We start from the raw sequence: 288358 nt of genomic DNA, 5'->3' as shown, positions 1-288358 counted from the left end.
ATGGATTAGGAGTTGTGCCACTTGCAGAGGTTCTCCCACCAAGGATAACTATAGGGAAGACTACAGGTGAGAGAGCACAGGAGGGAGAAGAACATCAAGAGACAGATCAGAATGCCCAACCTCCTCCTCCTAATACAACAACTACACCTAATCAACCACAACCTACATCCATCACACAAGCCCCATATGTTGCTTCTCAAATGCCAACAACAAATGATACAACAATACCTCCCAAGACACAGGAATTTAGGCCCACCACAGAGATTGTGAGTGTTCATAATATTAGTCTGATTCAAACCAAGAGGAAGAATAGGCAGGGGAGAAACAACTAATGACAGGGGAAAGGGAACAAAGTGAGGCTAGAGATGTGTTTAATGAGAGGGTAGTTTTGACTCCTCAGGATCAAGAAGATCTCTTTAAAGATATAGCTGTTGGGGCTTTTACAGAGGAAGTCAATGATAAGTTGGGAGAATTGCATAAGCAACAATAGGTGAGTGAAGATATAGATCTCTGGGCTAGCCCTTCTCATCGAATAACTTCACTCCATGGGTATAGGAGAAAGGGAGCATAAGATGATGGTGAAGTAGAGGAACAAGATGACATCCATGTTGTAGCTACCGACATTATGCCTCATAAGGATGATGAAGACAAAGACATCCCACAATGGCTTGAGTTCACCTTTGAGAATAAGAAAAGGAAGGTAGACTTGCCTAAAGTTACATTACAACAAGAAATCATGGAGGAACCCAAAAAGGTCAAGAAACTAAAGATTGTACATAATTTATCAAGAATAGGTTTGGGTGAAGTGGTTGCAGATGTGGTAGCTCCACTTCAAACTCAAGGTCAAGACTCCCCAAAATACCAAGCATCCCAAGTAAACTTGGGCAAGCAAACAAAGTGGGGAGAGTTAGACACTTTAGAACTAGCCACCAGTGTTGTCAGAGAATGAATAGAGAAAGAACATACCTCCCACATAGAGATTAAAACACAACTAGAGTAGTACAAGCAGCTGCTGGTAGAGATGGGAAAACCTCTAGATTCCCATAGAAATGACAATCTACCTTCAACCTCATCACTTCTAGAAGAAGAGGTAAAAACATTAGTAGAGGTAAGACAGGTGGCCGTTGCATTGAAGTCACGGGTCCAAATAAATTCTTCCAAGATCAGATTATTTTTGCAAAATACTATGAAGGAGTATAAGGAGGCGGTACAAGTGAGAGGAGCATTAGCTTCTTCTTCTCAGCAATGGGAGTGAAAGCTCAAAATGTTTGGTAAACAGTTCTGGATATTAAGTAAAGTTTTGCACCTAGGAGAAGAGGTAATAATAGAGGAAGACCTCTTGGGTGGCGATAGTTGTAAGAACTTGCAATCTTACGCATACATTTTGGAACTGAAGATCAAGATGCTTCAGCAGTATGTGAGGGATGTGGCAGAAATCCGAGTTCCTCTCCTCAAGGTAGATTTGAAATATGAGGGTTTTGTAAAGCATCTACTCGGAGTTTTTGGATTAGGGATAATTGATACAGGTGTCATGGAGGAAGAACAAGTATTGAGTCAATGGGATGCATATGAGGCCCAACATTTGGGACCTCTAGTTCAGTTCGATGTCACATTGATGGAAAGATATACTTACTTAATTACACAATGTCAAGAGGCAGCATAAACAATAGGGGAGTTGGAGAAGAAAAGAGAGAAGACAAAGGAAATTTTGAAAAAGTATAAATTTAGGATCAAGCATGTTGCTAATCCTCCCGCTGAAGAAGTTGCATGTATCATTAATAATTATAAATCTTATAAAAAGAAGTAGAAGATGAACCTACAGTTACTAAAGATAGAAGGATTTATGAGAATAGATTTTGCATGACTTCTCTACTGGCACTCCGACGACAGCTCCAACTCATGTTCCCATTTTGAACAAAATTTTGCATGACTATGAAAGCTTGGCTCATACAACATGCTCTTCGTAGTGCTCACTAGAGTCTACTGGCAGAAACTTGCAAGTTAATTGTGACTCTTAATTTTGAGTTCTTAATTTAGATTAGGTTTATTTCCTAGAAAGTAGGGTAGAAAACTCTATAAATTGAGAAGTTTGATTCATTTGTAAGGGTCCACAAATTGATGATTTGAGGCTCACTTAGAAATTTTAGTTATTTTGCAGATTGTTATGAACTTAAGTTATTTTTGTTACACATTCTTTGAAATTAATACAAGAAACAACTTGTAGATTTCTTGATCTACACATATATTCTACGAAATTGTTCTTTGTGATCTGGTAATGTCTATTATTTTGAATTAGCAACGTGGTCTGATATTCTGTTTATTACTTTATGAATCATATTGCACACGTAAGTGGTGTATGAGAATTATTGAGATAGACAATATTTTGGTGATTTTATTTCCACGAGTCTGTGAAGTTGCTGATTTTGCAGGTTTATTGGAGGTCCGTTGTTGAATGCTAATTTGGATAATATCTGATAAGTTTGGATTGCAGGGAACTAGTTGAGTAGTTTGTCAAGTTGTTATTGAATTGGTTTCATTATTGTTTTGTTGTTTCCCTATCTCTTGCAGTTTATTTCCAGAAGAATCTTAAAACCATAAAATACCAAAAAAAAGGAAGTGAAGTTATTAACGATTAGTGGGATTTAGTTTTAACCAGCAGGCCCCTTAACAGGTACAATCACATCAACCATTGGGTTGCCCATCACCGTTGAGACTCGATTACAGAGACCTTGGAGTGATTAGTTCCCCAGAACTTATTGCTTTTCAGCAGAGGTGGTGAGTGTTCACACTGGCTACCTGACTGTTGGCGAGTGTGTCAAAACAATTGTCAACACCAGTTAACTGTCAAATCCATTCCATAGCTTTCCAGTCAATCATAGACGACTTAGATAACATGATAGAACAATATAACCATAGTTACCATCAATGACAACACAAACAGATCATCAAGTCATCAAACAACATCTCAACTATATCATCTCCAACAGTCCTTATACCAGTTCATCAATATCATCAATAATTATGCCAATATGCCAACAACTTTAATACAAAAGGAGCCTCTTTCCAAATAAAAAAGATCCTATGGTGGATCTTACAAATGCAAATCAAACTAGTATGCATGCTACTATAAAAGATGTTCCATCTTTCTCATGCATTCATGCATGCATGCATGCATGCATGTATGTATAAATAAATAAATGTATACATATTTATACATTCATATACATATACATATACATATACATATACATATACATATACATATACATATACATATACATATACATATACATATACATATACATATACATATAGATACATGCATGCATATATACATACACACATACGTACACACAATTAAATTGCATGTGAGAACCTTGAAAAGGTTGAGTTCCATTTTAGTAATAACAAATAAAATGATAATAACATTCATCATAATTACAACAATTATTTTGAGTGCCAACTTGTCCCTATTTTCACGCAACATCCTTCTTAAAATAGCCACTTTACATCTTTCATAAAAATGAACATCCATTCTTGTCTCTTATTTTTTTATCATGCAAGGTTGAGAAATAGATTTTTAACAAAGTGAACAACACATAAATTGTAAACATCTATTCTTGGCTCTTATTACTTTATCACACAATGTATAAACACTAATATTTTAAGAAAGTGAACAATACATAACAAAACATCCCAACAACTATTTAGAAGTAACAAAACATCTCAATAGATATTTAGAAGTAAGATATGAATAATAAATTCTGTTAAGTAAATAGTTATTAAATTTTGGATTGGCAATTACTAATACTCATCAACATAATGAACGTATAAAAATAAATGAAATAATTTGACTAAACTTCTACCTTAACTATGATTGCTTGCATTTTTAATATAAATTATTTGGTCCACAAATTCTAATTTGACATCATGTGTCTATTAGTTGAACCAAGGATTAAAGTATTACAAATATCCCTCAAAAGCTCTCCTCTTGCATGATGAGAATGATTTTGAGTTAAAAAATATATCATTGAAAACAATGAAAAAACTATAAATAGTAGGATTCAACTAAAAACAACTTATCAAGGAATGTGCTTTTTTATTCAACTAAAAATTAAAAATGAAAATTTGATTAATCAACAAATTTGTAATAAATGACAAAAATATGGAAGATGTTAACTTTGAAAATTTTCAATCCAAACATTAAAATCTTCATAATATTGAAAATCAATTTTAATGACCTTTGAACATTAATATAAATCATATTTATTTACAAACAATATAAATAACTTCGAAAAAATAATTACTATTATTATTATTATTATCTCTTTTCACCTTTATTAAAAAATAACTACTATTTTTATTATTATTATCTCTTTTCACCTTTATTAAATTTCTTTTTCAACAATTTATTTAAAAAAAAATATAATTGTTAATTTTTAAATCTTAAATGATAACCATTAACTAACAACCTAGGGTTATTATTTAATAAAATATTATTTCAAATTTTTAAAATTATGATTGATAAATATTTTTTAGAATAGTACTTTATTCATAAGGTACTAAAAATTATGATTGATAACCATTAACTAACAACCCAAGGTTCCAAGGTTTTTATGATTGATAAATATTTTTTAGAGTAGTATTTTAAAAATATTAACTAGACGATAAGGTTTGTATTTTAGAAAAAGAAAGGTGGGTTGTGCGCAATGCATTACTTTATTCATACAACGTTTAAAATATATTAAAAAGAAAGAAAAAAAATTCCGTTATATTTTAAAAAATTGCCATGCTTTTTGCGTTTTGTGACTTTGGCCTTAGAGAATTATTTTTAGTATTTGACTTTAAGAGTTTAATAATGAATATTATTAAAGAGAATTTAAAAGTTTTTTAACTTGAATTTGAATAAATAGAACTAATAACAATAAATTATTCATAATTAATTTAAGACAATAATAATAAAGTAATTAACAATTATTAATTATTAGTCTTTTTTATATATAAGCAAAGATTAATATTTTTTTAATTAAAGCAACAAAACAAGGGTGTGACTTTATTACAAAGGTCTCAAAGGTAAAAATACTAGGTAAAAAAAGACCTCTTACAAATAAGCCAATTGACTATTAACAACACATAGGCCCAACCAACCACCAACAACACATAGGTCAGAGACTAGTTATGCAACTGAACAAGGTAAAAACCCAAGCCACAAGGGGCTGAAAAACAAGGCTAAGCAAGCCACTTCCAAATAGGCCAAACATGCCGCTTACAACATTGAGACCATAAGAGGTCACTTACAACATAGAGGCCAAAAGGTCATTTACAACAAAAGGAAGAACTCACAACCCACTCCTATAGTGGGATAAAATAAATCCCAAACCCAAGCCAAGCACAACAATAAGTTGGGATAAAATTGAGAGAGGACCAACTCCCTCCTCTCTAAAGACTCCAAGAACTCCCAGGATTGTCTCCACCTCAATAGAAGGCAATGGTAAGGATTTTGGCAAACAATCACTCTCCTCAAAAGGAGCATTCATGTGAACAAATGGATCGTAGCCACCAGAATTGCTTCGTCCAACTAGCACATAAGAAAACCCTGACTAACTTTGCAGTTGAAACCACCTCCATAGGATCAACCGCAATAGAAAACACCATTAACGATATTAGGTTTCCACAATCCATAGAATTATATTACATATGCTTCTAGATTAGATTGTGTAGAATTTTTTTGCATCAACATTTTGGATCACACTTTGTGATCCAACATCAGGATTATAAAGAGTGTTAAGGAGAAAAATGATAGAAGCAGACCAAAGAGAAATCTAAAAAAGGAATGGGAGGGAGGAAGGAGGGTGAGGGTTACACGAAAACCAAGGCAACCAAAGAATCCAAGGACCAAGTCAAAGAACAAAAAACAATTTTAAAAAAGGAAAGAAAAATAAATAAATAAAGTAAAAAAAGGAGACATATATATATATATATATATATATATATATATGTATGTATATACTCAAATAAATAGAAAAGAGAGAATATGCATAAAAGAAAATATATATGCACATATATATGAGTATATATGTATATAAACATATATACATACATATATATGAATATATATACATTATAAGTGTGTGTACAAAATATATATATACATGCAAGTATGCACACACACACACATAAATATAAACACGCACAAATACATCAACAATTAAAAATAAGATGCAAAGAAGTGTGTGTGTGTGTGTGTGAGTGATGAGGAAAAAATTGAGCAAGAGCTTTCTCATCACAAATTTACACACACACACACACACACACACAAGTGTGAGTGTGTGCGAGATCGAGAGAGAGAGGAAGAAAAAGAAGGCAAACCAACAAAAGAACTGAGAGAACCCATAAAATGAGAGAAACAAGGACAAAGGAGAGACCAACAAATCTAGCTACTACCACCAAGGAATACCACAAAAAGGACAAGAAAAGACTAAAGGGGGAGGATGGCATGGGACACAAGGAACACCTAATGAAAACCAAAGGCCAAGGAGCCCAAGAAAAACAACCAAAGGAGCTAAGAAGAGTGACAAAAGGACCTAAACGAGGAAAGTAGGGGGGACTACGAGCTACTCAAACTCCACCCATCATCACAATTGAGATTTAAGGGGTGGTTGTTGATCTCAATGGCTTCTTTAAGTTTCTCTTAAATAAGTTGTCTTATTTGAACAAGATTTGGGTGTTTTCCAAACAAATATGGCATTTGGTTGAGAAGGAATGGTCCGCTAGGGTTGACTTAACCACTCTCTCATGCTTGATGTTAGCACAATGCTCTTTGATTCTAGTGTTAAAAGAGCACCCAGTTTCACCTATATAGGGCATGCCACATGAGAAAACAACTTTGTACACTCCAACACCTTGGAAAACGTCCTTGGAATCTTTGAGTGAGGGTATATGCTTCTTTAACATGGAGAGGGACCTAAAAGCACAATGAAGACCCTTTTTAAGAAGGATTTTGGAGATCTTTTCTGAGATGCCTTCAATATAAGGGAGAGAGGCAAAAAGAATTCAAATGGAAGGGAAACTCTAGTGCCAAAACAAAACCAATCCCTAGCTTGGTTGAACGCCCTAGATATTTGCTTACTAGAGTACCCATTCAATTTGAATACTAAGAGAAGATGAAAAACCTCTTGCTCTATGTTTTCCTCATTACAAATCCGAAGGGCTCTCAAGATTAGGGTTTTGAGGATCCTTTATTTTTGGCAAGAGTGATGATGGAAAGATGAGTGCATGTAGAGATTAGTGTGAGTAGCTTTACAAAACACCCATTGTCCCAAGGAACCATCAGATTTTTTAAGGAGCAAGATGTCAAGGAAAGGAAGTTGGTTATCAGATTCAATTTCCTTGGTAAAGGAGATGTAAGGGGCTAAGCTGTTGAGGTGAGCATGGAATTCTTCAATATTTTCAAGGCCATAAGGCCAACAAATGTTGGTATCATCAACGTATTGTTTCCACCACTTTAGCTTAAGAGGAAACAAGTGCAAAGTCAATTCCTTGAATTGCTCCATGTAAAGGTTGGCAACAATTGGGGAAAGAGGAGAACCCATGGCTACACCATCAACTTGCTCATAAATAACACTTTGGAAAGAGAAAAAAGTAGATCTTAAGCATAATTCGACCAACGTGGCCACCTAATCATTAAATTTATGCCCGACTATCTCAATAGAGTTCAGAATAGGGACCTTGGTGAAAAGAGAGACAACATCAAAACTCACCAAGAGGTCATTTCTCTCTAATGTTTTTTCCTTGACGAATTTGACAAAATGGTTAGAATTTTTGATACAATATTCTAAATTACCCACTAGATAGGCCAATAACTTGGCCAAGAAAGAAGTGAGAGAATAAGTCAGAGAACCTATGGTGTCAATGATGGGTCTCAAAGGAACTCTGGTTTTATGAATTTTAGGAGCACCATAAATGTGAGGGGTGACTTCTTTGCTAGGAACCAAACGCTTCTTGGTATCTTGATCAAAGGATGAACTAGACACAACAACTTTGACTCTCCTGAGGACTTTGGCACAAGGGTTGCGAGATAAGGTTTTGTAGCTATGCACATCATAAAGGAGGTCTAACATTTTAGCGATATAGACATGTTTGTTCATAATGACCATGGCATGGCCCTTATCTGCTTTAGAAAGAATAATATCATTGTTACTCAACAATTTATTGAGAGAAAAATGCTCAGCTTTAGGGACATTACATCTAGGAGGTTTGGCATGTCGTAAGGCAACTACACAATCCTGCCTCACTTCCTTAGCTAAATTATGTGAGAGAGAACGAATGGAATTCTCAATATCTATGAGGAAATCCACATAACAGATGGAACGAGGAGACAAAGGAAAGCCAAAACCTCTTTTTAATAAGTTGACAACAAGGAGGATCAAAGACCACATTGGATAAGTTGATGATGAGTTTACTTTCCCAATTGTGGAACACAAAGAGAGGAAGAAACAAATGGGAAATAAGGGGGGCTAGTCCTAGCGAGAGGCCTAGGATGAGAAAATTCAAGATGGGGGTAACACATAGATACAAGGGGGGTTGGTTGGTAGGAGGTGAGACATCAACAACATTGGTAGGAGTGAGAGGAGATGTGTCACCTAAGGAAGCTGGGATAGAAGAAAGACGGAGAGGGTAGGTTGATGAGAAAGGTGGCACAAGAGATTGACAAACATTGATTTGAAGGGCTCTAGGAATGACACAATCCAAATAAGGAAGATCATCTTTAGTAAAACCATTAATGCAAGAAAAAAATTGCATAAAAAAGGAACTGAATGCAGAGAAGCCGTACCATGCGACATTGGAAGAGAGTCGTTGGGAGTAGGGGGACACTGCTAGATCAGAGGAACCAAGTGATGGAGGCACTGCACATCCAGAGAGGATGAGAGAGAACCCCAAGGTCCTGAGTCTAGTGTAAAGTTCAACGAATTAGAGAGCTTAACAACGCCTTGAAATGAGGCCAATGAAGAGGGAGAACTGCAAAAAACTTCAGACATGGAGGGACCCGATGTAGAAGTTGTCATCAAATCAGGAAGGCTTCCACATACTCCAGCCATAGATTCTTGATGTTTCTTCCTTGGCACTTTCAATATAGACATCCCTCATTGTTGGTTAATTGCTTTCGTTGCATATCCTTCATACCACTACACCTAACACGCTATATGATTCATCCACATAAGTCGGCCAAAACATGATGCAAGAGAATGTCCATAAGAATTTACATGCTTTGAATAATCCTTAGACTTGTCCCAAAACCACAAAACAAAATGTGACCAGTTGGCAAAATGCGAACCCATGAGCTAACTCTCTTGTATCGAAAAAATAGGGTAACTATCAGGTAGGGCTTTTGGACCATGTATCTTTCTGACCTTTCCATGCCAACATGAGAAAAATTGAATATAGGTACTTTAGACATTCTCAAGCTTACTGAAAAAACCACAGAGTGATTCAATTTACTACAGAGGAGTGCATACCAAAATAGGCTTATGTAAATATAGTCCAACTTGTCGGATTAACCCAAAATTGAACAAGAGCATTAAGCTCATGTTTCCCATAAACATCAATGACAACATTTTGACATAGTGGAGAGAGACACATCAATGCCCAAAACATCAACAAATCCCCAAAACACTTCCTTCACACCACTAATAGTTACCCTACCAATAGAACTATTGTATCTAGAGCACAAAATGCCAATGACAAAAGAAGGGGTCATGGACGAAGTTAAAGAACTCTTCACAGACACAAACAAAATCTTGCGAATAAAGTAGTAAAGGCCCTAGCCAAAAGATGAACATTCTTTAACAAAAATAGGGGCAACAAACCCTGCATAAACCACAATTATTAGCCACACAGATAAAGCCCAAAACCATAAAAGTTGTAGAAAATAAAAAGGCAACTCTCGTATCCACACAGGAACACTAGAAGCAACTAGATCTGCAACCTAAGAAGCCTCCACATCATCGTTAGATTCATCTTTCCCCTCTCTTGAAACACCTTGAAGAACATAAGTGATCACTAAGAGGGGGTGAATCAATGATATCCTAAAACTTTTAATCTAAAAATGCACTCAAAAGATAATGCAAGTAGATGAAATGCATACACACACATAGACAAATCACACAACACAAATATTTATGAGGAAGACCCAATGTGGGAAAAACCTCAGTGATAATAGCTACTAGAGTCTAGTGCTCCAATCCAACCTCACAAAGAAAATCACTTGTACAATATGTTTAGGGCACCAACCCAAGGAGAACCAACCCCTAATAATTTTGAGCACCAACCCCTGCTTTGAGCACCCACTCAGAGAAATACAATGAAAGAAAGGATTACAAAATTTGTTGCCCTGTTACAAATGATTTTTGTTAATCTTAGAGTATCCAGTTAATACTAGGAGGGGGGGTGAATCAATATTAACAATAATTTCAAACTTAAAACTTGAACTTGCAAAAATTCACCAAATCAATCATAAACCAGTAATAAACTCTTTACCATTATCGGTAATCACTGATAACCAACTGTTAAACCGGTTTATCAAAACTGCTCATTAAGTGTTCATTAACATGTATAAACTGAAAGTAAAACATAACAACACATAAAAAACATTCACCATATGAACACCATGTTTTTCAAATGGAAAACCAAATAGAGAAAAACCACAGTGGGAATTGGTACCCACAAACATTGTGCACTCTTTCAGAATGCACCCTGTTAGGAGCCTAGCCTGGTTAGAATCTTACAAAGATGCCTTGTTAGGAGTAGACCCTATTAGGAGTCACACAATTAAGGGATTTAGATGATGAGCCTTGTTAGGAGCTTTGATCTGTTAGGATCAACCTCACAAGAGGATTTAACACTCAGATGTTGAGCTACCTGGTTAAGGGATTTATAATGTAAGGCCTATTAGGACCTACTTGGTTAAGGGATTTTAACTGCTGCAACTGTTAGGGAACAACAATGAATGATCTAGGTATAGCACTTAACTACTTGTTTGATCAGATCCAATTCTTGCTCCAAATCTTCTACACTCTGGTAGATCTCATACTCTGGTTCAACTTCACACTCTTCTCAAGACCATTGACACAACAAAAATCAACTGTACCGACATAAATAACCTTACAACTTAGTCGGTTACAAAACCCTAAGACTTAAAAAATAGATCACGATAGATCTTTACAACTCATTATAAATCATCATTGATCATCATATGGATTATTACAATCAATTACAAATCAATTACAACAATTGAATGTGTTACAAGCTAGGGTTGTCGTTGCACCAAAAGATTGACCTATCAATGCTTGATATAATCACTAGAATTATAGAATCCACAGGAGGTTGTTAAACCATGTTGCGAATCCCCATGAGGGACGCTGGCCCACTACTAACAATCTCCCTCACAACATCACTCGCCGTGGCCTGCGTGATTTGAACCCATGACCAAGCTCTGATACCACTTGTTACAAGCTAGGGTTTCCGTTGCACCAAAAGATCGACCTGTCAATTCTTGATACAACCACTAGACTTATAGAATCCACATGAGGCTATTAAACAATGTCACGAATCCCCACGAAGGATGTTGGCCCACTGCCAACAAAATGATCACCAAATCTCAATCTGATACAAAGTCAAACCCTTAGAACACTCTTCTAAGTGCTTTGTTGTTTCCCAAGAAATTCCATCTTCAAACGTGCCAAAACATCATTCAAACACTTCACGTGGTTTGAGCCATGTCATCACCAACATTTGAACTTGATGTAGATCACCACCAAACCAAAAATCATTCTCGATTAAGAGAATTATTTACTGGTCCTTAAACCCTTCTTAAACCCTAGCAAAAATACACCATAAATCATAAACATGATTTTCGATAACCAAAACATGATGAGGTTCCGGTCAGATACATATTACAATGATACAAACTCACATTCCAAAGCGCAACACTTCAATCATCACCAATCGCCAGATCTAATCAAAATATTTCCTCATTTATCAGTTAAGGTCCCAATTCCTAGTTTACTGTCTTCAATATAGGTAAGGCATTTTCGGTAGACCAAAAAGATTTAGATGACAAAATTTAACATAGTAAACATCAGTTTCCATCAATGACAACACAAATAACTGATCAAAGTCATCCAATCATGCAATCTCAATCTCTTCATCACAATGTCATCACAAATAGTCCTTTAGTGGTTCAGTCATCATTCTTCATCTGCATTAGTTATGCCAATCATGCCAACAAGTTTTTGTAACACATTGTTTGACATCCTTTTCTGCAATCCTGAACACTTTGCACCCTAGTCACTTCTTTTCTTCAACTCTTTGTCTTCTCCACTCTCTAATCTCTACCTCTATATGTCTTTGTCTACTCACAACTCTTAACTTACTACTCTGCAATTTTATTTACCTTCTCTTTCTCACTTGGTAGCTACATCAACATCAAGATTACACACACATGACAATTTTGATCACAAGCTACTTGTCTATCTCTCAGCTCGCTCTACTCAACCACTTCAATCATATCATATAAAACCTATCTCCTTTTGGTCATCTCTGTACACATAAAATTTCCCTCTAGAAAGAGTCTAACAAATATCTTCTCGATCTCCAAAGAGATCATGTCTGCAGGCTGATTGGATTGTCTGTACATTCTTCTTAATTAGATAGCCGTCAACAATAAATGTATCCTCTTGGCATCCATTTGTATTCAGATTATATGTCTGAGACTTGATTGCTATATGTTGGCATGATTGGCATAACTGATGATGATATATTGAAGGACTGTTGGTGATGATATAGTTGATATGATAAGGAGAATGGTGGCATGGTGATGTGTGACCGGTATAGATTGAGATATTGGTTGGTGACTTGGTGATCATTTATTTGTGTTGTCATTGATGGCAACTATGGTAATTGTTTATTCTTGATTACTTTGTCATCTAGGTTTGCTGGTGTAACCTAATCGGTAATAGAATAAGTTGGTGAGATGAACCGTGCAGCTGATAGAAAAGTGGGCAAATAGGACTTTAATTGGTAAACATGAAACACTGTTATACTTAAGCAATTGTTTCTAAAGATTAATGAGGAATTAGGTGTTGTGGTTTGAAACATGTGTTTATATCATTGTAATGAGTCTATGACTAGAACCACATCATGTTTTGATAATCGGAAGTCATGTTTGTGATTTACTATTGTATTTTTAGTAGGGTTTTAGAAAGGTTTTAGAACTGATAACAAGATATCTTAACTGATGATACTTTATGGTTTGGCGGTGAATTTCATTATGTTAATAACTTGATGGCGACGTGACACAACCCATGTGAGAAATTAAAATACTATTTTGGTGTGATTAAGGATGAAATTTCTTGGGAAACAACGAAGAGCATGGAAGAATGTTTTAAGGGTTTGACTACTTATCAGATCATTGTGCGGTGTCGTGTTATGATTATTCAATGGTTGAAATTGTTTTGATATGTTGTAATAATTTGTATGATGATTTATAATGATCTGTGATGATCTATGATATAAATATATTTAAATCTTGATGTATCTAGGGTTTTGTAACTGACAAATATGTAAAGTGTATTTAGGTCAGTTTTGATGAAGTTTACTGTGTCGGCAATTTGAGAAAAGAGTGTGTAGCCAAACCAGAGGTGTGTGTCTGCAAGAGTAAAGTAGATTGGAGCTAAAGTGGATGTGAACAAGCAAGCAGGAAGTGCTATTTATAGATCATTCATATGTTGTTACCTAAAAGTTGCAGTAGGTTCAAAATCCCTTAACTAGGTAGGTCCTAACATGCCTTGTTCATGTAAATCCCTTAATCGGGTATCTCAACAAATTGAGTTTAAATCCTCATGCGAGGTTACTTCTAACAGGGCAAAGCTCCTAATAGAGATCATATTGTAAATCCCTTGATAGGATGATTCCTAACAGGGTCTACTCCTAACTGGGCATCATTCTAAGCTCCTAACTGGGCTAGGATCCTAATAGGGCGCATTCCGAAATAGTGCATTATCTTGTGGGTACCAATTCCCACCGTGGTTTTTCCCATTTGGGTTTCCACATGAAAATCTAGGTGTTCATATGGTGATTGATTTGTTTTTGTGTTCAGTTGATATATTTCTATTGCACGAATGATATGGAACACTTAAATGAGCATTTTGGTAAATCTGATTAGTAGATTGATTTCAGTGGCTACCGATACTGGTTATGAACTGTTTTGGTGAAGTATTGATCAGTTTGGTTTAAAATTTCAGTTTGTTGTTAATAATGATTCACCCCCTCTCTTAGTATTAATCGGATCATCTAAATAACAATTGGTATCAGAGAATTAGGTCCTCTGTGTGCAGGAAGCTTAACAACTTGAAGAAAATATCCAAAAGAAAATGATGAAGAAGGAGGGTCTGAAATTTACTAAGGACAACTACACAATATGGAAAGAGAGAATGAAGATTTATATCAAAGGTATGGGTTCTCAGTTTTGGAAACATGTTACTACTTAATATGTACCCCCTACCAGTCCTGTAACTCCATATCAACTTAAGGAGCAACATGAAAACAATCAAGCACTGGAAGCCATTGTAAGTGCATTGTCTGATACTGAATACATTGATGTACATGGATTAGAAATTGCATTTGAAGTTTGTGATAAATTAGAACTAATCTATGGTGGTGATAAACATGTTCAAAAAGATAAGGAAGAGAGTCTTAGAGGTAAATTTGATGATATGAGAATGGTAGAAGGTGAAAATATAGCTTAGTATGGACAAAGGATCAAAGAGGTTGTTAGTGGTATTAAAAGTTCTAGAGGAAAGATTGAAGATGACATTGTTGCAAGTAAGATGCTTAGAACTCTTTTACCTACCTATGCAATCAAAGTTTCTGCTATTCAAGAGTTAAGGTCAATGAGTAGTGATAAGGTCACTGTTGATTCATTTATTGGTAAATTGACTGCATTTGAATTGAATAGTTTTGATAATAGTGTTTCTAAGTCATCTTAATCAGCTTTTAAGGCATCTATAACTGGTACACCAATGAGAAAGGAAAAGATGTATGTCACAATTATGATTGCAAATCAAGTCATGGTGGTAGTAGGGTAGATGTGGATGATGAAGACAACTTGATGGAGTTTGAAGCTCTTCTGGCCAAGAGACTTCCGAGAGGCACTGGTAAATATAAAGGTAAACTTCTTAAGTGTTTCTTTTGCAATAAGATTGGACATATAGTTGCAAACTGTCCTAACAATGATAGAAAGGAGAAGTTTAGGAAATATAAAGGAAAAGGGAATAAACAATGCTATGTTGCAGTTGATGAAGGAGTGACCGATGAGGAATCTAAAGATGATGGCAATGAGGAGATTGTCTTTGTTGCTATAAAAGAAGGTTTTTCTGATGAAAAGGCTTTGGTATCTCAGTTTGACTCTAGTGATGAATGTATGATTGATAGTGGTTATTCACACCACATGACTGGTGATAAAAGAAAATTTATATCTCTTGAAGAATTTGATGGTGGTGTGGTAAGATTTAGTAACAACTCACCTTGTATGGTTAAAGGTAAAGGATATATCTCTCTGAATAGTAAAAGTAAAGCAGATGATGTTTATTAGGTAGAAGGCTTAAAACATAACTTATTGAGTGTTCGACAATTGAATGATAAAGGATATCATGTTGAATTTAAGAGTGGAGTGTGAAGGATAATGGGATGCAAAGGAGATTTGATTGCTACTGAAAAACAAACCCCGAGGCAATCCATTTCATCTAAATGCTAATGTGAATAGTTGTTTGGTGGCTAGAATTGAGGATAGTTGGTTATGGCACAAAAGGTTTTGTCATGTGAACTTTGATAGCTTGATAATGGTCAGCAAATTTAGTATGGTCAGAGGTATGCCACAACCTATGAAACTAGACAATGTGTTATGTAAAGAATGCTAGATGGGTAAGATGACTTCTACATTTTTTAAGAGTAAATCCTTTTCTTCTGAGAATATTCTTGATTTAGTGCATACTGACTTATGTGGTCCTATGAGGACTAGGAGCTTTTATGGTGATAAGTATTTTATGATTTCTACTAATGATTTTTCAAGAATGATGCGGGTCACTTTTCTAAAAGAAAAGTTTGAAGCTTTCAGTACATTTAAGGCCTTTAAAGCCTTAGTAGAAAAGGAAACCAGGAAGAGTCAGAAATGTGTGAGATTTGACAGGGGTGGTGAATTCACTTCTGATGAGTTTGTGAAGTATTGTGATGAGCAGGGAATAAAGAGGCGAATGTCTGCACCTAGGACTCCACAAAAAAATAGAATTGCTGAGAGAAGAAACAAGACAATTGTGGAAGTAGCTAGGACTTTGCTGATACAAGGAGATGTACCGAAGATGTTTTGGAGAGAAGCAGTTAGCATTGCTGTTTACACTTTGAACGGGGTTCTTGTGAAGAAAGGTAATGATAAAAACACCTTATGAGATTTGGTATGACAAAACTCCTAATGTCAGTTACTTTAAAGTTTTTGGGAGCAGATATTTTATTAAAAGAGGTGATTTTCCTGGTAAATTTGATGCAAAGAGTGATGAAGGAACATTTCTTGGCTATTCCACCAAGAGCAAAGATTTTAAGTGTTACAATAGAAGGACAAAGAAGATAGTTGAGAGTGTACTGAATGTTAAGGTTGATGAATTTCCCGACAAATTTGATGAGATAAAAAATTTGAGCCTGCAGATGATGAAGAAAAACTAGTGTTTATTGAACCGGAAGTGTAGAAAAATGATGAACAAAACAATGGAGAAATAGGTGCTCAATTGGTAGATGATGAGGAAGATGATGAACATGAAGAAGTCACTACACCAAAACCGGTAATCCCAAAATATGCAAGAATAAATCATTCAGAAGACCAGATTATAGGTGACAAGAATGCTGGCATGCTAACTAGAAGAAAAATCAGAGAAAATTCCTGTCTGATTTCAATTGTTGAACTAAAGACAGTTAGATAAACATTGAAATATGATGACTTGATTAATGCAATAAATGAAGAATTGGATCGGATTGAGAAAAACAACACATGGTCTCTTGTTCCTAGACCAGAAGACAAAAATGTGATTGGTACAAAGTGGGTCTTTTGAAACAAGTTAAATGAAGATAGTGAGGTTGTAAGAAATAAGGCAAGACTTGTATGCAAAGGGTATGTACAAGAAGAAGGTGAAGACTATGGTGAAACCTTTGTACTGGTGGAAATACTTGAAGGTGTTAGAATGTTACTTGCCTTTGCATCTTTTAAAGGTTTTAAGGTCTATCAAATGGACATTAAATCAACTTTCCCGAATAGTATTCTTGAAGAAGAAGTGTATATAGAATAACCGGATGGGTTTGCTTTGACAACGGATAAATATATGGTATGCAAACTACACAAGGCATTATATGAATTGAAACAAGCACTGAGAGCATGGTATGAGAGTCTGCATGCACATTTGATTAAGATAGGATTCCAACGAACCAGTGAGGACAGTAATATCTATTTAAAGACTGAAGGAGACAAAATGTTAATTGCAAAATTTTTTGTTGATGATGTAATATTTGGCAAAGATGATGATTTGTGTATGGATTTTATTGATGAAATGAAGAAAGAGTTTGAGATATCTTTGATCAGCGAGATAAAGTTTTGCATTGGGTTACAGGTCCAACAACTAGAAGGCAAAATTTTTATCTGCCAGACTAAGTATGTGAAAGAAGTTTTGAAAGACTGCAAACCGGTTGGTACTCCAATGGTGACAGGTTGCAAATTATCAAAAGAGGATGATTCACCCTCTATCGATGAGACAGAATATAGGTCTATGACTAGAAAATTGCATTATGTTGTTCACAGTAGACCGGATATTGCACATGTTGTTGGTTTAGTTGCTAGATTTCAAAAGAGTCCCAAGGAGACACACATGGTAGCAGTAAAAAAGATATTCAGGTATCTGAAAGGAACAATTGATTATGGTTTATGGTATCCTTACAAAGGTAATTTTTCTTTGAAAGTTTTCACAGATGCAGATTGGGCTGGAAATGTTGATGTTTGGAAAAGCACAATTGGTGGAGCTTTTCTTCTTGGAGGTAGATTGGTATCTTGGACTAGTAAAAAACAAACTTGTGTATCACAGTCAACTGCAGAAGCAAAATATGTGGCTACATCTATTAATTGTATACAAGCTATTTGGATGCGACATGTTTTGGAAGGTTTTAAGTAGAATATGTTTGAACCAGTGATAGTGCTATAAATATTTTTGAAAATCCAGTGTTACATGCAAGGACTAAACATATTGAGTTGAAATATCACTTTCTGAGGGAGAGAGTACATGAGAAGCAAGTGAGAATGGAACATGTGTCTAGCAAAGATAAGTTAGCAGATATATTCACTAAACCTTTGCTTAAGGCGACCTTTGATTTTCTTAGAGGTAAATTAGGGTTTATACCCCTAAACAAGATCAACTAAGATGCAAGTGATGCATCAATCCAGTAGACTTATTGAATATTTTTCACTATGGATTGATGAGATGTTGGACACTCCTTAGGGGAATAGCTAAGATGAGGTTAGTAGAGATGATGGAGACAACAACATTGATGCTATTATAAGATGCATTTTCACCTTTGGCATTGTTGTCAAAGGGGGAGAAGTAATATAACTGGTAGAAGATCATACAAAGGAGGTGGAGAGAAAGTGAAGCATGGTGAGTTTTCTTTTAGTGTTGCCATCAATGCTAAAGGGGGAGAATGTTGGCATGATTGGCATAACTGATGATGATATATTGAAGGACTGTTGGTGATGATATAGTTGATATGATAAGGAGAATAATGGCATGGTGATGTATGACTGATATAGATTGAGATATTGGTTAGTGACTTGGTGATCAGTTATTTGTGTTGTCATTGATGACAACTGTGGCAATTGTTTATTCTTGATTACTTTATCATCTAGATTTACTTGTGTAACCTAAACCAATAATGGATTAAGTTGGTGAGATGAACTGTGTAGCTAACATAAAACTTGGCAAATAGGACTTTAACCGGTAAACATGAAACAGTGTTAAACTTAAGCAATTGGTTTTGAATATTGATGAGGAATTAGGTGTTGCGGTTTGAAACATGTGTTTATATCATTGTAATGAGTCTATGACCAGAACTGCATCATGTTTTGATAACCAAAAGTCATGTTTGTGATTTACTATTGTATTTTTCAGTAGGGTTTTAGAACCGGTAACAAGATCTCTTAACCGGTGATGCTTAATGGTTTGGCAATGAATTTCATTATGTTCATAACTTGATGGTGATGTGTCACAAGCCATGTGAGAAATTAAAAAACTATTTTGGCATGATTAAGGATAGAATTTATTGGGAAACAACGAAGAGCATGGAAGAATGTTTTAAGGGTTTGACTGCTTATCAGATCGATGTGCGGTGTCATGTTATAATTATTCTATAGTTGAAATTGTCTTGATATTTGTTGTAATAATCTGTATGATGATTTGTAGTTATATGTGATGATCTATGATGTAAATTCATTTGAATCTTGATGTATCTAGGGTTTTGTAATTGACAAAGATGTAAAGTGTATTTAGGTCAGTTTTGATGAAGTTTATTGTGTCGGTAATCTCAGAAAAGAGTGTGTAGTTGAACTAGAGGTGTGTGTCTGCAAGAGTGAAGCAGATTGGAGCTGAAGTGGGTCAGAACAAGCAAGAAGGAAGTGCTATTTGTAGATCGTTCATCTGTTGTTCCCTAACAGTTGCAGCAGGTTCAAAATCCCTTAACCGGGTAGGTCCTAACATGCCTTGTTCATGTAAATCCCTTAATCGGGTAGCTTAACAACTTAAGTTTAAATCCTCATGCGAGGTTGCTTCTAATAGGGAAAAGCTCCTAACAAAGCTCATATTGTAAATGTTGGCCATTTGGTAGAATTGATTGTGTTGCATTGATGTTTTTTCATTGATGCCAACATTAGTTGCTTGGATGCATTACCGACACCCTTCTGGTCCTGGTAGGTTGAGTGATTTATGATTAACTTGGATCCGACATGATTTGGTAGGCTCCGATATAGTCTGGTAATGGAATTGGCTTATACTCATATTTGGTCAGTTGGTTTTGGTCTGGAGATCAGATGCTATCCTGCTTGCTTAGAAGATTGATTTCTGGTCTCGACAAGGGTTTCACCAATAGAGCTTCTGATAGAGATCTTTGATGAATTGCATAAGTGGTGTTGGTGCAGCTTTTGATGGAGTTTCAGGATGCTGTTGGTGATCATGTTTGACTTGGTGGTTGGAGATAATTGTTGTAGTGTATATACCTATACTTAGTCCCGGTTGATCTAGGTTATGGACTGACTTTAATGTAACATGTGGATAGGATCTATTAATGTATTTATGGGATGTCTTGTGTGTTGATATTATTTTTTTGGTCTAAGGCCGACATGGTTTGTAATTATGTAATTGGTTTATTATCTGGTGGTCGACCTGATTGTTTATGGTCTAGGGTTTTGTATAAATAGATGTAAGATCTCGTTGTAGATCATCATGGTTATAAGTAATAGGTCATGGTGAAGGAATGTAATGTGCGAATAATGTAATATCATTCAGGCAGAGGAGTTGGTTGATCATTGGAGATTGAATTGGGTTTATGTAAGAGGATATAGTCCTTCGGTATTGAGGTTAACCGAAACTATACTCAGGCATAGGAGATGTTATCTTTTGCAGTTCAACACTTCTTTGCATTTCAGTCTGGATTTATATGTAGTCAGTGAGGCTCCTTTTGTGATGAGCAGTGCACTCTAGGCTATTGGCCTTCCTGCAAGTGCAGGCCCCTTCATTGTAATTCACATACTTACTGCAAAAGTATTATTTGACTATGGGTAGGCTTCCCACTGTGGTTTTTCCCTTTACCGGGTTTTCCACTTACAAATCTTGGTGTTATGTGGATGGCTTTTATTGTTTATGCTTAATTTGTTTATCAGCTATTCTGGTATCACTATTTTGGATTCTGGTATTAAAGTTTAAATTGCTAATGGTTCTTGTAATCTGTGACAATTGATTCACCCTCCCCTATCAGTTGTCTTCCAATTATTTGAATTGTCTAACAATTGGTATCAGAGCTTTGGTCATCTCTACAGAAAGCTTAACCACTTGAGGAAGATCCTATGATGACTAACAGTTCAAGTTCATCCAGTTTTTATGGAGCTATCTTTCGAATGGATATTCTGAGGCTTGATGGAAACAATTACACAGTATGGAAGATTCAGATGGAGACTCATCTAAGATGTCTTGGAAAGGAGATTTGGGAGTGATAACTCAACGAGGAACGGTGAGTACCAAATCAGTACTGAGAGGGGGGGTGAATCAGTATAGGCAAAAACACTTTCCTGAAACAGGTTAGACAACAGACACTGCAAATGGCTGGCAAATAGTAACACCAGTCTGAAATAGAGTACAACCGGTAAGGCTAAGAGTGATTGTGACAAGCATTAACAAGTTAATCACTTAGATTTCCACTCATCCTAGTACTACACTTCCATTTCACCCTTATGCATGAACATGTAATCAGTATTCAGAAATATAATAACAACTAGTTCAACATGATTTACCTTCAGACACAAATCACTTAAACCATCACATAAAAATTACCACACATAACACACAAATTTTTTCACGTGGAAACCCAATTGGGAAAAATGACGGTGGGGATGCATACCCACAAGCTATTTTGAACTCTTTAGAAGTCCGCTCTGTTAGGAGCCTAGTCCAGTTAAAGACTTATTACAACAAGTTCTATTAGGAACTGATCCTGCTAGGGATTACCCGGTTAAGGGATGGCTAAAATACCTAGTTAAGGGTTAAACCCTATTAAAGGTTACCTTGTTAGAGGATTTCAAGAACTCAATGAATTTGAGTCACCCTGTTAAAGGATTTTTAGTAAGCTGGTTAGAGCTACCCTGTTAAGGGATTTTCCAACTGTTGAGGTGGTTAGAAATCAACAGGTATTACAATGATCTAGTAACAACACTCAATGCTAATGCAGATCCGCTTTAGTTCCTCTTCTCCTTCTGCACTCACATTTTGTAGGTATCAATCCTCTTATTTGGTCTGGCAAGAAACATGTATCTCTGCACTTAGATACACATACCACATTTGCCAACAACATCAGAAAGAAGTGCAACATCAACCTTATAGGAAACAGATAGGTCGGTAGTATAAACCCTAAACCTTAAACTTTTAGGTTAAGCAATTCAAATGGTTCAATCCTAACTGTTGAGCATATTGCATTAAATGCAATAGTCTTGAACCGATCTCAAGACATTCTCCATCATTCGTTCTCCACCGCATCCATGGCGGTTGATAACCCATCATGTGTTTTCACCGTTTACAGACTTTGCACACTCCCGAGGTAGATTGGAGCAATCACCTTCATGCAAGATCCTTCATGCGCACAAGGCTGACGTGGCAACATGATCTCTTCTTCGTTACAATGCTAACTCATCACAAAATGTCATCGGTTGAGTCACATAGGCTTAGAATCTTCAACTGAAAACCCTGAAGCTGAGACTACCAACCGTTATTCATATCACATTCCATGTACTGGTTCACATCTCAACATACCAGTTTACAATCATACCAGTTCTCTTGCCAATTGAAAACTTCAATATACTGGTTCACTTTTCAGCATATTGACATCAATGACAACATAAAATGTCATCATGTCTTCATACCGATTCTCATAATGCCAACAATCTCCCCCTTTGGCATTGATGGAAATATACAAAGATATCTCTCCACTTCACATTTTCTCCCCAATTCCTGCAGATATCTTCTCTGCTTCACATCTTCTCCCCCTTTGACAACAATGCCAAAGTGGAGACACAAGCTTCCCTGATCCATTATGCTGCTCCCCCTAAGGAGTAGCATCCTTCAACACATCAATCCTGAAAAGATTTGACAATGCAATACTTGACTAATGTGGAGCTCTTATCTTAGTTCACCTCCTGAAGGGGAAACACCCCTAATTCACCTCTTAAGTAGGTAAATGTAGCCTTTGGGAGAGGCTTGGTGAATATGTCTTCTAACTGCTCCTTGTTGGAAACATGTTCCAAAGCAATCTCTTTGTTCTGAACCTTTTCCCTCAAGAAATGATACTTAAGCTCAAAGTGCTTGGTTCTAGAATGTAAAACCGGATTCTTGGAAATATTGATAGCACTTGTGTTATCACAAAATATGCTTACCGGTTCAGATATAGGAACTTTGAAGCCATTCAATACATGCTTCATCCAAATAGTCTGGGTGCAGTTCATAAAAGCTGCAACATACTCCACTTCTGCTGCAGACTGAGAGATACAACTCTGCTTCTTACTCATCCATGAGACTAGTCTACCACCGAGAAAGAATGCACCACCGATTGTTCTCTTCCGGTCATCCACATTACCAACCCAATCAGCATCTGTGAATACTTTCAAGTTGAAATCATTGCTATAAGGATACCACAATCCATAGTCAACAGTTCGCTTTAGATATCTAAGTATCCGCTTGACTGCAACCAAGTGGGATTCTCTTGGGCTTTTCTGGAACCTTGTAGTAATGCCAACTGCATGTGCAATATCCGGTCTGTTGTGCACTACATAATGCAACTTACCAATCATTGATCGATATTCCTTCTCATCAACCAAGGTTGAGTCATCCTCTTTGGATAATTTACAATTGGTCACCATTGGTGTACCAACCAGTTTGCTGTCTTCCATGCCAAAGGTCTTCAAAACTTCTTTGACATACTTGGACTGAGTAATAAAGATTCCATCTTTCATTTGCTGAATCTGTAGTCCAATGAAGAACTTAATCTCCCCTATGAGTGACATTTCAAATTCCTTTTTCATCTCATCTGCAAACTCATGACTCATCTTGTCATCTCCACCAAAGATTATGTCATCAACAAATACTTCATAGATTAGAATCTGATCTCCTTCTGCTTTCAAGTAGATATTGCTATCTTCACTTGTTCTCTCAAATCCAATCTTCAAAAGATGGGAGTGCAGGCGTTCATACCATGCTCTAGGTGCCTACTTTAGACCATACAGGGCTTTATGTAGCCTACACACCATGTCACTATCTTCAGATAGGGAAAACCCATCTAGTTACTCCATATACACCTCCTCTTCAAGTACTCCATTTAGAAATGCAGATTTTACATCCATTTGGTATACTTTGAATCCTTTAAAAGCTGCATATGAAAGAAGCATACGAACTCCTTCCAATCTTGCTACTGGAGCAAAGGTTTATCCATAGTCTTCTCCTTCTTCTTGGGCATATAATTTACATACTAATCTGGCTTTGTTCCTTACCACTGTGCCATCCTCATTCAGCTTATTTCTGAAGACCCATTTGGTACCAATGACATTTTTATGCTCCGATCTGGGTACCAAAGACCATGTGCCATTCTTCTCTATCTGGTCAAGTTCCTCCTCCATTGCCTTGATCCAGTCTTCATCTTTATGTGCCTCTTTGAATGATTTAGGGTCAAATTTAGAGATCATACAAGAATTTTCTCTGACCTTTCTTCTTGTAAGGATTCCTACATCCTTATCTCCTACGATCTGCTTTGGATCATGATTTAGTTTGACATATTGAGGAATGCCCTTGACTGATTCCTCTTGCTTCTCTTCTTCATCCTCATCTTCATCAGCATCAACATCTACCGGTGAAGGAACACTGTTACTGGTACTTGGCCGATTAGCAACCGGTTCCCAGAAGGTTACAACCGATTTATTTCTTACTTGCTTACTACCGGTTTCCTCAGGTTTTCAAGAGTTTTCATCGACTCTAACATTGATGCTTTCCACAATTCTTTGAATCCTATTGTTGAAACATTTGAGAGCTTTTCTCTTGGTGGAATATCTTAGGAATATTCCTTCATCACATTTTGCATCGAACTTGCTCTAATGTTCACTCCTCTTGATATAACATTTTCTACCAAACATTCTAAAGTAGCTTACTACTGGTGTCTTACCAGTCCAATACTCATAAGGAGTCTTATCTTTTCCTTTCTTGATGAGTACCCGGTTCATTGTGTATACTGAAGTGCTCACCGCTTCTCTCCAAAAGGTGTGAGCAACTTTTCCTTGGATCAACATGGTTCTAGTTGCTTCAACCACAATCCGGTTGTTTCTCTTGGCTAAGCCATTCTGCTGTGGAGTTTGGGGGGCAGACAGTTGCCTCTTGATGCCATTCTCTTCACAATATTTGTTGAATTCACTGGAAGTGAACTCTCCTCCTTGATCAGTTCTAAGGCATTTGATTCTTCTGCCCCTTTCCTTTTCTACCAGTGCTCTGAAAGCTTTGAACTTTACAAAAGCTTCAGACTTATCTTTCAAGAATGTGACCCACATCATTCTTGAGCAATCATCAGTCAGAATCATGAAATACCTATCTCCCTGCACACTCCTAGTTTTCATAGGACCACACAAATTAGTATGCACAAGATCAAGTAAATTGTCTACAGTGAAAGATTTACCTTTGAAAGTTGAGGAAGACATTTTCCCCAATTGACATTCTCTGCACAAAGGATTTTCTGGTTTGCTTAGCATCGACAATCCTCTGACTACCTTGGTCTTACTAGCCTTCACAATGTTATCAAAGTTTACATGGCAGAGTCTCCTATGCCATATCTAGCTATCATCAAACTTAGCCATAAGACAGGTACTGATATTTGCATTCAGCTGAAACAGGTTACCTTTGGTCTGCATATCGGTGGCCACTAATTCACCATTCTTTCCTTTGATTCTATACACTCCATTCTTGAATTTCAGAGTGAGTCCACTATCATTCAGCTGGGCAACACTCAAAAAGTTGTGTCTGAGACCATCAACCCAATACACATTGTCAGCACTGCTCTTTCCATTCATAGAGATGGACCCTCTGCCTTTGACCATACATGGTGCATCATTACCAAAGTGAACCACACCACCATCATACTCTTCTAAAGATAGAAACTTGCTCCGGTCACCAGTCATATGGTGAGAGCAGCCACTGTCAATAATCCACTCATTGGAATTATCAAAGCGGGAGACAAGAGCCTTCTTGTCTGACACATCTTCCTTTACTGTAACAAACACAATATCTTCATTTTCTTCATCTTATGATTCCTCATCTGTGACACCTTCATCAACTCCAACAAAATAGTTTCTCCAGTTTGTCCTTGTTGTCACCATTAGGATAGTTTATAGCAATATGTCCTATCCGGTTACAAGAGAATCATTTCAAAGGAATTTTACCTCTGTATTTACCGGTTCCCTTTGGAAGTCTCTTAGAAAGAAGAGCTTCGAATTCCATCAGAATCTCCTCATCATTCATTTCTCTGCTCTGTTTTGGTTCACCGCTGCTACTTAATTCTTTGCCTTTTCTAGATGGTGCAGCTGATGCTCTAAATGTTGATTCAGTCTTATGCATACTACCATCAAAACTGTTTAACTCATAAGCATTCAACTTTGCAATGATCAAGTCTAGGGATACCTTAGTGTTGTCTATTGACCTCAACTTCTGAATAGCTACCACCCTTATTCCATAGACTAGTAATAAGGATCTCAAAACTCTGCTTAAAACCATGTAGTCTTCTATTTTGCCTCATGCACTCTTGATGTCTCCAACAACAGTTTTGATTCTTATTCCATATTGTTGAATGGTCTCTCCTTCAACCATCCACATGTCTTCAAACTTACCCCTAAGGCTTTCTTCTTTAGCCTGTTTTACATGCTCATCTTCGCCATAGATATTTTCAAGAGTATCCCATACTTCTTTGGGATTTACTTTATCTTGGACATCAATGAACTCAATGTTAGATAAACTACTAATTAGGGCTTCCATGACTTGCCCATTCTCCTGCATCTCTCTCTTTTGGTCATTGGTAAGAGTACCGGTAGGGGTAACATAAGCATTCTCAACATAGATCCAGTGTTGAGCACCCATGCTTCTAATGTATATCTTCATTCTATCTTTCCATTTATTGAAATTATCTCTATTGAACTTTGGACCTTCCCTCTTCATCATTACTGTAGGATCTTTTCCTCAAGTGGTTAAGCTTACAACACAGAGGACTTGGAGGATGCTCTGATACCAGTTAATAACTCAATGAGGAACGGTGAGTACCAAACCGGTACTGAGGGGGGGGGGTGAATCAGTAGAGGCAAAAACACTTTCCTGAAACCGGTTAGATAGTAGACATTGTAAATGACTGGCAAATAGTAACACTGGTCTGAAACAAAGTACAATCGGTAAGGCTAAGAGTGATTGTGACAAGCATTAACTGGTTAATCACTTAGCTTTCCACTCTTCCTAGTACTACACTTCCATTTCACCCTTATGCATGAACATGTAATTAGTCATCGAAAATATAATAACAACTAGTTCAGCATGATTTACCTTCAGACACAAATCACTTAAACCATCACATGGAAATCACCACACATAACACACAGATTTTTTCACGTGGAAACCCAACTGGGAAAAACCATGGTGGGGATAAATACCCACAAGTTGTTTTGAACTCTTTAGAAGTCCGCTCTGTTAGGAGCCTAGTCCAGTTAAAGACTTATTACAATAGGTTCTATTAGGAACTGATCCTGCTAGGGATCACCCGGTTAAGGGATGGCTAAAATACCCGATTAAGGGTTAAACCCTATTAAAGGTTACCTTATTAGAGGATTTCAAGAACTTAATGAATTTGAGTCACCCTGTTAAAGGATTTTCAGTAAGCTGGTTAGAGCTACCCTATTAAGGGATTTTCCAACTGTTGAGGTGGTTAGAGATCAATAGGTATTACAATGATCTAGTAACAACATTCAATGCCAATGCAGATCCGCTTTAGTTCCTCTTCTCCTTCTGCACTCACACTCTGTAGGTATCAATCCTCTTATCTGGTCTGGCAAGAAACATGTATCTCTGCACTTAGATACACATACCACATTTGCCAACAACATAAAAAAGAAGCGCAACATCGACCTTATAGGCAACAGATAGGTCGGTAGTATAAACCCTAAACCTTAAAATTTTAGGTTAAGTAATTCAAACGGTTCAATCCTGACCATTGAGCATATTGCATTAAATGCAACAGTCTTGAACTGATCTCAAGACATTATCCATTGTTCGTTCTCCACCACATCCATGATGGCTGATAACCCATCACATGTTTTCACCATTTATAGATTTCACACACTCCTAAGGTAGATAGGACCAATCACCTTCATGCAAGATCCTTCACGCGCGCAAGGTTGACATGGCAACATGATTTTTTCTTCATTACAATGCTAACTCATCACAAAATGTCATCGGTTGAGTCACATAGGCTTGGAATACTTCAACAGGAAACCCTGAAGCTGAGACTACCAACCGGTAGTCATATCACATTCCATGTACTGGTTCACATCTCAACATACCGGTTCTCCTTAACACATATATCGGTTCTCTTGCCAATTGAAAACTTCAATATACCGGTTCACTTTTCAACATATTGACATCAATGACAACATACAATGTCATCATGTCTTCATACTGGTTCTCATAATGCCAATAGGGAGATCACACAGAATGGTGTCACACCCTATAATCCGAGATCTGGAAATCCTCCTCTGACAATCCTAGACAAGGAGCTTGAGAATGATTGTAGAGAAAGAGAAGCCCTCTTGTGTGCACTTTATGATCAACAAACAATGGGATTAATAGACAAATCATCTGGAAAATCTATATGGGATAAGTTGGAGACTCTTAATGAAGGTGATCCCATAGTGAAGATTGCTAAACTTGATGGTCACCGAGTGAGATATGAAAACCTGAAGATGGAAGAAGATGAAAGGATTACTGCATTCATGGAAAGGGTAAATGAGATTGTTATGGGAATTTTATGTTGTGGTGGAACTCTGAGCGAAGATGAAATTATTTCTAAAGTTCTAAGAGCCCTACCACTAGCTTACAAAATGAAGGCTACTTCTATTAATGAGTTGAGAACAATGACTAATACATCTGTCAACGAAGATACTTTGTTTGGGAAACTATTTTCTTTTGAGCTTGAGAAATTTGGACCTTTTAGAGCTGTGAAGACTGAACCTGCTTTTCATGCATCTACATCTACAATTGGTAAGAAAGACTGGAAAGCTTTATATGCAAAGGATTTGGAAGATATGAAGAGAGAAGATGAGGAGTTTGAGCAACTTGAAGCACTATTTGCTAGAAAAGAACCTAAAGGACCGGTAGGAGTAAGTATGAAGGAAAAACACTTTTAAATATTTTGCATGTAATAAGATTGGTCATTTTGCATCTAGATGTCCTAAAAGGAATTCAAGATTTGAAGAAAAAGTTAGAAGATCATTTAAGTCTAACCCTAGATGTCAGAACAAGTATAAATACAAGAAAAATAGAGACAAATCATGCTACATAGCGAATGAGGAAGGCATTACTGATTCAAATGATGAACCGACAGAAGAATTTGCTAGTGGATCTGACAATGGGAAGGAATGGGTATTCCTCGCTATCAAGGAAGATGATTTGGCACTGGAAGAAAATGTACTTGAAGAGAAGGCACTTGCTACTAAAATTGAAGAGAAGAATGAATGGGTAATTGATAATGGTTGTTCACATCATATGACTAGAGATAAAGGGAAGTTTATGTCTTTGTAAGAATTTGATGGTGGTCTAATCATATTTGGAGATGACAAGGCATGTATGATCAAATGAAAATGAACTATATCATTGGATGGTAAGAACATTACTGACAATGTTTATTATGTTGAAGGTTTGAGGCATAATCTTTTGAGTGTAGGACAATTTGTAGACAAGGGATTTCAATTACAGTTCAAGGATGGCAAATGCAAAATCATTAACAAATTTGGCTTGGAGATTGCAGTCGGTACACAAACAAAAGGTAACATATTTCATTTTTACTCTAGTGAAAAGACATGTTTGATTACACATATTGATGAGAGTTGGCTATGGCATAAAAGGCTGTGTGATGTATCATGTGAATTTTGATTGCATTGTGAAGATCAGTTCAACTAAGGCAGTTAGAGATATGACTAATATTATGAAGCCCTATAATCCAGTATGTAAAGAATGTCAAATGGGTAAATAGGTCAGAACCTCTTTTAGGAGTATACAAGATAAATCAAATGATGTTCTTGATCTTATTCATATTGATTTGTGTGGCCCTACTAGAGTTAAAAGTTTTTAAGGTGATAGATATTTCATGCTAATCATTGATGATTATTCTAGAATGATGTGGGTTACTTTTTTGAGAGAAAAATATGAAGCATTTGAAAAGTTTAAAATCTCTAAGGCTAAAGTGGAAACTGAGATAGGATTGAAGATTAAATGTTTGAGATCAGATCATCGTGGTGAATTCATATCCGATGAGTTTAATAACTTTTGTGACAAGCATGGTATAAGGAGACAATATTTTCTGGTCCCCAGACACCTCAGCAGAATAGAGTTGTGGATAGGAAGAACATAACTATCTTGGATGCTGCTAGAACAATGATGATAGAAGCTAGCATACCTCATATCTACTGGAGAGAAGCAGTGAGCACAATGGTTTATACATTCAACATAGTACATATCAAAGGAGAAACCGGTAAGACACCTTATGAATTATGGTTTGACAATACACCTACAGTTAAGTATTTTAGAATTTTTGGTATTAAATGTTATATCAGGAGAGATGATATTATTGGGAAATTTGTTCCTAGATGTGATGAAGGCATATTTATTGGTTATTCTAATGAAAGCAAAGCATATAGATGTTATAACAAGAGATGGCAAAGAATTGTGGAGAGTGCTAATGTCAAAGTAGATGAGCTGAACAGAAGTCAAATCAAAGTTTATGAGAAGGAACTGATAGTAGAAATGATTATATCTAAACTAGTAGCACCTTTACCAGAATAGAGAGTTGAACCAGTTACTCCAGAAATATCAGAGAATTATACAGTAACTGAAGAACATGGAAGAGGAACAAAAAGTCAGAAGACTCCTAGGTATGTGAGATTGAATCATTCAGAAGATCAAATCATTGTGGATAAGAGCAATGGAGTGATGACGAGAAGAGGATTGGCAACTAATGAGGTCTATTTAATTTTACAAGTTGAATCAATATTAGTATGAAGCATGTAAAGATGAATATTGGTTGAAAGCTATGCAGAAGAATTAGATCAGATTGAGAAAAATAACACATGGACCTTGGTTCCCCGACCTAAAAATAAAAATGTTATTGGAACTAAATGGGTTTTTAGAAATAAATTGAATGAGGATGGTCAAGTTATAAGGAATAAGGCTAGATTGGTTTGTAAAGGATATTCTCAAAGGGAAGGAATTGGTTATAGAGAGACTTTTGCACCTATAGCTAGGATTGAAGCTGTAAGATTATTTCTTGCCTATGCTGCTTATAAAAACTACAAGGTTTATCAGATGGATGTTAAATGTGCATTCTTGAATAGGGATCTTGATGAGGAAGTTTATAATGAGCAACCTGATGGTTTTTCACTATCAGATGATACACATATGGTTTGTAGGTTAAGGAAAGCTTTATATGGATTGAAACAAGCACCTAGAGCTTGGTATGCAAGGTTGGATAAATATCTTTTGAAGCTTGGTTTTACTAAAGGCAGTGTTGACAATAATTTATATTATAAAAGCATTGATGATGATATACTAATTGTTGAAGTATTTGTTGATGACATTATTTTTGGAGGTGAAGATAAGTTATGCATAGAATTTTCTAAGAATATGGAGAAAGAATCTGAGATGTGTATGATTGGTGAGATGAAATTTTTCTTAGGTTTGTAGATTACTCAGACTGACAAAGTTATTTTTATTTGTCAAACTAAATATGCTAAGGAATTGTTGATGAAATTTGGTATGGGAGACTCTAAACCGGTAAGTACCCCTATGTTTACAAGTAAGAAATTGACAAGAAAAGATGTTTTTGCACCGGTAAATCCAACAAGATACAAATCTATGATTGGAGGTCTTCTTTATTTGACTCAGACTAGGCCTAACATTATGAATGTTTTTTGTATTTTTTCAAGATTTCAGAGTGATCCTAGAGAAAATAATGAGATGGCGGTGAAAATGATTTTTAGATACTTGCAAGGTGCATCAGAATATGGCTTGTAGTACCCTAAGGATGATAACTTTACTTTATGTGCATATACAGATGCTAATTGGGCTGGAGATGTTGATGACTGGAAAAGTACTTCCGGTGGAGATTTATTTCTTGGAAAGATTTTGGTTTCATGGATCAACAAGAAATAGTCATGTACTTCTTTATCTACTACTAAAGCTGAGTATGTTGTTGTTGCTACTAACTGTACAGAAGTTTTATGGATGAAGAAAATGTTGAAGGATATAAAGGTGGATTGTGATGCACTGGTATTTATTCATTGTGATAACTCTGCTGCTATTGATATATCAAAGAATCCAGTATTTCATTCTAAAACAAAGCACATATCTATCAAGTATAACTTTTTGAAGGAGAAGGTGGAAGCAAATAAAGTTTGACTGGTTTATGTGAACACTAAAGAGTAGGTTGCAGATATTTTCACTAAACCTTTATCCATGGAATCATTTGAGTACCTAAGAGACAGATTAGGAGTTTCTGCCCCTCTGGTAGAGACTTGATTGATGCGGTTCGACATCAGTCTGACATGCATTATCAGAGATACTATTCATTCTGGCACTAATGTGGGATGCTACTGCTTAGGGGGAGTAGTTAGATTTGTGATTCAGAGGCTTATGTTTTTTGCTTTGATATTTCTGTCAGATTTCTGGCATTGATGTCAAAGGAGGAGTGATATTGATGTGAAAAAGAAAGGGAAAAAGAAAAAGAAAGGGGGAGTGATATTCAGAGCGTTACAAAGATATTATTTACAAGGGGAGAGATATTGATATACATCGCTATCTATGGGAGACTTGTTTGGCATTTCTTGGTACTTAGATGTTTTTCACATCTTTTGTTGCCATCAATGCTAAAGGGGGAGATTGTTGGCCATTTGGTGGAATTGATTATGTGTTGCATTGATGTTTTGTCATTGATGCCAACACTAGCTGTTTGGATGCATTATCGACACCCTTCTGTTCATAGTAGGTTGAGTGATTTCTGATTAACTTGGATCCGCCATGATCCGATAGGATCAAGTATTGTCTGGTGATGGAATTAGTTTGTACTCATATTTTGTCAATTGTTTTTAGTCTGGAGATTAGATGCTATCTTGCTTTCTTACATGATTGATTTCTGGTTCCGGAGAGGGTTTCACCGACAGAGCTTCTGATAGAGATCTCTTACAAATTGCATAAGTGGTGTTGGTGCAACTTTTGATGGAGTTTCAAGATGCTGTTGGTGATCATGTTCAACTTGGTGGTTGGAGATCATTGCTGTAGTATATGGACCTATACTTGGTCCCAGTTGATCTAGGTTATGGACTGAATTTAATGTAACGTGTGGATAGGACCTTTTGATGTACTTCTGGGATGTCTTATGTGTTGATATTATTTGTTTGGTCTAAGGCCGACATGGTTTGTAATTATGTAATCGATTTATTATCTGGTGGCCGACCTGATTGTTTATGGTCCAGGGTTTTGTATAAACAAATGTAAGATCTCATTGTAGATCATCATGGTTATATGTAATAGGTCATGGTGAAGGAATGTAATGTGCGAATAATGTAATATCATTTAGGCAAAGGAGTTGGTTGATCATTGGAGATCGAATTGGGTTTGTGTAAGAGGATCTAGTCCTCTGATATTGAGCTTAACTGAAACTGTACTCAGGCATATGAGATGCTATCTTTTGTAGTTCAACACTTATCTGGATTGCAGTTTGGATTTATATGTAGTCATTGAGGCTCTTTTTGTGATGAGCAGTGCGCTCTAGGCTATTGGCCGTAATGCAAGTGCGGGCCTGTTCATTGTAATTCACATACATACTGTAGAAGTATTATTTGACTGTGGGTACGCTTCCTACCATGGTTTTCCCCTTTACTGGGTTTTCCATATACAAAACTTGGTGTTATGTGGATGAATTTTATTGTTTATGCTTAATTTGTTTATCTTCTATTCTGGTATTACTTTTTTGGGTTCTGGTATTAAAGTTTAAATTGATAATGGTTCTTGTAATCTGTGACAACTGATTCACCCCACCCCCCTCTCAGTGGTCTTCCGATTATTTGATTTGTTTAACAATAAATCCCTTAACCGAGTGACTCCTAATAGAGTCTGCTCCTAATCAGACATCATTGTAATCTCCTAACCGAGCTAGGCTATTAACAAGGCGCATTCTGAAAGAGTGCATTATCTTGTGGGTACCAATTCCCACTGTAGTTTTTCCCATTTGGGTTTCCACGTGAAAATCCTGGTGTTCATATGGTGATTGATTTATGTTTGTGTTAAGTTGATATCTTTCTATTGCATGCATGATATGGAACACTTAAATGAGCAGTTTGGTAAATCTAATTAGTAGATTGATTTCAATGGCTACCGGTATTGGTTATAATCTATTTTGGTGAAGTATTGATCAATTTGGTCTAATATTTCAGTTTGTTGTCAATATTGATTCACCCCCCCTCTTAGTATTAACCGGATCCTCTAAATAACAATTGATATTAGAGCATTAGGTCCTCTATGTGCAGGAAGCTTAACAACTTGGGGAAAAGATCTAGAAGAAAAGGATGAAGAAGGAGGGTTCAAAATTTACTAAGGACAACTACACAATATGGAAAGGTAGAATGAAGATTTATATCAAAGGTATGGGTTCTCAGTTTTGGCAACATGTTACTACTAAATATGTACCCCCTAGCAGTCCTCTAATTCTATATCAGCCTAAGGAGCAACACGAAAACAATCAAGCACTGGAAGCCATTGTAAGTGCACTGTCCAATATTGAATACATTGATGTACATGGATTAGAAATTGCATTTGAAGTTTGGGAGAAATTAGAACTAATCTATGGTGGTGATAAATATGTTCAAAAAGCTAAGGAAGAGAGTCTTAGAGGTAAATTTGATGATATGAGAATGGTAGAAGGTGAAAATATAGCTCAATATGGACAAAGGATCAAAGAGGTTGTTGGTGGTAATAAAAGTGTTGGAGGAAAGATTGAAGATGACACTATTGTAAGAAAGATGCTTAGAACTCTTTTACCTACCTATGCAATCAAAATTTCTGCTATTCAAGAGTTAAGGTCAGTGAGTAGTGATAAGGTCACCATTGATTCACTTATTGGTAAACTGACTGCATTTGAATTGAATAGTTTTGATAATAGTGTTTCTAATTCATCTAAATCATCTTTTAGGCATCTGTAACTGGTACACCTGTGAGAAAGGGAAAAATTGTATGTCACAACTATGATTGTAGATCATGTCATGGTGGTAGGAGGGCATATGTGGATGATGAAGATAACTGGATGGAGTTTGAAGCACTTCTAGCTAAGAGACTTCCAAGAGGCATTGGTAAATATAAAGGTAAACTACCTCTTAAGTGTTTCTCTTGCAATAAGATTGGACATATAGCTGCAAACTGTCCTAACAATGATAGAAAGGAGAAGTTTAGGAAATATAAAGGAAAAGGGAATAAACAATGCTATGTTGCAGTTGATGAAGGAGTGATTGATGAGAAATTTGAAGATGATGGCAATGAGGAGATTCTCTTTGTTGCTATTGTAGACACCTAAAAATGTCTCATTAATTCTACACTAATTATTCGTCTATTTAATTAACTCTTTAATTATTTGATTAAATTAACTATTTCTTCTAATCATCGCCCTTCAACACTTCTAATTATTCTATTTCTATTCTCAAATCATTTTAATCAGTTAATCCTATCTCAATTATTAATTAAATATCAATTATTTAATTAATTATGATTTATTCCTTAGTTAAATAATCTTTATGATTTAATTAATTCAATCTCTAATGTTTAAATAATTTCATTTAAATTATTTAAATGAATTAACTTATTCCTCAAAATCCCCAAATTATAATTCCAATTAATTCCATCGAATTTCATTTCATTTCTCCCAAATTCAAATTTCAATTAATTTCATCTAATGCCAAATCATCAAATTCACATTTCCCCAAATCTGAATTTCAGTTAATTTCATGTGCATTTAAGCATTCAAATGACCAAATTGAAAATGAAAAGAAAATTCAATTTCAAATTCCTACAACACATGCTAAAATCCGAACTGATTGATCAAATTAGTTGTCTAATCAGTTAACTCATCAATTATCCCTTTTAGCTCAAAATCAATCCACTTATCTCTCCAATCAATTCAATCTTCTAATCAATCAATCCAGTCAACTAGCTAGTATATTCAGTCTACTAGTAAATCAATTGAGTTCACTCTCCAATCAATCTAGTTGACTACTCAATCAATTGAGCTCACTGATCAATCTAAATAAGTTATCAATCAATCAACACTTGAGTTCAAATTCTCACCTCCTTTGTGTTAAAATCTATAAATTCAACCTCTTTTCTCAATTTCAGTCTAGAATCACAATCTTCAATATTGTTGTCTATCTTATGTAGGAAATCAAGTGCAATACCTGAGAGCCACCTACATCAAAAACAATGGAGAAGAGAAATGGAAGCCTTGCTATGTCAATTGAGGGAGCTTTTAATTAGTTTCATTTCAATTCAATTGATATTGCATTATTCTATTGTCATTGAGGAGTAATATTGATTAGATTAGAGTTGTGATTCGCTCTTTGATATCTGATTATGCAATTTATGTTTATTTACTGCTTGAAAACATTTGGTGAACCCGATGTGAAACATTCTAACCTTCATCTCCTATTTTGATAAATTTTGCAGATCCGTACATGCACAGGAAACTTGATCTCGCAATTGCATACACAGATATTCGCAATTGCCTATAATGTGTTGCAATTGCTATCATATCATATCACAATTGCTTAAATAGATCATAATTTCTTGAAAGGATTACAAATTTAAATTTTTTTGTGTCATTTCTGCATTATTTTATCTTGCGCATCTAACCCTGAAATTTCATTAAAATTTGAAAAAATTAATTTCTGCATATAAGATGCATTTAATCCAATGGCAGGAAAGGTGAATTTCAGAGTTTCATGTGCAAGGAAGTTAAAACAACATAGGAGACAACAAAAGACTTATCAAAGGTTCTTAAAGGTAGAAAGGGAGCTCCGTTAGATCGAAGAAAAAGAGGAGATTTCTCAATATCACAGGAGCATTCACCGCTTCATAACCAAGTAAAAATTATTCGATGAAATTGATGTGATGGATCGTGTGGTGTGGGACAATATCATTACAGAATAACCCTTCTATCTTCTATCTTTTTATTTAGTTTTTCTTCTAAAAATTCAAAACAATCAAAAATTGAATTTTTTTTTTTTTTTTTCAAAAAAAACAAGTTCGCAATTGATCTCATATCATTTCACAATTGATCAGTAATCATATTGCAATTGCTTACACAATAATTCACAATTGATGATACATCATTTCGCAATTGATCTGATATCAGTTCGCATTTTCTTTGTAGGTAAGTCACATTTGATAGATTTAGTTTTTCATTTTTTGTTCTGTTGCAGTTTTGGTTTTTACCAGAATATCTTTCTATCTGTAAAAAGATAGAACTCCGTAATTGGAAAATTAGGCTGGATAGCCCACCATGTGTTGACTAACATTACTTTCTCTGCAGGGTTAGAATATAAAATTTTCTTTTTGGTGCTTTTTATAAAGAACAATACAACTTTCATCATTGCTATGATGGTCAAAATGAACACCATGTCTGTGTGGAGCAACATCTCCACTTAGAATAGAAAATCATTGCAATGGAAGGGTAAAACTAATTTTTTTTTTCGTGTCTTCAAAGGGATAGGTATTATACTCTCCCCTTCAATGGGTGATCAAAAAACCAAATTCTCTTCTTTCATGCTTTCCTTTATTTTTTGCAATTAAATCCTTTAGAAGGTCCGCCCTCTTGAGTTTCCCTTAGGGTGCCATTAAGGTTGGTGAGAGGGGAATGACCTAAGTGGCCAATGGCTAAAGCCAAGTAATCCAAGACACTATAATCAAATGCGTATGTGATTAAAAAAACATGCGACGAGTGTTACATGCTGTCACAAGGACGTTATGCCTCCCTTAGTGCACATATGGTGCGTTAAAATTTGTAGAGCGTAACCTCTACAAACTGGGAGACCTCCCTCAACGGAGTGTAAAACACTGCTGATTATGACCACTTGAACAAAACCATGTCTAAACACCATAGAAATTAGAAGCTAAGCTAATTCGGTAACCAGACACTTGTTCTATCACAATGCAAGGGTGGGGAAGAGTCCACCCCCAAGACACTCACCATATATCTCCCAGGATAACATGCTAATTGAGGAGCAATCTTCTTTGGTCTAATTTCTGGAAAAAGGCAAAAAAATGGGTGCACCCTAGGGTGTGACAGGGCTGTTTGAATGGACGGAGTATCAAGATGTGGGATGTGGTAATACTTGTGACCTTTTGACCTTAGGAGAGTCTTCTTGATATGCTATCGAATTTCCCAAATACAACGAAAACAAAATGGGGTCTTGGAAAAGATTCCAACATTCATGAGAATTTAAAAAAGTTCCTTAAACAAGTATTCTTTTCATGGTATTATTCTCTTTTGATGTGTCTGTTGTGTCCTTTGCTACATTTCACCAAGTTGAAACATTTTAGAAAATACCAAAAACAAAGTGGAATCTCAACCAAAGTTTTGTCAAAAATATCAACAAGATCAAAACCCCTCAACAAGTCAAGTTTCAACATTAACATCAAATCAAACTTTTGCAACATTCTAGAAATGAAGAAAACATCTTACATGTTGTGATCTTAGGTTCAAACCAATCAATCAAACATCATGGATTGGCGTTATGCATTTCATAGGTAAGGTGAAGAATTCATCCCTTCCATTCCTATTCCATTGCCATCCATAGAAACATAAACTCAACAAATCAATACTTTGCAACAACAAATGAGAGACATGACTAGTCCTAGCAACCATAGGGGTTGGTTAGAAAATATGATGAGGGATGTGATAACCATGAGGAAATCATTATTAAGCCAACCTTCTTCTTCTTGTGAGACCATTCAAACATGCCAACCTTCTTCTTGTGAGACCATTCAAACATGCCAACCTTCATTCTTCAACAAAATCATTGCTACCTTAGTTCAACCAACATTAGAGTCATGTCAACCTTCTTTCAACCCAGCATATCAAGCATACCAATCATATCAACCCAACACTCAACCTTCTTTCAACCCAACATATCAAACATACCAATCACATTGACCCAACATTCAAAATCCTTTTGACCAAAACCAAAACTATTTCAACCAAAATCAAAACCCTTTTAACCAAAATCAAACCTCTTTTAACCCAAGTCAAAACTCATTCAACCAAAATCAAACCTCTTTCACCCAAAATCATACCCCTTTCAACCAAAATCAAATCCTATTCAACCAAAATCAAATTCAATCATATCTATCCACCATTTCATCATCCCCTGAAGTCACACAAGACCAATCCATGTCATCTCTATCCAATAACACAATCTCCCAAGGGTTATCCATAGCACAAATCCAATCTAATTCAAGTCATGATTTAGAGGATCTCATTCAAAATCCTTCCTCATCAAGTCAAAAGGTTGAAACCTTGTAAGAATCTCCCATGAATATCCAAACTCCTTCCCTATATCAGGAGGATAATCCAAAATCAGAAGAAATCAGTCATGAAATAAATCAAGATCAAGAACAAACCTTTTCATCCTACCCATTTTTTGATGAAGAATCCACCTATCAAGAATCTTATGATGATCCCCTCATTCTCTTCTATTCCACTCATAACAACACCCTTGTTTTGCAAGAGCAAGATGTTCTTTCAAGTACCATCCAACATCCACCTCCTAAAAGAGATCCCATTATCATTTCTCCTATTCTGTCTCATGATTCCAATACACAAGTTATTCATGAACCCCTTATCAATAAAATCAACAATCCAAATCATACTACACAAGACAACTTGTCAACAATAGTATGTGCACCATCATCAAATGGCAATGTCGTGACAGAAATAAGCATAACACTAGCTAATGAAATCAACACCCAAATTGCTTCATCATACTCTTCAAGTGCATCAATAAAAATAGGCATAGCACCCACTCATGTCACATATTCAAAACCAAAATCTATTTTCCTCATACAACCTAACTTGAAAGACTGGGGCAAGAAGGTCTACCACAACTAAATTGGTTTGAAAATAAGGAGGCTATAACAAACACTGTACATTGAAGACTTCTAATTGACTATCCTATTAAAAAAGATAGGTTCATCTAACTCTTCAAACAAAGACCAATGAATTATCTACACAAAGTTTATACCAATTCAATAACAACATGCACCTAAAAAGATATTACATCTAAGGGTGGGTTCATTTCAATTTTCAGTACTGCATTTGCATATTTCTTTATTGCATTACATATCTCTGTTTCAGAGTGCATCATAGTTGCTTGCATATCACCATTGCACAACATATAGCTACATATCATTATTTATTTCTCATATAGTTTCATCAATAAAAACATGATGATTTTCTGAGTTATTCACCTGTCTACACTGAAAGGAACGAAGGTTGTCTCATTTCCTAGATACTTGTTCATGAAGTCTTTAGGAGGCCTTTAGTCATTCATCTTCAACGTCACATTGTGATTAAGCTTTATCCTTGGTTGGGTAGAAGTTTCACTATCAAGTCTTGTTACCCAAAATCTATCAATTACTATATCTCACACATTAATCAAAATCTCTAAGTCATTACAGATACCTAGCTGGTTACGTGGCTAGTGAAAAATCCAATATTCTGCTTCAGCACCGCTGTAATTGTCATACCCAAGTAGGTTTCATTACTTACAAGTCAAGGCAAGAAAATAAAAGAAAAAAGTGTTATGTCAATCTCAAGGCAAATATATATATATATATATATATATATATATAAATATATATATATATATAAATATATATATATATATATAAATAAATAAATAAATAAATATATATATATATATATATATATCATGCATACAAGTGCGACAAAAAAAAATTCTTGACTATGGGAACATGCAAGTAACTCCATTAGGGATATGGACGCCTATTAGCAATGGAGCAATGTTTGAGAGATTATAGTGCATAACCTCGTCGGAGCCCTAAAAGCTTGCTGGCAGTGAGGCTCTATCTAGGTTACTTTTGAAGTTAGAATAACCCATGTAGCTAGCCACATAGGATTCCAATGGTCTTTGATGGTTATAAGAGTCAGAATGAACTCAAACGTACACACATGGGCAAAAGAAGATCAAAGTTTCAAGAATTGATGGAGAAGTTTTCCGTGCCTCCATTCATAAATCTTGGTTACATAGTGTGTTAGGTTGGATGGTCTAAGTCTTTCGAGAATGGATTGAACTCCTATCTCTGAAATGTTTCACACCTTTAATCCTAGTACTACATTTTAGAATGAAAGACACACACACTCATCCTTGTTCGAATAGGAATTGCATTTTGGTCATGCATCCTGCATTAGCATAACTCATATAAAAAATTCATCGTCTCCACCATATTATGCATCATCATGTTATAATCATAGGTCTATATACTTGGGGGAATAACTGAAAAAATCCAAAAAAATCAAAACCACAACTGAAAAATCCAAAAAAGTCAAAACCATAACTGAAAAAATCCAAAAAAATGAAAACGATAATTGAAAAAATCCAAAAAAATAAAAATGATACTGAAAAAATCCTAAACATCAGATAAACGATCCTGAAAAAATCCAAAAAAAAATTGATTCTAAAAAAATCCTAAACATACAGAAAAAGTCCAAAATCCAATCCAAAAAACAATCAATATCAACCCACAAAATCCAAAAAACATTCAAATATCAATTGAAAAACTTGCAATAAATTGTCTCGCAAGAATCAAACACCCCAAAAGATGTCCAACAAACACTTCACAAGAAGTTAAAAAAAGATACAACTATCTTGTCAAAACATTTGCAATCAAACTGATCAACTGTCTAATCTATCGATCTATCAAACTATCAATTTGATCAACATCTTGTCTTAAACAAAATCGATACACTCGAAACCAAACAAATCAGTCTTACACAGGGTCCAAAACTTCTGAAACCAAACATTATCAAAATCACATCAAACATATCAAATCAAAGGCACAATCAGTCTAACTGTTGAGTTTTGTCTATTTTAGGTTGACTCTTTTTATCAAATTGTCGAAGATATATTGCTTTTAACTACTCAACGATGTCCAAAAGTGACTAGAGAAGCCATGATGGGCATCATCCTTTTCTTTGTTTGCTATTTTTGGTTTGAACCAATGAAGTTCTAGGGCAATTGCTCTAGTGGGTGTCTGTGATAGGAGCATTCAACTTGTAAATGCCACACATACCTCAACTCCTAGTGTAATTCCCAAAATGGAGGGTTCATTCCTTATCTGTTACGTGTTTGTTTCTTTGCAATGAGATATCTATACATCTTGGTTCCTCATACCCTGGTGTAATAAGCTCCATTGTTATACATTAAGGCTCAATGATGATAATATATTGCACTACGAATAAAGCAATGAAGAATTTCTCATCAACGTTTCTATCAAATCATCCATTATCACATCAAAATCTAGAACAAACAAAGATTGATTTAGTTGATTGATCATTTCATATCTATTCTATGTCTAACAACTAACAATTCTTCCAAGGTCTTCAACACATATTTTGACACACAAAAATAAACATCATCACATTACATTATGATTCCATAATCATTCCATAATTATAATAATATTTTCATCAACCATTATGCTTCACAACATAAAGCTACATCAAATCACTACATGATACCACATTCATATTGCATTCATCATCACAATAAAGAAACATTATAACATGAAGTTCACCATCAAAAAGATCATCAAGAATGCATATCATATATCATATAGAAATGTGTCAAAATACATCGTATCTACAACATCAATATCCAATCTCTCAACCTATATTGCCTCTATCAGTAGGTGCATCTCGACTAACTCCAGCCTGTCCTGATGGCACTCTAGGTGGACCCATCACTCCCCTACTACTAGTCTGTCGAGAGGTAGATCAACTCAATCTTCTCCCCATAAAAGCACTAAAACTAGGCTCCCTCTGACCCTCAGGAAGAGCTCTCTCATAAGCCTGTCGATAATAAATAGCCTCTTGTGCAGCAACAAAATATCTATTTGCCTAGCTACGTGCCTCTGTCACCTGCCCAAATAAATAATCATATGCATCCATGGTGATCTGAGCTCTCCTAACTACCTCATCCCTCTCCCTCTGTAGTCAATCTCTCTTAGCAACTATCTGATCCCTCTCTACACTCAACTCCTCCATCGCATGTCGATACTGATCTCTATCCTCCCTCCGCCGCTGCCGCAAAGTAGCAACAAAGTCCTCTAAATGCTTAACTTGATCTCTGAATCCCATCCTCATCTCCTCTCTCGGTACCTATAGACTCCATAGCCTGGGACATCTCCACATCATAACCACCATCCCCGCCCTCATCTCCATCACTGCTCGATGACCTCGATCTTGACTCATCACTCTCATTAGAACTGCTCATAGATACAGTCTCTCTACCAACATCCACATTCTCCCCTACCTACTCCACCTGCTCTGCAACTACTGCTATCAGATCTATACCCCCACCACCTCTACCTCCTCCATCCCTACCTCCTCCACCTCTACCTCCTCCATCTCTACCATCTCCACCCCTACCTTCTCCATCTCCACTCTCTCCAACTCTACCTCCCCCCTAGGACCCCTACCATGTCTAATTTGTAGAGCACTAATTAGAACTGTCGGATTTGTCAAAGGTATAGGCCTGTGTTGTATCCACCACACACTATACTGCGCTATGGACCCTGGATCTGCTACACCAACACACCATCCCCACAAAACAAGAGCAAGAGCATCAAACTCAACAATAGCAACATTAGGCTGCACGCAAGCACCCCAATCACCAACCTCTCGAGTAGCGTGAGCAAAATAAGCTGTCACATCTGGAATACCATGTACTTCCCTAATCTATCCGAGTACACGACCAGGAAGATGCATATCAATAACCCTACGACCACCCACATCTCGACCAATAAGATATCTCCGTTGTTGACAAAAAGGAAGATGTTGAGCATCATCAGTCTAACCAGGACAATTAAGATAAGGTCTGCATGAGAAATATTGTAAGATATCAATCTGATGATGCCAATACAAGATGTTACCTGATGCCCTATGCCTCACACCAACAATATACCCAAAAGCATATGGCTGATCAGGCTCTAAATCCATACGTAACGCCCGACAGAAAATGACTATGTGCTCCCAAGCCCATGTCTGGAGCAAAGTAATACCACATCCAATGGATTTCTGCTGCAATTAAACAATCTCATGCATCTGATGTTACAAAGTGGCAAGAACACAAGGACCCCAAGCAAACACACGTCTATCAATAATCATATCATGTATGACACGTCCCCATCCAATAGGAAAACCATGGGCACGTCTATTAGGAATCAATAATCTAGCAACAATACAAGCAAGCACAACGATGAGATCATCATAATCAAAATCATCCCAATGAATCTCATAATGACCACAGATATGTAGATCCTGCTCCTCACACTTGAATAATGTACACAAAACAGAGATACCATCATGACGATCAAAAGTAACTTGTCGACCAAATATTGGAATGTGTAAAATGCACCACACATTCTCAAGTGTGATGGATGCCTCACCAGTCGGTAGATGAAAAGAACATGTCTTTGAATGCCATCGCTCAATCAAATTTGTAATCATGGCCCTGTTGGCCATAACCTCAGGCAAATGCGCTATATAATACAATCCAACCTATCATAACAAAGCGGTATCCTCTGGATCCAACTCATGACATCGATCAAGACCATCTGGCCTTGTCTGCCTAGAAAGAAGTACTGGATAATGCGCTTGAATTTGGAAAATATAAAAATGAGTCAGCTAGGTCATCAAAACTGCTAGGACACATAAATAAGAAAAAAAACATTGCCTTTATTGTCATATGCGAAACGATATTATCAACTGCGAAGTAAGATTATCAAATGCGAAATACTTATGCCAAATGTGAATCAAAATTAACATATGCGACACAATATTATCAATTGCAAGTCAAAACTTTCAATTGCGATCCAATTTTGTCAAATGTGATTCAATATTATTAAATGCGGCATAAAATATCAAATGTGAAGCATTTATATCAATTGCGACATGATTAAATCAATTGCGGAGATATCGACAGTCAATTGCAAAATTAATGACAAATGGCACACCAAAAAATGATTACAAATTTTGCAAAATATAGACATAAATAAGCAGAAAATCATGCAACTCACCATGCCATGAGTGTCGAGAGGTTTCTGATAAGACCGCACTCACTCAGATATATGCAACCTCACTTTGTGACCTACCATTGCTCCAAGGACATCGAAAGCACTAATATCTCTAAGCAATTCTTTCAAAACAAAACAATGTAAATGAGCTCAAATCAATACCAATCTTCATTTTATAAGCTCAAAATTAGGGTTTCTCAACATAACACCCATGGACCCCTCCAGCTTCAATGCAGTTGTACACATAGCAAACAAGATTGAAAACATTTCAAACTTCATATAATTACTAGCTAGCACATTTCTGAAAAATTGGTCTCCATTTCACATTTTCTTGACCACTTTTTCTGAGGGGGCATTATACCCTAGCATCATTGGGGCATACTAGGGTAGTTTTTCTTTATATTTTATTTGAAACAACATTATTTTGACATTGTCTCAAAGAGGGGCAACTGTAGACACCTAAAGATGTCTCATTAATTCTACACTAATTATTTGTCTATTTAATTAAGTAATTCTTTAATTATTTGATTAAATTAACTATTTCTTCTAATCATCACCCTTCAACACTTCTAATTATTCTATTTCTATTCTCAAATCATTTTAATCAGTTAACCCTATCTCAATTATTAATTAAATATCAGTTATTTAATTAATTATGATTTATTCCTTAGTTTTTTTGTTTTTTTTAATAGATAAATAACTGCACAGGGGCAGTACCCGCTTCTATTATCTATTAAAAAATTTACAACCTCGTTCAAAAAGGAGTGGTAGGGGGAAAGAACCAGGGGAAGAAAACCCCCTACCATAGCTCTAGAAAAACCAAGATACTTGTTAACAAAAAAGCTGGATCATATTTTTAATATAGAGCTAGGCCCATGGCCTTCAACCATCCGCTATGCTAACTGTAATACAAAAGTATCTATATATTTTTACAAAAAGGGATAATAGGCCCATGGCCATATTCATAATCTAACTAATTCATATTCTTCATATTATAAACATGGGAGTAGTCGCAGGGGGAATTATAGACCCTTATTTTAACAAAAACAAACTGGAGGGTCCGAAATCTGGTCTGGAGCAAGATCAAGAAGCCTCGCCCTAAGCACTGCTCAGACCTTCATTGTCAGGGGCTGCTTCCGCATTTGAGCTCAAGTCAAGGGAGCTATGCTCCTCTGCTAGAGTAGCATCCAAGATGATGGGACACTCTTTACCACAGGTAGCGTGTGCTACCGAATGAGCTTTTTCTCTGGGATGTCTACCGTCGTCTGGAATCCACTCGTCTCCACCGTCGAAGCCCCATAAATTAGTGTCCTCAATGTCCCCATTTTCTAGGATAACAATGTCCCTTCTACCAACAAGGGCTTCATGATGTAGATACTTGCACCTCTAGGCTAAAGAGAAGCTAGTTTGCAAGCCAGCCACTTTCAGAAGGAAGGAGATGTTCCTTTTCTTCTTAGGCCAGGTCAATTTTAAAGTATCAAAATCCAGAGAGTTCACTATAACATATTTTCTAACCTTCACTCCATTCCCTAGGGACACATAGAAATTTTGTGGCATAGGGGTTTTGAGATTACTGTCCATATTGTCTAGCATTGCATCTATAGATCCTAACCACCTGTGTTTGAAGGTCATCTCAGTGATCTTCTTCGCCAATTGCTTGGATACATCCATATAGAGAAGCATTGCTAAAAAGAAAGCAGGAATGTCGGTATTTGTTCTGTATCTATGGTATGCCTTAAGAAATTCTTTGCCTAGGACTTTTTTAATGCTATACAGAATTAGAGGATGCTTAGAATTGAAAACCTCTAGCAATCTCTTATCCGTAACTTCTCCTAGGAAGGCCATCTGTCTGCAGGTAGCTTCCAACAGGATAGGTGTTTCCATGTCTTTGCATAGAAAGAAACAAGAGATGAGGTGTTTGAATGAGGGATTTTACCTCTATTTAATGAGACAGCCCATCCGTTTTCTCTGAAATTGAGAACAATCTTTACTCATGCTACGCAAAGATTTCCCTAGATTTTGATAGATTGTATCATTATTAATACATCATGCCATCGGAAACCTTATTCTTGACTCATTACTTAGCAAGGTCATTCATGTCACTTGATGATGAGTTTGTCACGAGCCAGGGATGTCGTGACCATCGCATAATGCAGATTTAGATAGTCTATCCGCTTCTACATTTCCTTCCCTGTATATGTGGCTAATACAGAACTCCTGCACTTCCTCCAGCAGAGCCAAGATTAGCCGTAACTACTAATTGAGGTGTCAACTTGGCGTCGATTTTCGACGAATAGCATTAACGACATTCAAAGAGTTGCCTTCCAAATGAATTCTTTGAATACTTAATTCCACCCCCAATTGCAGGCTGCACAACACTGCTCTGAATTTTGCTTCATTGTTTGTTGCCACACCTATGTCTTCTGTGATTTTTTTGATGCATATTCCCTAGGCATCTCACTATACAACCAATACCACTCCGGTCTGGATTTCTAGAAGACGCACCATCAAAGTTAAATTTGAGCCACCCAACCTCAGGAGGTTCCCACTTAACATTCAACCTTAGATTACTAGCTGCCTGTTGATTCCCATTTCTAAATAGGGCCAAAATTACAAGGTCTGGTAGAGAAATTCTTAATTTTGAATCCCAGTTCGTATACATATTCTGTTTCAGAGTTTTATACTTAGAAGCTTCATTCATTAGTTCTATAAGACTCTTTTAAATTTTTCCACATAAGGAAACTGGTGACATTTCTTTGTCATGGAAAATTCTTTGATTTTGCTCCTTCCAAGTTTCCCATATTATTAATGAGGGAAGGATGTTATAAATATCTCCAAATATTGCCTTTTTTTTGGCTTTGGGCCATATCTGGAACCATTCATCTAATCCTCTTGGGAATGGGCATTGCATCTTTAGTTTCCCCATGAAATGCCACCAACATTTATTGGTATATTCGCAATGCAAAAGGAGATGATCTGTATTTTCCTCCTCTTGATGACATAAGACACATCGGCTTGGACCTAGGATTCCAATTTTCCTCAATCTATCCCCTATCAAGATCTATTTTTGAAAGGCCAACCAAGAAAAGGACCCTGCTTTAGGGAGTAGGTGTTTATGCCAAAAGAGATTTACCAACTATTCTTTCCTGTCTATTGTAGCTTCTTTAAACTTGTAACCAAAGCAAACCTTATATTTGCCATCTGAGGAGCCACACCATCTTATAATGTCATCTTCAGGAGATGGACATATTATTCTTTCCTTGATGATTTTATTGAATAAGTCTTTCTGATCTTGATCAAGGTTTAGAGGATCTACAGACTTCCAATTCCATTTGTTAAAACCATTCTCATTAGAGATAAAACCATAATTACTGACCTTTTGGCCCCAAAGGTTGCATGTTTCTCTTATTACCACCTGCAACGTTGGATTCTGGCTTAAGATTTCCTTACCACCCTAGGAATCATGCTAGAAGGATGCAATTTTTCCATTCCTGATCTCCTAGGAGGTCTGATCATTGATAATATATCTGCAATCTAGCAAGAAATTCCAAATAGTCAATCCTCATGGTGGATTAGCAATTGTGAGTATCCTTTTGGGTTCCATTGAGTCTAGGTATTTCATTTTGAAAATCCTCTCCCATTTCTGGCTTCCACCCTTACATATCTTCCAGACCAATTTGGCTCCCATTGCAAGGTTCATTGTAGAGATTTGTCTGATACCAGCTCCCCTTGCTTTTTTCGATTGTGAGATCTTTTCCCAAGCAATTAAAGGGAATTTTCCTTTTTCCTCTGAGCCATTCCATAAGAAATTCATCATTATCTTAGTCAGCTCATCTTCTATAGTCGAGGGTAGTCTTAGACATGCCATTGAAAAAATAGGAAGTGCTGACAGAACATATTTTATCATCATAAGCCTTCCAGCTGATGATAACCATTTTCTTTTCCATATCTCAAGTTTAGACTTGCATTTTCCTATTAAATGCTTCCAATAGTTTATCCTATTGCTTCCTATAAAAAGGGGTGTTCCACAAAATTTCCCTGGAAAATTTGCAACTCTTAGATTTAGTATTCTCAAGAGTATACCTTGTAGAATTGGATTAGATTTGATAAAGAAGACTTCTAATTTACTCCAGTTGATTTTTTGGCCTAAGGCTTTGCAGTAATCATCTAGGCATGTTTTAATTGTTCTTGCCTCCCTTCTACTTGCTTCTCCAAAAAGGATCATGCCATCAAAAATTTATAAATGTGTTGAGTTTTCAATCCCATTCGCCACATTGACACCTTTCCAACGATCCTCCAGTTGAAGGGCTCTAATTGATCTTCCAGGAGCTTCAACCATGATTATAAACAGAAATGGAGACATTGGGTCACATTGATGAATTCCTTTTGATGCAAGGAAAAAGCCATGTGAGGAACCATTAATTAGCACCAAGAATTTAGAGGAAGCTAAACAGTTCTTAACCCATGCAATCCAATCTTTGCAAAAGCCAAATTTCCTTAAAACATTAGTTAGAAATTCCCAATCTACCATATCATATGCCTTTAAAATATCCAACTTAAGTATCATGCAGGAAATCTTTGTTTTTCTTGCTGTGTGTAAAGTTTCATGGGCAGTAATTATTCCATCTAGAATCAACCTGCCCAGAGCGAAACCACTTTGCTCGTTTGAGATGACCTGATTTAAGATTGGCTTCAGTCTATTGGCAATAATCTTTGTCACAATCTTGTAAACTGTGTTGCAAAGAGAGATTGGTCTGAAGTCGCTCATTTTCTCTGGGTTTTTCTTTTTTGGGATAAGAGCCAAGAAAGTATGATTAATTGCTCCAAGCATAGTCATCTTTTTCCCAGATTACTCTACTCCTCGAAATAGATCCTGCTTAATAATGTCCCAAAAAATTTGAAAAAAGGCTGCAAAGAAGCCTTCTGGGCCCGGAGTCTTATCCGAATTAAGTTGGAAGGTTGCTTTTTTGACCTCCTCCACAATGATTACTTTGAATAGTTCTTTATTCTATCTCTCCTTGATCAATGAAGGTATTAAGTTTAGGATTCTATCTTTTGCTTCTTGGTCAGTCTGATTAACCCCGTTCATGAGGTTTTCAAAATAGTTTATTACTTCATGGGAAATTTCTTCTTGATTATTAGCAGTGCTCCCATCTGATCTTTTTATCTCTGAGATTCTGTTTCTGTTTCGATTGGCTATAGGAGATCTATGGAAAAAGCTTGTATTTTTGTCTCCTTATTTAAGCCATAGTTCCTTGGATTTTTGTCTCCAATGGATTTCCTCTCTTCAAAGGATCTCATTTAGATCAGATTTTAGGCTATTCTCTTTTTGAAACAAAGTCTCATCTATTCCAAAGTTAATGATGGAGTTAGCCACATCTTCTAATTCTGTCATGATTTTGATTTTTTCCTTATGGATATCCTTGAATTGATTAAGATTCCATTCTTTGACTTTTGTCTTTATATACCTGAGTTTCTGATTTAGCTTGAAGAGCCTAGAATGATTACCAAGTTCTAGCTCATTACACCATAGTGATATGAGATCCTGTAAAGCTGGATCTCTAAACCACATCTTTTCAAACCTAAATGAGGAACCTCCCAGTAATTGCCCCCTCGAAATCTTCAAGCTTATATGATAATGGTCTGAGCCAACCACAGAAAGAATTGTTGATTCTATTAGCCTATTTTGCCCCAACCAATTTCCAGCCATCAAGAACCTATCCAATCTCTCTGCAATATTAGTGAAACCTGTTCTCCTATTAGTCCAAGTAAAGGATCCATTCTTGGGAATAATATCCATCAAGTGGTTTAGGTCCACAAAGTTTTGAAAATCTTTTTGAGTAGTGCCAAGCCTCTTTATGCCTCCTTTTTTTTTAGATTTAGCCAGAATAGCATTAAAATCCCCGACCAAAATACAAAGTCCATCATTAATAGACTGAAGTTTGTTAGTTAGCAAACCCCATAATCTTCTCTTTTCACTACTAGCTATTGGTCCATAAACATTGAATAAATTGAAACTTTCATTATTACATAAATGGGTTACTACACAGTGTTGCCAGAATTTATCTTCTCCTACGAGCAATATTTTCACAATCATGGGATTCCAAAGTATTCCAAAACCACTCGTAGCACCTTCAAAATGCCTTATCAAACCATGCCATTGTTTCCAAGACCTCAATCTTTTGTCACTCTCATCTTGGTTCCATTTAATTTCTTGCAGCACCCAAACATCGCCTTTAGTCTCATCAATTTTATGCTTGATTAAGCACCATTTGTCAGGGGCATTTATGCCCCTGAAATTCCAAGATAGGAGTCTCATTTCTCTTGGGGAAGGGTAATTCCCTTGCCTAAATTAAGTTTTTTTTGCCCATTTGCTGAACCAACAATTTTCAACATAGTTTTCCTTGACTTCCTTCTCCTTTTGCCATTGGTTTTTATATTTGTCTCTTTCATGATGGAGGTTGTTTTTTCAAAACCTTTAATAGTCATATCCATGATTATTGATGCATCTAGGTCAAAATATTCTTCCCATTCCGAGGCAGAGGATTGATTTCTCCCTCCTCTAGAATTGGTTCCTTCTTTCCCTTGTTTTGAGGTTCTACAAAGGAGGTTTCATGTGAGGGACTAGTAGTATCATTAATTGTCAACTGGCCTTCCATACTATACTCTTTTGGTGAAGCTACAAGTTGAGATTCAATATCTGACTGTAATACTTTTGTTTTTTCCAATAAGTTTTGTAATGCACGAGGGCTCCCTTTCGTATAATCCTAATTTTGGGGTACAATAGAAGGAGGTGCCAAATTAACAGGGATAGCCTCAATAAGTGGGTTGGTCTTATCTTGCTCAATAACCATAGTATCTACCCCATCAAGAATTGGTTCATTCTCCTCAAGTGATTCTTTTTGAAGTTCTTCCACAATGGGAAATTGCATACAGGCGTGGCTTTTCTGTATTGTAGCCGTAACTTCACAGTCTAGCCCAACATGATCTAGGGAGAAACATTTAGGGCAGATATGTAACTGGTCTTCCTTAAATTTTTTGAATCCATACCTTTTCCACACCCATAATTTTTATTTCTTCAGGAATCTTAGAAACATGCACAGTGTTAATGCAGACTCTGATAAAACTTCTCCATAACTTATCTTCCAGAATATAATCCACATAAATGAAGGTTCTGAGGCTTTTACATATATCTTTAATGATATCTATATACCAATAATCCGAGGGGAAATTGTAGAACCTTATCCATACCCTACTACCAGGAAGGTGATGATGCTGGGGATTAAAATTTGGCTGCCATTCAATAATATGGACTTCAATTCCATCCAAAAAGTAAGGTCCCTTATTCATGGCCTTCCATTTATCTTCCTTTTTCATAAATTCAATCATGTAAAATTCATTTGGGAGGATATTGATGTTTATGTCTTCCCCCCAATTTAATCTACACAAAGATTCGAAGGATCTTTTTCCCCATTTTCCACCTCCCCATTTGGTAAAGAAGCAAAAATATTGCAATTTTGACCTAGCAATATTAATATTATTATCATCCAAAAAAATGGTAGGTCTAAAGGTCTTTCTTACTGGATTGGATTGAAAGTGAGAGGTTGAAAATTGTCAGTTGCCCCTGAATTCTAAATACCTTTTTTGATCAAATTTAGGGTTAGATTGGTGGTTAGATCTCCAATATCTGGCCCGCTCTGCTCTTGACTTCGTGTCTTGCCTAAATCACCCATCCCTCAATAAGTAATGGTTTCCACTGTTTCGATCATGTATAATTGGGTTGGATTGCCTCATTTCCTCTCTTGAATTATTGTTGTTGGTGATTGGATGCCAATTTTGTGCTAATTTCGATGCTGGATGCCTCATATTGCAGAACCAACCATTGCTGTTCCATCTCAAACCATTTTCTTTCCATTTTTGCTGGTTTAATTGCCATTGGTTGCCATTCGAGTATGGATTTTCAAGGTTTATTTGGGGAGTGGAATGTCCTTCAATATGCATGTTATTTGGTGGTGTTTGAGTGACTCTTTGTGAATTTTCCTCTATTCTAGCATACGATTGATTCTTGATGGCTGTTCTGGCTCTTGAAGTGTTAAGAGGAAAGAAAGAATTGGTTTCATTGCTCTAAGAACCAATATACCCCTACGCTTTTCATCCTTGGTCAAGGGTTTTAGTCACCTGGTCTCCGTGAGTTTGCATGTCGACTGCTCCACTCCTGCTCCCATATCCGTTGCTCCCGATCACCATTTTTTTATTATATTGCTCTATGATTTATTCCTTAGTTAAATAATCTTTATTATTTAATTAATTCAATCTCTAATGTTTAAATAATTTCATTTAAATTATTTAAATTAATTAACTTATTCCTCCAAACCCCCAAATTATAATTCCAATTAATTCTATCTAATTTCATTTCATTTCTCCCAAATTCGAATTTCAATTAATTTCATGTAATTCCAAATCATCAAATTCACATTTCCCCAAATCTGAATTTCAGTTAATTTCATGTGCATTTCAGCATTCAAATGACCAAATTCAAATCCAAATTGAAAATGAAAAGAAAATTCAATTTCAAATTCCTACAACACATGCTAAAATCAGAACTGATTGATCAAACCAGTTGTCTAATCAGTGAACTCAATTAACACATCAATCATCCCTTTTTAACTCAAAATCAATCCAATTATCTCTCCAATCAATTCAGTCTTCTAATCAATCAATCCAGTCAACTAGCTAGTCTATTCAGTTTACTAGTCAATCAATTGCGTTTACTCTCCAATCAATCTAGTTGACTACTCAATCAAATGAGTTAACAAATCAATCAATTGAGTCCACTAATCAATCTAAATCAGTTATCTATCAATCAACACTTGAGTTCAAATTATCACCTCCTTTGTGTTGAAAATCTATAAATTCAACCTCTTTTCTCAATTTTAGTCTAGAATCACAGTCTTCAATATTGTTGTCTATCTTATGCAGGAAATCAAGTGCAATACCTGAGATCCACCTACATAAACAACAATGGAGAAGAGAAATGGAAGCCTTGCTATGTCAATTGAGGGAGCTTTTAATTAGTTTCATTTCAATTCAATTGATCTTGCATTATTCTATTGTCATTGAGGAGTAATATTGATTAGATTAGAGTTGTGATTCACTCTTTGATATCTGATTATGCAATTTACACTTATTTACTGCCTGAAAACAACTATAAAAGAAGATTTGTCTGATGAAAAGGCTTTGGTATCTTAGTTTGACTCTAGCGATGAATGGATAATTGATAGTGCTTGTTCACAAGACATGACTGGTGATAAAAGAAAATTTATATCTCTTGAAGAATTTGATGGTGGTGTGGTAAGATTTGGTAACAACTCACCCTGTATGGTTAAAGGTAAAGGATCTATCTCTTTGAACGGTAAAAGTAATTCAAATGATGTTTATTAGGTAGAAGGCTTAAAACATAACTTATTGAGTGTTGGACAATTGAATGACAAAGGATATCACCTTGAATTTAAGAGCGGATTGTGTAGGATCATGGGATGCAAAGGAGATTTGATTGCTACTGGAATAAAACCAAAGGTAATATATTTTATTTGAATGCTAATGTGAAGAGTTGTTTGGTGGCTAGAATTGAGGATAGCTGGTTATGGCACAAAAGGTTTTTTCATGTGAACTTTGATAACTTGATAATGGTCCTCAAATCTAGTATGGTTAGAGGTATGCCACAACTTGTGAAACCAGACAATGTGTTATGTAAATAATGTCAGATGGGTTGTTGGCATTATGTGAACAGGTATGAGGACATAATGATACTATATGTTGTCATGGATATCAATATGTGATATGAAGTGAACCGACATATGTGAGAAAAGGGAATTGGCATATGTGAGAACCGGTATATATGCAAAAGTGAAGTGGTATATTTGTTCATGGTGAACCGACATGTCAAGGTGAACTAACATGTTGTTATGGGAATCGGTACATGGAACCCTTGTGTAACTACCGGTTGGTAGTGTCAGGGTTTCTGGTTGAAGTGCCTCAAGCCTGTGTGACTCAATCGGTGATCTTTGTGTGATGATTTAGCATGTTAACGAAGAACAGATCATGTTGCCACATAAGCCTTGTGCGTGTGAAAGATCTTGCATGAAGAAGACTATCCCTACCTACCTCGAGAATGTGCGAAGTTTGTAAACGGTGATAACACGTGATGGGTTATCAACTGCCATGAAATCAGTGGAAAATGGATGATGGAGAAAGTCTTGAGATTGGATCAAGAACTATTGCATTTAATGCAGTATGCTCAATTGTCAGGATTGAACCATTTGAATTTCTTAACCTAATAGGTTTAGGGTTTAGGGTTTATGCCTCCGACCTGTCTGTTTCCTATAAGGTTGATGTTGTGTTTCTTTCTAAAGTTGTGTGTGTATCCAAGAGAAAGGATACGTGATTCTTGCTAGACCAGAGGAGAGAAGTGATACCTGTAGAGTGTAAGTGCAGAAGGTGAAGAGGAGCTTAAGCGGATCTGCATTGGTATTGAGTGCTATCATCAGATCATTGTTATACCTGTTGATCTTTAACCACTTCAACAATTGTGAAATCCCTTAACATGGTAGCTTTAACCGACTTGCTGTAAATCCTTTAACAGGGTAACTCGAAGCTATTGAGTTAGTGAAATCCTTTAGCTATTGAGTTCTTGAAATCCTTTAACAAGGTAACCTTTAACAAGGTTTAACCCTTAACTAGGTGATCCCTAATAGGATCGGTTCCTAGCAGAACCTATTGTAATGTCTCTAACCGGACAAGGCTCCTAATAGAGCGGACTTCTAAAGAGTTCAAAAATAGCTTGTGGGTATTCATCTCCACCGTGGTTTTTCCCAGTTGGGTTTCCATGTGAAAAATATGTGTGTCATGTGTGATGCTTTTATCTTGTGATGCTTTGTTATTGTCTATCAAGCATGTGATGGTTTTGTGTTTTGTGCTTGTCAATAAAACATGTTGAACTAGCTGTTATTGTGTTTTGATGATAGATTACCTGTTCATGCATAAGAGTGAAATGGTAGTGTAGTTTTGAGTTGAGTGGAAAGCTAAGTGATTAACCAGTTAATGCTTGTCTCAGTCACTCTTAGCTTTACCGGTGCACTCTGTTTCAAACCGGTATCACTGTTTACCAGTCATTTGGAGTGTCTGTTGTCAAACCGGTTTAAGACTGGGTTTTTGTCTGTACTGATTCACCCCCCCTCTCAGTACCGGTTTGGTACTATTCATTCATCATTGAGTTATCAATTGGTATCAGAGCATCCTCCAGGTCCTCTGTGTTGTAAGCTTAACCGCTTGAGGGAAAGATCCTGTTGTAATGATGAAGAGGGAAGGTCCAAAGTTTAACAAGGAAAATTTTAGTATATGGAAAGACAAAATGAAGATATACATCAGAAGCATGGGTGCTCAACACTAGAGCTATGTTGAGAATCCCTATGTTGCTCCTACCAGTACTCTCACCGATGACCAAAAGAGAGAGATGCAGGAGAATGGGCAAGTCATGGAAGCACTAATTAGTAGTTTATCTGACATTGAGTTTATTGATGTCCAAGATAAGGTAAATCCCAAAGAGGTATGGGATACTCTTGAAAATATCTATGGAGGTGATGAGCATGTAAAACATGCTAAGGAAGAAAGCCTTAGAGGGAAGTTTGAAGACATGTGGATGGTTGAAGGTGAAACCATTCAATAGTATGGAATAAGAATCAAAACTATTGTTGGAGATATCAAAAGTGCAGGTGGTAAAATGGAAGATTCCACTGTGGTAAGAAAAGTCCTGAGATCCCTATTGCCGGTCTATACAATAAGGGTTGCTGCTATTCAGGAGCTGAGATCAATAGACAAGACTAAGGTATCCCTAGACTCCATCATTGCTAAGCTGACAACTTATGAGCTGAATAGTTTTGATGGCAGTGTTCAAAAGACCGAATCAACTTTTAAAGCCTCTGCGGTACCATCCAAGAAAGGAAAAGAAGCAAGCACTAGTGATGAAACAAGACATAGTAGAGTGATGGATGACGAGGAGTTTCTGATAGAATTTGAAGCTCTTCTTACCAGGAAATTTCCAAAAGGAACTGGTAAATACAGAGGTAAGCTCCCTTTGAAATTTTTTTCTTGTAACCAGATAGGACATATTGCTATGGACTATCCTAATAGTGACAAGAAGGATAAATCAGAAAGGTTCAATAAATTCAAAGGAGGAAACTGAAGAAACTATTTTCTTGTAGTTGATTAAGGTGTCACAGATGAGGAATCCGAAGATGAAGAGAATGAAGACATTGTGTTTGTTGCTGTAAAGGAAGATGTGTCAGACAAGAAGGCTCTTGTCTCCCACTTTGATAATTTCAATGAGTGGATTATTGACAGTGGTTGTTGTCACCATATGACTGGTGACCGGAGCAAGTTTCTATCTTTGGAAGAATATGATGGTGGTGTGGTTTGTTTTGCCAATGATGCACCATGTATGGTTAAAGCAAAAGGGTCCATCTCTCTGAATGGAAAGAGCAGTGCTGACAATGTGTATTGGGTTGATGGTCTCAGACACAACCTTCTAAGTGTTGCCCAGCTGAATGACAGTGGTCTCGCCCTGGAATTCAAGAATGGAGTGTGCAGAATCAAAGGAAAGAATGGTGAAATTGTGGCTATCGGTATGCAGACCAAAGGTAACCTGTTTCAATTGAATGCTAATATTAGTACCTGTCTTATGGCTAAGTTTGATGATAGCTGGATATGGCATAGGAGACTCTGCCATATAAACTTTGATAATATTATGAGGCCAGTAAGAACAAGGCAGTTAGAGGATTGCCGGTGCTAAGCAAACCAGAAAATCCTTTGTGTAGAGAGTGTCAATTAGGGAGAATGTCTTCCTCAACCTTTAAAGGTAAATCTTTCACTACTGACAACTTGCTTGATCTTATGCATATTGATTTGTGTGGTCCTATGAAAACTAGAAGTGTGCAGGGTGATAGGTACTTCATGATTCTCACTGATGACTGCTCAAGAATGATGTGGGTCACATTCTTGAAAGACAAGTCTGAAGCTTTTGTAAAGTTCAAAGCTTTCAGAGCATTAGTGGAGAAGGAAAGTGGTAAAAGGATCAAGTGCCTGAGAACTGATCAAGGAGGGGAATTCACCTCCAGTGAATTCAACAAGTATTGTGAAGAATTTGGCATCAAGAGGCAACTGTCTGCCCCTCGGACTCCATAGCAGAATGGTCTAGCAGAGAGGAATAACCAGACTGTGGTTGAAGCAGCTAGAAGCATGTTGATTCAAGGAAAGGAAGCTCACACCTTTTGGAGAGAAGCGGTGAGCACTGCAGTCTACACAATGAACCGCGTACTCATCAAGAAAGGTAAGGATAAAACTCCTTATGAGTATTGGACCGGTAAGACACTCGTGGTTAGCTACTTTAGGGTATTTGGTAGCAAATGTTACATCAAGAGGAGTGAACATCAGGGCAATTTTGAAGCTAAATGTGATGAGGGAATATTCCTAGGATATTCCACCAAGAGTAAATCTCTCAAGTGTTTCAACAATAGGACTCAGAGAATTGTGGAAAGCATCAATGTGAGAGTTGATGAAACCTCTGAGAAACCAAAGAAAACTGGCAGTGAGCAAGCTATAAATGAACTGGTTGCAACCTTCTGGGAACCGGTTGTCAGTCAACCGAGTACTAGTAATAGTGTTCCTGAACCGATGAATGCTGATGCTGATGAAGATGAGGATGAAGAGGAAAAGCAAGAAGAACCAGTCAAGACTATTCCTTGGTATGTCAAATTGAATCATTATCCTAAGCAGGTCATAGGAGATAAGGATGCAAGAATCCTTACAAGAAGGAAGATCAGAGAAAAATCATGTATGATCTTTGAACTTGAGCCTAAATCATTCAAAGAGGCACATAAAGATGAAGACTGGATCAAGGCAATGGAAGAGGAACTTGACCAGATAAAGAAAAATGGTACATGGTCCTTAGTACCCAAACCAGAGCATAAAAATATTATTGGTACCAAATGGGTTTTCGAAAACAAGCTGAATGAGGATGGCACTATGATTATAAAAAAAGCCAGATTGGTGTGCAAAGGATATGCCCAAGAAGAAGGAGAAGACTATGGAGAAACCTTTGCTCCTATGGCCAGATTGGAAGGAGTTCGTATGCTTCTTGCATATGTAGCTTTTAAAGGTTTCAAGGTATATCAAATGGATGTAAAATCTGCATTCCTAAATGGTGTACTTGAAGAGGAGGTGTACATAGAGCAACCAGATGGGTTCTCCCTATTTGAAGATAGTGATATGGTGTGTAGGCTACATAAAGCCTTATATGGTCTAAAGCAGGCACCTAGAGCTTGGTATGAACATTTGCATTCCCATTTTGTGAAGATTGGATTTGAGAGAACAAGTGAAGATAGCAATATCTACTTGAAGTCTGAAGGAGATCATATCCTGATATGTGAGGTTTTTGTTGATGACATTATCTTTGGTGGTGATGACAAGATGAGTCATTAGTTTGCTGATGAGATGAAGAAAGAGTTTGAGATGTCACTCATAGGGGAGATTAAGTTCTTCATTAGACTGCAGATCTAGCAGATGAAAGATGGAATCTGTATCACTCAATCCAAATATGTCAAAGAGGTGTTGAAGACCTTTGGCATGGAAGATAGCAAACCGGTTGGTACATCGATGGTGACCGGTTGCAAATTATCAAAAGAGGATGACTCTGCATTGGTTGATGAGAAAGAATACCGATCAATGATTGGTAAGTTGCATTATGTAGTGCATAGAAAACTAGATATTGCACATGTAGTTGGCATTACTGCAAGGTTCTAGAAAAGTCCAAGAGAATTCCACTTGGTTGCAGTCAAGCAGATTCTTAGGTATCTGAAGGGAACTGTTGACTATGGATTGTGGTACCCATACATCAATGATTTCAACTTGAAAGTATTCACAGATGCTGAATGGGTAGGTAATGTGGATGATAGGAAGAGCACAACCAGTGGTGCATTCTTTCTTGGTGGTAGACTGGTCTCATGGATGAGTAAGAAGTAGAGTTGTATCTCTCAGTCTACAGCGGAAGCGGAGTATGTTGTAGCTTTCATGAACTGCACTCAGACAATTTGGATGAAGCATGTATTAAATGGCTTCAAAGTTCCTGTATCTGAACCGATAAGTATATTCTGTGATAACACAAGTGCTATCAATATTTCAAAGAATCCAGTTTTACATTCTAGAACCAAGCATTTTGAGCTTAAGTATCATTTCTTGAGGGAAAAGGTTTAGAATAAAGAGATTCCACTGGAACATGTTTCTAGTAAGGAGCAGTTAGCAGACATATTCACCAAGCCTCTCCCAAAGGCTACATTTGTGTATTTCAAAGGTGAATTGGGGGTACTGCCCCTTTAGGAGGTAAACTAAAGGTATATGCTCCACATCAGTTAGGTACTGTGTAGTCAAATTTTTCTTCAGGATTGATGTGTTGAAGGATGCTACTCCTTAGGGGGAGCAGCATAATGGAACAGGGTTGCTTGTGCCTCCACTTTGGCATTGTTGTCAAAGGGGGAGAAGAAGTGAAGTGGAGAAGATATCTGTAGAAATTGGGGGAGAAGATGTGAAGCGAAGAGATATCTTTGTATATTGCCATCAATGCCAAAGGGGGAGATTGTTGGCATTATGTGAACCAGTATGAGGACATAATGATACTATATATTGTCATTGATGTCAATATGTGATATGAAGTGAACCAACATATGTGAGAAAAGGGAACCGACATATGTAAGAACTGGTATATATGCCAAAGTGAAGCAGTATATTTGTTCATGGTGAACCGACATGTTGTTATGGGAACCGGTACATGGAACCCTCGTGTAACTACTGGTTGGTCAGGGTTTCCGGTTGAAGTGCCTCAAGCCTGTGTGACTCAATTGGTGATCTTTGTGTGATGAGTTAGCATGGTAACAAAGAACAGATCATGTTGCCACGTAAGCCTTGTGCACGTGAAGGATCTTGCATGAAGAAGACTATCCCTATCTACCTTAGGAATGTGCGAAGTTTGTAAACAGTGATAACGCATGATGGGTTATCAGCCGCCATGAAATCGGTGGAAAATGGACAATGGAGAAAGTCTTGAGATTTGATCAAGAACTATTGCATTTAATGCAGTATGCTCAACATTCAGGATTGAACTGTTTGAATTGCTTAAGCTAACAGGTTTAGGGTTTAGGGTTTATGCTTCCGACCTGTCTGTTTCCTATAAGGTCGATGTTGTGTTTCTTTCTAAAGTTGTTGGCAAAAGTTGTGTGTGTGTATCCAAGAGAAAGGATATGTGATTCTTGCCAGACTGGAGGAGAGAAGTGATACCTACAGAGTGTAAGTGCAGAAGGTGAAGAGGAGCTTAAACGGATCTACATTGGCATTAAGTGCTATCATCAGATCATTGTTATACATGTTGATCTTTAACCACTTCAACAGTTATGAAATCCCTTAATAGGGTAGCTTTAACCGGCTTGCTGTAAATCCTTTAACAGGGTAATTCAAAGCTATTGAGTTAGTGAAATCCTTTAGCTATTGAGTTCTTGAAATCCTTTAACAAGGTTTAACCCTTAACTGAGTATTCTAGCCATCCCTTAACCGGGTGATTCCTAATAGGATCGGTTCCTACCAGAACCTATTGTAATGTCTCTAACCAGACAAGGCTCCTAACAGAGCGGACTTCTAAAGAGTTCAAAAATAGCTTGTGGGTATTCATCTCCACCGTGGTTTTTCCCAGTTGGGTTTCCACGTGAAAAATATGTGTGTCATGTGTGATGCTTTTATCTTGTGATGCTTTGTTATTGTCTGTCAAGCATGTGATGGTTCTGTGTTTTGTGCCTGCCAATAAAACATGTTGAACTAGCTGTTATTATGTTTTGATGATAGATTACCTGTTCATGCATAAGGGTGAAATGGTAGTGTAGTTTTGAGTTGAGTGGAAAGCTAAGTGATTAACCGGTTAATGCTTGTCTTAGTCACTCTTAGCTTTACCAATTGCACTTTATTTCAAACCGGTATCACTGTTTACTAGTCATTTGGAGTGTCTGTTGTCAAATTGGTTTAAGACTGGGTTTTTGTCTATACTGATTCACCCCCCCCTCTTAGTACCAGTTTGGTACTATTCATTCATCATTGAGTTATCAGTTATGGAGAGAAGCAATTAGCACTATTGTTTACACTTTGAACCGGGTTCTTGTGAAGAAAGGTAATGATAAAACACGTTATGAGATTTGGTATGGAAAAACCCCTAATGTCAATTACTTTAAAGTTTTTGGGAGCATATGTTTTATTAAAAGAGATGATTTTACTGGTAAATTTGATGTAAAGAACCATCATGCGTCACAATGAAGTGGACTTCTATCAGTGTAGTTCTGAGGAGTTTGCAAAACCAATTTGTGTCATAGCAAAGTGCCTTCTCTCACTAAAATCTACCACACCATAAAAAATGTCCCCATACGAACATCTCATTGCATAGGTTGACTAATGATTGTGAGCGAGTAGGATGACATGAGAGAAATGATGAAATCACTTCTCTCTTTGTGTGGGCCTCGATGATTACACATACTTATCCATGTGGATTAATGAATGCTGATGTGATAGTAAACATGTCACATTAGAGCCTTTAATCTTCCTCATGGATCCCATTTCTATATAAATTACATATTCTGCCAAGAGAAAAATAGAGTCACACTGAAAAAAGGAGGTCATGTTGAAAAAGAGAAGATGGGCCCCACAGAACACGCCATTGCCATGGAGAACCAATCAATAACAACCAACAAGATGCAAGAAGACACAGGGGCAAAGTGGACCTGATAGAGGTCCTACCATATGGACATATACCGCCATGCCAATTGGGGCCTCACACGAACACACCATGGCAAGCGAGGATCAACTAGGGGCTTCCACGTGGAACCAACCTACCCCACACAAAGTGAGAATGTTAGCTAGAGTTGGGGGTCTACTCAATCCGAAAAAGATCTTGTTGAAAGGCAGGGTCTTGTCGGAAAGCCCTTTTTGTTGGCTCGCCACCCTGAGACCCACACAATGAGAGAGAAATCCTTGGCCAACACATGGCACCACCAAATGTACAAGGTGAAGAGACCCACATGATGACAACTTAGTAGAGAGGGTGAAAGAACAACTACCATTTGGACGAAGTGGACCCAAGTGGAGTCCACCGATCGAGAAAGACATGTCAATGAGACCTTCAAAGGTCACCACCATGAAGTCAAGGTCTTTTTGAACCACTGTGTCATACCAAAATCTTCCAACCTTATGCATTTTCAACATTTTTCTATCTATAACATGGATTAGCCAGACTCAATGGATCCAAATACACATGAGGCCGTGTAGAACATGATGCCAACTCTAAAACACATGAATTTAACCCATTTGTACATCTGCAACCTACAACATTTGTGTAGCATAACACAACGTATTATGCACGACTGCATAACCTACATGTTATGCGCTTCACCTATTTGCAACTATTCTCTTGTTGACATTAATGACAATCTAATGCCAACACACCCTTACTGTTTAAAATTGCACTGCCTCTTGCGATTCTCATTTCAATAGGAGGAGCCTAATGTTTTCAGTGGTTTATTTTTTTTCAATTAGTTTGGTCTTGAAAACTAAAACAACAAAATAAATTTATTTACATTTTTGTTGGGGTTTTGGTTTTTTCTTGAACAAAAAAATCTGGTAGACAATAAAAAATGAGTAGTGAAAAAATTGTGATGATTTTCTAATGTTTTGCAAAGTAAAATGTTTCTTTGTTATCTATTGGAAACTTGTTTCTAGGGTTATCCGGTGGGAAGGCATGGAGGCATGTGTCTACTACATGCTTCAGGATGAAGACAAAAGGTCATATAGATGGCCAGTTTATTGACCATCAAAATGTGGTACATTTTTGTGGATGCACTTTTGCATAGGGAAAATATTTTCTTCTTGTTTATGAATTAAGTACCTACATGAAGGCCTTCTATAGTCAATCGTGTGTCAAAAAATATTTTTGTCACAAATATTCTATTGGATTAAGATAATAAATATCATCTTTTGGATTGTGAATTGCACAAAATCATAGCGGATGACATAGTGTACTCAAGGTTGTTGAAAGTTGAACTTTGTTTTCTTATTGAAATTGTGAACTCCTTTCTATACTCCCATTATTAATATTTACAAAGTGTAGCCCTATCTTTGTAATGCGATGCAATGGTGGGTACATAAGGAGTTAGGTGCCCATGGTGAATGGTCTAATGTGAGCAACACAATATCAATTTTTTTTGAAGGTCTTTGTAAGTTGCCATCTTTGTAGCTTGTAGGGTTCCATTTTAGGGTACCCATTCCTTGTTGGTAGGGCACAAGTTTTGTTATAGACATGCTGAATTTGGACGTGGCACTCTTGAAATAGTTAATGTGGCTTGCTTGTGCTTCCACATTTTTTATGCATTTTGTAGGTGGCTTGTGCAAGGTTCTATGTCTACCACAAATTATTTAGAAGTATTTTTCTAATTACATGCATTTAGTAAGCCAATATTTTGTTCTTCTCATCAATCAAATTTGTTGTAGTTTAATTCAAAGGATGATTAGCTAAAAAAATGAAGGATTTTATCAGTGTTGTTGAAATTTTGAGGGATCTTAATCCTTTACATATTTCAGGAAGCTTGCAATTGTTTCCCCATATCTAGTTTTTGGGTAAATAATTTGTACTAATTATTTTGCAATCTTTAATGGTAAATATTACATACTTTTTCCTCTTTAAGATATTGATTTTTTGATTTCTATCTAAATCGTATGCATTGAGAAGGAGTGAACTTCACATGGGGTTAACAATTTATATATATTATAAATTTTTGTTTGCTGGGAAGTCCAACCTAGTTATTGTTGCTTTAACATGATACTATAAAATCTTAGAAGTAAGAAGCTCGTGAATGTCCTATTGAGGTGGAAATTATGTTAGTTCCCTCACATTCTGAAAATAAATATCCATTGGAAGACACCGATTATATTTCTTATAACCCAAAAGATATATTATATTGCCAAGAAAACACACAAAAGTCTTCTGATACTAACTTCACTTGATACTAAAACAAACAAAAAGCCTCTAATATTAACTTAATTAGACACATTCTAGTAATTTTACAAAAGCTTAAAAAATAGACTAAGAGGAGAAAACTTAGATTCTCTTTGAAGTGTATGCCTTGCCCAATATCCAACTTGTATCTACTTTTCTACTAAATATGTCTTTGTGCAAACAATAAATACACATAAGCATTTAAATTTACATTATATTATATATGTTAATGGAATTTTTGCTATACATAAGTTAAATTTAATTTTTTTTTGGTGTTCCCTAGTCTTTCCAACTTGCCTACATAATGCATTGATAGATTTCCATACTTTATTCCAAGGCTAGTGTTTTTGGCCAAGACATTGTGGAAGTGCTCTAGTAGACATCTATGCAAAAACATTGTGTAAGTGAGTTGGTATATGTGCATGCACTATTCCAAGGCTGCTATTTTGGCCAAGACATTGTAGAAATATATGAAAAATGTGGAAGCATAAACAAGGTATTGAATTGTTTGATGGAAATCCTAAAATAAAAGTGGTTTGTTGTATGCCAAGATTGCAATATATGCACAAAATGGATTTTATAAAAAGGATTTACAAACTCTCGAGCAAATGTAATTGGAAGGTGTTCAACCAAATTCAACAACTTTTCATGGCATCTTGCTTGCCAGTGCCAAAATGGGGGCTTTGAAATAGGATATGGAGATCCACCAAAAGAAAAGGAATGCATATTTTTGTCAAATGTTATATTTGCATCTACCCTAGGAGACATTTATCTAATATGTGGAAGCATATAATAGGCTTGTGAATTTTGACAACATGTGTCAAATAGAGTTGTGTATTTGCATTGTGATAATTATAGAATCAATTTCTAAATTGTCAAATTTACTAGGCTTTACTATGCTCCTTTGTAATATTCAACCATTGATTTTAGGTAAAGTGATTCTAGGGGCTTTATTCAACATCTGTGCCCTCAACTGTGAAATGCAATTCTTAACTTCTTTTCCAATGTTTTTTTTTGGTCTTTCAGTGTTATGCTCACATTATCCCTAAAAGTGGAGTGCTAATAAATATTGTCTACTTATCTACTGGTTGGGATAAATCGATAATGCATATATTTTACTTCCCCTATTTTAATAATAGAGGTTGTAATAACAACTACAATAAACCGTGTTTTGCTAGTGCTTTTATTATAAGTAGTTGTTTAAGGTCCGATTTATATCTTACTGCATGAATGTATAGGTTTTTATGATTGTAGTCACTGCAAAGTTGTTCAATAGAGATAACATATGTTTTCTCCTTATGGTAAATACATGACCCTTTCTTTTGAATAATAATGACATTGATGTGCCAAGGTATTCAATTATTAATATTGGTGTTTAGTTGCTGCTATTTGAAATTTCATATATTTCAAGTATTGCATAGATAAGAATCTTAAGAAAATGGGAGGGTTTATAAAAGTATTGAAAAGGGACATTGCATCTATAGATCATAGAGCTTCAAGTATTAGATTTGAATTTTAAATTAAATATTTCTCAAAAAAATATTTTTAAATCCTATCATAAGTACTTTAATATGTTAGTTCTTCCTAGACATGAGGTGTAGACCTCAATAGGAAAAAATGGCTTATAGGAGCAACATAGATGCATATTCACTTGAGCACTTTAAGAACATGAGAGAGAATGCAATGATGCAATATATATTTTAAGGTTTATTAGTGGCATTAAGAGCGTGTTGTCTGGCTAGATTAAGCTTTTTTTGGAGTCCCTTTTTTAATAGGGTCATTTGTTGATATAGGCCTTGTCACATTCACCCTAGATATTTGCACATAATTACTCCACTTCACCATATGGCACTCAATACAGGGATGATTTACATTTCATAGTGCTTATTGTCATCATGGTCTCAACCAAAACCATCCTAGTCGATAGCCACATTGGCATCAAGCAATGATCACAACTAATTGGTGATGAAAAGGCCAAATACCATTCATGAGTGCTCTGTACATAAAATTATAGTTTTTGTTCAACTTATGACTATGCATGATTGGAAGAGTTCATTACTATGTCATAGGGAATGACAGCTATTAGAAATATTTAAAATTCTTAAAATAATCTAGAGACAGGAAAATATTACAGTTAACACAAATTTATACAAATAAATTTGTGTACTCCACTAGCATGTTTGTTCATGTGTTATCAATACTCTCATAGTAGTTAAATCACTCTAGTGAAGCATAACTTTGCTTGTAGACGTGGCTTAAAATTGAAAATGACTCCAAATAAATACATTGCAAAGCTTAGAATGTGTAATTTTGTGTTTTAATGAACTCATGTAGATAATTTTAAGTTCGTGTCTTCTTTAGACCTATAGCATAGTATCCATTCTTACCAATGTTGAAAAAATGACCAATATTTTTGATAAGGCAAGGCAATACAAAGCTGTTTTCATCTGTTCAGGCTTTTGAGAAGAGCATAGTTCAAGTCAAACTTAGTGGATAATTTTATTGCTATGTTAGATTTTATGTATTTTAACTAAATCTATTGGTTACTCTAAGTTGGACAGTGTTAGAGGCTTATTTGCTTGAATGCTTGTCACTTGTATAAACCACAATTTTGTAATGCAAAATTTTATAATAAATAATGAATTTTTTGAAAACGTCAAATTCAAGAAATCATTTCTCTTGAGAACATAAAAGAAAATGAATCATGAAATAATCTTAGAGTTCTTATATAATAATTATATCAAAACATAGAGTAGTGCTTTTCTTCAAAATTCTTCATATTTTGTGACTCATCTACTGAATCAAATAATTTAACGTACCATTCCTTCAAAGCTATTTAGACCTATTTTTTTCAAGCTGAATGCACCAATTAAACCTAAGTAGAAGATACTAAGGCTCGAACAACAAAAAACACACTTAAATTTTTTTAGAACTATGACAAATACGCCTGAAATACGACAACTTTTTTGAGCAATGAAATTGGAAATCCAAATCATTGCTGTTAATGCCAACTATTATATAACTTTTATCATCAACTATGAATTTGACAAATACAACTTAAATACCTCTTTAAACAATGGAATCAGAATTCCAAATTATTGTTGTTAATGTCAATTGTTATATTACTTATATCATCAACTATAAATTAGACAAATACACCTTAAATACCATGTATCAATAATTTTGAAGTTTGCAACTCTTTTGAACAATAAAATTAGAAATCCATATTATTGCTATTATTGCTAATTGTTATATAACTTACATCACACAATCCTCTTCTTATAAAAAAACATATAGATTCCCTCTTATAGATACTCTAGGTCATATTACTAAAGGAACATAAAAAATCATGTCATAACCATTTGTTTCCTAAAATGTGTGTGAGACTGTCTACTATGTCCACAATAATTACAGAGCACCTAGAGCAAATACAACAAGAAGAGTGCAATGTAGTAGGATTCTTACTGATGAGGAGGCCTCACCTCTCTTCTCCACTCCCTTCATTAGAAGTACAAAACGGATTATGGGTTGTCCATCCCTATCCCTTCTCATACCCCACTTGATTTGTTAGTAAAAATTTCAATCAACCAATCTATCTAAGTTATCATAACACAACTCATTCATTTCAATTGTAGCCTCACAGGAGATCAACATTTCCTATTAACCTTTGCTATTTTTTTGCAAAATTAATAAGAAAAAAATTTAATAATCATAATAATATTTTCAATTTTTTATCTAATAAAAATAATTCAAAAAATAATTATAATACCTGTATAACCATATTTATACAATTTTATAATAAATTATTATATGAATAAAAAATAATCCCAATTTTTTTCATATAATCTAACATTATTTTGGCATATAGAAAATGTACATAAGACATGGACATTAACGAGCATAGGTCACATGTAATTTGTACTTCATATGTACAAAAACAAAGAAGCCTAAGCGCACCTTAGATAATATCAATGTCTAAGTACAAATTTTATGTCTAGAACATTTCGCCACTTCCTACATACAACCTTGTTATATCTGTTGCCCTCCATTATAATCGAGAGAGATTCAAATATATTTTTCTTACGAATTGGAATATACCCTTCAAAGGAGAGGAATATGCTGAAACACTGCTTCCTCTATAAATATCACTTGCTTTTAAAGGAAAGCATAATTGGTTTTATGTGAATTAAGTGTTGAATAGGAGCACATATGAAGTTTGAGAAATGGCTTGGGTTTTTGTTGGAGCAAACTTTACCAAGATGGAGATCTCATTATATTTCTTATGGATGATTTAAGCAACATATCAAATTAATCGAAAGTACGAGAAGTAGTGTAATTATGGGAGACCCAAATCAAGTTCTTTTGAGTAGATGTGAAGCAGAGTTCAATAGTTTGCTTATTGTTGAATTAGACAAGCTCAACAAATTCATGGAGGAGAAGAGTATGGATTGGCATATTCGTTTTCAGGTATATTTATCATGGTTATGTTAGTTTTGGTTTCTTATTTTCAAGATTTGAATTAGTTATCAAATTAATACTTGACATGATTTTCTAATGCTCCATTTGACTAGTTTCAATTATAACTCCTAACATGTTAAGGTCAATATGAATTTTGCGAATCGTTATATATAAAAGTCAAGCAACACATGAGTATGAAACATTCGATTTGATTTAACCTTGAAAATTAGTGCCTAACTTTTGAATATGCAATTAGATACTCAAAGAAAAGATTGAAAAGGCTAAGAATGACTATAACCAAGCCACTATAATGTCTCATCATAAAAGAGAGGAAATGATTTTACTTGGTAAAAATTTGGTAAACCTCCATGGGGAGTTGGTTCTTTTGGAGAACTATAGTCTATGGAATTTTACAGGTATCATTTCAATAAGAGGTTTAAGATGTCTTTTATAAATAGGTGTGATAGCTTTTACTTAGAGCATTCAAAGTTCTAAGTTTTAAAGGAAAGGTGCTAACTATTTAAGCACTTTTCCTAATAGCTTACTAAAAAATTATTAATTTTTGTATAGGGTTACAAAAAATCCTAAAGAAGTATAACAGAAGAATCGGTGTTGTCATGGAAGAGAATTACATTCAATGGATAAAATGTCAACCATTCTTTGCTAATGAATCCCTATTGAAAAAATTAAATGAATGCCAAGAAATTCTACAATGTTTCCTCAGTATGTCTCAAGAGATAACGAAGATCATTGTAATATTAGGAGGGAAATGCTTCAAAATAAGAATGAGAAAAGTGTGTATAAAAGCTCATTGGTTGCTTTGAAAATTCTAAATGAGATGACCGGATTCAACTTTACATGTCATGATGATGATGATGATGATGAATAGACACGATTTATAAAATTTTTGTTACAATTACCTCTCTCTTGTTTGTTTGTATGTAAATGAAATTGTCTAATTGTCATCAAAGCTTGTGGATATTTGAAATGTCATGGTAAGATGATTTTTGTCCACACTATATTCTTGTACCTATTTAGTTAAGGATAAGAAGAAAAATTAATTTAATTTAAGACAAGGTTAGATTCTTTATAAGATTTAGTAAAAAAGTCTTGTGTAATAAATTAATGATTCATATGGAATATAATTGAAAAAAAGAAAGAATTTAATCAAAGTATAAATTGATTAGATAAATAAGTTGGGTTGATTATATAAAATTATGGAAAATTAAATGTTTAATAAATACATAAATTAAATACATGGGTTCTTAGCTTTGATTTTCATATAGAAGGTTTTTTCCAGGTGGCAATAATTCATCCACTAAGATTCTAAATATTTATCTTCTATCATTGACTTGTGAATCTCAACATGCATGGACTAGGATACAATTTACAATTATAAAATTGATTTGATGCATGGAAGCCATCTTCTAACTTGTGAAATGTTTTGGGGGATTGTAGACCCTTGAATTTCTCTTTCCTTGATATTTGGTATCTAGTTATGAGCAAGAACTAGTTATGTTTATGAATAAAATTGAGGAATTTGTTGAAATATGAGGATCATATTCTCCTTAGACTAGCCCATAGGAAAACTAACTTTATTATTATAACTAAAAGATTTAAGACACTAAGAAATTGTGCAATATACCTAAGACGATGTCCTAAGCATTAAAATACATTATGGATTAGATGTTAAGATTTTAGATCTAGGGACAATTCTCACATTCCTCTTAGTTTTTCAAATTAGTGAATAAATGCCTTAATATACAACTTCTACACTAATAAATCAATAAACCATGCATTAGGTTAGCTCATGATGAGTAGAAAAATGGTAGAAAGGTGAAAATTAATAATTTCAAAATACAAAGTCTAGGTATCATATGTGTAATCGAAAAAATAAATTTGGTCAAATTTACACTCAAATAACCCAAATTTATAATTGAATATGCCACTTGTAAGGTTACATTTAGGACACTCTAATAAAAGTGGTTCACAAAACATAGGGTAAAAGGGAATCAATTTAAAGTTTTCACTATTATATTTTTGCCTCTATTTCAATGTGCATGCAAACTACTAGGTGAATGCATAATATGTTCCCACTCTAATTCATTGCATACAAAGGTTGCAAGAAATTTTATGTAAGAGAAAATGCATAAGCACAATAAAGAATTTAATATAGAAAGAAGTATCTTTATATTATAAACATGTAGGTTGTTGCAAATATGAGTTTGTGTTGTCATTGATGTTAAACTTATTGTCATTGCTAATAGCTTTGGTCCAGAAGATTGATCACTTGTGTTCTAGAGCTATGCAGTATCAAAGGATTGGTTATGAGTTCATGCAGATGTGTGGAGATTGTTGTATGCGAGGATTGCATGCAGTCAGTACAATATTGCTATTTTGGTCAGAAGTCATTATGCAGTGTGATAAAGGTAATATGCTATGGATAGCCTTGGATGATGAGTTTTGAGGTTTCCTAGAGTTCTCATTGATCCCGGTATCCCGGTGTTAGGAGTTCTCATTAATCTCAATATCAGTTATGTGTCCCAATGTTAGCTTCTTTAGTAATTGTCAGAAGTATCTCCTCGAGTTTTGTGCTGCAGTTTTTCCTGGTACGTGTGGAGTCTACATTTTGGAGATATTGAGCTTGATTTTGTGATAATGGGTTGGCATTCTTGGGTCTCGATGACCTTGCCCCATTCTAGTAATCTTGGTGTATGCATTGGCAATTAGAGTATGTAAAGGAAGTGTGTAGAAGTCTTGCGAAGGCTGACATAAGCATATTGTTAATGTGCTCGGCTTGACCGACACACTATTTTGTATTTGTGCCCTCTGGTATATACATATATATATATATGTATGTATTTATATATATACATATATATACATATATATACATATATATATATACATATATATACACACACACACATATATATATACATACATATATATATATACACATGTATATATGTATATGTATATAGATGTATATATTTACATATATAAATGTATATATGTATATATATATATACATATACATATATACGTATATATATAGGTGTGTGTGTGTGTATATATGTATATACATACACACATATACATATGTAGTAGTATAAGTAGGGAGAAAGAGAAGAACAAGACTAAGTGTGTGAAGGTGTGTGATGTGCGAAAGTTGGTAGCAAAGATAGCAGTGTGTGAAGTACGTGTTGCGAATAGAAAAAGAAGACAGTGTTGTAGTGGTGTAGTAGTCCTTTATCGGACCTGCTGCAAGACAGTTGTACATAGATCTCTAACCGGATCTGTGTAGAGTTTGAGATTTGTAATCTAAGCTTAACCTTAGAACTGATCCCATGCATTTAGAGATCCTATCCCTTTCAGTTCAACCCTTTTACTTGCAGTGAACATTCCGACAGTTAGCCATCTCTTTGTTGTATATGCAGTGAGAAGTCTGTTAGTGAGTTATTTTTGTAATGAACCACCTCTCTTTGTAAACACAAACATAACTAATTATATTCTCCTGAGAGTTAACACTCTCTGTGGTTTTTCCCATTTGGATTTTCCATGTATGAAATCCTATGTTTATCTTGTGTTTGTGTACTTCATGTTTATTCTGCATTAACTACTTTATATTAGTCAAGGTTGTTTGATATTTAAGTGGAAGGTTATAATTGTGAAGAAAAGTTTTAATCTCTAGGTATACTAATTCACCCCCCCTCTCAATATTCCAATGCTTTCAACCTGAACAACAATTGCTATCGCAACTTTGGTCCCTTGCTTGGAAAGCTTAACCACTTGAGGGAGATCCGTATTGGTTTAGTCATGACACCTTTATGCTAGGTATATGATTTTAAGATGGATGAAGATTTGGAGTGTTGAATCAGAGAATGAAGAATTGAAGGAGAACATGAAGGTAGCAAATGAATGTGTGCAGAAGTTGAGAGAGAAAATTCGGAAGTTCAAATTGAGGCATAAGGAGGTTAACAATCAATTGAAATAGGTGAATGAGACTATTAAAGATTTGTTGTAGAAGATTGAAGAAAAAGATAAGTTAGAGCAGTTCCTGAAAGAGACAATAAAGAAGAAGTCTAGAGAATGTGAAAAGCTTGAACAAGAAGTAAAGAATTTGAAGGTAGAGAATAAGATCCTTGACAGTAGTAAGCTCCTGGAAGATTTGATCAGCTTGCAACAAGTTAATTCAGACAAAAATGGACTTGGTTTCCAACTCGGAATGTGTTCAAATCAAAATAGTAAAGAAGAAAACAAAGAAGTCAAAGTTGAAGAAGAGAAGAAGTGAATAGATGAGAAGAAATCTCAGAATAAAAAATCAAATGCAAGAAGACCACCGATCTAACAACCTAACACACAAAGGTACCCATCTTTTAATGGCTATTGTTTTAAATATAATAAATTTGGACACAAGCCAACACATTGTAGAAGCATTCAATGTTATAGTTGCAAGATGTTTTGAAATAAAGCAAGTCTTTGTAGAAATCATGTTGTGAGTCAGAATTATAATCTAATTGATTCAAAGAATTACAACTTTCATGGATTAGCAATAACTATAGACATAAGGCCAGTCAATATAGATATAGATCACATCTAGTAAGATCTGAAAGGAAGATTTTTAGTTGTTTCAAATGCAAGCAATTTGGACATTATGCTAATCGATGCAGGAATGGAAATATGGAGAAATCTGTTGAGAAGAATGTGATGAAGAATGGTGAATCAAAGAAGAAAATTTGGTCTGGAGAAAGAAGAGTGGAAGCAAAGGAAGTGAGCTGAAGTATCAAAATCCAGTGCAGGCGCCCCTTCCTTCGGTAATTAAGTTTAGAGTTTTGGGTTAGGGGAGGTTTTAATCTAAAAGAAAAATCTTTTATCCTCCCCGTCTGAATGGATCATGTCACTAATCTAGCATGACAATTCTTTGAGTGGTATTCGGTAAATAGAGGAATCTTGCTGACATCATCGATAAGATAGTTCTTGGGGGCAAAATCCTAATGAAGTATCTTGAGCAAGATAAGTATCGATTTTTGAGTTCATTTCTTTCATATCAGATTATTTGTGCTTGAGTATATTGCGAACAATGCATCAATAGCAGAGTGAGCAGTGCAAGCAATCATGGAAGGAAAATTGATAGTCGAAGAATCTAGCAGTGATGAATTTCAGACTATGGACAAAGTACTCCTAGATGAGTTTAATCCAGAGAAGATCAGAGTTGTTGAAGCTAGTTTGAATAATGATGAATTGTAGAGGGTCAAAGGATTGGAAGGCAAAGGTCTGAATCTATGGACCAAATTCCCTTGGTTCGATAACGTAGAGGTTATCAGGATAATTCTTAGCCATGTGTGGGATAATTGCATTGTGTTGGATAAACCCTATCCAATCACGAAGGAAATCATTTCTATGATCACCAATTTGTGTGCCAGTGGAGAAGTTCTGGAAAAGAAGTCAATTTTGAACATAAAAGTAGAAGCCCTAATCGATGTGAAGGGTGATCAACGAGCTTTGATCATTAACACAATCATCAACCCTGTGGTGAGTTATGTTGCCTATGACATCTCTTATAAAATTTATTTTAGAAATAGGGAAGGCGCCACCTCAACAATTGCAGTGTATATGACACTTATTCGACTTGTGTGAATTGCTAAAAGAATTATTGTTGGAAAACATTAAGATGACAAAAAAGAAGAATTATGCTTTCTAGTTTGGGTCATTTCTTGTGAGTTTGGTTATGTACTATTTGGAATCCCTTCCGATAAAAGATAATGTTATATGGGAGTTTGGTGTTCCAATTGCAAGATAGATATTTAGATATTTAAACAGTCTAGTTAACAAAGATGAAGTTTACAATGTCTAATTCAAATCATTAGTGGACATATGGAGTGTTGGCCCCATTTTTGTATCTTTCTCTTTCGATTATGGAGATTCATCCTCTAGAAAGAAGAAAATGAAACAATTTGTTCCTGTCATTATTTCAAAGCCAAAGAGAAGAAAAGGTAGAATATGTTGTGGTAATTGATGATCCATAATCCCCTGTAGCTTAAGGAGATTCAAAAGTTGTAGAGCAAGAAGCTAGAGATTTAGATGATGAGTCTAATTTGCTAAAACTGGTTGATAAGATGGATATAATCAAGAAGATTGGAGTGAAATGGCTAACTTCAGTTGATTCAGACATAATTGAGAGCATTTTGATGAAGCACTTGATCTAGAACAACATGAGCCTTGAAGATATTAGTAATATGCTTCTGAAATCTTTGAATGAGGTTCTGAAAGAAAGAATGTCCAAGCAGTCTGTTAAGGAAAAAGGTTTGGAAATGAAGACTGTGCTGAAGTAATGTATTGATGCACAAAAGTACTTATCAACATGTATTGAGGTATTGAGAAACTGTATCTACAGTGCTAGAAGAATCTATAGGTATTGTATCTCTTGACCAACAGCTGCAGTGAAGCACAAAAGTAAGATTGATGCCATTGAAGATGAATTGACAAATCTAAGAAAGTCTTTTGATTTTATGAGTGATAAGGATGGTAAAAAGAGGAAAATATTTAATTCTCTTCAAGCTAAGCTCTTATTATTGCAAAGGCAAAAAGAAGACTTTGTGAGCATGTTTTGGAAAGTTAAGGCGATTATTGAAGCTAAGCTAGAACATTTTTCAGCATTGCTTGAGAATGTAGTCGAGTATGAGCAGAATCCATCTGCTCTGGATAGTTTTTCGAATTTATTCAATCTGTTGGTTGAGTGTGTAGAAGTCTTTTAGGAAGTATCAAATTGGATATACATTCTTGGGAATTTATTCCAGATCTGAAAGAAAAATACAAGTTTATATTTCTGAAGAAGAGCAGCTGAAAGTTCTAGTGTGATATTTAAGTTTGACATTTTTGGGTGTATATATCTATTCTTTCTTTCTCTCTTTTTTTTTCATCAAAGGCATCATTTGTCCTTGATGTCAAAAGGGGAAGAAAGGAATATGGATTTGACAAGTTGCATGAGTAAGGAGGAGTTGTGCACAGTTATGTCTTGAATATGTTTTGCCATCAATGACAAAGGGGGAGATTGTTAGACTTGTGTGAATAATATTGTCATTGATGTCAAAATTGCTATCCAGTTTGGATTGGATAGTGTATGTGGTTTGGATGTTATGGATGTTGTGAATGTTGTATGTGAGGATTGTATGCAGTCAATACAGTATTATTGTTTTGGTCAAAAGTCATTATGCAGTGTGATAAAGGTAATATGTTATGGACAACTTTGGATGATGAGTTTTGAGGTTTCCTGGAGTTCTCATTGATCCCAGTATCCTAGTGTTAGGATTTCTCATTGATCCTAGTATCACTTATGTGTCCCAATGTTAGTTGCTTCGATAATTGTCAGAAGTATCTCTTCAAGTTTTGTGTTGCAGTTTTTCTTGGTACACGTGGAGTCTACATTTTGGAGATATTGAGCTTGATTTGGTGATAATGGGTTGGTATTCTTGGGTCTAGATGAACCTGCCCCATTTCGGTAATCTCGGTGTATGCATGAGAAATCAAAGTATGTAAAGGAAGCATGTAGAAGTCTTGTGGAAGATGACATAAGCATATTATTAACGTGTTGGGCTTGACCGACACACTATTTTGTATTTGTGCCCTCTGGTATATATATACATATACATATACATATACATATGTAGTAGCATAAGTAGGGAGAAAGAGAATAACAAGACTAAGTGTATGAAGGTGTGTGATGTGCAAAATTTGGCAGTGAAGATAGAAATGTGTGAAGTACGTGTTACGAACAACCAAAGAAGACAACGTTGCAGTGGTGCAGTAGTCCTTTACTGGACCTGCTACAGGACAATTATACATAGATCTCTAACCGAATCTGCTGTAGAGTTTGAGATTTGTAATCCAAGCTTAAATTTAGAACTGATCCCATGCATTTGGAGATGCTATCCCTTTCAGTTCAACCCTTTTACTTGCAGTGAGCATTTTGACAGTTAGCCATCTCTTTGTTGTATCTATAGTGAGCAATCCTACAGTGAGCCATTTTTGTAATCTGGCAATGAGCCACCCCTCTTTGTAAACACAAATATAACCAATTATATTCTCCAGAGAGTTAACACTCTCTATGGTTTTTCCCATTTGGGTTTTCCACGTATAAAAGCCAGTGTTTATCTTGTGGTTGTGTTCTTCATGTTTATTCTGCATTAATTACTTTATATGAGTCAAGTTTGTTTGATATTTAAATGGAAGGCTATAATTGTGAAGAAAAGTTTTAATCTTTGGGAATACTGATTCACCCCCCCTCTTAGTGTTCTGATGCTTTCAACTTGAACAATAAAGATTGATTGTAGTTTCTTTAGATGGTACATCCGGTTTCCTTATGACTATTCTAGAACTTTGGAGTTGTATGCTATGGTTTGCAATTGAAGTTGGCTAAAGGTGACTATTCCAGTGAATAGTTTGTCAAATTGAGTATAGTTTATGGTTCGTATTGTGGATCATTACTTCATAATTTCTTATAGTTAGAATATGATGTTGATGGATGTAAATTATTGATATATTCCAATTTATATGCTCTTATTTGATCTACACTTGAAGTTGTGATGATATGAGTATCGACTTGTATAGTGATAGTGTGATAAGAATGCATTACATTTCTCTTCCTTCAGTTGAATTTGGTGGTGCACCTCAATGTTTTGGCTATGATGGTGCCTAGTGATGCTAGGTTGTGCATTCACAAGAGTATTGGTGGCCAACATCATGTTTTGAGTAAGTTTGTTTGGTTCTATCCTTTGGAGCCAACTTATGTAGAATTTTTTGTTCTGGGAAGTAGCGTGCAGAGTTGTAGGAGTTGATTTGGGATGGATAGGAAGGTGTGCTGACATGGTATGATGCTTCAAACATTTCATTCTTCCTTCCATATTGCCTTGGATATTTTTTTGGGCAAATTTTACATCTAATTAGGTTGACCTAATTGATATTTCTTTGGTTGCAAATGGTATATAAAGATGAAATCCATTTGGAGGATGAGTAATGTGAAGTGCATGTGAGATGTGAATATGTGTATGGTGTATCTTGTGAGTGAAAAGGTTCACAAGTGGAGTTGAGAAAAAATGAAGTTAGTTTTAGATGTGTAACAACAACTAACTGTAATCAACATTTTAGAGGATGCATTTATTCGTAGTTCAACAATATTGATTCATTGTATTAAAGATATATTGTATCTCACTTTGAATAAGTGATCTTTAGTGTTTACAAGTCTATTGTATCTTTCCCTAAGGTTGTGTGCCTTAGTCTTGCAAGTCAAAATTGAGAGCAATGAAGAACCTTGGCCTTGAGCCTAAAAGTTTGTAACTTGTGTTCATATAGTGAGATAGTTCTCACCGTGGTTTTCCCTCATTGGGTTTTCCACATTAAATCTTGGTGTTCATGTGTGATTTCTTTTTTGTTTTTTAGTTTTTTTCTTTTTCACATGTGGTAATTGGAATGAATGGTTATTTTGGTTAAGTTTTAGTATATGCTAATTCACCCCCCACCCTCTTAGCATCTGAAAGTGTTCAATAATTGGTATTAGAGAAAGGTCCATAAAGAAACAATCTAACAACTAAGGTAGGTCTGGGATTTCAACACAATGTTTAAATCTAAATATTTGGGTGCTATGGAACAACATGAATGGGATATTGATACAGTTGTCAATCTTGAAGGAGAATTAAGAGTATCTCTATCTAATTTGGATGATTATCTAAAAAAATTTAGAAAGTTAGAAGAACATGTTGTCCATTTGAAAAGGAAAATTGATGAAGGAAGGAAGACCATTGATAATCTTGAAATAAAGCTACACATCAAATCGAAGAGTGTACCAAAATTGAAGAAGAAGTGGGCATGTTGAGAAAAGAGTTGAAAGAAGCAAAAGAATAAATTGATAAGAGCTTGAATCTTAAGGGTGGTAGTGAATCGCTTGATGTGATGCTAAGTGCTTAGAAGCAATCTAAAGAAAAAGGTAGTCTTGGATTTGACAAAGGAGAATGTTCTAAAACATATTGCAAAGATAACAAAGGAAAAGAAAAGGTTGAAGATGAATCTAAGAAGACAAATAAAGATCAGAAGGGTTTCACTTAGTTCTAGAACAAAAAAAACTTTGGGAAGCTTCCTTCTGTTCAAACTAGGTACTCTCCATCTTCCAATGGTAATTGTTTTATAGGTAATAATTTTGGACATAGAGCTAGTGAATGTAGAAGTTAGATTAAATCTCCATCTTTTAATGGACAATGCTATGCTTGCAATAAGTTTGGAGATAAGGCAAATGAACACAAATGTAAAATGATGAATGGATATGTGAATATAAACTATGGTAGAAATGTTCAGTTTTCTAATGGATATTGTTATGCATACAACAAATATGGGAACAAGGTTGTTGAGTGGAGATCCAATTTCAGAAAGAATGGAAGTGGTCTGCAACAAGGTCCCACTTATTATAATTTCAAAAACTCAAGACACATTGCTAAGTTTTGCAAAGGAAAGAATGAGAATACCTTTTATTTGGAAAAGAAGAATGACATTAATGTCATAAAGGAGAAGATGTAGAAGACATGGGTAAAGAAATATGATGAGAATGTAGATGGAAATATAGTGGATGGATCTGTACCTACTGGTAGTGCATATGTTTCCTTTTAAAACTAGATAATATGCATTATCTAAGTGGGAGAACTCATTAAATACCTTAAGGAACCCCTTATTGTGTGGATGATGCATTGATTTCAGCATGACAAATGTTATAAAGGTATTTCTAGAACATTCTAGATGTTTGTAGTGATTTGTAGAGGTATTTGTGATCACTGGTATAACAAAGTATCACCTTTTTGAATGTAACAATCAAATGCATTTAAGGAAAAACCCTAAGTTGGTGGAGTTAACAGATAAGTTATGATTTTGAATTTATTTTGATCGCTTGTGATCTTTTGAATTTGAGCACTATTATATGTGAAGGAGATTTCTAGAGCAAACCCTAGTGATAGAATGTTTCAAGGTATTCTATGGAGTTTGTGCTTTTAGTTGAGTCTATTTGATCAAGATGGCTACATCGATTGTTGTTGACATGTCTATGAAGCCATGACTGTAATTCAAACCCTATCCTTTTGTGGTGATGAAGAGAGATAAGGAAAGTGATTTTTGAAGGTATCACTAGATGTTGTATATATAAAGGACATCAGGGCTTATATGCATGTGCCTTTAATGAAGGTTTGGCCATGTAAAGTTTAATTGCTTGTGGAAACAATTGGTGGAAGATGACCCGATGACATTCAAAAAGAAATATAAGCATATTTTGGAGTTAGGGTTGAACATTTGGAAGGAGTTATTTGGTTTTAGCTATGAGCATGTATGGATTCTGATCATATTGAGCCTAATTCATGGAGATATTATATTTCTATATCGCCTACACAATATCACAAAGAACTCTATTAGGGCTTTGATAGGGTTGTGCATCTATGACACACTTCCTATTTTCAAGTTCGTAAAGTGATATTGTGTTTGAGCTTATTTGTGCAAATTCTTATGGAAGGGCTATGCTTGTTGAGAACATCACCAATCTGGGTGTTTGCTATGTTACCAAGGTCTTGGAATACAAGATTTACTATCAGAACCGTGAGGGTTCTATCACTGCCACTGCAATGCACTCTGCCTATCAGATGGTGGTTGAGAGAGAGAAGTTTGATCTTTGTGAGCTTTTGGGACAACAACTTCTAGACAATCTAGATAAGACAAAGAAAAGTAAGTATTCATTTAAGTATGGGTCTCTGATAATATGTTTGGCATTTATGTTCATGAATGAGATCTTGAGTGTTCAAAGTAAAGTGTGGAATAAGTTCACTCCTATAGTGGTGCAAATAAAACATCATATTAGGAATTTCAATAATGATACAGAAGTATACAATATTGCATATTCTGGTTGGTTTGAGAATTTTCAAGACAAGATGTAGGAAAGAGAGAGGGTTCCTACCAATTTTTTCTAGAACTATAAAAATGAGATTACCCTTCTAGTCAATAAGGACTTGTAGCATCATAAATTGTACACCTTTAACTAGGGTGTCCAATTTCACACTCTCCTAGCACTCATTTTAGTATCTCTCATTCCTCTATGCATTATAGGACCTTTCATTAGTTTAATTTAATATTATGGATCATTTATTAATTAAATTTTACCAAAATATTACATGGGCCCTTATATCATAGGTGTGGCCTTTACTTATTTCATCTCCTCATTCCTCACTTATCTAGGCCCTATTTTAACATGTGTGGCCTTCTGCATTTCACCCCGACATCAGAACTTAGTTTATATTTATTCCTAGCCTCTCCTCAACATTTTGGACCCTAGGTCCCAATTTGGGCTTAAGTTTGGGGAGCATGCCATCATGGGTGCCTCGCTCCTACTAATTCAGCCCTAAATTCAAACCACTCAACATTTAGCTTGGTTAAAAGTGGGATTCTCTTCCCATGTCAGCTTGCTCTAAGTTTTACAAACATAAATGCTAGGGAGAGGTATAAAAGAAAGTTATCCTCCCTCATTTTAGGATTCCATCTAATTCAAGATACATCCTACATCAAGCATTCAAGTCTTCAAGCATCCTAGGAATTCTTCTAGCATTATGGAAAGCTACAACAATATTAACGCAAGCATGTGTTCATGATTTTTCTTTTAGGTCTTGTAGGGTCATGTTATTGCATCAATATTTGTGATCACATTCAAAGGGCTTAGCATCAACAAGGTACAAGACATATCAATTCTCATATCTAGCCTTTGCTAGATATCAACATACTTACCTTTTCAATTCAATTTCATGTTTAATTCCAAAACTAATGTTTGACATAGGAAAACTCCTTTCTACCCAACATTTTGTTGGAAGTATGTGTTGTTGTGGCTGTAATTGATGTCAAACTTCTTGTTCTAGATAGTTGCTGGTCCAAAAAGTGTGTGGTGCAGAGATATCTTGTTGTGTTGGTGTTGCAGTTAATCTGGAAGTGTTCGGGTCCAAAAAGTGTTGTTGATGTTTTTTTTATTTATTGTTATCTTCTTTGGATATAGTTTGGTATCATGGATATGATAGTTTTGTGGTCCAAAAATATTGTTGTGTTCTTTGGATATTGTGGCATTGTTCATATCTAGTTGTGATACTCTATGGTAGACCTATCTTTGGGTTTGGATATGATTTTTGGAAGGTAATTTGATGTGTTATGGGTCTCACGTAGAGTGTGGAGATCCAGATTTGAGTTATTTACATTAGAGGATATGTTTTGATCATTAATTGCTTATATAGATGCATAGCATGTTGGTGTGCTATTAGCTATATTTCAATGATTGCGGATCAGTGATTTGATCTTTGGAAGATGTGTTTTGGTCCCCTCTTTCTCCTGGAGTGGATCAACATGTTAGGCCCAATATGGAAAGCTAATGTACTGAGAGGGGAGGGGTGAATCAGTACTTCAAAACTCTTCTTTACTGGTAACCTTACTGTTATGCATAAACATAATAGTGCAGTAACATAAAATAGAGTTAAAACAAATAGATAACAATCATACATGATTCACTCCATAACTCATATATTTTGGTCATGCCGAAACTCTTGGTTAGAGAGAAAAACTGTGGTGGGGATGGCACCCACAACTTCACTACTGCAATAATAAAGAATGCTTGGTTAGAGCTACATTTAGCTATTTCTGATAGCTTACCCTATTAGGAGTAACAAGATCTGTTAGCTCTACCTTGCTAAATGATTTTACAACATTTATTCTGAATGTTGCACTTGGTTAGAGTCTTTTACCCTGTTAAAGGTTTCTCTTTCAACTTCACAATATTACAATAAAATTATTACAAACATTTGCAACTTTACATCTAAAATGTTATAGCAGATTCTATGTGCTCATGATAAGATTACCTTGCTTATAGCATACCTCGGTAACTCATATAGTAACTCGGTAAACCCTTCTGTTTACTCTGTTCTTCAACTGTTCTTTGAAAACCTTCTCGGTGACCTCTGTGTCTCTGTAACAGTCTTCCTTCATACATATATGCACACACCTTGCTCTTAATTCATGCTGTATAAATGGATCTCTTAAAACGGTGATCTAATTCATTGCTTCGATATTACAAACAAGATTCCTTGAATGAATAACTAAACAAAATATTTCATTGGTTAGATTGACCTCGCAATCATACACAATCTTCTAGTGCAATTTCCAATGTAATAATGGTTAGATGTGCCTCGATCTTGTAACACGTTTTCATATGCATGTCCAGGTTCAATGTATCTGGTAACACGTTTCACTCGATGAATATCAACTTGGTGTGTTAACTTCACTGCTTGGTAACCATAAAAAGATACTTGACAGACAGCTCAGTGTATACTACGTTCTATGACTACTTTCTTCTGTAACCGACTAGACTGTGCATACCGACTTCTCTGTTTATACTGACTGCATGATTTAGTAGTGCTAATCGACTAGAATATATAAAGTATGACTTTGAATATAAAAACTAATGGCTACTTGATAAGTAGTAACAATCTCCCCTTTTGATATTAGTTGAGATGTTTGACAAAAACTACTTTCAAAGTCATAACTCAAAAATCTATATACTTTGCAAAATGACTACACTTGACAATATATACAATAGTCAATGAAATAGTATATGTAGATATACTCCCCTTATCATTATTCTGTATATTGCTCGGATTTTGCATGCTCGGTTCTGTTATGTGCTTGTGTGCTCTACTTGCTCTGCTCGGTATACTCCCCTGTATACAATACTCAAAACTGTATTACCAAAACTGTATCACTCTCCAAATATAGTATATTACTCCCCTTATGTAGTATTACTCCCCTTTTTTGACAAACATCAAAAACTTAATTTCCATCTGGGGGCGGTAACTAATCAAAAATAGATTTATACTTGTTCCGGGCATCGGTAAGTGTGACTGAGAGTGCATCCTTTACACTTTCCATTAAAGAATTTTGTGCTTGAATATCAACCAATAGTGATATTAAGCCATCAAGAGTGCTTCCCTCTTGTGTAGTAGATAGGCATGTAGTTCGGTTAATATGCTCTTGAATTGATGAGAGATGAGGAAGGAATAGTGTCTGGAGGGTCATTATATCCATCCTGATCTGATGCTCTTCATTTTTGAGTTCTAACTATTGAGCCATGAGCTGTTGAAGCTTGGTATAAAATTTTTGAACTGAATTAGGCTCGGTGGTCAACTTAGTTGAGAGATCGGTGATCTCTTTCTCAATTGCATCAATTTTATTCTTGATATCTTTAATGAATAAGGAAAATGTACAAAGTTTTTGAAATAAATAAAGAATATGCTTGAGTTGAGGGGACAACTCAGTAATGAATTTGACAAGCTTTAATTTTCCTATAGTGAGAGCTTTTTGTACCTCTTCTATCATCTTTGCAGTAAGCTCTTTATCTTTTATCTTGCTCAAGTACTCAGATGCATCAACTCCAGATGTTTCTATTTGAGTAAGGAGTTCATCCAGTTGAATATGGATGGCTGCATCGGTTGACACTGTTGCTGAAGGTAGCATTTCTGTTAGTAGTGTCTTTACCTTCTGTAGTACTTTATTCTTCTTTTGAATGGCCAATTGTTTTTCCTGTTCGGCCTTTGCTTTTCATAGTTCACCGAAATCAATAAGTGCTTGCCCTTTTAATTTTGAGATATCCACATTGGGCAACACTATCGGTTTAGTTAAATCAACTTTGAAACTATGCTTTCTCACCTTCTTCTCTTTACCTTTGATCGGTTGTACTAAGACAAGTGCTTGTGAGGCTTGCTGACCCTCGGTAGGTTGCTCGATAGATGCAACACTTTGGTCGGTTCCTATAGTCGTTGTAGTGTCCTTGGGTGTCTCGGTACTAGGGGGCTCAGCTGTAACATTTTCAGTGCTTGACGGTGCTTGAGATGTTTGATCTTTAGTTGTATTTTCTATTGCTTCAGACTTGTGAGCTTCAGTACCTTGTTCTATATCCTTCGGAGCTTCAGTTGAGACAGGTGGCTTGACCGGCGGATAAGGCTGAACTTATTCTAAGATAGATTCACTAGATACAAGTTTTGCATAGGTAGTGCCTTCAATCATTTCCTACTCCAGTGCTTCTTCATCCATGAAATCATCAATTTGAATAGTGTCAGCCGGGTCTTGCTTGGTGACATCAGGATCTTGCTCAGTGACATCAATAATTTCAATTTGAGATTGTTCACCGACATCCTTTATTTTGAAGATTTCCTGCCACTTGGCTTTTGTCTCATTTTCCACATTAATGTATAGCCCATTCATTAATTTTAAGGCTCTCTGTTTGACAAGGAATTTAGAATTGTATGTTGTCAAATGTTCTTTAATTTCTGCTATAGACATATCAGGAAATAGATGGACTAGACTTCTTTCTCTTATTTGTTTCTCTGAGTCCATTGCATATTTTTATTTGTTATCAATATGTAAGTATAATTCACTCGGAAGTGACTTTACTAGTTCTAATGGAGCTAGCTGAAACTTTAGAAGTGTGCAGATGATAGCTTCTTCAATTTGTCCTTCTCATCATTATTCCTAGTCTCATACTTGACATATCTAAATCCTGCAAATCCACCATATTCTTTAAGATTGGAACAAAAATTTTCAACACTATGAATGTTTACCTTCTTTCTTTTTACAATTTGAAATTTGTCTGCATCATCAGATTCTATATCACTAGACTCTTTTGCCAAAATGAGTCTCCGAGTAGATTTCTTGTAGGTCTTGGTTACCTTGGGTGCAGTAACAGTCTTTTGTTTCTTACTCGGTGATGTAGTTGATGCTCTAGTGTTAGGTCTCTTTGTTGGTGGAGTCGGTAGGGCCTTTGAAATGTCTTGTTTCTTTCTTTTTAAAACTTTACCCTTAGGCAACTCGATACTTAATGTTATTGCTACCTCTTGAGCTTCTGATTCCTCTTTGGTAATGGCAAGAGTGCCTTTGATAGGTGTAGAGGAGGATTCTTCTCCGAATTTCTTAGATAAAACCTTTATCATCTTTGTAGCCTTTCTTGTAGCCTTGGGTACTACAATGCTCATTTTTATTTTTTCTTTCACCTCTTCATAAGTTCCATATCTTAGTTTGGTAGCATGCCTTGGCAATGATAGATAGGCATCAATTTGTTGTTGTGTGATATCATAGTTAATCTCATACCCCATTAGTGGCAAAGATTGAGTCCTTGGTTCAACAACATTCATATAATAGTAATCAGTGTCTACCTCAAAACATACATCATCCTTATATTTCTCTACCAGCTATGGTGGAATCCAGTACCTGTTGTGCATCTTCTCTTGAATTTTTTTGAAATAGTCATCCATGATATCATTAAAATTATCTCCCAATTTCTTGATAAAATCACTGATTTGATGGGTGATAGGTCGGTGTAGCTCCCAAACTACTTTACCAAATGAGGGAAAGAACTTCTCAAAGTAGAAAAACATGCATACAAGAAGTGAACCAAACTTCAGTGTGTTTGCTGAGTTGTTCTTCTTCAGTTTCCTTATTGTGTTCAGGTTCTCAAACAAGTTTTTTAGTAGCACTTCACATTAATCTACTTTCATTCCCTTTTTCACTATTTTGTAGGCTAGGTCAACTGCGGCACATGGTACACTATTTTCCCTTGCTGATTGGAAGAAATAGTAACCAATTACTCTAATTGCAAACTTAAGTTCTACATCAGTGACATTGTTCAATTTTAGTCCTCGGTAATCAGATTCTACTCCAGTTAGACTGATTAGCTCTTTCTGTGATATCATTTTCTGTGCTCGTGCATGATCATAGATAGGATACCCAGTGATCACATGAATGATTTCCTTGGTGATTTTGAATGGTTGCTCCTCTAGCCACATAAAATCATCATGAACTCTACTTAAAGCAAACTTAACCCATTGGGGTTTGAACACATGGGGATAGGCTAGGGCTTTAGTTAATCCCTTGATTTTGATATGCTCGAACTTGCTATCCATTTTTCCATCGATACAAAGTTCATCATATGTGTCACTAATCTCAACATGACCGAGTTCTTCAACATGGCATTTGGTGAAGAATCTAACATCTTCAACTAACAAGACTCTATCAGGGATGAGTGAGAATGCAGTTTTGTCATCCGGTTCAGAGGTGACTTTGGGAGTTAAAGAGTACTTTAGCGAGGGCTTCTCCACATTCTTGACAACTACGAGATCTTGGATCTTGGGTGCCATTGTAGGTTTCAGGTAAAACTTAGCAAACTATCCTTAGGGTTTGACGGTTTACAAATGATTGACGCTTCACACTCAGTAGATAATAGCAATTTGACAAGATCGGAAACCAGCTTAATAGTGTGATGAGATTTGATGTAAATACCTTGAAATTCGCTCTGAATGAAGTTTGATCACCTTGATTCACTCTGCTCTGCTCTCTTGAAAACTTGGTGAATGAAAATGACCACGAAAATACCTTTAAGTACACAAAATACCTTATTAGGCTCCATGCGAGTTAGGTCAAAACATTAAATGCACTTGGTTCACCTTTAACTGATTTACTCCCTTTTTTTCATTTTAACCGAGTAACCAAATTTCCTTCATTTACCAACTTGACAGGCTTCCTGTATACACCGACTTGACAGGTTTCCTGTAAAGTACTTTTGATAGAATTTCAAACTTACTAATGCATCTTAACTATGCAAATTTTGAATTTTGTACATAATATAATAGGAACTGTTATGATTTAACCTTTAGAGAATGCAGTCCCTTCATACCTTTTTTGATTAATTTGGAATAGGTGCACCTAACTCAGTAGGTAAGGTTCTTTCTTCATCTGACATGATTTCCTTCTTTTTCCAAATCATCTTAAATTTTTCTTTTATCTCTTCAGTGTCTCTTCTAGGTTGATCTCTGCAATCTCCAGCTAAATGTCCAACTTTGTGACAATGAAAATATGCCATACCAGGATTTCTCCATGATCTTCGGTTGTTCATTCCAAACCTTATAAAATAGTTGGCACTCATACGTCCATATCTTCCACAATATTCGCACCATATCCTTGTATTGTAATCCCATGGTACTGCTGCATATTGTCAGTAAGGATCTGTGTGAGTTCGGTAACCTCTAGTGTTTGCTCGGTGTGGACACCGCATGTAGATCTTTAGCTTAGATCAGCACTTCTCGGTACTATGTCCATATCTATTGCAGTTTCTACAAAACCCTTTGAATTTTGCCTTCTAATAGTTGTTAACAGACTTTGTCCTACATTGATTAGATGTGTGACCATATTTATTGCAATTGTAACAATATCCATTGGACTTAGTGATATTCGGTTGCTTACCTTTTCTAATCTGGCATATGTTGGCAGTATGACCTTGATTTCCATAGTAGTAGCAAATAGGCTTCTTCCTTTTGATGTTATTCCTGTTTCTAGCTTGCTTTGATGATTCTCCTCTCTCAGTAGTATGAATTCCTTTCTCGGTTGATTCTTTTCCTTTGTAATCGAGTCCTGCATCTTTGTTAGGTCTTCTTGTATTCAGTTGCTTATCCAACATCTTTGATGCATCATAACTCTTCTTCAATGTTTCTTTGAATTTCTTCTCTATTTCAAGTTCATCAGTCAACCTTGATACTTCAAGTTTTAATGCTTGATTTTCATCATTCTTTAGAATTGCTTCATGATGTGCATAACCTAGTTGATCTATCATATTTTGTTGAATCCCAGTTAACCTTATGATTTCATCATTCTTATCAGATACTAAGACTTCAAGTTGTTGTTTCTCTCTTTGTAGATCTCTTGCTTTATCCTCTGCTGTCCTCAATGCATCTAGATTTTCAGTCATTTATGTACTGAAATGTTCATGTTCTCTTTTCATTGCTTTTAGTTGATTAGCCAATGCTTTGTTCTTTTCTTTCAATACTCCAATCATTTCTTCAGTCTCTTCAGATATAATATTCTCAGATGGTGTCTCAATTTGTTCCACTAACTCTTGAGAATCCTGCAAGTCATCAGATAATCTTCTTCTTACTTTCAGAGATTTTTGCATTTGCCTTTGCATGTCTGCAATCACTTGATTTGCATGAACCAGCTCTTCTTGCAGATACACAAGGGTGAACTCACAAAGTTGGTTCTCACTTTTTGGTACTTCCTGATTTTTGCTGTAAATCATACATTTTTTAGAAAATATAATTATTTAAGCTTTAAGAGGTCCCATTTGAAGTAATTAATTGAAGAGAGTTAGATCAAAGGCTCTTAGATCAAAATTTCTTGGATAGAACCTCTCTACTTCTAAATCATACTTGCAATGGAGTCTCCTTTGCACCTATCAAATGCTGATAAAAAACCAATTTTACATTAGCTTTTGAGGGATCAAACAAATTCATTTAGAAGTTTTGTTTTCTTAAGGATTTAGTCCTTATTATAAGCTTTCCAAATAGTATAATTTTTAATATATTTAATTTCATTAATATATTTTTATTTTATATTTATGAATGTAGGTTTTTCACCGAACATGAACTTCTTTGTTCAATGCATTGGGAAAAATAGTAGACTAATTCAAAAAAAATCTGAAAAATATCTATGCACTAGGTATTGATGTCTTCTTTCTAACAAAAAAAATAAAACTGAATTTTGATATATATAGAACAAGTTATGTGTTCAAACGTACACCTATATCTAAATTATAATTAGTCGGACTTCAAAACTTAATAAAATAAAAAATATTCAACATATCACTATCAAACCAACTGCATGCCCTGGGTATTGATGTTACAAACCAAAATTTAAAGGAGATAAGTTTTTATCATTTATAGAAAAAAAGTTATACATTTCAGGATGCACATCACTCTTAAAAAATGTTGTTTGCTGTAAAAAACTACTTTTGAGGGAGATGGAAAAATCAATAAAAATTTGAAAAAATTATATTTAGATCTACAAAAACAATGTTACAAATCACTAGTTTACATCATCTTCAAATTCTTAATGGTTTAAAAGTTATAGGTGTCGGAAAGTGAAAGTTTTTTGCAAAATGTTCATCTAAGTGTCTAAGTTGGTCAAAAAGTGGGAACCAGTATATTGAGTTCACCCACAATCCTTTGAGATTGTTTATAGCCTTCCATTGATAAGATCTTTCTCTTTAGGTAGTTAAACCCTTTTCCAAGATTCAAGCTCTGATACCAATTGTTAGGACCAATATGGAAAGCTAATGTACTGAGAGGGGAGGGGTGAATTAGTACTTCAAAACTCTTCTTTACTGATAACCTTACTGTTATGCATAAACATAATAGTGCAGTAACATAAAATAGAGTTAAAACAAATATATAACAATCATACATGATTCACTCCATAACTCATATATTTTGGTCACGTAGAAACTCTTGGTTAGAGAGAAAAACTGCGGTGGGGATGGCACCCACAACTTCACTACTGCAATAATAAAGAATGCTCGGTTAGAGCTACATTTAGCTATTTCTGATAGCTTACCCTGTTAGGAGTAACAAGATCTGTTAGCTCTACCTTGCTAAAGGATTTTACAACATTTATTCTGAATGCTGCACCTGGTTAGAGGCTTTACAATTTATAGACTTGGTTAGAGTCTTTTACCCTATTAAAGGTTTCTCTTTCAACTTCACAATGTTACAATAAAATTATTACAAACATCTGCAACTTTACATCTAAAATGTTATAGCAGATTCTATGTGCTCATGATAAGATTACCTTGCTTATAGCATACCTCGGTAACTCATATAGTAACTCGGTAAACCCTTCTATTTACTTTGTTCTTCGAATGTTCTCTGAAAACCTTCTCGGTAACCTCTGTGTCTCTGTAACAATCTTCTTTCATACATATATGCACACACCTTGCTCTTAATTCATGTTGTATAAATAGATCTCTTAAAACGGTGATCTAATTCATTGCTTTGATCTTACAAACAAGATTCCTCAAATGAATAACTAAACAAAATATTTCATTGGTTAGATTGACCTCCCAATCATACACAATCTTCTAGTGCAATTTCCAATGTAATAACGGTTAGATGTGCCTCGATCTTGTAACATGTTTTCATATGCATGTCCAGGTTCAATGTATCTGGTAACACGTTTCACTCGGTGAATATCAACTCAGTTTGTTAACTTCACTGCTCGGTAACCATAAAAAGATACTCGGTAGACAACTCAATGTATACTGCGTTTTGTGACTGCTTTGTTTTGTAACTGACTAGACTGTGCATACCGATTTCTCTGTTTATACCGACTGCATGATTTGGTAGTGCTAACTGACTAGAATATATAAATTATGACTGTGAATATAAAAACTAATGGCAACTTGATAAGTAGTAACACAACATGTGTTTTTTTGGCTTGGAAGGAATATTTTGTTTCAGGCCAACTTGGTTCAAGCTTTGATGATCTATCTTATATATAAGGAATGCGTACATGATTGAGTTTTGTGTGGAAAGTGAGCAGAATTGCGAGAGTGGGAAGAACAATGTAGATAATGTGAAAAGAAGTGTGTGAAATTTAGTGAAGAGCATGGAAGAAGAGTTGTGTTCGAATGATATGCAATTTGTGTTGAGACTGTGGTAGAGATATGAGATAGAGTGTTGACAACTGAGGTCTGAGTTGTGTGTGCTAATGTTGGTCGCTTGATGCAGAGTTCAAGGACAGATTCATGATCAGGAGATCCTTCTTTTCAGATCATTTTTGTATCTTGCCCTGTTGTAGTTAGCTTTAGGTTTTGCAAGTCATTTTTTGTATCTTTTCCTAAGAGCAATTAGCCTTGGTTTGCAATTCTAGAGTAATGAGCTCTATTTATTATAATATGATATACATAGTGGATATATTTTTGTGGCAAGTGCTCATCATGGTTTTTCCATGTTTATATTTTTGACGTAGAAAATCTTGGCATTCATTTTTTGGATGTGTTGTTGATTATCTGTTTATGTGTTGCATTAAATTTTGCTTAGACTGATTCATCCCCCCTCTCAGTCTTGCCTTGGGTTCAACACATTTTCCTCTTTTTTGTTGTGCATGAATAGGTGATGAAACTATAGAAAGATGTGCTAAGTCATTAGACATAGATCTATCATTTGCAATTTGTTAGAGCCAAAATTGACAGGAGCAGATGGAGCTAGGCGATTGAGTCCTAGGAACTGGCCAAGCTAGGCAACTGAGTCTACTTTTACATCAAATTTGGACTATAGGTTAGTTACAGTATGTAATTTCACATACTTTTTTAGAATTGGGTTTTGAGTCTATTGTCTTCTTATACATGTAGAAAACTATCATTTTATCTTACTTGCTCTTAATTTGTTCATTCTTCCTTACAATTACATTTCACATTTCAACTCAAAAGAAAAGGACCACTACATCCACTTTGTGCTTGAGCCATCTTGATCCTAGTGGATCATTCTCCTTCCGAATGTAATCAAAGAAAAAAATAGGCCTAGTTTCCTAGTTCGATTAGGCTAGTGAACCCTATTTCCCCAAATTACATTTTGGTGAACCCAACTCCTTACATCTTGATTTTGATTTTGATTTCTAGATCTGATTTGTATGACTTTCATTATAGTTACACTTCATGAATTTATAGATTTAGTTCATTCTTACATTGCATTTTCTAATTTTCATGTTTTAAAATAATAAAAATAAAATATTAATAAAAAAATTCTTTCATGCATTGTTATGTGTGTTTAAGATTATTCCCTTTAGGCTTTGTTTCATTTCAAGTTTCCTTTTTCTTAGATTAGAAACAATGTCAGATTAATTTTTACAATACTTTTGTTCCTTTGATAATCCATTTGAGTATGATGACTATACTTGGATTATCAATTTAATAGTGATGAACTTGATGATGCCTTTGATGTTTTCCTCCATCCTAAGCCCTCATCCTCTAAACCATCCTTTTTCCAAAGGTTAATCAACATAATACGAATGCCTTTTAGTAGTGATAATATTGAGATGTTGGATGAAACAATTGATGAATTCAATCCTACCTCTAAATCATCCTCTAAATCTCTAAAAACTCATCAGGAAATTGAGATGGTTAACAATCCTCTTTATGAAGCTTTAGAAGGAATACATATGATTGGAAATCTTCTTCATGAAGGTTTACCTTCCATTCAATCCAAAATAAATCCTATTCATGAAGAGATAATGACAATCCCCTTTATGAACCTTTCAATGATTCCTCTCCCAAAGTTTCCTTCCCTAATGAGGACATATTGATGTAAGAAGATATTTTTAACATTTATTTCAATGATCCCCTACTTTGGGATGAACCATTGGAGAATGATGTTGATTATTCTCTTAATATGTACCTCCCCCATGAGAGTACCTTGGTGAAAGATGATGATATTGTGATAGAAGAGGTTGCTATGATTGACAATTCCCTTAATGATACTTTACCTTCCTTTCCTTTAGATGACCTTCTCTTTGAAGATGAAGCATTAATGAGTCATATTGTACCCTCTCCTTAATTTTTTCCTAGTCATGAAGATACTTTGGAGAAATAAGATAATATCCTTAATGCTCTCCATTCCAAAAATGAAATCTTTAAGAACAAAGATCCCAACCAAGTCAATAACATCCATATTTTGGGTAGTGAGAGCCAAATATTGTCATCCACCTTCGTCAAGATACCCCTTAACCCCAAAACAAATTATTCATTATTGTAAAAGGTGCTCATAAACATTATTATCATATAGTAGTACAGATATATGAAAATGATCCCTTCTCCCCTCATCCTTAAGAACACATTGGTAAGGAGTATGATCTTGTTGATAAAATTCATGATACCTTAGCTAAGATATCCCTTTGTAACTTAATCAAAACTTCACCTACATACCATGTGATGATTAAAGAGGTATTACAATTTTTTTTTACACCCTATCCCACTAATTCAAATGAGGTAGCAACCATTCTTGAACCAAAGGAAAAAATGACTTCCACCAACATGAGTTACCCTCTTTAGAAGTTCAAAACCTATATGATACCCTTATGATTTCTATCCTTATAAATGACAATTATATAAGATGTACTCTAGTTGATAGTGGTTCATACCTTAATATGTGTAGTATTGACTTGTTGCATAAAATAAACATGGGTACTTCTCTTATTTAACCTAATTCTATTCCTATTTGTGGCTTTAGAAATATTGGTAAAATGTCGTTAGGTACAATCACATTGCCTATTAAAATAGGAGATGTAGTTCTACCCATGCTTATCCATGTCATGTCCAATACTCTCACATACAATTTTATTCTAGGTAGACCTTGGCTTCATTCTATGCAGTCTGTCCCTTCTACTCTTCATCACAAAGTCAAATTTATTTAAAACAATGTATTGTATACTACAGAAGCTGATAATAAAATACAAATGCAATCTCAGTATCCTTAATTCTTTCTCCAATACAAACATATACACCATCTCCTCCTAAAGAGAATTATTGGGGATCATTAGACTTCACAACCTCCTTTCATAGCAAAAACAAAGTCTCAAAATTTGAGATTCAAACTTCTTATTCAAACACATGCATGGATGTTGATTGGGCCTATTTTATTTCAATACAATACAACCTATGAATGAGCCTTCTCCTCCTAATATTTTAATTCCTAATCTTGATCTAGACAAACAATATGGATATAATGCACATGGTTTAGGACGAGTGCAATAAAGCATTGTGACTTATGAAAAAACTACATCACACTTGCCTATGGAAGGTTTATGTTTCCAGCATCCTCCCCTATTATCTACAACATCTATGTAATTCACGAATCACTTTATATAAGATAACATATTGTTTGACCTTCTTCGTGCTAAGTTGATTACCTGACCCAAACAAAAGAAGAAACACATACAAGATCTTGAAAACATTCCTTTTTATATGTATCATCAATATCATGATGACTCTATTAATGAATGCCAAGATTTGCATTATAAACTTCAAAAAATCATTGATAATGATATCATTTACGTAACAACTGACAATACGTAATATTTCAATTATGATTTTTATTTTTTTAAATAACATTTAAGTTCCTATTATGTTGCTCCACACTACGTGACATTGTTAGCCTATCTCTTGGGGGCTCATTATCATTCATGGTGCAACATAATTGTCTTTCTTACCTTGTCTCCATGCTTGGGGGGCAAGGGTAGTTCAATCTCCTATCATTTCTCAAGATCCACTTTCCTATGGTTGAGTGGTATTTGTTTATCATGTAATGTCCTTTCTTGTAAAGTTGTTTGTTTTGCTTAGGGATTTTCTCTCTTTTCTTTTTCAAAGAGGTGCATGTCCTTGATTACAACCTATTCCTTGCTTTAAAGTGTGTGTATATCATAAAAAAATCCCTCACTTGGGACCAAAAGTATGTTATCCTTCATTAAGAATCCCTTTACCTAGCAATGAGGAAGGTGTGAATTCTTGTTCTCCTTCCACTCTTTTGGTCAATTTTTGTTCAAGATCTCCTCTTGGGGGTAGATGTCTTTGAGAGTAGATCTCTTCCTCCTCTTTTGCATACCTCAAAAGTATCCTTTTACAATTGTTGCGAGATATATTTTTCCAACCATCTCTTCCTTGCTTCACAAGAGTTGTGTCTCCTTTGGCTTTGATTGTAAGTACATTGTTGCTTAAAGATATCTCCTTGGTGTTGTAGGTGTTTATCCTTGTTTTTTCTTTTTCCTTAATATGTCAACATGGTTTTATCTTGCCATCTTAAGGGGTGGCATATATGGCCTCCTTATTCCAAATATTTTGGGATTTCCTAATGAACATCATACTTTGTTTAGTTATCCTTATTCAAAATCTTTTAGGTTAAGTCTACTAGTAGAACACAACTTGCTAGGGCTAGATGACTCTCCTTCACACTATTTTTAGCATATTTCCTTGGTTATCCTTGGGATTGGTTGACTGGAATAACACAACTTGCTATCCCATTGACTCTCTTCATACCAAACTCTCTCTTGGGATGATTTTACTAGCATAATTCAACTTGCTTTTTAACTCTTCCTCCTCTCTTCACATGGATCATCTAGCATAATGTAACTTGATAGCTTGTGGAATCTATGGTTTCCTTTCTCTCTCCTCCATGATCCCATACCATAACACACCTTGTTAGTTGGTTGGATCATGGTGTCTTGTATCATCTTTGATGTATTCTCTTTCTCTTTCCATGTGACCACTCGTGCTCTTGCAATAACATTATGAAAATTATATTAGTGGTTGAGACATTTTGATTATCAATGTCTCTTCAACTAGTTGACTTGGAGCCTTAGTTTTTGTCTTTATTTGTCTTTGTTTTGGTTTGTTTTTGTGCCCTTGCACGTAGTTGTATGAGTTAAGATACTAGGATTTGGGGGCTCGTTCCCTTGAACATAGTGATGTTTCATCTCTTTTTAGTTTTTCCCATGCCTCTCTCTCTTTCTCTTTCTTCTAATTTACCATGAGTATGACCATAAGATCATACTCCACTAAAGTGGGGTTAAATGCAACATCACAATTCATATAACTTTATTAGGGTGTCCAATTTCACACTCTCCTAGCACTCATTTTAGTATCTCTCATTCCTCTATGCATTATAGGAACTTTTATTAATTTAAATTATTTTAATTAATATTATGGGTCCTTTGTTGATAAAATCTTACCAAAATCTTACATGGGCCCTTATATCATAGGTACTCCCTTTAATTATTTCACATCCTCATTCCTCACATATCTAGGGCCTATTTTAACTTGTGTGGCCTTCTGTATTTCATCCCAATAGCACAACTCAATTTACATTTAATCCTAGCCTCTCCTCAACATTCCAAACCCTGAGTCCCAATTTGGGCCTGATTTGGAGGGAGAATGGCTCCTTGGGCACCTTGTGCTTTCTAATTCAACCCCAAACTCAAAACACTCAATAGTTAGCCTCTCCTCAACATTCCAAGCCCCAAGTCCCAATTTGGGCTTGATTTGGAGGGAGAATGGCTCCTTGGGTGACTTGCTCCTACTAATTTAACCCCAAATTCAAAACACTCAATAGTTAGCTTGGTTAAGAAGTAATTCTATTCCCGTGTCGACCTACTCTAAGTTTTACACCCTTAAATCCTAGGGAGAGGTATAAAAGAAAGTTATTCTCCCTCATTTCAGGATTCCATCAAATTCAAGAGACATCCTACATCAAGTATTCAAGAATTTAGGCATTCTTCTAGCATTGTGACAAGCTACAACAACCTTCATTCAAGCACGTGTTAATGATTTTCCTTATAGGTCTTGTGGAGTCATGTCATTCAATCAACATTTGTGATCACATTCAAATTGCATAACATTAATAAGGTATAAGACATCTCAATTCTCTGATCTAGCCACTTATAGATATCAACACACTTTCCTTTTCAATTCAATTTCATGGTTATTTCCAAAACTAGGGTTTGACTTAGGCAAACTCCTTTCTACCCAACATTTTCCAATTTTTTATTGTGTAGGAATAGGTGATGAAGCTAAAAAAAGAGGTGCAAAGTCATCAGACAAAGATCTACAATTAATTCATCAGAGCTAAAATTGGTGAGAGCGGGCTGAGCTAGGTGACTGAGTCCTAGGAGTAGGTCAAGCTGGGCAACTAAGTCCCTGCACTTTTGCCTATAATTTAGACTATGAGTTAGTTATTGTTTGTACTTCTGCATTCTTTTTTGGAATTGGGTTTTGAGTCAGTTGTCTTCCTGTACATGCAGAAGACTATCATTTCAGCTTACTTTCTCCTAATTTGTTCATTCTTCCTTACAATTATATTTCACATTTCAATTGAACAATGAAGGACCAATGGATCCACTTTGTACTTGAGATATCTTGACCCTAGTGTATCATTCTCCTTCTGAATGTAGTCAAAGTGGAAATAGGCCTAGTTTTCTAGTTTATATGCATTATGCTAGTGAACTCTATTTCCCCACATTACAAGATCATTTCTATATTGAGGTGGTAGAGCCAAGGATTGCTTGGCTACCCAAGTTACCCTATGAGATATCAAAGGAGTATGTGGAGAATAATATAAAGATCCTATTATAGTTACCCGTAGATTAGAGTGTAGAAATATTTGGGATTGTAGTTGAATTATTGAACAAGATGATTTGGAAGAAGGTTAAGATAAAACATGCAAAGAAAATGGAGAACTTGTATGAAAAGATAAATATACCCAAAGTAGAAGAGGCCTTTGGAAAGCAAGCACAAAGAACTACGTCAGTGTCTGTCTCTTCTCTAGTAAAGATTGGTTGCTCTGGAATCCCAATGAGGGTAGTATCAAGTGAAAAGAAAGGTCAAAGACCGAAGAAAAAGGAAACAAGAGAAAAATATGGTATAGAACCTAACATTGAGAAAGTAGACAACAACAACACAAATGCAAAAATGAAAAAAAAAAAGGTTTATGATTAGAAAGAGGTCTGCAAGGACAATAGTTAAGAAAGATGATGTTGAAGAAGAAGAGAAAATTGTGCCTCTTAGTCAAAGAAAGAGAACTTTGGTCTCTCCTATAGAGACCCCTACAAATAAAAGAAAGAAAGTGAAGAAGAAAGAACCAGAGAAGACAAAGGGAAAAAATAAGAAGAAAGGTTCTCCTTCAGATGATGTTGATTGTTAACCACTTGATTTTGATAGTCTAGTGAATGCTATTTGTTAGCATGAGTCCTAGGTGTTGGTATTATGGATGTGTTGCATTTGTTTTGTCATTGATGTCAAAACTTGTGAACACTTGGAGGCACTTGGTTATGTTCACTGACATTTTCAGTGACTTATGCACAATCACTGATATCTAGTTCACCAGTAGGTTATATTGTTCACTGACATTGAGGATGATTTGTTATCATCTGGAGATTACTTGGTTATGTCAAAGAAATTGTTTGGACACTTTGTTTTTGTGATTTGGTCATTGATCTAATCGGGTTTGCATATTTGTTGTTACCAACAAATAGGTCTAGGTTATGGATTGACAAGAATGATCTATTCCAAATCAACACGACACGTTATGAAGATAATTTGTTATTCTTGTAAATGCATTGAGCCGACATCATGCATCACATATTGATTCATTTGTAATTGATTTAATTGTAATATCTTACTGAGCTGACCTACACATTTGGTCTTAGGTTTTGGTATATATGTTAGATCTCATTTGTGAGATTAAGTGGTAGTAGAAGTGAGTGTGGAAAAGATTGTAATAAGGTATATGCGAATATAAGCAGAGCTATACACACAGACATCATTTGAAGATTCAGGGAGGATTTTGGAGAAGGCAAATCAGAGCTTAACCGGTACTGAATCCAGCATATGAAGATGCTATTTTGAGAAGTACATTATCATTGGATTTAAGCATCCAATTGTAGTCAGTGTGACTCAAATTTTGTGATTGAGCAGTGAGCTCTAGGCAGTTGGCCTTTCTACATGTGCATACCCCATTTGTACACACATACTATCTACAGTAGTATCATTTGATTGTGGGTAAGGTTTCCCACTATGGTTTTTCCCCTTACAGGGTTTCCACGTACAAATAACTGTGTTATGTGTTGTGTATGTTATTTGTCTTTCTATTTCATGCATTAAACTTTACCAGTATTGCAATTAACTAGTAAACTGTTTACCAATATTATGCACTAAGTTTGGTTAAGTTAGTTTTGGTTTGAAATTCATAGACAACTAATTCACCCCCCCCTCTCAGTTGTCTCTGGGACCTAACACTAGGAGGTGTCTACAAAATTATATAAGGATGCTCCTTCGATAGACACAAAGAAGATAGAAAAGGGTATAATATTTTATCCGACCACCTTTGACAAGAATGTGAATGATATTCTATATAAGTTACCTATGGAGTTGATAGAAGCCTTAACAAAAAGAAGGGTGAACTGATGAAAGAATCCCATGTGAGGGAACGAGCTTTATATACAGTGTGTAGGCTCTTAATACATAGTTCAGAACAAAAGAAAGGGTGAATATCATAATGGGAGGATATATAGATGACTATTAAAGGGTGGTCAAGAAGACCGAGGATGCAACAACTGAGGTTGCATAAGAGATAAATAATAATTTGCCTTCTCCTACAAATAAGACAAACACATAAATTGGTCAGAAAGGGAGTACACTTAGTGTTGAAAGTAGTATAGTTGACTCATAAAAGAGAACTGATGAACAATTAGGTGGTGATGGAGATCTCGAAATTGGTTTGGGTGATCACATGGAAACTGATAAGAATGTTGAAATAGTTGTAGAAGAGATTATGAAGAGTACACAAGAAGAGGAGTAGAGGGTGTAGAGAAAGAGAAAGAAAAAGAGAAGAAGACAAAGGAAGAAAAGGAGTACTATGTCTAGTGGAGAATCTTTCGGTCCCTCTGGAGACTCTGTATCAAGACTACTAAAGTTGTAGTTACAGTTTGAATCAGTGGTTACCACTAAGGTAATTTAGGTACCTATGTATCAAGGTCAGATGAACCTTAACTAGTTCTTCCCCTTGTACATGTTATATTTGGGTGATATAATTTGGCATTCTGCATGTAAGAAATACATTAAATCTCATATACAAAGTTCAAAATTTATTGATGATGTAGTGAAGTTTCTCCATGAGAAACTTCAAAAAGTTGTGTTGGATGAGACATTGAGTGATGTGAAGTAGCTATAGATGCTTCTTAATGGCTTGAAGGATCATGATTCTAACTTAAAAGCAACAATTTTGAAAGATGTTGAAAAGAGAATAGAAAAGAAGACATTAAAAAGATTTAGTGAATAAATGTTGTTGGGATTGATGTCAATAGAGGTCTAGAAAGGATGCAGATCAAAGAAATTTTATTTAGATAGATTGTGCACAAGTTTTTGTATCGTGTGGATAATGTCTTCTAGGATAGAAGAATAAAGGATTAATGAAACATATGTTTTCTTGACACTATACATAGGTTTAGTAATATAAAGATACAACAACAACTATTGTTAATTAGATTTTGAGGATAAGTTATCAAGTACACAATAGAGCCTATTGAGAAGCCCAAGGTCATAGATATACATCATTAATGAGTTCTTTGATACCAGTTGTTGTAATACACTTGATCACTGAGAGGAGAGGGTGAATCAGTGGTCTAATAAAATTAATTTAAACAAATAATTTTACTCAATCAACAAATTTCTTCTATACAAAGGTACTCATGAAGATAAAAAATCATAAATCTTAGAACAAAAATGTTTAAGGAGTAGGGTCATAAACAAAGATTATAAGAAATACAAGCACAAGATATATGACACAAGGTTTTGAGTGGAAAACCCTTAAGGGTGAAAAACCATTAAAGAGTGAAAAACCACTATGAAAATATTTCTTTATTATGCTTCACATAGCATACAATGATCTGCAGGAGCACCTTGTTGGAATAGTCCTAACCACTAAGAGGAGGGGCGAATCAATGGTATGATAAAATTAATTTATACAATCAGTAAATTGCTTCTACACAATGGCTCTCATAATGATAACAAATCATAAATTTCAGAAAAAAAATGTTTAAGGAGTAAGATCATCAACACAAATTATAAGAAATACAAGCACAAGATATATGACACACAATTTTGAGTGGAAAACCCTTAAAGGGTGAAGAACCACTATGAAAATATTTTTTTATTATGCCTCACATAGAAAATACCGTCTCACATAGAAAAATGATGCCTCACATAGCAAAATGATTCCTCACATAGAAAATACTGCCTCACATAGAAAAATGATTTGCAGGAGAACCCACTCCCAATACTCACTCAAGCATATCAATCAAAATTCAGAGGATCACTCTGATACAAGACAAAACCCAATTTAAATGCAGTTTACCTGCAATAGTAGATTAGACATACATAGACTACTTATAACTCCATCAAAACTCACATACATAAACTCTGCACATACACTCATAAAGTTTGCTATTCAAAACATTGTATGCTTCATTTCATCACTCAAAAAAATATGTAATCAATCAAAGTTCTTGATCACAACATTTTTATCAAATCCTTACCCCCTCAATCACCATTATCTTCGCTGCTTGTTTCCAACTTTCTAACATAAAAGTTTCATTGAAACCCTCATACCATATGCAAAAAAGTAAAAGCCTATTTACAAATAACTGTCCAAACTATTTCTTGCATCTTTACCCATTTTTAAAAAATAAAAAAAATGAACATCGAGCAATTGAAGAAATTTGTTACATACAAACCTGAACATGTAACTACCCGTAAAATTTTTTATTACTGGACCAAGCCATTGGGATTTGAAACTTAACTGCATACCTGTCCATAATCAAGTTTAAATATTAACCTCTGGCAAAACTCATTTAAGAATATTAGTGACTAATAATATTAATTAATTGATATGAACATTAGTTATCTTGTCACACATAGTTCTATTCATGTCACCAGAATGACAGGAACTAAAATCTTTATTCCAAACCTTCACATATCATACGCTTATGGCCTTTTCTACATCACAACTTCCAGAGCACACTTTAATTTTGTATATCTATCAACTTGGGCTTCTTAATAGGCTCTTTCATGAACTTGATAACTTATCGTCAAAATATGATTGGTAACAATTACTATTGTGTCTGTATATTACTAAACCTATGTATAGTGTCAAGAAAACATCATTTTCATTCATCCTTCATTCTGCAATCCTAGAAGCAATGATCCTCATCATATAAAAACTTGTGCACAATCTGTCTAAATAATTTTTTTCTGATTTGCATCCTTTTTAAACCTCTATTGACATCTATGACAATATCAATTCCAACAAACTCCCCCTTTGGCATTGATGTCAACATCAACAGTAATTGTCATTTTCTCCCCCTGTCTAAATGCACTGTCTCTACAAATTCAATGTACTGTCACAGTAGGAACAACAACATAACAACACATATTTAACATATAGGAGGAAAAAAACATATACTCAACACATCAGTAGCAACACCACAACACTGTTGGAATCAATGAACACTGAGAGGAGGGGTGAATCAATGGTTTTCAATTTACACACTTATTAAGATGATTCTTAAACCACCAAATGCATAAGAATGAAAGTAAAGTGCAAAAACATAAAGAAATCAACCACACAACCATAAAACCAATATTTTTATGTGGAAACCCAAAAAGGAAAAAAACACAGTGGGATTTGAACCCACAATATTATTATACTATGGCCAAAAGTATGATAATATTACATAGAGGGAATGCACTTGCATTCAAGCACATTGCCTAGAGATCACTACTCAAATACAAAAGGGCTAAAAATCGGGGGAAGGCTCACTGCCTTACAGGCGATTACAATTGATTACAATAATGAATGAACTTAAGTATAGAATCTATATATGCCAAAAAGCAGTTCCGATTAGGCTCAAATTGACTTCTGCAACTGTTCTTCTTATCTGCTATGTTTTCTTGCTCTATCATACACCGAAGCACCTAAACCTTCAATAAAAGTCACCAGACTTTGTACATTTAGTCATACAGACTTTTCATACACATCTCATATATCAAAATTCTAAAATGAATCATTCTTATATATCCACATCAACAAAATGAATCATTTACCATGTTGGCTTCCAACAATCGCATAACATGCAACATGAAATGTGTAACCTTAAGTCAACTTAATCCATCCATAAATCCACATGCGGACCTAAAAATAATGATAAAAAGCTTCACATAATTCGGCCCAATCACCTTGATAACAAAATCAATCATTGAAATCAACCCTAAGATTTCATAACACACGTTACACCAAAATAACTCTATTCTAACTGAATTACCAAATATCGGACCTTCAATCTTGCTCATGAATCAACACTGGATATCAGGATTACGTAATAATATTCCTCAAAACTTGAATCATTTGCTTTTATCACCACAACCAAAGTGACACAACCAAAATTAGGATACGCAAACTGTACTCATGCTCGATTGGCTACTATGTTCCACCTTCTAGACTTATTCCTTATGGACAATATGACTTCTGGTAAACCAAATATATGTACACTGGATATGATTACTTAATTGGGTTTCCGTCAACAACAACACCTAAGCATTCCTCATGCATCAATCTTCACTAGAACAATGTCTCTTACCAACAATCTCCCCCTTTGGCATTGATGGAAACACTGTGAAAAATGAACTGTACACTCAAGATTGCAAAACTTCAAAATTTCACTGTCCCAAAATTCTTCAAGACTCTACAAGCCCCCTTCAAGATTTGCTCCATTTTTCACCCTATTCTCTCCCCCTTTAACAACAATGCCAAAGATAAGAATCCTCCAAAACTTATATACAGGGATATGTACAGTTTCTTACAATAAATTTGAAAATATTTGCAAAAATTGTCCTTAGGGACAACAAGTGGTTATCCCATGCCTTCTTCAGACTCTCCAAAATACTGATCATCCCGCTGAAAAGATATGCAAGCATCTCTGCTCCTTGTCTATCTGCCGGAACACTCTTATTTAGACAATCCTTTGCATCTTGCATACTACATATCAAAGAATCTATCCGGGGAGTGATAAGACTCCTCACTTCTCCCACTCTACCCAAAATTTTGTCCTTCTCTTGATTTAAAATCTTAATCTTATTCGCTATACTCAAAACTTGTGGCTCAAAACTACTAGTTGGTACTGACTGTGGTTCATATGACTGAGATATGCTAGCAAGATGCCCTTCACATTCTTTTATTTTCTTGTCAATGTCCATAGTAAACTTTGGCAAAATTAGACATGACTTGTATATTTGACCACCCTCATCTAGTGCATCTTGAATGCCCTTCATAATAGTTATTAAACTGTCCCTATCACTCTCAATCATCTTCAAAAACATTTTCAGTCTCATGGCATTAAATTGATTCAAAACTCTAGTATTTGCTGCCTTCTCCAAGGACTCAAAATGAGATTCTACATCGTTCAACATACTTCTAAGCTTACCAAAGGGATTTATCAACTGTGTCCAATATAAAAGATGGCAAAATTTCCAATACATCTCCTGCTAATGTTATTAAATCTTTATCTGCAATATGGGACTTGAGTAGGCCCTCACTAGATTTTTCTTGTGCACGAGTTGCTAGCTTTAATGCTTGAATCAAAGATAAAGAAGTCAGAACAATAGGCCCTCGAGCAAAATCATCTGAATCAGTGGCAACCTATTTTCCTTTATTAGCTACAATGTCTCTTGCCACTGTCACCAAAGCCTGATCATATTTCTTCTCTCCTTTCTCCTTCTCTGCATTTCCATCTACACTCTTCTCAACATCAACTATGTCCTCAACTGCCTTCTCTGAAACAACTTCTATCACCAGAGGACCCTGTTCAGCTTCACTAGAGTTATCAACCTTAGCATTATCAGGCTTAGCATTATCAAGATCATCTACAACTATGGTTTTATCAGAAGATTGATTTTTCTACTTATCAGGATTGGCTACATGCACTTCCGGAATGGATGAGTGCTCTTCTGGTTGAGTGTCATCATATACCGGATTCACATCATACCTCTGATCTATGAAAAATTGTCTCAAAATTGTTTCAGTTTCTTTAGTCACTTCATATATTTTACCAAGCATAAGTTTATTAAATCTCTTCTTGCTTCAAAATCTTTCCTTAGAAATCTTTAACAATCTAACAACCTCAACATTCATAATTACAAAACTCAAATTTACTAATACATATTCCTTTATTCTTTCATCTTCTAAACTCATTGTATGCCTCCTGGCATCCAGAATATTATACAATTCCTTTGGAATCATAGATGACAACTCAATCAAGGTTTTTCTATTAACATTCATATAATGTATAATTGCTTCCTCAATAGCTCTCTAGTCTTTATCATCATAATTCTCATAATATATCATCTTCAAGTTTGATATTTTTCAAATTTTCTGCATCATAGTCTAAGAGAGCTCCTTCAAGTTGCTTCATCAAGTTTTCCATCTCTACCAGTGTTAAGATCTTCCTCCAGCTGTTAGGATTCTGAAAATAGAGGATCAGGCTCTGATACTAATTGTTAGTTTTCCCACAGATACTGAGAGGGGGGTGAATCGGTATCTAACTGGTTAATAGATTTTCTTAACTTAAAACATGTAGAGGATATTAATACTATGTACCGGTAAGCAAAAAGTAATGCAATAAATAGAGATAAAAACAACCACATGAAAAACACACCATAACACAAGGATTTAATGAGGAAACCTGTTTTGGGAAAAACCTCGGTGGGATTTGTGACCCACAATATTCACTTACTAGCTAATAAGAGAATATTACTGCTACAAGAGGGGCCTACACATGCAGGAAGGCCAACTGCCTAGAGCTCACTGCTCAAATACAAAATGGGAAGTCTCACTAACTTACAAAATAGATTATATAAATCCAGTGTCTTGTATTGCTTCAAAATAGCATCTATAATGCCAGATCCAGTATCGGTTTTTCCTCTGCTTCTTACATAAACCCTTAACCTATAATTTGCATAATAGGTCTGCCTTATTTCACCTAATTACATTCCTCTTTCTTACTTACAAATTTTCTACGATGATATCTCTTATATAAGAGTCATTTTACAACTTTCCAAGTCGGCTTACAATGATTTTACAAATAATAAACAAAATATATTACAACAAAAATCCTATCGGCCTCTGTGCCGGTATGCTACCTTTCACTACCGGTGCCAGTGATCTGTGTGCCGGTGTAGAGTCTGATCTTCCTAGTGCCAGTGGAATGCCTTGCCGGTGTCATAGGATTGTAAGGTTGCCATCAATGAGAAAACCTTCAATCACCTACAATGTCTCATTGGAGTGTGCATATGCCAACAATCTCCCCCTTTGGCATTGATGGCAACACTCATGAGAAAATTTCAAAAGTGTATGCAAAACTTGTAATCCAAAAATGTGTACCAAAAATATATGAGCTCCCACTGAGCAGATAAGTCTTTTGTAGATTATTTTTTCATACTACTACTCCCCCTTTGGCATCAATGACAAAGGTTGTCAAGGTGGCAATAGAGTTGTAGTTTTTCTGTCTCAACCTTGTAACTGGGTAGTTACAATTTGAAAAAGATCCGCCAAAACCAAATTTATGCTTTCCATAAACTTCTTACTATCTTTTATTGCTGCCTCTTTTCTTTGAACTGTACTGATGAGGTGCTACATATGCTTTGCCAGTGTTTTCTGTCCTTCTACTAATGCCTCAGATATTTCCTTTCTCAAGAATGCTAGATAGTCTAGTCTTGGACTTAGTCTTAGTCTCATATTTTTAGCCTTGTTTATTATTCTCTCATTTTCTCTCTCTAGCTTCAGTAATTCTTCCTCAAAACTAGTTAGCTTTTGCTCAAAAACTGATAATGTATCAAGTGAATTAACAAAATTGTTAGCAAGTTTATTTATTTCTTCTTGTACCTTGCTCATTTTCTTATCTATGTCAACTATTAAGAAGTTTGTCTTGCAAGTATCTTTGTACAGAGTTTTAAATTCCTTCAATGAGTTGCATAGTTCTGATAGAAGTGTGTCAAATTCCTTAGTACACTTCTTTATTTGATTCTCAAAGAGTTTTTGTTTTTCAATTTTCAACTTGTCTTTGAATGTTTGTTCCTTTATTTGTTCAACTATCACTGTGTTGTCAATAATATACTTCGACAAAGTGTCAAGTTGACTCAAAGAATCCTTATTATCTATGTTGCATTTTAGAGCTATCATCTTCAAAATTGGGATTGTGTCATCTATAGCTTTATAAGCTTGTGAACTACAATCAGTTATTTTCTTCAAAGAATCTAAAAGAACTTCAGTTACATTGGTTGATTTATAACTTGCTGAGGAGGAACCAACATTTTGAATTCTGCTGGTGGAGGAAGTAACCATGCTTGTAGTGACCTCTGGTAGGTTAGTTTGTGTTTCCATTTCCTTAAGAAAGGGTTTTTGTTTCTCTCCTATTGCCAGTGGCACTGTTTCCACATGAACCTATTCCTGTTTCGGAACCTGTTGCTCTTCTTGTCTCTCGGTCTATTGATCTGTTTCAGTCTCTGTTTTCCCATCTGTCGGTTTACCTTTAGTGTTAACAATGTTGTTAGCTACTAGTGGCTTACTAGCCATGTCAGTCTTACCGATTGTGTCCTTGTCTATCACAATGTTGACCTTTTGAGTATCAACATCCACTGTGTATAGTACCTCAGGATTAGGATTAGTATGCTCTTGTGATACATCCATACTATCATTTGCCAGTTGGTCTTCTATTGTTGTTACCGGTGGAGTAATCAGAGGCGGTGAGGATAAGTTATCTTTTATTTTTATACTAGGAGGTCCACCAACCTTTCCTTTACCCTTATCTTTGTCCTTTTTATAGACTTTGATAGGCTTGGGGTTCCTGTATTCTTCCTGCTTTTCCTTCTCCACAAGGAATATATCCCATCCATTTTCTCTTTCTTCTATTACCTCATTTACTCTTCCTACCATTATTGCAATATGTTGTTGTGCAGTAGAGAATACTGACTGGTTTGCCTTTGCAATTAGATCATCTATTTCTTTTGGAGAGTTGACTGGGTAGACAACAAGTAATTTTTCAATTTTGATTTTCTTGTCAAGTTCTACAACAGATTGTCTTCTTGCTTCCAGTCTCTTGAATAATTCATTTGGTAATTCATCTACAACTTTCATTAAAAAATTCTTATAGATATCCAGGTGTAAAATGACACTATTTTCAACTTGCTCTTTCTCATCTGCTGATAGTGTACCATATAATTTTTCTATGTTCTTGAGATTTCCTTCTTCTGTGATTTCATCCAATAGTTTGTCAATCAGAGAAATATTCTGTTGAGTCCTTTTCTTCTTAGATGTTAGCATTTTCTTTGGGGTTGTCTTCTTTACTAGAGACCTCACTGCCTATTGTTTTTGTCTAGTTCTTCTAGGCGAAGGTGTGGATACCAGTGAAGGTTGTCTTTTCCTTACAACTCTTTTAAATTCAGCTGGCTTGTCACTCTCTGAAGAAGTTGCTACCGGTGACAGGTGAGTTTCTGGTTGTTGTGCTTGTAACTCATCTTCAGTGATACCAGTTTGTTTTAGTACATCTTCTTTTATAGCCTTAGCCTGCCTTGAACCTCTTCTCATAGTTGCTTCTACTTTCTTTACTCTCTTCTTAGATTGAATTTGGCTTTCAATGGTCTTAGCACTACCAAATAATTCTTCCTTAGGTTCATTTGGTGCTTCCAGAAGAGCTTTAGCATATGTTTCAATGATGTGGTCATCAGTCTCATAGCCCATTTCAGTAACCCAAATTATTCTTGGGATAATTGCTTTCATCCAGATCTCATCCTTTTTAATCACAAAACATATGTCATCCTTGTATTTGTTAACAATTTCCTGTGATAGTCTGATTCTTTTGTTCATTCTGGCCTTTAGTGCTTGAAAATACTCATCAATATTCTTTTCCTTGTTTTCACCCATGCTGTTGAATAAGTTTGATAATTGTTTCTCTGATGGTATGTCAAATCCAAGGTTCTTGTTGCCTATACCAGGCACCTGTTTGGTTATATGTAGCATTAAGCATACAAGTAAATTACCAAATCTAAAAGTTCTTTTCTTATCCTTCTTGATCTTCCCTAAATTGTCAATCAATTCATCTTTTAGCCATTCACATACATCAATTTTCACATTTTCTTTTACCATATCATGTGCACTTTTTATGCATAAACTGGAAACTGAGTTAAGTCTGTTTGCATGAGTTGCTTTGTATCCTAAAATCATGCTAACAAATCTCACATTTATGTCAGTCACATCATTAACCCTTAGAGACCTTCTGTCAGATGTTGCACCAGTTAGGTTCATTACCAGGTCATTTGAGACCTTCTTTGTTTTGTCTGGTCTACTACCGGTGGAGGGTAACCCTGTTACAACTTTCACTGCTTCCTTGGTAATTTTATGGATGGATTCAAGCCAAAAGAATGTACCATGTACTCTACTTAACACTATCCTAATAACTTCCTTGGGGAAATCCAGAATGCTGAGGATCTCAGTGAATCCTAGGGTTGCAATAATTTGATATTCAGGTTTTACTTTACCGGAATCATCACAGATAACAAATTTGTACATGTTCTTGATTTCTTCATCTCCTAATTCTTCTATATGGAAATGGATATAGATTCTAGGGTCTTCTGCATAAACATCTCCTTTGGGAATTTGGGAAAAAGCACCTACATTGTCATCCTTTTTAGCTATCTTGGGAACTAGCTAAAATATGGGCCTAGGTCATTTGATTACCTCGACTACAGTAGGGTTTGCTATGAATTCAGGTATAGAGGAGGATGCCATGATTATAAATACCTTTTTCTACCTTAGGAAGGATTGATTGCTGAAGTGCTTTGCCTCTTTGCTCGAAATGCCTTAGCTTTGGATTTTTCATGCTCTTCAAATGTTTGAATGCTCGGTGAAGTAAAATGGAGCCAAAAACATTAATTTATAATGTCAATTTGCCAACTACCATATTTAATGCATGTCGGTTAAGTAATCACTAAACTTTATCTGCCGATATAGAAGTAATTTCAACTTCTCACCATCAACCGAGGGAATAATAGCATATGTCTCATTGATTGCCAAACCCTCAAAGAAATTTTCTTCAATTTGATGAAGAGACTCCTGCTGGTGGAGTGCTACTCTATTCTGTCGATGGAGTGTTGCTTGGTTCTACCGGTGGAGGAGTATTCCTGTCCACATTCAGTTCTGATTTCTTGATCCATTGTTTTGAAAATTCTTGCTTAACCTCTTCAACTTTTTCTTCACCTTTCAAACTAGGACCTTTGTTGTCTATCGGTGATCCTTTACTTCTGTAGAATTTTGCAATATGTCCAATCTTGTTACATGCATAGCAAGTCACATTATTTTTCTAAATAGCTTTCCCATAACCTATCCTGATTTGTGTTCTGCATTGATTAGATAAGTGTCCAAATCTTCCACAAACATAACATCTCACATTCATTCTGCAATTCTCAGAGTTATGACCAACTTTGTTGCATTTTGAACATTGACCGGTGGGGGTGTTGATATTCTGATAATTTCTAGATCTACATTGATTTGCTCTATGACCATTCTTGTTACAGTTAAAGCATTTTCCATTAAATTTATAAGCAGTATGTTGTCTTACTGGTTTTCTATGATCCCATGTGTTTGCAGTACCAGAGCTTTCACCAACTTCAAAGCCAATTCCACAAGTGTCACCTTTAGGTTTTTGATTCTTCAACAAGTTACCAAGTTCTTCTGAGCTTTTCTTGAATTTCTCTTTATGTTGATTTACAGTATCTAGTTCTCTTTCTAAGACTTCTTTCTACCTCATAAGTTCATTTGAGTCATTTTGTGTGTGCATCAGATCTGTCTTTAACAAATCATTTTCATAGCTAAGTCTTGTGTTTTCATTTGCAGCATCACTTAGTCTTCTAGTCAAACCTTCTTCATTCTTCTTTCTATCTTCAATTTCTTTACAGAATCTCATAGTCATATCCTACATCCAATTATTTGTTGTCATGTTTTCTTGTTTCAGCTTGTTTATCATATCATTAAGAGTTTCTTTTTCATCATTCTCATTTTGCATCTTTTTATAAAGTTCTCTTCTCTTGTTTCTTGAAATAGTAAGATTTTCTTGAAGTGCTTGAATAATGTCCTGAGCAGTCTTTAGATCATCTTCAAGTTTGATATTTTTCAATTTTTTCGCATCATAGTCTGAGAGAGCTCCTTCAAGTTGCTTCATCAAGTTTTCCATCTCTATAGGTGTTAAGATCTTCCTCAAGCTGTTAGGCTTCTGAAAATAGAGGACCAGGCTCTGATACCAATTGTTAGGATTCACACGGATACTGAGAGGTGGGGTGAATCAGTATCTAACCGGTTAATAGATTTTCTTAACTTAAAACATGTAGAGCATATTAATACCATGTACCGGTAAGCAAAAAATAATGCAATAAACAGAGATAAAAACAACCACATGAAAAACACACCATAACACAAGGATTTAACGAGGAAACCTGGTTTGGGAAAAACCTCGGTGGGATTTGTGACCCACAATATTCACTTACTGGCCAATAAGAGAATATTACTGCTACAAGAGGGGCCTACACATGCAGGAAGGCCAACTGCCTAGAGCTCACTGCTCAAATACAAAATGGGAAGTCTCACTGACTTACAAAATAGATTATATAAATCCAGTGTCTTGTATTGCTTCAAAATAGCATCTATAATGCCAGATCCAGTATCAGTTTTTGCTCTGCTTCTTACATAAACCCTTAACCTATAATTTGCATAATAGGTCTGCCTTATTTCACCTAATTACATTCCTCTTTCTTACTTACAAATGTTATACAATGATCTCTCTTATATAAGAGTCATTTTACAACTTGCCAAGTTGTCTTACAATGATTTTACAAATAATAAACAAAATATATTACAACAAAAATCCTATCGGCCTCTGTGCCAGTATGCTACCTTTCACTGTCGGTGCTTGTGATCTGTGTGCCGGTGTAGAGTTTGATCTTCCTAGTGCTAGTGGAATGCCTTGTCGGTGTCATAGGATTGTAAGGTTGCCATCAATGAGAAAACCTTCAATCACCTACAATGTCTCATTGGAGTGTGCATATGCCAACAATTACTACCAGTTAAGCACAGTGAAAGACATAAATTGGTAACTCATCTTTCCACACAATCTAACATCTTATTTCCACTTAACCCATATGCATACACTAGTAATACTTCAACAGAAATGTAAAGACTTACTAGTTCAACATGCTTTACCACTTAACAGAGAATACCAAAGCATCACATGAAAAGCATCACACATAACACACAAATTTTTCATGTGGAAACCCAACTGGGAAAAACCACGGTGGGGATGAATACCCACAAGCTGTTCTTTGAACCCTTTTGAAGTCTGCTCTGTTAGGAGACTAGTCTAGTTAAAGACTTTACAATAGATTCTATTAGGAACTGATCCTGCTAGGGATCACCCAGTTAAGGGATGGCTAAAATACCCGGTTAAGGGTTAAACCCTATTAAAAGTTACCTTGTCAGAGGATTTTAAGAACTCAATGATTTTGAGTCACCCTATTAAAGGATTTACAACAAACTGGTTAAAGCTACCCTGTTAAGGGATTTTCCAACTGTTGAAATGGTTAGAGGTCAACAGGTATTACAATGATTTGGTAACAAAACTCAATGCCAATGCAGATTTGCTTTAGTTCCTTCCTTCTGCAATCACACTCTGCAGGTATCTATTCTCTTATCTGGTCTGGCAATAATCACATATCTCTGCACTTGGATACACACACAACATTTGCCAACAAAACTCAACATGAAAAACAATATTGACCTTATAGGAAACAGATAGGATGGTAGCATAAACCCTAAACCCTAAACATTTAGGTTAAGCAAGTCAGTCGGTTCAATCCTAACCATTGATCATATTGCATTAATTACAACAGTCTTGAATAGATCTCAAGATGTTCTCCATCATTCATTCTTCACTGCTTCTTGGAGGCTGATAACCCATCACACGTTCTCCACCATTTACAGAGACTTCACACATTCTTGAGGTAGATAGGATCAATTTCCTTCATGCAAGATCCTTCACGTGCACAAGGCTAATGTGGCAACACAATCTGTTCTTCATTACAATGGTAACTCATCACAAAATGTCATCAGTTGCATCACACAGGCATAGAACACTTCAATCGGAAACGCTAAAGCTAAGACTACCAACCAGTAGTCATACCATATGAAGCCTTGATACAAAACATTCCATATACCAGTTCACATTCCAACATACCGGTTCACTTGGACAAACATACCGCTTCACTTTTTCACATATACCGGTTCACTTGGACAGACACACCGCTTCACTTTTTCACATATATCGGTTCACAACATCATACCGGTTCTCTTGCAAGTGCTTACTTCAATATACCGGTTCACTCTTCATCATATTGACATCAATGACAACATACAATATCATCATGTCAACATACTCTACACATATGCCAACACCCACATCTTCTTATGTTACTCTCTGACTTCCTCGACCTTCGCTTTTCCCTTTTCATCTGACCCGTTCTTGTCTACTAAAGCATTCTTGCTTACATTCTTGTTTTTGGAATATTTTGGAATTTGACTGGATTTGTTACATGCATAGAAAACAACATTTCCTTGCATAGGCCTAAAGTTCATCTGATTTGATCTCATCCTGCATTGATTAGAAATGTGTCCAAACATTCCACAAGCATAACATGTCTTATTCTGGAAATTATTCATCACTGTTCTACACATGTTTGACTTATGACCAAAGTTGTTGCATATGTAACATTGACTTGTAAAGGTAGGACCATAATTCATCACATTAATCATCATCCTATTATTCATCTTATTTCTTCTTTGACTTACCATATGACCAAATTTACCATAAACAAAACATTTACCATTGAATTTATAGGCATTAGGCTATCTTACCAAAGGTTTCTTGTTCTTCTGATGATTGCTTTGTCCGAAAACCTAGGATTATCCTTTCTCATATCCAAGTCCTCGCATGTCTTTCCCATGTCTTTGACTTTAGAGCATGTCATCTAACCTAGCTGAACTAGCTTTGAATTTTTCTTTGTACTCAGTAGTAGTAGAAATCTCATCTCTCAGGATTATGATCTTCCTTTCAAGTTCTTTTCCATCATTCTTGCATTGCACCAATTCAAGTTTCAACTGATCATTCTCATATTTCAATATACAAAATTCATCAGATCTATCCTTTAATGACTGAGTCAGATTTTCTTCATTCTTCTTCCCATCTTCAATCTCCTTTGTTAGCTTCATCACAATGGATTGCATCTGATTTTTCAAGACTGCATTCTATCTAGCAAGCTTCTCACATTCATCTATCTTGTCTTGTAGGGCTTGATTGTCAATGCTTTGTTCTTCTTTCTCCTTGAGTTTATCCATCATTTCCTTTCTCTTTTCTCTAGATGTGTTGACTTGCTCCTTTAGAGATTCAATAAAATTTTCAACTGCTTCTAGACTTCTCCTTAGGCTACTTTTCTCTTTCATAGTTGCATCAAGATCTTCAAGTTCCATAGTAAGTTGCTTCTACAAATTGGAGTCCATTGATTCAATCTTCCGGATCTTCCTCAAGCTATTAGACTTCTTCCGAGGAACTAAGTTCTAATACCAATTATTGGAATCAATGAACACTGAGAGGGGGAGGTGAATCAATGTTTTACAATTTACAAACTTATTAAGTTGATTCTTAAACCACCAAATGCATAAGAATGAAAGTAAAGTGTAGAAACATAAAGAAATTGACAACACAACCATAACACCAATATTTTTACGTGGAAACTTGGAAAAGGAAAAATAATGGCAGGATTTGAATCCACAATATTATTATACTATGACCAATTTATGATAATATTACATATAGGGAATGCACTTTCATTCAGGCACACTTCCTAGAGCTCACTGCTCAAATACAAAAGGGCTACAACCCGGGGGGAGGCTCACTACCTTATAGGCAATTACAATTGATTACAATAATGAAGGAACTAAATTATAGCATCCATATATGCCAAAAAGTAGTTTCAATTAGGCTCAAATTGACTTTTGCATCTGTTCTGCTTATCTACTCTATTTTCCTACTCTATCATACACCAGAGCACCGAAACCTTCAATAACAGTCACCAGACTTTGCACATTTGATCATACGAACTTTTCATACACATCTCATATATCAAAATTCTCAAATTAATCATTCTTATATATCTGCATCAACAAAATGAATCATTTACCATGTCGGCATCCAAAAACCGCATAACACACAACATGAAATGTGTAACCTTAAGTCAGATCAATCCATCCACAAATCCATATGCAGACCTAAAAAGAATGATAAAAAGATTCACACAAGTCGGCTCGATCACTAAACCAATCATCAAAATCAACCCTAAGATTCTGCAACACACATTACACCAAAATAGCTCTGTTCTAATTGAATAACCGAATACCAGACCTTCAATCTTGCTCATGAATCAACACCTGATATCAGGATTATGTAATAATCTTCCTCAAAACTCAAATCATTTGCCTTTATTACCACAACCAAAGTTACACAACCAAAATTAAGATATGTAAACTGTACTCATGCTCCATCGGTCACTGTGTTCCACCTTCCAGACTTATTCCTTATGCACAATATGACTTCCGGTAAACCAAATCTATGTACACCGGATATGATTTGTTAACTAGGTTGCCATCAATGACAACACCTAAGCATTCCTCATGCATCAATCTTCACCGAAATAGTGTCTCTTGCCAACAAACACAAACTAGGAACAACAACATATACTCAACATATTCGCTCAACACAACAACAACACCACAAACTAGAACAATTAGTGATCGCATCTCCCCCTTTGACATCAATGACAATTGAGAAAAGAAGAATATTTAAGGAGAAGAAATAAAATGAAACAAAGAAGGACCCCCTAAAACCAACCCATTTTGTTGATTAACTAGTGAACAAAGGAGAATGGAAAGACCCCTAATCTCTATCTTAACTTCTCAAATACATCCTTTGGTAAAGGTTTAGTGAAAATATCCACTAATTGATTAGAAGTAGTAACATTACTATCTAACACATGTTTTCTCAAGAAATGATATCTAATGTCTATATGTTTGGTTCTTGAGTGGCGAACATGATTTTTAGAAAGATTGACTGCATTGGTGTTATCACACAAGATGGAAATAGACATTGGATCTTGAACCTTCATATATTATTAGAGTTTGCACCATCCAAAGAACTTGTCTACAATATTAAGAAGTAACAATATAAACTGCCTCTGCTATTGACAAAGAGATCGAGTCTTGCTTTTTACTATGCCATGCCATAAGTCTAGGGCAGATTGAAAAGAATAGAACTTGGAAATTAGCCCCTAGGCCTAAAAATAAGAATATAATAGGGGCAAAATGGGTTGTTAGAAATAAACTGGATGAAAATGGTAAAGTTGTGAGAAATAAAGCTAGGCTTGTTTGTGAAATGTACTCTCAAATTGAAGGCATTGACTTTGGTGAAACATTTGCTCCTATGGCTAGGCTTGAAGCAATTAGAATATTTTTGGCCTTTTCAGTTTATAAAAACTTAAAGATCTATCAAATGGATATTACAATAGGATTTCTTTATGCTTATCTTGATGAAGAGATTTACATGGAGCATCTTGAAGGTTTCATATGTAAAGAAAATTCCAATTATGTTTATAGGTTGAAAAAGGATTTGTATGGCTTAAAACAAGCTCCTGGAGCTTGGTACTCCAAATTGGATAACGTTCTTTTAGTATTAGTTTACGTAAATGACATTATGTTTGGTTGCAATAATAACGACATGAGAAAAATGTTTTCTACTCTCATGCAATCTGAATTTGAAATGTCTATTCTAGGAGAGTTGTCACGTTTTCTTGGATTTCAGATTTCACAACTGGAAAAAGGTGTCTATCTATCTCAGACCAAGTATGCAAGGGAAATGCTCAACAAATTTCACATGAATGGATGTAAACTACTGAGCACACCAATGGTAACGGGTTGTAAGTTAAATAAGTTGGATGATTCACCACATGTAGATCAAACTAAGTGTAGATCAATGATAGGAAGTTTACTTTATCTCACAACATCTAGGCCTGACATTATGTAGCTTGTGTGTTTAGTTGCCAGATATTAGTCCTCTTCTAAAAAGTCTCATGTCAATGCTATAAAAATAATCTTTAGAATCTAAGTAACATTGGACTATGGACTTTGGTATCCTAGACATAATGATTTTACTTTTACTACCTATACTGATGTTGATTGGGCAAGGTGCCTTGATGACAAGAAGAGTACAACACGTGCAACATTTTTCTTGGGTAATAGACTTGTGGCATGGCCTAGTAAGAAACAAGACTTAGTCTCTTTGTCAATAGTAGAGGTAGAGTATATTTCTGCTTCTTCATGTTGTACACAAGTTCTTTGGATGGTGCAAAATCTATCAGATATGAAGGTTTAAGTTCCAAGATTGGTTTCCATCTTGTGTGATAACACCATGCTGTCAATATTTCTAAAAATCCTTTTCAACACTCAAGAACCAAACATATAGACATTAGATATCATTTCTTGAGAAAACATGTGTTAGACAATAATATTGCTTTGCATTATGTTTCTACTTCTAATCAATTAGTAGATATTTTTACTAAACCTTTACCAAAGGATGTGTTTGATAAGTTAAAATAGAGATTATGGGTTGTACCATTCTCCTCTGTTAACTAGTTCATCAACAAAAAGGGTTGGTTTTAGGGGGTCATTCTCTGTTTCATTTTCTTTCTTCTCCTGAAATCTTCTTCTTTTCCCCATTGTCATTGATGTCAAAGGGGGATATGAGATTAATAATTGTTCTAGTTTGTGGTATTGCTGCTAATGTGTTGAGCATATATGTTGAGTATATGTTGTCCTTGGTTTGTGTTGTGGTGATATTGCTAATGGAGTTTGGTTTCATTGCCCTTATTGTTGCCAAATTTTCTCTTCTCTATCTTTTGGATAGACATTCTAGATATGTCCTTCCCTATTTGGTAAGTACACCATATGTGCTATGATAGTTTATGCTCAGTGGCCCTTATCACTTGTTGTATAACAAGTATTTGAACTTTCTCATGTAAATCTTCCAAATTTATACATTCTAGTATTCCTTGGTTTCTCCAAGGTTGGGCCTCTATCTAGTAGGCTAGTATGATCATTTAAATCTACATACTTTTGGAATTCTCTTCTATCTAGTTTGGATCTAATATTTTTGTTCAGTCCAGAAAAGAGCCACTCAATATTTTGTTTACTTGTTAAGGTTTCTTCTAACTTCCTAGAAATTTCCTTGAACTTTCGATCATACTCTTTGATTGATGTCATACCTTGTGTTAGGCTTCTCATTTTAGTCACACTATTCATAGAGGTTTCTATTGTCCCAAAGTTTATCAAGAATTATAATTTAACAATATCCCATGTGGCTGCATGGTTAGGGTAATGCTTTTAACATACCACTCTATTTGATATTGAAGGAAGAAAGAAAAGAAATTCACAAGGTTTTTGATATAATTTTGTTGTGAGTTTACAAACTTCTTGAGAGTGTAATATTGGTTAATAATTTCTTCATTTCATTAAAATTCCAACAAACAAAGAAAGGACCATAATTTGTTTTGAGATTCTAGGTGATTCACAAATAAAAAAAATCCATAGAATGGATTGTGATTTCTTGAAAAAATCCAATATAAGTGTTTTAAGCATGTGGTAAGATTTTTGAATGATTTTCAACTTATTCAATTTATAAAATATACAAAGGAATATTAACAAATATTTGAGTTCCAAGATTTTCATGTTCGTAACATAGTTGGATGCTAAGCATTATAGTTCAATAATTTGAAAAAAATTAGTTATAGGTTTAATTATCATAAAATCATAGTTTGTCAAGTATAATCCATCAAATGAGGCTCTACATTAGAGTTTCATTTTAGAAGTAGAAATATGTTGTATTGTAAGGAGGTTGGAAATTAGGGCGTTGATAAATTTGTAGTAAGTTTGTAATAAGCAATACAAAATGTGTTGTGTCTATGCCAATTTTTTTTTTTAATATTTTTTTTCATAATTAGTTTATATGAATACATGCTACACAATTTTTTTTCATCTCCATTCTTGTAATTTGATGTTTCTTTGAAATGAATAAACACATGATACTATTTTCTTCATATACATTTGTTGTGTTTGAATTATTAATTTATATTATTTTTTGTCCAAGGAATAATATAAATAGTTCATGTATAATATTGATAAATGTTTTTATAAATGGATTACTAAGTAGGATATAAAATTGTTAAACATTTATATACTAAGAGGGACTAAATTAAATATTCAAAATATCAAATTTTAATACAATTCATCATTAGGATCATTATCAGATCATACTTCAACTTTAATATAAACAAGAAAATGATAAATACCATCACACATAAACACATGAGAACACTAGATATGTGTGGAAACTCGGAAGGGAAAAACCATGATGAGAATAACTACTTAGATCTAGTACCCAAATCTAGCCGAGCTCAAAGATAGTAAATAACTTATAGTATTTTGTAGACATCAAACTATAGGAATTATAACCTTAGATGGAGACACCAATCCCCAATTACATTTTAAAGCACCAATCTACATGAGACACAAATCCCCTAAATCAAAGAATTGAGCTACAGACCTAATTCTTATACTTTATTACTTAATCCGTAAAAAAATTAACCTTATTCTTATGAACAACAATGAAAGATATAACATTGAATCACCATATACAAGAGAACACCCACTTTATGTAGAAAACCCAAATAGGGAAAAAGCATGGATAGAGTCAACTCAAAACATTTGAAATGATTACAATATAGTTTTAGGCTCACTACCAAGGAAGCACACTGCCCCTTGAAGAACTTGTAGGATAGAGCATACAATCCTAGGGAAATATACAAATTTGAAATCTAAAGATCACTTCTCCATAGTAGGATAAAGTGAATATATGAATCAACAACAAGTAGGCCTTAAACAATACAGCCTCTAACAATCTCCAAATATGAAGTTATCCTTGAATCTCTATCTCAAGTGACCAACTCCATAATAATCACCATACACTAACTTAGTCACAATTGACCTCTACAAATGATATAATCATGTAGGCACATCATACTCCTTTCTCACATACACATTAACATGTCCAAAATCATCACAGTCATGCCATCAACATCATTTGATCTTCTACATGTTGCCATTTGACTGAACTGGTAAAGACTGTTGTGAAATGCAACCGGTAAATGATTGATTGGTGAATGTGATGAAGAGATTGAGATTCATGTTTGATGACTAAGTCTAGTGTTGTCATTGATGCCAAAAATATTTTTGAAGTCATTTAAGTCTTGGAAGCCAACCGGTACATATGACAGTTTACCAGTGAACCGACAAAATAGGTTCTTAACTGGTAAACAAAGACAGAGTTGCATTCATTTCACCGGTACAGGCGATTGATGAAGAGTTGAATGATGCAGTTTTACAGGAGTGACAGAGATAGGTATTTGGAGATATGTTCATGACTGCATTGGCATATTCAACCAAACAAGAAATATTTGATGTATAGAGTAGGTATTCTGATGAACACTTAACTGGTAGTGATAAAGTCACTTAAATCGGTAAAACGACACAGGTTTTAATTTGTTATGTCGGTGACCAACATAAGTTCGGCATGCAAAGTTCTTTTGTCTAGATTCATTGAAGCTAGGAAATTGTTCCAAGGTTGTAGCTGACTAAGTTTTGATGTCTATAAAAAGTGTGATGAGTTATGAGATAGACATAAGATCGAAGGCGAATATTGAGATTGTGATTGTGCGGTGATTAGTGAAGCTCTGTATTGATGTGTTATTAAAGTTTATAGGATCCGAAGTGGATCTTATCATACATAGAGGTGTTATATGAAGATCATTTGAACTATTGTCTTAACATTTACAATAGTAAAATACCTTAACCAGGTAGGTCTTAACATGCCTCACATTGTAAATCCCCTAACAGGGTAGCTCTATATCAGAGTGTTAAATCCTCTTACAAGATTGATCCTAATAGGTCAAATCTCCTAATAGGGCTAATCATTTAAATCCCTTAACCAGGTGACTCCTAACTAAGTCTTCTCCTAATAGGGCATGTTTGTAAGACGTTAACCGATCAAGATTTCTATTATGTAGATAGTGAATCTTGTGGGTATTAACTCCCACTGTGGTTTTTACCTTTTGGGTTTCCACATATAAATATATTGTGTTATGTGGAATTTTTTTTATTGGGCATTATCTTATGTGGTGATATTCCTCCTATGCTTGTTAAGTTTTAAGGTGTTTAAGTTGGTGATCAGATTCATACTATTTTTGTTTGCACTGATTCACCCCCCCTCTCAGTGCCTTATAAGTTTATCACTACATATAGATATTCTTCATTGAAAAAATTAATTAGGTTAGCCAAAATAGAGGACAAACATATGTCCTATACAATCGACCACCAAAACATAATTATGTCAAAAGAAATCCAATCTAAGAAATAGAGAAGACCTAAAACATCTTGACACTTTTTTTCCAAGTAGGTAGAAATAATTCACATGCTATCAATCATCATCCAAATCTTGGTAAATAGGAAATATGTAGATTTACCAAACAACATACCACAAAGCATCCCAAAATATATCCTTCATATGAAAAATCCCAATGTAGATCCAAATGTGCCAAGGTAGGACCCAAAATCAATGCACATAAACTTTTAAGAAAGTGGAGACATCCAAGGATTCACCACACATGAAGGAATGACACTAGTTTGTCGAGCCAAAGTAGTTACCATAAAATATTGATTCCAATTACCATGCGTCATTAAACGAACCTTCTATTAGTTATGGAGTACACTAGGATGTTCCAAGAACATCCAAAAAAACTAAAAAATAATCCCTTTACGTCTTCATATCAAGATCATAGTGACACAAAATAACTGATACTAAACACTTCATTTTAGAGAGCCAATCAAACACATAACATATCATCACTTGTAGACCACAACACCATTTGATAATTGAACTAAGGCATAACAAGACATTTTAAACATGTCCTCCAAGGTGCAACAACAAAAAATCAATATGAAGGGATATAGAGCATTTCTTAGAACACATCTAATAAAGAGCCAAATTGTAAGCCAACAATAATAACTACCCTGACTAGTTGCAACACTAGAGACCTAAACAGAAAATACTACAATATCTACAAAGTATAAATATTATATCCAAGTTTTCAAAACCATATCTACAAATATAGAGGAATGTAGATAATTATTGTAGGTAGACATTAATACATACTTCTTATACTAGCTTTCTCTATCAGATTTCCATGGACCAAACTGTCCCAGAAACAATACCTTATTTATTTCATCATCTTCATTATATTATGATGTATCTAATCCTCATCTTAATATCTGAACACTAAAAACCATTACTACCATTACTATTTCCGTTAGTCTCAATACCTTTAAATCAATGCAAACATCAGACACCAAGGAGGTAGACATTTAATGACCATTTGCAACCATTATCCATCTATTCCTCTCATCAACCTTTTCATACAAGCCAATGTGGTCTCATCATCTCATCCCCAATAATCTACTCAACAATCATAGATGTTAGCCACACCACTTATGCCAACAAACACTTCCTCAACCACTACAACAATGGTTGCTTTCCAATGTACTAATCAATAATCAGTCATCTCTATACCACTGCATATCTAATAGGATAAATGTCAATGTCATGTAAGAACAAAAATATTCATCAACTCTCTTCAAATAACATCCAAATATTAGTTTCTTTAACCATGTCACCAAAATTATGTTAGATATCAACACCAAGATGGTGGACATTAAACACAAAACATCTTCTTAACATGGCTCAAACAACACATGCTCCATCATACCCAATGTAAAGTTTGATGATAGCACTTTCTGCAAGGTACAAATTACATTTGTATCGATTTAGAGGTGGCTTGAAAACTATTTATTAATAACTTTCATAACAATTCTTGGGAATGTTACCAACAACTCCTCATATCCAATATTTTGACAAATTCTTGCAATAGTTCAAGACCAATTTTCAATCCAATTCAACTCTTGAGGATTGCCTAAAAATATTGTGTTATAATTAAACAACTTGAGAATTGATCTACCATGACTTAATCCTTGAGATCACTCACAATCAACAACAATTCTATGCTCAATAACATATTAGACACACTTTGGATTATCCATAGTCTTTCTCCACATGACAACACCTGGCTAAGAGCACTAGCATCAAGAAAGTAGACAATCCACCAAAGAGAACCATCACCCAATCTTAGTGTAGACACCATACAACTTCACCATTAATGTAGTAAGCTAGCAAGTAGGAATCCATAATTACATCATCAATAAAGATATCTTTACATTTTTCATCAGTCAAGATCCACATCATTAATGACACCTCAACATCTCAGGAACAACATCTGTCATCAGTTAGGAAGCTGTAATATAAAAAATATTGTCCCTTGTAATTAATGTGATAGATGGCGCTTTTCCTCCATGTCATCAGAGGTCAAGATCCACCATCTTGTCCTTTTGTCCACTTAGGCCATCCTTCTCAGCTCTAGATGAAGCGTTACCAAATCTATCAATTTGTCTACCTTCGGGGATGAAGGCGCGACACATAGATGTCTGCACAGTGCGATAGCATTCTGCAAAATTGACAGTCCGTAGGTGGCCATTTGAATGTTATGCCTATGCTTGAATGGAATCATAATGCCTCTCTATGCACCCATTGACATCTGAATTCCTTCCTGGGTCTATATCTCTCACTTGGGAAGCATTTGGAAGGATCTTTTGACAATTTGGTAACTAGTTTTTGTAGGTTGAGCTGTTGGAGAAAATGGGAGACCATCCCACCATTGTTGCAGCATTACCAAGGATTCCAAGCACACCATTCCAATTACTTCTGAGCATTCCAATATCCATTTGTGATAGGGGAGTTATCTTAATTCTCTCTCTCTTGCATATTTATAAATTTTATTTCCAATTTTACATTAAATTGTTATTCTCTTAATCATTTATCTTTCTTGTGGCTTTCTGGGGTTGTCCGTGGAGGTGGAAACACCAAAATGAGGGTCTGACTTAGGCAGGCTCCAAAAAACAACCCCAACATTTTCTCTCTTGTATGTGTGTAGGAACAACTTCATGAAGAGGAGATTATCTTGCGGGAGGCTTCATAGCATGGACCAGTTGTGCGATTTCCTTACTCATTAATATTTTTCTCATTCTATTTCATAATCCATTTTTTTCACAAGTTTCAATATTATTTAGCTGTTTTATAAATTTTCTTAGCGTGTTTAGAGCTTTTTGTTTAGACTCTGTGCTCCGTCCGTACAAGATGATAGCGCACCGCGCTGGTGTCCCAGCTCCATGCACTCATTGCAAGGATAGAGGCTCCGTAGAGCCGTCCAGAGACACTTCTTAGGTGTTTGATGCTCCTTACATGAATCTGTTATCCCCTGGCTCATCTTAGTGCCAATTTGTAGAGGTAATTGAAAGGACAATTTGTCCTTGAGGATTCATCATCCTTGAGGTGACAAATTCCCTTCATTACATTTTGGTGAATCCAACATGAACCAGATTCTTGTTTTGCATCATTCAATTGTTGTTTCATATAGTTGCATTAATCTTTTAATTTTGAAAAATTTTAAAATCTGAAAATGATGTAAAAGAAAAAAATCAAAAAGTTGAAAAAAAACCAAACAAGAAGCAAAGTTTTTACATTTAGCTCATTTCTACGTTCCTTTTCTTTTAGAATTTTCATTCACACTTAAAACAAACTCCTTAGCTTTTTCAAAACAATTTCTTGAGTGTCCCTATGTTGTGGTCTTGAATGTTGATTAGCTTGTCTATGAGGTTTACAACTCAAACTGCAATAGGAGCCATAGTTAGGAGGTTGTCCAAGCGGAGTTTTTCCCTTGATCATTACAATCCTCCTCTACTCAGCACCATGTAGGGTGGACAGTCATCTGATCTCAATGAGTTCTTAACCTCTCATAGTCTGAAGTCTATTTGGACTAGGGGGATTTCTCCTTCTAATTCGCAGCCTAACTCTCTTAGGAGTTCTACCCCGTCTTCCCCTCCTACGATCGATCTTGATTCTGTGGTCACTGTAGACTTTGAGAGGATCAATAGGTTGGAGTAAAATCTGAGAGACTTTGAGGGTTTCTTTAATAGAGATAACGTCCTCCCCCAGGTCGGGAATGTCGTAGGTACCTTGAGAGACATGTTAATCTCCGACAAGAGAGGCCTGGAGATGTTGAGGGATTTGTCCATGATTGTTAAAAACCATGTGCCCCTGGAAAATGAGCCCCCTATGGACAATCAGTATGATCCTTTTGTTGGAATCCAAGAACATTGAGAGGGGGGAGGGGGTGAATTAGTGTTCTATCGGTGAGATTAATTTTAACCTTATTAACAAAGCATTTTAATAACCGGTAACCATAAAAGAATATAATAGTAAGTAGAAATGAAGTGACCACACGAACATACACCATAACACAAAGATATAGACGTGGAAAACCTCAAAGAGAAAAAACCATGGTGGGGTTGGTGACCCACAATATCTATCCACTGGCCAAATGAATAAATATTACAATAGGGGCCTGCACATGCAAGAAGGCTAATAGCCTAGAGTGCACTTCTCATGACAAAAGGTGCCTCACTGACTACAAACAACAAATATGGAGTTACAAACAAAATTCTAAACTCAGAGAATGCATCTACTATGCTGGATGAGTTCCGGTTCAAGCACTGTTAGTACCAATTTTCACTATGTCCTCCCTTACCGGTAACTTACTTCTCATCCCAAACCCCTAAACCAATAATCAAGACCGACTACAAAATATTATATTCACATTAAGTCGATCAACATCACTCGCACAATATCATATCACCATAAATTCCATCTATCTGTGTATTTTCAAAATAACCTAAGCAGATTGACTTAAATACCCTTCCCAATCATAAACATAAATGCCTTATGTCAGCTTACAATGATATTACAAGTTATTTACATGTCGACCTAGACAAAAATAAATGCATTAAACTTCATGACCGATGCCACTGATTGCTGTCGTGTAAACCTGCCGGATCAATCTCCTATGTCGGCCTCATATACTGGTTCCTAGTTTGCCAGTTTCCTTGAATGTCGGTTGTCGAATCATGAATACCGGTGAGTACTGGTTAAGTGTCCAACCCAAAATGATGTGTGTTGCTATCAATGACAACACAACTAAACTGGATGAGTGTCCATTTCCAACAATCTGCCCCTTTGGCATTGATGGCAACACTCATGTGAAAAAATGGATCGCTGAAGTGCAGTCTTGGTTCCTCCCAAAATTGATGACCAAAACTAACCCTGCTCCCCCTGAGCTATACATTACTCTTTATGTCCCTTAACATTTTTCACATCAACCTCTCCCCCTTTGACATCAATGACAAAGGCTAGGGAAAATGAATGAAAGAATGACGTTAAAATGTGTTTACCGAATCTAGTTGTACTTGAATATATCTAGGTAAGCACCCTTCAAAAATCCTAAGTATCCCAACCAGTTTTCAATGTGCCCAAAATAGATACAAACCCATAATGTATGCACGTAGTTCTTCTTCTGTTATGTCTGTTGGTGTGGGTTTATTAATCAATTATATACTTTCCCACTTATGAAGTAACAAAGTGTTCAACCGAGGACTAACCAATCCTCTCAACTCTCTCGCTCGCTAGATTAATCTGTCCATATCTTTCTCCAAGGCTAATATATTTGTTTGTTCCTCCATCATCTTGACCTTGTGTGATGTGATCATATTGTCATAGGTGACCTTCCTAGCTACATTGCACCTCTCTATTAATTTCCAGTTTGATATCTGTTGAAGAGTTTGAAACTCTTTTGCAATGTGTTCAGTCAGAATCTTAAGCTTACCAGAGGGGCTAGCTTCTAGAGAACCAGAAGGCCTTGCTCAATGACTTGCTTGTCTTCAAATCCTTCCTTTCTTAAATTCTGAGCTACAACAAACATCAATTCAAAACTACTAAATTGCTTAATATTCCTCTATCCAAAATCAACTTGACCGGATGAGCCAAGTGCCAACAATGAATGATTAGACTCTCTAACTTGCTGACTGGCACCGATGGCTTCGCCACTTGTTGCAGTAATTAGCTCAACCTTAGCCTCTTCTATATGTACATTTGTTGCCAGAGGTTCAATATCCTCAACTTGTTTATTATATGCATCCACATCAATAACCTCTACATCTAGGATGTTCTATTCTGGTGTATCTTACTTATCATGCACAACTTCAATGTTATCTAGCGGTTTTTGTATATTATGTATTGGTGACATTGCCAAAGGAATATCCTCTGTTAGTTTCTATTCCAAAACTAGTGAATCCAGACCTAATATACCTTTCCCCTTACAATCAACTAAGATGTCTTGAATACCAGGCTTAGGAGGGAATATTGGTGGAGTAAAGAAATCAGGTTTATCTACAAATAATTTTACCCATGCCTCGTGGGTTTCCTTAACTATTTCATTTACTCTACCTACCATGAGACTCACATGCTGGTATCTATTATGGAAAATTGTTTTATTTACATATTCCAGACACTGCTGCATCTCTTAATCAGTTATAGAGCCACAAATAGTCAATAACTCCTGCATCTTTATATGTTTATCCTCTTCAACTGTAGACAATCTCCTAGCATCCAGCTAATTGTACAAATCTCTTGGTATTTGATTTTCAATCTCAATTAATGCTTTCTTATATATATTTAAGTATAACAAAACTGCTTCCTCAATCTCCATTTGTTCCTTATCATCCATATGTACATAGTAATGTTGGATATTACTCAAAATTCCATCTTTAGTTATTTGATCAATCAATTCAGAAAATGAGAAAGGAGGAATGACTTCAATACTCTTACTAGATTCAAGAGATATATCTATATTTTATTTCTTCTTCTTGCCAGGAGTAGAAGTAGACTCCTTAGGTGGTTTCCTCTTCTCTGTGGGTTTCCTCTCTAAAATTTTCTTTGGGGCTGCTGGAGGGGTGACCTTTACTTTTTGTTTCTTTCCTTCCTCAGAATTCTTCCTCTGTATCTTGATGTAAGTTAGGGGAATATTTTGGGGCACAACATCAGTATCAAAACTGGATTCAACAGGGGCAATATAAGTTTCTAGTTTCTTTCTCTTCAATACACCCTTACTGGTTGTTGCTGTCAGTGGATTCTAAACTGCTGCCGAGATGACCCTTCTGCTATTCCAATGATCTATTTGATTTTAGAGGATATTTTCTCCATAGCTTCCTCAACCTTCTTGTTTTTTCCTTCCCTTCTCTTCTTGCTAAAACCAATTTGAACTTCAGATTCCTTTTGCTTTTCTGATCTAAAGGTTTTCTCAGCTTCATCAACCGAGGCATCAATAAGAGTCTTAGCATATAAGTCCAAGATCTCAGCATCAACCTCATAGCCCATCTCAGTGATCCATATCTTTCATGGTTGCACTGCCTCCATCAATGTTGCATCCTTCTTCACCATAAAGCATATTTCTGTAGAGTATTTATCAACAATATGTTTAGGCACTTTTTCTCTTTTCTTCATTGTCTTCTGAAATGATTTGAAATAACCCCATAAAATGGAGTCTCTCCTAGTCCTGTCCCAGGCCTCTTATAGCATTTTTGATTTGTTTCCCTACCAACATATCAAATGTCCATTGTGTTTTACCAGCTCCTGATAACTCATTCAAAAAGAAAAGCATCAAGCAAACAACAAGGTTGCTATATTGAAAAACACCTTTCTTCTTACCCTTAATCTTCCCTAGGTTTAAAATTAGCTCTTCCCACATCCATTGATAGAGATCATACCTATCATTTTATTTGACCATCTTATGAGCACAGTAAATGCATGAACTAAAAATAAAGTTCAATCGGTTTGATTGGGTTACTTGTAATCGATGATCAAGCTTGAAAATTGAACAATTTTGTCTCTGATAGTGCTTATCCTCATTGATCAGTTGTCAAAAGTTGCACTAGTTAACTCCTCCACCTATTGTTACATATTTTCTTCTTTTCGGGAGTTTGACCAGTCTAGGGAAAATTGGTGATTGCACGAATAGCCTCCTTGGTGATTTTGTAAGGTCGGTCTAGCCACATGAATTCCCCATGAACATGGCTCAACACATACCAGATCATTTCATCTTCAAATTCTGGCATCTCCAAAATGTTAGTGAAACCCTAATCCTTTAGAATTTGGAATTCTGGTTTCATCAATCCCTTCCTATCCAGTAGATTTGTCATGTACATTTTTTTGATTTCAACAGAATCTAAATCCTCCAGAGTGCAGTGGATATATGCATGGACATATTCAATATATAGAACTCCGTCTAGAACCTTAGAAAATGTGCCGACTGAATCATCAACCTTCGCAATTTGAGGGCATTGCTTGAAAATCGGGCGTGGACCATCCTTGATGTCAACAACAATAGGGGTAGCCACACCTACCAGAGCAAGACCTAATCCAGAAGCCATTACAAACAAAAGATAGTACAGAAACTGATAAAATACCTCACAACCTTCATCGGTGAAAGCTCTTGAAAATTTTCTCTAAATGTATTGGAATTCGCTTCAAAATGCTCTTAATCACCTTGAATCTCCTTAAACTTTCTCTACTTCACTTTGTTTCTCTCTGAATGCTGTGTGATCAGAAATGAACCAACATTTCCCTTTTGTTCTACGAAAACCCTAATTTCACATTGACATAAATGCGTGCCAACCTATCATACTAGATTCAAAATCCATAATCTCAGTATCGAAAAAACTTTAGACTAACTTCTCCAAGATCTGAAACAAGCTTTTAGACCGCTACCAGGGGTAATGCAAGATCTATCATTAATTTGCCTCCCCCTAAGGCTAACACCTTAGTTACCGGATGAGTTTCCTGCCGATGCAGGAACATTCTACTCTACCGGTTGAGTAACCAGTTTGTTTTTCTTTGTCAGTTGATCTTCCGATTTCCTAAACCATTTCTTCTCATGCTCCTTTTAGATATCATCAACCTTCTATTTTCCTTTCCTACCAAATTGTTCTTACTTCTACAAAATTTAGCAATATGTCCTATTTTGTTGCATGCATAGCAAGTGCCATTATTTTTCTGAATTGCTTTACTGTATGCTTGATCATTCCTTGACCTACATTGATTAGCCATATGTCCAAAGTTTCCACATGCATGACATTTCACATTCATTCTATAATATTCTATTCTATGATCATAGTTCTTACAAATTGAACATTGACCGAGAAGTGCATTATTATCCTGATTTGCTGTATTTCTGCAATGTCTTGCTATATGTCCAAATTTAATGCAAACAAAACATCTACCATTTAATTTATGTGCATTGGGTTGCCTTACCGGTGATTTCTGGTTCCGGTTGATAGGTGGATTCTCCTTCTAATCGGTTGCTTCCATTTCATTTGCAGTACCAAAGCTTTCTCCATGCTCAAATACAAGACCTCTAGTGTCTCCCTTGGGCCTTTGATCCTTCAATATCTCATCAATCTTTGCAAAACTATCCTTAAACTTGTCTTTTTATTCATTTGCAGTATCTAGATCTCTCCTTAGGACTGTTATGAATCTTTCCAACTCCTGCTCTTTATTCTGGGATTGCACCAGCTCAGTTCTCATCATATCATTCTCATGTGCCAACCTAATGCATTCCTTAGATCTGTCTTTCAAAGATTTGCCAAGATTTTCCGCATTCTTCTTCCTGTCTTTAATCTCCTTGGACATCCTCTTAGCTAGGGCTTGCATTTCATTCTTCATGACACTATTCTCCTGACTCAACTTCTGACATTGTTCTTTAAGGGCATTCTTTTCTTCATCATCCTAATTTTGTAAAACTTCCTTCCTTCTAGCTTGAGTAGATGATAGCCTCTCCTATAGGATAAGAATAAATTCCTTTATAGAGTTCAACTCATCTTGCAACTTCAAGTTCTTCATCCTTTCAACATCATGGTCGTCAAGTTGTTTCTCCATACTCATGTCCATGGATTCTGGATTTAGGATCTTCCTTAAGATGTTATACTTACTCCAAGGTACTAGGCTCTAATACCAATTGTTGAAATCCAAGAACACTAAGAGGGGGGGGGGGGGGATGAATCAGTGTTCTACTAGTGAGATCAATTTTAACCGGTAACCATAAAAGAATATAACAGTAAGTAGAAATGAAGTGACCATAAGAAAATACACCATAACACAGAGATTTATACGTGGAAATCCTCAAAGAGCAAAAACCACGGTGGGATTGGTGACCCACAATATCTATCCACTGGCCAAATGAATAAATATTACAATAGGGGCCTGAACATGCAGGAAGGCCAACAACCTAGAGTGCACTACTCATGACAAAAGGAGCCTCACTGACTACAATCACCAAATATGGAGTTACAAACAAAATTCTGAACTCAAAGAATGCATCTACTATGTTGGATGAGTTCTGGTTCAAGCACTGTCAGTACCGATTTTAACTGTTTCCTCTCTTACTGGTAACTTACTTCGCATCCCAAACCTCTAAACCAATAATCAAGATCGACTATAGAATATTATATTCGCATTCAGTTGATCAACATCACTTGCACAATATCATATCACTATACATTCCATCTATCTGTGTATTTTCAAAATAACCTAATGGGACTGACTTGAATACCCTTCCCAATCATAAACATAAGTGCCTTATGTCATCTTACAATGATATTACAAGTTATTTACATGTCATCCTAGAAAAAAATAAATGCATGAAACTTCATGACCGATGTGGTTGATTGCTACCATGTAAACCTGCCAGATATATCCCCTATGTCGACCTCATATACTGTTTCCTAGTTTGCTGGTTTCCCTAAATGTTGGTTGCCGAATCATGAATACCGGTGAGTAGCGGTTAAGTTTCCAAACCAATATTTTGTGTGTTTCCATCAACGATAACACAACTAAATCGAATGAGTGTCAATTTCCAAAACCTTTTAGTTCCCAGGTTATTGTTAGTATTTCGGGCTAGGGCTCACACATGGTGGACTCCACCATACCTAGTGTTAGTGACTCACTCACTCCTTTGGGCTACACAGGCATGACTAGTAGTTCAACCTCCGTTGATGCTCAAGTTTTAATTATCAGTGCTAGCACTACATTTTCTGGTAGCAATGGTACATTTAGAGGTTCCGGTGGAGGTGGTGGTGGATCTGGCCCACCTCCACCTCCTCCGCCTTTTAATCCTATCCTGAATACCATCTTACAGAACATGGGGTAGTTGCAGTTGTAGTTGACGAACTTAGGCTCTATCTCTGGTCAATCATATGTGCCTACGTATTATAGGAAGTCTCTCCTCGACATTACCATCTTGAATACCATCATTCCAACTACTATTGATTCCTTGAAGTTTGATAGGTTCAATGGTGATGGGGACCTGAATGTGCATATAGATTATTTCTTGACTATGTGTAGCGACTGCCATAGTTTAGATTTAGTATTGCTAAAACTGTTCTTGCATTCCCTCAAGGAGATAGTGTTAGAATGGTATATCTCCTTACCTAACCACTCTATTCATACCTTTGATCAGCTTATGGATCTTTTCTTTAAATAGTTTTAGGTGAACATTGGTAGCAGGGTCATTATCACTGACCTTGTTGATTTTAAATAGAAGCCCAATGAAAAGATCATTGATTTTATTTCGAGATATCAAGCTATTTCGACCAAGATCCCCTTTACCTTACAAGATAGTGATATGCAGAGGATGTTTATCAACAATCTCCAACCATCATTGAGGGAGTAATTATCTCTTAACCAATATCAGAAGTTTTATAACATGTTCTATGCTCTCACCAATTACTATCACACTGTGTCGTAGTTCGAAGATACTTCTTCAAACCCTCATGGTGGGTCCTTTGTAGGAATGACCACAAATGGGTCTCGAAAGAATAAGGTTGTTGCTAATGTTCTAGCTATTCCTCCAATGGCCGCTGCAAAAGCCCCGCAATATAATAGAGTCTTCACCAAGTTGAGTGAATCCTACTTGAGCATAATACAACAATTGCTGAAAGACAACCTTATTACCCTTCTAAAAATAAAACCACTATTTGATAGCTGGCCTTATCCATGTTGTTATGATGGTTCAAAGTTCTGTCATTATTATTGTTTGCCTGGTCATGAAACTAAGTGATGTTATCATCTTCAACATGTTGTCCAAGAGAACATCGACAGTGGTGCAATCAAGGTAGATGCATAGAAGCACAAATCAAACAAGTCTGTTGATAAACCAACAATGACTTGTAGATTTATACTGATCCTTTCCCTCTAAATTTGGCAAACTTTATTTCTGCATCAGATCCTTCTTCAGATGATGGTCCATATGTGAACAAGGTCACCATCACCCCTATTAGCTCACCTCCGACCTAGAAGGGGAAGGTATCTGATCTGTCCTTGTCATTTACCCCTCTAGATGCATTGTATTGCGAAGAGCCTACTCATCTTTATGTACCTGCCATGTTGAATGGTCAAACTATTATAGTGTCATGGTTGATCCATCTAGAAAAGTTGATGTTATCACAGAGGAGACTCTCTTCATGAATGGCTAGCATAGATTGATGTATGATGAGTGTCGCAAAACTTTGAGAAAAAATGATGGATTCTGTATCTTCCCCTTGGGTAGTATCATTTTGATGATCCTTGTAGGACCTAAGGTAGTGTCATCCATGTTCATCATCATTCTTGAATTGGACTCTTTCGAGATAAGATCAATATTCCTTGGCTGATTGATATGGACGCAGTCCCCTCGGTTATGCACAAATGTCTCAAGTTTCCCCATGAGGGCACAATGCATGTCATCGAGGACACTGTATACTGACCTCTAATTGCCCATGGGGATTTTTTGTTGGACCACTTTTGGCCTACTTTGGTGGGACCCATGCTTCCCCATGGTGATTTAATGTACCATGCTTATTATCAATATAAAATAGGGGAGTCTGCCCCTAAATATGTGCAACCTAGTGTTTCATTTCCACCTCTTGCATCAACCTCTCCTCCATTAATTTTGGTCTTAGAGAGGGTAGTGCTCCATTTCTCCACATCATCAGGGGCCGAGGCTAAGCCCACTCCCTCAAATAGACCTCCACGTCAACCTAAGACCACACAACCTCCAATGATGTCTATTGTTCCTATGACTACGCCTAGCGCCACCAAGGGAAAGGCACCCATGCTATCAAAGTCCACGGCTTGCCCTCCCTTTGAGATTCCAATCATGGACGATTTTTGTCAGCCCTCTCATTATGAGAAAGGGAAGTGATCTTCTCGTGTCCCTTCATCACAACATGTGCTAGCACCCTTTGTTCCTTTGGTCACTCCTCGAGAAAAACAAGGATGGGTGCCCGTTGTTGTGGATGTGGTGCCTCTCTAGGATGCACCTCCTATTTCATCAGTTGGGCCTTCTCCCATTCTTGATACAATTTCAAAGGCTAGTCCTATGGAGAATGATGCTCCTAAATTCTCTTCAACTCTATTTCATGGTCCTCACCTCCATCAGAATGAGTGTGTGCGTGAGAGTAAATGCTTTCTACGGGCCTGAGCATGACGTTCCTCTACTGTCTGCTAGTGTCACCCTAACACACAACACTACTATTTCAGAGCCTATTACCTCAGTTGCTCTCATCTCCCTGCTGCTTCAGGGGCTTTTGATCAACCTCCTTCTAAATAGGTGCAAATTTTCATTGCTCCTTCTTTGGAGTTGCCTCTTATCACTTTTTTGTCAGACATACCTCCCTTGTCTCGACCCCTTCACATGGCGCATACACAGGTGGTGCCTAGTGCAGTTTTGTCTACCTTGACCGCTTCACATCCGCTCTAACATCAAAGTTTTCCTAGGGTCCTTCAACCTACTACGGTTGATAGGAGGCCTGACACCCCTATCCCATGTAAATGCAAGTTTGAGAAGGGCCCTATTCTCGAGTTCTGACAGCGCAAGTCTTTGTAGGTATGTTCCTCATCCCTTCCTTTTCCTACCTCTGTGCTTACTAGCTTACCTATTTCTGTTTGTGTGATCGAGAAGGCCCCTCCTTCTCATGAGTTTTTTACTGTCCCTCTTCTAGAGGTCGGGACTCATGTTCTTGTTTCATCTTCTCCAATTGAGTCCCCTGCTTCCTCCATAGAGGCTTGCATTTTCTACTCCTTGGAGGATATCGAGGCCTTCTCTATGATCTTTACACGATCATTGACCCTCACCTCCTCTAAGCCTATAGACAACAACATTGCTATCGCTTCGTCTCTTGCTCTCACTGCTAGTGAGGCACCCAATGTGACCCTTGGGATAGTCCTTCTCTGAGATTGACCCCCTTCTCCCTATGACCTAGACTGGGAGCACAATGCTCTTCTTGAGGCTGATGATCTCCTATAGTACAATCCCCTCCTCAGGGCTGATTGTTAGGAATTTTCTCTTTCATATACATATTCTTGCATGTGTGTGTGAGTGTGTTTCCTCATGCTTTCTTTATTTGTTTGATCCCTCCTGGAGGACCTAGGTCACTCCATAGGTACTTGGATATGGGGGGTTGACTATTTTTATTTGTTGTGCTCTCCTGAAGGACCCTCTTTACTCTGTAGGTGCTCAGATACAGGGGATTTTTTGTCATACACATTCCTCTATTTTTTCCCCTCCTATTTGTTGTATCTTCATTTTTAACATTTGGGGGTGATGCAAAGCATTTGGGGAACTCTTTGCCTTCTTCCATGTTGACCCAAAACTTTATTTTTCTCTTTGTCTTCATTTTCTCTTGTTCAGATCTGTGAAACTTGGCACTATGATGATACACCCATCTCATAGTGATACTATATATCTTTTCAACATTGCTATGGGTTTTGATTCCAAACTATCGGATCCCCCTGTCCTCTTGCATTGCATCTTTTGATGTTGTGTACATTTATGTGTCACTATCCATTGGAGGCATTCCACAAAAACATCTCATTATGTTGATGTGCCACAACTTGTCTTCTCCTTAGAATGACATGCCTTCCATGCATATCATTCTAAGGGGGGGCCATCATATCTATATTTTATCTTTTAGCTCTTGTATTAGTTTCCTTTGCCAAGTTTCTTTTTTCATGCTCGCCTAGGTTGGGGCCAAACCACTTGATCTTTTTCTTTTCCAAGATCACCTAGGTGGGAGAAAAACCATTTGATCTTTTCCAAAGATTGCCTACATGGGGGCCAAACTATTCTCAACTCATATATCTCTTGTTTTCCTTGGTAGGTTTCAATCTACTACTTACCAAATTTATCTTCCCTATCACATGGCTATCTAGCATGTTGCTACCGATGCTGATAAATCTATCTTTATTTTCCCTATCGCATGACTATCTAGCATGTCATTATCCATGCCGACAAAGTTTATCTTCATTTTCCCTATTGCATGGAAATCTAGCATGTCACTACCCATGCTAACAAATATATCTATCTAGTCTCCCTATCATATGGTTATCCATACCGACATATCACGCCCTATCACCATCTAGCATAACACATCTTGCTATCCATACTAGCATATCTTACACCAATGGAAATTGCTTATCTCGTATCTTTCCATAGCTAGGGGCTTTCCTTTAGAGCGATGTTTGTTTCTGTTATGCTATCTTTTCCATTTCTTTACCTTAACATCCATCAGGCTAGTTTGCAACTAGCATGTTTGGGATGTACCAAATGGAAATATCTGTACCAAATCTTAACATTATCTTGCTGGGGGCAACCTCATCTAATCAACAAAAATCTGCCTCCCTATCGTGACTGTTCTTTCTTTGTATCTTTCTCTACTTTAGCTTCGCATACCTCGACAAAGGAATGCTTGCTAAAGTGGGGGAAAAATGTAATATCAAAAATATTGTCCCTTGTATTTAATGTGATAGATGGCACTTTTCCTCCCTGTCATCGAAGGTCAAGATCCACCATCTTGTCCTTTTGTCGACTTAGGCCATCCTTGTCAGCTCTGTCTGAAGCATTACCAAGTCTGTCAATTTGTCACCTTCAGGGAGGAAGGCAGAATGCAAAGATGACCACACGACATGCTAGCATCCTACAAATATGACAATTTGTAGGTGGTCATTTGAGTGCGACGCCTATGCCCAAAAGGAATCATAATGCCTCTGTATGTGCCCACCGACATTTGAATTCCTTCTCGGGTCTATATCTCTCACTTGGGAAGCACTTGGAAATTTGGTAACTAGTTTTTGCAGGTTGAGATCTTGAAGAAAAATGGAGACCGGATTCTTTGTTACAACGTTACCAAGCATTCCAAGTACTTCTAAGAATTCCAATCTCCGTTCATTATAGGGGAGTTATCTTAATCCTCTCTCTTGTATATTTATCAATTTTATTTCCAATTTCATATTGCATGGTTAGTCTCTTTATCATTTATCTTTCTCGTGGCTTTGTGGGGTTGTCCGTGGAGGTGGAGACACAAAAATAGGGGTTTGACTTAGGAAGGCTCCAAAACACAACCCCCAACATTTTCTCTCTTGCATGTGTGTAGGCATAGATTCATGAAGAGGAGAATATCTTGTGGGAGGCTTCATAGAGTGGACCGGTTGTGAGATTTCCTTACTCTTTAGTATTTTTCTTATTCTATTTCGTAATCCATGTTTTTCACAAGTTTCAATATTATTTAGCTGTTTTATGAATTTTGTCAATGCATCCAGATCTTTCTACTTGGACTCTGCACTTTGTCTGTACAAGACAACAGTGTACTACGCTGGTGTCCTAGGTCCGTGCACTCATCTTGAGGACATCGGCTTTGCAAAGCCATCCAAAGATGCTTCTTAGGTGTCTGACACTCCTTACATGAATATGTTATCCCTTGGCTCTTGTTAGCGCCAGTTTGTAGAGGTAATCAGATGGACAGTTTTGTCCTTGAGGAGTCATCATCCTTGGGGTGACAAATTCCCTCCATTACATTTTGGTGAACCCGACGTGAACCCGAATCTTATTTTGCATCATTCAATTGTTGTTTCATATAGTTGCATTAATCTTTTAATTTTTAAAAGTTTAAAAATCTAAAAATGATCTAAAAAAAATAAAATCAAAAAGTTCACAAAAACCAAACAACAAGCAAAGTTTTTACATTTAGCTCAATTTTGCATTCCTTTTCTTTTAGCATTTGCATTCAAACTTAAAACAAACTTTGCTTTTTTGAAACACTTTCTTGGGTGTCCTTGTGCTATGTTCTTGAACATCAGTTATCTTGTCTATGAGCTATATGACTTTGACTACAATAGGAGCCATAGTCAGGAGGTCGTCCAATCATTTTCCCCCTGATCGTTATAGTCCTCCTCTACCCGACACCATGCAGGGTGGACAGTCATCTGATCCCAATGAGTTCTTGACCTCTCATAGTCTAAAGTCTATTTAGATTGGGGGTCTTTCTCCTTCTAATTCGCAACCTAACTCTCATAGGAGTTCTACTCTGTCTTCCCCTCCTGTGATCGATCATGATTCTACGGTCACTGTAGACTTTGAGAAGATCAATATGTTGGAGTAGAATTTGAGAGACTTTGAGGGATTCTTGAGCAGAAATAACATCCTTCCCCAAGCCAGGAATGTCATAGGTACCTTGAGAGACATGTTAATCTCTGACAAGACAGGCCTAGAGATGTTGAGGGCTTTGTCCATTATTGTTAAAAACCATGTGCCCCTGGCAAATGCATCCCCTGTGGACAATCAATTTGATCCTTTTAGTTCCCAGGTTAGTGTTAGCATTATGGGCTTGGGCATGGACATGGTGGACTCCACCATACCTAGTGTTAGTGCTTCACTCACTCCTTTGAACTACACAATCATGGTTAGTAGATCAATCTTCGTTGATACTTAGGTTTCAATAATCAACGCTAGCAGTACATCTACCGGTAGCACTGGTTTGTATGGAGGTTTTGATGGAGGTGGCACTAGATTTGGCTCACCTCCACCTCCTCCACCTTCTAATTCTGTCCTGAATATAATCTTATTGAAAATGGGGTAGTTGTAGTTGTAGTTGTAGTTGATGAACTTAGCCTCTGCCTTTGGTCAATCATCTATGCCTACATATTACAGGAAGAGTCCCCTTGAAATTACCATCTTGAATACTATCCTTCCAACTGCTGGTGAGTCCCTGAAGTTTGATAGGTTTAATGGAGATGGGGACCCGAATATGCATATAAATTCTTTCATGACTATGTGTAGTGACTACCATAGTCTATATTTCATGTTGCTAAAACCGTTCTTGCATTCCCTCAAGGGGACAACATTAGATTTGTATAGCTCTTTACTTGACCACTCTATTCATACCTTTGATTAGCTTATGGATATTTTTCTTAAATGATTTTAGGTGAACATTGGTAGCAGGGTCACTATTGCTGACCTTGTTCATTGTAAATAGAAGCCCAATGAAAAGATCACTGATTTTATTTCGAGATGTCAAGCTATTTCGACCAAGATCCCCTTTGCCCTGCCAGATAGTGATCTACAGAGGATGTTTATCAACAATTTACAACAGACATTGAGGGAGAAATTATCTCTTAATCGATATCAAAAGTTCACTAACATGTGCTCTTCTCTCACCAATTACCAACACACTGTGTCACAGTTCAGAGATACTTCTTCGAACCCTTGCTGTGGGTCCTGTTGGTATTGCACACTCTAATGAGAATTGAAGGTGATTGAAGGTGTTGTCATTGATGGAAACTTACTGACAACCTTGTTGATATCTTTAGGCATTGGCATCGGCACCGACACTGATAGACACTTCAGCGACAATGACAACAATATTCACCGACATCCCACCCGACAAGAATAAAATTTTGTTTATTGTATTTAATTGTAATATCGTTGGTAAGACAACATGGCATATTGTAATAGACTCATATATGTATGAGGTCTTGTAAATTACTTCAATATAGATGAGGAATAAGGTAGCATGATGGTAGAAGTGATGAGTGAATATTTTGTATAAGTTTTATGGTTATTGTTCGAGCTTAAACCGGTACTAAACCTGGCATAGTAGATGCTGAACTATAGCAGTACATTATATTGGATTTTCATAATCCATTTTGTAAGTTAGTGAGACTTCCTTTTGTAATTAAGCAGTGAGCTCTAGGCAGTTGGCCTTCCTGCATGTGCAGGCCCCTCTTGTAAGTAATATCCATTCATTGGTTAGTGAGTGAATATTGTGGGTTACAAATCCCACCGAGGTTTTTCTCACACCGGGTTTCCTCGTTAAACATCTTGTATTATGGTGTGCTTTCTATGTTGGCTTTATTGTTCCTATTTACTGCATTAATTCTTGTTTACCGATACACTGCTTTGGAATGCAAAATACTTAATAAGGTTAAATATTCTATAAACCTGTTAGATACTGATTCACCCCCCCTCTCAGTATCTTTGGACTGTGATCATTCCTAACAATTGGTATCAGAGTCTGGTCCTCTATTTTCAAAAGTCTAGCAACTTGAGGAAGATTTTGACACCGGTACAGATGGAGAATTTAAGAAAGCAATTAGAAGGAGCTCTTGTGGACTATGATGCAGAGAAGTTAAAAAATATCAAACTTGAAGATGATTTGAGGACCACACAGGAATTCATTCAAGGACTTCAGGAGAATCTCACTATTGTGAGAAATAAGAGAAAATAACTTCACGAGAAGATGCAGAGTAATGATGATGAAAAGGAAACTCTTAATGAGCTTGTAAGCAAGATGAGGCAAGAAAACATGACCTTGAGGAATGAAATGCAAGAAATGACTATGAGATTTTTTAAGGACATTGAAGAAAGAAAGAAGAATGAAGATGACATGACTAGGAGACTCAATGATGCTAGAAATGAAAATCTAAAACTCATTCATGAAAATGATATGTTAAAGACAAATTTGATTCACATGGAACATGATAAAACTGAACTTATGAGATAGAAGGAATTTTTGGAAAATGAGTTGGCTACTATAAATCAACATAAAGAGAAATTCAAGAAAAGTTCAGAAGAACTTGATGGTATGCTGAAAAGTCAGAAACCTATGGAGACACTAATGGACTTGGATTTGAAGTTGGTGAAAGTTCCGGTACTGCAAACAATCATGATCAGAGTAAACTGGTAAGACAACCTAATGCCTACAAATTTAATGGGAAATGCTTTAACTATAACAAGTATGGTCATAGAGAAAATTAGTGTAGATTTAGAAACAATCAGAACATTAATGCACCCGCCAGTCAATGTTCCAAATGCAACAAAATTGGTCACGATTCAGAAAATTGCAAAATGAATGTAAGATGTCATGTTTGTGGAAGATTTGGGTACTTATCTAATCAATGCAGAACACAAACCAACATAGGATATGGAAAGGCTATTCATAAAAAAACAATATGACTTGTTATGCTTGTAACAAGATTGAACATATTGCAAATTTTTATAGATGCAAGACTTCATCGACAAATAATAAAGGACCCAGTTTGAAAGGAAAAGAGAAGGTTGATGAGGTAAATAAAGAATTTTCAAGACAATGGATTAGAAAGACAAATCAAAATGTTGATGAGACTATTCCTTCATTGGTAGAACAAAGTATTACTCCACCGACAGGAGACTCTTCATCCAACTGAAAAGTAACCCTTGGGGGTATTGCAACAAATTGAAAATCATGCAAGTTTACCCTCAGTTGATGCTGAGAAGATGGACTTCTTCTCTACTGGCAGATGTGTTAAGTTTTACTTAACCGACGAGCATTTATTGCGGTTGTTGGAGGAAAAGACATTATAAATAAGTGATTTTCCCTCTTTTTCATTCACTGAGCATTCAAACTTTCAGAGAGTGCAAAAATTTGAGCGAAGGCATCCAAAGCGAGAAGTGAACCAAATTATTTCAAGCATCCAAACCTATTAGACAAATTAAGGTATTTATCAATGGTTTCCTCCTCTGCTCCAGAATTTATTGCAAATCCTACTGTTATAGAGGTAGTTAAACTCCCTAGGCCCATTTTCAAGATTATCCCCGAGATAGCGAAATAGGATGATTCCCTAGGAGCTTTTTAAAAAATCCCTAAAGGTGTTGCATATGCAAAAGATCCTAGAATATATATTCATTGCCACATTGAGGAATTAGGTTCAGAGGAAATAATGAAAATGTATTAAAATGTTATCTATGATAAAAGTGGAATTGTGAAACTCGAACATAAGGTTATTGAAACCCTAGGTTTTGTGGAAATGCTTGACATCCTAGAATTTCCTAAGGAGGTAGTAAGGATTTTTGCTTAGCAGAGTTCATGGTGAATTCTTCTAGCTAGACTCTGTTTGTAAAATCACTAAGGAAGCAGTTAGGGCAGTGACTGGCTTACCCTCCACTGGTAGCAGGCCAGATAAAACTAAAAAGGTTCCCAATAACACAGTGATGACTTTAACAGGTGCAACCTATGACAACAGATCCCTAAGAATGAATGATGTAAAAGATGTAAATGTTAGATTCATAAGTATGATTTTAGGTTATAAGGCCACCCATGCAAACCAACTCAACTCTGTTTCTAGTCTTTATATTAAAAGTGCATATGATTTGGTCAATAGTGATGCAAAGATAGATATATGTCAGTGGTTAAAAGATGAGTTGATTGATAATATAAAGAAGATAAAAGGAGACAAGAAAGGTACTTTTCATTTTGGCAATCTCTTGGTATGTTTGATGTTGTATCTTACAAAAGAGGTTCCCGATATTGGCAAGAAAGACTTTGGTTTTGATATATTGGTAGGCAAACAACTGTTAGATATCTTCATCGGTATGGACACAGATAAGGATAACAATATCATTGAGTACTTCAAAATATTCAAAACAAAAATGAAAACAAGATAAAGACTACCACAAGGCATTGTATATAAATATGAAAAGGAAATTTGTTTTGTAATCAAGAAGGATGCGATATGGATGGAGGCAGTTCTTCCTAGAACTATATGGGTAACATAGATGGGATATGAGGCTGATGTAAACATAATTGAAACTATGCCAAAGCCCTATTAGCATCCCCTAGAGAATTAGAAGAAAAGGTTTTTGGGAATGCACAATCAATAGAAAGTGATGTACAAACATTGAAAAAAAGAAAGAGAAGAGAAAAATACATAAGGAGTGCATCTAAACAAGTAAAGGAAATTAAAGAAAATGTCATGAATATCATTTTTATAAAGGAAAGTGACTTAGAAGGATCACAACCGGAGGCTCATCTCTCACCTGTTGGTACATCCTCTGACAGTGAAATTCCTGCTGAATTCAAAAGAGTAGACAGGAAGAGAAAACCCTCACCAGTACCCTCTCCTCCTCCCAAGAAAACAAGAACACCAAGGTAGAAACAATAGGCAGTGAGACTACTGGCAAAGAAGCTGACACCTAAAAAGAGAAAGCAAAAATAGGTCATACCACCACTGGACAACTTGCTGAATGAAATAACAAATGATGGTAATTTATCCAATGTAAGAAAATTGTATGATACATTCACAAATGAGGAAAAATAAAGTATAGAGAATAGCATCATCCTACATCTTGACATATATAAGAAAGTTTTAATAGAAGTTGTAGATGATTTGCCTAGTGAATTATATAGGCGGTTAGATGCTGAGAGGTTAGCAATTATGGAGCTAGATAAGAAAATTAAAATTGAGAAACTGCTAGCTATACATCCAGTAAAATCTATTGAAGAAATTGATGAACTAATTAGTGAAGCAAACAAAATAGTCTTTTCAAGTGGACACCGACATGTGAGCCTAATGGCTGACAGAGTTAATGAAATTTCAGAAGAAACAACTCACAGATGGGATATTTTCTTTGTTGAGAAGGAGAAACAAGAAGAACTAAAAAAACCTAAAACTTTCAAGGTATATCAAAAGGACAAGGGGAAAGGCAACGTAGGTGGACTACCGAATATAAAAGTGACTGATATCCTACCACCAGCTTCAGTTACTCCACCTGTACAGACTGATAGTACACCGACTACTGAGAATTAGGATACACCACATGAGGATACAAACCCTAAGTTTGAAATTTTGTACACTATGAACATAGACACTTAGGAGGTTAATATTGTAGTTGATAAAGAAAGCACCGAGGAAAAGAAAAATGATGTTGCTACTGAGCAACCGGTTGAAAACATTGAGATTGGGGTTGAGACTCAAACAGAGAGGTCATAGAAAATTGAACATTCAGTTGATCCCTTGGTTAGTGGCATGGTTATTGATAACACTGATGCAAACATTGAGAAACCAACAAAGACAACAACTAAGATACCGGTAGTAGACAATGCAACAAATCAGACAGGGATACCGACAGATAACACTATAAAACAAGCAGAGAAATAGGTTGATTCACAAGTATACACTAAGACAGTGCCACCGACAACCACTGAAAAGTCAAAAACTTTGCTAGTGGAAATGCAGACATAGACTGATCCACTAGAGGTCGAGACAAGCAAAGTTACTCGCACCGACAACACAAAGATTGTGAAGGTAATTGGCCAGTCATCTAGTACTTCAATGAAAGAATTTAGACCCACCAATGTGACTAAAGTACTCTTGGATTCAATAAAGAAAATTATAGATTGTAATGCATTGGCCTATAAGGCAATAGATGATACAATTCCTATTCTTAAGTTAATTTCACCCAAATGCAATGTAGATAATAAGGATTCTTTGAGTCAGTTAGACACATTGTCTAAATATATTACTGGCAATATACTGACAGTTGATCAAATAAATGAAGAAACATTCAAGGAGACTATGGAGAAGGAAAGAGAGAAATTCTTTGAAGAAATAATAAATAAGTGCACGGAACACATTGACACTCTTTTACCGGCACTGAATAAAACAATTATGGAGTTCAAGGAACTGTACACAGACACTTGTAAGACAAATCTTTTGATAGTGGATATTGACAAGGAAATCAACAAAGTTCAAAAGGAGATTAATGACATAGCTGATAATATCATTGGTTCATCTGAACCAATATCAGTTATTGAACAAGAAATTGTTGGATTTGAGGAGAAACTGGAGAAGTTACAAAAACAGAAGGAAAGAATAAATGGAAAAGCCAAAGAGCTAAAATGTTGACTCAGTCCAAAGTTAGATAACCTCATCTTTCTAGGGAAAGAGATCTTTGAGGCACTAATTCAAGGACAAAAGACACTGGAAGAGAAAATGCATCATCTCACTAGCACAATTCAGAGAACAGAGGTAGCTTTCAAGGATAATAACAAGTTTACTCAGAGCTTGAATTTGGTTTTAGTAGACTTATTCCAGATTGTAACCAACCGGTTACAAGGTTCAAATTGAAGACTGCACTCATTTGGCAATTTTGACAACCTTTGTCATTGATGTCAAAGGGGGAGTAGTAGGATAGAGAAAAATGATTACAAGAGGAGATCATCTGCTCAAGGGGAGCACACATTTTTGGTAAAATTTTGGACTTCATTTTCAAATTTTTCTCATGAGTGTTGCCATCAATGCCAAAGGGGGAGATTGTTGGCATTGCACACTCCAATGAGAATTGAAGGTGATTGAAGGTGTTGTCATTGATGGCAACTTACCAACAACCTTGTGGATATCTTTAGGCACCGACACCGATAGCGACAGACACTTCATCAATAGTGACAACAATGTTCATCGACATCCCAACCGACATGAATAAAGTTTTGTTTATTGTATTTAATTGTAATATCTTTTGTAAGCCGACATGGCATATTTTAATAGACTCATATATGTATGAGGTCTTGTAAATCATTTCTATATATATGAGGAATATGGTAGCATAATGGTAGAAGTGATGAGCGAATATTTTGTATAAGGTTTATGGTTATTGTATGAGCTTAAACCTGTACTGAACCTGGCATAGCAGATGCTGAATTATAGCAGTACATTTTATTGGATTTTCATATTCCATTTTGTAAGTCAGTGAGACTTCCTTTTGTAATTGAGTAGTGAGCTCTAGCAGTTGGCCTTCATGCATGTGTAGGCCCCTCTTGTAAGTAATAGCCATTCATTGGCCAGTGAGTGAATATTGTGGGTCACAAATCCCACCAAGGTTTTTCCCACACTGGGTTTCCTTGTTAAACATCTTGTGTTATGGTATGCTTTCTATGTTGTCTTATTGTTCCTATTTACTGCATTAATTCTTGTTTACCGACACACTGCTTTGGAATGCAAAATAATTAATAAGGTTAAATATTTTATAAACTAGTTAGATACTGATTCACCCCCCCCTCTCAGTATCTTTGGACTATCGTCAATCCTAACAGGTCCTTTGTAGGCATGACCACAGATGGATCCTAAAAGAATAAGGCTATCACTAATGTTGTGGCCATTCCTCTGATGACCGCTATACAAGCCCCACACTAAAATAGAGTCTTCACTAAGTTGAATGACTCCTACTTGAGCATAATGCAACAATTGTTGAAAGACAACCTTATTACCCTTCTGGAAATAAAACCGTTATCTGATAGTCATCCTTATCTGCATTGGTATGATGGTTCAAAGTTCTGTCATTATCATCGTGTGCCTGGTCATGACACTGAGCGATGTTATCATCTTCAACATGTTGTCCAAGACCACATCGATAGTGGTGTAATGAAGGTAGATGCATGAAAGCACAAATAAAACAAGTCTATTGATAAAACCAACAACGAATTGCAGATTTATAATGATCCTTTCCCTCCACATTCAACAAATTTTATTTTTGCATTGGATCCTTCTTTAGATGATGGTCCATATGTGAAAATGGTCACCATCACCCCTATTATCTCACCTCCGGCCCAGAAGGGGAAGGTATCTGATATGTCCTTGTCATTTACCCCTCTGGATGCCCCATATTGCGAAGAGCCTACTCCTCTTTACGTCCCTACCAAGTTGAATGATCAAACTATCACAGGTGTGAGGGTTGACCCATCTAGTAGAGTTGATGTTATCACAAAGGAGACTCTCTTCATGAATGACTAGCATAGACCGACGTATGATGAGTGTCGCACAACTTTGAGGACACATGATGGGTTCTCTATCCACCCCTTGGGTAGTATCATCTTGACGGTCCTTGTAGGACCTAAGACGATGTCATTTGTGCTCATAATCATTACCAAATCGGACCTCTTTCGAGTTAAGTTTGACATTCCTTGGCTGATTGCTATGGACCTAGTCCCCTTGGTTATGCACAAATGTCTCACGTTTCCCCACAAGGTCACAATGCATGTCATCTAGGACACTATATACCGACCCCTGATTGCCCATGGGGATTTTTAGTTGGACTACTTTTGGCCTATTCCGGTGGGACCCATGCTTCACTGTGGTGATTTAATGTACCATGCTTATTATTAGTATAAAATGGGGGTCAAGCCCTACATCTATGCAACCTAGTGTTTCATTGCCACCTCCTGCATCAACCTCTCCTCCATTGAGTCTATTTTTGGAGCATGTAGTGCCCCATGTCTCCTTATCATCGGGGGCCGAGGCTAAGCCTGCTCCCTCAAATAGACCTCCGCATGTGCCTAGGACCACATAGGTTCCAATAGTGTCTGCTATTTCTGTGACTATGCCCAACACTTCCAAGGGAAAGGTACCCATGCTATCAAAGTCCACGACCTACCCTCCCTTCGAGCTCTTGATCATGGTTGATATTCCTTGGTCCTCTCATTATGAAAAAGATATTGCTCTTCTTGTGTCCCTTCATCATAGCCTATGTCGACATCCTTTGTTGCTTTGGCTACTCCTTGAGTGAAATGAGGATGAGTGCTCATTGCTGTGGACATGGTTCCTCTCTAGGATGCACCTCATGTTTCATTGGTTGGGCCTTCTCCCATCCTTGATACAATTTCAAAGGCCTCTTCTATGGAGCACAATGTTCTTGAATCCTCTTCGGCTCCATTTGGTGGTCATCACCTCCATCGGAATCAACATGCGTGTAAGCATAAAAACTTTTGATAGGCTCAAGATCAAGAGTGTGACACTGCCTTATGGTCCACTAGTGTTTCCCCAACACCCATTGTTGCTATTTCAGATACTATTCTCTCAGTTTCTCCTGTCTCTGCACCTGTTTTGACCTCGCTCCCTATTGCTTTAGGGGCTTTCGATCAACCTCCTTCTAAACAGGTGCATATTTTCATTTCTTCTTCTTTAGAGCCACCTTTTATCACTTCTTTTCCATACATGCCTCCCTTGTCCTTACCCCTTAACATGGCACATACGCAAAGTGGTGCCTAGTGCAAATTTGTCTACCCTACCCGCTTAGGCACCGCTCTAGCTTCTGAGTTTTCTTGGGGTCCTTCAGCCTGCTATGGTTGATAGGAAGCCTGACACCCCTATCTTGTGTAAAAGCAAGTTTGTGTAGGGCCCTATTCTGGAGTTCTGACGATGCAAGTCTTTGCAGGTATGTTCCTCATCCCTTCCCCTGCTTGCCGCAATACCTGGTGGTTTTCCTATTTCTATTTGTGTGATCGAGAAGGCCCCGCCTTCTCATGAGTTTGTCACTGCCCCTCTTCTAGAGGTCAGCAGTCCTATTCTTGTTTCATCTTCTCTAAGTGAGTCCCCTGCTTCCTCCACAGAGGCTTGCATGTTCGGCTCCTTGGATGATATCCTATCGTTGTCTATGATCTTCACACAACCATTGACCCTTGCCTCCTTCGAGCCTATAGATGATGATGTCACTATTGCTTCGTCTCTTGCTCTCATTACTGGTGAGGCACTCGGTGCGGCCCTTATGATAGTCCCTCTCTGAGCTCGCACCCCTTCTCCCTATGAACTAGATTAGGAGGATGAGGCTCTTCTTGAGGCTAATGATCTCCTACAGTATGATCCCCTCCTGAGGGATGATCATTAGGACTTTTCTTTTTCATCTACATTTGCTTGCATGTGTGTGTGATTGTGTTCCCCCATTCTTGCTTTATCTATTTGTTCCCTCCTGGAGGACCTGGGTCACTCAGTAGGTACTTGGATACGAGAGGTTGACTATTTTTATCTGTTGTGCTTTCCTAAAGGACCCAAGTTACTCCATTGGTGCTTGGATATACAAGATTTTCTATCATACACATTCCTCTATTTGTTTCCCTTCTATTTGTCATATGTTGCTTTTTGACATTCGGGGATGATGCAAAGAATTGGGGGCATTCTTTGCCTTCTTCCATGTTGACCCAAAATTTAATTTTTCTCTTTGTCTTCATGTTCTCTTCTTCAGATCCACAAAAATTAGCACTATGATGATACACCTGTTTTGTAGTGATACTATATGTCTTTTTGACATTGCTATGGGTTATGATGGCAAACTATCGGATCTCCCTGTCCTCTTGCATTGCATCTTTTGATGTTGTGGACATTTATATATCACTATCCATTGGTGACATTCCAGGGAAACATCTCATTATGTTGACATGCCACAAATCCTCTTCTCCTTAGAATGACATGCCTTCCGCGCATATCATTCTAAGGGGGGGCCATCATATCTGCATTTTATCTTTTAGTTGTTGTATTAGTTTCCTTTGCCAAGTTTCTTTTTCATTCTCTCCTAGGTGGGGTTCAAACCATTTGATCTTTTTCTTTTCCAAGATCACCTAGGTGGGGGTGAAACCACTTGATCTTTTCCAAAGATTGCCTACATGGAGGCCAAACAATTCTTGACTCATATCTCTCTTGTTTGCCTTGGTAGGGGCCAATCTACTACTTGCCAATTTTATTTGCCTTATCACATGGCTATCTAGCGCGTCTCTACCCATGCTGAAAAATCTATCTCTATCTGCCCTATCCCATGGCTATCTAGCATGCCGTTACCCATGCTGACAAAGTTTATCTTCATTTTCCCTATCACATGGAAATCTAGCATGTCACTACCCATGTTAACAAATCAATTTATCTAGTCGCCCTATCATATGGTTATCCATACCAACATATCACGCCCTATTGTATGGCCATCTAGCATAACACATCTTTCTACCTATATTGGCATATCTTATACCAATGGAAACTACTTATCTCATATCTTTCCATAGCTAGGGGCTTTCCTCCATATCAAGGTTTGTTTCTACTATGCTATCTTTTCCATTTCTTTACCTTACCATCCATTAGGCTAGTCTGCAACTAGCATGTTTGGGATGTACCAAATGACAATATCTGTACCAAATCTCAATGTCATCTCACTGGGGGAAACCTCTTTTGATCAATGAAAATATGCCTCCCTATCGTGACTAGTCTTTCTCTAGTTTAGCTTCGCATACCTTGACAAAGGCATGCTTGCTAAAGTGGGGGGAAAATGTAATATCAAAAATATTGTCCTGTGTAATTAATGTGATAGATGATGATTTTCCTCCATGTCATTGGAGGTCAAGGTCTGCTATCTTGTCGTTTTATCCACTTAGGCCATCCTTGTCAGCTCTGGCTGAAGCATTACCAACTCTATCAATTTGTTACCTTCGGGGACAGAGGCGTGGTACAGAGACATCCACGCGACACGTTAGCGTCCCATGAATCTGACAGTCCATAGGTGGCCATTTGAGCGTTACACCTATGCCTAGAAGGAATCATAATGCCTCTGTACGCACCCAACAACGTTTGAATTCCTTCCTGGGTCTATATCTTTCACTTGGGAAGCATTTGGAAGGATCTTTTGGAAATGTGGTAACTAGTTTTTGCAGGTTGAGCTCTTGGAAAATACTAGAGACCATCCCACCATTGTTGTAGCATTACCAAGCATTCCAATCTTTTTTCATGATAGGGGAGTTATCTTAATCCTCTCTCTTGCATATTTATCAATTTTATTTCCAATTTCACATTGCATTATTATTGTCTTTATCATTTATCTTTCCCATAGCTTTTTGGGGTTGTTCGTGGAGGTAGAAACACCAAAATGGTGGTCTGAATTAGGTAGGCTCCAAAACACAACCCCCAATATTTTCTCTCTTGCATGTGTGTAGGAACAACTTTGTGAAGAGGAGATTATCATGTGAGAGGCTTCATAGCGTGGACAAGTTGTGAGATTTACTTACTCTTTAGTATTTTTATCATTCTGTTTCGTAATCTGTGTTTTTTGCAAGTTTCAATATTATTTTGTTGTTTTATAAATTCTATCAATGGGTCCAGAGCTTTTTGCTCAGACTCAGTGCCCCATCTGTATAGGATGACAACATACTGCACTGGTGTCCCAACTCTCTGTACTCATTCTGAGGATAGAGGCTCTGCAGAGCCGTTTAGAGATGCTTCTCAGGTGTTTGACGCTCCTTACATGAATCTGTTATCCCCTAGCTCATCTTAGCATTAGTTCACAATGGTAATCAAAAGGAGAATTTGTCCTTAAGGATTCGTCATCCTTGAGATGACAAATTCCCTCCATTATAGAACCATACATATACTGTTAGACATTAGGGTGACATCAATACAACACATATTGCCAACAATCTCCCCCTTTTTCATTGATGGCAACACTCACTAATATATACATAATGAAATTTTCTCTTCTTCCATATTAACATCTCCCAAAATATCTCTCCCCTTTTGACATCAAGGACAAAGGGCGCATATCATTACATGATTTAGGATTTAAATTTAACAGTGTAGTCTTTGATTTATATTGTTCTCTTTTAACAGCTATTAGCCAACCATCTTCTCCCCCTGAGACCAATAATCCATGTCAATCTTGGAACACAAGATATGCCTTGGAGTTATTGTATCACAATCTTTACTTCTCATTGTACATAATTTACATGTGGTCCCTTTATCAATACTAATCCAATAGATTGGTAGCCTCCCTTGGTGAAAAAACATAAATATTCCTATCCTAAATTATAACTTTTATTAAGATAAAAAAATCATCAACACATATTTCCATGGATATTTACAACTCAAATGATTCATTGTGATGTTCTAAAACTACTCACCTTCATTATCATGTTGAACACATCTAGATTGGAAAGCTTCCCAAAGTGAAGCTACAACAATTAAGGGGGGATAAGATATATGTAGTGAACACCTCCCCCAAATCCTTTCCTATCATTTTAGTTTCTAGAAGAGCCATTTGCACCATCTTGGGGTAAAAATCCATCCTTCACCTCATCATCTTCCTTATCTTTTATCTTCTTTTCCCACATCTTTTTCATTTCTCTCTCTACGTGTTCAACCCTCTTCTGTGAATCAGTTGTTCTAACATTCTTTCATTTGAAAAATATAGCAACATGTCTTGATTGGTTACAATTATGTCAGGTAATACTTTCCTGTGAGGCCTACATTGGATCTATAGTTTCTAGTCTTACAACCAAACATGTTCCACATTTTTCCATACCTATTCAAAGATCTAACATTTCTCTTGTTCATAACATCTTTCCTCATAGTTATATTTCTACGTTCACTTGCTCTATGACCATATTTTTTGCATGCATAGCATTGACCATTAAAGGATTGAGGCATAGATGCACTAATTGGATTTATTTTCATTCTACTTCTACATTCTATAGCATTATGGTTAGTAATTTAATAAAATAAAAAAAATGTCATTAACATATTGAAGATACCTAGTTAAAGAATTTTATTTGGAGTGGGTTTTTTGAAGTTCTTTCTTTGGCTTTGGAGTTGTCTAAATTCATTTCCATTTGCATTAGTCTTCTTGAATGCATCTTCTTTTTCTTCCTCATACTCTCTATCGAGCATGTTTGTCTTGGAATATTCATATTCATCTTGATTTATATCAAATATACCAATGCATTTAGCTTCCTCCAATTCTTTCTTCCAAGTAGTGAGTTCTTCCTCAAGCTTGGTGCACTCGATCTTTTCTTGAAGATTGGAAACTAAGATATCCACAATCATATTGTCTTCTTCAATCTTAATTTTCAGGTTGATAATTTAATCTCTTTTAAATTGTACTCATATTCTCTATTTTCTCCAATTTCTAACTTTAGCTTGATAATTTCATCCTCTACCTTTTTTCAGCCTTAACTTGTATTCCTCACATTCAGTCTTTGCAATAGAAAGGTTATCAAGAGGAGAACAAAGATTCTTTTCAAATTCTATTTGATAGTCATCCAAATCAACATTATCCCAATCAATTTTGTAATCATCTTTCTAAGATTTTATAACTTTGGATTCTACTAAGTTTTCTCGAGTTGTTATATTCAAAGCTATGAATGAGTTTGCCCCTTTTTTTGATAGATGTTTCAATTAGTCTTTGTTCCTTATACATCCAATATTTTAGAGCTACCTTTTCTAATTTCATAGCCACTCATGTGAAATATAAATTTTTATGCTTTGTTGTACTTTTGACTGGCTTTGATAAAGTTATGTTTCAGGTCTTCAACATAGAGAAAATCCTCCATTTTGTGCTTCCCATCAATTGTAACAATGCCGTTTCGACATATTTGAGTTGTTTATTCTCCACCAAATTTAAATGATCCACCATCATATTCTGTAAGATTTATGATTTTTTTTTTCTATCACCTATCATGTGATTGGAGCATACCCTATCAATCACCCAAAAAAATTGGCTCTTCTTTTACATGAAAAAGAATTCTAGACAATCAAGGATCTTTCATTGTTTTCATCAATATTTAGAGTACTGGATTCCTTAATTTTTCATCATTGTCAACTTTCATATCCAAGAATAATACTTTATTATTTGAATCCTCACACTCCTCATCCTCAGAAGAGTTACATTCTTGGGGGTAAAAACTTCTTGTAGGCATGTCTCTTACATCTCTTTTGTTTCTATCTTCTCCTTTCCTATCATTATTATCCCTAAAAGTACACTTAGAATCATAATGACCAATTCTTCCATTGTTAAAGTATTTGAAGGGTAAATGACCTTTAAATTTGTCAATGCCTTTCTTCATTCTTGTTACAAAGTTTGCTTCTGCACCAAGTGTTGATCAGGTTGAAGGCACAAGAATACTGAGAGGGGGGGGTGGGGTGAATCAATATTCCTACTTAATTAAAACAATCAAATTTTTACTAATTGAAGCTGTCCTCAAAATATCAAATAGACTTGATTGAATTAAAATAGTTAATGGAGAATAAACAAGAAGAAAACAATCATAAGATAAACACCAAAATTAAAACCATAGAGAGTGTTAACTCTCAGGAAAATATAGCTATTTATAGTTGTTTTTACAAACAAGTGGCTTGCTATAAGATTACAAAATGGATCACTTCCGGACTACTCACTGTAGATACAAAAAGAAATGGCTAATTGCCATATTGCTCACTACAATTGAAAGGGTTGAACTAAGAAGGTTTGGATCTCCAAATGTATGAGACCAGTTCCAAGTTTAAGCTCAAATCACAAATCTCAAACTTTACAGATGATCTAGTTAGAGATGTTTATATCATTGTCATGTAGTAGGTCAGGTAAAGGACTACTACACTGCTGATTATCATCACTGTCTTCAACTCTTACATACACTACTTCTTTCATTGCCAACTATCTTCCACACATCACACACACTCACTCTTGATCAATTCATTTTTATTCACCACTCATGAAAATGTATATATACTGGAGGGTACAATTATAGAATAATGTGTTGGCCATGCCCAACACGTTATCAGTAAGCTCATGTCAACCTTCACAATACTTCTACACAATTCCTTTACGTACTTCTAATTACCAATGCATATACTGTGATTACCAAAAAAGGGCAAGGGTGATCTGGACCCAAGAGAATAGACCTATCACCATAAGATTAATCTTAATATCTCCAAAATGTAGACTCCACACGTACCAAGGAAACCACAATCATAAAACTTGAAGAGATGCTAACACTAGGACACATAATTGATATTGAGATCAACCATAATTCCTAACACCAAGATACCAGGGTCAATGAGAACTTAATGGGACCTCAAAAGGTCATCACCCAAAGTTGCCCATGTTGCATAATAACTTCTATCCAAAAAATGCAACACTTGAACTGCACATACATACTGACCGCATACAATCTTTGCATAACTATATCCATATAACATCCATAACACATGATGTCTAGATTGATATTTGGGTTTGCATACATTAATTGATATAGAACTAGATGACTGGTTTGACATCATTGACAATATTATTCACACAAGTCTAACAATATCCCCCTTTGTTATTGATGACAAAACATATTCAAAACATGACTGCACCAACTCCCCCTTACTCATTCAATTTCTCAAAACCACACTCCTTGAACTCATATACCTTTCTCCTTTCTCCCCCTTTTGAAATCAAGGACAAAGGATGTCACTGATGAAACAATAAAAAATAGATATAAACAACTAAAAATGTGAATCTTACACAAAGAAACTTTCAACTTCTCTTCTTCAAAAATATAAGCTTGTACTTTTCCTTCAGTTCCAGAAGAAGGACTTCCCAAGAATGTATAGCCAATTTGATACTCACTGAAAGGATTTTACACTCAACCAACAAATCAACTAAATTCGAAAAGCTATCCGAAGAAGTTGGATTTTTCTCAAACTTTATTGCATTCTCAAGTAAAACTAAAAAGTGTTATAGCTTAGCTTCCACAATCTCCTTAACTTTCCAGAACATACTTACAAAGTCTTGTTTCTACCTTTGAAATAGAAGAAGCTTGCCTGAAGAGAATTAACTCTTTTCCTCTACTCACCATCCTTAACATTTAGAAAATCAAAAGATTTACCTAGACTTTTTAGTTTGGTTTCAATAGTATCAATTTTACCTTTGTGCTTCACAGTTGCTGCCGCCCAAGAGATACAATATTAATAGATTTAACTAGCACCATGGATAAAATCTCTTAATTCCTCTATGCATGTTGATAACTGCTTTTGAGCAATATCACATTCATTCAACAAACTTTGCATATCTAAGCCTTTTTCTTCAATTGACTGGTCAGTCATTCTTTGTTTCAGGATCTCGGTCAATGATTCTGGAAGCAGATTACTGATGTCTTCTGGACTAATGCTGTTCTAGATTAGGTGCTTCATCAAAAATCTCTCAATTTTGTCTGACTCAACTGAGGTAAGCCATTTCACACCAATCTTTTGAATTCAATTTGCACTGACAATCAACTTTAATAAATTAGACTCATCATCTGAGTCTCCAACTTCCTGCTCATTCACTTCTGAAACTCCTTTGGTTGTAGAGGATTCTGGATCTTTAGTTATCACAACATCTTCTACCTTTCTTTTCTTTGACTCTGAAACACCGATATGAATAGACTATCTCCTTTTCTTCTTTCTAGAAGATGAATCTCCAGAACCAGAAGAGAAAGAAATAGAAACTAGGCCAACTCTCCACATATCCACAAATGACTTAAAATAATTATTGCAAATCTCCTCTCTGTTATCCAAATTGTTAAGATATTTGAATATTTGTCTTGCAATCAACACACCAGATTTCCAAATGACATTATCTTTTTCCGGAAGGTATTTTAAACAACACATGACTAAACTCACAAGAAATGACCCATACTGAAAAGCATAATTCTTCTCTTTTGTCATCTTGATATTTTCTAACAACAATTGTTTTAGTAATTCACACAATTCAAATGATTTTTTCTCCATCACAAACATATATGTCATATACACTGGAATTGCCAAGGCATCTCCTTCCCTATTTCTAAAATAAACTTTGTAAGAGATGCCATAGACAACATACCTCACTATAGGGTTGATGATAGTATTGATGATAAGGGCTTGTTGATCACCCTTCATGCCAATTGGGGCTTCCACTTCCATTTTCAAAATTGATTTCTTTGGTAAAAATTCTCCATTGGCGCACAAGTTGGTGATCATAGAAATGATTTCCTTTGTAATTGGATAGGGTTTATCCAACACGATGTAGTTATCTCACACATGGCTAAGAATTACTCTGATTACCTCTGCATTGTCGAACCAAGGAAATTTAGTCTATAGATTCAAACCTTTGCTTTCTAATTATTTGACCCTCTACAATTCATCATCCTTCAAACCTTCTTCAACAACTCTAATCTTCTTCAGACTAAACTCATCCACGAGCACTTTGTCCATAATTTGAAATTCTTCACTGCTAAATTCTCCGATGACCATTTTTCCTTCCATGATCACTCTTCACTGCTCACTTTACTACTGCTCTACTATTCAGAATGATCTCAAGATATGAAAGAAATAAACTCAAGAACTGATACTTATCTTACTAAAGATGCTTCATTAGGGTTTTGCTACCAAGAATTATCTTTTCGATGATGTTATCATGACTCCTCTAATTACCAGATACCACTCAAGCATTGTCATGCCATATTAGTGACATGATCCATTCAGTTGGGGAGGCTAGAAGATTTCTATTTTAGATCAAAAATCTCCCTGACATGAAGCTCTAAGCTTAATTTTTGGAGGAAGAGGTGCCTGCACTGGATTTAGATACCTTAGGCTCACTTCCTTTGTTCTCATTCTTCTTTCTCCAGACCAAGTTTTCCTTCTTCTTTTATTCATCATTCTTCATTGCACTCTTTTCAACAAATATTTCCTCATTTCCTTTCATGCATTGGTTAGCATAATATCTAGGCTAATTTCACTTGAAACATCTAGCAATTTTTTTCTCAAATCTTACGAGATGAGATTTGTATCTGCATTGACTGACTTTATGTCCATAGTTATTGCAATTATAATAGTGTCATTAAAAGTTATAACTCTTCTTGTTTGCAACAACCGGGTTATAATTTTGATTCACAACATGATTCCTACAAAGGCTTTCCTTATGTCCAAACGTTTTGCAACTATGACATTGAATGCTTCTACAATTCATTGCCTTGTGTCTAAATTTATTGCATTTAAAACAATGGACATTAAAAGATGGGTACCTTTGTGTATTATATTTTTGGATCGGTGGTCTTCTTGCATTTGGTTTCTGGTTTCGAGATTTCTTGTCATCTTTTGACTTCTTCTCTATATCAGTTTTGACTTCCTTTTTCTTCTTCTTTAACATTCTGTTCTAGGCACACACTGGTTTGGTAACCAAGTCTAGTTTTGTCTGTCTTAGCTGCATGCTGATCAAATCTTCCAGGAGCTTGCTACTGTCAAGGATCTTGTCCCTTGCCTTTAGATTCTTCACTTCTTTCTCAAGCTTTCACATTCTTCAGATTTTAGCTTTAATGTATCTTTCAGGAATTGCTCTGTCTTACCCTTTTCTTCTATCTTTTGTATTAGGTTTTTCATGGTCTCATTCGCTTGATTCAACTGATTGTTAACCTCCTTATGTTTCAACTTGAATTTCTATATTTTCTCTCTCAGCTTCTGTACACATTCATTTGCAATCTTCACATTCTCCTTCAGTTCTTCATTCTCTGATTCAAAACTTTCCAAAACTTCAAGGGCCATCTTCAATTCTTTATCCATCTTCAATTCTTCATCTGAGTATATAGGTGCCATGGCTCAACCAACACTGATCTCCCTCAATCGGTAAGGCTTTCCAAGCAAGGGACCAAAGCTCTGATACTGATTGTTGATCAGGTTGAAAGCACCAAAATATTGAGAGGGGGGGGTGTACCAATTGAAGTTATCCTCAAAATATCAAATAAAATTGAGTGAAGTAAAATAGTTAATGCAGAATAAACAAGAACACAACCACAAGATAAACATCAAAATTTGTATATGGAAAACCCAAAATGGGAAAAACCATGGAGAGTGTTAACTCTCAGGAAAATATAACTAGTTATAGTTGTGTTTACAAACAAGTGGCTCACTGCCAGATTGCAAAATGAATCACTATCAGAATAATCATTGCAGATAGAAATAGAAATGACTAACTACTAGAATGCTCATTGCAATTGAAAGGGTTGAACTGATAAGGTTTGCATCTCCAAATGCATGAGATCAGTTCCAAGTTTAAGCTCAAATTACAAATCTCAGACTTTACAGATGATCCAGTTAGAGATCTCTGTACCACTGTCTTGCAACAGGTTTGATAAAGGACTACTGCACTACTAATTACCTTCACCGTATGAAACTCTCACATACACAACTTATTTTTCTACCAAATATCTTCTGCACATCAAACACACTCACTCTTGATCAATTCATTTTCATTCACCATTCATGAACATGTATATATATCGAAGGGTACAATTATAGAATATTGTGTCGGTGAAGCCCAACACATTATCAATAAGCTCATGTTGACCTTCTCAATACTTCTACACAATTACTATACATACTTTTGATTACCAATGCATATACAATGATTACTCGAAAAGGGCAAGGGTCATCTGAACCCAAGAGAATGAATGTATCGGCACAAGATTAAGCTCAATATCTCCAAAATGTAGACTCCACATGTACCAAGGAAACCACAATCACAAAACTTGAAGAGATACTTCTACTAGTTACCCAAGTTGCTTGCACAAGGACACATAATTGATACCGGGATCAACCAAAATTCCTAACACTGGGATACTAGGGTCAATGATAACTCAATGGGACCTTAAATGGTCATCACCCAAAGTTGTCCATGTTGCATAATAACTTCTATCCAAAAACCACAACACCTGAACTACACATACAATCCTTGCATAACTATATCCATATAACATCCATGATGTTCAAACTAATATCCAGACTTGCATACATTGTCTAGTATAGAATTAGATGACAGGTTTGACATCAATGACAACATTATTCACACAAGTCTAGCACCAAGTTCTTCATCAAGATCAACATTGTCTTCCACTTTATTATTGGCTTTAAATGCAACTTCCTTCTTGGAATTTTCAAACTTGACATCTCTCATCTCAAATGCAGTAAGTGACCCATAGACTTGATTCATTTTATAAGTGTCCAAATCCTTACTTTCTTAGGTAGTAGACACCTTAGGAACAAATTACCTAGGCAAAATTTTGAGTACTTTCTTTACTACCTCATCTTCTTCAAGTTTTCTACCAACTCCTTTGATTCTATTGACCACTTTAGTTACCTAATGCATGTAGCTATCAATATTATCATCTTCAAATATCTTTGGAATTTCAAATTTTCTTTTGAGATTCTACAACTTCACGTGCCTTATCTTCTTGTCTCCTTCATATATGTTGCTAAGCTTCACCGAAATATCTTTGGCAGATTTTTAGATCACCATCTTCAAGAGTTTTGTATTGAAAAATACACTTATGATTGATTTCCTTTCTTTTTCATTTTTCTCATGCATTTTGATTTCATTTGGAGTAGCAAGAAGCATATAGGAGTATAACCATCTACCACAAATTTCCAAACACCTAATGGCGTAGAGTACAAATTTTATATGATTCCATTTGCATCTTTTAGAAGGAGTAGTTTGTACTATCAAACTTGGGAATATTATAGGATCCATATTGTGCCATCTTCGATCTACCTCAAGTGATTACGATTCCTTTAGAGGAACTTGGCTTTGATACCAATTGTTGAACACACCTTAGGACCAAGAGGGGGTTGAATCAGTCTGGACCTAATTCTTAAACTTTATCGCTTAATCCATAAAATCTTTAACATTATTATTAGTGTCAATAAAATATATATTACTGAAACACCATGCACAAGAGAACATCAAATTTATATAAAAACCCCAAGCAATAAAAAACTATGGTGAGAGTCAACTCGCAATATATCAAATGATTAAAATATAGTTTTAGGCTCATTGCAAAGGAGCACACTACTCCCTAAAGAACTTATAGGCTAAAGTGCACAACCCTAGGGCATGATACAAATTTTTAATAAAAGATCACTTCTACAAAGCAAGATATAGTGAATATATGAATAGGCAACAAGTAGGCCTTCAACAATAAAACCTCCAACAATTTCTAAACATGAAGTTATCTTTGAATCTCTATGTCAAGTAACCAGCTTCACAACAATCACCACACACTAACTTAGTCACAACTGACCTCTGTAAATGATAGAATCATGTAGGTATGACATACTCATTTACCACATGCACAGTCACACATACAAACTTATCACACTCATGTAATCAAAATCAATAGAATCTTCTATATATATTGTCTTCTTCATTTTAAACATCAATTAGGTTGAGAAAAATAGAGGACAAACATAGGTCTTATAAAATTAGCCACTAAAATATAATTATGGTGAAAGTGGTCCAATCCAAGAGATACAAAGGACCTAAAACATCTTAACACTTATTTCCAAGTCAGTAGAAATAATTCACATGCTATCAATCATCCTAGGTTAGCAATAAGGTGACATGTATAAATACCAAATTGTATGCCAAAACTCCACCCAAAACATATCGTCTAGATAAACTGTTGGCATTTGGGATAACTGATATAGATCAGCTAATGTAGTTGAAGATAGATGACTGCACTGGTAAAGGATATAAGTCTATTTGTGATGAAGAGATTGAGATTATATGAATAGATGACATAATCAGTTATTTGTGTTGTCATTGCTGGCGAATGATGTTCCTGATGTTTTGTTTTGTCATCTAAGTGATTTGATTTACCAGAAGACATAGTTTATCGACATAGAGCTAAAGTTTGTAAAATAAGACTTTAACTGGTAAAGCAGAGTTGTTTTGATTGGATTGGTCGATTGGCGATGATTAGTGATTTGCGGTTTGGATGGTAAACTTGTATCATGGAAAGGTGTATATGACTAGAACCGAAACTTGTGGAGATTACCGAAAGGCGTGTTTCAAATTTCTGATGAAGTTTTGCTAAGGTTTTATTAGGGTTTAAGGACCGATGAAGAAATCATCAAACCGGTAATGATTTTTGTTATGATGGTGATCGATGGTGAGTATACATGAAGTTAGTAACATGACACAACCTGCATGAAATATTTAATTATTGTTTTGGCATGATTCAAGGAAGATTTTTTTAGAAATTAGCAAAACACTTAGTAGAGTGTTTTGAGGATACAGATCAGATTTTTGTGATGGGTTATGATTAAACAACGACTGATATTGCATTGTAATTTGTTGTAATGATATGTATAGAGATCTATGATGACCTCTTATGATTTGAATTGTAAATTCATGATGTAATTAGGTTTTGTGGCCAACCTAGTTGAGATGGCTATTTAGGATGACACAGTTGATGTTTATTATGTCAGTGGTCTTAGAGAGTGTGTTAAGCCGTCCAAGTGAAGTGGGAGATCTCCTTGATAGTTGCAGAGTGTTGTGTATAACTGGATTTGATCAAGCAAGAAGATAAGTGCAAGTAACAGATCATTTTCAAACTATTGTTCCCTAACAGTTGCAATAGGTTAAAACCCTTAACCGGGTAGGTTCTAACTAGCCTTACACATTTAAGTCCCCTAATTGGGAAGCTCTCAAAAGAGTGTTAAATCCTCTCATGAGGTTGATCTTGATAGATCATCAAGCTCCTAACCGGGTGATTCCTAATAGAATCTGCTCTTAACCAGGCATTGTAAGCTCCTAACAGGTCATACTTTGAAAGAGTACAAATATTTATGGATGCCAACTCCCACCATGGTTTTTCCCTATTTGGGTTTCAATGTTAAAAACTTATGGTGTTCATGTGTGGAATATTTTTTATGTGATGTTCTTGTTTATATTTTATTTCATGCATTATTTCTAAGACATCGGTTATGATGTTTTATCAGAAGTTTATCAGAGGTTACTGGTACTGATAAGAAGTTGTTTGAGAAAGTTTTTGATCTTATTGATAAGGTTAATGAGTTGGTAAATGATCAAGTTTATATGATTGCATTGGTGGTGAAATTTGTGGTAAATGATTTGAATAATGTGTTAAGAAAATCTAATAAAGAAGTTATTAGATCTGATTACAAAAGTTGAGTTATTTGTTAAATGGTTTCAAATCTGAGATAAGTTGATTTTTGGGTTAAAAGTTTGAATTGGTATTAATATTGATCACCCACCTCTCAGTATTAACCAGATCCTCATAGGATTAACAATTGGTATCAGAGCTTTGGTCCTCTGTGTGTAGAAAGCCTAACAACTTGAGGAAAATATTTTGAGGAATTTAAGATGATGAGGAAAGAGGGTCCCAAGTTCAACAAGGGTAGCTACAACATTTGAAAAGACAGAATGAAGATCTACATCAAAGGTCTTGGTGCACAATATTGGAAGCAAGTTGAAACATATATTTGTCCTACTACTACTCCCTTGACACTAGATGAACTCAAAGAACATCAAGATAATATGCAAGCCCTAGAATCTATTATAAGTACTTTATCTGATTCATAATATATTGATGTTCAAGGATTGGACACTGTAGGTGAGGTCTGGGAAAAGTTAGAGACAATATATGAAGGAGATGAGTATGTTCAAAGAGCCAAAGAAGAAAGCTTGAGAGGAAAGTTTGATGACATGAGAATTCTTGAAGGAGAGAATATTGGACAGTATGGTCAGAGAATAAAAGAAGTTGTTGGCGGCATAAAGAGTATTGGAGGCAAAATAAAAGATGATACAATAGTAAGTAAAATTCTCAGAAATCTTCAACCTCAGAATGCTACAAGAGTATCGGCAATCCAAGAACTTAGATCTATTTCAAAGGATAATGTAACTATTTATTCATTGATTGGTAAGCTTACAACTTTTGAATTAAATAGTTTTGACAATAATATGACAAAATCTACTGAATTTGCATTTAAAGCTTCTTTTACCAGTTCATCTGCTAGAAAAGGAAAAGATATATGTCAAAAGCGTGAGTGTAGGACAAGTCATGGAAGTAACCAAGGAAATGAAGATAATGAAGATCAAGTGATGGAACGTGAGGCATTGTTAGCAAAGAGATTTCCAAGAGGCACTAGTAAGTATAAAGGAAAGCTACCTTTGAAGTGTTTCTCTTGTAATAAAATTGGTCATATTGCTGCTAACTGCCCTAACACCGATAAGAAAGAAAAGTTTAGAAGATTCAAAGGAAAGGGGAAGAAACATTTTTATGTTGCAGTAGATGAAGGTGTGACCGATGAGGAGTTAGAAGAAGAAGATGACAATGAAGAAATTGTGTTTGTAGTCGTGAAGGAGGAACTATCTGATAAAAAGGCACTAGTATCTCATATGGAGAATAGTGATGAATGGATTATAGATGGTGGCTGCTCACACCACATGACCAGAGACAAAAGTAAGTTCATAATGCTTAATAAATTTGATGGAGGTGTTATTAGATTTGGAAATAACTCTCCTTGCATGGTGAAAGGTAAAGGTTCAATATCTCTAAATGGAAAGAGTAATGCTGATGATGTATTTTGGGTTGATGGTATTAAGCATAATCTTTTAAGTGTTGGTTAGCTCAATGATAAAGGTTATTTACTTGAATTTAAGAGTGGAGTCTCTAGAATTCTTGGAGGTAATGGTGAACTAATTGCTACTAGGAAGAAAAATAGAGGTAACTTATTCCATTTGAATAGTAATGCTAATAATTGGCTAGTTGCAAGAATGGAAGATAGTTGGTTGTGGCATAAAAGATGTCATTTTAATTTTGATAATTTGGTTAAGATAAGCAAGTCAAGTGTTGTAAGAGGATTATCCCAACTTGTCAAACCAGATAGTGTGATATGCAAAGATTGTCAAATTGGTAAAATAATCTCTATTTCTTTCAAGAGAAAGAATGGTATTTCCTAGAATGTTTTAGATTTTTTACATACTGGTCTCTGTGGCCCTATGAGAACAAAGAGTTATTATGGTGTAGGTATTTCATGATCTTCACCGATGACTATTCTAAAATGATGTGGGTGACATTTTTGAGAAAGAAATCATAAGCATTTAATAAATTTAAATAATTTAAATATCTAGTTGAGAAGGAAACCGGTAAGAACCTAAAGTTTTTAAGATAAGACCGAGGAGGTGAATTCACATCTGATGAATTTTTTAAGTATTGTGATGAATAGGGTATAAAGATACATATTTCTGCTCTGAGGACACCATAGTAGAATGGCATAGCAGAAAGGATGAACAAAACAATAGTTGAAGCTACAAGAACCATGTTATTATAGGGTAATGTATCCAAAATGTTTTGAAGAGAAGCAGTTCGTACTACTATATACACTTTAAACCGGGTACTGGTAAAAAGAGGTAACAATAAGACACCCTATGAGTTATGGTATGGAAAAAATCATTGTGTAAGTTATTTTAAAATCTTTGGAAGTCAATGTTTTATTAAGAGAGATAGCTACACTTAGAAGTTTGATACAAAATCTGATGAGCGAATTTTTATTGGTTACTCTTCTAAGAGTAAAGCATATAAATGTTACAATAAGAGAACTAAGAAAATTGTTGAAAGTGCTAATGTAAACGTTGATGATTTATCTAATAAGTCTGAAGGTACAAGAAGATCTGAACTTGAAAAGGATGATAATGAGGAAAAGTTTGTGATCATTGAACCGAAAGAAAAGAATAATGAAGAATCGACAAATGCAGAACTAGGTGCTCAACCAATAAGCGATGATAGTGAGGAAGAAGATGAAGAACCTGATGAAGAAGATGCATAACTAACACAGGCAATACCTAGATATGTCAAATTGAATCATTCACAAGAGTAGATAATTGGTGATAAGAATGCAGGTGTGCAAACCAGGAGAAAGATAAGAGAGAACTCATGTTTGATATCTATAATAGAACCCAAGACAGTTAAGGAAGCACTAAAGGATGATTATTAGGTTAAGGAAATGAATGAGGAATTAGATCAAATTGAGAAGAATTAGACATGGTCACTTGTTCCTAGACCGGAGGATAATAATGTAATTGGAACAAAATGGGTCTTTAGGAATAAATTGGATGAAGAAGGAAGGATTGTAAGAAACAAGGCAAGGTTAGTGTGCAAAGGGTATGCTCAAGAGGAAGGTGAGGATTATGGTGAAACATTTGCACCTGTTGCTAGATTAGAAGGAGTAAGAATTCTACTGGCATTTGTTGCATATAAGGGATTCAAAGTCTACCAAATGGATGTTAAGTCAGCCTTTCTAAATGGGATTCTAGAAGAAGAATTATACAATGAACAACTGGATGGATTTTCCTTGACCAATGATAAAGACATGGTGTGTAAATTGCATAAAGAAATATATGGTCTAAAGCATGCACCAAGAGCATGGTATGCGAGATTACATGCACATTTGATCAAGATTGGATTCCAACGTACCAATGAGGACAACAACATTTATTTGAAGACCGAGGGAGACAAGATGCTAATAGAAGAAGTGTTTGTTGATGGCATAATTTTTGGTGGCAATGATGATATGTGTATGGACTTTGTTGATATAATGAAAAAGGAATTGAAAATGTCTCTAATCAGTGAAATTAAGTTCTTTATTGGCTTACATGTTCAACAACTGGATGGTGGTATCTTTATTTGTCAAACCAAGTATATAAAAGAGGTGTTGAAGACTTATGGAAGACTGCAAACTGGTAGGGACACCGATGGTGACTAGTTGCAAGTTGTCAAAGGAAGATGGTTCCCCTGATGTTAGTGAAAAAGAGTATAGATCTTTGATTGACAAGCTACCCTATGTTGTCCATAGCAGACCAGACATTGCTCATGTTGTTGGATTAGTGGCCATATTTCAAAAAGAGCCTAAAGAGAGTCACATGGTGGCTATGAAGAGAATTTTTTGGTATCTCAAAGGCATAGTAGACTATGGTTTATGGTATCCCTATAAAGGAAATTTTACTTTAGATGTCTTTCCTGATGCTGATTGGGCAGGTAATGTGGATGATTGGAAAAGCACAACCGGTGGAGCTTTTCTACTTGGAGGAAGATTAGTGGCATGGATAATCAAGAAACAAATTTGTATTTGTGAATCTACAGTTGAACTTGAGTGTGTACCTACATCCATCAATTGCACACAGACAACATAGGTGAGACATGTGCTAGAAGGATTCAAGATATATATGTCAGAACCAGTGACTATCAATTGTGATAATACAAGTGCAATCAACATTTCTAAGAATCTTGTACTTCTTGCTAGAACCAAGCACATTGAATTGAAGTATCACTTCCTAAGGGAAAGAGTTCAAGAAAAGGAGGTGAAGATGGAATATGTGAAGAGTAAAGATCAGTTAGCTGATATCTTTACTAAGCCCTTACCGAGGGATACCTTTGAGTTTATTAGAGATAAACTAGGGGTTAGACCCCTACATCAGAAGAACTAGAATTATGGAGATCCATCAATCCTGTGGATTTCATGTTTATTTTTCACTAAGGATTGATGAAGGTGCAGGGTACTCCTTTGGGGGAGCGAGTCTGATGTAAAGTTATGATTTAATACTTTGTTATAAATTTTTTAATTTGAGTAGCAGGGATGATGGAAGAGGCAACAAAAAGATTGAAGACAAGTGATGTATTTAGACCTTTGGCATTGTTGTCAAAGGGGGAGAAGAAAAGAATAGAAATAAGATATGGAAGATATGGGAGAAACTAAAGATCAGATCATAGAAGCATTGGTTAAGGGGGAGATGACAAAAGAAGGAGGATCAATAGATGATGTGATATCGACAAGATAGTTGCAGATGATGATACTATTATTATTGTATATCCGATTAGTGTTGCCATCAATGTCAAATGGGGAGATTGTTGGAATTTGGCACAACTGATATAGATTAGGTGATGTAGTTGAAGATGGATGACTACACTGGTAAAGGATAGAAATCTATTTGTGATGAAGAGAATGAGATTCTATGAATAGATGACATGATCAATTATTTGTGTTGTCATTGCTAGAAAATGATGTTCCTAATGTTCTTGATGTTTTGTTTTGTCATATAAGTGATTTAGTTTACCAAAAGATAGGGTTTACCAACAGAGAGCTAAAGTCTGTGAAATAGGACTTTAACTAGTAAAGCAGAGTTGTTTTGATTGGATCAGTTGATTGACGATGATTGGTGATTTGTGGTTTGGATGGTAAAGTTGTATCATGGAAAGGTGTATATGACCAGGACCAGAACTTGTGGAGATTACTGGAAGGTTTTTTTCAAATTTTTGATGAAGTTTTGCTAAGGTTTTAGTAGGGTTTAAGGACCGGTGAAGAAATCATCAAACTGGTAATGATTTCTGTTATGGCGGTGATCGACAACGAGTCTACATTAAGTTGGTAACATGACACAACCCACGTGAAAGATTTACTTATTGTTTTGGCATGATTCAACGAAGATTTTCTTGGAAATTAGCAAAACACTTAGTAGAGTGTTTTGAGGATATAGATCAGATTTCTATGATAAGTTATGATTAACCAATGGTTGATATTGCATTGTAATTTATTGTAATGATTTGAATAGGGATCTATGGTGATCTCTTATGATTTGAGTTATAAATTCATGATGTAATTAGGTTTTGTGGCCGGCCTAGTTGAGATGGATATTTAGGATGACACAGTTGATGTTTATTTTGTGGGTGGTCTTAAAGAATGTGTTAAGCCATAAAAGTGAAGTGTGAGATCTTCCTGGGAGTTACAGAGTGTTGTGTATAATTGGATTTGATGAAGAAAGTAGAGAAGTGCAAGTAATAGATCATTTTCTTATTGTTATTCCCTAATAGTTACAATAGGTTAAATCCCTTAATAGGGTAGGTTCTAACAGGCCTTAAACATTTAAGTCCCCTAACAGGGCATCTCTCAAAAGAGTGTTAAAACCTCTCATTAGGTTGATCCTAACAGATCATCAAGCTCCTAACCGGGCTACAAGGCAAATACCCTAGCCGAGTGTTCTCTTAACCAGATGTATTGTAAGCTCCTAACAGGGCGTACTTCAAAAGAGTACAAATATTTTTGGGTGCCAACTCCCACCCTGGTTTTTATGTATTTGGGTTTCCACATCAAAAAATTATGGTGTTCATGTGTGGAATGTTTTTTTATGTGTTCTTGTTTATATTTCATTTCTTGCATTATTTCTAAGACATCGGTTATGATGTTTTATCAAAAGTTTATCAGAGGTTATCGATACTGATAAGAAGTTGTTTGAGAAATTTTTTGATCTTATTGATAAGGTTAATGAGTTGGTAAATGATCAATTTTATATGATTGCTTTGGTGGTGAAAGTTGTGGTAAATGATTTGATTAGTGTGTTAAGCAAATCTGATAAAGAAGTTATTAGATATAATTACAAAAGTTGAGTTATTTGTTAAATGAATTCAGATATGAGATAAGTTGGTTTTTGGGTTTAAAGTTTGAATTGGTCTTAATACTAATTCACCCCCTCTCTTAGTATTAATTGGATCCTCATTGGATTAACATAAACAAGCCCAATGTGGATCCTCACAAGGCAAGGTAGGATCCAAAATCAATACAACACAAACTTATAAGCAAGTAGAGAAATCTAAGGATTCAGTGTATGCGAAGGAGCCACACTTGTCGGTCCAATCAAATCAATTACCCTAAAAAATTGATTCCAATCACCATACATCATCAAAAACCCTCCTATCATAATGCAGAGAACACTAGTATATTCAATGAAAATACAAAAACACTTACAAATTGTAACGTCCTAAAATTGAACCCCTTGCAATTTTCACTTGTATTTGGGTATGAACCTTAGTGTTTGCACCCCTCGGCCTTATCAGAGACCTTATTATTGTCACACATATCAAAAACTTCATGCAACTCAATGATGCACCCAACTGCCACCTTGATCCTGCCCCAAATTATTGCAGGACCAGGGCATGGCGCCCTAGTCCCCCTTAATGGGGACCTATCTTGGGCCCCTCCCCTTGACCTATATCAAATTTGAAGTGGGAAAATAACCTATATGTCAGCTCATGTCAGAAAATTAATCAATTAAACCTATGAGCAAGTATATAAGAGGGATTTCCCCTCTCATTTAACAATCTATCATGCACACACAACAGGTCTTCAAGCATCCAAGAGATCAAGAATTCAAGAGAAATGGATCATTTTTAGTCTTCCTTGAAGCTTTGGAGCAACTCAATAGAGTCAAGATGTCAAGCATTGAAGAGGAGATCATCATTCTAATTCATGAAATCATAATTCCATGTGGAGGCAAGCACAACTTCACAAGGAGATATAAGCATTTCATTTTCAGTCAATTCAACATCCCCTCAAAGAGGAGGATTTTTACTTTCAGTCATTTCAACCACATGGTTAATTCCAAAACCAAGGTTTGACCTAAAGCCAAACCCCTATTCCCAACACATTTCTCTTTCCTTCTGTGTGCAAGAAGCAGGTGCGTAGTCGTACTTCTGGAATTAATCTTTATTTGCACAGATGAAAAAACCCTTTTTGATGCACAAAAAGTTAGGAGGATTGATAGAAGGGTGACTTGGTCTAGACACATGATCCCTACAACTTTTGACAGATTTCATAGAGAAGTTTCAAATCATCTCAAACTTCTTAGATCCAGGTGCACGACTGAATCCCGAAACTATAGCTCGTTGTTTTCTCATATTTGTCTTCATTTCCAGTACTTAGTTTGAATTCAACTACTCAACTTACAAAAGAGGGTCAAACACATTCCAAACACAATCAATATACTTATTATTCAATACTTTGCATCATTTAGGATTGGATCTAGTGGATTCATCCCCTCTTTTGAATGTAAAGTCCTCAAAGTGAAAATTGACTTAGTGAATTTTCCTTTCCATGTGGTGAATTTTATAAGCCCCAAATTTTTCACTTTACACAAATACTTCCTTTACTTCTTCATATCAAGATCATACTAGCACTATACAACTAATGCTAAAAACTTGATTTTAGAGAGTCGGTGAAACATAAAACATAACATCATAACTTGCAGACTACAACACAATTTGATAATTAAACTGGGACACAACACAATTGTTTTAAACATGTCCTCCAAACTAAGACACCAAAGCCATCAATGCAGTGAAATGTGGAGCATTTCCTAGACCACATCTAATAGAGAACCACATCGTCAATCAATAGTAACAACTAACTTGACCAAGTACAACACTAGAGACCTAAAAAGATATCCATAAATCATATTTACATTATATCCAAGTCTTCAATACCACATCTTCAAATGTAGAGGAATGTAGAGCATTCTTCTAGGTAGACATCGATACATAATTTTTATACCAACTAGCTCTACCAAACTTCTAGGGACCAAATTGTCCCAGAAATAATACCTTCTCATTTAGTACATCATCCTCATTATATTTTCATGCATCTAATGCTCATCTTAATATTTGAACACCAACAACCATAATTGACATCAAGATTTTCCATAGTCTTAATATAGTTAACTCAATGTAGACATTAGACACCAAGGAGCATCAACAACAAGCAAGTAGATAATCCACCAAAGAGAACCATTGACCAATCTCAGTGTAAACACCATTATTGTAGCAAGACAACATGTAGGAAACCACAATTACCTCATCCACAATGACATCTTAACATCTATCATCAGTTAGGAACCACATATATATTTTCACAAATCAAGTTGACATCAATTACATGAAACATTTCCAACATAAACAAATTTCAACATCTTCTTGATCTTATCTACATCAAAATACTCACTTTGTGTGTATAGGATCTACAAGTTTCACATTTAAATTCATCTCAACTGCTTACTGAATTTGTCACTTGGATAACTTTTCCACATTCGCCATCTCACACCCTTAAGAATGAACCCAGATCAATTATTTATATGCATCAATAAATTAATTTCATTATTAAGCTATCCAAGGAACTAAAGACAACATCTACAAGTAGAATAGGAATAAACCTTTAACCAAATAGGTAATAGGTTCAATCCAAAATCCAACACATTACACCAAGAGTTCTAACATGCTATGCACTACCCAACTCAAAATCAACTAGTTACAAACAAATTTCACATACTTGCTCTAGATAGTGCAAGTTATCCTTCTTTGACAAATCCATTGGTAACATCAACATAGTAGACTAGCTAGGACAATGAACATTTTGTCACTTCTAATTTTGTCTCTGCATAACCAAATCCTATGTAACTTGTTATCAATAGTTAATGGGAAACTACAATATAGAAATTTGTACCTGAAATATATCTTAATGTAGTCTTTATACCATAGAGGACATAGTAAAGAAAATTAGTAGACACAAAAGTAAATCTAGACAATATAACATTCATACCTTAATAACTCATAAAACACTATCATAACACATATAATTGGACCTACAACAACATAATTTTATTATATCATGAATCTCCAAGAACATAATATGTTCCAAATATCAATCTACCATTCTGTATCTCTTATCACATCTATTATATCTTCTATATCATCATATATCTCTTCTATATATATCTTATGGATATCAAATACAATGACATTATATACACTTCCAAAAATGGGATATTACTCTACTAGTCAGCCTAGAGGTCTATTTCTATACCAAAGACCATATGTGGTAGCCTAGGTTAGACCTATTTCTAGGCCTTTCCCTACCAACATCATCCCCCATTTTGAAATTATGTCTTGTCCTCAAGACATAAGACTCGGGGTAGGAGTCCCATATAAATTATCTTTAGTTGTTTCAAACTCTTTTGCCAACTCCTCTTGGCCTATTGCATCAGTGAATTGTGGCCCTCTATCTATATTATTACTGTAGTTGGGGTATGGATTTGTTTCTTTGGTCCTTGTGCATTAGCCAATGCCCCTTGCAAGTGTTGGATGTGTGTGTGTAATATTATGTGGAACTTGTTGGTTTGGCCCTTTAGTTGATTACTTTGGATTTTATTGTAGCTTTCAATTAAGTGCTTCTATCTTCATATTCTTTGACTCATCCATATCCACCAATAGATTGTATGCTATCCTGATCTCAATGATTTGGTCCTCCAAGTGTAAAATTTGGTCCTTGAAACTCTTGGTTATGATTGATCATTGTATACAAAATTGGTATATTACCCTAACTTCTATCACTCCACATCACAATGTCTTGACCTTGAAATTGAGATTAGAATGTGCTACAGTAATCCTATTTATGTATTCATTTGTTTGTTTCAAGATCTCATCTTGTGCTTCCTTTTGGATGTTTTGTTTCCTAGGTACTACTTGTTTAAAACTATCCACAAAAAACTTTAGTTGTTGTCATAGTAAGGCTTGTGTCCCTTTGAATGTGTGGAATAACACTTTCCAAACTAAGCACTGCCTCTCCTATTTTCTATATATTATGTGCATGTTCATTCAAATTATCCCCTTGTTTTTACATTAAAATAATCTTCAGTTGTATCTTCTATAGTGGGGAGATACTAGACATATCCACTTGTCCTATCATTAACAATTGGAGAAGTTGTGGGGTCACTTGTACTTTTTTATCTACCAAGAACATCTTGATCAAATTGGGGTGCTCTTTTTATGTAGATAGTTTATCTTCCTCATCTCGGCTTGTCTCACCTTCTATATTCTTCTCTTTCCCCATGTCTATGTTCTCCTCCATCTCCTTATCTTCCGAATTGTCTATTCCACCATCTATATATTGTTCATTTTTCTCTATAACCTTCTCCTTATCTTTATTTCCTTCTATTATGGAGAGAATTTTTTACCCTTCATCTCTCTTTCCCTATTCCTTGCTTTCCTTATTCTGTAGTATCTTCTACCCTTATTTCTTCATCTCATCCTACAAAATCAATGATAATTGATGTAGGAATAGTAATGTTACCTCGATGGTAGTTGGAAATCCTCATCTCTTGTGTCTTTTCTCGGCATCATGTCTTCATAAATATTTTAGGTTACTTCAAGTGCTTCCTCTTAGATTTCTGCCTCATCTTCTAGTTCTCCTTCCATCAATGTGTCCACCCTTTTTTTTATTCTGATCTCTTATGCTTTTCCTCTAGACAACGTTAGCAAAAATCAAGAAGGAAGACTGAGAGAGGGGGGGAAGGGGTGAATCATTCTTGACCGGATCTCAATAGATTAAACTTCAAAATATAAACTGATAAAGTGCAGTAACAGAGAGATAAGCAAATTAACAACATGACACACAACACCAAGATTTTGATGTGGAAAACCCAATTAAGGGAAAAACTACGATGGAAACTTACCCATAGTAAGATGATACTTTGTAGTAGTATGTGAAAATATTACAATGGGGAATGCACATGCATTCAGGCACACTGCCTAGAGATCACTGCTCAAAAGATATATGTTCGAAAGGCTACAACCTTCAGGAAAGTCTCATTGACTTACAATATAATTTGAAATACAATCCAAAAGGAATGAACTACAATGATAGCATCTGCAAATGCTTGATGACAATTCTGGTTAAGCACAGTTGTCTACTTTGCAACACCAAACACATCTCAACACTTCACTGAATGATATATCCTTGTTCACACACTTACCTCTCTCTGATAATCCAGACACAATACACTTATATATACAAATCATCAACCTTGATAACAAGGTCAGCTAAACCCTCAACCCTCAACTCATAATTACACAAATTACTTTGAATGATACAAAGATCGACCACCAAAACAATATTATGATTTACATTACTTAACATGGACCTAATTCAAATTCCCAAATGACTACATCCACCGTAAATCCTGCCAAGATCAACCGCAACATGCTATATCACCAGAAATACTGCAGAATATGCAAATCATCATTGGTTCATAGAAATCACCAAAAAATCACACAACGATCAATGTAGATCACCAAAACAAATAGGACATGACTAGGAAACACCAACAAGCATGCTAGAATCATCTAGGGCAGTTGCACCAACACCTCTTTTCAAATCTTCATCGGTCAATATCTCAAAGCTCAAGAACACAACCAATCAACAACTGTCATGAGGAAAGATAACTTGTGGAGCACCAAATCATGAACCATTTGAAATAAAGATACAAAATATCATCCCAAACAATAATGCAAAGTCTCAACACAAGATTTGATCACAATGAATATGCCTGAGAGAATTTTGGATTCTACAAAACAGTGATCAACACAACCAAACTACAAAAATATTGACATCAATGACAACAACATATCCTAGCAAGAGCAATGAATAACCAAATCTAACAATCTCCCCCTTTGGCATTGATGGCAGCATATGAATGTGAAAAATAGTCATTGCAAAGAAAGAAGATATCACCAGTGAACTCCCCCTAAGATCAAGATAGATAAAGAAGTTTTTTTCACATGATCTCTCTCCCCCTTTGACAACAATGCCAAAGATCAACAAAACATAAAACCAAACTCTCTCCCAAAACAAAATCATGAATCTCTCTCTCCCTAGGACACAACCAAATCAACAGACTTCTCCAATAGAGAAGCAACACCATCTCATCAATCCAAATAAAAGAATTGAGGCTCTAAATTTCAATGGATCGATGTAGCTCAATACATCTAATTCTCATTAGGAGGGGTGGAGACCCCTAACTTGTCTCTCAAATAGACAAATGTATCTGTAGGCAAAGGCTTAGTGAAAATATCAGTAATTTTTTCCTTTGTAGATACATATTCCAACTTCATCTTCTGTTCATTGACTTTCTCTCAAGTAATTATATTTGATTGATATATGCTTTGTTTTTTAATATTGCACTAGATTCTTTGACATGTTTATAGCACTGGAATTATCACAATATATAACAATAGGCTCATTATAAATAACTCTGATATCTTTCGACATTTTCTTCATCCAAACTATCTGAGTGCAATTACTAGCAACAACAATGTACTCAACTTCCACAGTAGATAAAGATACTAACTTCTTACCTAAAAATAATGCTCCACCGGTAGTACTCTTTTGGTCATCAACATCACCAACCCAATCTATATTAGTGTAAGTACACAACATGAAATCATAATTCTTTGGATACCATAAACCATAATCTTCAGTTCCCTTTAGATATCCAAATATTCTTTTAACATAAGTGACATGACTCTCCTTTGGATCAGCTTGATATTTAGCAGCCATACACACAATGTGCATAATGTTAGGCCTAGTTTGAGTAAGATATAGCAGTCCACTAACCATAGATCTGTAAAAACTCTTATTAGCTTTAGGAGATTCATCATTTTTAGACAATTTACAACCAGTCACCTTAGGAGTTCCAACCAATTTGGAATCATCTAATCCAAATTTCTTCAATAGTTCCTTCACATACTTAGTTTGAGATATAAAGATACCTTTTCTTGTTTGTGCAATCTGCAAACTGAAGAAAAATTTCATCTCACCAATCATAGACATCTCAAATTCTTTTTGCATATCACTGACAAACTTCATACTCATATCATCATCACCACCAAAGATAATGTCATAAAAAAAGTTTTTAACAATCAAAATGTTATCATTTTCAATCTTAAAGTACATATTACTATCAACAACACCTTTGATAAATCCCAATTTTAGCAAGTATTTGTCTAATCTAGCATACTAGGCTCTAGGAGCTTGTTTCAATCCATAAAGTGCTTTCTTCAACTTAAATACCATGTCTCCATCATCTGACAGTGAAAATCCATCAGGATATTCAATGTAAACTTCTTCTTATAGATCACCATTCAAAAAAGCAGATTTGACATCCATCTGATATACCTTGAAATCTTTATAAGCAACATAAGCAAGCAACAATCTAACAACTTTAATTTTGGAAACCCGAGCAAAATTTTCTTCAGAATCAATCCGTTCTTGCTGTGAATATCCTTTGCAGACTAGTTTGGCTTTATTTCTAACTACTTTGCCGGCTTCATTCAATATGTTCCTAAAATCTCATTTAGTACCAATAACATTTTTATCCTTAGGTCTAGGCACAAGTTCCCAAGTGTTGTTCTTTTCAATCTGATATAACTCTTCTTCCATGGCTCTAATCTAGTTATCATCTTTATAGGCTTCAACAACATCTTTAAGTTCAACTTTAGAAATCAAACATATTTCTTCTTTAGCTAACCTTCTTCTAGTCATCACACCTTTATTCTTATCACCAATAATCTAATTCTCAAAATGATTTAATCTTAAATACCTCAAAGTCTTCTAATTATTTTGATCTTTAGGTTCCTGCACATCATCACTAGCAGAAGAAACATATGGATTCACAATCTTTACCAGATCATTCTACTTAGGCTCTTCAAATAGAATAGGAGCTAAAACAACATGTTGACCTTCATCATAAGCTCTGATCTCCTTCCCAAGGTTTTCATCCACCTTCACACTTGCACTCTCAACTATCTTTCTCAGTCTTTTATTATAGCACCAATAAACTTTTCTATTTGTAGAATATCCCAAAAAGATACCTTCATCACTTCTAGCATCAAACTTTCCTATATCTTCATCTCTTTTGATATAACATTTGCTACCAAAAACCTTGAAATATTTCACAGTAGGAACATGACCAAACCAAATCTCATAAGGGGTCTTACCGGTATCACCTTTGATATTAACTCTATTGAATGTATAGACTACAGTGCTAATAGCTTCCCTCCACTAGACCTTCAGAACATTTCCTTCAATCAACATAGTTCTTGCAACATCTTAAATATTACGGTTCTTCCTTTCAACAATCCCATTCTACCATGGGGTTCTAGGAGTAGATAGTTGTCTTCTGATTCCATGCATCTCATAGAAATAATTGAACTAACTGGAACATAACTCTCCACCTCTATCTGATCTCAAAAACTTCAGCTTCAATCCAGACTCAGGTTCAATTTTATCTTTGAATATCTTGAATTTTTCAAATGCTTCTAATTTTTCCTTCAAAAACATAACCCACAACATTGTGGAATAATCATCAATTAGTAGCATAAAGTATCTATCACCCTGAACACTTCTAACATTTGTAGGCCCACACAAATCAGTATGAAAAAGATCTAATAATCCATCTGATGTATACTGTTTACTCTTGAAAGAAATTCTTGTTTTCTCACCCAACTGACATTCCTTACATACCAGATTGATAGGTTTAACAATCTTAGGCAAATCTCTAACAACTTGTGAAGAACTAATCTTGATCAATGAATCAAAGTTTACATGACACATCCTTCTATGCCACAACCAACTCTCATCTATCTTAGCAATCAAACAATTTTTCTCACTAGCATTCAAATGAAAAATGTTACCTTCAGTCTTAGTTCCAGATGCAATCTCTATACTAGAGGCATTCACGATCTTGCATTTACCATCTTTGAATTGTAGATCATAGCCCTTATCAACCATCTATCCAATACTCAAAAGATTATGCTTCAATCCTTCAACATAGAAAACATCATCAATGTTATGCTTACCATCAAAAGAAATAGAACCTCTCCCAGGGATTACATAGGCTTTGTCATCTCCAAATCTAACTATTCGACCATCATACCTTTCCATGGTCACAAATTTTCTTTTATTACCGATCATATGATGTGAACAACCACTATCAATCACCCATTCACCTTTTTCTTCTACCTTTGCAGCCAAAGGTTTCTCCTCAACATAAAATCTAGTGGAATCAATAGGAACAAGTCTATCTTCTTTAATGGCAATAAACACAACTTCATCTTCTTCTGATTCTTCATCTGTAACACCTTCATCTGCATCATAATAACAATTCTTCTGGTTCCTAAACTTCCGGTTAGACTTATAAGACTTATCATACTTCTCATATCTATCATTCCTATCAAACTTATCAAACTTATAATGTCTGTCATACTTAGTCATTCTCTCCAGGCATCTAGAAGCAAAATTTCCTATCTTATTACAAGAGAAACATTTCAAGGGAAACTTTCCATCATACTTACCAACACCTTTAGGCAATCTCTGGGCAATAAATGCTTCAAGCTCATCAAGCTCTCTTTCTTGCTATGCTATCTCTTATCTTTCTCTTTCATATCTAGATATCCTGCACTCATCAGGATCATATTTTTTCTTATCGGACATAGATGCTGATGCCTTGAATGTTGTCTCTAACTTTCCATGTGATCCTCTAAATTTTCTTAGCTCAAATGCAACAAGTTTTCCAACCAACACATCTCTTTTCACTATAGTTACACTCCAGATCTCATCAATAGTGATAACCTTATGTTTGTAAGCAAGAGACAAAGATCTCAACACCTTAGCAACAATCTCATCTTCTTCAATCTTTCCACCAACAGATCTGATACCAAGGACAAGCTCATTCACCTTAGCCACGTAAGAATGTATGTTCTCATCATCACCCATCTTCAATATCTCATACTTTCCTTTTAAACTCTGCAACTTTCACTTACATATCACCTTCATACAGGATCTCAAGCTTCACCCAGATATCATGTGCAGTTTGCAGTTCCATGACATTTATCATTTCAGAATTAGTTAGGGCACCAAACAATGCTTCCTTCGCTCTGATTTTATATTCAACTTCCTTAACCTCATCAAGAGTGGATGGTCTATTCCGAGGAACAACATAGGCATTCTTAGTAATCTTCCAATCATCTTCTCTAAGACATTTCAAATGCACCTCCATTCATCTCTACCATATAGTATAGTTGCTTTGATCAAACCTCAGATTGTCCTTCTTGAAAATAATACCTTGAGATGCCATCCTAGATCTTCTCAAGCGATTAATATTCTACTGGAGGATCTAGCTCTGATACCAATTGTTAGCAGTAATCAAGAAGGAAAACTGAGAGAAGGGGGGGCGGGGTGAATAAGTCTTTATTGGATCTTAGCAGATTAAACTTAAAAACATAAACTGATAAATTGCAGTAATAGATAGATAAGCAAATTAATAAAACACGACACAATGCCAATATTTTGATGTGGAAAACCCAGTTAAGGGAAAAACCGCGGTGCTAACCTACCCATAGTAAGATGATACTCCGCAGTAGTATGTGAAAATATTACAATGGGGATAAACATGCATTCACGCACATTGCCTAGAGCTCACTCCTTAAAAGATATATTACCAGAAGGCTACAACCTTCAGGGAAGTTTCAATGACTTACAATATGATTCAGACTACAATCCAGAAGGAATGAACTGCAATGATAACATCTACAAATGCCTAATGACAGTTTTAATTAAGCACAGTTATTTTCTCTGCAACACCAAACACTCCTCAACACTTCGCTGAATAATATATCCTTGTTCATACATTTACCTCTCTATGATAACGTAGACACAATACTGATACCTAAATTGCATAAGCATATCTCCTATATATACAAATTATCAACCTTGATAACAAGGTCAGCTAAACCCTCAACCCTCAACTCATAATTACACAAATTACATTGCATGATACAAAGATCGACCACTAGACTGATATTATGATTTACATTATATAGCATGGACCTAATCCAAATTCCCAAACGATTACATGCACCAAAAATCCCGCCAAGATCAACCGTAAAATGCTACATCACTAGAAATACTACATAACACCCAAATCATCATTGGTTCATAGAAATCACCAAAAAATTGCACAATGATCAATGCAGATCACTAAAACAAATAGGACATGACTAGGAAACACCAACAAGAATGTTAGAATCATCCAAAATAGTTGCACAAACACCTTTTTTCAAATCTTCATCAGTCTACGTCTCAAAGCTCAAGACCACAACCAATCAACAACTATCATGAGGAAAGATAACTTGCGGAGCACCAAATCAAAAACCATTTGAAATAAAGATACACAAGATCATCCTAAACAATAATGCAATGTCTCAGCACAAGATCTTATCACACCAGAATATACCGGAGGGAATATCGGATTTTGGAAAACAATGATCAACACAACCAAACTATAAAAACCGGACCAAAAAATCTTCCCAAACTCACCAAAATAACTCACAAGAATATGTTGACATCAATGACAACAACATATCCTAGCAACAATAATGAACAACCAAATCTAACAATCTCCCCAATAATCCAACAAACAGTTCTTTCTTCCACTCCTCTAACACATTGGTGCCAATCTCTATTATGAATTCGTCTCTTATCTCTCCTTCTCTTTGTAGAGTTATAGATATCTTGATTTAGATTGTTACTTGTATCTCCATTGGGAAATCCTTCATCACATTGTCAATTAGTTTATTTAGGTAGCTTACATACTTCATCAGACATTGCACCACTCTATCCTTATTCAAGTCACTCATATTTGTGTTTGATGATAGTAATGGCTCTAGCATAGGAATTCTAATCACAATAGCATTGAAGTTTCCATGATATAGATTGGTTCTTGTGTAGGATTTGGTCTTGTCCTTGTTGCTCTAAAAAGTGTCTCCTCAATCCTCTTCTTTGACTAACTCTTTAATTAAAAATCTTGTTTATCCTCTTCTTCTTCCTCCAAGTCATGTATGTTGGACACAATGTGCCACTGAGAGGGGGGTGAATCAGTGGTACTCACTTTCTTTTACCTTAAACTCCTAAGTATATGTATCGGTTAACACACTAAAGCTAAGATAACCTACCAGTATGCTGAGGAGAGGTTACTCAAAGCAACCACACACAAGGGGACATCACATAACACCAACATATACGAGGAAAACCCAAGATGGGAAAAACCTCAGTGAGAAATGCTATTGGAGTCTACTGTTCCAATCTAACCTCATAATGAATCTCTGATTACAATGTTTAGGGCACCAACCAAAGGAGCATCAACCCCTGATTTAGGGCACCAACCCAAGAAGCACCAACCCCTGATTTAGGGCACCAACCCAAGGAGCACCAACCCCTGATTTAGGGCACCAACCCAAGGAGCACCAACTCCTGATTTAGGGCACCAACCAAAAGGATCTACAACCCCTGCACTGAGCTCCAACTCAGTGGTCTACAATGAGCATATTAAAGTACAAAAGTAATAGTCTTGTTACAAATAAATTTTTTAACTCTTTTGCAAATCTCTTTACTGGATCTACTATCCCGTTCACTGCTGGTTCTCTACTCACCCTCTCATTGCTGTACCTACACCAGTTTAGTCTCTTCTTCTTTGCTGGTTCTCTCTATCAGTTCTCTCTCTGTCGGTTCTTCTCTCTATCAGTTCTCCTCTCTACTGGTTCTCTCTGCTACACTACTGCTCTCCACTGGTAGTACACTCTTTTGGTTCTTTGGTTGCCTTCTTTGCAATCTTCTGCAACTCTTTGTGGCATTAAGGTTACTGTTGGTTCTCTCTTCTGTTAGAAACAGTGGCTGACTGTTAGTTGCCTCACTGATGTTGGTTGAACACTTCAACCCTTTTCTTCCTCATAGTTAGTCTCTTCTTCTTTTTCTTGGTGAGCTCTTGACTGATTTCTCCTCACATGCAACAACACTCTCACATTTGGCGGCAACCTTCATCAATTTTGGCTTGCATATTTATAAACTAGTTTTCCCACCAAAAAAATAATTCAAACTTCAGGTGGTTAGGGTTTCCTCATCAACCCCGAGGTAAACCAAATCCAATCAGATTTCATCAGATCTGATCACCTTGATTGATGAATTGTAACTCATCAATCAATCCCACCATTGTTGTGCCTTCTTGATCACACATTCCTCATTTAGCAGTCTGCATTTAACCTGTCAGCGAATTTATTGGTCGATCACCAAGAATGGATTCGTGGTTCCCTTCACCTACCTCAATCTTCTCAAACAGTCTGTGTTGGATCTCTGCTATTCATTTGACCTTGAACTGCAAACCTCTACTATGCATCCCATGAATCATGTAGTCAACATAAATGTTGACCTGTCACCATCTACCTCGTTGCTTGACAATTCACCGACTCAACATGTCTCCCTGTGCATGCATGCCACTTTACCTCCACATGGCCCCTGTGTTGGCATCCACCTTTTCTTGATCATCTATGTCGATATGGATGGGATCACCAACCAACTCCATTACCAGGTTCTTCTACTGGCTAGTAACCTTGCCAGTTAAACCCTTAACCGGTATGTCATCATCCTTGCACCTTTCTTCCCTTCTGATGGAACACTCAACTGGTCAACACTCTTGCTAACCTACCTTATGCACATCTTCATCAAATGGGAGTCTTCTGCATCTGCACCTTTTCCATATTACCGATGGACATACTTACCGATAAACCCCTCGATGACACCATATTATTAACCTTCAACTATTTCCATCTGAGGCATCTGCATGCTGGTTGCACACTCTAGTTGTAGCTACTCAACTTTGCCTTCTTCACCATCAGCCCAAACATCATCTTAGCCAGTTTTTCAAGATGAAAAATCCATCACTCTTCATCTGTCTTGATAACTCATCATGCCTTCTCCGTCGGTCCATTGCATAACCTTGATTTCATGCACTTGAGGCATCTTTGTGACTCACCAGTAGATTCAGTGTGAGCCTTCAAAAACGTGCCTTTAACTCTTCTGTCTTATCTCACAAAACTATGATGCACACTTTTCATAACAGGATATAAGCTCCACTTACTGGTGGTAGTGGATCCTTGTCATCTGCATCCTACAATGCACTCATGTGGCTTCCTTTTTTGTGCAACATATCTTCAAATAGGCACAAGTGATTCGATTGGGCAAACTCAGTGTCATTCTTCTCTTCAATTGGTGACCACATCTTTAACCAGCAGGATTCCTCCTATTCTACATCCAAATAGTGTATCAATGGCCTGTACATCCTTCTCCTCAAGTGTTGATGTGATTCTTGATAACATTCCACCTCTTCATCACAATCAACAACCCAACATCTTGGATGTCATCATTTACTAGTTGTTATATTGTACCGGTTTTGTCTATATCTCCCACATAAGTCAGGTACTAACTTGTGTACCAATGGCTCCAATCGTCATTGTATTGCATGACATTCTCTCTTATACCAGTGACTTGCAATACTAGGTGACACAAGGATGTCACATCCAGTATGCATCAATGACAATGCTTCACATAGATCTCTTATACTGGTAGCCATCCTATACTAGTTGACATCAATGATAACACAATGCCAACAATGTATTTTGATCTCTATGGGTTTAGGTGGTGGTGATCTCTTAGCTTTCTTCTTTGCTTTGTTGGGATTCTATGGTGTTCTACACATATTTGGTGTTTTTGTGGGTGGGGTGGAAGAAGTTGCACCTTTTGTTTGTGATGGTGAGGCTATGTGCAATATTCAAAATTTTTAGGTGATGGTTGTGTTAGATGTGATTGTGGTGAAAGTGGTGGTGGTATATGGATTTGTGGTGGAAGATGGTGTGGGTGGGGTGGCAATAGTTCTAGTAATTCTTGCTTGTCTCAACCCTATAAAATACTATACAAATCCTTGTGGAGGGATTTTAATCTTAGCGAAAATCTCCTTTTTTTGGTGCCTTTTCATGTGCTTCCTTCTTTATGTAATGCCCGCCAAAATACCCTAGAGAAAATACAGTAACTAACAAGCAATAAAGATAATTTAAAAAAAAAAAAATTACTAATGCAACCATTATCACCATCTAATCAAATGCGATAATCTTTTATTATCCAAATAACATCTAACCTTCATAATTAAATTCACATAAGTACATAACGCAAGTGGAAATAACACAACATATCTAAGAATCCCCTAGGGCATCTCAACATCATCATTTAAACTAACCATAACAATAACACAACATAACATCATAATCATGATAACACAATTGCCACCTTAATCTAATTCATACTAATTCCTAGCATGATTCATTCTTACTATGCATACACAATCATTCTCTACTATATAGCATGATCTTATCCATATACTAAGAATACTTAACCAATCCTTTTTAAATTCATTTAAAAACACCAATACCAAATTTTCCAACTCTCAAATTACTTATACATTTCTATCATTATGAACTAATCACAAGATAATCTAACATATATCCAACATTACATAAGATCAAATAAACATCCATGAATCAATTTCCATTAATGAACCAATATTATAGGTTACATTATTTATTCTCCTAACATACTATTACATGAATACAATATCCTTTACCATAGGGTCCATAGCTCTATTTACATTACAATTACATCATGAATCACTACATACATGCTATAAAATCATTTGCATCAATCTGCTACAAGAATCCATTCAAAGCTGAGAAGACAAGATATCCACACCCACACATAGCATCCAATGAAGAACATCCCAATGGAAGAAGGCATTCAACCAACTGATCATGTGGAACCAAAGGAACCACACCCCATGCTAGGAGATGACACAAGATCCCATGTATCTCTAGATCTAGGCTGACACCTAACAACTAAAAGAAAGACCAACATAACAAGGGACACTAAGATAACATAAAATAACCAGATGATAACCATCAACGCAAACCCTCCAAACACAAAACCCTCCAGAGACAACAAAACCAAGCAAAACTCAAAACACTAGGACCTACATGTAGGGAGCAAGAGTGTCATCACATGCAACATGTGGGTACCAGTCCCGGATATCCCAAAGCACATGAAGAGCCATCTCAACCTTTATGGAGTGAGAGAGATTAGCTTACCTAGGTTTACAAGGGTCTTCCTAGACCTATCCCGGTCCACCACCGCAGGGAAAGGCAAAGGGGCCAACATAATTTATCATCTTATTAGGATGAACTATTCTACCCAAACCCAAGTGTTATTAATTAAGTTATCGCTTGTTTACATTGGAAAACTCCCAGTGAGATACCTAGAGATCTAGACCCCAGATGGACCTGACAACCCACTCCATGAGATCCTAGTCACTCACTATTAAGCCCACTCTCCCCCTTGCATGCACCTAGACCTTAGGGTAACAACACAAAATACTACCATAAAACCATGACTCAATAATACCAGACCTAGCTCAACAAGGTATCCAAACCAATCCAATTGAAAACATCATACAACATTCCAATAAATGAGCCTGGCTACAAGATAATCACATGCAGAAACCAAGTAATCAAAATAACCAATAGCCAGTCAATGAAACAGACGTGGAACATCTTAGGTATAAGAAAAAAACCTCTAGATTTCGTAAAAGCAAGAATAGAAACTGGAAAATGAACCAAATTGACAAACTTACTGAAAAGAGGCAGTTTAGCGCATCTGCCATGCAGATAAGTGCATATATCAAATCCTACAATGCCTTTGTTATACAAAACAACACTTTCACTGCTTACTGCAATGCATAAGACACATACTACAATGCATTTACAATAGAATCACACATATACACAATGAAACAACGCATACAAGACACAATACAACACATATGTATAAATAAACATCGCATATGGTAAAAGAAACAACACATTTACCAAAAATACTCAAATGAAACAAAAAGCTTACGGCGAGAAAATAAAATTAAATAGATAACGAAATGACCCGAATAAATGCTCATCAGAGTTACCAAGACCATGGAAAATTTAATAAAATAATAGAATAAATAATCATAAGGGGTGAACTCACAATACTGGTTCCCACTTTTTGACCAACTTTGACACTTAGATGAACATTTTGCAAAAAAACCTTCACTTTTCGACACCTATAACTTTTAAATCATTAAGAATTTGAAGATGATGTAAACTAGTGATTTGTAACATCCTTTTTGTAGATTCTAAATATATTTTTTTCAAATTTTTTTGAATAAAATTTTATTGATTTTTCCATCTCCCTCAAAAGTAGTTTTTTTACAGGAAACAACATTTTTTAAGAGTGATGTGCATCCCGAAACGTATAATTTTTTTCCTATAAATGATAAAAACTTATCTCTTTTAAATTTGGGTTTATAACATCAATACCTAGGGCATGCAGTTGGTTTGATAGTGATATGTTGAATATTTTTTATTTTATTAAGTTTTGATGTCTGACTAATTATAATTTAGATATAGGTGTACGTTTGAACACATAACTTGCTCTATATATATCGAAATTAAGTTTGTTTTTTTTTGTTAGAAAGAAGACATCGATACCTAGGGCATAGATATTTTTCAGAATTTTTTTGAATTAGTTTGCTATTTTTCCCAATGCATTGAACAAAGAAGTTCATGTTCAGTGAAAAACCTACATTCATAAAAAATAAAATAAAAATATATTAATAAACTTAAATATATTAAAAATTATACTATTTGGAAAGCTTATAATAAGGACTAAATCCTCAAGAAAACAAAACTTCTAAATGAATTCGTTTGACCCCTCAAAAGCTAATGTAAAATTGGTTTTTTATCAGCATTTGATAGATGCAAAGGAGACTCCATTGCAAGTATGATTTAGAAGTAGAGAGGTTCTATCCAATAAATTTTGATCTAAGAGCCTTTGATCTAACTCTCTTCAATTAATTACTTCAAATGGGACCTCTTAAAGCTTAAATAATTATATTTCTCAAAAAATGTATGATTTCAGCAAAAATCAGGATGTACCAAAAAGTGGGAACCAGCTTTGTGAGTTCACCCTAAGGCATACTCCAAGATTTAAACCAAACAAACCTTCCCTTCTACTCACGCAAGAACTCACATAGAGCCACAAAAAAATAATTCCGAACACAATAACAACCCATAAATTATACAGAAATCCAAAGCCATCCAAGGACCCAACTCTTCAAACCATATAGCTTACAAAGAACACAACCACAAAACCAAAAGAATTCCAATGCTAGCCATTCACGACAATGGAAGGAAATACAAACATATTAATCCCAAACCAAAATAAAACCTTATATTATAACTTTATATGAAATAATATCAAATCCAAAACTATATAAGACTTATAAAATATTTCCTCCCAAATAACCCGAAGACAATCTTTCATGAAAACATAGAGAATACAATCTTTCTTGGAAATAAATTTTGCATAGAAGGATAATTCCTCCAACATGGAAAACAAAAGTAATGGAAGGAATTCGAAGAAGTGCAATCCATAATCCAAGTCAAGGAAACTTCAAGCAATCTTCAAAAATCCCAAATTCCTTAGCCAAATCGAACTTGCAGAATAATACCCGAAATGCTAACCCGACAAAATACTCAGGAAGCCAAATAAATAGAAAATCACACTAAAACTATAGAAAATATCATCCAATTAAAATATTACAAAATAATAAATTTCTTACCTACCATTTGCAATACACAAGGTAAGAATAATAAAATATTATTTGATTAACTTACCCAAAAGAATAACCAATAGAATAATAGGGTAGGTAGAAAGAATCTACTAATTACCCAAAAAGACTAACAAGATAATAATAATATAAACAACTCATAAAATCAAGGGCACAAATAATAATAAAAGCCCAATTAAATAAATAACCAAGGAGTCAATAATATTAATATTAATTTAACAACACTTTATTATTAAATATTATACCAACTATTTATTTAATTTATTATTATAAACTATATTAATCTTTTCTTTTAATTTAACATTATTAAACTATATAAATCAGTTTAATCAATTAATTAATAATTAAATAAATAATAATTACCAAACTACACAAAGCAAGCCACCATAAAATAATCTAAGAAAGCATTACACACTAACCATGACTTGCACCAAGACTCTAAACTGACAAGGTAATCAGCTTAAACCTAGAGTATAGGGTGGGATATCATGTCAACTCTGATCAACTTGCCATTGGGATAAGACACGCTCAGACCTATGAAGCCGGGTGGAGTCGATGTTTGGTACCTACAAACCTGTCACCACCAACATGTATACAACGACATATACAATATTGTATAAAACATGAAATAAACAGACAAGTGAGAGAGAATAACGGTGACATATCATGCCCACAATGAGTGATATGAAATTGCCTCTACTCACACAGATAGTCACCCATTATAGAATCAATGCATCACATAGAATCATAATCATAGAATGGGGTTAGTAAATCATAAGATATCATCAAATAATCATATAACAAACATGATACACACATAGAAATGAACACACATCGATCATCATGGAATAATCCATCCTCTCAATAGTCTAGAAATATCATCATCCACATGTAATAATAATTGCAAGCACAATATAATGTGTCTACTATCCATAGAGAAAGCATCTAAAACATAGATAAACCCATAAACATCTAGTCAAAGCATCACAAAAATAGTCTAAACTAAGTCAGTATAATCTATTGAAGCACAAAAGAAACGATGAGTCAAGGAGAGACACTACACTTTATCTTCTCATTCAACACCTCTTGTGTTGTTCCAAACCTTCATGCATTTGGTTCCTTCTCACTTCCCAGTGACATGTGGCATGCACATTTACCTCCTACTTTGAAAATTCATATGGAAATCATGGCACTGATACCGTTCTTGATTCTAATACCTCCATATATGTAAAGTCCTTGTCCACCATAAAATTTATTGTGTTTATGTATTGCTGGACACACTTATAAGTGATTCTATCTCTTCTAAATCTCTTCCTGGAAGGTCTTGAAAACCACTGATATATTGTTTTATATTGTGTGTCATCTAGGAATCTCCTCATGTGGTACATTATATATTCCACCATTATTTGATCCTGTCTCCATGTAATCCCTTTGATCTACGGTGGTTCTTTCAAAAAATATAACAATAAACACAAGAAAAGTGCCATACCAGATTGGATACTTATCATTTTTGAGCTTACCTAGATTCTCCATCAATTGTGCCCTCATGAACTCACACAAGTCAAACTCCTTACCTTCAACAATCATCTGATATGTCATTTGGATGGTGGTTTTTGTTATTGAATTTTCTCTTTTGTATAATAAACTTTGTATGTGATACCCATGATGGTGTATGAAACTCCCCTTTTAGTAATTGTGCTTACCCTTAAGCATCTCCCATCCAATATAGCTCATGTTAGCTCCTTCACCTTATTTTTTTGATTGATTTATTTTTTGGTATCACTTATATCATCAACATATCCTTTAATACATGAATTGCTTCTTTTGTTATTCAGTATGATTGGTCTAGGTAGATGAATTCATCATGCACCCTACTCAATGTTGGGAAATAAAACAGGTTCAATATAAAAGATTGTGGAAATCAATATCCATCCTATAAACTAATCAAAGGATAAGATTCAAGGCTTGGATATAAACAACATGAAAATCTAAAAATTAAGTTGCCTTAATTGTGGAAATCCCATGATTAGATCCTTCTTCTTTATGATGTCAAAAATTAGCTTTTTAACTATGATTAATAAACCTATCTTATGTGAAATTATAACAACAATAAATGATTATTAACATTAGCATAATATAGCAGCAATAAGGCATAAATCAGAAACATAACACAAGATTGATGTGGAGAAACCCTTGCGGGAAAAAATTCCACATTGAAGAGAGTACAAGATTCTATTAACAAAAATAGTGCTTACAATACTATGACTTTTGTTCTCCTTTTTGCCTCCACCATAGAAACACCTATGTATATCTGAACAACCTCCTTATTCCTCCCATTCATCCTTCAATCCTATAGAGAAAACTACATTCAACTATTCCCAATTGTTCTACCTAAAATCTACACCCAAAGGTTGTATTTATATAATGGAAAGAGCAAGAAAAGCACCAATAAAAGTTCCCAAAGAAGACTCTTCATTACTCGTGACCATAAACCTTTGGATGCCTCCATCGAACTCAAAAAGATATGGGTTTATCTTCCAATTCATTCCCTCTAACATGAACACCTACATTTGTAAGATAAAAATTACATTAAATATAATAAATGATCAGAAACCAAGAGACACATGTTGCCTCTTTCATACTCCCAATTGGAGAAGCCCATAGGTCACCCTTTTTCCACTTTCTTAAGTCATTAAAAAACTTATTCTAGACATCCATAAGTGGGAAAAAAATATTAAATATCATCTTGTTATGAAATGATATTCTTTGTGCAATATATCTCCTATAAGTATAAGATCATTTTTCTTGCACATGCCTGTTATTAGATTCTCTTTGCTAAAAATATCTCTCAATATAAGGTTCGTACAAAAATCCCTACCATTGACATTAATAACCTAAGGTGATTAGTATTTGATACCATGAAAGAAAGATATGGTGTAGAAATCAATTTTTATACCAGCCCTTAATAAGAGGCATGTGAAAGAAAAATGATCTTTTACTTATAGGAAAAATATTATACAAAGAATATCATACCATGACAAGATGATCTATGTCACAGATGGGAGACACTTGTTGCCTCTTCCATACTCCCACTTGGAGAATCCCATGAGTAACTCATTTTGCACTTTCTTAAGTCATTAAAAATCTTATTCTAGACATCCATAAGTGGGGGAAAAATATTGAAGATCATGTTGTCATGGTATGATATTCTATGTATAATATATTTCCTATAAGTATAAGATCATTTTTCTTGCACATGCCTCTTATTAAGGGCTAGTATACAAATGAATTTCTACACCTTTTCTTCCTTTCATGGTATCAAATAGTAATAACCTTAGGTTCTTTGTGTTAATGGTAGGGATTTTTGTACCAACCTTATATTGAGAGAGAGTTTTAACAAAGGGAATCTAATAAGAGGCATGTGCAAGAAAAATGATCTTATACTTATAGGAAGTATATTATACAAATAGTGTCATACCATGGCAAGATGATATCTAATATTATTTTCCCCACTTATGGATGTCTACAATAAGATATTTAATGACTTGAGAAAGAATATTTAATGTCTAGAAGGGTTTTTTGTACCAAACTTATATTGAGAGAGAGTTTTAGCAAAGGGAATCTAATAAGAGGCATGTGAAAGATTAATGATCTTATACTTATAAAAATATATTATACAAAGAATGTCGCACCATGATAAGATGATATTTAATATTTTTCCCCACTTATGGATATCTAGAATAAGATAATTAATGACTTTTAGAAAGGATATTTAATGTCTAGAAGGGATTTTTGTACCAACCTTAGATTGAGAGAGATTTTTAGCAAAGCGAATCTTATAAGAGACATGTGGAAGAAAAATGATCTTTTACTTATACGAAATATATTATACAAATAATATCATACCATGACAAGATGATATTAATATTTTTTTTCTCACTTATTGTACATAAGTGAGGAAAAATATATTAAATAATTGTGTTCACAACCCACTTTTACCGTGGCTAGTGTAACTTATCATCCCTTATGAATGTATTACAAATATTGGTGAGAATTAAATATTACAAATTATTTTACCAATACATCCTATTTGCCTTAGGACACTTTCCAAGGATATTGGAACCATGTCATAGGATTTACAAGGTAGATGACACCTTAATCCTAACATTCTCCCACTTGACATCATACATTGTAAATACACCCATAAGAATAAAAAACAAAAAAACCCATCCCTTAGCCATCTATGTATCATCTAAATATTCACCATACAGTCCACATTTGAGTCATCCCACTACAATCAATAGGTTGTACACACCTATAATATAACTTGTAGATCTAAGTACAATGAAACATGCAAACTCGTTATCACATCAATAATCAAAGAACCAAGATATCACAAAGGATAAACAAACATATCCAAAATCCCACTGCATGGGCTATGTTAAATCTAAAAAAGATCAAAGCAGACAAAGTCTATCTATAGTGTTGTACCGCTGTCCTAATCAAATTCTAATCTCGGTTTGACCTTGGTTAGTTTATCATGTAATTATGTTATAGTTAGATGTTTTGATTATTGTGCATACTAGTTAATGTGGTTTTCACATCAATTCATATGTAAGTTTATTAGTTCTCTTGATTCGTGTTATTAATCTCGGGCTAATACTTTCATTATATATATATGTATGCATGTATGACTCTTGGTTGTAGAAGATTGCAGGTACAATACTGCATAGGAACGAGGTTCGTCTCCACCTGGTTTCACAGGTGTGAGTGTTCCTCTTTGGTCCTTAGAGATTGGATTAGGTGGTCATAAGACCTGTGTTTGACCATAGTCGTGCTCAAGTGAGCGTCATCAGTCATCCGTCAGTATTCCCTTTGGTGGGGTATGCAGGTCGTCTGTCTGTTTGGCTTTCTTGGGTTGCGTGTTTTGTGTGTGGTTAAATTGAGTATTTAATCCTTAGTATTTAATTTGATTTAATGTGTGTTTATGCATTAGTATTTTAGGGACTAAATTAAATAGGTTCCCTTTATATGATTAATCGTTAATTAGAATTGCTCAATTTAAGTTGGTAGTAAGTTCGATTAAATGGTTAGTTTTAAATGATAAATTTATTCAATTTATGCTTTTGGAAAGGAAAGATTCAAATTTATTCGAAATAGAATCTCTTTGGCATTTTGGAATAGAAAAGTTAATTTCAATTATTTGAGAAAATCAATTTATTATATAAGCAAGTTTGATTAATGGTTATTTTCAAAATTATAAATTACAACATTTGAATGCATTTTGGGAAAAAGGTTAAATAGAATTGGAAAATTGAAAATATTTTGCCCTCATCAACTTTTGGAAATATAAATGTTAGTTTAAGTTAGAATTGAGAAAATTAAAATTAAATAAGGGAGAGAAGCATTTTGATTTTTAATTAGAAATGAATTTTAATTGTGTAAAAAAAATACTACCCTAAAATGAGTCTTGGTAAAAAAAAAAGGTTTTTAACCTATTTTCTTCATGGGTTTTGGGAGAGGATTTTTGGATGGAAAAATTTGGGGCATTTTTGTGGAAGGATTTTGGGTATTTTGCAAGTGGACCTCATCTTCAACACCTCCAGGATAGCATTCAAGGTTGGCATTTTGGTTAACCCTTTGTTTTTGTTGAGATTTGCTTGAATTTAAAGGAGCTTCCTGTGTGTGTGGGGCTGCCTTTTTCTTTAAGAAAACTCCTTCATTTTGGATATGAATTGAGCAATTAATTTAGCATTGAATCCTTTGTTTCATGGATGCAAATCCATTTCTTCAATTTGGGAAAGAAATGATGTGTTAAATTTAAAATTCTATGTGTGTATGGGAGTTAGGAAGAAATCCAAAATTCCTTTATGAATCCTTATGCCCAAATATGGGTTTTTGGTTGAGAAAATGTGCCTATTCTGGGAGGTTATTCAACAAATTTTCTCATTTAAAAAAACAAAACAAAAAAACTTGGGGTTGTTGGAAAAATGTTTTAAGTCTCAGTTTGAGACTGTTTTAAAAATGGGGGGTTTGTTTATTTTTGAAAAAAAGCTATTAAAAAAAATAAAATAAAAGATATAAATTTTTTGGGTCTGAGCATACCCAGAAACTGGGGTATTGTTTTTATTAATTTTAATAAATTAAAAACAAATATATATTGTAAGCAACGTTATTTTTTGGGGCTTTGGGGGGAGAGCCATGGCCTCGACCCATGGTTAGGGAGAGTCGTGGCTTCCCCAAGCCATGGGGAGACCATGCCATGGTCCCACAACCCTTCCCAAAGGGAAAGGGAGCCACGTGGCGGGGCCCGTGGGTTTCCCATTTTTTTAAATTATTAATTATTATTTAATATATATTTTATTAATTGGGATATATATATACTTAATTTCTAAATTTTATTATTAATTATTAACTGTATATATTTTATACATCACAGATTAATATATATATATATATATATATAAATTAATATTTAATTTGTACTTTTCTCTATGTATGCAAGGAAGTATTGGTTTAGTTAGGAAATGACTATCGATTTTGATTTTCCTTTGTAATGTATATTTCCATTTTTGGAAAGTATGTATTTGTGTCGCAAGAGATAAGATTAGATTGTTGATTTTGAACAAGTCTAAGAATGATGTTTTATTTGGAAAAATGAATATCACATTTTAGCTGATTAATGAATATTTAATTTTATATCATTGTGTATACTACATACATTATAATTATTATCATGTGAATTGGGTTTGAAAACTCACGATGAAGTATTTAAATTATTGTATGATGCAATTGAACTTTAGTGAGTTAGTAAACCATGAATGACTTGTACCTAGACAAGGTAGACAAACTGCAATCAAACTTAAATCATTTAGAAAACTAGATCGATTTTAATGTTTAAATCAATATGGTAAATGATTATCTTTTCCGATTTATGCCTATGCATGTTTAATTTTTTGTATTCGCATTTTCTTAAGAAATGGCAAGTCCTTGATTGTGATTGTTGGATATTGTCGTATGTTGATTTGGGTACTTGCTTATGTCCTTGATCTCGAGTTTTGACTGTTTTCTTGTGATGGTGTTGTATCTGGTCATGTCCTTTATGCGGGTGTCGAATGTTGATTCGTGGTTGACCATAGCTGGTCAGGTCTCTAGTTAGAGTACCGTCAGTCAGTGCACCTCGTATGAAGTCTTGTTTGACCAAGTGGGTATTCCCACTATATTTAACTCTGTTTGCTTGACCTTGTGTATTCCTTGGTTTAGAAGTTCATTTGAGTATAGTCTAGTGTCATTTGGGAAAGTGGCTTTCGATTGGGGGCCACACCTAAAGTGGTTGCTGGGTAACCCATCGAAAGTGTCTAAATAAGTGATAACCTAATAGAATATTAGAGAGTTAGTCAATCAATCAGTAAGTTAATTGTGCCTTACATATGGGATGAGTGCTAGTACAAACTCAACATGCAGTGAGAAGGCCTGAAATGGCAAACCATCAACCTTGTCTTCATGAAAGGAAGTGTTGGGTCCACATGAGGCTTGTATGGGCCGGAGGTTCAGAATAGATTGCTAGGGTAACCTAGTGGATGGGGCCAAAACCTATGAAGACCTGCCATGGTAACCATTCCAAGTTATGTGATGACACTTGTCCCTTATGTTCGCTAGTGTGTTGTTGTGTTATCTTTGATAGGAGCACTGTTCTGGAGTCATCCTATTGTTTATGCCCTTGTGAGAGCTTGATATTCATGTTAGACTATGGGTTGCGAAGATTTAGTTTCCCAGATGCTCTAGTTGATCTTTTGTAATTGCTTCTTATTATGTTCAATTGGATCCTTTCCTATTCAGGGATCATTCATGTATTTATTTGATCGATGTGGTCGTATGTATTATTGGTTTATGTACGCCTTGATGGTAGGATTGTAAATGATGTTACCTTATGTATTCTTCACTAATTTTAATTATCAGAAGGTTCTTGTAGTTGAACAGACCCGAAGATGTAGCCCACTAGGGGTGAACTTCGATATCATTTCGGTGTTATGTGATGTTTATGTTTCCTTTTTAATTTAGCATGTATGGATGACATTATGTTAGAGTGTATAATGTGGATCACATGAAGTTAATCTTAAATGCATGTATGTAGTCATCTTATTAAATGCAGTAATTTGGATCATGAAAGAATGTAGATTTGAATAATGGAATTTCTTCAGTTATTGATAATGCAATTAAGTATGTTTGGAAAGTATTCATTAGTTTATAATAAAATCGAAGTATGTAATGAAATTAGATGCATAGCTTATGTTTTAATGAAAGTTTGAATGTAATATATGGTTAAATTTTATTGGATGAACCTTATCATGCTATCTATACTTTTAACTTCAATGGGTGAACCTTATCATGTTATCTATATTTTTATCTTACCAAAAGAATTTATCCTTTTTTAAGTATTATCTTGTCATTAAGTCAATCAACATAATTGAATTAATTATCATGTGTTGAGTTAAATGTTGAATTAAGTAATCACGTTGGGAAACTCTTTAAGTGTTATTTAAGTCTTCTGCTATGGTATTTGAGCTTATGATAACTCATTGTATCATTGTGTTGTGTTTAATTTAAAAAAATAAATATTTGCACTCTATTCTTGTGTTTTAGCTTAATCCCTTCAGGGTTTCCTAGTAGGGCATTCAATATAGTACTTCACATAGAAGATGTGGCTAACTTTGTCACATAGTGTCAATGGAACATAAATGATTTGAAAATATCGTAACCAAAAAAGAGGTGAAACACCTCTCTCGCCATTAGTGTCAATAGATCTCCCAAGTTCTTCACACTCAACGATAAGTGTACCAACATCCAGGAAGAAAAACAAGACCAAATAGAGAACCTTCAAATCAAGCCATATCCTTGTCTTGCACTAACATATACCAATTTGTGTAATGTAATATCTCCTTCACCATTGCCATATTGAAAGTATATCAACATCTAACATTCAACCAAATGAAACATGACCGCAATAGATGTAAACCTCTCATACCAAAGCTAGATCAAGCAAACCATCTATTCCCACAACAAAGGGAATTATGCCCAAAGCCACAAACCATTTCGTATACCTCTCCAAATAATTCCTCAAAACTATATCCATATCTTAGGACTAACAATAAGGAGAATAATGAAAATCCATTAAACCATGCATCTCCTTCTTAAAAAGTCCTCAAAACTTCTATATTCAAGACTCATTCACATGAGAAAACAAGATACAAAACAAAGAATGTATTTGATAACCAGGTGGGCAATATCTCTCAAATCATTCACCTACCAAGTAGACCAAGAGTGGGAAACAAGATTGTCATGTGTGCACAACACTAATAAATAAAAGCTTATAATAAATGACAATATTCTCTGCGAGTCCATACTAGATTCACATCCATAATGAGGCATAGGATCCTTGGTCTTTCTTGTAAAATACCCATCAAAGAGTTACCATCTCAACACACAATCCTGAAAACATTAGATCTAATAGCCTTGCCAAAGTCTCCCTAGTATCCATGAGCATAGTCCAGTCAATCCATGGTAACTTCAAATGCAATCCTAGAAAATCATGAAGATCTAAATAAATGATTAATACTCAAAACCAAAGAGAAATAACAACACCTCACCAAATAATCAAGAGTCGTGCATGGAACCAAGATGTCACCATAACCATCCACCATCAAATGATGAATCTACATCATTTCCAAAGATCCCACTGAACCATGTAACCAAGCTCTTCAAGCATCATGACAACCATCTCCTAAATAAAGATAATCCATGGCCCCAACAAGAGAAAAGAACTCAACCAAGAGCTCCCAAAAAGAAGATTCAAACCATGATCTCTAAACCAAGAAGATAAAAATGCACATCCTTTTTAAATAGAACCAAAGATGTCAAACTCTCACTACAATCTAAAATTAGATTCCAAGAGCTCCACATGACACTAACACCCATTGCAAAATATCATCCATCTTCTAATCAAATATTGTCTGTGACTCACAATATACTGCAACCACACTAGATTAGAACCAAAATCTTGAAACAAAGAAGATAGAATACTTTATTTGACTACATAAATCTCCCACTAAAAGTGATACCGAGTAATACATGGTAGTTTGAATAGCATCATTACTAACTCTCCTCTAAAAGTGAACAACTTCTCATGCACCATAAATTACTGCTAAGATTCAAATGATCAATTATATAAGGTACTCCAAATAATCATTTTCTAACTATAATCAAATACCAATGTAATAATGTGACCAACAACAAGGGCCTACCAAACCAAATCCTCATCAGACAATCTACAAGATCGACACATATGCAACATCTCAAAGAAGAAATACATAATCAATGCTCCAATCTGAAAGATTCAACCTCACATCAGTATCCTACATAATAGAGACAATTAGGCATAACATGTGGATTTCCAAAAATCAAACACCAAAATCAACACTAGACCTAATTTTCCAAACAAACCCACATATGAGTAACCATAGATCAATAAGAATCTTCCAAGTAGCTATTCAAACATGTAAATATCTCCATCCAAACTACCTTGAATCTAGTCATACCATAGATATACATACCACATAATTTAGTTAACATGTAAAATTCAAAAAGCCATATCTTTAAATCTGAAATTCATTTAAGCATCCAAACATTCACATTATACATGCCATTTGAACAATGGAAATACTACAAATCTACAAAACCCAATAGCTGAAAATAAGAGATGATTGCAATGCAAGAAAGGAAAGGAAATTTGTCCAATATATTTTACCATACAAAGCATATCAGCTCCATAACTCTCAAAGAGGTTAGTGGCTTATCTTCTAGTTCTTTCATGTAACCATGGGCTAAAACCATGAACCCAACATAAGAACTCCATTTTGTAGTCCAAACAATTGGGATATCTTCATGTGACTTAGATGTCCATACTCATCTAGCACGAACACCTTCTCACTACACATGACCACAAGGTAAAGGAAGGAAACTACCAAACAAGAGGATACATACATATTGTCAAACTCCCTGAAGATCCATAAGCATGAGCTTCAAATGCACAACATAGATCACATTGATAATATCCACTATTTCCAATCTCATAGATATGCAAAATAGAGTTAACTCATAGAACATCCATTGTAGCCCCAAAATCCTTCCAACAACCTTTAATTCCTTCTAAATGATTCCCATAATCTGTCCAAACTAAGAAACAAAAATAAGAGGAATACCTAGAACTAGTAACCTTAAGCTTTGATACCAAATGTTGGGAAATAAATAGGTTTAATACTAAAGATTGTGAAAATAAATCTCCATCCAATAAACTAACCAAAGGATGAGACTCAAGGCTTGGATATTGTGAGACATGGACCAGCTCTGATACCATGTGAGATTTTGCCAAGACCTAGAGGCAATGGAAAGCACAAATAAGAGAGAACAAAATAGGTGATAGGAATAAACTGTATTCTATCAAGATAAAAATACTGATCAACTGGATCATCAATCGTTCATTTACATACAATGAATATGAGCCTCCTTATATAGGCAAGGCTATATGGATATGTGAGCACACAAACATGACATGTGGCTCAATAAGAAACAAGGGTAGGTAGGAAATAGGTGTGGGTAGGTAGGAGAAATAATATAATATTCCACATGAGGTGGATCACCCATTGAATGTGGAGTGTAACAACAAGATCAACACCATAAAAGGTGGAAATTCTCCTACACACACTATCCCAATGTGGCACAAACACCCAAGTGTCTCATACCCAAACTACTATGAAATGCATGTACCTAAGCAAACTTAAGTAAGGTGTAATAATATCCAAGATGAGTAATTATTTACACCGACACCCCCCCTTAAGTGCAACTTAGGGGAATGCACTTAAGTCTACAATGAAACTAAGAAATGCAATATGGGTCTCGGCTACGAGGCCATGTTAGGTACCCATATACAAATGCAAATGCATAAAAATCAATGCAAGGAAATCTCTCACAAAGCGGGGAAAGAGAGAAAAACCCAATGGGAAAAAACCCTCCCCCAAAAGAGAGATAAAAACTAGATACAAAGAACTCTCATAGAAGTATGTGAAGGACAATACCCCATGTGAGGAAAAAGTCCCCCCCATATGAGAGAAGAAGAAGAGAGACTAGGAAGCTCCCCCTCAATTTGGAATCTACACCAATGATAGAAGCTCGAAGATGAATGAAGAAACTGGTCCATGAACATCGAACAACATTCCTCCCCTTAGGAAGAAACAAAACCAAAGGTGTATCCATGAAGTCTCCCCAACCATGAAGGGAAGATGAAGCAAAAATACTCATGATGAAAGGAATCTCTGAAAATTGCTCAAGTGTCCCCATCGAGATGCTTAAAGGTACCCCCTCCAAAGGTGGTAAACTGTGCCACATTGCTGAAAAAGGCAATCCAAGATCTAGTGGAGATGAATGTAGAACAATATCCAAAGACTCATATGTCTCCTCAAAAGATAAAGAGACCTCCTCCAAGTGTTGTACAAAAGTATCCACAATCATGTCAACCTCTAAAGATTGATCATGTAGAGAATGCACAAGAGGGTCAGAGTTATCCCTCGCAACAATCAAAGAAGGATCATCTTCATCAAAGAGAAGATGAATGCCATGAATGGTGTCTCCCAAATCTGTAATGTAGGAGTCCACAAACAAACCTGCAATGTCTGTCAAGTAGGCATCCCAATCATCTGAAGCTAGAAGACATGAAATATCCTACTGCACTGAATCACAAGAAGGCAAAACTATAGCACTAGCTACATCATCAGGTGCAATAGGTGGTATGATAACAATAGAAGGAGATGAAATGCAAGGCTCAAGAATGGGGTCACATGTGAGAATCCCCAAGTTCAAATGCCCAAATTTCTCCTCAAAATATGAATCATCAACATAGGAAGAATCAACCTTATCAATAGGACCAAAATCTGAAAAACAGTACAACTGAGATGCATGATCAACCACCCCAATCGCAATGATAGCTCCACTCTCCAAGTCTCTAATGATAACTAAATCAGGTGTGAACTCCACAATTTTCCTGGTTTCCCCATGTGTGATCTGATAGATGGAAAGAAGATTATTTGTCAAGTGGGGTACACACAACACATCATTGAAGAAGTTAACCCCAATGGCAATAGATCCTTTCCCTATCACATCCATGTATGTATGATTGCCCATCAAAGTCTGCGGCATGTGGCAAGACTCAAATGTAGAAAACATAGATTGCGAAGATGCCATACGATGAGAAGCCCCTGAATCTAGAAGCCATCTCCCTGAATCATGATTTGTAGTAGCATAAAGAGCTTGTCCCTTTCTTTTATCTGTCCCAAAAGAGTGATCCTTTCCTTTATCCTTGGAAGAAGAAGCCGATCTAGACATTCTAGAAGGTAGGTTGATTCTATTCTTCTCAAGAAGATTCTTCAACTCATCAATATCCTTCTTATAACAATGATGTTCATTATGTCCCGACTTCTTGCAATATCCACAAAAAAGATTGTCCTTATATGATTTCCTCTTAGGTGAGAATGGTGAATCACCTTGTTGTGTTGTGGAAGATTGTGCTCCATCTTGTTATGGTTTAGACTTAGGTTGCTTTTGAATCTTGTCTTTTACTTGATTACTTTGATTCCCTTTGTTAGCCACCAAAGCTTGTGACTTTGAAGATTTGAGAATCCCCATCGTGGTCAACTTAGATTACTCAAGTATCAACATCTCTATGAATGAATCAAATGAGGGAGAAGTGTATGAGGAACCTTGAGCTAACCTATGGGTGTGAAAGCTAGATACAAAGGCTGCATACTCTGAAGGAAGCTTGTCCAACAAGTTATAAACCAATTGAGCATCCTTTTTGTCAATTCTACAATCCTTTAGCTTTGCTCTTAGCTCAGTTGCTTTTGTGACATAATCTTGGATTGTATCAAAATCCTTGGGATCCAAAGTTGTGAGTTCACTATCAAGCTTGTAGCCCTTAATCTCATCAACTTGACCATACAATTTCTGAAAAATATCCCAAGCCTCTTTAATTGTTGTACACTTATCAATGTGAAAAATGAGGTCATCTGATACATACTTTCTAAGAGTTCCAAGTTCCATAGCATTCTTAGTAAGCCATTCAATTTGAGCATTATGATCAACCTTAGGATTAGGTGGTGCTGTAATAGTTTCATTTACATAATGAATGAGTCCTTAGGATCAAGTGGTGCTTGATAGGGTTTGTGGCGACATGCGGATTTGTGCTAGGGCTCATGGCTCATAAAAAAAAAAAAAAATCGAATGAATGTGAACAAAAGTGAAGTGGAGTTAGTGGGAATGAACTGTTAAATAGGTGAGTGTGTAGGTGGGTAATAAATACAATGCTTATTGGTGGGGATTTCTAGCCGCTAATTCCTAATTTCTTCTTTTTATTTTTGTGCTTTATAATATATTTATGTTTTTTAATATGTGGATCCTAATATACTATAATACATATGGTACAATATTTTTTTTTCATTTTTACGTACTTTTGAGTTGGTAATAATTGGTTGTGCTTAAGTATTTTTCCATTAATGTGGTCTAGTATCAGGTTTCCATCCAGTTGTTTCAGTTTGTTTTCTTTAGAATTGTTGATCTCATGGATGTAATAAGGTCCTAACCATTGAACCTTTAGATTTTGTTTCTTCTTAAGATTTATATCATACACACACACATGAGATTCGTTGTTCTAAATATTTTCAACCTCAAGTTCCAGCTATGCAATGCCTTCTATCTCTGCTGCTCTAATTAATGATTATATGTTAGTCTACTAGAATTCATCTAGTTTATTCAAATACTCTATTCTTTTTGCCAAATACTAATCATCCTCCATTTGCAAGGTTCATATAGTGCTTATATTGAGTATAATTAAGTTCATTGGAATTGTGGCATCCAAACTGTACACCAACTAAAACAAGGTGAACTTATTCTTGTAGGTAGTGTGGTAGGTCCAAAGTATTGCAAGGACTTTTATATCCCATTTTATTTTATTTCCATCACACATATTTGTCAATGCCTTCCCTATCATTTTATTTAGTGCTTCACTTGCTCTGTTAGCTTATGGATGATACAATGAACTCTTTGTTTGATATTGTTGAGAACAATGTTTTTTCATTGATGTAAATATATTCCTATGTTCCAGATTGTGTGTTTTGGTGATCCATGATTGCAGAGAATTGATTTGGATTTGTGGTTCATTATGAAGTATCTCTAGTTGATTTTGTGTTGATTTCATGATTATATCTGATGATTTGGTCGAGTTGTGGATTTCGGTATTGAGACTGGTTTTTAGTGTTCAGTGTTGTAGTGTTTAGGTGTTTGATCCTATATGCTCCAGGATAATTATATCTTATGTTGCAATTTTGGGATAATGTTTTGGATGTTCATGTGTATATTTAGTTCAGGTGGTTTGTGATTTGGTGTTCTGGAAGCTATCTTTCTAGCCCAAGTTGCTGTTGTTTGAGTGTTCTTGAGTTTCAGATGTTGATTGATGAAGATTTGGATAAGTAGTGTTGGTGTAGCTATTGCAGATGGTTCTAACATTCTTGTTGGTGTTTCCTAATCATTTCCTATTTGTTTTGGTGGTCTAGATTGATCATTGTCCATGTTCTTGATGATCTTTTGGGTCCAGTAATATTCTTCATGTTATGGGGTATTCTTGGTGGTGTAGCATGTTGCGGTTGATCTTGGTGTAGTTTCTGGTGGTACGGTTTGTTCGAGGATTTGATTTGGGTCCATGCTATGTTGTATATGGAATTGTATTGGTCTGATGGTTAGTTTATGTATGATGGGTGTAATTTTATAATTGGGTGTTGAAATTTTTGCCAACCTTGTAGTCAAGGTTGATGATATGTATAAATGGGTGTAATATTCATGTAATTTGTGTGTGGTGAAGAGGTGAAGTGTTGGTGAGGTTTTTGCATTATCAGAGAGTTGTATATGAGAGAATTTATCCTCTAATGAAGAATGTAAAGCGGAGTGTGTTGCAAAGAAGATAATTAAGGTTAATTGAAACTGTCATTAGGCATTTGTAGATGCTATTTCTTCAGTTCATCTTATCTAGATTGTTGTCCGAATCATCTTTGTAAGTCAATGAGACTTCCTGTAAGGAAGTGAGAATTCCCTTAAGGTAGTAGCCTTTTGGGCCTATTATATTTGAGCAATGAGCTCTAGGCAGTGAGCCTGATTGCATGTGCATTCCCCTTTTGTAATATTATTATACTTCTAACAAGGCGTATTAATATTGTGGGTCTGAAATCCCACTATGGTTTTTCCCTTAACCGGGTTCTCCATGTCAAGATCTTGGTGTTGTCTGTGTTGCTGTAGTTGTGCTTATTTGTATTCTTGTTGTTGTAGATTAGATTTGAAATTGTGGTTAACTTATCTATTGACTGTGGGTAGGGTTTCTCACTGTGGTTTTTCCCTTCATCAGGTTTTCCATGTCAAAATATTGGTGTTGTGTGTTGTGTACTCTCATGCTTTATCTTTCACTATGTTGTTTTCATTTTGCTCCGGCATAATGTTTATAATCTGCAATAATCATTTAACTTGTGGAAAACTGATTCACCCCCTCCCCTCTCAGTTTTCCTCTAGTTCATTCTAATAAGTACTAGCCTCAATGTCATATCATCCCTTGGGGTAGGTTTGCTAGATCTTTGAAAAATGTAACATCCTTTCACATAATCTTTATCATATTTGTTTAGTGTTGGCCACCATAATATAGCAAGTAGTCCTCTCCTAGTTGTTGTTTCTCCACCATTGTGTCCTCTAATAATGTCTTCATGAGCTTCCTACAAGATGAATTTTCTTTCATGCTTGTAAACCACTCTCAAAATATCTCTCCACAAATGTTGTAGTTCTCCTTCAACTAGTGTATATGTTGTGGTGAGATATATTTTGGAAACTATCCTATAGAAAGTAGTACAACAATGTCTTCTAGTTCCTTTTGTACTACATTGATAAAAAAAATATGTGCTCCTAGTAAATCCTCTTCCCCTTTCTCTATTCAAGACAAGTAGTTCAGACATTGGCTATTTTTCCCTAGCTTCACCATGATCTTAAAATCAAAATCCTAGAAAAATAATAACCATCTTCATATGCAACTATGTGTGACTAGTTTGTTCAACAAATACTTCAATGGTTCATGGTTAGTGAAAAATATAAATAGTGTACTTTTGCATGTATATCTATAACACATATACCATAACTAATGCTTCCCTTTCTTTGGTGGTGTAATTCATTTATGTAGTAGATAGCTTCTAGCTAGCAAATATAATTGGTTGGTCTTTGTTCCCCTTAGACTAGGCCAATACTGCTCTTATGGCTATTTCAAAAGCATCGACATGTACATGAAATAGAAAATTATGGTACAAAAAAGTCAAAACATGTGCTTCAACAATCTCTTGCTTCAGGATGACAAATGAGTTCTATGCTTCTTCATTCCAAGTTATACCCTTCCCATTCTTTTTCTTCAACAACTCTTCCGAAGGTTCAACAATGCTAGCATAACCCTTACTAAACTTTTGGTTGTACCCAGTATACCCCAAGGATGTTTTTACCTTTGGTGTAGTTAGTTTTAGTATCAAAGTGACCTTTATATGGTCTACCATTAGTCCCTCTTTGTATATAATGTGACCTAACCATGTCCCAAATTGATGCAAGAGCATCTAGGGTGGAAGAACAATCTTGCATCACCCAAAAATATTGTTTATTTGTTAATAAGGGTTATTTTTGGTAGGGTTACTATTTTTAGCAAGTTGTAAAATTTTGTACAAAATTTTACATAGACCTCCTAGATAGTAATTGGAGCTAATGGTGAAGGAATAATACCAAAATCTTGTGGCATTTGAGAGTTATTCAATTTTTTGGGGAAATTTCTTCAATACAAACTTCAAATGCATTTTTGAGGGTTTTAGAAGTCCTAGATAAAGTAAAAAATTACAAATCTTATAATTCTGACAAAAGCATGGTGTAGATCTCTTCACAACCTTTCTATCGATGTATAATGGTCAAATTAAAAGATATGACCTCTAAAAGTTGTGCTACTTTAAGGAGAAAAAAAAGCTCAAAATATTCCAATGAATGCCAAAATCAATTTTTGGCATATTCTTGGCATATTCCAATATAGGGAAATGGGGTACAAAAGTGGTCAGCCTAAAAGGGGGAGTTACACTTTCCAGAATATTTAGACAGTTAAACTTTGGGAAAAAGCATGGAGTTGTGTCACACTTTGGGCGAACTGAGGGTAGTCTGGTTGGACTACCCTTGGGTTGTGTGGCATCGAAAGTCCAACAAGACTGAGTTTAGTTGGACTCCCTTAGTTCAAATGCTTTCACTCAAAAAAATTTCAAAATTTTTTATTGCTAAAACTAAGGTTAGTTCGGCTGGACTGAGTTCGACCGGACTCAGTCTGGCCGAACTCAGTCCGGCCAGACTAGCCTATGTATCATGTGATGTGGCACAAAAAGGGTGAAAAAGTCTATATTCATGAAACTTTTCACTTCTGCTCAATTTTTCTTCAAGCAAAATATTTTTTACAAAAATCTAAAAATACCCTTTTGTAGAGCTCGAAGTCACAAATCTAGACATATAGTTTTTTTAGTATTTTGATTAATTTAAATATATTTTATTAATTAAACATTGCAAGTAGCTTTCTAAAGTTAAAAAGAGGCTGATTAGAAATTAAAAAAAATTTAAATGATATTTAAAAAAATATTTTTCACTAGATGAGAGAATCTTCTCGAAAAGGGTATTTTTTTTTTTTTGGTTAATGATAAATTTAGTAGTCAAAAGGTGACACCAAATGAAAACTATCAAATTTAGCTATGTTGGACTTCAAAATATTATAACGAGAAAATATACATCAATTTAATTTTTTTATTTTTTAACACTGCATATATATGTTCTCTATTTGGAAAAAAAATCATAAAAAATAAAGTCCGTTTTCATTTTTTTTTATGATGCCGACTAGAACCCTTGATTTTCAGCATTTTTCAGCAATGAAAAATCTATCTTTGAATTTATAAAATAATATCAATTTTTGTTCGAAATTTTTTTAAAAATAACAAACATAAATTTCATTAATATTTCTACATTTGATCAGTTTACATCGTTTCAAAATTCAATTTAGAGATATCACTTTTATGCAGTTGAAGTTAAACAATTTTAGTTGTGTTGGTTGGTTCCTTTATAAAAGTGTGACATAGGTTTGTGCTTTTACCCCTTCACAATATAAAGAAGGCAAATGGGGGTTATAGAGGGACGATTCCTGTAGTGCAGATCGTGGCTCTGGCTTGCAGATTATTGTAATGAGAATTCCAATGTGGCTATTACATGTTATTTTATGAATGTTGTAATTTCATTTCATTGAGATAACAGAAAGCAAGTGTTCATTCTCTCACATTTTCTATTTATTTCTGAATTGTTGTTGTGTGTTTTGGTTTTAAGGGGAGCACCCTTCATCACAAATGGTATTGTAAAAACATATTTCTTTACATTGAGTGATATTTACATGCTTCTATGTAATGCCCGCCAAAATACCCTAGAGAAAATAGCTAATCTAACTAACAAATAGAGATAATTTTTTTTTGAACATTCACTAATGCCACACATAATGCTACAAGTACTCATATGCATGAGTCATAACATTACATGAATGCATAAACATCTTAAACATAATTATGTTCTTAACAACATAATATACGAACGAAAATAACAATACAACAACTATACATCCCTAGGGTACCTCAACGCCATTACTTAACTAACAATAACACATAAACACATCCCTAATCACGATACCATTAACATCCATTACATTTAGTTCCCAATCAATTACTTAACTAACAATAACACATAAACACATCCCTAATCACAATACCATTAACATAATTATGTTCTTAACAACATAATATACGAGTGCAAATAACAATACAACAACTATCCATCCCTAGGGTACCTCAACGCCATCAGTTAACTAACAATAACACATAAACACATCCCTAATCATGATACCATTAACATCCATTACATTTAGTTCCCAATCAATTACTTCCTTTCTAACAAGAGTATTATGAACTATGAATGCAAATCCTGTTGGTATTATGGATGTGTTGCATTGATTTTGTCATTGATGTCAACACTTATCCTTCTAGAGATCTACATTGTTGATTTGGCACTATGGTTATATTGATTTACTATTGAACCGACACATTGTGTTCACCGGCAAGGTCAGTGACTTATGCACAGTCACCAATATATGCTCACTGATAGGTTATATGGTTCACCACCATTGATGATGACTTGTTATCATTTGGAGATCACTTGGTTATGTCAAAGACATGGTTTGGATACTTAGTTTTGGTGTTTTGGTTATTGGTCTAATTAGGTTGACATATTTGTTGTTACTGGTAGATTGGTCTAGGTTATGGACCGGTATATGTTATCTATTCCAGATCAGTACAACACATTATGGAGATGATTTATTGATTGGATATTGTTGTAAATGTATTGAGATGACATGTTGTATGACATCAAGTCTTACTTGTAATTGATTTAATTGTAATATTCTTAGTGAGTCGACCTACACATTTGGTCTTAGGTTTCATATAAATGTAAGATCTCATTTGTGAGATGAAGTGTGGTGTGGTATTATAACTTGGTATGTGTGAATATTGAAGATCATATGAGTAGATCATAGAGCGAATCAAGCAGATATCATTTGAAGGTTCAAGGAAGGTTTGAAGGTGTTTATCGAAGCTTAAACCGGTACTGAATCCAGCATTGTAGATGCACTTTGAAGTAGTACATTATTCTAGGATTTAATCATCCTACTATAGTCATTGCGACTCCCATTTGAGCAATGTGCTCTAGGCGGTTGGCCTTTCTACATGTGTAGACCCCATTTGTATACACATACTATCTGCAGTAGTATCATCTGATTGTGGGTAAGGTTTCCCACCATGGTTTTCCCCCTTATTGGGTTTCCATGTCAAAATCTCTGTGTTATGTGTTGTGGATGTTGTTTCTCTTTCTGTTTCATGCATTAAGTTTCACTGGTATTGATATTAACTATTAATTTGTTAACTGACATTAAGTTTGGTTTACCAGTATTAAGTATTAAGTTGGATTAAGTTATAATTGGGTTGAAATTCATTGACAACTGATTCACCCCCCTCTTAGTTGTCCTTCTGGTTCCTAACAAATCCTACATATTCCCATTAACTCTTGAATTCATTTTAAGGCACCAAATTAAATCTTCCTAATTCCCTTTTGAACCATCTAACATGATAATATTGTCCTTCCACATAAAATATCACCCTATGAAAATCTAGTTCATTCGTTTAAGGATAATCCTACATATCTACGATCTACTCATACATATCCTTTTCCAAGAGATAGTTATTGATTAAGAATTACATTCCTTCCACTAGAAACATTCACTCTAATGCATACATGAACAATTAGCAATTCCCATTACTATCCTTAGATACACCCAAGATATTCTAATCACATTACTTAATCATTTATTTCCTTTCAAATTTGGAAGTACATGCATAATGAATATCCAATTACAACAATCATAATCTATTAAAATTCATCATGATCTCATCATACTACAAGGCCAACTACATATGTTTACAAGGTACTAACTACATATTCCTTCTTTACAATTGCATCTATTTGATGATATAAAGTACATGATTTCAATCTCAATTACATAGTTTATGCTCCAAAGGTCTATCCACATAAATAAGATATATGAATCCACATCCACACACACTAGCTACCAACGAATAAAATCCCAATGGAAGAAGGCATCAAACCGGTCGACCATGTGGAACCTGTTGGCTAACATATTTTGTTCCCTTAAAAAATATAACAATATGACTCTATGCCCACACAAGAGAAAAAAACTATCAATCAACAATTGGATAAGTTGCGGTTACCTATGCAACTTTCCTCTAAATTTTAGAGGTAAAAATCCCTCTTATGATATAAGTTTTGAGGGTTTTCAAGGGTATTATTTTAACCAGAAAGCAGGAAAGGCAAGAATTCCTATCTTAAGATTCCAGAAAATGAAAAAGAAAATGTACAAATGACAAAGCATTTGCCTAGTCAAACACCAACTTAGTTCATCCTGCATAATACCATTCAATGATAAATATCATACCATAGTGAATAGTAGAGGAAAAACAAACATTTAATGTTTCAGAACATGGGAACTGAACATAAAGCATTCAAATAGGAAAAATGCAGATTTATCTAAAGTAGCACAAAGTCTGATCTATGAGATAAACTATTCTGTAAACCCAAACAAAAACACATGCAGATTTATCTAAAGTAGCACAAAGTCTGATCTATGAGATAAACTATTCTGTAAACCCAAACAAAAACACATCATATCTATTTTTAGAAAATAACACCAATTGTATATTTCAAAACTCCCCCCCTCCTTTTTCCTATCTCCTATCTATTTATCCCTAAAAATCCTTTTTTTTTGTTTTCAAGAAATGGTTTTCTCTAGAAAACTGTCTTGAAAATGACCGTTTTCAAACTTAATTTAAAGAAAACCAAATGATTAGAAAACCCTATCATATGCACTAATCCTTGCATTATAAACAACCACTAACTTCATACTTCTTCCTCATCAGGCTTTGGGTTCTGACCTACAATTTGATTGTCAATCATCTCTTCCTTCATCTCCTCTTCGATAAGTACCCAAAGAAGCATTGAAAATTCATCTTCATCTAGTATGAGTTCTCAAGCTAGATCAGTGAGGTCAAAGAGGATATCATCCTGCATATGCTCAACATTTGGTTGTATCATAGGTCCTTTTCCTTTAAGCACCATGTTTGAGAAACTAACTATCAAGATTCCTTCTTGCAACAATTTCTTCTTTTAGATGTTGTTTGTTATTTATGGCTTGCTCTGCAATATTTTCCGATAGATTGATAACCCTTCTATATCTGGCGAAGTTAGATTGTTGTTTCCATGCCAGAGACCATAATCCTAGGATAATATTCCCTCGTTCAGTGGCTGGCTAATTTAGGTCTAGATTATCAAATGGCAGCTGACCATCATGAGGGAGAACAATCTAGGAAAAGAAAACTCATGATGGCATACGTTACTTGAACATTTTCTAAAGTTGGTGCATTTAATTTTCCTACAAAAAGGTGATAATATAAAAAATTACAGCTCACACTGCCACCTTTATGTGTCCTCAATAGTTTAACCTATCATAAATGACGGTAATAGAAAATATCCCTTTTATTTGTTCCTTGGGAATCATGCATCACATGGCTGCTGGCCAGTTTTGAGGCAACTAGAAGGGAGATGAAAATCTTCCAACACTCCGATCTCGGCTTTTAAGTGAGTATCAAGCATCAGGAAGAAACTAGAAATCGATCCAGTGATGTTTTTTGGTTGCCACCTGATAAACATCGGCCTTTTACCTAGGGATCATGACATCGAGCGAAAATGGAACTTAGTGATCTCAAAACAAAGTTCTGATACACTAAGATTTGACTGATAGGGTTTAACAGATAGGCGGGGATCGATAAGGATGACCAGTTTTAAAAGGGGTGGTTATTTTTTGGAAAAATAACTGGGGGCTAACAACTGGTGTTGATTGTCGATGGGGACTAAGGATAAAGAGGATCTAGAACACTAAATAAAAACTAGTGCCCTGTCCATTGGATAATAGAGTCAGAGATAAACAAAGCATGGAAGAGGAGGAGAAATGGGGCAAAACTAAAAATGGGCACAACAAAACCAGGAAACCAAAACTGACAAAGGCCTACAACACATCAAAAATTTATTTACAAAACATGTACAGAGGTAGGATGCCCCTTTTTCCCTAAGAAAAATCCAAATGAATCAAGAAAAGCCATTAACAGGTTGGGAGAAGTAGGTACTTATGTGGAACAAAGGATTGTAGCCATATGATGTGATGAAAAATAACTGCCACCTAGTGATAGCTCCAAATTTCGGATTAATGGAATGCAAAAGTTTCTTGTATAAGCATTCATTTCCAAACAACCATTTTTAATGATATACCTCTTGGAAATAATTGGTCATGCCTTTACAATTTGCTTCAGATGATCGAGGACCATCCACTTGAAAGTGTTAAGAGTATTCGGGTATGTACTTGATTAATTAAACAATATTTGTTCAATTATTTAAGTTCCCTTTATCTCTTTTACACTTAAGCTAACTTTAGGTGCATATAATTAATTATTTTAATTAATCATTATGTGCAAACCTAGGTTTTCCCTTTTAGGGTTTCTTGACCTATTAAAGGTTGAGTTCTTTCTTTTCATTGTAAGAAGAATCACATTACATATTTTTGTGAATATTGAGCTCTTTCTTTTTGAGCATATTCTCTGTGTATTTGTTTTTCTGTATTTGCTTCCTTGCTTCTTCTTGTAATAGGTTTTTCAACTTGCTGAGATTATTTGGGCTCTTGTGGTGTTGTATTTTCTCAACTCCTATATGGTATTAGAGCTTCAGATCTGCAGCTACCTGTTCTTGTTTTGAGAATTTTTGGCTTTGGAAGCAGATCTGGGGTTTCAGAATTTTTTTATGCACCTAGGGTTTGACCTTTTTTCTGAGCACTTTGTGCCTAAACGGACCTCACCATCATGCTCAGAAGGCCCAAAAACCCCTATGGTCATATAAAATTCGACCTATTTTGGTTCCTGAGCCTCTGGGAGTATTTTTTCTCCAGATCCAAGTAGTACGACCCTGGCACACAGTTCGAGAAAAAATAATTTCAAAAAAAAAAAATATTTTGCCTTTTTATGACATGCAGGTTGGAATTTTGCTTTTTTGTTAAAAAAATATTCAAAAAATAAAAAAAAGCAAAATAGGGTTTCTCCGGTCATCGCTGTCTCTCCGGCAACCTCGCCCGGCCTCCGGTAGTCCCAGCCGTCGGCGGCTGTCCCTTCTGGCTGCTCCATCGGTTGCTCTGCCCTAGTGCCACTACCTGTGGGCCCTCCGCCTGGCCTCCACCACCACTGCTGCTACGCCCAGCTTCCTGGCCTCCGCCTGATCCCCGCGCTGCTCAGCTCCCCAGCCGCCGCCTGCTCCCTGACAGCCTCCTACAGCCCGTCGGCCTGCCCACCCCTTATTTTTTCTAGCCGACCACCGCCCAGCCACCAAGCTGCCACTCGACCGCCACCCACTGGCCACCGGACCACCAAAGAGCCACCATACCTCCTTTTTTGGCCTTTTTCAGGGGGGTTTGGTTTTTTGGCTCTATCTTGGGCATACAGAGTCATTTTTTCGAAAACAAATAGGTGTCGGAAATCTGGTTCCGAGCCTATCCTCTTGGTATTGGTATTTTTTCCAATTTTTTTGTTTGACTGTGTTTTTTTCCAGTCAAAGTGAGGTCTAGTTTTTGCACTCCAGGAGCCATAGAATGAGCATCCGACCTCCATTTTTTGAAAAACTTATATTTTTGGAAAGCGTGTGTTGTGTACTTTCTAGCCATCTAAGTTTTATTTCCAGATTCTACTCCATGCATATTTTATTCAATTTTTTGCTTTTCAGTACTCTGGTGGATATCATGGTTGTTTCATGTCCTAGGATCTCTTCTCTGAGTAGGATGTCTCTATTTTGGTTCACGTTTCTATTTCCAGTCTTCTTATCATTGTAGCTTGTATTTATGCAAATGCATTGAGATAAAGTGCCATCATGCATTGTTTACTTGGGATCTTGCATATCTTGTGTCTGGTTGTACATGCACTATTGATCAAGTGCCATGAGGGGGTTGATGTTTGCTTGTTGTTTGCCATCTTCCTTTGTCCAGTGAGTGTTCCTTCCATGACATTCACCTCATGATGTGTGTCAAGTGAGTGTTCCTTCCACAACACCTTGTACTTTTCTTAGCACCTTTGATGTTCTTGGTTCTTCGTCATGCAGTTTTTCTTGGCTGTTCTTTTCAGTGTTCCTGTCCCTCTCCCTTCTCAGCATTATGGGGAGGTTTGTCCTATTTGGTTCTAATGCTTTTGTGGTTCGATTGATCAGCTCTTCCAACTTTGGTGTTTTCATGCCATCTATATCTTCGATTTCAGTTGTTTGCCTTCTGATTCGAGTAGTGTCATTTGAGGGCACTCATGCAGATTACAGTCTTCTCTACCTAGTCATGTTCTAGTTTAGTGGAGGTTCTTCAGATCAGCAGTTATTATTTAATAGAGTTTGCAGGTTCTTCATGCTTCAGTGGTATTCTTTTTTATCTCTTCTTGGAGTAGAGTTTTGTTCCCATGTGGTTTTCTCTATTTCTCCAGTTCATAGAGATTTCATTGTATTTGGGTACCTGATCAGGCCTTGTTGCTGGGACCCATCTTTATTGCTTTCAATAGCTGTTCTAGGTTTTAGCTTCTCCCTAAGTCTAGCTTAAGGGGGGGTGTTAGAGTATTTAGGTATTTACTTGATTAATTAAACAATATTTGTTTAATTATTTAAGTTCCCTTTATCTCTTTTACACTTAAGCTAACTTTAGGTGCATATAACTAATTATTTTAATTAATTATTATGTGCAAACCTAGGTTTTCCCTTTTAGGGTTTCTTGACCTATTAAAAGTTGAGTTCTTTCTTTTCATTGTAAGAAGAATCACATTACATATTTTTGTGAACATTGAGCTCTCTCTTTTTGAGCATATTCTCTATGTATTTGTTTTTCTGTATTTGCTTCCTTGCTTCTCCTTGTAACAGGTTTTTAAGCTTGCGGAGATTATTTGGGCTCCTGTGGTGTTGTATTTTCTCAACTCCTATAGAAAGAACACCAATTGTATGCATTCATTCAAATCAGTCTCCCCTTGACAATGATCAACATGGTCAATCGTAGGGTTATTACTTATTGAAGAAACACTCCCATTCCCCTCAATAACCAATACAATCAGTTTATCGCCTTTGAGTACCAACTCCATACCTTCATCTTTATCGACATAAAAAATTGCATTCTTAAACAAACAATTAACGGGAAAGATTTGACGTTTCCTTTTTTGTTTGTGCATAATTATGCCATTACTTGTAGATTTTCTTCCCCAAACACACCCCTCCAAGTCATCTTTATCATTTGTTGATTTAGAATAATATAATTCAAAGAGGGGATTGTCTTTAACCCTTGAATCTTCACAAAATTTAGTTGGTAAATATTTGTCATTAGGTTTTCCCCAAATCTTAGAAATCAAGGGTTTTTCCTCTAACCTATCACCTAGAATATTTTTTGTGCATGTTGTTAATTGTGATCCCTGATTGTTGTATTTTAAAAGCATGGAGTCAAATTTGAAAGGAACCGTTTCTTCTTCTTTAATGCAAACAAAATCTTCATGAATTAGGTTAAGAGTATGGTTTGTTCATATATTCATCTATTTCTTTTTCTAAAGGTTCATTTTCCTCAATATTCATAGATTGTTCTAGTAAGGATGGACTCGTACCTTTTTCAATATCTTCAGACTTGTGGGCAAATATGTTTGCATCAAATTCAATAATAAAACTATCGTCACCCATAATGCCACATTGAAATTCATTGTCTGAGCCTTTTAAAAACCAATTTGGGATAAAGGAAGTCTTGTGTTCCTCAAGTTGAGTCTCTTTTTCAAACGATTCACTCGATCTGGTATGCATGCATGTTAGAAAAGGGGGGTTTCTTATCTAAAACATGATGGAGACTTCTTTCTTGTTGCTGATCTTGATTCCAAGGGGTCATCTGTTCCACTGATGTTGGCATGTCCGATTTTTCAATAATGAAAAAATTATAAGATCAAACCTTGACTTTTTGGTTTCTCTTGTACTCTTTCTATTGTGGCGTGTGACTGACAAGCTCCTTGATTGATATTCTTCAATTCATAATATCTGTGATACACATTCTTCAATAACAGAGAAGATTTGTGATCTTTAGATGGGTTTATCTTTTTTCTTTTGTCTTCATAAATACTTTTTTTGAAAGCATTCCAAAGGGATTGAAGTTCTTGATCATCTTCAGCAATTATTTCTTCAATTGTTGATACAGATCTTTTTTTGAAACGACTTGTGGGTTGGGTCTGGCCTTGAATCATTCTTATGAGGTTCTTTCAAACAAATAGTGTCACCAACCTTCCTTTGAGGGAGACACTATTAAAGGTCTAAGGAAAGGCGTTGTCCCCTTTTTCTATCCTTCCCAGTAGAGTCACCAAAAATCTGTTGGTTAACAGATTTTGTTCCCTTAAAAAATATAACAATATGAATCTATGCCCACACAAGAGAACAAAATATCAATCAATAGTTGGATAAGTTGTGATTACCTATGCAACTTTCCTCTAAATTTTAGAGGTATAAATGCCTCTTATGATATAAGTTTCGAGGTTTTTGAGGGGTATGTTTTTAACTAGAAAGCAGGAAAGGCAAGAATTCTAATCTTAAGATTTCAGATTACGGAAAAGAAAATGTACAAATGACAAAACATTTGCCTAGTCAAACACCAACTTAGTTAATTTTGCATAATACCATTCAAAGATAAATATTATACCATAGTGAACAGTAGAGGAAAAGAAAACATTTAATGTTTTAGAACATGAGAATTAAATAGAAAGCATTCACATAAGAAAAATGCAGATTTATCCAAATTAGCACAAAGATTGATCTATGAGATTGTTGGCATTTTTTATGTTTATGTTGTGATTGTCATTGATGGACACACACTTGTATTGAGATCCCCTTATATGTATGAGCTAGAGCTTAACCGGTATTTGTTCCAGCCGGTTTGTTGCATTCTAGTCTTTAGACTATTGGTGATTTTGCAGAATGTGTTTCCTGGTCTGAAACAGCATCTCGACCCCAAGCGGTTCGAAGATCTCAAGCGATATGAGGAAGCAAAGTGACATAACACATTCTTACCAGTGTTTATTTTTGCCAAACCGACAACCGGTATTTTGTATGAACTGGTAATACTCTGTGATGAGTTACCAACTGACATTTTATGATGAGTTACCAATCGACCGATTGATTGACAGTGCTAACACACTGATTCTGCTTTTTGTGTTGTGTTACTGAGTATGTCTAGATTCATTGAACCTAGGAAATTGTAATATAATCCTATTGGACCAACATGAAATCAGATTCCTTTAAAAGGACATCATGTCTAAGGTTTTTGTTGTTGCAAAAAGGGTTTATGTTGTGCTAGGGTTTAAGGTGATTGTTGAGTTGTTGAAGAGCGATCTTATCTGAGAAGATCAAGTTGTAACTGAGAGAGATAGAGAAGACTGAAGTAATGCTGGAATGCATTAGTAGTGAACTATACTGGATCTAATCAAGCATTCTATGCTATTAGATAGATCAAACACTTGTTGATTACTCACATCTTTGACAAGTCTGTAACCCTTAATCGGGTAGGCCTAAAAGCCTTTGTAAAATCCTCTAACAAGGTGGTTCACCACTATGAATCTAAAATCCTCTAGCAAGGTAGTCTTTAATTAGACTTATCTCCTAACAGAGATTGAGATTCCTAACAGGATCTGTTTTGGTGAAGAACATTGTAAGACCTTAACCGATCTGGTTTCTATTCTGCAGATAGTGACTTGTGAGTTCCATCTCACCATGGTTTTTCCCATTTGGGTTTCCACATCAAATATCTTATGTTATGGTTGTATTGCTTTTGTGGGTGAATGCTTTACTTGCATTTTGGTTTGCATGTGCGGTAACCGGTCTATTTGTTAAACTATTTTACCGGTTTGTCTTTAGACTATTTAAGTGTTTTAGTGCAGTGATTTTTGGCATACTAATTCACCCCCCCTCTTAGTATTCATCAGTTGGTATCAAAGCCTACCTTTCTATAAGTTTAACCACTTGGAAAGAGATATGGGGGAATACACCTTGAGGGAACTTACTCAATGACTCACTCAGTTTGAGCAAGCCTATGATGATCTTATGGTCAAATACAAGGCATCTCAAGCAAAAAGGAGAGAACATGCAGAGAAGCTGATGGAGCTATTTGAAAGTAGTTCTGAAGATGAAGCAAATATGGAAGCTATGATTGCAGAAGTAAATAAGTTGAATGATTCAAACTCCAATCTAAGAAAGGAGTTGGAAGGACTGACTATCCAGTTTAGTCAAGAGTTTGAGAACCGGAGAAAAGCTGAAGATCTAGTAAAGGATAGAGATCATGAGATCTCCAAGTTGAAACAAGAGATTAGTGCACTAACTGTTTTCCTTCATGAGAGCAGAATGGAAAAGGAAGACATGCAAGGAGAACTAAACATAGCCATCTCTGAAAATGCAAGCCTAATGAAGACAAATACTGCTATTTCCAAATAACTCTCCAAGTCAAAGGAAATACTTGCTAAGTTCAACAGAAGTACTGTCAAACTAGAGAAAAAGTTTGAGTCATCAAGACCGGCAAAGAATGCCAATGGACTTGGCTTCTCTAGACATGAGGAAGGAGTATCCTTAGGAACAAATGTTAAAGCATCAGAGAAGCAACCAACACTCAAAGGAAAAGGTAAGCAAAAATTCAAACCTGTTTGCTTTAACTGTCTTAAAGAAGGACACATTGCCAATGTATGTAGGAGCAAAGCCTACAATAATTTTCCTTATTTTATCAACAATGTACCTAGATCCAATAAGTTCAATGGTCATTGTTATGCATGCAACAAGTTTGGGCATAGAGAATTTGAATGCAGGTCTGTCATGAACAATACCGGAAGATATCCTCAAAGGACCCAAGGAGCTGGTCCAAAATCTTTTGTGAACTGGAATCCTAACCGGTTTAATGCTTACAATTATCAGTCAAGCAACAATGGTTATCAATCAGCAACTAGATGGAGAGAAAACTGTTGGATTTGTCATGGACATGGTCATACTACTGCTACATGCAGAAGAAAGAATGGAAACATGAACAATGGACCTTGGAGAGCACCTGGATTGGTTTGCTATCACTGCAACAAACTAGATCACATTGCAAGATTCTACAGAAGTAGAAAGAGTATATCTAATGATATACCGGTCACTCAGAAAGGAGAAGTTGATGTTGAAAAAGTTCAAGAGGACATGAACAAAACCTGGAGGAAGAAACCAACAATGTTGGAAGAGGAACCAGTTTCTGCACCTAGTGTAGAAATATCGAAACCAGCAAACTAAGCTCCAAAGAGGCTTAGGGGGAGCAAACGGTGAAATAATTGTGAACCCCTCGGTTTCACTGGTAAAAGACCTTAACCAGTATGTAATACCTGTCGCTTGGTAGAAGACCAGAAATGGTAAAAGAGGCAAATTAGGGTTTACACCCTAATAGAGGAGCATTAATGGTGGTAGGTGAGAGACATGTATAAAAGCATATTTCAAATCATTTCTCACTATCTATTTTTGAGCGAAGAAAAGTTTTTCAAAGTGCAGAGCAAAGAAAAGGCGATTTGAGCTAAGATTTCAAGAAGTTGACAAGTCTTGAAGGAGATTCAAATCTAGTTTGCAAGCGGTCATGGAGAACACAAAGCGGTGATTTGGCAATCGATGGAGAGTGGAGTGAAGCTGAATCTGGAAGCCCAAAATTCGCGTTGTAAAGGTATTTTTCATGTTCTTGAAATACTCAACAATGGCTTCTGCATCTCATACCAGTTATAGTACATCAATTGAGTTGGAGAGTTTCATTCAAAGGAAGTCCAAATATAATGCTTTATCACAAGTTTTGGCTGGAGTCATAGTTGAAGAAGAAATTTCAGATTATATTGATTGCAAAATAGAAGACCTAGGGTCTTTAGCTATTCACACCCAGTTAGGTTTATTTTACAGCAAGGACAAGAAAATCAAACTAGAGTTTAGGATTCTAGAGAAGAAGAAACTCCATAATGCATTTTACTTTTTGGAAGATTTTATGGAGGATCACATTAGGATCATCTTGAGCAGAGTCCATGGTGACAAAATGTACCTAGAGGGGACGCATGATATCACGCCACAGGCAATTCATACAATCACCGGTTTTTGCAATATAGGGGAAGTGCCAGCTCTTAGAATTAGAATGGTAAGCAAAACAGAAATGGCCAAGCTCACTAGTTCAACAAGTGACTCACGGGGTATGACAGTTAATCCTATCAAGGATGATCTGGTGAAATATGCCTACATGGTGATAGGCTATAGAACATTCTCAGCCAGCAGGATTAATTCTGTATCTGCTGCAATGATAAATGCTGCTTACTAGATGATTAAAGAGGACACATCATTTGACCTATGCATTGGTATGCAGAGGCAACTCCTGTCTAATCTAAAGTCAATTAAACAGGATAATGCACTAAGATTCAATTTTGGACAACTATTGGTTGGGTTGTTTTTCTATTTTCAAGGCTACTTTCCTGGAGTAGGAGATGTCCAGTGGTCCCCTGACCAATTGGTAACCAAACAGATCAAGGAAAGCATACAAGCCATTGGAACTAGTTACCCTAAGGTGTTGAACAAATATTTTGATGAGTTCAGAAGAAAGATGAGTCAAAGGGTAAGGATCTCAGGTGACATCGCTAAGAAATATGAAGATGACATCTATTTCACCATTGAGGTGGACAAATGCCTAATGGAGGCTATTGAGCCTAGAATGGAAGAAGTGGAGCCAATGGGCTATGAGGTGATGTATGATATCATTCAAGCGGCTATAGACACACTTACTAGTTTGATCCCTGGTACCAATCTTCCTAACACTGAATCATCACTAGCGCAACTCAAACTACTATGTACTGTAGTGGATGATCAGGTGCAGAGCCTGGAAGAAGCAGCTGAGACAAATGCCAAGAAAGAGCATGAAAAGGCTCTTAACACTGCTCTAGTGAAAAATTTGAATGAGCTCCGGTCTGAACTTCTGAAAGACCAAAAGGATATAAGGGATGCTTTGGATGAGGGAAACTTGCTACTAAGCAAAATCTATCAACCCCATCTATTTTGTGATGATGTGCTAACTCAGCAGCAAAAGCTTCAAATTGACTTATAGTCCTACTTGAGCACATTTAAGCCACCCTATGATTCCTTTGAAACTTATGGGCAAACCATTCACTGGTTCTAGATCCAGTCAGCCAAAATGGAGCAAGAGATCAGTACACGATCTAAGGATTTGCAGGAGCTACAACTGATTTTACTTCCACATCTGCAAATTCTTCAGAAGTGTTATCTAAACTTGGATGCCTTGATAGTTATGCAGGAGCTGAGCACAGTTGATAACATGGAGGAATAGGTATCCCAGATGCAAACAAAAAAAGAAGTGGCAACCTCCCTACTTGAGTCCTGGTCTCTATCCATGAAACAATTTTTGCAGGACTATAAATCAGTTTTTGACTAGTATTATTCATTGTTGTCATAAACTTTTATTATTTCAATATGAAAAGGAAACAGGGTTGTTCAATGATACTTTGTCATTGTTGGCAAAGGGGGAGATGTACTCTATCTATTTTGGAGACAAATAGGGAGAAGTATCTGGTTTCAAAATTTTGATATATGTTTTGATATATACTATATGCTCTGATATCTCAATGTTTATGCTTTGTATGCAAAATTGCTATACATTGTATTGATTAAGGGATAGTGTATATGCTTAGGGGGAGAAATTTTGTTAATGGCATGTTTTTTATTGTAAAACACTTAGATGTCAAAATTTTATTTTCCTAAGTGTTGCTATCAATGCCAAAGGGGGAGATTGTTGGCATTTTTGATGTTGATATTGTGATTGTCATTGATGGACACAGACTTGTATTGAGATCCCCTTATATGTATGAGCTAGAGCTTAACCGGTATTTGTTCCAGCCGGTTTGTTGCATTCTAGTCTTTAGACTATTGGTGATTTTGCAGAATGTGTTTCCTGGTTTGAAACAACATCTCGACCCCAAGCGGTTCGAAGATCTCAAGCGATATGAGGAAGCAAAGTGACATAACACATTCTTACCAGTGTTCATTTTTGCCAAACCGACAATCGGTATTTTGTATGAACTGGTAATACTCTGTGATGAGTTACCAACTGACATTTTATGATGAGTTACCAATCGACCGATTGATTGACAGTGCCAACACACTGATTCTGCTTTTTGTGTTGTGTTACTGAGTATGTCTAGATTCATTGAACCTAGGAAATTGTAATATAATCCTATTGGACCAACATGAAATCAGATTCCTTTAAAAGGACATCATGTCTAAGGTTTTTGTTGTTGCAAAAAGGGTTTATGTTGTGCTAGGGTTTAAGGTGATTGTTGAGTTGTTGAAGAGAGATCTTATCTGAGAAGATCAAGTTGTAACTGAGAGAGATAGAGAAGACTGAAGTAATGCTGGAATGCATTAGTAGTGAACTATACTGGATCTAATCAAGCATTCTATGCTATTAGATAGATCAAACACTTGTTGATTACTCACATCTTTGACAAGTCTGTAACCCTTAATCGGGTAGGCCTAAAAGCCTTTGTAAAATCCTCTAACAAGGTGGTTCACCACTATGAATCTAAAATCCTCTAGCAAGGTAGTCTTTAATTAGACTTATCTCCTAATAGAGATTGAGATTCCTAACAGGATCTGTTTTGGTGAAGAACATTGTAAGACCTTAACCGGTCTGGTTTCTATTCTGCAGATAGTGACTTGTGAGTTCCATCTCACCATGGTTTTTCCCATTTGGGTTTCCACATCAAATATCTTATGTTATGGTTGTATTGCTTTTGTGGGTGAATGCTTTACTTGCATTTTGGTTTGCATGTGTGGTAACCGGTCTGTCTGTTAAACTGTTTTACCGGTTTGTCTTTAGACTGTTTAAGTGTTTTAGTGCAGTGATTTTTGGCATACTAATTCACCCCCCCCTCTTAGTATTCATCAGTAAACTATTTTGTAAACCCAAACAAAAATACATCATATTTGTTTTTAGAAAAAAACACCAAGTCTGTATTCCAAAAATTCCTCTCCTCATTTTTCCTATCTCCTATCTATTTATACCTAAAAAACCCTTTTTCCATTTTCAAGAAATAATTCTCTAGAGTAATGGTCTTGAAAATGATCATTTTCAAATTTAATTTAAAGAAAATAAAATTATCAGAAAACCCTATCATAAGCACTAATCCCTGTATTATAAACAACCAACAACTTCATACTTCTTCCTCATCAAGTGCTTGGTTCCAACTTGCAATTTGATTGCCAATCAGCTCTATCTTTGTCTCCACTTTGATAAGTAAACAAAGAACCTTTGAAAATTCATCTTCATCCAATATGAGTTCTCGAGCTAGATCAGTGAGGTCGAAGAGGATATCATCTTGCATATGATCAACATATGGTTGCATCATAGGTCCTTTTCTTTTAAGCACCATGTTTGAGAAACTAATTATCAGTATCCCTTCTTGCAACAATTTCTTCTTCCAAACATTGTTCATAATTTCTGGCTTGCTCTGCAATATTTTCCAATAGAGTGATAACCCTTCTATATCTGTGAAGTTAGCTTTCTATTTCCATGCCAGAGACTATAATCCTATGATAATATTCCCTTGTTCAGTGGCTGGCCAATTTAGGTCTATATTATCAAATGGTAGTTGACCATGATGAGGGAGAACCATTTGGGAAAAAAAACTCATGATAGAATACGTTACTTGAAAAGTTTGTAAAGGTAGTGCATTTAGTTTTCCTGGAAAAAGGTGATAATTTTAAAAATTACAGCTCACGCCACTACCTTTATGTGTCCTGAACCATTTAACCTATCATAAATGATGGTACTAGCAAATATCCCTTCAATTCATTCCTTGGGAACTATGCATCACATGGTTGCTAGCCGGTTTTGAGGAGACTAGAAGGGAGATGAAAAGCTTCTAATGCTTTAATATCAACCTTTGAGTGAGTATAGAGCATCAGGAAGAAACTAGAAATTGATCCTATGAGGTTTTCTAGTTGTGTCTTGGTAAACATTGGCCTTTTCCCTAGAGATCATGATATCAGGCAAAAATAGATCTTGGCAATCCCAAAGCAAATTTCTGATACACTAAGATTCAACTAATAGGGTTTAACCGATAAGCGGGGATCGATTATGATGATCATTTTTAAAAGGGTCCGGTATTTTTTTGAAAAATAACTGCGGGCTAACATAACTGTAAGGAACCACCCCCCATGATGGGAGATGACATGAGGTTCCAACTAACACTCTAGACCTAAGCTGACACCTATCAACTAATAGATTCAACACAACATTCACAAATGATAAACCACAAAATATCAACAAACCAAATCACATCACAAGGCTAGTCATAAATCAACAATCTCCCAAAGGCATACCAAAAATTAGGGCATAAGGAACATGGACACATGTAGGGAAAGAGTGTCATCACATGCTATTCTCATAAATAAGGGGCCAAGCCACACCCTGATAGACATGTGAAATTGTCTCAACCTTGAAGCCAATCAAGGGAGTTTAGTTTACCATCACAATAGTCTTCCCAAGCTCATCCCAAGTCTCTCCTCAAGGGCTATGAGGTGGGGGCACAAAAACCATTTATTATCTTGATTATGTGAATCCTAATTACCCAACCCACTAATCAAGTTATTATGGTTATCACTTGCAAATTAAACATAAACCCTCCATGTCATCCTATGACAGGTGTAGACCCTAAGAATCCTTTGTAGGAACCTCTTAGGGCCTATTGCTCAGGACCCTACTCCTACACATGCAAGAGCCCACTCTCCCTATCCATGGACTGAGACCTTAGGGTGAAAATAATCACAATAACATCATGAAGGCTCCAAAGAAATATACATCCATGGTCATGACATCATTGATACGAAACTGAAGCATAACATGAATCACAAAGCCAACATGTAAAGAAAGAGCCCTCACCTTCAAAAGCACAACAATGGACAAGAGTAAGGAATACACCATCTTACTCAACAATATACAAATACAATTCTCAATAGTGGGGCACATCCATCCCACTAGAACTCATAAAAAATCAACTTCAACAGGAAGGCATTCTCTTTCTTGTTGGAGCTAATCAACATATATGCACAATCCTCAATGACAAAGAATTATCCCTCTTACAAGAGCCAAAATAACAATAAAATGAATGATATTGAACCATAAGCATCTCATAAAAACTCAAGACAATCACAAAGACCTCTGGTACAAGAAAAAATCCAAAAATGCATCACAGACTGACAAAATGATCAAAGATCCATATACAGAGAAGTTTAGCGCATCCACCAATCAGAATAGTGCATCTACAAAAAATAGTAGCGCATCTATGGAAAATAGTAGCGCATTCACAAAACATAACAATGCATCTACTCATCATAATGGCATGATGTGCTAACATAACAATGCATCTGCCTTTCAGAGTGGTACATATACTAGATTAAACAATGCATACAATATATATTTTAGCGCATACAACCAATTTTGTAGTGCAAATATGACAGGGACTAAGAACTAAAAAAAAGGGAAACAAAGACTCACAATTGACCCAGAAGATTAACTAAAGCATAAGTTATGACTCGAAACCAATCAAGGAGAGACGTAACAATTAATATATCACAATGAACAAGTAAAAATCTCAACAATCAACCAAAGTAAGGACATGAGATTTTTTCCCAAATGCCACAAGAACTAACGACATAAATCAGAGAGTCAACACCTAGGTAACTAAATAAAGGCTATCAACAAGGAAAACATTCATCCCAAACACAAATGAAAGAATGGCAAACAAATTCACTCTTCCTAGACCAAGATGAGAATTAAAAACAAACCAAAGCATTCACAAAGCCATTCATGACAAATTACTTGGAAGAGAAATAAATAAATAAAAACAAATGAAACATGTACAATTTAATCCTCAATCTATATAGCATAATTATACAACATTCCATTTTCTACATTATTTCTCCCATTCCCACATAGAGAATTCAAGCATGGAGAAGACATGTCTTTTCCAAAAAATCAAACGTGCATAGAGACAAAATCAACTGACCTAGATAATAGAAGTTATGTCAAAAGAGAGCTGTCAATGAGAAATCCAATTACCAAAAATCCAACAAGCTTCAACAATCCAACCAAGCTCCGAATCAAAACCAAAATCTCCAACAACATTCAAATTTCTCCAAAGTCGTAAAAAAATCAATCCAGAAGCTCTCACAGCAAATGCTCAAAAAGCCAATAAATAAAATCTCATTCAAAACTATAGAAAAACCCCAGCCAATCAAAATATTTCAATAAACTATATTCTATACCAACCCCCTTCCAAAAATCAAGGTAAGAATATAAAATAATATTATTTAGTTACTCCCAAATCTCGACCAATAAAATAATAGGGTAGGTATAAACATAATATGTAATTACTCAATTAGTAACAAAAGAATCTAATAATATAATAAACCAATAATAATAATAAATCAAAGCCTAATAAAATAAATCAAAGACAATATAAATAAATGTTCCAACTAAATATAAAACTACAAATAATATAAATAAACAAACAAACAATTAAATAATAATATCCTCACAATCACAACTCCCAAGAGGGCCAATCATAACAAGGGGTAGGTACATAAATAATTGTTAGGATAACCAGTGAACAATTGAGAGGGGGAGGAGGGGGGTAAATCAGTTGTTAATAGATTATACTAATCAAACCACTTTATCACTTTTAACCGGTGCACATAAATATTGAATACTGGAATAGCAGAAATAGATACCGGTAAGCATTAGAATTTAAGAATGAAACAAAGAATCAACACAATGAAACCATACCACATAACACCATGATTTCTATGTGGAAAACCTGGTAAAGGGAAAAACCACAGTGGGAAGCCTGCCCACAGTTAGATGATACTTTTGCAGAAAGTATGTGGTACAATAAGGAGCCTACACATGCAGGAAGGCACACTGCCTAGAGCATACCGCTCATTACTAAAGAGTCTCACTGACTACAGAGAGGTTATAACCACCTCAATATAATTGGACAACAATCCAGAAGAATGAACTGCCAGAGATAACATCTATCATGCCTAATTACAATCCTGGTTAAGATCAATACGAGAGGCCTTTGACCTCTTACTTAAATCCAATTCGATCACCTATGATCGACCAAATCTCCTTCGTATATGATATTACATTCCACGACCATGACCATTACAACCATGATCTACAATGAGATCTTACATTATTTTATACAAACACTAAGGCCTAAACCAATTAGGTCTACCACCTAAAAGATATTACAATATGATCATTACATACATCCATGTTACAATGACATGCCATGTCAGCTTAAGACCAAAACAACAATAACCAATCCATAAAACATTCTAGTAACGTGTAGAGAACATGTTAACATGATACTGGTCCATAACCTAGATAGGTATTAGACCTAATCTGGGTCCACTATGCCAATGTGATGTCTTCAATCAGTTGAGGCACGATCAAGGATCACCTTCTACATCCTGAATTCCATCTAGAAGCCACACCAACACCACTTAAGCATTTTGTCAAAGATTCTCAGTAAAAGCTCTATTGATTAAACCTTAAACCCATGCCGGTAAGGGTTTACAAGAGTGTATAATAGCATTCGATCACCAAGTTAATACCAACTGACCAAAACATGCTCCAAAAGCATGTAACACATAAAACCAAATATACTCCATTGATCAAAACATGCCAAAAGTGTCCAACAGATAGTCCCTTCTACCAGTAACACTAGATCTTATACCGATAACCAAAACCTATTTGTCGGTAACCAACCATAACAACTAGTGTTGACATCAATGACAAAACATCAATTCAACACATAATCAATTCCTACATATTGCCAACAATCTCCCCCTTTGGCATTGATGGCAACACTAGATGTGAAAAACATTTAAGTACCAAGAAATGCCAAACAAATCCCCCCCTGTGGAAGACAACCAACAATCTCCTGAATATCAATAACTCTCCCCCTATGACTAATATCTCTGTAAAGTTCTGAATTTATTTTTCACATCACTATCTCTCCCCCTTTGACATGAATGCCAGAAATCTGACAAAAATATCAAAGAAAGAATATAAGCCTCTGAATCTCAAAGATGACTACTCCCCCTTAGTAGTAGCACCACTACATCAACCTGGAACAAAGAATAAAGCTGATGATTCATATTGGATTGATGGTCTGCTCCATCAATTAAGTTTCTTCCGGAGGGGTAGATACCCCTAACCTGTCTCTCAAATGCTCAAATGATTCCTTAGATAGTGGTTTAGTGAATATATCTGCAATATGTGCTATAGTGCTCACATAAACCAATTTGACTTCCTTTTCTTCCACCTTGTCCTTCAGAAAGTTATATTTTATTTATATGTGTTTAGTCTTAGAATGAAATACTAGATTCTTAGACATGTCAATAGCTACAGAGTTATCACAATAGATAACTACTGGTTCACTAAAATTTACCTTGATATCCTTCAACATTTGCTTCATACACAAGACTTGAGTGCAATTGGTTGCTGCTACAACATATTCAGTTTCTACGGTAGATAAAGAAATGCATGACTATTTTTTGCTGATCCATGAAACCAATTTCTTTCCAAGAAAGAAAGCTCCACTAGAAATGCTCTTCCTGTCATAAGTATCACCTACCCAATCTGAATCTGTATATGCATGTAAAGTGAAGTTATCATCTCTAGAATACCATAAGCCATATTTTGTTGTTCCTTGCAAATACCGAAATATCCTCTTTACTACATATTCATGATTTTCTTTAGGATTACTTTGACATCTTGAAATAATACTTACTACATTCATAATATCTAGTCTAGTATGAGTTAGATATAACAAGCCACAAATCATAGACCTATACCTTGTCGGATTTACCGGTGCAGGTGTGTCTTTGATAGATAATTTCTCACTTGTCACCATAGGAGTACTTACCAGTTTGGAATTATCCATACAAAACTTATTTAACAATTCCCTTAGATACTTAGTTTGATAGATAAAAATGCCTTTGTCAGTTTGAGTAATCTACAAACCTAAGAAAAATCTCATCTCACCAATCATGGACATTTCAAATTCATTCTGCATATTATTAGAGAATTCCATGCACAATTTATCTTCACCTCCAAAAACTATATCATCAACAAATATTTCAATAATCAGAATATCATCATCAATGATCTTATAATATAAATTACTGTCAGCACTGCCTTTAGTAAAACCAAGCTTCAAAAGATATTTATCCAACCTTGCATACCAAGCTCTAGGAGCTTGTTTCAATCTATATAAAGCTTTCCTTAATTTGCAAACCATATTTTTATCATTTGTCATTTAAAATCCATCAGGTTTCTCAATTTATACCTCTTCCTCAAGTTCACCATTCAAAAATGCGCATTTAACATCCATTTGATAGACCTTGGAGTTCTTATAAGCTGCATAGACAAGAAATAGTCTAACAACTTCAATTCTAGCTACAGGTGCAAATGTCTCACCATAATCAATTCCTTCCATTTGAGAATATCTTTTAGAAACCAATCTAGCCTTGTTTCTTACAACTTTTCCATACTCATTTAGTTTATTTCTAAAAACCCATTTAGTTCCAATAACATTCTTATCTTTAGACTAGGGAACTAAAGTCCAAGTCTCATTCTTCTCTATCTAATCTAATTCATCTTTCATAGCCTTTAACCAATGTTTATCTTTACAATCTTCAATAACAGATGCCGGTTCAATTTGAGAAATAATACATACCTCTTCATTTGTCGGTCTTCTTCTTGTCATAACTCCCTTGTTCTTATCTCCAATGATTTGATCTTTGGAATGATTTAACCTTACATACCTTGGTGTCTTCTGAACTTCAGGTTCACTAATCTGATCATTAGTCACAATTGAATTTTTTGATTTTGTCGGTGTAACTATCTCAGTGTCCTACGCCAATTGAGGCATTGCCAGTTTAGTTATGATCATTTCCACTACCGGTTCTCTGTCATATGATATAGATTGATTTCTGTAATGCTCATCCACTTTCACATTTGTGCACTCCACAATTTTCTGCAATCTTTTGTTATAACATCTATATGCTTTGCTTTGAATTGAATATCCAAGAAATATCCCTTCATCACATCTAGGATCAAACTTCCTAATTGAATCATCCCTTTTGATATAACATTTACTTCCAAAAATTATGAAATATTTAACAATGGGTGTATGTCCAAACCATAATTCATAAGGGGTCTTGCCAGTTTCACATTTGATGTGAACTCTGTTGAATGTGTAGACTGTTGTACTCACTACTTCTCTCTAGTAGATGTGAGGCAATTTGGCTTCCATCATCATAGTTCTTGCTGCATCCAAAATGGTTCTATTCTTTCTTTCCACTACTCCATTCTGCTGAGGAATCTAGGGTGCAGATAATTGTCTCCTAATTCCATTTGTCTCACAATAACTGTTAAATTCATGAGAAATGAACTCACTGCCTTGATCTGATCTCAAACATTTGATTTTCAATCTAGTTTTTGTTTCTACCTTAGCTTTAAAGATATTGAATTTCTCAAAAGCTTCAGACTTCTCCCTAAGAAAAGTCATCCACATCATTCTAGAATAGTAATCAATTATCAATATGAAATATCTATCACCTTGAAAGCTTCTAGTCCTTGCTGGACCACATAATTCAGTGTGAATCAAATCAAGCACATCATTAAATTTATCATGTATTCTCTTAAAAGAAGTTCTAAGTTGCTTTCCCAATTGACATTCCTTACATAGAAGATTATGAGGCTTTATAATCTTAGGTATATCTCTAACTGCCTTTGTTGAACTAATCTTAACAATACAATCAAAATTAACATGAAACAACGTCTTATACCATTACCAACTCTCATCAATATGAGCAATCAAACATGTCTTGTGTAAATGGTATTTGCAGTCAAGCTTGATTTCATTGCAATTTTGGTTGAGTTGTCATTGTGTCGTATGTTATTGTATCTCCTTGGTCAGGTGTTGTTGTATAACCTTATTGATGTGAGCCATTGTGTGTTTTGTCCAAATGGTCAATCTTGGGTTAGTGATTGTGTTTGTCAGGATTAGTTATGGCTGTCTATTTTGCCATAGAGTTCTCGTAGAGAGACCTTTCCTGTTAGTGTCCTATGAGAGAGAGTGGCTTTCGAGCGGGGGTCGTGCCCAAAGTGGATGACAGGATAACCCGTCGAAAGTTAGTTAAAAAGTCATAACCTAATAATATATTGGGGGGAGTGAAATAAATATTAATTAAGATAATGTACCTCATGCATAGGTGTAGTGCTTGTACAGGGCTCATAATGTTACGAGAAGGCTTGGAATGACAAACTTACCACCTTGTCTTCATGAAAGGATTGGTAGGGTCTGCATGAGACTTAGTTGGAGCCGAAAGCTAGGAGAAGTTACCAGGACAGAGAACCAGGACCTAGGAGGCCTACCATGGTGACCATCAAGCTATGCGATGACACTCTCTCCTTAGAGTTACTTGTATTTTGTGAGTTGAGTCACATGGATGTTTGCGGAGTCTTTTAGTTCTTTTGTACTTGTCTTACTTTTCTTGCTTGAGGGTTTTCTACTATCTCCTAGCACGGTGGGGTGGTTCCATTTTGGGATCACATGGTCAGGTGGTAGTGCCACTTCCCATTGGATGTTTTGGATTGTATCTTCAGGCGAGGAAAGGCTTTGCTAGTGTTTCTTGGTTCGTGGTTCATGTACCAGCTCTTGTTCGTGATCATTGTTCGGTTGAGACCTTATGGTCATTGCATCAAACTTTTATGTAACCTTGATATTGTAACTTGTAATTTGTGGTGTTATTGGAAGCCATGTATTTATGGATATTGTAATATTATGTCAGTGGAATGTATGTTAATTCAATTGCTTTGATCTTATGTATAAATGATTTATGGATAAATTGAATGCATGGAATACTTTGGTTCTTTCATTTTGGAATTTAGATGTATGTGTAGTTTTAATCATAAGCATTTAATTTACCTAATTAAATGGAAAATTGGATTAACCGTGGTGTTAATATAATCTGCAAATCTTCATTGGTAACCCTTAGGAAATCATGTGTTAGACTTCCGCTGTGTTATTAAACATGCAATGGTTATAATTAATGCACTTAGTTCTTAAAAAAATTTCTTTCACCCTTTAGTTGCCTAGTTTTGTTGTTTTCCTTTAGGGTTACTAGCAGGGCATTACATTTCGTATCAGAGCCAAGTTTCAACATTGAGTACTCTGGGTTTGTAGTGAGTCTATCGAGTTTGACCTTTTTGCTTAGGTCTTAATGTTTGTGTTTCCCTTGTTTTATCCTTGCCGTAGGTCTGAACCGTTTTTTCTATACACTTCTAGGTAATGGGTAGGAAAGCTAGGGGAGGATGCAGCGAAGATGAGAGAGTTGTATTCTTATTTGTTTTAGGCTTCCAGGAGTAAGCCTAGTTTTGGGGGGGAGAATGTAGTACCCTTCCTCATTTGAACTTATTACTCATATTTTATTATTGTTTACTTTTAGTGGATACATTACCATGATGTGTTAATCAGACTTATATGACTTTATTTCATGCTTTATCTGGATATGAGATGCATAATTTATTTGTAGTATTTCAGTACTTGTGATTTATGACATTTTATGGATTATTTCTATGTACTGACACTTTACTTTATTTATGCAATGTGTAATTATATGTTGTGTGCCTACGAGTGTATTGGATGCAAGGGGATGATTTTACATCACTCATTTCGATGAGACAAGGAACGTCGCAATTCTCCTTCATTGGTGTGTATGCCATGTTTTCTATATTGTATATATGCATGTGTGGTTCGATGATGCAGGATATTGCAGGTACAAGTACCGGGTAGGTATGGTGTATCGTCTCCACTTGGCTTCACAGGTCTGAGCATGCCTTATATTTTCCAATGGAAATGGAGGAGATAGTAATTGACCTATTTTACTCAGTTACACTCTTGTGAGTGTCGTCATTTGGTTGTCTTGTCAGTTTGTTCGGCCTTCGTATTTTGTTGTTTGATCTTTTTATGAGTATTTTCTTGAGATTTGTTCAGTTTGTGTGTTTTAGAGGTTTTAATTAATTAATTAAATTTATGGATTCATCTCATAGTTGGTATTCTTGGGAATTATGTATTTTATGCATTGAGATTATAAATTTAGTTAATTAAAAAGAAGTTATTAAATTAAGTTGCAAGCTGCATGATATTAGAAATATATTTTATTTTAATTTTAGTGAAAAATAAATTAGATTAATTTCATTTATTGTTCCTAGAATTTTAAATAAATAAAAGAATAAAAGAATAAATAAATGAATGAATAAAATAATTAATTAGAATTAGTATTTCTTTAATTTCTTTATTTTAGAAAATTAATTAATTGCATGAGAAAAGAAAAGAAAGAAAAATGATTTTTAATTATTGCATGTTAACTTATCCTTTGTTAGGAAATTAGAAAAGAAAATAAAATTGTTTTTATTCTAAATTTAGTTTTTTGGGAAAAAAAATATTCAACCTAGAATTTTAGTTTAAAAAGGGAAATAGGTCTTTATTTTAGGGACACACAGGAAACAGGTCAGGGATTTAGGTGAAGAAATTTATTTGGAAGCTTGTTGAAAGGATTAGGGCTCTTCTACAGATTTCTTCCAGGAAAGCTATACTAGGTTGGGTGGCCTCTTTTGATTGTTGTTTTAAGAAAATATTTTCTTTCTTTCTTCTTTCTGGATGATTTGTGTGTTAAGATGTTTGTCAAATCTAAAATCCTGTCTGATTATTTCTTGTTCTTGGCTAAAGTCCATTCCTAAAGTTAATTTTGGTTTATGAAAAGAAGTTATTTTCTGGGTATTTTTAGATTAAAATTTTGAGAAGATTGGGAAAAGTTATTATGACAAATTTTGCCAAGATTTTTATTATGCATGAAAATTGCAAGATTTGAGAGGAATGGGATTACCAAAGAAAATATTCCATCTTGTTTGATTTTTGTTTCGATACTTGGTTATGGCAGTCCTTTTTAATATTTGTGTATCTTTGTGGAATTATTTAGTTATTTTAGAAATAAATTTAATCATTAATAAAATTTATTGTGTTATTAAAAGTTAAGGGAAATTGTTTTATTATATTATTTTGGAGAAATTATATGTTAATTGATTTCCCTTTTTATAAATTTGATTGGAAATAAATTTTGGTTGAAAATAGAGTTTACTGGTTTGTAGGTTATTGTATGTTAAAAAAAAATTAAAAAATTCAAAAAATTCAAAAAAAAATTAAATTAAAAAAAAAAAAATTAAAGAAAAAAAATTAAATTAAAAAAAAAAAAAAATTTAAAAAAATAAAAAAGATAAAAAAATAAAAAATATAATTATTTGAAAAAAAGAAAAATAATAATAATAATAATAATATTATATATATATATGTATATAGTATTTTCTGTGGTTTTAATTATGTTATTTTAGAAATGAAAGATATTTCAAAATTAAATCTTCTTTTTATTATATATTTTACTATGATATAATTATATAATATTATATTCGTAGAATATATATATTTATGTAATTATATTGCATTATTATATATAATTTTTAATTTTTAATTTAATTTAGATTATTGATACAATCTAATCGGGTTTATTTGTAAAGTAATCATGAACATATAATTAGGGGGTTAATTTTTATGTGATTGATTTAACCTTATTGGACAAATGACAAAATTGATTTCTTTGTATTAATATAGTTGTAATTCTTATTTTCTGGAAAATATTTAATTGCAAGTTATTTATGCTCTTGGTTGTTTTTAAGAAAAGATTGTTTGTATTAGGGTCTTGTGTAAATGGTATTTGCAGTCGAGCTTAATTTCATTGCAATTTTGGTTGAGTTGTCATTGTGTCGTATGTTATTGTATCTCCTTGGTCAGGTATTGTTGTATAACCTTATTGATGTGAGCTGTTGTGTGTTTTGTCCAAATGGTCAATCTTCGGTTAGTGATTGTGTTTCCTTCACTTGTGGTTTGTTAGGATTAGTTATGGTTGTTTGTTTCACCATAGAGTTCTCGTAGAGAGACCTTTCTTGTTAGTGTCCTATGAGAGAGAGTGGCTTTTGAGTGAGGGTCGTGCTCGAAGTGGATGACAGGATAACCCATCGAAAGTCAGTTAAAAAGTGATAACCTAATAATATATTGGGGGGAGTGAAATAAATATTAATTAAGATAATGTACCTCGTGCATAGGTGTAGTGCTTGTACAGGGCTCATAATGTTATGAGAAGGCCTAGAATGGCAAACTTACCACCTTGTCTTCACGAAAGGATTGGTAGGGTCCGCATGAGACTTAGTTGGAGCTGGAAGCCGGGAGAGGTTACCAGGATAGAGAGCCGGGACCTACTTGGCCTACCATGGTAACCATCAAGCTATGTGATGACACTCTCTCCTTAGAGTCACTAGTGTTTTGTGAGTTGAGTCACATGGATGTTTGCAGAGTCTTGTAGTTCTTTTGTACTTGTCTTACTTTGCTTGCTTGAGGGTTTTATACTATCTCCTAGCATGGTGGGGTGGTTCCATTTCGGGATCACATGGTCAGGTGGTAGTGCCACTTCCCAACGGATGTTTTGGATTGTATCTTCAGGGGAGGAAAGGCTTCACTGGTGTTTCTTGGTTCATGGTTCATGTACCAACTCTTGTTCGTGATCATTGTTCAGTTGAGACCTTGTGGTCATTGTATCAAACTTTTATGTATCCTTGATATTATAACTTGTAATTTGTGGTGTTATTGGAAGCTATGTATTTATGGATATTGTAATATTATGTTAGTGGAATGTATGTTAATTCAGTTGCTTTGATCTTATGTATAAATAATTTATGGATAAATTGAATGCATGGAATACTTTGATTCTTTCATTTTGGAATTTAGATGTACATGTAGTTTTAATCATAAGCATTTAATTTACGTAATTAAATGGACAATTGGATTAATCATGGTGTTAATATAATCTGCAAATTAATCTTCGTTGGTAACCCTTAGGAAATCATATGTTAGACTTCCGCTATGTTATTAAACGTGCAATGGTTATAATTAATGCACTTAGTTCTTAAAAAAATTTATTTCACCCTTTAGTTGCCTAGTTGTGTTGTTTTCCTTTAGGGTTCTTGGCGGGGCATTACATATTACCTCTAGTCTGAGTACCGGTTGCAATCTCCAAATGAGTTTTGTTAATGATTTTGCATTTTCTATCTTTAAACTAAAGTTGGAAACCCTTGTCCACCAATTGACCAACACTTAAAAGATTATGATTTAAAGTTTCTACATAATATACATTATCAGTATTATGCTTTCCATTCAAAGAAATAATACCTCTACCTTTGATTATACATGCTTTGTCATCCCTAAATCTGACTTGACCGCCATTGTATTCTTGCAAGGACAAAAAATATCTTTTATCTCCAGTCATATGATGTGAGAATCCACTATTAATTACCCATTCATCCTTGTCCTCAACTTTTGCTTCCAGGGCCTTTTCTTCATTATCTATAGCCAATTTCAGTTCATCTTCCTTTAAAGCATAGAAGACCCATTCCTTTCCATTGCCAGATCAACTAGCAGAGTCTGCTAACGGTTCATCCTCAGAGTCATCACTTACTCCTTCCTCATCCGCTATGTAGCATTGTTTTCTTTTTTTGAATCTATATCTGTTCTGATTAGGCTTAAATGATTTCTTAACTCTCTCTTCAAATCTTCCATTCCTTTCAGAACATCTAGATGCAAAATGACCAATCTTATTAAATGCAAAACATTTAAAAGGTGATTTTCCTTCATACTTACTTGCTGCTGGTCCTTTAGGTACTCATCTAGCAAATAAGGCTTCAAGTTACTCAAATTCTTCATCCTCTTTCCTCATATCTTCCAATTCATTTGCATATAAGGCTTTCTGATCACTTTTGCCAGTAGATGATGATGCATGAAAAGCAGGTTCAGATTTTGCAGCTCCAGAAGGTCCAAATTCTTCAAGCTCAAAAGCAGCTAATTTCCCAATCAAAATGTCTCTGTTAACTGAAGTGTTTGCCATTGTTCTCAATTGATTAATTGCAGTTGACTTCATCTTGTAAGCCGGTGGAAGGGCTCTCAAGACTTTGGAAACTATTTCATCTTCACTCAGAGGTCCTCCACAACATTTAATTCCCATGACAATCTCATTTACTCTTTCCATAAATGTAGCAATTATTTCATTATCTTCCATCTTCAAGCTCTCATATCTTACTCGGTAACCATCAAGTTTAGTAATTTTGACAGTAGGATCACCTTCATTATGAGTTTGCAAATTATCCCACATAACCTTTGTCGATGATTTTTTGGTTAATCCCATGATTTGTTGATCAGTAAGTGCACACAAGAGGGCTTCTCTAGCTCTGCAATCATTTTCAATATTCTTTTCCAGGTTCGCAGGAGCATGATTGCCAGATGTCGGATCATAAGGTGTGTATCCTTTCTTAGTGATCTCCCAAATATCCTTGCCAAGACATCTAAGATGATTCTCTATTCTTATTTTCCATATCCCATAATTTGTTCCATCAAGCTTAGGGATTTCTCTTATGAAAATAGTTGTTGGTGGATTTGAAGTGTTAGCTTCCATAGGATCAACCTCAAGTGGTTAAGCTTCTACAAAAGAGGACCAAATATCTGATACCAATTATTAGGATAACCAGTAAACAACTGAGAGGGGGGGGGGGTGAATCAGTTGTTAACATATTATATTAATCAAACCACTTTATAACTTTTAACTGGTGCACATAAACCTTGAATAACAGAATAGCAGAAATAGATACCGGTAAGCAATAGAATTTAAGAATGAAATAGAGAATCAACACAAAGCAACCCTACCACATAACACCATGATTTGTACATGGAAAAATTGGTAAAGGGAAAAACCACGGTGGGAAGCCTACCCGCAGTCAGATGATACTTCTGCAAAAAGTATGTGATACAATAAGGGGCCTACACATGCAGGAAGGCACACTGTCTAGAGCATACCGCTCATTACAAAAGAGTCTCATTGACTATAGAGAGGTTACAACACCTCAAGATAATTGGACAACAATCTAGAAGAATGAGCTGTCAGAGATAGCATCTATCATGCCTGATTACAATCCAGATTAAGCTCAATATCAGAGGCCTTTGACCTCTTACTTAAACCCAATTCGATGACCTATGATTGACCAAATCTCCTTCACATATGATATTACATTCCATGACCATGACCATTACAACCCTGTTCTACAATGAGATCTTACATCATTTTATACAAACCCTAAGGCCTAAACCAATTAGGTCAGCCACCTAAAAGATATTACAATAAGATCATTACATACATCTATATTACAATGATACCCAATTCGATGACCTATGATTGACCAAATCTCCTTCACATATGATATTACATTCCATGACCATGACCATTACAACCCTGTTCTACAATGAGATCTTAGATCATTTTATACAAACCCTAAGGCCTAAACCAATTAGGTCAGCCACCTAAAAGATATTACAATAATATCATTACATACATCTATATTACAATGATATGCCATGTCGGCTTAAGACCAAAACAACAATAACCAATCCATAAAACATCCTGATAACATGTAGAGAACACGTTAACATGATATCGGTCCATAACCTAGATAGGTATCAAACCTAATCTGGGTCCGCCATGCCAAAGTGATGTCTTCAATCAGTTGAGGCATGATCAGGGACCACCTTCTACATCTTGAATTCCATCTAGAAGTCGCACCAACACCACTTAAGCATTTTGTCAAAGATTCTTAGTAAAAGCTCTATTGGTTAAACCTTAAACCCATGTCGGTAAGGGTTTACAATAGTGTATGATAGCATCCGATCACCAAGTCAATACCAACTAACCAAAACATGCTCCAGAAGTATGTAACACATAAAAATGAACATACTCCATTGATCAAAACATGCTGAAATTGTCCAACAGATAGTCCCTTCTGCCGGTAACACTAGATCTTCTAGCGGTAACCAAAACTTGTCTGCCGGTGACATTAATGACAAAACATCAATGCAACACATAATCAATTCCTCCATATTGCCAACAATAATAACAAATAAATAACCCAAAAAATAAAACTAGGAAAATAAATAAATAATAAAGAAAAATAAATAAATAAATAATAGACAAATAAGAAAAATGGATAATAAATAAGTAAATGTACGAACAAGCATAAATACTCAATCGATAATTAAACAATAAATAAATAAATAATAATTAAATAAATCAAAATCTCAAATAATAAACATTCAATTAAACATTAGACCATAAAATAATAATAATAATATAAAATCAACAATTAAATACAAATTCATGAAATAAACATCAATAAATAATAAATCTCCAATAATAATAATTCAAACATTAAGCCCCCATGGGTTAGAGTAGTTGGTCTGAGTCTTGGGTTTGCTTCCCAAGGTCTTGGGTTTGACTCTTTGGCTCGAAATTATCCCACCGTAGACACTTGGGGGCTGTGCTAGTTACCCCGTGGCCGTAGGGATTAGTCTTGCCTCAAGCTGAACCCATAAAGGGAACCTGTTAGGCTTGGGTCACGGGGATACACTGACAATAACAAAATATAAAATAAAAATTCATACATTAATATCAAATATTAATGTCATCCATTAATTTAATTTAATACTGTAGGCACTAAAAAATGTCTTTTTCATCATGTACTAATTATTCATCCTAATTTATTAGGCATGTTGGCATTGCACACTCCAATAAGAATTGTAGATGATTGAAGGTATTGTCATTGATGGCAACCTTGCAATCTTATGGCACCGACACCGATGGACTCCATACCGACGGATAGTTCACCGACAACAACAAAGATGATTACTGACACCCCAGCCGATAGGATTTTGATTATTGTATATTGTATTTAATTGTAATATCTTTTTGTAAGCTAACAAGGTGTATTGTAATAAGACTCATATATAAGTATGAGATCTTGTAGATCATTTAAGATGCAGACATGGTTAGAATATTGTAGAAGTAATGTGCGAATATTAAGGAAGATTTTGGAGTAAGGTTTATGGTTATTGTATGAGCTTAAACCGGTATTGAACCTGGCATAGCAAATGCTTCTTGTAGTAGTACATCATATTGGATTTGCATAATCCATTTTGTAAGTTAGTGAGACTTACTTTTGTAATTAAGCAATGAGCTTTAGGCAGTTGGCCTTCCTACATGTGCAGGCCCCTATTGTAAGTAATATCCATTCATTGGCCAGTGAGTGAATTTTGTGGGTCACAAATCCCACCGAAATTTTTCCCACACCGGGTTTCCTCATTAAAAATCTTGTGTTATGGTGTGCTTTCTATGTTGTGTTTATTGTTCATATTTACTGCATTAATTCTTGTTTACCGGTACACTGTTTTGGAATGCAATTTATTTAATAAGGTCAGAAAATCTATTTACCAGTTAGATATTGATTCACCCCCCCTCTCAATATCTTTGGGATTCCTAACAATTGGTATCAGAGCGTGGTCCTCTATTTTCAAAAGCCTAACAACTTGAGGGAGATTCTGAGACCGATATAGATGGAAAACTTGAGAAAGCAATTGGAAACAAGTCTTTTAGATTATGATGTAGAAAAGTTGAAGAATACCAAACTTGAAGATGATTTGAAGACTGCACATGAATTCATTCAAGGACTTCAGGAGAATCATACTATTGCTAGAAACAAAAGAAGAGAACTTCATGAGAAGATACAAAATGATGATGATGAAAAGGAAACTCTTAATGATCTTGTAAGCAAGATGAGGCAAGAAAACATGACCTTGAGGAATGAGATGCAAGATATGACTATGAGGTTTTGTAAAGATATTGAAGATAGAAAGAAGAATGAAGATGACTTGACTAGAAGACTCAATGATGCTGGAACTGAAAATCTAAGACTCAGTCATGAAAATGATATGTTGAAGACAGATCTGATTCACTTGGAACATGATAAAACTGGAATCATAAGACAAAAGGATTTCTTGGAAAAATGAGTTGGCTACTGCAAATCAACACAAAGAGAAATTCAAGAAAAGTTCAGAAGAACTTGATGACATGCTAAAAAATCAGAAACCTAATGGAGACACTAATGGACTTAGCTTTGAAGTTGGTGAAAGCTCTGGTACTACAAATAATCATGATCATAGTAAACCGGTAAGACAACCTAATGCCTACAAATTTAATGGGAAATGCTTTAACTGTAACAAGTATGGTCATAGAGAAAATTAGTTTAGATCTAGAAACTATCAAAACACTAATGCACCCACCGGTCAGTGTTCAAAATGCAACAAAATTGGTCATAATTAAGAAAACTACAGAATGAATGTAAGATGTTATGTTTGTGGAAGATTTGGACACTTATCTAATCAATGCAGAACACATACCAGCATAGGATATGGAAAGGCTATTCAGAAAAACAATGTGACTTGTTATGCTTGTAACAAGATTGGACATATTGCAAAATTTTTAGAAGTAAGGAATCACTGACAAATAATAAAGGACCCAGTTTGAAAGGTAAAGAGAAGGTTGATGAGGTAAAGCAATAATTTTTAAAACAATGGATTAGAAAGAGAGATCAGAATGTTGATGAGACTATTCCTTCACCCGTAGAACAAAGTATCACTCCACCAGTAGGAGATTCCTCATCTAACTGAAAAGAAACCTTTTGGGGGTATGGAAACTAATTGAAAATCATGCTAGTTTACCCTCGGTTGATGGTAAGAAGATGAATTGCTTCTTTACCGGCAGATGTGTTAAGTTTCACTTAACCAACAGGCATTTATTGTGGTAATTGAAGGAAATGACATTATAAAGAAAGTGTTTTTTTACTCTTTTCCACTCACCGAGCATCCATATTTCCTAAGAGGGTGAAAAACCCGAGTGAAGGCATCCACAATGAGAATTGAAGAAAAAAATTTCAAGTGTCCAAACCTAAAGGCAGATTAAGGTATTTATCAATGGCTTCCTCCTCTTCTCCCGAATTCATTGCAAACACTACTGTTATTGAAGTGGTTAAACGCCCTAGGCCCATATTCAAGATCATACCCGAAGCAGCAAAGCAGGATGATGCCTTAGGTGCATTCTCTAAAATACCTAAAGGAGTTGCATATGCAGAAGACCCTAGGATATACATACATTGTCATATTGAGGAACTAGGTATTGATGAAATCATGAATATGTATAAGACTGTAATTTGTGATGAGAATGGTGTTGTGAAACCAGAACATAAATTCATAGAAACCCTAGGTTTTGTGGAAATACTTGATATTCTGGATTTCCCTAAGGAAGTTGTGAGGATTGTACTTAGTAGAGTTCATGGAGAATTCTTTTGGCTTGATTTTATCCATAAGATCACTAGAGAAGCAGTAAAGGTAGTAACTGGCTTACCTTCCATCGATAGCAGGCTTGACAAAACTAAGAAAGTTTCAAATAACATTGTGATGACATTAACTAGTGCACCCCATGATAGTAGATCCTTGAGAGTTAATGATGTGACAGACATAGATGTCAGATTCATTAGCATGATACTAGGATACAAAACTACACATGCTAACATATTGAACTTTGTTTCTAGTTTGTGTATCAAGAGTGCTTATGATATGGTGAACAATAATGCTAAGATAGATATATGTGAGTGGTTGAAGGATGAATTGATTGAAAACTTGAAGAAAAGTAAAGGTGATAAGAAAGGTAATTTCAGATTTGGTAATCTACTTGTGTGCCTAATGCTATATATTATAAAGGAAGTTCTTGGTATCGACAGGAAAGAATTTGGTTTTGACATACCGGCAGGTAAACAACTATTGGATATCTCTACCAGCATGGGAAAAGACAGGGAAAACAATATAATTGAATATTTCCAAGCATTTAAGGCTAGAGTGAAATCAAGGGAAAGGCTACCTCAAAACATTGTTGACAAATATTAGAAAGAAATTTGTTTTGTTATTAAGAAAGATGAAATCTGGATGGAGGCAGTGGTTCCTAGAACTGTTTGGGTGACAGAAATAGGTTATGAGGCTAATGTAAACATAATTGAGACATATGCCAAAGCCCTACTTGAAGTCCCTAGAGAACTTGAAGAGAAAATATTTGGTAGTGCTGAAACCATTGAGAGCAACGTATAGACACTTAAACAAAGAAAAGAGAGAAATCTATCAGAAAAGCATCAAAATAGGTGAAAGAGATCAAGGAAAATATATTGAATATCACCGATATTAAGGAAAGTGACTTGGAAGGGTTACTACTAGAAGCTCACCTCTCACTGGTTGGAACTTCATCTGACAGTGAAATATCAGCTGAGTTTAAGAGAGTAGAAAGGAAAAGAAAACCTTCACCAACACCCTCTTCTACACCAAAGAAAACAAGAACAAAACAACAGGCAGTAAGGCCTCCAACAAAGAAAATGACACCAAGGAAGAAGAAGAAGGTAAAATAAGTTATCCCTCAGACAATCTTCTGAATGAAATAATGGATGATGGAAACTTGTCTAATGCTAGCAAACTGTATGATACTTTTACAAATGAGGAAAAGGAAAGCATAGAAAATAGTATCATTGTACACCTAGATATCTATAAGAAATTTTTGATAGAGGTTGTAGATGATCTGCCCAGTGACTTGTATAGACGACTTGATGCCAAGAGGCTAGCTATTATGGAATTGGATAAGAAAATAAAAGTTGAAAATATACTTGTTGTACACCCTGTTAAATCAGTAGAAGAAATTGATGAGTTAATAAGTGAGGCTGACAGAACAGTATTTTCTAGTGGTCACTGACATGTATCTTTAATGGCAGGCAGAGTTAATGAAATCACTGAAGAGACAACAGATAAATGGGATATCGTCTTTATGGAGAAAGAGAAGAAGGAACTTAAGAGACCCAAAACTTTTAAGGTATATCAAAAGGATAAGGATAAGGATAAAGGTAAAGGCAAGGTAGGTGGACCACCCAACATAAAAGTAATAGACAATTTTCCACCACCTCCTTCTATTACTTCACTAGTTGAAACTATTGACACACTAACAACTGAGGATATGGAGACTACACATGAGGATACAAATCCTGATTCTAAAGTTTTATACACAATGAACGTTGATACACAAGAGGTCAATATTGTGGTTGATAAGGAAACCACAGGTGGGAAGAAAGATGTGGCTACTGAGCCACCAGTTGATAATGTTGCAATTGAAACACCAACTGATAACATTGAAATTGGGGTTGAGACATAGCTTGAGAAAACTGAACAATCAGTTGATCCCTTGGTTACTGGAATGGATACTGACAATACCATTAATACAAACATTAAAAAACCTATAGATTTAGAGCAACCAAGTGATAACACAAAGAAACTAGTTGAGATATCGATAGTAGATAGTACAAAGGTGCATACTAAGAAACCGGTAGTGAATACCACTAAGACATCATCAAAGAAACCGACAATAGAGAGCACAATGAAACCCACTGAGGTACAAGTTGAGAAACAAGAAGAGAAAAAGGTTGAGTCACAGGTTCATACAGAGACAGTGCCACCGGCAACAACTGAGAAGCCTAAGCCTTTGCTGATAGAAATGCAGATACAAACTGACCTACCAGAGGTTAATACAAGCAAAGAGGTTACTCACACCAACAAAATGCAAATTGTTAAGGTAGTTGGCCAATCATCTGGTTCTTCCATGACAGAATTCAGACCAACTATTGTAATAGAGGTATTATTGGATTCAATTAAGAAAATCACAGAGTGTAATGCATTAGCATATAAGGCTATTGATGATACCATTCCTATTCTAAAATTGATTGCACCCAAGTGCAATGTGGAAAATAAAGAATCTTTAAGTCAATTAGACACATTGTCTAAGTATATCACGGGTACATATTGACAGTGGAATAGATAAATGAGGAGACATTTAGAGAGAAAATGAATAAGGAAAAAGAGAAATTCTTTGATGAGACAATAAAGAAGTGCATGAAACACATTGACACCCTCCTACCGGAACTAAGAAAAACAATAATGGAGTTTAAGGAATTGTATAGAGACACATGTAAGACAAATCTTTTGATAGTGGATATTGATAAGGAGACCAGTAAAGTACAAACATAAATAAATGATATAGCTAACAACATCATTGGTTCCTCTTAACCAATATTAGGTATAGAGTAGGAGATAGCAAGTTTTGAGGAGAAACTTGAGAAATTGGAGAAGAAAAAGGAAAGAATACAATACAAGGCAAAATATCTAAAATGTAGACTCGGTCCCAAATTGGATTACCTCATCTATTTGAGGAAAGAGATATCAGACGCACTTTTTCAAGGACTAAAGACACCAAAAGATCAAATGCATCACCTCACCGGTACCATTCAAAGAACAGAGGCAACATTCAAGGACAGTGACAGATTCACCAAGAGCTTGAATTTTGTATTAGTAGACATATTTCAGATTGTAACCAACCAGTTACAGGGTTCTAGCTGATAACTACACTCATTGACATTTTGATGACCTTTGTCATTGATGCCAAAAGTGGCATAGTAGAGAAGAGAAAAATCCAATGACTTAGAGATCATCTGCTCAGGGGGAGCACACAGTTTTGGTAAGATTTTTGGACTTCAATTTTTGGATACAATTTTGATTTTTTTTTTCATGAGTGTTGCCATCAATGCCAAAGGGGGAGATTGTTGGCATTGCACACTCCAATGAGAATTTTAGATGATTGCAGGTATTTTCATTGATGGCAACCTTACAATCTTATGGCACCAATAGGCACCGGCACCAACAGACTCTACACTAGTGGATAGTTCACCGACAATGACAAAGATGGTTACTGACACCCCAGCTGACAGGATTTTGATTATTGTATATTATATTTAATTTTATTATCTTTTTGTAAGCCAACAAGGCATATTGTAATAAGACTCATATATAAGTATGAGATCTTGTAGATCATTTAAGATGCGGACATGGTTAGAATATTGTAGAAGTAATGTGCAAATATTAAGGCAAATTTTGGAGTAAGGTTTATGGTTATTGTATGAGTTTAAACCGGTACTGAACCTGGCATAGCAGATGCTTTTTGTAGTAGTACATCATATTGGATTTGCATAATCCATTTTGTAAGTCAGTGAGACTTCCTTTTGTAATTAAGCAGTGAGCTTTAGGCAGTTGGCCTTCCTGAATGTGTAGGCCCCTATTGTAAGTAATATCCATTCATTGTCTAGTGATTGAATATTGTGGGTCACAAATCCCACCAAGGTTTTTCCCACACCGAGTTTCCTCATTAATAATCTTGTGTTATGGTGTGCTTTCTATGTTGTGTTTATTTTTCATATTTACTGCATTAATTCTTGTTTACCGGTACATTGTTTTGGAATGCAATTTATTTAATAAGGTTAGAAAATCTATTTACCAGTTAGATACTAATTCACCCCCCCTCTCAGTATCTTTGAGAATCCTAACAAAGCAATTCTCTAATTATTTAATTAAGCTAATCATTTTTCTAAATTGACTCAATTATCATTCTTCATCTTATTAATTAGCCAATTTCCTTTCCCTAATTAATTAATCAGTTAACCTCTTTTCTAAATATTAATTATTTAATTAATTATGATTAATTCCTTAATTAAATAATCTTTATTATTTAATTAATCCTATTTCTAATATTTAAATAGTTTTATTTAGATTATTTAAATTAATTAATTTATTCCTCCAAATTCTCTGAATTCAAATTTCAATTAATTTCATCTAATTCCAAATAATCAAATTCACATTTCACCAAATTTGAATTTCAATTAATTTCATCATTTGAAAGTCCAAATTCAAATCCAAATTGAAAATGAAAAAAAACTTCAATTCCAAAATCCTACAACACATGTCGAAATCATAACTGATTGATAAAATCGATTAACTAATTAGTTAACTCAATTAACTCTTCAATCGCCCCTTTTCACTTCAAATCAGCTTTTTCTAACTAATCAATCAATCCACTTATCTCTCCAATCCATTCAGTCTTCTAATCCATCTATTTAGTCAACTAGATAGTCTATTCAGTCTACTGGTTAATCAATTGAGTTCACTCTCCAATCATTCCTCTTAATAGATCAATCTATTGAGTTAACAAATCAATCATGACTAGTTCATTGATCAGTCAATCTCAGTTGACTATTGATCAGGACTTGAGTTCAAATCCTCATCCCTTTTGTGTTGAAAATCTATATAAACAATATCATTCTCACAAATCTGTCTAGAATCACAGTCTTCAAAATAGTTGTCTAATCTATGTAGGGAATCAGTGCAATACTTGAGAGCCAATTCAACAATAACTAAGGAGAAGAGAAATGGAAGCTTTGGCAAATAGATTAAGGGAGTCTTAATTAGATTCATTTGTTCAATTCAATTGATTTTGTATTATTCGATTGTTATTTAGGATTAAGCCTAATTAGATTAGAGTTTGTGTTATGCTCTTATAATCTAATTAATAATGATAATTTTAACCTTGAGTACATTTGGGGAACTTGACGTGAAACCGCCTACTAATCTGAGTTTTTGATTCTCTAATTTGTAGGTCCGTATAGAAAATGGAGTGTGCAATTGCCATCGTAGAAATTCACAATTGATGTCATTTTGATTCACCTTTCACATCTTTCTAATTCACAATTTCTTAAACTAATGCAGAATTGCAGACCTAATTCAGAATTTCAATTTTCTTTATCGTTTTGGCTTTATTTCCATCTACGAGATGAACCCATTAATCTTTCATGATTCTGGAAAATTTCATTTTTTTGCATAAAATGTCTCTAACCCCATGGCAGGTAAGGTAACTTTTAAAATTTCAGGTTCCAGGAGGACGAGATAGCATAGAAGACAACAAAGAGCATGCTAAAGGCTTCTAAAGGAAAAGAGAAAACTTTGTGAACTTGAAGAAGAAGAGGTAATCGTCGAATACCATAGAAACATTCATCGATTCCTTGCCAAATTCAATTTCTACGATGACATTAAAGTGATGGCTCGCATAATCTGGATTGATATCATCACAAAATAGCTTATGTCTTCTATCTTTTCATTCTATTTAATTTTCTAAATTTTTTCCAATTTAACTAGTGCACAATTGATTTGTCAGTAATTCATAATTGCTATTATAGAAATTTGCAATTGCTCAGTAGATAGTTCGCAATCGCTTAGTAGGTAGTTCACATTTGCATGAGTAGGATAAAATGTTTCAGTCCAATTTTATTTTTGTTCTCTGTTAGTAATTACCTCTTTTCTACAAATAAACAGGTCAAAAGTTGTAACCAAAAAAGAAAAAAAATATAGGCTGGATAGCCCACCATGTATCAACTAAAATTTTCTGTAGGGGTAGCTTAGAAACACTTTAGTTTGGTGTAATTAAAATAAACCACAAACCATCTTCTTTTTGCTTCACAATTGTTATGAAGGGTAAAATGAACACAAGGTTTTCATGGAGCAACATCTCCATTTAGACTAGAAAATTTTGCAGTTTGGAGTTAAAAAGAATCTCGTTTTCAGTGTTTATGAGGTGATAGGTATATGCTCTCCCCTCTTCTGGGTGATCAAAAATCCAGACCCACCTCATTTATGCTTTTTGTCAATTTCAGCATTAGGCTAAATCCTTTAGCAGGCTTGCCCTCCCGAGAAGCCCATAAGGCCAGTGAGAGGGGAATGACTTAAAGTGGTAACAGATAATGCCAAGTATTATAAACCACTATAAATAAATGTGTTTGCAATGAAAATTGTAAGCAACAGGCACTGGAATGACACAACAACGATTAAATTCATCGTATCTATGCCCACTCGAATGAAAGCTTGATTAAACACCTTAGAAATTAGAAGCCCAATTGAGTCAGTAACGAGACACTTTATTATCATAGTGCAAGGGTGGAGAAGAATCTACCCCCAAGACACTCACCATATATCTCCCAAGATAATGACCCAATTGAGGAGTGATCCTCTTTGGTTTAATTTTCGGACAAAGGCAAAAAAAGGGGTGCACCTTAGGGTGTGATAGGGCTGTTTGAGCTTATGGAGTATCAAGATGTGGGCTGTGGTAATATTTGTGAGCTTTTGACCTTAGGAGAGTCTTCTTGTTGTGCAATTGATTGACCAATTACAACAAATATAAAATGGGGCTTTGAAAAAGACTCCAACATTCATGGGGACTTGAAAAAGTTCCTTAAACAAGTATTCTTTTTATGTTAGTATTCTTTTTTGATGTGTTTACTGTGTCTTTGCTACATGATCAAACATTTCAAAGTTCAACAACAACCAAATTTTTCATACCAACATCAACCAAAATTTTCTCAACTTAACAACCAAGAGTAAAAAATTCAAAAGAACAATCAAGTGTTTACATCCAACAAGTTCAACAAATTTTGCCAACATTACATAATATGGAAGAAAATGATGCTTCATGTTATCATAGGTCCTCACACATATTGGGAATGCATAGTTTAAGTTTTTCGTCCACATCTTGCATAAATCTTCACAATTAGAAGTGTAAAAGTCCATCATTTTCATTCAAATTAGGAGAGTAAAAGTCCGTCATTCACACTCCTCTTAGGATATAGTCCTTACATTACACATATTAGTACCCAAGTCAGTTTGCATAGTCTTCATTCACCATAGTCCTTTTCATCATAGAAGTCTTAAGAACATATCATTTTCATGGGTCTAAAAGGAGATGGTGATTTTCCATTCGAACATCCCAATCTTGGACCAAACAATGACCAATTAGAGATAATTGATGCTTCAAACAATCTTGCTTGGAAAGTAAGAATTGATCTTCCATAATATGAAGAAGTAGAGGCTGTCATAGATAAAGAAATCCAGAAATATGTCTGCCTTGATACAAAGTTAGCAAAAGAAATCAAGGAACAAAGAGAACAAGAAGAATTTTGACAATTTGTCAAAAAAATTATGGCAGATGTTCCTCACCAAAAATATTAGTAGAGTGTCACCATTCATAGATTGCATACATAGTGAAGTCTTGCATCCATCTCAACCTACCATTTACATTTAGAATATCATACTAAGTTATAGAGTGTGAAGATCACATGACAGTAACAAGATCACAAAAGGCAAAGGATCAGATGGATCCGAACAATGACCCATACTATAACTCAACTTGGAACATTAACACACCTGGAAGCTCAAGTTCTCAATCAAGAAATAGGGCTTTAATAACAACAGATCCCAATAGATTACCAACAATAGAGGAACTACAAATAGAGTTAACACATGAGGTGGTAGAGGTATCTCAACAAGACCCTCAAGTCTTAATGGTGATCAATACCCTTATCAACAACAATAGAGACAAGTATCTATCTCTCTTAATTCAAAATGGAGGAAAGTTATCTCCTAATTTTGACATCTCCACAATAATTCCACTAGGAGTGACATTGAACCTAAATACAACACAAATGTCCAATGCATCTACAACAAAAACTTATACACAAAGTGTTGCTCCAAGCATGCAAATGGCTCCAACTCAGTTAAACACAACACAAGCAACTATAAGTTTTACACCAATATCAAGGGCTACTTCAACAAGATTCCAATCAATTCTCAAGTTCAACTCACAAGCCATTGGTAGTCCACAAGAAACTACATTGGTATCAGTGGGATTCACAACTAGTAGCCAAGGGATACAACATGGAAATACCAATCCCTTTGGGTATACTCAGACTATCACAATGCCTCAATTTACCCACTTCACAACACCTAGTAGTGGTTTCCATACAATGCAAAGTCAAGCATCTTCAACAACACCAGTATACACCACCTCTTCACCATATGTGCATTAGGCATACCCTTGACACAAATAGAAGTTTTGGCTTAGCAAGTTCAAAACCTACAAAAGGAAATGGTGAGCATGCACGCAAGCAAGGACAAGAATTTTGCCCATTTGGTGGAATTGATTATGTGTTGCATTGATGTTTTGTCATTAATGTCAATACTAGTTGTTTGGATGCTTTACCAGCATCCTTTTGGTCTCGGTAGGTTAAGTGTTTTTTGTTTAACTTGGATCCAGCATGATCCGGTAGACTTTGGTATAGTCTGGTGATGGAATTGGCTTGTTCATTATACTTATATTGATATTTGGTTAGTTGGTTTTGGTTTGGAGATTGGATGCTATCCTTCTTGCTTAGAAGATTGGTTTCTGGTTCCCATGAAGGTTTCACCGGCAGAGCTTTTGATGGAGATCTTTGATGAATTACATAAGTGGTGTTGGTGTAACTTCTGGTGGAGTTTTTGGATGCTGTTGGTGATCATGTTCAAGACTTGGCAGTTGGAGATCATTGCTGAAGTGTATGGACCTATACTTGGTCCCAGTTTATCTAGGTTATGGAATGACTTTAATCTAACGTGCGGATAGGACCTATGTATGTATTCTTGGGATGTCTTATGTGTTGATATTATTTGTTTGGTCTAAGGCCGACATGGTTTGTAATTATGTAAACGGTTTATTGTCTAGTGGCTGACCTGATTGTTTATGGTTGAGGGTTTGTATATATAGATGTAAGATCTCATTGTAGATCATCATGGTTAATGTAAGAGGTCATGGTCAAGGAATATAATGTGCGAATAATGTAATATCATTTAGGAAGAGGAGTTGGTCGATCATTGGAGATTGAATTGGGTTTATGTAAGAGGATTTAGTCCTCCGATATTGAGCTTAACTGGAACTATACTTAGGCATAGGAGATGCTATCTTTTGTAGTTCAATACTTCTTTGGATTGTAGTTTAGATTTATATGTAGTTAGTGAGGCTCCTTTTGTGATTAGCAGTGCGCTCTAGGCTATTGGCCTTCTTGCAAGTGCCTGTCCCTCAATTTTAATTCACATACTTACTGTAGTTATCTGACTATGGCTAGGCTTCCCACCATGGTTTTTCCCTTTACCGGGTTTTCCACGTACAATTCTTGGTGTTGTGTGAATGGATTTTATTCTATGATTATTGTTTATGCTTAATTGGTTTATCTGCTATTTTGATATTAATGTTTTGTGTTCTGGTATTAAAGTTTAAATTGCTAATGGTTCCTATAATTTGTGACAACTGATTCACCCCCACCTCTCAGTTCTCTTCCAGTTATCTGAACTATCTAACAAAGAAAAGATACACATTGGAATATCTCAGGCCTTATCCCTATGATAGATATCTATATATGACACCCTTTTCTCCACACTTTGAGACACGTAAGTTTGATAAATACAAAGGAAAGGGTGATCCAAGGGATCATATAAGAGAATTTTTCACATCTTGCATAGAACTTGCACACGAAGACCCATATCTACTAAGACTATTTCCTAAGAGTCTTCAAGGGCCCACATTAGAATGGTTCTTACATCTACCTCATAAAATTACTTCATGGGGAGAGCTAGTAGAGTTTCTTATCTCAAACTTCTCTCATAATACAGACAATCTAGTGAGCCAAATAGATTTGTGCACCACAAAGTAGAAAGAAAGAAAGACCTTTTCTATGTTCTTGTAAAGATGGAGATCATTGTATTGAAGGTATCCAAAAAATATACTAGAGGTAGAACAAGTAGACATATTTAGTTAGAATCTCCTTCCACCAGTCATATATCCTTTGCAAATGCAATATTTTGATACATTCAAGGATATCACAGAAAAAAGGTCTCAAATGTGAGAAGGGATTGTTGGAGCAAGGTATCATAAAAAATAGTAAAGATGCAGGAGCACCCAATAATGCAAGTGCAGATAAACCCAAATTTTGGTCAAGGAACAAGAATGTTACAAATGATGGTGTGGATGATGTAAGAGTGGTCAATAGAGATCAACCCAAACTATCATTACAAGGACCAAACCAAAATGTGAACCACTCACATGCAAATAATACAACTACAATCACTACCAATGCAGTCCAATCTAATGTAGTTAGACCTCTAAGAAATATGACACCAAAAATAAATTTCACACCTTAGGGGAAACCTAGTGAGGCCACTCTAAAGAAGTTGATACAAACAAGCATGATCACCTTGCCAAAAACAAGACCATATGAACCAGGCCCATTCAAACCAGCCTAGTGGAATGACAATGATTTATGTGATTATCATTGTTCCAAGGGACACAAAACATCTAGTTGTTACAAGCTCAAAAATCTCATCTAGGACTTGATAGATCAAGGTGATGTAACAATAGATACATATAAAGGATCATCAAACTAGGCACATATCATATACAAACATCCTTTTGTGAAGCATAATAAAAGAGAAGTATCTACATAAAGAGGATGAGACAATACAACCAACTACACCAGGGTTGCATACAATTATACAATCAATACAATTAGTGAAGGGGGGCAGTGGTTGCAACCATTTCTATACCCTAGAAACAAAGATTATGCAGCGGTAACCCATAGATCCAAAGTCACATTACAAGGAGTACCTCCTCAGGTACCCCATCAAGTAAGTAACTTTAATGTTGTGGATAAACTAAAAAAGACTCTCACTCAAATCTCACTCTTTGAGTTACTCAGAATTTCACCAACGCATAGAGTAATTCTAGATAAAGAATTGCAAGATTCAATTATGTCCAGAGACATGGATGAAAGTGTATTACAAGAAATGGTGGGAATTATAACTGCTTCATCCAGGGTGGCCTTCACAGAGAAAAAAATCTCCACAGATAGAATCAGGCACAATGGTCCTTTACATCTAGAAGCTTATGTTCATAACAAGAGAATAAGAAGATTTCTCATAGATGGATGGGAAGGACTCAATATCTATACTCTTAAGTTGGTTAAGTAATTAGGTTATTCCCAATTTAACATAGACTTAGCAAAGAAGATCAACATCAAGGCCTACAATGATGAGGAACATCCTTCTGAAGGGTTGGTAATATTACCAATACAAATTGGACTAGTTACTACAGACATCAAATTCCAAGTGTTGGTCAAAGAATTAGGATACAACATGCTACTAGGATGCTCGTGGATACATGCCATGCAGGTGGTGCCTTCTACTTTTCATCAATGCATCAAATTCCTAGTCAATAGGGTAGAAATAACTGTGCATGGGTATCCTAACCCCTTTCAACAATGCAATTTACTTTAAGATCAAGCACATACAATCAAGTTTCAAATAACTTAGCAGCACTGCTTATTACACACATGGACTCATTGACAATCTGAGAAGCAAAATAAAATATAGCTACAACATCTTTTTTATAGATCAAAGATATTGGTTGTGGGGAATACTTTATCTCTAGTACATGTAATGCGAAACAATTATCTCTTTCTCCAAGGTCTTTTGGCAAACCTCAAAATACCACGATGAAACAAGATAAAGAAAAGGAGATAGTCAAATATTCAGATTCATGCTCTTTCATCAGATGGGGAGACTTAGAGGAAGAATCCCCAGAAGAAGATGTTAATCAATGGTTATATAGAGAAGAGGATGACATGATAATAACTTGTTTACCCTTAGATCATTATGGAAATGGTTTTAAAATACTACAAAAACATGGTTATGATGGCACCACAGGCTTGAGACTAAAACAAGGAATATTAGAGCCTGTTCTACCTCAAGAAAACTCAAAGAATCAAGGGTTAGGGTATAAGAATGTAACCAAAATAACATAAGAAAGGAAATGAACACTAGATATACTAAATAAGCCAAGCCTAGCATCTAAGTATATACCTCAAAACCAGTTATCAACATGGAGACTCCCTTCTTCATCTCATAGAAGCAAGCAAGTAACACCATATCCTAGTACAAAATTAGATGGTGAAGATCTCAGATGTCTTTTGCAAGAAGATACTGAGCCACCACTTGATAGTATGGTGACCGAAACAACTTCACAAGAAAATGTAGTGGGAGAAACTGGATCAGTACCTGGAAATGCGCCCAATCCTTGGATTTTGTCAATACTTTTATGAAGGGAGACAAGTCTAGCTCCACCTAATGAGTCAGATGAGGAAAGATTACAACATCTAATACCAGGTCTAAGAAGAGTTTCTACCACATTTAGAAGGTCATCAAGTCAGGAACAAATTCTATTACAAGAGCAAGATGAGATAGTGATACAACCTTAGATAGTGGGACATATATATAAAGTATGACATATTCTCATGACTATGAGTTTCTATCTATACAAGACAATATCTCATGAACAATGGACATAGAAAATGACGTTGCCTATGAGGATGTTCATAATTACTAGATATGCATGATGTCAATCACTTCTCTAGCAGATGAAAGCAAAGAAAAACCCCTTGCACATTCACATCTAATTGATTGGGGCAAAGAAGAGGCAAACCACTCAAAAACATCAGCTATAATAATTGACTTGTGTATGGAATACATCAAGCTCATTTCTTAAGGAGATACTAAAGAACCAACACAAGATGATATGATGACATGACAAGATCTTGAAACAAAAGAAAGTCAAAGTGCTAAGAAAGTAAAACATCTCAATCCAGGTATGAGAGGTTGTATCATTGCAGAACATCATCATAATAAGGTATGTATGATGCAAGAAACTCTTCACCCAAACCAAATTTATTGGCATCCAATTGACTAGGAATGCCAAGTGCTACCACAACTAGAATGGTCCAATAATGATAATACCATAATAATTTTTTTGGGTAATGTCTATTTAGAGGAAGATAGGATGACATCTCTTGATGAAAGAAGCACAAAATATCAGCAAGTTCAAGAGAAATTTCTCAAAGACATTATACTCTATAATGAGAAAGAATATGTGAACAATATAAAGAAATGAGAAGGAAAGATAAATTCAGAAAATTCTATACTTTCATCCCCTAATGCTTGGATTGCTACTATAGAGGAAAATGATATATATGAAATACCATTACCAACCACACCTCAATGGTTAGAAAATCTACAAAACGAACAACCATTTGCAAAATAGTGCAAAAAAATGAAGGGAGATCCACTCCCTAAACCCATGAACAATGTACACCTATAAGATATTACATCTAAGGGATGGGTTCATTTAAATTTTCAGTACTACATTTTTATATGTCTTTACTGCTTTGAATTGCATATCTCTATTTTAGAATGCATCATAGTTGCATTTCATATTGCACAACATCTAGCTACATATCATTATTGCTTTTGCATAAAGCTGCATCAATAAACAAGGTGATTGTCTGAGTCATTCACTTGGCTGAGTGAAGGTTGTCTCATTTCCTAGATACTTGTTCATGAAGTATTTGGGAGGTCTTTACTCATTTATCTTCAATGTCACCTTGTGATTGAGCTTTATCCATAGTTGAGTAGTTGAGCCTTGTTACCCAGAATATGTCGATTGCTATATCTCAAACATTAATCACTAAGCTTTAAGTCATTGTAGATACCTAGTTGGTCATGTGGCTAGTGAAAAATCCAATATTCTGCTTCAGTGTCGTTGTAATTGTCATACCCAAGTAGGTTTCATTACTTACAAGTCAAGGCAAGAAAAAAAATGAAATAAGAAATAGTTATTCCAAATATCCATCTCAAGTAAAATTAGCACAAATATATAGCTAAAATATCATACAAAAAAAAATGCAATAAAGCTTGACTAAGGGAACATGTGAATAACTCCATCAGAGCTATAGACGCCTGTTGGCAATGGAGCAATATTCAAGAGATTATAGTGTATAACCTCATTAGAGGCCTAAAAGCTTGTTGGCAGTGAGACTCTATCCAGGATGCTTTCCAAGTCAAAATAACTCATGTAGCTAGCCGCATAGGATTCCAAGGGTGTTTGATGGTTATAAGAGTTGGAATGAACCCAAATGCACACACATGGGCAAAAGGGGGATAAAAGTTTCAAGAATTAATGGAGAATTTTTCCGCACCTCCATTCATAAATCTTGATTACATAGTGTGTTAAGTTTGGATGATATAAATTCTTTTGAGAATGGATTGAGATCCTATCTCTAAACGCTTCACACCTTTAATTCAATCAGTGCATTTCAGAATGAAAGACACATACACTCACCCTTGTTTGAATAGGAACTGCATCTTCATCTTGCATCTTGCATTAGCATAGCTCATATCAAAAATTCATTGTCTTCATATGCATCATCATGCTATCATCATAGGTCTGCATACTTGCACGTATAACTGAAAAAAATCCTAAAAATCAGATAAAGTCCTGAAAAAAATCTTAAAAAATAGAAAATGTTCCTAAACAAAATCAATCAAAAACATTCAGATAAATCTTCAAAATTCAAAAACATTTACAAAACACAAAAAATTAAAAATTGTAAAAAGTCATGAAAACGCCCTAAAAATCAGAAAAAGATCTTGGACAAAATACCAATATCTAAAAACATTGAAAAACATCAAAATCCAAAAACATCGAAGAACATCAAAACAACTAAAAATTGAAAAAAACTTGCAATAAAATGTCTCATGAGAAAGAAATACCCTAGCAGATATGCAGCAATCACTTCGCATGAAGTTAAACAAAGGATATAATTATCTTATCGAAATTCTACAACCAAACTGATCAAGTCTTATCAATCGTCAAACTATCCTTATCAACGTGATCATTATCGTGTCTTAAATAGAATTAGATACACTCGAAACCAGATAAATCAGCCTTAAATGGGGTCCAAAACTTTTGAAACCACATTATCAACCATCACACCAAACAAAATAAATAAAAGGCACAGTCAGTGTAGCTGCTAAATTTTGTCTAATTTGGTTTTTATCTTTTATAAATTGGTGAAGATCATGTTTCTATTCTACTCAAGGATGTCCAAAAAAGTGACTAGAGGAGCCATGATGGGCATGATCCTTTACTTTGTTCTCTATTTTGTGGTGTGAACCAATGAAGTTCTGGGGAAATTACTCTAGTGGGTGTCTATGATAGGAGCATTCAACCTATGAATGCCATAGATACCTCGACCCCTAGTGAAATTCCCAGAATGGAGGGTTCATTCGATGTCTGCTACATGTTTGTTTCTTGCAATGAGATATCTATACATCCTGGATCCTTATACCTCGGCGTACTAAGCTTCATTGTTACATAATAAGGCTCAATGATGATAATTTATTGCACTATGAATGAAGGCAATGAAAAATACTCATCACTCTTATCACTATCATATCATCACTGTGGGTTTTGTGAACCCTTGAGGCTGACATAGACCTTTTCTAGAGATAGAGAAATGTATTTAAGATCATTTTACAATGAATCCATAGTTAGTTAAGTTGTTATTAATAGATAGATCTTTAGAATGGGAATTTTATAGTCCACCAACCCTTGGACTATGTTCAAGCTAGTGAGACCATTATAACATCTTGTAATGTCTTGCAGAGGCCTATGAGCCCTAGACATTCAACATATGAAGGCATGCAATGTAATTTATTGTTGTAAATGGTGAAATCAATAAAATTCCATTTTTTCGAGCATTTTCTTTTGTTAATTCTGTTATATTGAACTCTATGTTGCACAGTTGGACAATATTTTCTATACCCTTTGTCCATGGATGCATCAAGTGGTATTAGAGAAAGTTGCAAATACTTTAAGAGTAGAGACATTCCTTGTGGTGAATAGAGAATCATCTCGAGGAAGTTTGCAAGTGTTTTCAATAGATCACTCACTGCGAGGTAGTTGAGACCTTGTAGACAGATTGCCAAATTGAGGCAATGGTACCAAAGTGAAGAAAGAGATGCCACCGAGGAAAGTACCTAGTATGGAAAATGTTTTCGATAGAATAGATGTAATGCTAGAGATGATGACAAGAATCAGAGTTAGATTGGATGCCATAGAAGAAGATAGAAGGAGAGGCCTAAACCCTAGATAGGAGGGATAAAGTGATGATGAGTTAGATCAAATACAATTGAAGATGATTCTAGAGAACGGGAGGAAGAATAAGATTAGATAAAGATGATGAAAGCCATTTTGAAAATAAAACAAAAACCTTGAATTAAAATTCAAAATTATGTGAGAAAATTAAACATTCAGAAATTGATCGATTGGATAAATGACATGGAGGAATACTTTGAATATGAAGAAATAGAAGATATGAAAAGGGTGAGATTTATGAAAACTAAGTTGAAAGGTCATGCTGCTTTATGGTAGAAAGAAGTCTAGTTCGTTAGGAATAGGAGAAGAAAGGATAAAATCACAAAATGGGATAGGATGGCGACAACATGAAGAATCAATTTGTACCTCCTGATTATGAGCTTGAATTTTTGAAGATACTACAAAACCTTAGACAAGAGGAGAAATATATGAAAGGGTAAATTAAAGAATTCTAAAAAGTGATCATTAGGGCTATACATAGTGAAGCAATTAAAGAGATGGTTGCATGACACCTCAATGGACTACGAATAAATATTCAAGAATAATTGAGTCTTGTCAAGATAACAACAATTGAAGAAGCATATCTATTTGCGCTTAAAGTGGGGGAAAAATTGAATAAGAAGCTTGACTAGAGACAAAGAAGTAGAAGAGGAAGACTTCAATGAGAAAGAATGAAATCCAAAGAGGGAGATCTTATGATGAGTATAACAAGGAAGATAATCCCTACCACAATGAAAGGAAAGATGTCAATTCATACTGTTCAAGAAGAGATGACAAGAATTCTTAGTTTAATGACAAAGGAGACTATAATTTTATCCAGAGTGATGGATAACAGAAGGATAGAAGTATATTTGTAATAAGACCATCAGAAGAACCTTTTTGAAGTGTGGAGGTGAAGATAAATGAGCATTTGAGTGCCATCAATTATTGGTAAGAGAATTGAGAACAACACAATAGAAGTGTATGTGGAGGAAGAACCTACTAGATCAGATAGTTCAATTGGAAAATTGGAGAAGGTGAGTCACGATTGATGAAGACAACTTTTTTGAAAGTAGAAACAATTGAGGAGACACCACAAAGGAAGACAATGTTTAGAACAAGATGCAAATACGAAGGTAAATGTTGCAAAGTCATTCTTGATAGTGGTAGAACAAACAATTTAGTTTTAGAGGAGATGGTGAGCAAGCTTAATTTGAAGAGGTTGAAACATCCAAGACCCTACAATATAGAATGGATTTAGGATGAGCATAAGATACTGATAAGTGAGTAATGTTTGGTGAAATTTCATATAGGATCATACCATGATGAAGTACTGTGTGATATTATGTTGATGTATGTATGTCATATATTGTCAAGGAAACCATGGAAATATGATAGGAAATAAATTCATGATGGAAGGAGGAATATATATATTGTGACATCAAATGAAAAGAGATGCATATTGATACCTTTGGAAGAAGAAGAGGAGAAAAGCGAAGTGTGTGGTAACAATAAAATTTGTTTGGTAGATGGCCGAAAATTCTTAGAAGGTCTAAGACATAAAAACATGTGTTTTACAATGATTCTAAAGAAGTGTGGCAATCTATTTGGAACAAGAGAACCACACCACAAAAAAGGAAGAAACACCATAGTGAGAATCAGTAGAGTTGTTGGCAAAGTATCATGATATCATATAAGAGAATATGCTAGATGGAATACCACCATTTTAGAGCATCAGTCATCATATGGACCTCATACTTGGAGCAAGTTTTCCAAATAAAGTAGTACATAGGAGACACTAGCAAAAAATGTGGATTGAAATACACAAATACACAAGTTGCTAAGGCAGGGATTGATCAAAGAAATTTTAAGCCCATGTGCAATACTTTTTGTACTAGCACCAAAGAAAGATGGTGAGTGAAGGATGTATATAGACTCAAGATAAATCAATAATATCACAATGAAGTGTAGATTACAAATACCAAGGATTGATGATATTATAGACTATTTGAGTGGAGCAAAGTATTTAACAAAAAATGACGTAAAGAGTGGATACCATCATATTAGAATCAAAGAAGGAGATGAATGAAAGATTGAAATTCAACACAAATGAAATATTGTTTGAATGGTTGGTAATGCCTTTTGGACTAACTAAATTAACCAAGAAATTTCATGAGGTTGATGAATGAGGCTTTCAAGAAATCCTTGGGTGAGTTTGTTATTGTCTACCTGGATGATAATTTGATTTTTAGTGAGACTAGAGAGGAACATGTTTGTGCCATATTAGACAGCTAGATCAGATTTTGAGGGAAGAGAAGTTACTGATAAACTTCAATAAGTGTAGTTTCATGAAGACAAAATTGGTATATTTTTGATTTTTCATTTATATAGAAGGATTGAAGATGGATCCAAAGAAGGTTAGAGAAATTGTTGAATGGCCTACACCAGTAAACGTTGGGGAGGTAAGATATTTTTATGGATTGGCCACTTTCTATATAAAGTTCATAAAAAAAAATAGTGGTATTTGTACACCAATGACTGAGACAATGAGGAGAGATAGGAAATACTTCAAGTGGACTTTTAGATCACAAAGAAGTTTTTAATTGATGAAATAAAAGGTGACAAAATAACCAATGCTAGCATTCTTGGATTTCAACAATGTATTTAAAAATAATTGTGATGCTAGTGGAAATGCAATAGGAGTAGTGTTGAGTCAAGAAGGACCAGTGGTTTATTTCAATGAGAAATTAAATGATGCTAGGAAGAAATATTTTGTCTATTATCAAGAATTGTATGTCATAATCCAAGCCTTGAAGAAGTGGGGAATTACTTGTTGCCAAAGGAATTTGTGTTATACACCAATCAACAACATTTGCCATATTTGAACAGTTAGAGAAAGTTGAATGAAAGACATATGAGATGGGTTTAATTCTTGCAGAGTTACACATTTGTGTTGAAGAATAGTAGTGGTAAGTCAAATAAAGTTAGAGATGCATTAAGCTAAACAAGGAACTTGTTGACAAAAATGAGAGTGGAAGTATTGGGTTTTGAGGAACTTAAACACTTGTATGAGTGGGATCTTGATTTTGTAGAAGCGTAGAAATTATGTAAGGAACTAGTAGTGGTAGATAGAATCCAATGGTTGGATTAATTCATTAAGGAGGAAATGTTATTCAAAGGAAGTCAGTTGTGTATCCCAACAATGTAAATGAGGGAGATTTGATCAAAGAAAAGCATAGTTGATAATTATTAGGATATTTTGATGTTGACAAAATAGTTTCTTTAGCAAGTGAACACTACTTTTGGCCGCATATATATATGGATGTTAGGAATTATGTTTAGAGTTGAAGATATTGTCAAGTTGCAAAGGGAAGAAATCAAAATACCTGATTATACAAACCTTTGACAATACCAAAAAGACCTTGGAAAGACATCAACATGGATTTTATATTGATGTTACCAAGGACACAAAGATGACATGATTCAATATTGGTAGTAGTTGATAGATTTTTTAAAACGGACCATTTCATTATTTGTAAGAAAACTAATGGTGCAGTGCATGTTGCAGACATGTTTTTCAAGGAGATTGCCATATTTCATGGATTACCAAGGAGCATAATTTCAAACTAGAATGCAAACGTCACTGGATAATTTTGGAGAACCTTGTGGAATAAGATGAAGATAGATCTAAAGTTCAGTTCAACATATCATCCACAAAATAATCATCATACAAAAGTAGTAAATAGAAATTTGGGTAACTTGTTGAGGTGTTTTTGGGGGACAAAAACAAAAATTGGGACATAATTCTACCACAAGTAGAGTTTTTATATAATATTTTAGTTAATCAAAGCACAGGTAAGACACAATTTGATATCGTTACTAAGTTACACCCTAGAGTAGTTTTTGGAGCTTAAAAACATTAGTACGAAGAATAATAGAAGTGTAGAAGTAGAATAATTTGTAAAATACATGGAGACAATGCAAAAATAGGTGCAAAAACATTTAGAAGATATGAACAGTCAGTATAAAGATCATGTAGATAAGAAGAGAAGACATAAGGAATTTGTTGTTGGGGATGAAGTCATGATATATCTCAAAAAGGATAGATTTCCAGAATGTACATACAACAAACTAAAGATGAGGAAGTATGGACCATGTAAGATTCTCAAGAAGTTCAATTTTGAAATGCATATGAAGTAGTGTTACCAAAGACACTTGGTATATCACCTATTTTCAATATTGTAGACATTTATGAGTACCATGAAGAGAAGTCAAATTATAATACCACATAAGCTAGTTTCGAGGATCAATTACTGCATTAGCCACTAGAAGAGATTGAGTAGATCTTTGATACCAGAGTTGGGAGGAGCACTAGGAACAAACAATAGTAGTAGTATCTAGTGAAGTGGAAAGGTAGGCCAATAGAAGATTCAACATGGATTTATTAGGCTGAGGTAGATCATCTTGGTTTTCCTCTAGCCCTTACAAAGTGAGAGACTCACTTTGTTTCCAATTCCAAGTGTTTGATGTAGGAGCATCTTTGGTTGTAGAGAAATCTTACATCAACTAAAAACATTTCCATTCTTGCATTCCAGTTTGTGGTTATCTCAACATTTTTCTCTGCATCTCACCATATTATGTTTTCATGCCTTGTAGATCTAGATTTACATTCAACACAAGTCATATACATCATATTTATAAATCTTGTGATTTGTATTTATCATCAGGAAGTTATTTCTCTCTAAAGTTACAACCAAATTCACTATCAGAGCATCTAGGGCCTGATTGGGACATCTTGAGTTTGCAGACTGAATCGAAAACATGTAGAGTTAAATGAAACATCATTCAAGACATTTTGGGTCCAAGGATAACCTTTCCTATGATCCACAACATGCCATATTCTTCTATGAAAAAACATCTTGTGCTTAAGTTTAACCTTCACATATCATCATATGGTGGGTTTTGTGAATGATTGAGGTCGACGTGGACCATTTCTATAGCTAGAGAAACAAATTTAAGATTATTTTGTAATCAATCCATAGTTACTTAAGTTTTTCTTAATAGATATATTTTTAGAATAGGATTTTTCTAGTCTACCAACCCTTGGACTATGTTTAGGTTAGTGAACCCTTGTAATTACCTGTTATGTCTCGTGGAGGCCTTTGAGACCTAGACATTATACATATGAAGGGATGTAATATAATTTAGTGTTGCAAATGGTGAAATCAACAAATTTTTATGTTTTTTGAGAACTCTTACATTTGGATGGTCCTTTCTAAACCCTTCATCCCTGGCTACATCAAATCTCTTATATGAATGGAGTAGGGAATGTATTGTGAATTCATTCTTTGCATAACTCTCACAAGTCTACACAAATCCTTAAATCTCTTTTCTTCTTGTTATGAATCATTGTAGGGCTTATCCATTGTACATCCTCCATTGGTTTGATGATTCTAATACTTCACATCTTATCTAGCTATATATTCACATTCTTCTTCATGCTAGGATTTTATCTGTATGGCCTCTTTCGGACCAGTTTGGCTCTATATTTAAAATAAATCTTAATTTCAACTACTTCTTCCTTGATCCCTTTTATCCATGTGAATGTTTTGGTAAATACGTCTTGATATTTTGAGAAGATTTCTTATACTTTTGCTATGTTTTCTCATCCCAATAATCCCCCATTTTAATCAATTTGGGATATTCTTTTGTCATGATGTTTATCTCCCTTAATTTAACCAAATTATTATAGTATTTTTGTTTATGCTTAGTACATTATTCTATCTCCCTTTTACCCTACTCAATCTGAATAACTAAATCCTTTATTTCCTCATCAATTTGTCACAATGTTTGTCACAATTTGAGTTTATCCACTGTAGATTCTTTGTTGATTAATCTGAATAAAGGATTTGATATCTGAAGGTTGCATTAATTAATCTTAGATATCTCTATTTCCCTTTATTTCATAGATGCTACCATACACTTGCAAAAATGAAAATTGATTTAATTTAATTTTTTATTCTTCCACATGTTTATATACATAAGTACTAAAATTAAATTTAATAATAATGCAAAAATTGAGTGAGTAGAATTTATATGTTGTGTAATGCCCCTTGTGTTTTCTCCTCTAAATTCTTGCTTCTTGATGTGGATTTGCAAATATGCCTATGGTTTGTGCAATTTGCAATTTGGGTGTAAGTCGTTTTGTGGTACTTTGATCTTATTTTGTATGCTTCAATTATTGTAGTGTATGACCTTGAGTGCATATATATTATGCTCTATTTGATATATGTTCCATGATTGTTCTAGATTGGTGATGTGTTGTATTGCCTTATGGTGATTTGTAATTGTATGGTTGCATTAATAGGCATGATGACTTATTGTGCTTTGATGATTATGATGGACTGATGTAGTGATTCAAAATTGCCATATGTGAGATGTTGATATGGATGTTGATTAGAATATAACAAGTGATGTTAACTTGATTGGTTGAATTAAAAGTACTAAATGATGTTTATGTTATTTTATTTCGTTTAGTTTTAAATGCTTATTGATGCAATTGGCGATATTCATGTTAGATTCAATGGATTGTTATGATGATGGTGATGTTGTTAGCATTATGTTACATATTGTCATTGAACTCAAATCTAATGGTTTGGATTAGGTCTAGATGTGGTATGTTGAGCAACAACTTATTGAGCATTTGGAGGTTTCCCAGATTTATCAGATGTCTTGGATTTTCAGAAGATGTGTTGCTCAGTGCTATTCTTGGGTTCAGATTTTTCCAAAAGTCAAGGTTTTTGGTTCGGACATTGAAGTTGTGTAATGACAATTGTATAGCGTGTGGATAATTGGCTTTGGCAATGTTTGTAGCATGTTGATATGGTCAGTGAGGAATATTATAAATAGGTCTACTTCTCATTCCTTCCCACCATTGGAATGTTTAGTAGAGAACTATTTTAGATCTTTGTCTTGGTCAAGATTGAGGATTATGTTTTTTCAGAGACAACATATAAAAGAGTTTGATCTGGATGAGTTTGGGTGTGGCTTTTGTGTTGAAGACATGTGACATTGAAAGAATCTAGTTGTTATATTGAGTTGTGTTGTGAATTGATACCGGAAACAGTTCCAACTATGCAGACTATATTTCAGTGGTGAATTCTCTTATATCTTTCTCTCATCAACAATGACCCTTTCTAGGCATTGAGCCCTCTAGCAGTGAGTCTTTCTAGACAGTGAGCATCTCGGTAGTGAGCCATACTTTGCAAAAAAATCACCTTAATTGGTGTTTATATATTGAGAATTAGCATTCTCCATGGTTTTTCCTTTCTTGGGTTTTCCACATAGTTTCTGGTGTTTCTTGTGTCTGACCTGTTATGTGCATATGTTTTCAAGATTATTTGTTTTATTAATTTTGCTAATTTGATAAAGTTTAAAAGAGGATTTTATTGTCAACTGATTCACCCCCCTCTTAGTGGCCTGAATATTCAACAATTGGTATCAGATCCTTGGTTCCTTGATATAGAGCTTAACTGCTTGAGGTAGATCCTAATTCGATGACACACAAGTTATCTATTCCTATCTTTGAAGAATTCAATTATAGTTTTTGGAAAGTGAAGGTGAGAGGTTGTCTGGTTTCTCTGGGTTACAACACTTGGAAGGTTGTGGAGACTAAGTATGCTCAATTGACAAATGGTTTTATTACTTCGGCTGAGATTCAAGCTTATGAAGAGAATGAAAATGCAAGGTATGCTATCTTTAGTGCATTATCAAAGACTGAATTGACAAAGGTTATTTCTTTGAATACTGCTAATAAGGTTTTGTAGAAGCTAAAATATATCTATGAAGGAAATGAGAGAGTTAAGTTTACAAAGAGGATAACAGCTAAGCAAAGATATGAAAACCTAAAGATGGAAGAAGGAGAAGATATTGTAAGCTATTTTGAGAAGGTTGATAGTGTCGTGAATGAAATTAGAGAAATCAAAGGCACTTTGAATGATGAAGATGTGATAAACAAATTATTAATGACTTTACTGGTGAGTTGCAATGATAAGATCTCAACTATTGAAGAAACCTATGATCCAAAGAAGTTCACTAGAGAGTAGATATTTAGTACTCTAACTTCATTTGAAGTAAGAAAGTTTAGAAAGGACAAAGACAAATCAGAGACAACATTCAAAGCATTTGAAGATGGTCTAGATGATGAAGAGAGCATGGATGAGTTGGAAGCAAACTTTGTGACAAAACTGAAGAAAGGCATTGACAAATACAAAGGTATGTTACCCTTAAAATGTTTTAGATGTGGGAAGACTGGTCATATAGCTACTAGATGTCTAGAAAAGGGAGCTATACAAAATTTTAGGGAAAAAAAAGGAAAATTTAATAAGAAAGCCTATTATGTTAAGGATGGTGTTGGCATTTCATATGATAAATTAGACTATGAGGAAGGTGATTGTTTATTTTTGGTAGAAAAGGATGTTCCCAAGTTTGACATTTCTAAGATTGTTGCTAATGTATTTCATGCTAGATGAGATAAGAATGAAAGGTTCATTGATAGTGGATGTTCAAATCATATGACTGGTGATAGTAGTAAGTTCATAAATCTTGAAAAATATGATGGAGATTCTCTTAGATTTGGAGATGACCAGACAACACAAATTATTGGAATTGGTTCAATTAATTTTGATGGAAAACATAACACTAACAATGTTTACTATGTGAAAGGTTTTGCATCATAATCTTTTGAGTGTTGGACAAATGTGTGAAAATGGATATAAGGTTATTTTTCAAGACAATGGATGTGAGATCTGGAAGGAGTCTGGAATGGTTATTGCAGCTAGAAGGAGGACAAATGGAAACATGTATTAGTTGGAAGGAGCTACAAGACACTATTTAATATCCCAACTTGATGACAGATGGCTATGGCACCGAGGGTTGTGTCACATCAAATTTGACAACTTGGTACATATTAGTTCAAAGAATGGAGTGAGAGATCTACTGAGATTGACTAAACCAGAGAACAACATTTGGAAATAATGTCAAGTAGGAAAGCATAAAAAGAGCACATTCAGAGGAAAAGAATACTTGTTCACTGGATTATTGGATTTGGTTTATACAGATCTATGTGGTTCAACTTGAACAAGGAGCTTGCAAGCTAAGAGGTATTTCATGTTACTGATTGATGATTATTCTAGGATGACTTGGGTTGCATTTATAAGAGATAAGTTTGAGGCATTAGAGAAGTTCAAGATAATCAAGGAAAAATTTGAGAATGAGTTTGATAGAAAAATTAAGTGTTTAAGGTCTAATAGAGGTGGAGAATTTCTTTCTGATGAGTTTAATGAATTTTGTTAGAAATATGACATTAGAAGACAATTTTCTTCCCCTCAGACACCATAACAGAATGGTGTAGTGGAAAGGATGAACCAAACTATACATGAGGCAACTAGAACCATGATTAAAGGAGCAGAATTATCAAAAGTCTATTGGAGAGAAGAAATTCATACAATGACATACACTCTTAATAGAATTTTATACCAATGGAAATTTGGGAAGACATCTTATGAACTTTGGTATGGTAGAACTCCAACTGTGAAATATTTCAAAGTATTTGGAAGCAAGTTCTATATCTAGAGAGATGAGGATAATCTTGGAAAGTTTGACCAAAAAGAAGATGAAAGCATATTCTTGGGTTATTCAACAAAGAGCAAGGTATATTGATGTTACAACAAGAGACTGAACAAGATAGTTGAAAGTGCAAATATGAGAGTTGATGAAAGCACCACAAAAGACTCAGAAATAACAACATGATATAAATTTGATGAGCTTGGAGAAAGGAAAAAGGAAGAAGAAAACAAAAATGAAGAAAAGAATGATCAGAATGCTCCAGAATCTACATCCAAGAATATAAGGTATGTTCAGAGGAATCATTCAGAAGATCAAATTATAGGAGATAAGAGAAAAGGTATCATCATAAGAAGCAAAGCAGCTCAAGAACAAGTCTTGTTGTGTTTACTAGCTAAAACCGAACCAAAGACAGTACAAGAAGCTTGTAATGATGAGATCTAGATGAAGGCAATGAAAAAGGAACTGGATCAGATTGAGACAAATCAGACATGGGAATTAGTCAATAGATTAGAAGAAAAGAATGTGATTGGAACTAAATGGGTATTCCAGAATGAATTGGATGAAGATGGAAAGGTTGTAAGAAAAAAGGCAAGGTTGATTTGTGAAGGATACACTCCAATGAAAAGCATAGAATTTGATGAAACTTATGCCCTAGTTGCTTGAATTGAGGTAATCTAGATGTTCTTGGCATTTGTAGCATTTAAGGACTTCAAGGTCTATCAAATGGATGTAAAATCAACATTCTTAAATGGAGAATTGAAAGAAGAAGTTTACATTGAACAAATGGAAGGGTTTAGGTTAAGAGATGATCCAAAAATTGTTTGTAGATTGAAAAAGGTTTTGTATATATTGAAACAAGCCCCTAGAGCTTGGTATGGAAGATTAGACAAGTAACTAACTGATCAGGGATTTCAGAAGGGTTCGACTAACAACAATTTATATTTCAAGACTGATTCAAGTAAAATCCTAATTGTTGTGGTATATGTTGATGACATAATATTAAGAGGAAATGAAGATATGTGTAGAAGATTTTCTAGTGTGATGATGAATTTGAGATGTCCATGATTGGTGAGTTGAATTTATTTCTTAGTTTGCAAGTTAATAAAAATGATAAAGGAATTTTCATTTCTCAGTCTAAGTACATAAAGAGTTCTTAAAGAAGTTTGGGTTGGAGAATTCCAAACTGGTGTGTACACCTATAACCACTGGATGTAATTTAACCAACGATGAAAAATCTCCTAATGTAGATGCAAGTTAGTATGGATCAATGATTGGAGGATTGTTATATTTCACTACTACCAGATTAGATATCATGTATGCAGTATGTTTGGCAGCTAGATTTTAGCAAGAACCAAAAGAGTTACATGTTGTGGTAGTAAAGAGGATTTTCAAATATATTAAAGGCACATAAGAGTTTGGTTTTTGGTATCCTAGGAGCTCATATTTTTCCTTGATAGCTTATATAGGTGCAGACTGAGTTGGAAGTGTTGATTATAGGAAAATTACAAGTGGAGGAGCATTCTTTCTTAGCTCCCAATTGGTTGCTTGGTCGAGTAAGAAGCAAGACTCTATGTCTATATCTACAACATAAGTAGAATACATTGTAGCATCTTCATGTTGCACACAGATTTTATGGATGAAGTAGACTTTGAAGGACACTGGAGTGAAATTTGATGATATTATCTCAATCATGCATGATAATACTAGTGTTGAATAATGAAGTCAGACTAGAGTGTGTACCAAAAAAGGAGTAGAATGCATATATATTTACTAAGGCATTGTGCAAATATACTTTTGATTATCTTCAACAAAATTTAGCGGTATTACCCCTTTCTAGTTTGAACTAATGTGCATTAGTCTAGTGAACAACATGCATATTCTCTTTCAGACTGATGCTTGAGTGCTTCCTCTCAGGGGGAGCAAGAGTGAGTTTCTTAGGGGGAGTTTTGCTCACCTTTGTCATTATTGTAAAAGGGGGAGAGATAGTATAATGTTTATGTTTATTGTCTTGATGAATATTGTTGATGGATGTTGCCATCAATGACAAAGGGGTAGATTGTTAGCATTATGTTATATGTTATCATTGATGTTAAATCCTGTGGTCCAGATTGTTGGCATTTTTTATGATTATGTTGTGATTGTCATTGATGGACACACACTTGCTATGAGATCACCTCTTGAATGTATGAATTATGCTCAACCGGTATTTGTTCCAAACTGGTATTATGTTGTAGTCTTTAGACTATCAGTGTTTTGCAGAAAGTGTTTACCGATCTCAAGTGGTTCGAGGATCTCAAGCGGAACGGAGCAAAGGAAATAAAAGTGGCAGTTATCTTTTTCCCAGTCTTCATTTTTGTCAAACAAGTAATTTGTTTAATAGTTAAACTGGTATTACTCTGAGTTACCAATCGGTAATCGGTAAAGTTGTATAAACCAGTAATACTCTGTGTTGAGTTACCAACCGGTATATTTTTGTGATGAGTTACCATCCACCGACACTTTGATGGTGATTTTGTGTCGTTTTACCAAATGTGTCTAGATAAAATGAACCTAGGAACTTGCAATGTAATCCTATTGGACTGACATGAAATCAAATTCCTTTTAAGGACATCATGTCTGGGGTTTTGATGAGTGTAGCTGTGAGGGTTTACGGTGGTTGATGAGTTCTTGTATGTGCGATCTTAAAAGAGAAGATCAAGTCTGTGTGCTATAACAGAGTGTGGATTTATTGAAGACTAAAGTAATGCTAGAATGCATTAGCAATGAGCTACCATGGATCTAATCAAGCAGACTATGCCATATGCTAGATCATTCACTTGTTGATTACTCACATCTTTGACAAGTCAGAAACCCTTAACCGAGTAGGCCTAGAAAATCCTTTGTAAATCCTCTAACAAGGTGATTCACATCTGTGGATCTAAAATCCTCTCACAAGGTAGTCTTTAATTAGACTTATCTCCTAATAGAGATTGTGATGCCTAACAGGATCTATTCTAGTAAAGAATATTGTATGACCTTAACCAGTCTGACCTTAACCGGTCTAGTTACTATTTTGCAGATAGTTACTTGTGAGTTTCATCTCACCGTGGTTTTTCCCATTTGGGTTTCCATGTCAAAATCTCTTGTGTTATGGTGATTGTGCTTCTATGGGTGAATGCCTTACTTGCTGTTTGGTTTACATTTGTGTTAATCAGTTTGTTAGTTAAACTGTTATACTGGTTTACTGCTAGACTGTTAAACTGTTTGAGTTCAGTATTTTTTGGTATACTAATTCACCCCCCCTCTTAGTATTCATCAATTGGTATCAAATCCAACCTTTCTATAAGTCTAACCACTTGGAAAGAGACATGGGGGAATACACTATGAGGGAACTTACTCATCGGCTCACTCAGACTGAGCAAGCCTATGATGAACTTAAACTGAAATATAAGGCCTCTTAGGAAAAAAGAAGAGAGCATGCTGAAAAACTGATGGAGCTAATTGAAAATAGTTCTTTTGATGAAGTGGACATGGAAGCCCTAGTTCAAGAAGTTAAAAAATTGAATGAGTCCAATGCCAATCTAAGAAGGGAACTTGAAGGACTGACTATCAAAATGTGTCAAGAGCTTGAGAATCAGAGGAAAGCTGAAGATTTGGTAAAAGACAAAGATCATGAGATCTCCAAGCTAAAGCAAGAGATCAATGCACTTACCGCTCATCTTCATGAAAATAAAATGGAAAAGGAAGAAATGCAAGGTGAAATAAACATGGCTATTTCTGAGAATGAAACCTTGAAGGAATCTAATGCTGCTATTGCCAAAGAACTTAATGAGTCAAAGGAAATACTTGCCAAATTCAATAAGAGCACTGCCAAGATAGAACAGAAGCTTGAATCAGCTAAACCGGTAAAGAATACCAATGGACTTGGTTTCTCTGATTATGAGGAAGGTGAGACCTCTGGAACAAAAGATGGAGCATCAATGAAGTAACCGACGCAAAGGATAAAGGTAAGCAAAATTTCAAACCTGTTTGCTTTAATTGTCTCAAGGAAGGACACACTGCTAATGTATGTAGAAGTAAGGCTTACAATAATTTTCCTTATTTTCTAAATGATAAGCCTAGACCCATTAGATTCAATGGTAATTGTTATGCATGCAACAAGTTTGGGCATAGAGCATTTGAATGCAGGTATATCATGCACAACATCGGAAGGTATCCTCGAAGGAGTCAAGGAGTTTTTTCTGAACCCTCTAATAACCAGAACCCAAACTGGTTTAATACCTATAACCATCAGTCAGAAAGCAATGGCTATCAAGCGACAACCAGATGGAGAGCAACCTATTTGATCTATCATGGTAGTGGTCACACTACTGCATCATGCAGAAGGAAGAATGGAAACATGAACAAAGGACCTTGGAGAGCACCTAGAATGATTTGCTATCATTGCAATAGACCGGGTCATACAACAAGATTCTGCAGAATGAGAAAGAATATATCGGTCACTCTGGGAGGAAAGATTGATGTTGAAAATATTCAAGCAAATATGAAGAAAACCTATAAGAAGAAGCTAGAAGAAGTGATTCAAGAAGAACTGGTTTCTGCACCTAGTGTCGAAGTCACTGAATCGACAAACTAAGCATCAAAAAAGCTTAGGGGGAGCAAATGGTGAAATGTTTAGAACCCCTGGTTTACACTAGTAAAAGACCTTAACTAGTATGTGATACCTGTCAACTGGCAGAAGATCGGAAATGATAAAAGGCAAATTAAGGTTTACGCCCTAATAGTGGAGCATTTATTATGGTAGGTGAAGAACTTGTTTAAAAGGATTTTTTGAGTCATTTTTCACTTATCAGTTCTATAGCGAAGAAGATTTTAAGCACTGAGTGATGAAAAGCGATTTGGATTGCGATTCAAAGAATTTTCAAAACCTTGAAGAAGAATTAGAAGCTAATATCAATCGGTCAAGTGTAGAACACAAAGCGGTGTTTCAACAACTGAAGGAGCGTGTGGCGAAGTGGAATTTGCAAGCCCTATATTTCAAATTATGAAGTTATTTTTCAAAATTCTCTATTTATCATGGTTTCCGCATGACACTCTAGCTGTAGTGCACCTGTTGATTTAGTAGACTTCATCCAACAGAAGGCAAAATACAATGCCCTATCTCAAATACCCGCTGGTGTTATAGTGGAAGAAGGCATTTCTGATTACATTGACTATAAAATTGAAGAGCTAGGATCTCTTGTAATCTATTCCCAGTTAAGTTTGTTCTGCAGGAAGGACAAGAAGATTAAACCAGAATTCAACATCTTGGAAAAGAAGAAGCTTCACAATGCAATCTATTTCCTTGAAGAGTTTTCAGATGATCACATTCGCATCATTCTAAGCAGAGTGCATGGTGATAAAATGTACTTAGAGTGGATGCATGACATCACACTGGATTCGATTCATGTCGTCGCTGGTTTCTGTAACGTTGGTGAAGTGCCAGCCCTAAAGAAGATCAGCAAGACGGAAATGACCAAGCTCACCAGTTCTATGAGTGACCAATGGGGAATGACCATCATGATGAATACTAAGAGGGGGGTAAATTAGTATGCCAAAAATCTCTATACTTAAACACTTTACTAGTCTAGCAGTAAACTGGTAAAACAATTTAGCAAACAAATCGGTTAGCACACATGCAAACCAAATAGCAGATAATGCATTCACCCACAGAAGCACAAACACCATAACACAAGATATTTTGACATGGAAACCCAAATGGGAAAAACCACGGTGAGATGAAACTCACAAGTAACTATCTGCAGAATAGGAACCAGACCAGTTAAGGTCATACAATGTTCTTTACCATAATAGATCCTGTTAGGAATCTCAATCTCTATTAGGAGATAAGTCCGATTAAGGACTACCTTGCTAGAGGATTTTAGATTCACAGATGTGAACCACCTTGTTAGAGGATTTACAAAAGGCTTTTTGGGCCTACCCAGTTAAGGGCTTCAAACTTGTTGAAGATGTGAGTAATCAATAAGTGAGTGATCTAGCAAATAGCACAAATTGCTTGATTAGATCCTTAATGGCTCATTCCTAATGCATTCCAGCATTACTTTAGTCTTCAACACATTCATACTCTCTCTTCTATATTCTCACTTACAAAAACTCATCAACCACCTTAAAACCCTAGACATGATGTCCTTATAAAGGAATCTGATTTCATGTCAGCCGAATAGGATTACAATACAATTTCCTAGGTTCAATGCATCTAGACATATCTGGTAACATGACACAAAAAGTACTGTTAAAGTTTCGGCACTGCCAAACAATCGGTGGATGGTAACTCATCACAAAATGCTGGTTGGTAACTCATCACAGAGTATTACCAGTTCATACAGAATACCAATTTAAGCAAAATACCAGTTGTCGGTTTGTCAAAATGAAGAATGGGAAATATGAGTGGTGTCACTTCATTCCTTCATACTGCTTGATATCCTTGAGCCACTTGGGGTCTTCATACCACTTCAGATTGGTTAACACTTTTTGCAAAACACTGATAGTCTAAAGACTATAATACATCATACCGGTTGGAACAAATACTGGTTGAGCTTTAACTCATACATACAAAATGTGATCTCATAGCAAGTGTGCATCCATCAATGACAATCACAACATAATCATATAAAATCCCAACAATCTCCCCCTTTGGCATTGATGGCAACAGTTAGGAAAATTTTGACATCTAAGTGTTTTACAACAAAAATATGCCATAATCAAAATTACCCCCCTTAAGCATATACACTATCCCTTTTGTAGAAAAAGCAATGTATACTATTCCTTAATAGAAATAACATGAAAGTATATATCAAAACATCAAAATTTATATACTTCTCCCCCTTTGCCAACAATGACAAAAATATTGTAGACTAATCCCTGTTGCATTAGTATTAAAATAATAAGTGTTTATGACAATAAAGAGTAAAATTTGTCAAAAACTGATTTAAAGTCCTGCAAAAATTGCTTCATGGATAAGGACCATGACTCAAGTAGGGTTGTAGCCACTTCTTTCTTTGTCTACATCTGGGAGACCTATTCTTCCATGGCATCTATCATGCTCATTTCTTGAGTGACTGTTAGGGAATCAAGATTTAGATAGCATTTTTGGAGAATTTGCAGTCTTGGTAGTAGGACTAGTTGAAGTTCCTACAAATTTCGCGTCCAGTTGCTTATCTTTGCCTCTAGTCTTGCAAACTACAGTTGAAGCTGGTGAACAGTTTGTCCATAGGTGGAGAAGGAGTCATAGGGCATCTTGAAGGTGCTAATAAATGATTGCATATCAGTTTACAGTTTGTCCTTCTGAGTGAGCACATCATCACAGAATAAATGAGGCTGACAAATCTTGCTGAGTAGAAGATTGCCCTCATTCATTGCATCTCAAATGTCCTTTTGTGCCTTCAAGAGATCATACCAAAGCTCTATTAATTTTCTCACCAAGGCAGTGTCCAAAGCCTTTTGATGTGCCTTCTTGGCATTTGCTTCTGTGGCCTCTTCCAAGATTTGTACCTGGTCTTCTACAACTGTGCATAGGAGCTTCAATTGTGCAAGTGAGGAGTCGGTAATGGGAAGGTTCATACCGGGTATTAAACTGGTAAGTGTTTCCACCGCAATTTGGATAACATCTTCCTCCTTTTTTCTCCTTAGAGCATCCAATCGCTCTTGAGCAAGCTTAATGCTCTACAACAGCTCCGATTCATTTGTAGACTAGAGGTCAATAGGACTGGTAATTGCAGTCAGTTTAGCCTGACTATCAGTTGCCATTGGAGTCTCCACCTATGTTCTCTTTTCCGTTGCTTCCTTGTCCTTGGCTTTTTTCTTATCTTCTTTAGCCTTCCTTTTCTCCTCTTCTTCTTTCTTTCTTTTTTCTTCTTCTCGTCTCTTCTCTTCATCTATTCGCTTCTTCTCTTCTTCATCCTTCTTCTTCTCCTCTTCCTTCTTCCTCTTTTCCTCTTCCTGTATCTTCTCTTCCTCTTTCCACTTCTCCTCTTCTTTCTTTTCCTCTTCTTTTTTCTTATCTTCCTCTTTCTGCTTCTCCTCTTCTTTCTTTTCCTCTTCCTTCTTCTTCCTCTCTTCCTCTTGTTTCTTATTTTCCTCTTCTATTCTCTTCTTCTCCTCTTCTTTTATTTTATCCTCTTCATCTGCCTATTTATTCTTTCCTATTCCTTCTAAAGGTATGCTCTAAGTAACATTTTCACCATATAAGGCATCAACATCAATGGGGTCCATTTGGTCTGTGACCGATTCTTCTTCACTGTTATACACCTCATCCGGTTTGCTAGTTTTCGGTTCTTTCTCAGCTTTTCTGTTGGCTTTAGCCACTTGATGCATCTTAAGAGCTTCTTGAGCATGAGTATGTGTATCTTTGATCACTTCATGAACCTTTCCTTCCAATAACAGGAGTCTTCTTCTTCTCATGAAGAAGAGGCCTTTGTATTTATACATAACTTCGAAAAGTTCTGAATTTGATACGTCAAGAAAATGTTGAGCAAATATTTCCTTCCTCATTTCCTATTCCTTTTCTATGGCAATGCGCCATTTATTGTCTAGAGAATTATACAAAGAATCCAGTGTCTTAGATCTAATTTCTGAAGGCGACTGGTCATTGACACACAAATACTTAATGATTTCATGTTCAACTTCTTCCTTTTCTTCATCATTGAAATCATCAAAACAATCAATTAAATCATTCAACACTTTTCTCCTAATATTCTTTATAGTTCTTTGACAATGTGTCAAAGGTTTGTAAGAAGAAATATCAATATTTACTGGTGCAGATGATGCAGGTTCATTCTTTGTCTTTTTCTTTGTTTGCCTAGTCTTCTTCTTCGACGGTTCTTCTGACAAAGTTTCTTCTAAGTCAGGTGTATTGCTTTTTGTCTTCCACTTCCTCTCAAAGACTTTTGTAGGTGCCGCTTTCGGTTTCTTCTTAACGGGTGACCGCTTGGTCACTTTAGGACTGGCTGTAGTAACCGGTGCTGATGCTAAAGGCACTACTTTTCCTTTCTTTTCTGAGGGTTCTTCAACCGTTGTAACCCTTTCTGGATAGGTGCTGGTTTTCTTTGCCTTAAGATCAAGGGGTGAGGCAATTAGGGTAGAAGCATACCCATCCAGCATATCATTCATTACTTCATAGCCCATAGCCTCCACTTCTTCTTGCCTAGGCTCAACAGCCTCCAATATGCATTCATCCATTTTGATGGTGAAGCATATGTCCTCCCCATACTTCTTGACTATGTCATCGAATATCCTTATCCTTTGGCTCATCTTGCATCTAAACTCATCAAAGTATTTGTTCAGTGCTTCCGGATAGCCAATTCCAACTGCTTCTAGGCTCTCCTTGGATTGTTTTGTCACCGGTTGGTCGACAGACCACTGAATGTCACCTCCTCCTAGAAAGTAGCCTTGGAAGTAAAAGAACAAACCAACCAATAGTTGTTAGAACTTAAATCTTAGTGCATTGTCCTATTTGATCGACTTAAGATTCAACATAAGTTGTCTTTGCATACAAGTGCACAGATTAAATGATGCATCTTCCTTGATCATCCTATAAGTGGCATTTACCACTATAGTAGAGACAAAATTAATTCTGCTAGCAGAGAACATCTGGTAACCTATCACCATGCAGGCATACTTGACCAGATTGTCCTTGATTGAGTTGACAGTCATTCCACGTGAGTCACTCACTAAATTGGTGAGCTTGGACATTCTAGTCTTGTTGACCTTCCTTAGGACTGGCACTTCTCCTGTGTTACAAAAATCGGTGATGACATGAACCACTTCCAGTGTGATATCATGTGTCTACTCGAGGTACATCTTGTCACTGTGTATGCTACTTAGAATAATGCGAATGTGATCATCCAAAAATTCCTCAAGAAAGTAAACTACATTTTGAAGTTTCTTCTTTTCCAGAATGCTGAATTCCGGTTTAATCTTCTTATCCTTTCCACAGAACAGGCTCAGCTGGGAATGGATTACAAGAGACCCTAGGTCTTCAATTTTGCAGTCTATGTAATCAGAAATCCCTTCTTCTACTATAACACCAACTGATATTTCAGACATGGCATTGTATTTTGACTTTCACTTAATGAAGTCCATAGAATCAATAGTTGCACTAGAGCTATCATGAGATGCGGAAGCCATGATAAATGAAGAATTATGAAAAATACCTTCACAAATTCAAATTTAGGGCTTCACAATTTGAACTTCGCTTCACACTCCTTCAGTTGCAGAGATACTGCTTTGCGTTCTACACTCTTCCAACAGATGTTTGCTTTAGATTCTTCTTCGAGAATTTGATAAATTCTTTGATTCATAGTGTAAATCACTTTCCTTCACTCTGCACTTGAAAAACTTCTTCACTCAAAAAATGATAAGTGAGAAATGATTTCAATATTCCTTTTAAACAGGTTCTCCACCTACCATAATAAATTCTCCAATATTAGGGCGTAAACCCTAATTTGCCTTTTACCGTTTTTGGTCTTCTGTCAACTGATAGGTATCAGATATCGGTTCTAACCGGGGGTTCGAAGTATTTTTCCATTTTCTCCCCCTAATCTTTTATGATGCTTAGTTTGTCAATTTCCATGATTTCCACACTAGGTGTAGAAACCGGTTCTTCTTGTAACACTCCTAGTTTCTTTTTCTAGGTTTTGTTCATATCCACTTGAACAGTTTCAATATCAATCTTTCCTTCTAGAGTGACCAGTATGTCATCTGATATGTTCTTTCTTGTTCTGCAGAATCTGCCAATGTGACCCGATTTGTTGCAATGATAGTATACCAATCCAAGTGCTCTCCAAGGTTCATTATTCACGTTACTGTTCTTCCTTCTGCATGTTGCAGCAGTGTGACCATGACCATGACAAATCAAACAGTTTGCTTTCCATCCGGTTACTGCTTGATAGGCACCACTTTCTGACTAATGATTAAAGGTATTAAACCAGTTGTGATTCTGGTTCACAAAAGGTTCCAGACCAACTCCTTGAGTCCTCTAAGGATATCTTCTAGTGTTGTTCATAACAGACCTGCATTTAGATGCTCTATGCCCAAACTTGTTGCATGCATAACAATTACCATTGAACTTATTGGATCTAGGTACATTGTTTATAAAGTAAGGAAAATTATTGTAGGCTTTGCTCCTACACACATTAGCAATATGTCCTTCTTTAAGACAGTTAAAGCAAACAAGGTTGAACTTTTGCCTACCTTTACCTTTGAATGTCGGTTTCTTCTTCGATGCTTCAGCATTTGAACCAGAGGTCTCACCTTCCTCATGACGAGAGTAACCAAGTCCATCAGTATTCTTGACAGGTTTGGCTGATTCAAGATTTTGCTCTAGCTTAACAGTACTCTTGTTGAACTTAGCAAGTATTTCCTTTGACTCACAGAGTTCTTTGGAAATGGCAGCATTTGATTCAATCAAATTTGCATTCTCAGAGATGACTATGTTCAGTTCTCCTTGCATGTCTTCATTTTCCACTTTTCTCGCATGGAGTTGAGTAGTTAGGGCACTAATTTCTTGCTTTAGCTTGGAGATTTCATGATCTTTGTCCTTTATAAAATCTTCAGCTTTCCTCCGGTTCTCAAGCTCTTGGCACATTTGAATAGTCAGTCCTTCCAACTCCTTTCTTAGGTTGGAATTGGATTCATTCAGCTTTTCTACTTCTTGAATTAGGGCTTCCATGTCCACTTCATCAGAAGAACTATTTTTAGATAGCTCCATCAGTTTTTCAGCACGTTCTCTCCTTTTTGCCTAAGATGCCTTATATTTGAACATAAGATCATGATAGGCTTGCTCAGACTAAGTGAGTTGATGAGTAAGTTCCCTCATAGTGTGTTCCCCCATATCTCTTTCCAAATGGTTAGAATTATAGAAAGGTTGGCTCTGATACCAATGGATGAATACTAAGAGGGGGGGGTGAATTAGTATGCCAAAAATCTCTATACTTAAACACTTTACTAGTCTAGCAGTAAACCGGTAAAATAGTTTAGTAAACAAACTGGTTAGCACACATGCAAACCAAATAGAAAATAATGCATTCACCCACAGAAGCATAAACACCATATCACAAGATATTTTGATGTGGATACCCAAATGGGAAAAACCACGATGAGAAGAAACTCACAAGTAATTATCTGCAAAATAGGAACCAGACCGGTTAAGGTCATACAATGTTCTTTACCAGAATAGATCCTGTTAGGAATCTCAATCTCTAGTAGGAGATAAGTCCGATTAAGGACTACCTTGCTAGAGGATTTTAGTTCCACAGATGTGAACCACCTTGTTAGAGGATTTACAAAAGGCTTTTTGGGCCTACCCAATTAAGGGCTTCAGACTTGTCAAAGATATGAGCAATCAACAAGTGAGTGATCTAGAAAATAGCATAGATTGCTTGATTAGATCCTTGATGGCTCATTCCTAATGCATTCCAGCATTACTTCAGTCTTCAACACATTCATACTCTCTCTTCTATATTCTTACTTACAAAAATTCATCAACCACCTTAAAACCCTAGCAAAAACCTAAAACCTCAGACATGATGTCCTTATAAAGGAATCTGATTTCATGTCGGTCCAATAGGATTACAATACAATTTCCTAGGTTCAATGCATCTAGACATATCTAGTAACACAACACAAAAATCACCGTTAAAGTGTAGGCACCGCCAAACAATCGGTGGATGGTAACTCATCACAAAATGTTGATTGGTAACTCATCATAGAGTATTACTAGTTTATACAGAATACCGGTTTAAGTAAAATACCAGTTGCCAGTTTGTCAAAATGAAGACTGGGAAATATGAGTTGTACCACTTCATTTCTTCGTACTGCTTGAGATCCTCGAGCCGCTTGGGGTTCATACTGCTTCAGATTGGTAAACACTTTCTGCAAAACACCGATAGTCTAAAGACTATAATACATCATACCGGTTGGAACAAATATCGGTTGAGCTTTAACTCATACATACAAAATGTGATCTCATAGCAAGTGTGTGTCCATCAATGACAATCACAACATAATCATAAAAAATGCCAACACATCAATCCCATCAAGGACGATCTGGTCAAATATGCCTGCATGGTAATAGGTTACCAGACATTTTATGCTTGCAAGATCATCTCTGTCTCTGCTACAACGGTAAATGCTGCCTACAAGATGATCATGGAAGATGCATCATTTGATTTATGCACTTGTATGCAAAGGCAGCTTTTGGCAAACCTAAAGTCGATTAAATAGGACAGTGCCTTGATATTTAAGTTTGGACAACTACTGGTTGGGTTGTTCTTCTACTTCCAATGTTACTTCCCAGGAGTTGGAGATATTCAGTGGTCTGCCAATCAACCGATTACAAAGCAAATCAAGGAAAGCCTTCAAGTGGTTGGAACCAGTTACCTAGAAGTTCTAAACAAATACTTTGATGAATTTAGATGCAAAATGAGCCAAAGAGTGAGAATATCAGGTGATATTGTCAAGAAATATGAAGATGACATCTGCTTCACCATCAAAGTTGATGAGTGCATAATGGAGGTGGTTGAGCCTAGACAAAAAGAAGTGGAACCCATGGGATATGAGGTAATGTATGACATGCTAGATGGGTATGCTTGTACCCTACTATCCTCACCTCTTGATCCAAAGGCAAAGAGAACCGGCACCTATTTGGAAAGGGTTACACCGGTTGAAGAACCGTCAGTAAAGAAGGGAAAGGCAATACCTTCAGTATTGGCACCGGTTACTGCAATAAGTCCCAAAGTGACCAAGTGGTCACCAGCAAAGAAGAAATTAGAAGCTGCACTCACCAAAGTCTTTGAGAGAAAGCAGAAGACAAAAGACACCAGACCGGACTCAGAGGATACTATGTCTAAAGAAGAACCTTAGAAGACTAGGCAAGCGAGGAAAAATAAAAAGAATGAATCGACAACATCAGGACCAGTAAATATTGATATCTCCTCCTACAAACCTTTGACACATTGTCAAAGAACTATTAAGAACATTAGAAGAAAAGTGGTTAGTGATTTGAAAGGGTACTTTGATGATTTCAATGATGATGAAAACGAAAAGTTGAATAGGAAGTCATTAACTATTTATTTATTAATGACTAGTGGCCATCGGAAATTAAATCTGAGACACCTAATTCTTTATATAATTCTTTAGATAACAAATGGCACATTTCTATAGAGAAGGAATAGGAAATAAGAGAGGAAGTGTTTGCACAATAATTTCCTGATGTGCCTAAAATAGAACTCTATGAAGTGGTGGAAAGATATAAGGGCCTCTTCTTCATGAGAAGAAGGAGACTCCTGTTGCTAGAAGGAAAAGTCCCAGAAGTGGTAAAAGATACCCACTCCCTTGTTCAATTTTCTCTAAAGTTGCACAAAGTGGCAAAAGCCAACAGGAAAGCTGAGAAAGAACTAGAAATCAATCAACTGGATGAAGCGTATGACAGTGAAGGAGTACTAGTCACTGATCAAATGGAACCCATTGATGTTGATGCCTTGAATAGTGAAGATGTTACTCCGGGTACACCAACTGAAGTGGTGAGACAAGAAAAATAGGTAGAGGAAGAGAAGAAGCAATAGGAAGAAGGAAAGAAGGAACAGACAGATAAAGAGGAAAAGAGAAAAGAAGAAGAAAAGAGGAAATAGGAAGAGGACAGGAGAAAAGAAGAGGAGAATAAGAGACAAGAGAAGGAAGTGGAAAAGAAATGGAAGGAAGAAGAAAAGAGACAAGAGGAAGAGAAGAAGAAGAAGGAAGTGGAGAAGGAAGAAGAAAAGAAATAGGCAGAGGAGAAGAGAAAGGAAGAGGAGAAGAGGAAGCAGGAAGAGGAGAAGAGAAAAGAAGAGGAGAAGAAGAAGAAGGATGAGGACGAAGTGAAGCAGAAAGAAGAAGAAGAGAAAAGGAAAATAGAGGAAGAGGAGAAAAAGAAGGCAGAAGAAGACAAGATAAGATCTAAAGAGAAGGAGGGAGCAGCACAAAGCACTCAAGTGGAGACTCCAAAGGTAACCTGTAGTCAAGCCAAACCGGCTAACATTACCAGTCCCATTGATCTCCAATCTGCAAACAAATTGAGTTGCTGCAGAGCATTTACTTTCTCAAGAACACCTGGAAGTGATAAGGAGGAAGAAGGAGCAAGACGTGATCCAAGCTGTGGTGGACACTCTTACCGGTTTGATACCCGGTACCAACCTCCCTAGTACTGATTCCTCTCTAGCCCAACTGAAACTCTTATGCACAATTTTGGAGGACCAGGTACAAAGCCTGGAAGAGGTTGCTGAAGCACATGCCAAGAAGGAGCATCAAAAGGCTTTAAACACTGCCTTGGTGAAAACGTTACATGAGCTCCGGTCCGATCTGCAGAAGGTACAAAAGAACATCAGAGATGCAATGGATGAGGGGAGATTACTGTTCAATAAGATATGTCAACCCCATCTATTCTATGATGATGTGCTTGCCTAGAAAGACAAATTGCAAATTGATTTGCAAGCATTCATAAGCACCTTCATGACCCCATATGATTCCTTTACCACTTATGGGAAAACCGTTCACTAGTTTCAACTTCAGGCTACAAGAATTGATTTGGAGATCAGCAATTGGACCATGGATTTGCAGGAACTACAACTAGTTCTACTACCAAGACTGCAAATATTTCAGAAGTGCTATCTCAATCTGGATACCTTGACGGTTACTCAAGAGATGTGTACCTTGGATGCCATGGAGGAACAGGTATCCTAGATACAAATGAAGAGTGAGGTTGCTACCTCATTACTTGAGTCATGGTCCTTATCCATGAAGCAATTTATGTAGGACTTTAAATCTGTTTTTGACAAGTTTCACTCTTTATTGTCATAAACATTTATTCAGCAAATATAAACAGGGGATTATTCAGTTGTATTTTGTCATTGTTGGCAAAGGGGGAAAAGTATTCTGGTATTTAAAATTTTGATGCATAGTATGTATACTTTCATGTTTATCCCTGTAAGAGAGTAGTATACATTGTATTTTCTGCAAAGGGATAGTGTATATACTTAGGGGGAGTAATTTTTTATTATGGCATTTTTTTTTTGTAAAACACTTAGATGTCAAAATTTTTCCTAAGTGTTGCCATCAATGCCAAAGGGGGAGATTGTTGGCATTTTTGATGATTATGTTGTGATTGTCATTGATGGACACACACTTGCTATGAGATCACCTCTTGAATGTATGAATTATGCTCAACCAGTATTTGTTCCAAACTGGTATTATGTTGTAGTCTTTAGACTATCAGTGTTTTGCAGAAAGTGTTTACCAATCTCAAGCGGTTCGAGGATCTCAAGCGGAATGGAGCAAAGGAACTAAAAGTGGCAGTTATCTTTTTCCCAGTCTTCATTTTTGTCAAACTGGCAATCTATTTAATAGTTAAATTGGTATTACTCTGAGTTACCAACCGGTAATCGGTAAAGTTGTATAAACCAGTAATAATCTGTGATGAGTTACCAACCAATATATTTTTGTGATGAGTTACCATCCACCGACACTTTGATGGTGATTTTGTGCTATGTTACCAAATGTGTCTAGATACAATGAACCTAGGAACTTGCAATGTAATCCTATTGGACCGACATGAAATCAGATTCCTTTTAAGGACATCATGTCTAGGGTTTTGATGAATGTAGTTTGAGGGTTTTTGGTGGTTGATGAGTTCTTGTATGTGCGATCTTAAAAGAGAATATCAAGCCTATGTGCTGTAATAGAGTGTGTATTTACTAAAGACTGAAGTAATGCTAGAATGCATTAGCAATGAGCTACAATGGATCTAATCAAGCAGATTGTTCCATTTGCTAGATCATTCACTTGTTGACTACTCACATCTTTGACAAGTCAGAAACCCTTAACCGGGTAGGCCCAGAAAAGCCTTTGTAAATCCTCTAACAAGGTGATTCACATTTGTGGATCTAAAATCCTCTCACAGAGTAGTGTTTAATCAAACTTATCTCCTAACAGAGATTGAGATTTCTAAAAGGATCTATTCTAGTAAAGAACATTGTATGACCTTAACCGGTCTGGTTACTATTTTGCAGATAGTTACTTGTGAGTTTCATCTCATCGTGGTTTTTCCCATTTGGGTTTCCACATCAAAATCTTTTATGTTATGGTGATTGTGCTTCTGTGGGTGAATGCCTTACTTGCTATTTGGTTTACATTTGTGTTAACCGGTTTGTTAGTTAAACTGTTATATCGGTTTACTGCTAGACTGTTAAACTGCTTGAGTTTAGTATTTTTTGGTATACTAAATCACCCCCCCCTCTTAGTATTCATCACAGATTAGGTCCAGTTGTGGTAAAAGATGTGATATTTTGTGCAGTAGCATATTAAGCATTTGGAGGTTTCCCAGATTTCCCAGATGTCTTGGATTTTTGGAAGATGTGTTTCTCAGTGCTATTCTTGGGTCTAGATTGGTTTGGAAGTCAAGGTTTTTGGTTTAGACGTTGAAGTTGTCTAATAAAAATTGTATAGAGTGTGGATAATATTTTGGGTGCAACTTTGGCAATGTTTGTAGTGTGTTGATAAGGTCGATTAAGAATGTTGTAATGGGGTCTATTTCTCATTCATTCCCACCACTTGATTTTTTACTAGAGACCTATTTTAGATCTTTGTCTTGGCTGACAATGAGGATTATTTTTTTTCAAAGACAACATATAAAATAGTTTGATCTGGATGAGTTTGGGTGTGGCTTTTGTGTTTAAGACATGTGAGATTGAAATAATCTAGTTGTTGTCTTGATTTGTGTTGCGAATTGATACTGGAAGCAGTTCTAGTTGTGTAGACTATATTTTAGTGGTAGATTCTCTTTTATCTTTCTCTGTTTGGCAGAGAGCCTTTTTGGGCAGTGAGCCCTCCTGCAGTGACCATCTCGGTAGTGATCCATCCTTTGTAAAAATCACCTTAACTAGTGTTTATATATTGAGAATTAGCATTCTCTTTGGTTTTTCCCATCTTGGGGTTTCAACATAAATTCTGGTATTTCTTGTGTCTGATCTGTTATGTGCATATGTTTTCATTATTACCTATTTTATTAATTCTACTAATTGTTCTGGATTTGTGGATAAAGTTTCAAAGAGGATTTTATTGTCAACTAAGTCACCCCCCTCTCAGTTGCCTAGATATTGTAGGAATATTTATATTCTTTTTGTTGCATTTAAATAATATTGATGTTGTTATATAATGCAGTTAGCTAGATAAGACTATTATTATTATGCTTCA

Source organism: Cryptomeria japonica, chromosome 7, assembly GCF_030272615.1.
Source record: "Cryptomeria japonica chromosome 7, Sugi_1.0, whole genome shotgun sequence".
NCBI lineage: Eukaryota > Viridiplantae > Streptophyta > Pinopsida > Cupressales > Cupressaceae > Cryptomeria > Cryptomeria japonica.
This window is presented reverse-complemented; position numbering follows the sequence as displayed.